At 37.1% G+C, this 288,358-nt stretch overlaps 12 protein-coding genes across 26 annotated transcripts; 6 read left to right on the top strand and 6 right to left on the bottom strand.

Moving 5' to 3' along the window:
• Positions 1-16,678: 16,678 nt before the first annotated feature.
• LOC117577877 (uncharacterized) lies at positions 16,679-18,592 on the bottom strand. The gene is given in 4 exon segments (XM_034262835.2): positions 16,679-17,161; positions 17,216-17,364; positions 17,366-17,416; positions 17,476-18,592. Coding segments are annotated over 4 exon segments (1,449 nt in total). The 5' UTR covers positions 18,442-18,592; the 3' UTR covers positions 16,679-16,878.
• A 66-nt stretch (positions 18,593-18,658) lies between these two features.
• Positions 18,659-21,081, bottom strand: LOC117577719 (putative gustatory receptor 2a). 2 transcript variants are annotated; one of them, XM_052008484.1, is made up of 5 exons: positions 20,101-21,081; positions 19,937-20,043; positions 19,749-19,752; positions 18,815-18,916; positions 18,659-18,761 (listed from the first exon to the last, which is right to left on the bottom strand). In XM_052008484.1, exons 1-5 carry the CDS (start codon positions 21,079-21,081, stop codon positions 18,672-18,674), a joined length of 1,284 nt encoding a protein of 427 aa, XP_051864444.1. In that variant the 3' UTR covers positions 18,659-18,671. The 2 variants fall into 2 exon arrangements, with proteins under 2 accessions (XP_051864444.1, XP_034118514.1); XM_034262623.2 differs by lacking the exon at positions 19,749-19,752 and having other exon boundaries at positions 18,815-18,904; positions 19,975-20,043.
• A 3,533-nt stretch (positions 21,082-24,614) lies between these two features.
• On the bottom strand, positions 24,615-95,961 carry LOC117576645 (microtubule-associated protein futsch). 6 transcript variants are annotated; one of them, XM_052008470.1, is made up of 9 exons: positions 91,163-92,215; positions 86,500-88,156; positions 55,244-55,342; positions 44,963-45,135; positions 44,671-44,893; positions 44,444-44,602; positions 28,927-44,370; positions 27,256-28,869; positions 24,615-27,174 (listed from the first exon to the last, which is right to left on the bottom strand). In XM_052008470.1, exons 2-9 carry the CDS (start codon positions 87,002-87,004, stop codon positions 27,005-27,007), a joined length of 18,387 nt encoding a protein of 6,128 aa, XP_051864430.1. In that variant the 5' UTR covers positions 87,005-88,156; positions 91,163-92,215; the 3' UTR covers positions 24,615-27,004. The 6 variants fall into 6 exon arrangements, with proteins under 6 accessions (XP_051864430.1, XP_051864426.1, XP_051864429.1 ...); XM_052008466.1 differs by lacking the exon at positions 91,163-92,215 and adding an exon at positions 94,998-95,961 and having other exon boundaries at positions 27,256-44,370; XM_052008469.1 differs by lacking the exon at positions 91,163-92,215 and adding an exon at positions 94,017-94,105 and having other exon boundaries at positions 27,256-44,370.
• Positions 95,962-122,434: 26,473 nt separating this feature from the next.
• On the top strand, positions 122,435-129,529 carry LOC117563710 (dentin sialophosphoprotein-like). The gene is made up of 2 exons (XM_052003437.1): positions 122,435-122,606; positions 127,835-129,529. The coding sequence occupies exon 2, from the start codon at positions 127,865-127,867 to the stop codon at positions 129,527-129,529; it is 1,665 nt and encodes a 554-aa protein (XP_051859397.1). The 5' UTR covers positions 122,435-122,606; positions 127,835-127,864.
• LOC117569293 (pyruvate dehydrogenase E1 component subunit alpha, mitochondrial) lies at positions 129,136-198,995 on the top strand. 3 transcript variants are annotated; one of them, XM_052008480.1, is made up of 8 exons: positions 129,136-129,511; positions 129,576-129,711; positions 130,108-130,302; positions 131,495-132,204; positions 195,656-195,724; positions 196,379-196,943; positions 198,033-198,355; positions 198,414-198,995. In XM_052008480.1, exons 2-8 carry the CDS (start codon positions 129,603-129,605, stop codon positions 198,594-198,596), a joined length of 2,154 nt encoding a protein of 717 aa, XP_051864440.1. In that variant the 5' UTR covers positions 129,136-129,511; positions 129,576-129,602; the 3' UTR covers positions 198,597-198,995. The 3 variants fall into 3 exon arrangements, with proteins under 3 accessions (XP_051864440.1, XP_051864441.1, XP_034106295.1); XM_052008481.1 differs by lacking the exons at positions 129,136-129,511; positions 129,576-129,711; positions 130,108-130,302; positions 131,495-132,204 and adding an exon at positions 132,706-133,128; XM_034250404.2 differs by lacking the exons at positions 129,136-129,511; positions 129,576-129,711; positions 130,108-130,302; positions 131,495-132,204 and adding an exon at positions 195,264-195,403.
• On the bottom strand, positions 138,470-144,503 carry LOC117563728 (RILP-like protein homolog). 2 transcript variants are annotated; one of them, XM_034242203.2, is made up of 6 exons: positions 144,363-144,503; positions 142,971-143,671; positions 142,436-142,908; positions 141,258-141,353; positions 141,049-141,180; positions 138,470-140,876 (listed from the first exon to the last, which is right to left on the bottom strand). In XM_034242203.2, exons 2-6 carry the CDS (start codon positions 143,583-143,585, stop codon positions 140,741-140,743), a joined length of 1,452 nt encoding a protein of 483 aa, XP_034098094.1. In that variant the 5' UTR covers positions 143,586-143,671; positions 144,363-144,503; the 3' UTR covers positions 138,470-140,740. The 2 variants fall into 2 exon arrangements, with proteins under 2 accessions (XP_034098094.1, XP_034098104.1); XM_034242213.2 differs by lacking the exon at positions 144,363-144,503 and adding an exon at positions 144,096-144,281.
• On the bottom strand, positions 146,918-167,122 carry LOC117575591 (signal transducer and activator of transcription B). Of its 3 annotated transcripts, none has more exons than XM_052008482.1 (4): positions 166,945-167,122; positions 159,736-160,384; positions 150,016-150,442; positions 146,918-148,391 (listed from the first exon to the last, which is right to left on the bottom strand). In XM_052008482.1, the coding sequence occupies exons 3-4, from the start codon at positions 150,412-150,414 to the stop codon at positions 146,928-146,930; spliced, it is 1,863 nt and encodes a 620-aa protein (XP_051864442.1). In that variant the 5' UTR covers positions 150,415-150,442; positions 159,736-160,384; positions 166,945-167,122; the 3' UTR covers positions 146,918-146,927. The 3 variants fall into 3 exon arrangements, with proteins under 3 accessions (XP_051864442.1, XP_034115752.1, XP_034115760.1); XM_034259861.2 differs by lacking the exon at positions 166,945-167,122 and adding an exon at positions 161,682-161,813; XM_034259869.2 differs by lacking the exons at positions 159,736-160,384; positions 166,945-167,122 and adding an exon at positions 152,749-153,011.
• LOC117564915 (putative mediator of RNA polymerase II transcription subunit 26) lies at positions 168,349-174,964 on the bottom strand. The gene is made up of 3 exons (XM_052008476.1): positions 173,249-174,964; positions 171,872-172,319; positions 168,349-171,311 (listed from the first exon to the last, which is right to left on the bottom strand). Exons 1-3 carry the CDS (start codon positions 173,988-173,990, stop codon positions 168,593-168,595), a joined length of 3,909 nt encoding a protein of 1,302 aa, XP_051864436.1. The 5' UTR covers positions 173,991-174,964; the 3' UTR covers positions 168,349-168,592.
• LOC117564110 (dynein light chain 1, cytoplasmic) lies at positions 177,074-191,886 on the top strand. Of its 3 annotated transcripts, none has more exons than XM_052008487.1 (3): positions 177,074-177,191; positions 181,496-181,685; positions 191,420-191,886. In XM_052008487.1, exons 2-3 carry the CDS (start codon positions 181,578-181,580, stop codon positions 191,579-191,581), a joined length of 270 nt encoding a protein of 89 aa, XP_051864447.1. In that variant the 5' UTR covers positions 177,074-177,191; positions 181,496-181,577; the 3' UTR covers positions 191,582-191,886. The 3 variants fall into 3 exon arrangements, with proteins under 3 accessions (XP_051864447.1, XP_034098658.1, XP_051864448.1); XM_034242767.2 differs by having other exon boundaries at positions 177,123-177,260; XM_052008488.1 differs by lacking the exon at positions 177,074-177,191 and having other exon boundaries at positions 181,486-181,685.
• On the top strand, positions 191,791-194,756 carry LOC117564103 (probable serine/threonine-protein kinase fhkB). Its single transcript, XM_052008486.1, has one exon. It carries the CDS (start codon positions 191,792-191,794, stop codon positions 192,269-192,271), a length of 480 nt encoding a protein of 159 aa, XP_051864446.1. The 5' UTR covers position 191,791; the 3' UTR covers positions 192,272-194,756.
• A 220-nt stretch (positions 198,996-199,215) lies between the features above and the next one.
• Positions 199,216-202,549, top strand: LOC117569284 (pyruvate dehydrogenase E1 component subunit alpha, mitochondrial). The gene is made up of 2 exons (XM_034250394.2): positions 199,216-199,648; positions 201,001-202,549. Exons 1-2 carry the CDS (start codon positions 199,496-199,498, stop codon positions 202,390-202,392), a joined length of 1,545 nt encoding a protein of 514 aa, XP_034106285.1. The 5' UTR covers positions 199,216-199,495; the 3' UTR covers positions 202,393-202,549.
• Positions 202,550-204,877: 2,328 nt separating this feature from the next.
• On the top strand, positions 204,878-248,241 carry LOC117573379 (uncharacterized). 2 transcript variants are annotated; one of them, XM_034256529.2, is made up of 10 exons: positions 204,878-205,002; positions 205,975-206,171; positions 234,854-235,577; positions 237,358-237,750; positions 241,388-241,560; positions 243,033-243,149; positions 243,265-243,576; positions 244,814-245,103; positions 246,769-246,972; positions 247,064-248,241. In XM_034256529.2, exons 4-10 carry the CDS (start codon positions 237,530-237,532, stop codon positions 247,532-247,534), a joined length of 1,788 nt encoding a protein of 595 aa, XP_034112420.1. In that variant the 5' UTR covers positions 204,878-205,002; positions 205,975-206,171; positions 234,854-235,577; positions 237,358-237,529; the 3' UTR covers positions 247,535-248,241. The 2 variants fall into 2 exon arrangements, with proteins under 2 accessions (XP_034112420.1, XP_051864443.1); XM_052008483.1 differs by lacking the exon at positions 234,854-235,577.
• The last annotated feature ends 40,117 nt before the right edge of the window (positions 248,242-288,358 follow it).

The raw sequence follows: 288,358 nt of genomic DNA, 5'->3' as shown, positions 1-288,358 counted from the left end.
TGTATGGGCAAAGGCGCCGACTTACTATGGGTCTGAGTTGCTTTGGCCGACAATCTGGTACATATATTTTGAATGTGGTACTATATCGATATAACAAATATACCGTTTGGTATATTTTTAGTATTTCTTTTTTTTCAAAACCGTCAAAGCGGTGTTGGAAAAGGGACTTGAGTAAGCTAATAATAGTTCCCATCGGGATTCGGCTCATCTGGCGTCTATTCACAGCGATGCCTTAGCTCTGCGCTCCAAGCACTTACGCAATTCTAACTTGTCCGATCCGGAGAGTCCTTTGCCACGTGACTGGGTTGCTGATCCCGAGTGTGGTCATCATCATAAGTGCCATTGCGAGCGTTTCATTTATCCCACATACGACGTATTCAAGGATTATTTGGCTAGGATCATCAGCTGTGCCCCCAACTACTGGCGCACTCTTCGGCCTGCTCAAGAAGTTTATCGCAAAGAACTCAAGTGTTGTGTGCCCCCCTACCAATCTTCCCAACGGAATTAAGGATACCCAGGTCTTACCGATTACAATAGTGCTAAATTTTATGTTTCACTGATTTGGCGTGCTTAAGTGCAAATTATTTTAAAGTGTTTCATTAAAAGTTTGAAAACATAAATTATGTTTATTATATAAAGCTGTTCTCATGAGGGAGGAATGATATAATTAATTTGTAAATATTGGTTCCAAATACTTTTTTATAATGCACATTTTTCGATAGCCATTTCGAAAATGTATAATTTTAAACTAGCTTTACTCTTATCAATCAAAAGGACTCTCAAAATGAAATTATGTTTTATTTATTAAAAGAAACCCAACGAATGGCTTAGTGGCGCTATCTATGGTTTGCTATCGCAAGGACCATCAAAATTGATCGATACCCAACATATGCTTCTGCTTTTATACTTTAAGCTAATCCATTAATACCATTACTAACCATATTATACAAAGATACTTCTCGTATTGAAGCTAAATAAGTTAATTTTCAGCACCATGATTGGAACCACAGAAGAGCTGAGCGCTTCGATTGGAACTCCAAAGTTCCGGCTCACGTCGAAGTTCAGTCGCAGGTTGCATGCAGAACGATGAGCATGGACTTATTTCGTTGTGCTGCATTAGGGGGAATTCGCATAGTTTTGTGGCATTAATTAATAACTCAGAAACAACTCAAGATTTTACCTAGGGTTATACCATATTTCCAAAGGTTAATATTTTGGGAAAGTGAGCGTGGCCCATACATTTTATTTATTTATTTATTTTTTTTTAAATAATATATTATATTTTCTTTTATTTTTATAAAACTAAGCTCATAGCTCAGAGAAGGCATCCAAAATTTGAAATTGTTAAAAATTATATTTCTTTAGTTAGTATAAAAATGTTAGTGTCTGTAGTTTCTGTAATGTTGCGCATTGTCAGTTGAACTGTTAATTTCAATATTTTGGTTAACTCTGCGTTCAAATTCCGTATCTACACAGAAGCCAAGGACGAGCATAAATTGCTTTGCGTTGTGTTAATTGATATAGTGTAAGAACTAACTGTAAGTGGTCAGAGAAGAGTTCGTAGAGCATTTTAATACGAGCGCCAGTAGTTGGGAGCACAGCTGATGATCCTGACCAAATAATCCTTGAATACGTCGTCTGTGAGATAAACGAAACGCATTTTCATTGGGGATTCCACTCACTAAATAAAAGTCTAGTGGAGAGAATTAGATTGTGAGCCGTCTGAATACAAAGTTGTCTCCCAAGTAGCAAAGACTTGATGTGTTCCTCGTAGAGTGGCCTCATGTATGATGCAACCTCAACTACAGGTCATTCGGTTCCTCATCAGGGCATTTGGCATTGATGTCACCACCTGCGAAAGAACTGCTACTCAATGTTTGGAGCATGAGATTAAAATCCGCCATTGACAACGACAAAACGAAGGAAGTAACCTGTGTGCGTCGTTCTTACATTAATACAGGCATCTTGCACATTTTCTAATTATTGTGCACTATGTATTCAGTATATGTCCCAAAAATTTACTACAATAATAATAAAGTTAAATTTATTAATAATTATTTATTCTATTATAAATATGTATCTATATGTAGTATGGTGCTAACTTCTTGAACAGAGATCCTTTGGTCACATAGTGTAAAGGGATTGACATAAAACTTTTTTAGCCACCGGGTAAAACTTTTACCGTAAAAACGTTTTGAAAAAAAAGAAATACTAAAAATATACCAAACGGTATATTTGTTATATCGATATAGTACCACATTCAAAATATATGTACCAGATTGTCGGCCAAAGCAACTCAGACCCCTAGTAAGTCGACGCCTTTGCCCATACAAAAGTATTTCTTTATTAACTTCCACAATTTTTATCTGATCGCAAATCATAAATACTATAGTTCTTATTGTATACACCAAAATTCGCAGTTCTAGCTTTAAAATTACGCTTGTTATTCGATTTTTCTCTAAGACTATACAAATATTGTGTAGACAACAATTGACTTGGTCGCATTGCGACCACAAGGTTTCGCAATGCCGCTTGAAAAGCGATATATGCCGTCAATGCAGGGAGTTGGGATGCGAGACTCCTACCACATGTTCGCATTACGGTCATTCCGTCCGGGATGCGTGTGTTTTCTGATCGGCGTTCGAAGGCTGCCATCTTTTTGGACGACCCGGATGCCAACTGCATGCCTATTGAGTCGCTCATGCGTGAGTGTCACTGGAAGATTTGGCTCAATCTTCCCGACTTCCGTCTATTGCCAATACAATACTAAGTTGGAGCCGTGCCTTGCGCACTTAGATTCCGTGCTACTACTTGCTGGTAGCAATCCGGTTATCTTTAGCTTGGATGCGAACGCAGTGTCTCCCATGTCGTTCAGTAAATCACTCGAGCGTCCTCCGGCGACTTGAACCACCAACACGGTGAGCTGCTGACTGAGTGGACCCAAGGATCCCGAGCCGGTATGCTTAATGATGTCAGCAGTTTGTGCACGTTCAATAATCACCCGCGGATAGAGTAATATCGACGTCACCATTGCCAACGAAGCAGCGTCTATGTGGGCGACTTATGACCGGAGAGTGGATGAGTGGGACCTCAGTGACCACAACATGATCTGTGTTGAGGTGACGCGAGGCCCCAGAGACACAGTCCAGAGTGATGCTCCTGTTCCGTCCTGGAACCTCTCCAATGTGCTTTGGCAGTCGTTCCGCGGTGAACTGATATGCAAGTTTGAGAAATTTCCGCAGGACTACACGGATATGTCCATTGATGACTAGGTGTCTGCAACGCCCTGGTACACAATGTATACGACCATGTATGATATTTGGACGCACGAAGCCGAGAACCGTTCGGAAAGTGGAATGCCGTCCTTAGTACGAAGCGTCGAGAGGTCAGTAGACTGAGACGGCGGCTACAGAATGCTCGTCGTCATGGCAGCGACGATGTAGAGCGACTTGCTACTGACCTGCGGACCTTCTTGCATATCACTCCAGTGTTGAAATCCAAATTGCCATCTGCAACACTCTGCAAGCATGTTCTTTATCCGGCTGACCATAATACTCCTTAGCCTGGCGGCAATTGCATCCGCCCATACTCGACGAGTACGAGGTCAGTGCAATTGCCGCCAGGCTACGGAGAGTGGCAATTTGGATTTCAACCTGGAAGTTGTGTGGAGGAAGCCTGGAGACACGTGAGGAGTACTGTTGATGCCAGCCTGACAAGATATGTTTTCGGAATCTTCGTGGACTTCAAAAGAGCATTTGACCACGTGGAGTAAGATGCTGAGCTACGCAGACTTATCAACTCTGGCTGCCGAAAAGCCAGCTTGTTGCGAAGCTTCTCCGACAGTAGTGCCTGCATTGTCATCAGATACGAGGAAGCATTTGTGCCGGTGACCAGAGGTTGCCCAAAGGGTACCATCAGTCCATCTATTTGGAACCTCATAACGGATGTGCTTCTTCGGCGCTTGGAGCCTTTGTGCAAACTAAGCGTAACTCCCGAAACGATATAGAGTCGAGAGGAGCGGAATATATGTCCATCGTAGGAGCTGGGGCACCGAGGTAGGCGTGTCCTTCTCCACCAGTAAGGCGACTGTCATATTACTAAAAATCAAATTGTCTTCTGGGGAATCATTCCCCGTGCCAAGCGGACATTTACTCTGGACTCATGGTGCCTTGTGCGTTATTTGGTGCTTCAGTGTGGAATGCCACGGCGATGAGACAGGTGGTGGTCAGGTGGCGACTATTGACCTGCCAAAGGCCTATCCTTCTTTGATACCTGCCAGTGTGGCATACAGTGTCCACTGTGGCACTGCAAGTTCTTGCTGGTGCTCCCTCGTTTGATCTGGTTGCCAAGCAATTGGCAATTTTCTTGAAAGTATCGGACAGTTCTTCATCCCAAACGATCTTTAGCGCCGAGAGCTGGAAAAAATGTATAATTAAAATTTGTAAATATGCAGATAGGCAAATATTGCAATAGAAAACAAGAAGATTTAAAAAACTCAAAAGTTATAAGTTATACAAAAACAAAAAAAAAAAAAAAAACAAGTTTTGACGTGTATTTCCAAAACTATGTAAATCTTTTTTTATATTAGGTAATATCAATATTTGATTTATACTTACATTATTACCAACTCTAGGCACCATATCCGCTGTTTCGCCAGAATCGTGGTAAATTGCCAGATTGTAATCTGACTAAAGTTAGTCTTGATTTTGTATAAGATGCAGCTGCTGGTCGTTTTACTAGTATGCTTGGTACTGCTGCTGATGACGTTGTTGTGGTGGTTGATGTTCCCTTTTTTGTCGTGCCTTTTCTAGCAACAGTTTTTTGACTTTGGCTTCACAGCCTTCTAGATGGTGGGTCGCCCACGTCGCTTTGGATTTTCCTGTGAAACTGATTCATCGGACATATCTGATGTATCCGATGTGTCTGTTGTATCCGATGAAGCAGCTTTTTTGTGTGCTTTCGTCGGTTTACGTCCTCGACAATTCAAGGGCGCTACAGCACGAAACTTCCATATGGCTCTTAACGCGGCGGCGTCGAGTCTCTAGATGCCGTTTTCGATAACACTTCTTTTTATTTTTGGCATGATGTGTCTTGTGTGTAACTTACGTGTCACTCTAATTGTTTTTGCTCCTTAGCACTTCACGTATAATTCAAGTTTTTTTATTTTCTTTTTCTTCACTGCACTTTCTACTTCGCAAGTTTAAATTCGAATTTATTTTCTTATTTACTTTTTTTGCTGATGTTTTTACACTTGCTGTTTGTCGTAAATTGAGTTGAGGTTAAAGGAGCTGACTTTCATCATTAACTTTTGATGACCCTTGACACATATGCTACTGCGACATGAATTAATATGTTTGACATTTGCCATCTTGAAGTTTGGTAACAGTACTAACAGGCCAATTAATAATCGATTGTTTGTAAAATCTTTAAAACTTGAAACCATTTGAGTTATTTTGAAAGTTTCTTCCATTCCAAAATGTACAGAAGAGGAAAATGTGGAAGCTCTTTATAGAGACTGTAACGTGTAACGAAGCTTGTTCGTTTTAGAAGCTGGTGTACTTGTAACGATACGAAAGGTGTACGCGATCGCTACGGCTGTTGTCTGGTCGGCTGGGAGTGGCTAAAGGGGAAAAATCCTTTCCGTTACATGCTTCCGTAGATTAATTACATTATTAATAAATTCGCGTACTTAAGGAAAGGGAAAATCGGGGAAAGACATACAAGGACAGTAAACAAAAGAGGTAAAGAGTTAGAAGGAAACTGGATGAAAGACAAGTTAGGGATCTACCTTCGACTTGGAGCACTTCTCCTTTACGTTGCACTCATTGGTGCAGACGCCCACCCTACCATGATCCTGCAAAGCCAATGGAAAAATCAATTTAAATGACAGGATCCCTTAGAGAAGCTCCTCGTTACTCAACCCTCCCCATACAAATGCTGCATGGTTCCAAATTTGCAAACTTACTCGCACATACTAAACATTATAACAAATTTATTTAAATTAAGAAACATAAAGAAAAGGCAAATAAACAAAAGATAACATGGACGGAATATGAAATAAAGACGTTGAAATATTAAAGCTAATTTAAATCTATTTCATAAATACTTAAAAACTAAATAAATAGATATATAGAAATAAATATAATTAATAGAAATAGTTAGCCAATATTTCGTATTGCAATTTGTATATGGATCGCTAATAATAGATAGTTTTTATACACTATAAAACTATTTAATTAGGAATCCATATCTTTATATGGCAATGGACCATCGGCAAAAGCCCAGCCTTAAGAAACTTAAGGTTTCTCAGGCGCAGCGAAATGAAGCTGCCAGCAAAACAAATAAAGATAAACTTGGTTTGGTCTTTAACCTTTGCATTCAACAGATGCAATACACAAAAAAGCTCGGTAGCGAACAATACGAGAAAAAAAAGCTACGTAGATATAAACAAAAAAGCTCACTTACAGCATTCTCCAGCGACGAAAGATCTTTCACAGCCGGTGATATGTGTGTGTGTGTTGGTATGTTGTTGTGGTTGCAGCTGTGGAACAAAAAATTTAAAGCCCTAACCAAAAGCTTTATACTCAAATGTTGATCTGAGCTTTTATGCCAGATGTTCCATTGTTTACTTTGCAAACAATTATAAATGTAATTTTTAAAATTGCAAATTTATGACAGAAAACAAAAGTATTTACGAACAAGACATATGTAGAACGACTTATGGTAACTAATGAAGTTCATTTACATTTGATACATAGTATATTATACAACGAAATCATATGTAAATTTACATCACAGTTTTTCTTCCATTCAACATATATGTATGAACGCAAACAAGACTTCAAATGAACCAAATATATTACAGAGAAGCACTAACTAAGTGGCAGAAGGCCCAAAATAAACAATGTCGAAATACAAATACTGAACAACACAATCATCTATGGCACGATCATCTTCGGAGACATTTCCTCTGGTGGTCGCACGGTCACTGGCGCATATACCACATCTGGGGTAATGTTGCCGTTCTCCTTGCTTTCCCTCTTAGGGACAACTCCCAATCCAAATTGCGGGGGCGGCGGTGCGGTAGGGCTGTAAATCGCTCCTCCAAATTTGTGCCCATTGCAGTGCTGACTCCCGCTTGCAGCTATCAGCTGATCTGCTGCAGCTTTCGCAGCAGACGTGCAGAAGCTTTCAAAGCTTTAGTACAAGCTTTGTACTGCCGGCTGTCGAAGCGGAGTGGATGAGCTTTGCTTGGTGGCTTAACTTCGTAAGCACCAACAACATCCAAAAGTACAATATGGAACTACGTGCCGTCTGATTGTGTAAGGAAAATCAGATCATGAATACATGTAAGCTTTATATCTGCAATAGTGCAATAGTTACCCTGCCTTTTTGGACGGCACCAGAAAATCTCCAAATTTTGTTCCCGCCTGTTGGCTATCGGCAGCTGACCGAAAAAAAGGGTGTTTTCACACAACTTCTCTATTCGCACTATGCACTTTTTATTTAACTGAATATTTCTGTTGGCTGAATATTTATGACCGTCGCACTTAATTCTCAATTTATAAATGTATTTTTTTTCCCTGGTGCGACTTGTCACAACCAATTCAGAAAATGCCTTTTTGAGATTGCATGACCAGCACGAATGAGAAATAAACTGGCTTGTCAATAGGGCGTTAATCTTTGATGCATTCTTAACTTCCCATTCTTTGACATTCACTGCCTCAAAATGCATCTATCGCAAAAATCTTTTTGTTGTTGCCAATCCCCACACACAGATGGCGCTAATAAATTTGTGCCAACAAAATACAATTATCCTAAAAGTTTCTACTAACATTAACCAATTATTATACATTTAACATTTAACTAACAAAAATTAGATTATTAACATACATAAACATAACTTTAATAAATATATTACATTAACTACTATTTTCTACATCTAGTGCCGTGGCGCTGGCATTTTTTCCTACTTGGCAAAAAAAAAACCTTTGCCTACTTTAGGCCCACCAAATAAATGTTGGCGGTCCAAGCGACCACTACAATCCCCCCTGCCAAAATCACACTTTGGGGTCATAACTCCAAAGAGTGATACTCGCTTGGACGAATTTCCTGGCTACCCGATTCATTGTTTTATATCTTTAGCATGATATTTTCCAATGAATCGCCCTTGGGTATCTTCTAACTCGTAATAACTGTTGCCAAGCTTACGCTTAATACGAGATTTTACAAAAGTTGGGGCCAGTTTTGCATTAAAGCCTTTTGCAAAATTACTCTGCTGAAAATTACGCCTATAAACTTCTTGACCAACTCTAAAATCTACTTCTCGACTTCTAAGATTGTACTGTTTTTCGTTTTGTTCGTGCTGCCGTTGTATACTCTGTTGTGCAGTTTTCCTTATTATATCAAAGGAATCTTCTCGATCAAAACTAACTGTACGGTCTTCTAGAAGTTCTAAAATTTCGTAGAAGAGGATAGGTATTACCATTAACTATCATGTGTTGTCCAAAAGCAACACGATAGGGACTGTCATTGATTGCTGAATGTCTGCTGGACCGTAATGCGCAACTGATATGGCTAAGTTGCTCATCCCAATTTGTTTGATCGGGTCTAACGTAAGCCTTGATTGCAGCAATTACTGATCGATTTACGCGCTCTGACGCATTAGCTTGCGGAGCGTGTACAGCCGTATAAAAATGTTGCACATTGTATTTGGTGAGGCAAAGCCTTGAACTTATGTGACTTAAATTGGACACCGTTATCTGATACAATGGTTTCAGGTACACCAAAACAATGAAATAAATCCTCTTCCATGAAGCGAATAATAGCATCAGTGGTGAATTTTTTTACAGGTTTTAAAAATGGGTATTTGGACAAATGATCTAACACTACGAATATACCAACATTTCCGGACTTACTTCGAGGATAGGGTCCCAAGAAATCAATAAAAATCTTTTGAAATATTCGCTGCGTTTCTTTTACTGGAGCTAATGGTGGGCGTAACGAACGATTGGGATGTTTGGTACATTTGCACACCACACAACCGTTTTACAAATGACTTAACATCACACACTAAATTTGGCCAATAATAATATCGCCGAATTTTTTCCAACATTTTATTGATTCCACAATGAGACGCTAAAGGAGGCTCATGACTTTGTTTTAATACCTCTATCACAAGATCTTTTGGAACCCACAACTTCCAGTGCAAATCATCAGCGACTTGATCGCCGGACGCGTGCTCTGCACGACGATAAATATATTTATCGATGACTTTAACGTCAGGTAGCTGAGACGGGTTTGATTTTATTTTGTCCTTAAGCTCTTGGTACTCTTTTGACTCGAACTGCTCAGACTGTAAATCTATCAAGGTATCCACACCTAAGGATGACAAATCTTCAGTGTGCACACGTGATAAGGCGTCGGGAACAATGTTCTGGCTGCCTTTGCGATGAACGATCTTAAAAGCAAAACCTTGCAGCTTGAGTGCCCAGCGAGCCAATCTGGAGCTTAAGTCTGTTTGAGACATGAGCCACTTCAATGAAGCATGATCGGTATGAATGGCAAATTCATGCCCTTCAACATATGCTCGAAATTTTTTTACGCACATGATCGCTGCCAAACACTCCTTCTCAGTGACTGAATAATTTCTCTGACATCGATTCAATTTACGAGACATAAATGCGATTGGAACGTCATTACCATCCTTATCTTTCTGCATCAATACTCCACCAACACCTGAGTGACTGGCATCACAATGTATCTCAAATGGTGTAGCAAAATCAGGACTATGGAGTACAGGGGCCATACAAAGTTGCTCTTTCAAATTCTCAAAAGCCTTTTGCGCTTCGTCGGACCAAGTAAATGATTTTCGCTGCTTAAGGGTATCTGAAATTGGAGCAGCAATTTCTGCATAATTTTTTATGAACTTGTGGTACCACCCAGTGGTTCCTAAAAACCTTCGCACCTGCTTGCACGATCGCGGAACAGGAAACTCACGAATGGCTGCCACTTTATCGGGATCCGTTTGGATTGTACCATGACCAATAACATGTCCTAAATATTTAACCTCTTTCAGACAGAATTTGCTTTTCTCCACATTTATGGTGAGTCCGGCTTGAGTTAACCTATCGGCTAAAGCTCTCAACACTGAGACGTGTTTGTCAAATGACTCCGAAATTACCAGCAAATCGTCTAGATAAATGAATATTTCATTTCTCAGATCTGGTGGAATAACTTTGTCCATCAATTTCGACATCGTCTGTGGAGCATTGGATAGCCCAAACGGCATAACCGTAAAATGATACAGTGGTCTTCCCGGCACTGTAAATGCGGTTTTCTCGCGCGCTCTTGGAGTTAGCGGAATCTGCCAATACGCATCCTTCAAGTCGATACTTGAGATAAATTTCGCCTTTGGCAACCTACTCAAGATGCCGTCAATGAGAGGCATGGGATACGCATTTTTGACTGTTATGTCATTCACCTTGCGACTATCTAAACAAAGGCGAACCTTGCCTGGCTTGCGTACAATAACAACTGGAGAGGACCAAGGACTTTCGGATTCCTCAATCACACCAAGTGCTAACATTCTGTCAAGCTCATCATACACATTAGTTTTTCGATGGCCGGTGACACTGCATAATGGCGTTGTTTAATTGGTTTCGACTCGGTCACCTCTATGTCGTGCATAAGCCAGTTCGTCTTGCCTAAACCTTTTTCAGCAAATGACGGAAATACCTTAATAGTGGATACTAATTCCTTTTGCTGCAAATCAGTCAAAGGTATTTGTAATGGGTCATCGAAATTTAACGCTGCTAACCTGTGTGCACTTGCTTTATTCATTAAAAACAATGGCAAGAGATTAAAACTTCGCCAAAAAATCGATGCCTAAATATAACTCTTGAGTTAATGACGGTACGATATACACCCATATTCTCTTGGATTCACCACGAAAACAGATAGACGTGTTAATTCGACCTACTATATTTTGGCTTTGGCCATCTGCAGTTCGTACAGCTGCACGTATCGGTTTAAAACCAATGTGCGTTTCTGCCAATTCTTGCGCAAATCTGCCACCAATGCAGCTTATGGAGGCACCAGTGTCCATCAAACCACTCATGGTTCTGTCAAATATGATGACATCAGCATATGGCCGCAAATCCTTACAACTATTTACCACAGAGATGCCAATAGTGCTCTGCGAGTATCTTTATTTAACTTAATGAAGGTCTTTTTACGTTTTTGGTCGCGTGACCGTGCTTTTACATGTTCGTGAACTTTCGACAAAGTCTGCTGCTCACGTTTGTGTAAGGGAATCGCTGGGATGTGGAGAAAGTCCGGGATATTTTCAGGAGTCGTTACACGATCAACTACTCCGTATTGGTCGCTTTCGATATTAGTTTGCGTGCACCTGTCAATGGTGCACGAGACCACCCGTTTTTTGACGCAGAACTTATACATTTTCTGCAAGATGGCCTGTACGTATCAGCATCACCACACCCATAGCAAAACACAGTGCGCTCGGCTTTGCAGTCTTGGTAGTGGTGACCTGGCTTTCGACAATTCCAGCAGGATATAATCACCGCCTCCACAGCAAATGATTCATCCTCTTCCCTGTCAGAGCCAGTAGCCAATTCCGCTTGCACTGAGACTTCATTAATCTGCGGGCGTGGACCAAAACGTCGTGTAGCTGGTATTGATCTAGTCGTACTTAGCAAAAATCTCTCTCGCTTCCGTACGAATTGCCGCAATTGCACTACATTATTGATTGGGACATACAATAACTCGTGCTGGACTTCGATTAAAAGATTGGCTCGCAGCACCTCTAACAATGACTGTTCAGACATGGGCTGTTCGAGCCTATCAGCCAGATTAACAATCGCCTCATAAAAATTGTCAAATGTTTCATTCGGCTTTTGTTTGCGATGTGAGATAGCAGTTCTAATTTCCAGGTCCGTTCGTCCGTCTGAAAACTGCGCTCTGAGCGCTATACTCAAATCAATCCACCGCACACGCGTTACACTACGGTGATACCTCCAAAACCACTCGCTTGCACTACCTTCAAAAAGATTGCTTGCATACCGAGCTAGCATTTCAAAATCACCACCTAGTGTCTGATTTGTTAGCGCTTCGACGCGATAAAGAAAATCCTCTACAGTCATGGACGAATGACCAGAAAAGCGTACCTTCCAGTTATAAATGGTCTGACTAATTCTATCAGGCCGTAAGTTGTGCATCTCTCGAAACTCTGCCTGCGGCGCCACCATCTCGGGCACTGGATTTCGTCTATCCACCCCATCTCTGTTAGAGATTCCAAACAGCTGCTCAAATGATTGATGCTGCTGTTGCCTGGCTGGAGACGATTGCCTAGGAGCAGAGTGAACTTGATCATTTCCACCTTGAGCCACTGAATTAAATGACATCCTGTGGAAGCCATCTTCGATCGCTTTCGACAACACATGCGTCTGCTGCGTCAGAGCGGCTGCCACCGCCTCAGCAATACTTTGCTGCAAGCTAAACATTGGTTGCACAACTGGTGCTGGCCCGGCAACCAATGCTGGATTATCATTACAACTCTGCTGTACTGGTTCTGGTATACCTGTCTGTATACTATTGCTAGAACCTGCGACTAACAGATCTTGCGCTACTGTCCTGCTCTTGGACTTTGATCGTGTTTGTATGCCTGAACTCTGAGCTGCACTTAGTTCTTCTGCCAGACTCAAAGTTGATTTGCTTAAAGCAGTCTTACAAATTGGACACACTTTACTATTTCCAGTCGCAGTACTGAAGCACACATGATGGAAATAGTGATTACATCCGGTTGCTAGCAGTTGAGCTGGATACTCTACTTCTTTTGAGCATACACAACAAAAAGTTTCTCTCCCGCCATTCTTTGATATAGCGGGTTAGACTTTTCACTAACGGGTCTGGCCATCTTGAATATTTATAAATTGCTTACAAAAAAAATAACTTATGAAACACAAAACAATATTAAATAAATAAACAGTACTTGAATTCAAACTCGAACAAAAAATATACCAATATAACATGAATAAATTTGGAACCATGCAACACTTATCGAAGGAAGAGTTGCTAACTAATAGTCGAAAGTAGATACTGAAAACAAAGAAAATAGGGAATCTGAAAAATTGCTCCAGATATAGCGGCAAGTTAAATAGTTCGAAACCACTTACTTGTTCCAAGCGAATATCTAGGAACAATATCCAAATACAGAAAGATTATGTGTTGTGATCAACACAAAATCGAAAAGCGGAAGAACTCCATTGTTTACTTTGCATTGATTGCTATGTTTCTGTCTAGCGGCAAGTTGCAGTTTTATCCGCAAGAAGACTTGGCTCCAGCTAAGACTCCACATAAGCACCAATACACTTTGGTTCGCTGACAATGTTTTCTCTCTTGTTTTCGCCATACAGCTCGTTTGAAGCTAGTATTTCTCTCGAAAGACAAGTTACACTGCAGCTTTCGTCATGAACATTCTGCACACTTTGCCTAAAGTTTGATTGTAACCATCAGGCATTCAAGCTCAAGATATTCACAACAAGGAAAAGGAATAGGAATGAGTGAAAAAGGATAGATGGGAGGGTATTTCAAATATTACTTTTTTTTCGAAGACAGGCTAGCTAACATACAACAGTACAATAAAACAATTACGCTAACCTGGCCTCACGTTTGGGCGCCAAATAATATAATTAAGCTGTAACGTGTAACGAAGCTTGTTCGTTTTAGAAGCTGGTGTACTTGTAACGATACGAAAGGTGTACGCGATCGCTACGGCTGTTGTCTGGTCGGCTGGGAGTGGCTAAAGGGGAAAATCCTTTCCGTTACATGCTTCCGTAGATTAATTACATTATTAATAAATTCGCGTACTTAAGGAAAGGGAAAATCGGGGAAAGACATACAAGGACAGTAAACAAAAGAGGTAAAGAGTTAGAAGGAAACTGGATGAAAGACAAGTTAGGGATCTACCTTCGACTTGGAGCACTTCTCCTTTACGTTGCACTCATTGGTGCAGACGCCCACCCTACCATGATCCTGCAAAGCCAATGGAAAAATCAATTTAAATGACAGGATCCCTTAGAGAAGCTCCTCGTTACTCAACCCTCCCCATACAAATGCTGCATGGTTCCAAATTTGCAAACTTACTCGCACATACTAAACATTATAACAAATTTATTTAAATTAAGAAACATAAAGAAAAGGCAAATAAACAAAAGATAACATGGACGGAATATGAAATAAAGACGTTGAAATATTAAAGCTAATTTAAATCTATTTCATAAATACTTAAAAACTAAATAAATAGATATATAGAAATAAATATAATTAATAGAAATAGTTAGCCAATATTTCGTATTGGCAATTTGTATATGGATCGCTAATAATAGATAGTTTTTATACACTATAAAACTATTTAATTAGGAATCCATATCTTTATATGGCAATGGACCATCGGCAAAAGCCCAGCCTTAAGAAACTTAAGGTTTCTCAGGCGCAGCGAAATGAAGCTGCCAGCAAAACAAATAAAGATAAACTTGGTTTGGTCTTTAACCTTTGCATTCAACAGATGCAATATACAAAAAAGCTCGGTAGCGAACAATACGAGAAAAAAAAGCTACGTAGATATAAACAAAAAAGCTCACTTACAGCATTCTCCAGCGACGAAAGATCTTTCACAGCCGGTGATATGTGTGTGTGTGTTGGTATGTTGTTGTGGTTGCAGCTGTGGAACAAAAAAATTTAAAGCCCTAACCAAAAGCTTTATACTCAAATGTTGATCTGAGCTTTTATGCCAGATGTTCCATTGTTTACTTTGCAAACAATTATAAATGTAATTTTAAAATTGCAAATTTATGACAGAAAACAAAAGTATTTACGAACAAGACATATGTAGAACGACTTATGGTAACTAATGAAGTTCATTTACATTTGATACATAGTATATTATACAACGAAATCATATGTAAATTTACATCACAGTTTTTCTTCCATTCAACATATATGTATGAACGCAAACAAGACTTCAAATGAACCAAATATATTACAGAGAAGCACTAACTAAGTGGCAGAAGGCCCAAAATAAACAATGTCGAAATACAAATACTGAACAACACAATCATCTATGGCACGATCATCTTCGGAGACATTTCCTCTGGTGGTCGCACGGTCACTGGCGCATATATACCACATCTGGGGTAATGTTGCCGTTCTCCTTGCTTTCCCTCTTAGGGACAACTCCCAATCCAAATTGCGGGGGCGGCGGTGCGGTAGGGCTGTAAATCGCTCCTCCAAATTTGTGCCCAATTGCAGTGCTGACTCCCGCTTGCAGCTATCAGCTGATCTGCTGCAGCTTTCGCAGCAGACGTGCAGAAGCTTTCAAAGCTTTAGTACAAGCTTTGTACTGCCGGCTGTCGAAGCGGAGTGGATGAGCTTTGCTTGGTGGCTTAACTTCGTAAGCACCAACAACATCCAAAAGTACAATATGGAACTACGTGCCGTCTGATTGTGTAAGGAAAATCAGATCATGAATACATGTAAGCTTTATATCTGCAATAGTGCAATAGTTACCCTGCCTTTTTGGACGGCACCAGAAAATCTCCAAATTTTGTTCCCGCCTGTTGGCTATCGGCAGCTGACCGAAAAAAAAGGGTTTTCACACAACTTCTCTATTCGCACTATGCACTTTTTATTTAACTGAATATTTCTGTTGGCTGAATATTTATGACCGTCGCACTTAATTCTCAATTTATAAATGTATTTTTTTCCTGGTGCGACTTGTCACAACCAATTCAGAAAATGCCTTTTTGAGATTGCATGACCAGCACGAATGAGAAATAAACTGGCTTGTCAATAGGGCGTTAATCTTTGATGCATTCTTAACTTCCCATTCTTTGACATTCACTGCCTCAAAATGCATCTATCGCAAAAATCTTTTTGTTGTTGCCAATCCCCACACACAGATGGCGCTAATAAATTTGTGCCAACAAAATACAATTATCCTAAAAGTTTCTACTAACATTAACCAATTATTATACATTTAACATTTAACTAACAAAAATTAGATTATTAACATACATAAACATAACTTTAATAAATATATTACATTAACTACTATTTTCTACATCTAGTGCCGTGGCGCTGGCATTTTTTCCTACTTGGCAAAAAAAACCTTTGCCTACTTTTAGGCCCACCAAATAAATGTTGGCGGTCCAAGCGACCACTACAAGACTCTATAATATGCAAGTATATGGAAGCTAAAATCTAGCCCTATTTTATTTCATTTTATTTTTTATTTTATTTTTTTAGAGTTCTTTAAAAGAATAAAGAACCTAGAAGTAGCTAACAATAAAAGCCTTTTCATCATCATACCATATTACAAACAGATCATTTTATTAAACAGACGTAAAGTGTGCAATAATAATGTTACCAATTTATTTCAAGTTAAATTTATTAAACAAGCGTTCTGCTGCCTTAAAAGCGATCTCTGTTATTACATCAACTGTCAAAATAATAAAGGATATTCTGTGTGGCAGCAGAAGACAATAATGCTTATGAAGCATTTATTTGCTTAAGACTAGTATTTATCGTAATTTGTGAATAAAGTAATGAATAAAAGGTATCATCTGGTTATTTACTTATAAACTGTTAGGTCAAGTTTATTATTTTTCGTTTATTCTACGCCACGAAACTTAAGTATTTAAGTTTCAGTTTGAATGGGAACAACTGCACTTGGTTTTTTTTACCTTTAATAAGACTCTTCAATGATTTGTTGATTCGTGCCAAAAACATATAAGACATTAAATTTAGTGAATCTATTGTGATTGTTGAACAAATTTTAGTCAACAGATACCAACGGTAGGCTTAGTTCCGTCGGGAAGAGTGGTAGGGGGGCACACAACACTTGAGTTCTTTGCGATAAACTTCTTGAGCAGGCCGAAGAGTGCGCCAGTAGTTGGGGGCACAGCTGATGATCCTGGCCAAATAATCCTTGAATACGTCGTATGTGGGATAAACGAAACGCTCGCAATGGCACTTATGATGATGACCACACTCGGGATCAGCAACCCAGTCACGTGGCAAAGGACTCTCCGGATCGGACAAGTTAGAATTGCGTAAGTGCTTGGAGCGCAGAGCTAAGGCATCGCTGTGAATAGACGCCAGATGAGCCGAATCCCGATGGGAACTATTATTAGCTTACTCAAGTCCCTTTTCCAACACCGCTTTGACGCCAGCACAAGCGATAACCCTGGCGAAGTGACTACAGCGATTGGTTCTGTCAAGAGTGTGGAGATACCAGGTGGGCATCAGGCCGAAGCGAACTCCACCCAGGACACGTTCTGCACAGTTTTGCGCGCTCGTACCAATTATGTTCCAGCCAAAGGATAACAGAGAGGAATATCTGCAAGCGAAGAGAAAGTTGACAATGGAAAAGGGATATGAGGGATCAACAACCAATACCTCTATTTCGGAATTGACACTGAGGTAGCAGTTGTTGAGCATGTGGATTAGTTCGTGCTCGCTGAAATCCAGAAAGGAAGCGGAGCTGACAATGCAGAGGTAGACACGCGATATGCGAGTGAGCATCAGTTCGCGTAGGATCTTGGCTTGTGGATGACGACGCGCCTCCAAGTAGACTTTGTAGGCAGTGTCCTCGTTGAAGAACTCCATTTTCTCTAGCGAGTCCCAGAGTTGGCGCAGTAGTTCTGGAATCTGCAGCACCTCATCGGCGACCATACGAGTCAATGCCTGCGTCTGTTTGTTCTGATCATCATTGTTTTTTATCTCGTGTGCCTGTGGCTGTAATGGAAACATGAACTGAGACTGATCTGACGACTGCAACTGCGACTGTGATTGTGATTGAGGGGATAGTCCCAGCATGGGAAGCTTCTCAATGAACCTCTTTGCCGCATACAGCTTTGCATAGTTCTGCAGGACACACTTGAAGGAGCGATAGCGCTCGTTGCCGGTAATGATGCCAGCCTCGGCGAGAGTCTGGCTGCGCAGCACGAGGAGCAGGTTTTCGGAGACGCGCTCGGTCACCGAGGTGGCCCGTTCAGCTTGTTTCTTTGAGTTCAGAAGCTCTATGACTATTTGGTTGGCATCGCCGTCACCCTCTTCACCTCCCAGTCGCACTAGCAGCTTGGCAAACTCGCTGCCAGCAGCCAACGATGGAATGGTAAACGAGGAGCTAGATATCGGCACCTCGATGTCCCGTATGCAAATGCTAATCCTCTGATTACTTGGACTGCCTAATGGCTCGTTTCGATTGACGTTGGGAATTTCTCGTAGAAATTCAAATAGATCTTCATCGCTGCTTAGCTCATCGATAGATGGCATCGGTGCTGCTGGCTTGGGTGTATGGACGAGCGTCTTTTCGTCGTCTGTGGTGGGTTCTTTTCCGGGATCCTTGTTGCCACACTCCATGTTGCTATTCCGAGAGCTTAAAGTTAATGAATTATGCGGGAGATGTCCAATGTGGAAAACCTATTACTTATACTAACTTATTTGTTTCGAAATTAATTCGTATTTGGGAGACTAAGTTCTTTAGATATTTACTACACATGAGCACAATGACTACTAAGTTAATACAATACATAAATTAGTAATATTTTAAATTTGTTTTTATCTCGCTCGCTTTATTCTTACTGTCCAATTTATGCGCCATCAGAGGCATTGCTGAAGCTAATCTCGCTCATATGAAACTGTATTAGAATGATGAGATACGTTGTGGTAGCTCCTACGATCTGTAAGCAGTTTTCCATAAATTCAGAGTACTTAAGCGACCACGCCCACTTACCGTATAGAGCAGCGTGCAGTCGACATTGAAGAATCCGGCAGCGCTGAAGCAGAGACGTTGATGCAGCAGTTGCAGCGAAAACTGTGTGATCTGTAAAAGGAGCTTATTACGAACAAGTAAGAAAGCTACACTCGAGTGTGCTCGACTGTGATATCCGCTACGCATTTTGAATAAATGCAAAGTAGTGCAGTATTATTCTCAAATTATACCAAAATAATATATCGAAAAAAGATACATAAAATCTTCTTGTGACTGTATATAGTATAGCGATATACAATAGAGTACAAAATATACCAAACAGTCAACTACACAACATCAGATTCTATATCCATAGAGACTATCGTTATTATTACATGTACGAACAAGTAAAAAGGGTACACTCGAGCGTGCTCGACTGCGAGATACCCGATACAAATTTTGAATAAATACACTAACATTCCAAATTAATATACCAAAACAAGTAAGAAAGCTACAGTCGAGTATGCTCGACTCTGAGATACCCGCTACCCATTTTGAATAAAAGCAAAATATTACGGTAATAATCTCAAAATATTAAAAATAAATATGCATCTCGATCGGGATTCGAACTCGAGCACCACCGACCGGGTGGTTACAAAAAAAAAAAAAGTTTGTACTCGAGCGGACTCGAACCCAAGCATCACAACATGCTCGGCTTGCACTCTACAACCTGAGCTATCGCATTGCTTATGAACCCTCTATGCAAACAGATACTAAAATAGGCGAGCATTTATATACGTATACGCATACAACACATGCATGAAACACATGCCCATACAAAACTATTTCATTAATAACTTAAACAAGTTTTATCTGATCGCAACCAAACTATCAGGAATCACAAACACCATTGTTATATAACTCTTGTTATTATTGATTTGCAGGAACGGGAGTGGGCGTGGCAAAAATTTCAAACTAACCTGATCTGCGTGCAAACATTACTAATGCTGTCGAACAAAAATTATAGCTCTATCTCTTATAGTCTCTGAGATCTAGGTGTTCATACTTTATAGGGTCGAAGATGAATCTATCTGCCTGTTAAATTAATTTATTTTATTTCATTCTAATAAATTTCTACTCTATGAGCTGTGGCTATAAAAAGACAGAAGAAAGGGTAAAAGACAATAGAAGTTGAAGCTTACAAGTGCATTGTGACTGTCGTTCTGCAGATCGACACGAATGTGATGCAGACTCAAGGCCAAACGCGTGGTCTGCAAATTACAAAATTGTCTATTAGGCAATCACAATTTGCTACGTTTGTTACTTACAAAGTACGCCGCACGTTCACACATTAGGGCCAAGGCCAGCACATTGCCTAGATGCGGAGTTGTCCAAAGAGTGCTGCCCAGAATCTGCATGAAATCATATGGTGATGCAGCGAATTGGCGAAAATTCAAGAAAATCCAATAACAATTCGAGGTGATGGCCAAAAAATCATTGCCCAGATTGAACAACATCGAGAGGCCATAGCAGCGATTCAAGAGTCCCACCAATAGCCAAAGGCGTTGATACAGAATTCTGGCGGTGATCAGTCGTTGCATGCATGCTGCGGCTGCCACCTGCATTTGCAGCGCCTCCTTGATGCACATGCAGGCATAGGGTTTCTGTGGATCCGCCTCATTCAGTTGCAGCGACTCCAACAGCTTGTGCAGCAGCTCCAGACGCTGGTGGACAATTAGTACGGCCGTATAGATCTGAAAATAACGCAGTCCGCACACAAGCAAGGGCAGCAGATAGCAGATCCAGTAGATGGGAAACTTGTGATCGGGTGAAAACATTTTCGTTACTATGATAAAGCTCTGACTGATAATATAACCGGCGAGCATCCAAAGGCCACGACGTGTCATTTGCTGACGCAACTTGGCGTTGTCCACATCGATGTGCAGCATGCTGGCAAAATCACGATCAATTTCCCGCAGCTGGGCAAAGAAACGTTGCTGCGTCTGACGCTGCCACAGCGCCTCCAGTAGTGATGTGATGTGTGCCACACGTATCCCCACCAGCTGTATGTAGTCGACGGTGTGGCCAATGTTGCTCGTCTCATTGCCGCCCTCGTCACTCTCATCGCGACTCTCATCGAACAGGCCGTACAAAAGGTAGCCACTGGAGACGAAGAGAATTACCAGACTGTAGAGCTCGAGCCAACGGGAACGTTGCAGCAGACGAGCAGAGGGGTCTACGCGCCACTGCCACAGGTTGCACAGCTGCGAGACACGCAACAGCGGCGCAATCGCATCCAAAATATCCATGGCCACTGCGAGCGAATGATGCAACGCGTATTGTTTTATATTTATGGCGTGTAGATAATGCGTTAATCTAATCAGCTAATTACAATTAAATGTTCATCGATTGGGCCAATTTAGATACTGCAATACAAAGTTGTTCAACGAGTAGTAGTATTCAGTAAGCAGCGTTGGATAGTCACCTGAATATGCCAAGGTCTAATTGCAAACTTGACCTGCGTAGCCAACTCTGGCCAGAGTCATGTATTCCTGTCAACTGTTTACCGTTTACTGGTGGCACCTTGCAGAGCAGACACATTTCATCAATCATTATCAACACCATACGAGTATGTTGATGAATTAATCCATTTTAATGTCAACATGCTAAAATGCTGACTACGCATAAATCAAACGTTTAATGGACATTTGGCGGATAAAAAGGCGCGCCATACGACATTGTTCTGAAGGGGCACCAGGTGCAAGCGGGTAAGGAGACTATTTGTATACCCACTATTTTGCATTTAGTACTACCCTAATATACCAAACATAGCTTTTGGTATATTTTTAGTATTTTTGTGGTATATTCGTTTGGTATATTTAAAAATTAATACCGCATTGCTTTTCTTTTATGAAAAGTGATTACGGGGTATCTCACAATTGAGCACACTCGACTGTAGTTTTCTTACTTTCTATACCATGAGGTGTGTGTAAAGTGAAATATACGAAGCAAGGTGCCGACAGCTATATTAATTATAATATAATCGACTGGAGATCCTCATCAGTATTGAATCTATTCAGCACCTGTTTATTCATTTATCCATATGCTTAATTATTGCTGGATTCGCATGACTTGCTTCGACTAGAGGGAACAAACTCATAACAGATACACTGACAAAGAGAGAGAAGGACAGCAATTAAAAATGAAATAGAAAGAGAGGTTCGCATTTTTTTTAGCTGTTATCCGTGGCGTAGAGGGTTATTATAACTTCTGGGCCTATAAGAAATGAATGTAACAAAAGAAATCATCACCATAAAATATATATTCTGTCTGTCTGTTCCCGATTGGCCGTATCAACATATATCCTCCATATCTCAGAGTCTATAGGAGATAGAGGTATAATTCTGTTTTAGGTTTTTTGTTTTAGAGATACGTTTGGATTCTTTCGGTATATTATCATCGTAAGTTTTCAAAACATTACCGCACTGATTTGCTTTTATTAAAAATAGGTAGCGGGTATTTCGAGCACACTCGACTATAGCTTTGTTACTTGTTTTAAGTCCCAGATATTCATATGCATGTAGTTTACTCATTGAAATAAAACAAGAGGCGACTTTTTCACATAAATACCTTTATTATAATTCATAGACTTTTATTTTTCTTTGGAAATAGTTCTTGAGATAAGCTTGATTTGACTTGTTCATAAAATGTAATACACATATGTATTTTTGTTGTTTTTTTTAGTTTTTCTTTACTTTTTTTTTTAATATTTATTAAATTTTGCATTCATTCGGATGCTTGTGTGAGTATGTGTGTGTATATGTGTTTTTGTCATTCGCTTTTCCATTCGGTTTGTGCCTGCTTTTCACTTGCAAGTATTTTGCAGCACTTTCTTTGTAGCTTTGTGCTTGCTTTTGTATCTTTTATCTTGCAAAATGATTTGATCTACTCATACATATATATTTATACTGAATATACTCCATTGCTTTAGCTCTTTTAGTTTGTATTTGTGTGTATCTGTGTGTGTGTGTAAATGTTTGTGTTTGAATTTGATTTTTTGTATTTCTTTTTTGTATTTTGTTTAACAATTTTTTGTTCGTTTTGCATGCTTGTTGCTTTTACTAATGATTATATAGTAGTCATATATATGTTTGTGTATGCATATATAATTAAGTATATTTGATTTAAATCGAAGCTGCTAATAGGTAAAAGCAAATTCATATAGCAAATTCAACAAACAAATTTTTCTTTCACGCTTTTCAATATTATCATTTTCATCTTCTTGCGACTTTGTCATTGTCATCGTTTTCCATTTTTTGTTTGGATTTTCTGGATAGATTCTCACTTATAAGTACATATATAGGTATTATGTAGGTAATAAGTATATAAGTACTTTTGGATAAGGCAATGGATACATAATATATATTGGATTTCTAAGCTGACAAATAAATAAAAGAAACTCAACGCTTTTCTTCACATTCATTTTGTGTGTTCAACATAATTGATTTGGTTTTGAAATATATATATGTATAATATATATATATGTAATTCATTTACTTAGAGTTTATAAGCAAACATTCATACATTCAAGTATATAGTGTATATAGGTTGTTATATGCTTTTTAATATTTTTGTGTGTATAATCTGTATTTAAATTTTCTTTATTTCGTTCTTATTTTTTCCTTTATTTTAGCGCAAAAGTTTTGAAAATTAATATTTAAATTTTGCTCGTTTATTTTGTTAATTTCTGCAATAAGTTTTAGATTTCTCCACAAGTGATTTCTGATTGATTTCACATATTTTGAGAAATCTTACCTTACGATTTGAGTTTCGTTTTTGGAAATAATACGATTAATCCAATCTCTTGATTTGCTTTTACTTTAAGAGATTTTAATTAAATGAGAAACGTTTAGGTACATTATTTCTCTTAACGTTAGTTCATAAAATGGTTGAATTCAATAGATTTGTTTAAGCAATTATTTTGATTTTAACAAAAAATATTTGTTTCAAAGTTAATTGAATAATTTATAAAATAAGTTTTAAATGGTATTGATACCATTTTGACTTTGTTTATAACTCTTCTTGAATGCAATTTTATGGTTCATATTTAAAATTTTGTTTATAATTTGTAAATCCCTGTCTAAAGCTGTTTGCTAGTAGTCATCAAATAATTTTGTTTATCACTTTATATCATATACATACATACATAAATATGTAGAGTATTTATTTTGCAGCAGCTTAAATCATATTCCCTTAATTTTTCAAGCACAACTCAAAGGTAATTAAACACAATAAAAATGGTATTTTAAAAAAAATAAATTTATCCACAAAAAAAAAAAAAAAAAAAAAAACTATCACATACGCGCTTGAATTCTTTGAAAAGTATTTGCCCATTATTCATAATTTGCTTAAATGGTTTGTATATATTTTTGGTTTTTCGTTTTTTAAATTTTCATCTTAATTATTTGCTTTTTGCTTGTTGCTTATCAAACGTTTTGTAGACTGGACGGTAGCCAGTTGTTTGTCGACTGTTGCGCCTGGTTGTTCTTCTTGTTGTATAAAAAGCAACAGAAAAATATATTTTATTTGTTTATATGTATGTATTGTTTGTTTAAAATGCAAAGAATAATATTTATTGAATTTGTTAATATCTCATACTTGCGCTCTATAAAAATCGGCTTTATATATGTATGTATATCCTAAAAAGTCTGTATGTCAAATATCAATTTGTAATTCAATCAAAAATTGTTATTTAAATATTTTTAAAATTTCCAGTTTCTCAATATAATTATTGATATTTCCCCTTCTTCTTCTTCTTGGACTGTATTCGCTGTGGCATAAATTTTCTTCTGCTGAGTATATTTTTATGAATAATTATTGTTTTTGTTTTTCTTATTTTTTTTTTTTAATAATTGCGTGTGCCTGTTCCTTTATTATTTGTGTTGTGTTGTCATTTAAATTTTCTTTTTATTTTATAGTTTGGTTTCTTTTTGTTTTTGTTTTTTTTCATTTTTTTTTTTGGTTTTGAAAATTTGTTATTCTATGACTATGAAAAAGTAAAAAAAATATAGAAAAATAACCTTCATTCACTTTGTGTTCTTTATTTAGTTTTTGTTTCACAATATCTGGTTCAATGACACCCTACCCCAATCCCATGCTAACCCAATCAGACCCTCGTAAACCTTATATAGTAATATCAGCATTAACATCGTCGCTTCATTATCAACTTTATCACCAACAACAGCAATCATCATCAGAGCTATCCTCACCTGACTTACATACATCTCCACCAACCTTCTTTCTGCTCATAACTTCCAGCAACCATTAAAGAGAGTACAGGTCTCTAAAGATCTGTCCAGCTCTAGCTCAATGACGCTTCCTATTCATTCGAAATCCGCCAGACTTAGGTATTGTTTTCTTTGTTCTATATATGGAAAGTGTTCTCTATATATTTGTGTATGTCAATTTGCGTGTATGAGCTATACGAGATAGAGAGTAGTTTAATTTTGGAATTTTATCAATTATTGTATTATTATTATTTTGTGAGTACATGTATAGTATCTCTGCTGCCAGCTTTAATAACAGATAGTATGTATGTGGAACTGAAGTTGAACTTATAAACCCATAACATATGTAAACTTAACTTTCGTTTGTCAATATTTATTTAGTATTTATTTAGATTTCTGTTATTTATATTTGTGATATTTAAGACTTTTCGTATTGTTCACTTGTTTGCATTTTGGGGAGGCACATTTATTTAAGGTTGCATTATTATTTACTTGGTTGGTTCATTAGAATTGCATTAGACTTTTTTTTGATTAAAGTACATTTCATATGATTAAATTCATTCATTTTAGCTGTAGTATTTAAATAGTTTATCAATGCTTTAACAATTGCTGTGCATTTTATTTTATCAAGTTTAATTGCATTATTATTTGTAAACAGAACGCAAACAAAAAAACGTATTAAATGAGTAACAAACAAAGAAACATTTCACATTTCACGTGTCATGTTATGATTAGGCGTGTGTATCTGTGTATAAGTGTGTGTTTGTGTCTAATTTATAGCTAAATAAAGACTAGTAAGTAGTAAGTACTATATGATTTAGCCTGCAATCGGCTCTGACATACATAAATACATACATATTTAGTTATTTACTTTTGCGTGTATATATTTTATTTAAAATTCAAATATATTATATTTTGTTTGAGATTCTTCAATAGTTTTGTCATAAAAGTTTTACTAATACAATAAACATGAATAATATATTTGTAATATACTTCATCGCACTTCCAATTCGCATTTCGCTTTTGGTTTTCCACATAAATATTTTCTTAATGTTTTATTTGTTATACTTATATTTTGTTTTTATTTTTTCGTATCGTTTTCTTATTTTTTGTATATTTTTGCTATGCGGTTTTGAAAACAATTTTGATCTTTGGATTACTATGCAAGGTAGCTTGACGTTTAATGAAAGCAACAGATACATATACGCACTATACAGCAGTACATATAGAAATACATATTTTATTTATTCAGTTTTAGTTTTTTTTTTCATTGCAATTTCTTATGTTTTTTTTTTGGTATCTTTTGTGGCACGTAGCGCTTCTTTGGTAGTTTATAATTCTTGTTTTTTTTTTTTTGTTTATCTTTTCATTCTTGTTGTTTCGATTCGATTTATGCATTTTTCAGTAATTAATGAGTTTCAAATAAATATCGATTAATTACCTTGCTTACTGCATTTTCATTTAGTTGTGAAATAAGAGGGCAAAAAGCGTAAATAGACGGCATTGGCTTAACAAAATGGCGTCATCCGTATGACCCGTTACTCCGCCATATTTCGCTGTTTTGGTTCTTTATTTCCGAGATTGTTTTTAAATCGATTGGTGGCGCACGGCATTTTGCATATTGCATTTTGTTTGTCAAGCATTTGTATGTGTGTTGTTGTTGTTGTTGTCGTTGCTTTGTTTTCATTTTTTCATTTCATGTTGTGTTGTTGTCATCATTAAGCTCAAAACTTAGAAGTCGTCATTGTTGTTGTTGTCAGTTGGTTGCTGTTATTAGCCCTATAAGGTTTACGAGGGCCCATTCAAATCACTGTCAATGTGTTTCGTGTTTTTCGTGTTGTGTTTCATTGTATTCTGTATGTGTGTGTGTGTATGTTTGTGGTTCCTTTGTTTTCGTGTTTAGCTTTTAGTTGTCATCGTCGAATGCAATAAACAATCCCGTGGCCTAGAACTCTAAGCGATATGCGGAGCACGAGGTCTCATGATCCTGCAAATTAATTGTGCAACGCGAAGCGGATGGCGACAAGTCGATGCGATGCTTGGCTAGTAGCTCCTCGTTCTCGGCGACCCAATAGCCCAGCACATCAGTGTCATATGTGGGAATGATGGTCACCTCTGCAAAACGAGTATAATTCGAAATATAAAATCAGAAATACTATAATATCGAATCATATTAGGCTAGACTGCCCAACTTACCCAGCTCTTTGTCCTCCCAGGTTTGTTTGGCTTCCAACAGGGCATCGTAGACCTGGCGGCTAGGCTCGGTACCGGAGAAGACATAATAGCGGGCACGGACGCGCTTGAAGAAGTCAACGTGGGCGTAGTAGGAGTTACCATTGTGTGGCACATAGGTCAGATCCACATAGACGGGAGCTGGCTTCTTGGCCTTGTTGGGTGACTCGCTACGTTTGCGCAGGTTCTTCTCATTGTTCAGGCGCGTCTTGGTGGCCACCAAGCGACGCTCCTTCTTCGGTGTGGTGCGTATATCGGCGCCTTCGACCGGCAACGGTGCTGGCGATGGCAATCCGAGTGGTTTGCCCCACTCCTCAAGACGGTCCTTGGGCAATGCGCCAGTGCTTGGCGCTGTTGCTGATGTTGATGCTGCAGCTGCAGTTGCAGTTTCTGCTGATGATGATGATGTTGTGGTTGTAGTTGTCGTTACGGTTGTCACTGTGCCACTGGGATCTGTTGAGGCAGCAATTGTGGTTGATGTGCTGCTGCTGGTGCTGCTGCCGCCAGTTGGACCAGCAAAGCTAGCCAACAGACTGTCGCCGCTGCGCACCTTTTGCACATCGCTAAGGGGGAAACGCTGTCGCTCGGCAGTGCTGCTGACAATCTGTTCCACCTCTTCGGCCTTTGATGGCGAGTATGAGTACTTGGCGGTCACGGAAGACATCACTTCGGCGCCACGCGCCTGCACATGTTCTTCAAGGGCCTTCTGGAAATCCTTATCGGCCTCATCCAGGAACTTATGTCCCGCCCAGGTCTGGCTGGTGCTCTCCACGCTCTCCGACGACTGGCTGGCTGGAGGTGATTCCGTGTAGGTCACCAGCATGGCACCACGTATGGGTATGGGCTCGGTGCTGGGCTTGGGATCGAAGCTATCGGGCAGTGCGCCATAGAACGAAGTGGCCATGGGATCTGTCGCCCGAGTTGGCAGTACGGCACGTGCTGTGGAATGCTCCTCGCTGCCGTACTGTGGCGGTATCATATCATCTTGGCTATCATCGGCATCCAGATCCGATCGCTTGCTCACCCCAGAGCTGGAGCGTTGCAGATCGTAGCTGGAGCTGCGCGGTGAACCGGGCAGTTCGTCATCGCTCATGGCACCGGCCAGTCGCTCCTCGTCGCTGCCTGGTGTGCTTGAGCGGTAGATGCCACGCAGCATGGCCACCTCCTTGGGCAGCATTTGCTCGCGTTCGCGTTCGCTTTTCTCACTTTCGCTGGTTGTGCGTGTTGTGGTCACAACAACCTTCTCGCTGTCGGGCTCGGAGCTGTCGGTAGTGGTGACTGTCTTTTGTTCGGTGACAATCTCTTTGCCATCAGCGGAAATGACCTTGGTCACTGTGGTTATGGTTGTGGTTATGATTTTTTCGGTGCTGCCGCTCAACGCTGTGGTGCTCTCAATGCCACGCAACTCGTGCAGTTCGGGCAGCAATTCCGCAGCATCACCGCTGACTTCACTAACATCGGATGGTAATCCGGCGGTGACACCAACGCCTAGAGATTTAAGCTCGTCCTTGCTGACACGTGGGAAAGGCGATGTGGGCTTAGGCGATGACTCTGGCGTCTCGGTGTGTGATTCACGCCCTAACGGTGTTGGTATGGATTGACTTTCAGAGGTTAAAGCACCAGGACTTGACTTACCACTTATGTCTTTGGGCGACAACGGGCCAGATGTTGATGCAATGCTAGCAGCGCTCGACTCGCTCTTGGCGCAGCTTGAGGAGCCAGCTGGTGCAGTGCTTGCCGTCTTCACGCTGGGACTTACTGGTGCTGTTGGTGGTGTCTTGCGATCTGTGCTATCTGTTTCAGTTTCTGTTTCGTTTCCTGTCAGTGTTTGTGTAAGTGTAATGGACTCGACCTTTGTCTTGGTGTCTGTGGAGCTGATTTTGGTTGTGGTGCTACTGCTTTGTTCGCTCGACTCTAGAAGTGTGGTTGTCTTAGTGGTTGTGGCTGAGGATGTTTTTGTCTGCTCGTGTTGCTCTACTTCCTGGGGTTCGTCTTGGTCGTCGTCCTCCTCCTTGAGGGCGGCAATGGCTTCGACCTCCTCTGAGGGCTTGTAGATGCTGGTCATCATGATGGTGGCAATCGACTTGGAGCGACCCTCCTTAAGGCTGGCACGGCCATCATCATCACTCTCCTCTTCCTCGGGATCACTGTGCGTCTGTCGGCCCTCGCTGGTGTGACTCAGCAGCGATTCACGACGCGATTCGTCGGTGCCCACAAACAGAGCCTTTTGAGAGGAAGTTACACTTGAGCTGACCTTCTTTAGGCATTCCTCAGCTGTCTTTGTAGCCTCAGCGCTGAAAGTTTCCTTGGCCGAAATTATCTTTTCTGTTGCCAAAAACTCGGCTACCGTTTCCTTGAGGGAGCTATCCTTAATTGTCTCCTGAGTGGTGCTGCTGGAGGATGTTGTTTCCTTGCTTGTGCTTTGACCACTTGACTTCGCTTGTGAAGTTGTCGTTTGAATCTCGCTGACTATCGACTCGGAAGAGCACTCCTCAGATTGAATGAGCAGCTCTTCCAATTGTGTTGCTGACGACTTTTCCACAATCTTTGTGACACATTCACTTGTGCTGGCTGACTTGCTGGTATCCTTATCGGTCAATAAGCTGGACAAGGATTCGCGACGCGAGCTATCCTCAACTTTCATGCTGCTGCTCAATGACTCGCTAATGGATTCCTCTTTGAGGTGCGACTGACTTGTAATGGACTTTGAAATGGTTGTAGACTCGCTTGATTTGACTTCTTTTTTGCTTTCGGTTGATGAGATAAGAATCGAACCACGTTGCGAGTCGGAGGTTTCCTCATCCTTGGCACTAATCTGGCTTGCGCTCGAGGCTGGTCGTGAAATCTCTGCTTCTGTTTCTTTAGCAGCTGACTTGCTATCACTGACATGACTGGCAGCCGATTCTGGTCGGGAAGCCTCCTTGGTTTCCACTTTCAAGCTCTCGGCTGTCGATAGTACAGATTCTCGTCTAGAGTCTGCCTCAACTTTGTCGACTTCCTTCTCGCTTACATAGCTGCCAATCGATTCGTGTCTGGAGACGTCTTTCGGGGGTGTTGGCGATTTTTCAGCCTTGGATTCAGCTGTTGATAGCACGGACTCTCGCCTCGATTCGGTCTCTTTCTCGCTAACATGGCTGGCTATCGAATCGGGCCTGGAAGTGTCTTTTACTGATGTTACGGACTTCTCATCCTTAAGCTGTATATCGTCTTGCACGCTGGCCACAGACACTGGACGTGATGGCTCTTTGGAGCTCTGTCTGGATTGTTCTTGATGAGACTCATCACCCGCGGCGCTTGCAGCTGATGCTGGGCGAGAAGTATCTTTGCTAGTTTCTTCAACTGCAGCTTTGGCAGCTCCTTCGCGCAGCTGCGATTTTTCCGATTGCTCAATTTTATCCTTCTCCTCGATGGATACGGGTCCAGATTTTTGGTCTGGCGAAGACTTTTCCGATTCAATGTCCACTTTCATCATCTTTATTTCCAATAATTTTTCATCTAATGCCAGATCTTTTGTGGGTGATACTTTATCAGAAAGCGACTCAGGGGTACCTGCTGGTGTATGCACAACACCAATATTCTGTTTGATATCAGTGGTTGAAGTTTCAGTTACAACAGTTGTCTTTAGTTTTTCCTCCAGCTCTTTTTCATCAAAGTCGGGTATTATATCGGTTATATCCTTATCGGACTTCAGTACCTTGGCTACATCGGCAACAATCTTGGCAACTTCCTCCTCCCGGGGTGAGAGGGGTCGCAGTGGTTGTTCTGGTACAATGGCTCCCTTTTCGGTAGGTGGCGAGAATCTATGCTCCTCATCTTCTTCTTTAATGTCATGCAAAACACTCTCGTCACGATCACAAATTGTAACTGTAAATTCTGGTGAGTCAACGGTGGTAATGTGTGTTTCACGCAGCTCTGAAAAACCACTCAAATCGAGATTAGCCTTAGTTGTCGCGTCTTCAGATATCTCTGTGATCGAATCAGCTTGCGATAATTTCTCAGACAGTACTTCGGATGTTGACACCATCTTCTCAATAACATCCAATGGTTTCTCTTCCAATTTAGTTTCAACAGTTTCAGTAACAGATGTTATTGTTTTTGATATTTCTGTCAGCTTCTCATCCTTAACAGACTCGAGCTCTGTCAGTTGTTTTGAGCTTTCTTGACTGATGTGCTGCAAGGATTCGACTACCATATCTTTGGTGCTTTCCAATTTCTGTGTCAATGTTTCAAGTATAGTTTCTGTTTTTTTATCCAATGATTCGCTTATGGTTTGCAAATTGTCTTCACACAATGAAGCGATTGCGTCAGATTTTGATGAAATATTTTCCACAATAGTTGTACTTAAGTCACCCTGGCCAGCACTGACTTTTGAGCTTGTCTCTGGAATGATATGTTCCTCAATAATGGCACTAGATTCCAGAATGGGAGCGGCCTCATCCACAGGGCTGGAGGCTGTAGCAGTGGCACCTACTTTACTGTGCTCAGCGGGCTTTTCCAGTTCTATTGCTCCCGACTTTGTATGGGCGAATTCACCATCAGCTACGTCGACAGGACTGGATAGAGTGGGAAAGTCGCCTTTTGATGTTAGATCTAAGATCAAGCTTTCTTTCTTGTCTGGCAGTTCTTTCGGTGCTTCGTCAATGGGGGAGGATACAGTCTCAGCAACGGAAATAGGACGGGAAAGTTCTTTTGACTTAAAACTTTCAGCTACAGATCCTGGACGGGATGTTTCTTTCAATTCTTCAGACTTAACACTTTCTGCAACTGAGGCCGGGCGAGAAAGTTCTTTTGTCTTCTCATCTGCTGACTCTTTGGGCTTCTCAACAGAAGATTTCTCATGTTTTACACTTTCCGCTTCTATATCATCGACAGATTCACGACGGGATGCTTCCTTTGAAACAACTGCGCTTTCAACCTTTATACTTCCTGAAACAGATTCACAGCGAGAAGACTCAATCGATTTAACGATTTCCACATTTTCGGTTCTGTCTTTTACACTTTCAGCTACAGATGCTGGTCGGGAAATTTCCTTCGAGGCTGTTGCAGACTTATCACTCTTAATACTTTCAGCGACAGATCCAGGTCTGGAAAGCTCCTTCAATTTATCATCCTTTTCAGGCATTTCAAATCCATCTTTTGTGCTTTCTGCAACGGATCCCGGACGTGAAGTCTCCCTGGATACTGGAAGAGATTTATCTTCCTTGGTACTCTCTGCAAGCGATACGCGCCGCGATTGTTCTTGAGGTTTGCCATCCGTCTCTGATTCAGCTTTAACGCTTTCTGCTACAGATTCAGGTCTTGATACTTCCTTCGATGGATGGCCACTTTCAGCGGCAGATTCAGGTTTAGATGGCTGCTCTGCCACAGATTCAGGTCGTGAAACTTCTTTGGAAGCAGGTATGGACTTATCATCCTTAACACTCTCCAACTTAATGCTTTCGACAATAGAGTCCCGACGTGATGGCTCCTTTGATAAATCGTCCTTTTCACTTTCTGGCTTTTCAAATTCTGCTTTAATATTTTCAGCAACAGATGCAGGTCGTGATACCTCCTTCGAAACTGGCAGAGACTTTTCATCCTTAACACTTTCGGTTCTTGCGCTTTCTACAAGAGATTCTCGCCTAGAAGGTGTCTTTGACTTATCGTCCTTCAGACTGTCGGGCTTCTCGGATTCAGCTTTTACGCTTTCCGCTACAGATTCGGGACGTGATACTTCCTTGGAGGGAGGAATACTTTTCTCGTCTTGGACACTTTCTGGTTTAATACTCTCTGCAATAGATTCTCGTCGAGAAGGCTCTTTAGACGCTTCGTCCTTAACACTCTCGGGTTTTTCAGATTCCGCTTTGCCGCTCTCTGCTACAGATGCTGGTCTTGACACTTCTTTGGAAGCTGGTTGCGACTTATCATCTTTGACGCTCTCAGGCTTTATGCTTTCAGCGACAGATTCAGGACGAGAAGGTTCCTTGGACCTATCATCCATTAGACTTTCTGATTTTGCAATATCATCTTTCACGCTTTCGGCAACTGATGCAGGTCGTGAAGGTTCTTTTGAAGCTAGTGGAGACTTATCATCTTTTAAACTTTCAGGCTTAACACTTTCGGCCACAGATTCTCGCCGAGATGGCTCTTTTGACTTATCGTCCTTCAGGCTCTCTGGCTTCTCAGACTCAGCTTTAATACTTTCTGCCACAGATTCCGGCCTTGACACTTCTTTCGAAGCAAGTTGCGATTTTTCATCCTGAACACTTTCAAGCTTTATGCTTTCAGCGACAGATTCAGCACGAGAAGGTTCCTTGGACTTGTCATCTTTTAGACTTTCCGGTTTTCCAACATCAACTTTCACGCTGTCGGCAACCGATCCAGGTCGCGAAGGTTCTTGTGAAGCCGGTTGAGATTTTTCATCCTTTAGGCTTTCAGGTTTAACACTTTCAGCAATAGACTCTCGCCGAGAAGGCTCCTTTGACTTATCGTCCTTCAGGCTTTCTGGCTTCTCAGACTCAGCTCTTACGCTTTCCGCTACAGATTCGGGACGTGATACTTCTTTGGAGGCAGGAATACTCTTTTCGTCTTGGATATTTTCTGGTTTAATACTCTCTGCAACAGATTCTCGTCGAGAAGGCTCTTTAGACTCTTCGTCCTTAACACTCTCGGGTTTTTCAGATTCCGCTTTGGCGCTCTCTGCTACAGATTCTGGCCTTGACACTTCTTTCGAAGCAGGTTGCGACTTATCATCTTTGACGCTCTCAGGCTTTATGCTTCCAGCGACAGATTCAGGACGAGAAGGGTCCTTGGACTTCTCATCCTTTAAACTTTCTGGTTTTTCCGCATCCCTTTTCACACTTTCGGCAACAGACCCAGGTCGCGAAAGTTCTTGTGAAGGTGGTTGAGATTTATCGTCCTTTAGGCTTTCGAGTTTAATACTTTCAGCAACAGACTCTCGCCGAGAAGGTTCCTTTGACTTATCGTCTTTCAGACTTTCTGGCTTCTCAGACTCAGCTTTAACGCTCTCTGCTACAGATTCGGGTCGGGATACTTCCTTGGAGGCAGGAATACTTTTATCGTCCTGGACACTTTCTTTAACACTTTCAGCCACAGATTCTCGCCGAGAAGGATCCTGTGACTGATCGTCCTTCAGACTTTCTGGCTTCTCAGACTCAGCTTTTATGCTCTCTGCTACAGATTCGGGTCGGGATACTTCCTTGGAGGCAGGAATACTTTTCTCGTCCTGGACACTTTCTGGTTTAATACTCTCTGCAACAGATTCTCGTCGAGAAGGCTCTTTAGAAGCTTCGTCCTTAACACTCTCGGGTTTGTCAGATTCCGCCTTGCCGCTCTCTGTTACAGATTCAGGCCTTGATACTTCTTTTGAAGCAGCTTGCGGTATATCGTCTTTAACACTTTCAGCAACAGATTCAGGTCGAGAAGGTTCCTTGGACTGTGCATCCTTTAGGCTTTCAGGCTTTTCAACATCATCTTTCACGCTGGCCGCAACAGATCCTGGTCGTGAAGTTTCTCTCGAAGTGGTTAGGCTTTCTGGCTTGGTACATTCAGTTACAGATGTGCGACGAGGAGTTTCTATTGACTTATTATCCACCACACTCTCAATCTTTTCGTGTTCCTCTTTAACACTTTCCCCAACTGATTCTGGTGGGGACACTTCTTTAAACGCAGGTAAAGATTTATCCTCCTGAACACTCTCAGACTTTTTACTTTCGGCAGGGGACATATCCTTTGTACTTTCGGTCTTCACGGTTTCATCTTTGACGCTCTTTGCTGCTGATACTGGTCTTAGTACATCTGTATTTTCATCCTTGACACTCTCGGCAACAGATTCCGGTCTCGATATTTCCATAGTTTTTAGGGGAGACTTTGCTCTTTGCTCCGTGGCATCTTCCGTGAAATCTGCGACGGATTCAGGTTTTGAAGAGTCCTGAGTTTCAAAAGGACTACTTGGAGCTTCATCCACTGGACTGGATGCTGTCTGAGAAGCTCCAACCTCTGAGCGCTCTGCTGGCTTTGTAGGGACTTGTATTTCGGTCGTGGAGCTTGAAATTGATTTGATGAAGTCGCCGTCAGCCACTTCAATAGGACTGGATAATGTAGGGAAACTACCTTTTGTTTCGAAATTCAAAACAAACGTTTCCTTATTGATATGCTCCAATAATTCAAAATCTTTTGGTGCTTCGTCAATGGGCGAAGATGCTGTTTCTGCTACAGACTCTGGCCTCGACACTTCTTTGGATGCAGATGGAGATTTCTCATCCTTTCCACTCTCTTTAAGACTCTCAGCCACAGACACAGGGCGTGAAACTTCTTTGGAAGCTGGTGTAGACTTCTCTTCCTTGTGGCTTTCCGGCCTTACACTTTCAGCGACAGACTCTCGTCGTGATGTATCCTTTGATGTGCCATCTTTTAGACTATCTGGTATCTGAGAATCAGCTTTAATGCTTTCGGCTACAGATTCGGGTCGTGATACGTCTTTTGAAGCAGGAACAGATTTGTCATCCTTGTCGCTTTCAGCTTTAACACTTTCAGTAACAGATTCACGTCTTGAGGGATCTTTAGACACTTCGTCTTTCACACATTCATGCTTTTCCGGTTCATCCTTAACGCTTTCGGCTTTAGATGTTGGCCGGGAGACTTCCTTTGATGCCATTGGAGACTTAACATCGATTAGACTTTCGTGTGTTGGAATTGCCGACTCAATCAGTGATTCCCGTCGTGAAGGATCTCTTGACTTTTTCTGCGATTCTGCCTCTGAATGTTCTGCCGCATCAACAATGGATTCAGGTCGGCTGGCATCCTTGGATTTATCTTCAACATCAACTAATGACTTCACTGCCTCATCAACCGGACTTGATGCAGTTTGCATCGCGCTGACTTTAGTAAATTCTGCCGGCTTAATTTGGAATTCGGTCTCTGTCAAAGCAGTTGAAACGATTTCTGAAAAGTCACCGCCAGCAACATCAACAGGACTTGATACAGTAGCATAATCTCCTTTCTTCTCATCGATATGCAACTTTAAATCCAATTCTGCAAAAGAGGTTGGTGCTTTGTCTATTGGAGAAGAAGCAGTTTCGGCGACCACCTCAGCCTTCAGAATATCTTCTGTTATAAGCTCATACTTAGTGTCATCTGCAACAGATGCAGGCCGGGAAGTATCTTTAGATGAAAGCTTTTGATCTTTTAAACTTTCCACCAAAGATTCGCGACGAGAAGCCTCCTTGGAAATCTCTTGTAAACTTTCTACTTTTACGGCAACTTCTCTTTCGATTTCAGATCGTACGGTATCATCCTTTAAACTATCTGTGACAGATTCTGGTCGTGACGTCTCCTTAGATCCTATGGGCGATTTCTCATCTTTGACACTATCCGCTTTCTCAGTGTCATCCTTAGCACTGCCGGCAACAGATGGAGGTCGTGACGCTTCCTTGGAAGTTAGTGAAGATTTATCGTCCTTGAGACTTGGGTGTTCACTCTCAGTTACAGACTCACGTCGCGATGGCTGTTTCGACGTTTCAAGTTGTACAGATTCAGCTTTAATGCTTTCTGCTACATATCCAGGTCGTGATACATCTTTTGAGGCAGGAGCAGATTTGTCATCCTTGACACTCTCAGCTTTAATACTTTCAACAATAGATTCTCGTCTGGAAGGGTCCTTTGATACATCCTTAGACATATCGGCTTTTACAATATCGGACTTTTCAGATTCTGCCCTTACGCTTTCTGCCACAGATTCAGGACGAGATACTTCCCTAGAGGCTGGTACGGACTTATCGTCCTTAACACTCTCCAACTTTACACTTTCAGCAATAGACTCCCGACGTGATGGCTCTTTTGATAAATCGTCATTATCACTTGCTGGCTTTTCAAATTCTGCTTTGATACTTTCAGCAACAGATGCAGGTCGTGATACCTCCTTCGAAACTGGCAGAGATTTGTCATCCTTAACACTTTCGGGCTTTGTGCTTTCAACAAGAGATTCACGCCTAGAAGTCTCCTTTGACTTATCGTCTTTCAGACTTTCTGGCTTCTCAACCTCAGCTTTAACGCTCTCCGCTACAGATTCAGGTCGGGATGCTTCCTTGGAGGCTGGAATACTTTTCTCGTCTTGGACACTTTCTGGTTTAATGCTCTCTGCAATAGATTCTCGTCGAGAAGGCTCTTTAGACGCTTCGTCCTTGACACTCTCGGGTTTGTCAGATTCCGCTTTTCCGCTCTCTGCTACAGATTCTGGCCTTGACACTTCTTTCGAAGCAGGTTGAGACTTATCGTCTTTAACACTTTCAGCAACAGATACTGGTTGAGAAGATTCTTTAGATTGGGTGTCTTTTATAATCTCAGGCTGCTCAGCATCATCTTTTCCACTTTCGGCAACTGAGCCAGGTCGTGAGGGTTCCTTTGAAGCGGGTAGAGATTTATCATCCTTTAAACTATCTGCTTTAACGCTTTCAGCCACAGATTCTCGTCGAGATGGCTCCTTTGACTTATCGTCCTTCAGACTTTCTGGCTTAACACTTTCAGCCACAGATTCTCGACGAGAAGGCTCCCTTGATTTATCGTCCTTCAGACTTTCTGGCCTCTCAGATTCGGCTTTTACGCTTTCTGCTGCAGATTCGGGACGTGATACTTCCTTAGAGGCAGGAATACTCTTCTCGTCTTGGACACTTTCTGGTTTAATGCTCTCTGCAATAGATTCTCGTCGAGAAGGCTCTTTAGACGTTTCGTCCTTGACACTCTCTGGTTTGTCAGATTCCGCTTTTCCGCTCTCTGCTACAGATTCTGGCCTTGACACTTCTTTCGAAGCAGGTTGAGACTTATCGTCTTTAACACTTTCAGCAACAGATACTGGTTGAGAAGATTCTTTAGATTGGGTGTCTTTTATAATCTCAGGCTGCTCAGCATCATCTTTTCCACTTTCGGCAACTGAGCCAGGTCGTGAGGGTTCCTTTGAAGCGGGTAGAGATTTATCATCCTTTAGACTCTCTGGTTTAACGCTTTCAGCTACAGATTCTCGCCGAGAAGACTCCTTTGACTTATCGTCCTTTAGACTTTCTGGTTTAACACTTTCAGCCACAGATTCTCGCCGAGAAGACTCCTTTGACTTATCGTCTTTCAGACTTTCTGGCTTCTCAAATTCAGCCTTAACGCTCTCTGCTACAGATTCAGGTCGGGATGCTTCCTTGGAGGCAGGAATACTTTTCTCGTCTTGGACACTTTCTGGTTTAATACTATCTGCAACAGATTCTCTGCGAGAAGGCTCTTTAGACGCTTCGTCCTTAACACTTTCGGGTTTTTCAGATTCCGCTTTGCCGCTCTCTGCTACAGATTCTGGTCTTGACATTTCTTTCGAAGCAGGCAACTTATCATCTTTGACGCTGTCAGCGACAGATTCAGGTCGAGAAGGCTCCTTGGACTGAGCATCCGTTTCGCCTTCTGGTTTTTCAGCGTCATCTTTTACACTTTCAGCAACAGATCCAGGTCGGGAATGTTCTTTTGATACCGGGAGAGACTTATCATCTTTAACACTATCAGGTTTTGTGCTTTCCACAAGTGATTCTCGCCTGGAAGGTTCCGTAGAAAATTGTTCCTTCACACTTTCTGGCTTATCAGAATCGGCTTTTACGCTCTCTGCTACAGATGCAGGTCGTGATACCTCCTTCGAAGCAGGAATACTCTTATCGTCTTGGATACTTTCAGGTTTAACACTTTCAGCAATAGACTCTCGCCGAGAAGGCTCCTTTGACTTATCGTCCTTCAGGCTTTCTCGCTTCTCAGACTCAGCTCTTACGCTTTCCGCTACAGATTCGGGACGTGATACTTCCTTGGAGGCAGGAATACTCTTTTCGTCTTGGACACTTTCTGGTTTAATACTCTCTGCAACAGATTCTCGTCGAGAAGGCTCTTTAGACTCTTCGTCTTTAACACTCTCGGGTTTTTCAGATTCCGCTTTGCCGCTCTCTGCTACAGATTCTGGCCTTGACACTTCTTTCGAAGCAGGTTGAGACTTATCGTCTTTACTACTTTCAGGCTTAAGACTTTCAGTAACCGAGTGAGGTCTGGATGGCTCTTTGGATTCAGCATCCAGACTCTCTGGTTTTTCTACATCGTCTTTCACGCTTCCGACAACTGATCCAGGTCGCGAAGGTTCTTTTGAAGCGGATAGAGATTTATCATCTCGTAGGTTTTCAAGTTTAACACTTTCAGCTATAGATTCTCGACGAGAAGGTTCCTTTGACTTATCGTCCGTCTGACTTTCTGGCTTCTCGGACTCAGCTTTCACACTGTCTGCTACAGATTCGGGTCGTGATACTTCTTTGGAGGCAGGAATACTCTTTTCGTCTTGGACACTTTCTGGTTTAATGCTCTCTGCAACAGATTCTCGTCGAGAAGGCTCTTTAGACTCTTCGTCCTTAACACTCTCGGGTTTTTCAGATTCCGCTTTGCCACTCTCTGCGACAGATTCTGGCCTTGATACTTCCTTTGAAGCAGGTTGCGACTGATCGTCTTTGCTACTTTCAGGCTTAACACCTTCAGCAACAGAGTGAGGTCTAGATGGCTCTTTTGATGCAGCATCAACACTTTCTGATTTTTCTGCATCGTCTTTCACGCTTCCAACAACTGATCCAGGACGTGAGGCTTCTTTTGAAACAGGTAAGGACTTATCATCTTTTAAACTTTCTGGTTTAACACTTTCAGCAACTGATTCTGGCCGTGATACTTCTTTAGACACAGGTAAAGACTTTTCATCTTTAACACTTTCAGGCATTGCAATTTCAGCCAAAGATTCGCGTCTTGAAGGTTCCTCGGACAAATCGTCTTTTACGTTTTCTGTCTTTTCGTATTCTGCTTTTAAGCTATCTGCTACAGATCCAGGGCGCGACACTTCCTTAGAGGCTGGAATTGACTTGTCTTCCGTGACACTTTCTGCTTTTATAATTTCTACAAGCGATTCCCGTCTAGAGGACTCCTTTGACAAAACATCTTTTACACTTTCTGGCTTTTCAGATTCGGCTTTAAGGCTTTCTGCAACAGATTGTGGTCTGGAGGTTTCTTTCGAAGCAGGCGTAGATTTATCATCCTTGGCACTATCAGGCTTTATACTTTCGGCAACAGACTCGCGTCTTGAAGGCTCCTTTGACATTCCCTCCTTTACACTCGCTGGCTTCTCTGTTTCCACTATATCGCTTTCTGCAACGGATGCTGGTCGAGATGCTTCTTTAGAAGCTGGTATAGACTTGTCATCTTTAACACTCTCGGCCTTGATACTCTCAGCTACAGATTCTCGTCGGGACGGTTCCTTTGACTTATCTTTCTGCGCTTCTTCAGCTTTCTCATGTTCAACTTTCACTATTTCTGCTTCTGATACGCGTCTTGATACATCTTTGGATGGTTCTTGAGATTGACCATCTTTTGCACTTTCCGGTTTTACGCTTTCTGCAGCTGATTGACGCCGTGATGTCGCTGTGCTTGTTCCTTTAATTTCAGCATCTTTCTCGCTTTCAGCTACAGATCCTGGACGCGATGCCTCCTTTGAAGCTGGTGAAGATTTCAAATTTTCTTCTTTCGTACTTGCGATTGAAACTCGCCGTGATGAAACTTCTGGTTTCTCAGTTTCTCCTACGGATTCCGGACGAGAAACATCTTTCGATCCTGCTGGTGATACTTGAGTTTTGACTGGGGCAGATTCGACTTTGGTAATTTCGGACTCAAGTTTGCATTCTAATTGTTTGTCAATTTGAGTGTATAGTTTCTGCGATTCTTGTTTAGCTACCTGCATTTCTATTTCAATAGCTTCCTCAATCGTCGCAGGGCTTTCGAGAGATACGGTATCTTCATGGTCTTTCACTTTTGTGGGGGCAGCAGTGGGTTGAACCAAATGGACTGGCAACTCGTCTTCTGAAGTAATATCGCTAGCTTCTTTCTCCTCTGGTGTACTGTCCGATTTCTTCTCAGATGCAGCTGCTTGCTCTTTCTTATCAGATTCGGAAATGGCTTTCTCTGCTACAGTAACAGGCAGCGCGACTTCGACGATGGCTTCCTCGGATTTCTTTTCAGTAGTATCTCGGGTTGCAGCGGTTTCCAGCGTGGCAGTGATCTTTTCTGGCATTTCCTGATCGGGCTCAGACTTATCTTCCGCATCTTCTGGTGCCTCAGTTTCTTTAATCTCTTTTTCATCCTCGGTCTCTTTTTCCTCTTTGGCTGTCTCCTCCTTGTGAGAAATACTCTTAGCACCAGCATCATGTGAATCTTTCTCGTACACCCCCAAGTCAGCCTCTTCATGAACGGGCAAGTCAGCGACTTCATCTGGAGTTTTGATCACATCTCGCATTAGATTTTGTTGAGCTTCGAATGTCATTTTCTTAGGTAGAATACGTTCAGCTAAATCCGTACCAGCAGCCAGCGGCTCGGCACTTATTTCAATTTTCGTTTCAGTGGGAGCAATGAGGGATGCAGCTGGCACCGTTGCCACGGGAACGGAAACGGTAGCAATAATCATAGCCTCAATTTCTTTGGTTTCTTCTTTAACGTATTTCTCTTCGATAACCAAATCCTCCTTAATCTTGTCAAGCGGAATGCGCTCATCTTCCGGTAGTGTGGGCGCCGTAGTGGCTCCAGATTCGATGGTGGCTGAGAATTTTTCCTCTGGAAGACTTTCCTGCAGGTTTATGGGTAGCGCTTCAGGAGCTTCAATAGGCTCATCTTTGGTGTCTGATGTTTTCTTAGCACTACTGAGCTTCTCCTCAGGCGTTGGTGATGAGAATTCCTCTTCAACGGTCTTGGCCTGTTGCTGCTCGTCAGTGCGGGACTTGACAATGTCCTTGGCAGTGGCAATGATCTCTTGCACCTCGGCTTTAATCTCGGTTTGCTCATGCAATTCATGTCTGCCTGCATCGCCAACTTCGAGACGCGCCTTTCGCTCCTCCGCTTCAGCCTTGGCAATAGCTGCTTCAATTTCCTCTTCGGCACTCTTCTTGCGTTTCTTTTCCGATTCCTGTGAATCGCGTTGATGCTTTTGAATCTCTTCCTCTTTGGTAATGCTACTTTCCTGCTCATGTTCGATGATTGAATCTTCTGTGTACTGCTCCACCTCCTCTTTCTCAATGATCAAATACTCCTCCTCTTCTTCGGCCTCGGTAGTGCTGTCCTGCTTGGCCATCTCACGCAACTCAGCCTTAATCAAATGGTGTCGCTTCATCTCGTCCCGGCTAAACACCGCCTCGATTTCACGCACCACCTCTTGCTCCTCCTTCAGATCGTCGAGTTCACGCTGCTTCTCCGCATCGAGTTCCTGTGAGGCACTCAGCTCCAGCATCTTCTTGGCAGCTGTCGCATCATCCGCTGACGGTGTGGACACCAAGCTAGAGTCTGTGGTGCCGCCCTTGTCCAGTCGCGATTTCTTCAAATCAGGCTTTGGCTTCGCCGACTTAATGGGGCTACCAGGCGCCGGGGCTCGCTTGGATGGCGATACACCACGTGGACGCCTCGAGATCGGTTTGCGTTGGGCTGCTTGTGCAGAAGATTGCGCTGCTGTCTTGGACTCCGTTTGCTGCTGGGTTTTCTTTTCCAGTGTACTAACGGTGCGGCGAGTGCTGCTGGTGCTTTGGCGAGTTGCTGTCGCTTGTTGTTGCTTGGACTCAAGCACCTTGCGATTGTTAGCCTCCTTGGCGCTCTTGGCTGGCGTGCTGCTAGGGCTAGACTTTGTGGTGCGCGTCATCACCTTGGACTTAACGTCACGAGTCGCTGGTGTTCGACTTGCGGCGGGCGTTGCTGTTGGCGAGCTCTTCTTCTCGTCACGCTTCACCAGCTTGCGATCCATGGACTTGGGTGGTTTGGTATCAATCCTTGAGCGCACAACAGGCTTAACCTCGGCGCGTGGCTTGTCTGGCTTACCCTTAGCAGCTTTGGCGGTCTTGCTGCCCACTTCTGCAGCGGGAGCATCGACCGCATCCTTAGTTGGCACACCGGTCGCCTGGGGCTTAACAATCAAGACCTCAACCTTATCTTCGTCAGCCTCTTTATTGTCTTCCTGCTCGACGGGCTCAGCTGAGGGTGCGCTGGGTTCTGGTGCCAACTCATCACCAGTATCGACAGCTGGCTCCTGCTCAGCCTCTGGCTCATCCGTATCAATTGAGTCTGCTTTAGCATGCACAAGAGGTGTGATTGCCTCCACTTGTTCGCTAGTGAGCTCAGTTGAAGCTGCCGCTGCAGTGGCTGCTGCTGCTGCAGCCGCTGCGGCAGCTGCTGCGGCTGCTGCTTCCTTTGCCTCCTTGGCCTTGTTATCCTGCTGCACAGCCACAGCGGCTGGAGCAACTGGACCGAATTTGCTGGACTTGTAACTGGCACTGGGCGGAGTCGCTTCAATGGCCGACTTGAGAGTCTTGCGGGTGCTGGTCACGGTTTGTATGGCTGGTGCTATGGACTTGGCTGTGCAGGTCGAGTGTTTCATGAACTCGAGATGCTTGAGCTTCTCCAGACCTTCCTGGATCTTGAAGTCGGGTGTGCTGCCCGGAAATAGGATGCGCGTAATGGTATCGTCTGGGTTGGCCGGCTGCCACACAAGCAGCGCACAGATGGATACCAAATTCTGCAGGGGGAAATTGAATTCCTTGGTATCGCGAGCGGCGAACAGTCGCTGATCACCTGAATTCCATTTCTGCATAAATTCCTTCACCTCTTTGGAGTCACGTGACGGACTTATCACATACATGTCCAGTGTACCATGTCCCACCTTGTGATACAGATTAATTGGCTCCTGATTGCGATAGCAGGACTGTGGCTTCAAGTCCAGCGACTTGAGATCATTGACCAGACCATGACCACGCTCAAAGAGATCAATCAGCAGTGGATTGCGATCCTTATCACCGTCGGGACTGGGAAGTCCACCCTTGCGGTCAGGCACATTGCCAAAGAAATGCCCGATCTGTGGATAGACATGCGAGTCTCGCTTGCGTGACACGACAGCGCCCAAGCCCTGGACATTGCTGTTATTGAGGCGTGTCATCAGCACCGCATCCAGACGATCCAGGTGCCTTGCAAAGTCCCAGAAACAAGCTTTACGATTGAAGCCGCCATCAACTGCAGAGAAATATGCCAAAAATTAAGTTTTAATGAAAAGTTCTCTGGACTGCTGCAGTGTATGCTGCCTCACCAAGCATATTAAAGCCATTGATGCCAAAGAGAGCCGCATCGCCTTGGCCGCCGGGAAAGACGTAGAGCGTGGGATGCGTGAATCGTATATTGCCAACCACATCGGATGTCTCCAGCAGTTCACGCAGTGACGTCGGCACCACCATGGGCGCCAAGTAATCTGCACAGAAGGCGAAACGACAAATGAAATTCCAGTTGCAGTTTACGTAAGTAAGAAAGTCTGCTTACCTATAAAAGCATTGATGCACTCGCTGCTGGTATCCAGCACATCTACCGGATTAATGCGTATCTTGCACTGACGTGCAAATACCTTATCCGGCAGGGTATGCCATAGGCCCGCATCGGCGCAGTGTATGTTCATTGTAATGGTATCCGCATAGGCGCGTATCACCCTTTGTACGTCGTGCTCTTGAAATGCCTCCGCAAAGTCAGCCACCGAAAAGGTGCCATCCTATTCAATATTGAATACAATAAATAATATATTAATCAAATTTCGATCATTATGTTAGATGAGTCACACCTGTAGTATCCAAGAACCGTTGCCGGTAAAGGTGTAGCCAGCGTGTATAATGTGGCGATGCCTCGTAAAACTGCTGAGTAAATTGCGCATACATTGTATGAGTGTATTGTATTGCGGATGTATTAACACCTCCGTCACAAGATTCTCACTGGCATATTGTATGAGTCGCTCGCCTGAAAGTTACAAAAAAAGAATGGCAAAATAAAAATTAAATTCGAATGGCAATCAAATACAAGCAACAAGAATTAAAGAGCTAACTACGTATATGATATAACAAATCAAAATAAACCGTCTAGAGGCTGGGCATAAGCAATAGTTTTCGCCCCTTGAACTAATGCCTCTCATCCCTTCTTTTCCAACTCAATGAAATTTATCAAAATACTGTCCCAAGAAATGTTGCGCATTTGATCGCTCCACCGATCGAAATCACTCAATGATTTTTCGCTCGCTTACAATGCTTTCTTATACACGAAAGCACTCTAAGTTCCAGTGCTCTCAGCTACTCTGTCCTAAGGGTCTTCACCGGAGAACCGAGCTCTTACCTTTAACTCTGTGAAAGCAGTTCTTCTATTGATGCAAATTTACGTTCAATAAATCCAATTGTTCATTAATTCTTTTTAACAATGCAGCCTACGTTTTTATTCGATTGTGATAAGAAAAACTTTTTGACATTTGTTGGCGTCACCATCACCATCACAATTACGATATGTATCAGATTAAGGTTTATTGAACTTTTCTGTACTATAAATAATAGCAATGGCACCTTAGGCCTTCAAAATATTCAATTCACAATAAAAATTTCAAATGTAACACTACTTTATAACTCATTATTAATTACTTAATTACACAACATTTTGTTGCATTCTGCGTTTCTCGCTAGCACTTTCAAAATTTCTACAACAGGTGACCTATCCTTAAATTTATACAACAGGTGGCGCCAGCAATCGTTGATGCTCTCGCTCTTCCAGCAACATGCCTTTGCAATTTAATCAAATTGTGAAACAAAAAAAGCTCGACGACGTGTATGAGCTGGGTCAAAGTTAATTGAACACAGTATTAAAGGGCGCATTAAACATTTATATTTTTAAATTGGATTTTCAATATACATAACATAGTAGAATGTACTATATAGTACGTATGTATGTGCGCATATGTATGTATAGTTGGTGTGCTTGGCAAAAGCTTGTGGATTCAAGCAGCTCGTTTGGTCTTTAGACCTCTTCACAACCCTTTTTCCGTGTACTCGTATCTTGCGATTCTCTTTCACTGCTAACCACGCAGAAATTTTATTATATGCGGTAAGCCAGATTCAAGCAAACGTTGTTGGCTTTGTGTCCCATGGTGGCTTGGTGGCAACTTGGTGGGTCAACATCACACCACACCACACCATATCAGACCACAGTGCGCCAAGCGCACTAATGAATAGCTAAAACGTCGAGTGGCAAGCGCACAAGAGGCTTGGATTACCAAACGCTTGAGTTGCCGGCTACAGAGAATCCAAGCATTAAGCACGCACACCAAATCAAGTGGCTTTAAATTGTCAGGCAGTGGGCGAGTTAACTGGGCTTTATTGTCCAAAGCATTTATTCTGCCATCCAGCTAGCCAACGAGTCAGCTTACATCTACCTCAGCCTCTGACTTCGCAGCTGACATGCAGTCGAGTGGAAATCATTTCATAAATCTTTAATTTTTATGGTTTAATTAAGTTTTTCTGTCAGTGCAAGTGAGTTTGGCCATTTGGTCAGTGAGTGTCCCATAAGCTGATGCGACGACGACGACGACGACCTTGCTGACGACCTTGCCGTGTCATTTGCCACCAACTACCAACTATCATAATCATCCATCCATTGGTTCAGTACTTACGATGAGTACTATATGTATTTCGAGTCGCTCCCTTAACTAAATGCTTTTATAGCGAGGCGCTGCTTGAATAATTTACGCATTTTCTGCACTAAATAGTAGTTGACAAAGCCGAAACGTGAAACGAGAAACAAGCGCACATGTCATGTCACTGCTGCCTCAAACACACACTCATTCGCATTACGTATGCGCCACATTAGCCCAACGGTCAAAAACAAAAAGAAAGAAGAAAAAAAAAACATCATCACAAAAAAGACGAACCAACGCCCGAAGTGCGACCAAGTGTGTGGAACTACGTATGGCTTCGCTCAAGCTTGAGGCCTATCCGAGCTGAAGCTATCCGTCCGTCTGTCCGTCCGTCTGTCCGTCCAGCTGTCCAACGTTGTGCGTTTATCCGGATCCCCGGCTCGTCTTCCCAACGCTCCGTTTATACTTACGTATGCACGTCGAGCTGTTTGCGTAGTCCTTGTGCTTTTTATAAATGATAATCTTTACAGCGACCTGCGTGCGGCTTATATTTATCAAGCATACGCACATATGCACAGATATGCACACACCCACACACACACACACACTCATGCACACCCATGCACACAATGTGTGCGCGTGTGTGTGAAACTCAGTGACATATTTATTGTGGTCTGGCGTTCGCAGTCTTTCACAGACCTACGTCAACCTGTGCGTATACGCAATTTATGAATTTAGGTTAGCAACTCGCGAGCGCCAGCAACAGGCGCGTGACAATAAATACGAAAGGTGTTTGCTGGTGTGTTAGCAACTCATTAACCTCCAGAGGAGTAAAACAATACGAACCAACCGCATAAATTGCAGCGAAACAAAAGAGCGAGCGAGCGAGACATAAATTCCAAGCTGAAGAGCAGCTCATATAGTATTAAGTAGCATGAGAACCGAACAATTGGCATACGCCTACCAAAGTGCTTGTTAATATTAAAAGCCGACTTTCCGTAAAGGAAATTGAATTGTATTTGCTATTGTGCGCTTAGCCATCTTATCCTTGAAAGTATTTTCAATTTTCTGTGTGTGTCCAACGACAAATGTCACTTAAAAACTTGGGCGACAAAAGCCACAAGCGACTAAAGAAAACAGATACAAACCAATAGGCTGATGGCAACGAATCGTGTTTTCGTTTTTCGGGAATGTGGAATGGCGAGTGGAAATCGCACTTAAAGAGCTGCAAAGTTTCAAAGCCATGAAAAGTTGCATCAAAGTGCGCCCACACAAAAAAAGTGTTCCCCTGTGTTACGATATCTCTCTCTCCCCAGCCGAAATAATGGCAGACTGGCGACATAAATGCATGCAGTAAACGGGCTTTGCCAAGGGGCGAAGAACCAGGTTTGTGTCAAGTGCAATTTTTCGCATTGCGACGGCCATTGAAAAGTTTTTTTTTTTTTGTTTTGTGAGCTCCTAACCCAAAATGGCGAACACCTAGCGTAGATTAACCGTTAATAACTACACTTTAATGGGCAGCATGCAAGTGGCAACTATGCCAAGCTGTTCAGACATTTTTTCCTCTCTTTCTTTTGCTTTTTCTATTTTTCTTTTTTTTTTTTGGTTCGAAACAAAACAAATTTGCATAACAACTGGCGGAAACTTTTTGTGTTTTATGATTCCATTTTTTTTTCTTCTTTTCTCCAGCTGCCTTTTTTTTGTGTTGCTTCTTTTTATGCCGGCCTGCAAAGTAATTACAGTTGGCGCCGGTCAGCACCCCCTCTCTCTCTCTCTCTCTCTCTCTCTCTGATTTTGCCACAGGACACCCACAAAAAAGGAAAGAAAAAACGAGAGCAAAGTTTGCTGTCAAGCCAGCGTGCAAAAGGGCGCACGTGTAAAAAAATAAAAAAAAAAACTTTCCAATGGCCACTTTTAGGTTCCTCCCCGGATCTACTAAAGCTACCTCCCCGAACCGAAAGTATTGAATTAAAGTTCTTAAAGTGCACTTGATGGATCCATCGAGCTGTAGCTACCGATAGCTGAATAGCTCATTGAATGACTTAAGCTGCACAGCTGCCCAGGAAATTCAATTATTCCGTCCGTTTCTTGACATTTCCAGGCAAAAAAAATCTACATTAATCGACATTCCTTAGATTGTGAACTATGGAATTTGCAATGAGTTTTCGCAATTGATTTCTTCTTCGAATTTAAAATAAGGTAATATTAAAAATAAGCAAAAAATAGTTATAAAATCTTTTCATTTCATTATACTATAAGTACTATAAATAATACATACAGTATTTTTAGTATTTTTAGTGGATTAGGTATATTTTGTGCATTTAGTATATATAGTATTTTCTACATTTCTTTCTTTCGATCAACATTAATTGACACTCCTAAGATGTCCATAAATATTGTGAACTATCGAATTAACAAAGAGTTTTCTCAATTGAGTTTTGCTTTTAAAAAAAGGTATTGCTAAAAATATATAATACATTTAATATGTATAAAATGTAAAATAAATATACTACATATATTATTTTCTATATTGTGATCTATTCAATTTTTAATCTTACCTAAATTATGTAATAGTAAAAGTAAATAAAAAATTGATGTAATCCTTTCATTTCGTTAGTAATTTAAGCATTTCTTTGTTGCTGGATATCTGAATGTGTTTGGCTGGTTTTTGTAAAGCCAATTGAAAGCCATATGGCTTAGCACGTGGCAAGCTTAAACCGCATAGTGCCCATGGCGTATGCTTCGTACCTTGGCCACTAATTAGACTGAGAGGGGAAGTTGGTTTAAAAGGCAGTTAACAGGTTGACAGCCTGGCTGCACAATTATGTAGCCAGCTTGGCCAGTAAAACGGGTTTTGGTTGGCTTAACCAAACTGAATATTCACGCATCAGGGACACGCGCGCATTGATTTATGCAATTTAAATGCGCTTTTGTGCAACAAAAACAACACATAGAAAAGCGAAAAAACAAAAATCTCGGGATGATATTTTAATTAGTTAGTTGTGGGAAATTGAATTAAATTTAATTCGACACGTGCCACGAAACATTTATCAATGCCACACGGCACATCATTAATCAGAAGTGGCTCGCCAAACACACACACATACAAACACGCATACATATATGAGGATATCAAACATGGGACATTGGTTGTCACTAGTAGTTGGCTTTCGTTGCATAAATCTTGATGCCGCATGCGATAATGATGATGAGCTGCCTCGCAGTCTTGCACTCTTTGCAATCTTGCTCTCTCTCTCTCTCTCTCTTTGGCTTTGTCTCTGTTAAACAAACCCAATAACATGTTGTAAGCATCAAAAAGGCTTTGGCAACTCGCCCAGTTGTCTGGCTCGTGCCTAGTGACTAGCGGCTCATGGCTCGTCTCGTCTCGGACATTTCATCTTGTGCCTCGACATTCTCCAATCTCATACCACAACTGTCCATCTTGTCCTGCTGCATAATTAAAAGCAATGCGCGACCGCAGCAAAGCCCCTCACAAAAAATGTCGCACGTCAGCTGTTCTGCTATCCCTTTCTCTCTCTCTCTTTCGAACTGACTCTTGTGTCAGGCACAGCATTGATAAGCGTCGCTGATATGAATTGACGTCTGTCAGCATGTTTGTCACACCCATCTACGAAAGGAGTGACGAACGGACGGATGGATGGATGGATGGATGTTGGCTGTCTGTGTTTGCTGCTTCGCTGGCTTTTCACTTTTTTTCACTGCACTTCTTTATAGTTTGTTTCCCCCCATTTCTTTCTTTATTGCTTGATTGTTTTCTGTTGTTGTTGTTGTTGTTTGCCTATCTCTGCTGCCAGTTATGTGTATGTCGCTGCCAAAGCGAACTCAGCTGAAGCGCATCGCACTAGTTCTTCTCTCCAGCTTCACAACTGCGACGTTTATATATGCAAATAAAGTCTGCCTGTCTGTCTACGCCAGCAGAAATGTGTGTGTTCCATGTCTGTCTCTCTCTCTCTTTCGTTTCTTTCTCTCATTCTGAATGACTGACTGACTGACTGGACGTCAGTCTGTTATTTGCTTAACTTTTGTCTGCGGGGGCGTTGGCGTTGGCGTGGCCATCTTATTGTATTTCTTCCGCCCACCTTCGTCTTGTTCTTCTTCTTCTTCCTCTAGTTCATCTTCCTCCCATTCGTCGTTGGTTGTGCCTGAATTATGCATGAGCTGCACACTCATTGTCAATATGGCCTTGTTCGTAACCATGCATATGTGAACCTCTCTTAACCGCTCTCTCGCTTTAGCGCTGTCTTCCTCTCCTTTCTAAATGCTTCCCAGGCTCTATCTATCTATCAATTTTGCATAGGTTTTAACTTAAGAATTTGTATGGCTTTAAAGGTTATGTGTGTGCATGTTAATGCCGTGTGCTTATGTGCGCTTTTGCAATCGGAATGTGTGTAAAGCTTGGATCATGTTCATTATTATTAGAATTGCAGCCAGTGGTTTTTGCTCCGGCATTCTATTATAATCATTAAAAAATTATGCTCATCTAGGCGCTATGAAAATTAGAAAGCAGCGAGTAGAGTAGACTTTTGAATTCTTGTTCGCTTATTAAAATCGAATAGTTAGAGAGTAGTTGAAATTCGAACAGTGTGAATTCATATTTTGGTAAATGATAAAGTTGGATACGTAATTCAATATGATAAAAGTAGTGAGCAACGAAATAGCGAGTGATTTTTGAATTCTTATTTCATTATGAAATGTGAAGTCCATGTTGAAAGCGAATACTTAGAGAATAGTTGAAATTCATACAGTTTATACTTGTATTTTGTTATATGATAAAGTTGAATACGGATTCCAATATAATAAAAGTAGATAGTAGCGAACAAAGTATTCCATGTAATGTACATCGATTCATTTCAAATAGATTGAGTAACGAGTGAAATTAAACCAATCAAATAAATTGTTGTTATAAGATGAAGTTTATGTGAAAAACGAATACTTAGCGAGCACTTTAAGTACATTGTTATATGATAAAGTCTATTTTGAAAACGAGTTCCAATAAAATAGAAGTAGCGAGTATTACAAGTAAAGTAACGAGTGGCTTTACACAGATTGTGCAACGAGGGAAATTCAACCACTAAAATAAATATCATAAGATTATTTCCACCAGCAACTGACGTCATTCCGACTATTAGACACCAAGGATCAAAACCACGAATCAGTTTTGAATGATGTAACCTTTGGCGTATCATCGCTGTCATTGTCTCTGGCAAGCTTTCACTTATCTTGACAAGAGTCTAAAACTAAAGATATGAACGAGTGCCTCCGAGCTTGTATATGTCTCAATTCAGGCATTATCGCAGCACAAGAGGCGAAAGGAGAGTGAAGAGAGGAGAAGGTGTTGCGCCTTTTGTATGAGGCTCCCTTGTAAAGTTTTGGACCGAACTTTGGCAAGTCCCACAAGGCAACTTAAGTAAACTGCATCAAATTCAATTTTGCAGCAACAAAACAAGAGGCAAGAAGCAACCAACGGACATAACTTGCTCGTTGTTGATGATAATGAAGGCGAGCGACGCTGTCGACGGAGTAGAAACCATAAAATATAAATTATGCGCTTGTTAACAAATGTTTGTAATTGCTCGAAAGTTGCCGCCACCCCATAAAAAAGAAACGAAACGAAGCGAGACGATGGACAACATTTTGAGGAAGGTTCAAAGCTGAAAGACTTCATACAGAAACATGAAAGGCAAAAGCGTATAACTGACATTGACAGGAGCCATAAAGCTCAAACTGAATCTGAGGCAGCTGCCAGCAGCTGATGGGATCCAACACAATGCGATTTCAGGTGGTCAGTGCCAGACCAGACCAGATTGAAGGGGGACACAATGAGGATGCTTTTGTCAGTTGAGGTGCTGACTTTTTATCGACTTGCCGCCGGATGGTTGAACCTTTAGCTCCTTTGTCAAATTAGAATCCCGTCGAGTCTTCAACAATACACACAAATATACATACACACACACACAAAGTGACAAGCGAGGCGTGTGCATCTTAAGATCTCGGCACAATTTGCAATTGCACATCAAGTGGCAGCGTCAACGCGGCCTTCGATGCCTATTCTTATGCAGCCGCACACAGCCAAGGCAAGCTTCATCATCATTATTATTATTATTATTATTGAGCCAAAAAGCTGGTTCTGTGCGTCCGACTCTTCAACATTCTTTTTTTTTTTGTTTGTTTGAGTAGTTTTGCAGCAGCGTAAACAAAATTGGAATGCGGAATTCGCTTCAGTCAAGTGCTCTCTCCCTGGACAATGGTAAAAAGGTGGCGAAAAAAACGAAAAATAACGAAAACAGAGGCATTGAGCTCAGGTGCTGTTCTCACACTTACCGCCAGGACTCTCAAGGACAGTGCCAGCAGTGCATATCATTGACAGCGTGCTGCGTTCTGCTGCGCTGCAAAGTATGCTACACTTTTTTCACATTTTTCCTTTTTTTTATTTTGTGCTAAAAGCAGCTCGCTCTCAGGTGCAAGTTTGAAGGAGCAAACATTTTGTGCATAGCTTTCGTTGTCCATGGCATTTCTAGTTTCAAACTAAACTTCACCATTAACCAGCCCCAAGAAGGCCAGCGAACATTATTCGCATTTCACATTGATTTTTAACATTTTGAAAATAAATAAAACAACTAGAAAAGCTTCAATGGAGTGCGCTCGACAACGATATAACCACCAAGACAGAGCGGTATTATTTTTAAAATACGCCGAATATTCTAAAAAATACTAAAAATATACCGAATTATATATTTAATATATCGATATATTATTATATTACTATTACAAAACAAAATATGGCAGATTGTCAGTCAATGCATATACCAAAAAATACAAAAATATATCAAATTATATATTTGGTATATTGATATACTATTACATTCAAAATATACCATAGAGTATAAAATATGATAGATTGTCAATCAAAGGCGATGCAGAAAAATACTAAAAGATTCCGAAGGCTGAACATCTCCATTGTTAACGATGATCAACAATACTATATACATGTAACAGAGGTGGAGGCCAGTCGATACACCTTATCGGTATCGGATGGCATCAGTAAATCGAAAGGCACAAAGCTATCGGTGTCTTCATTCGTCAGTAGTAGATCATCAGTTGTTGAAAGTAGAGCATCAATCGTAAGAAGTTGAACAGCAGTCGTGAAAAGTAGAACAGTAGAAGCAGTACTCGTCTGTCGACACTAGGAAGTAGTATTATTTAAGTTCATCCAACTGCACTGTTACTATTATTATCAGAGATGGAAAGCGTTTTTCGGAAACTTTAACAAAATTACCCATTTTAAGAGTCGAATTCGAAGGTTAATTCTGATTACTCAATGCACTTGAAAATCATCGTTTATGTAACAATTGAACTCGCTTTATGGCATTTGCTTGAATAAAGCTGTTTGTGATTGCTTTGAGAGTGCGACACATACGGGGGACGACTTGCAGCAGCAACCTGTGTGTCAAGTGCAATTTTGCAGGCAACGCAAATTGTTTGCCTTACTGCTATACAAATAGAAACACACACATAGCGAGTGCTACGAATAGGTATTTGCACTACATCATCAGCATGGCAATCATTATTGTCATCGTCATCGTCATCGTCATCAGCACAAAGAGCAGCGAGCGGAGGGTGGAAGGGAAGGGGAACCCAGAAAAAGAAGAAAATGCTCGCTCGATGCAGTGCAGCCACTTGAATGCATTTCAACAACGTTTCCGACTAATCCGCAAAGACAACAAGAATGGGGGCCGCCCCACACAATTCCCGACACTTGGCTGGCTTTTTATACCCTGTACTTGAAATAGTTCACCAAACGGGGAATGGCAGAAGCATTGAAATTGTCCAAAGAGTATCTTCAAGTTGAGCATTGGCACGTTGTTGTTGCCTGTGACTGGCAGCGCTTGGGCAAATGAAAATGAAAATGAAAACGAAAATGAAAATGCATCGCTCTCCGATTTGGATTTATCACACAAAAGGCAAACAACACAAAAACAAAGCTCAGGCTGTCAGGGCTTGAATGCTGCTGCTGCTGCTGTTGTTACAAAGACAATTGTTATAATTTGTTAGGATAACTTTGCAATTTTCCGTTTGTGTTTCGCTGAATGGGCTAATTTAATAGTCACAACAATTTGCAATTCGCAAGCGTCAATTTTCATTTTGTTAAATCATTATTTGCTTGACATAACCCCGCGTTCAACTTTTCAACACTTTGCGCGCTCCAAAGGCCAAGTTTGTCAGCCAAATTAATTTGTTCGTTATGTTTTCTATGTTGTCCCTTCACTTTTTTTTTGTTTTTGTTTTTTTGATATATTTTTGCTAATGAGCTGACAGTTGCGCTCCGTTAAGGTTCTGCTACTGCCAATTAGACGACGGTCTGTCTCTCACTCTCTCACTCTCTTTCTCGCTGTTTGATTGACTGTCCTTCCATTCATTTGACATTTGACTTACCATGACGCGCCTCCTCGCCCTCGGGTGCATGTTGTGTAATTGTATTGAGCTCCTCTTCCAAGTCGACATGACAATCGGATACGTCCCAGGAGAGGAAACCTGCAAATGACATAAAAGCAAAGAGATAGTAAATAGGTGAACGGCACATGATAATTCACTCTTCTACGGGCGAGCACACAAAAGGTCGCCCCCAAAATATATATAAAGGAATTCAATCGATTCGATTTGCTTATGATATGAACTGAAGCGAGAATCGTACCTTAATAAATTAAATTGAATTTGTACACACACACATATGATTTCACGTTGAAAACAAAGTTCTTTAGAGTGCATTAATCTAATTTTGATGCTCAACCACAAGAGAACATTAATCAAATGCGTGAATACCTGAATGAGAGAATTTGTCAAAGCCTAATCTGCTGTTCTTAAGAGGCTTTTCTTTATCAGCACAAGAGCCGGCTAATGACTAAAGAGAAATCTTTAGTGATTAGCTGTGGGACTTGCGACTGTAATGTAATTAATTTGCTCCGCCACGCTAATTACAGCTTGCAATTGTTTTGAGCTTCGAGTGTATACCCAGCAGACATGCATGACAAGACCGAATTGCATTCATTATACGCATATTATTAGAACAATGCATAATACATATATGTATACTATATTCGATGTGTTGACCAGCTGCCATCTTGTGGCTAATTTATCAATGCTGCCACAGCATATGCAACATTTCATTAATTTTATAATTACAAAGTGTGGTTTACACGCAGGTTTGTTGCCAATTTAATAAACGAGCAACATGAGAGAAGCGCACAACAAAAACCGAGAAGAACAAGTAAGATAGCTACAATCCAGTATGCTCGACAGTGAGATACTCACTACACATTTTCACTAGGAGGTGAACATTGCGGTATCATTATTGAAATATATTAAAAAATACTAAATATACTGTATATTTAAAAATAATAATATAATAGTAGATTCAAAATATACCAAAGGAGCAACACAATGCGGTATAATTCTTAAAAGATACCTAGTATACTTAAAATACTAAAATATACCAAAGGTTCTTTTTGGTATATCGGTATACTATTACATTCAAAATATTCTATGGAGTACAAAATATGCCAAAGCATATACCAAAATATACTAAAATATACCGAAGGCTGATCAAGAATATTATACTTTATGGAGTCGGTTACATATAGTACATTTCCTGGAGGAATTGTTATCCTTCTACTCTATGGGTAGCGGGAACGCTGAAGGGAACTCGAGACACGTTACGTATACGCCATGTATGCTATACACGAGAATGCGGCTAGAGTGTTTTGTTTTGTTGCTGGCGCTTTTGATATTTATTTATATATATAGTACTACTAGTTGGCATTCCACTATATGTGTTACCACCCCGTTACCAGTTGGCCCTTTTGTATTATGTCATTTAGTAAACAAATTAAGTCAGACCACGAGTGTGTCTCTATGTATGTGTGTGTGTGAGTGTGTGTGACCTAGAAGCAACTTCAACGTAAGTATTTGCAAATACAAATAGAATAATGGTTGCCCCTCTTCTTCACCACAGAAAAAACACAAGTGCATCATTAGCCATTTCTTTGCCCATTTTTGTTGCTGTTGCCATTTAAATCTATTTGCTTGGGCTTTCATTTTTTTTGGCATGTTATTTATTTCTGCACTGTAGCGAGTAAATATTTAAACTAGAAAATCCAATTTGCAGCTATCTCTCAAAATCTGCATACTTTTAATTACTGCATTATCCACATTAAATATTTGCAAATTAAGTTTACATTGGAGAAGGGAGCTGAAAAAAAAAAACGAAGAGATTGCAAATTATTTCTAAGCCAACTCGTGGAATTTAATGAGCAGCAGAAGCATGTGCATGTGCAGCTCAGATCGGACCCATTGCTATGAATAACTTATTATAATGATGCCTTAATGAGTGCTTAACTTTCATTTTTTATGCTCACTGCCTGCCGCCAGAGACTGTAAGCCTCGACTGTCTCATGTTAATGTGCATAAAGCTCATGCAAATGAAGCTGTCAACTCGGGCCCAACCCAAGTGTTTGGCAAGATGGATACACAGATTGCCAGAGCACTCCTTTTATTTTTATTTTGTATCTCCTTAATGCCTACCTAAAGTTTTATTACTTTGCCAAAGTGCTCATAAAATTGTGAAAGTGTCAGGTGAGATTCACTTGCAGATCACAAGTTGATCGAATTAAGTTGTCAAATGAGTAATTTTTAAATTGAATTAAATAACTTGAAGTAAAGAAAATACTTTGCAGTACTCTTTTTTATACTTTAAAATTTTGCTACAGACAATAATAACAACAGTATTTATGATTTCTGAGAAATTGGTTTCGATAGGAAAAAGTTTTAGAAATTATTTAAGAAATACTTCTGTATAGGCAAATTACGTCTACTTCAATTGGGTATACTTTGATCTCTATGCTATATTTCGAATGTACTACTTCAGCGATATATCATATATGTATGGCCTTCTGTATTTATTAGTAGATTGCGAAATGTTATTTGATATATTTTAAGAATAATATCACATTGTTTTGATTTTATTTACAAAATATGGCATTCTGAAATTGAATTGAAGATTTTGAAAATCTTGAAGGATTGTTTGCAGTTCATTTGCTTTGCACTTTAGCAAAGTTCTCTAAGGAAATCCATTCGATTAGAAGAAAGGCAGCGTCACTTATCGCATTCATTTCAATTACCAATTCCATCAAATTCATTGTAAGCAGCTTTTCCCCCTTCCCCCTGTAGTAAATAAATGGCAAAGTTGGCAAACAATCTGCGATCTCTAAGACCAGTTTTCTCTGCTCAGATAAAAGGTAATAGAATTTGGTTGGCTGAATAAGTTTGCTGTCTCTTTTTCTCTCCATCTCTCTCTTGATTCCCCTTTTTAGCATTCTCCTTTGCTGCACACTGTTGAGCAATTTGCACAAATGGCTGGCAACAGCAACAAAAGGTAATGCTCACAAAAAAAAGAGAAATATACAAAAATATATATGTATATAAAGGGAGGAGAAAGAAAAAAAGCGCAAAAACAACAACAACAATAGCGTGTGGCATAAAAATGTAAAATCTTAACACTTTTCAGGCCCACGAAGGGACACACAGGACTAACATACACACACACAAATACACAGAGAGAGAGAGAGAGAAAGAGACGAGCACATATTGTGAGCCGGATCAGAATATTGTGCGGGCAAACAAAAAAGAAGCAGAGCAACAATAAGGATAAAAGAGCGAAAGAGCAGGTCGTGGGGTAAGGCAGCGTCCAAAGCGCCTACAGCGATTGCACAAAAATAATGAGGAAACGCGCAGGATATGCGACGTCACACACACACATACACATACACGTACACAACTAAAGGATGTGTGTGTGAGTTGTGGACGCTCTCTTGAGCAATCATCGGGCGAATGAAGCCACTCAGACGCTGGAACAGAGCACAGAATTGTGGCCACCTCGCTGCTGTCTGTAGGCAACGGAAAGAGTCTGAGCGCCAGGTGGCGCCACAATGCCATGTCCCATGTATGTTTGTGTGTGTGTGTGTGTGTATGTGTGTGCGGTATTTGCGAGAATGTTCGCACATTCATTTAGTATTTATGCGTTGATATCTGCGAGTGAGACTTCAATTTTTCATGTGCGCCTGTGTGTGTGTGTGTGTGTGTGTTGTAGGTGAAGATGCCACTCATTTATTTATATAATTTCTTGCTCAGCTCGCGCTTGAGTTGCGCATCATTGTCAAGTGTTTAATTTGCGACCTTTGCTTTCTTCTCTCTCCCACTATCCCACTTACTCGCTCTCTCTCTCTATCTCTCACTCTCATTGGCGAGCTAAGAATGGGAAATGAATGAATGGAGCATCGCTGTTCCTTATTATTGTATTACGCAATGTAACGCAGTCCCTAACAAATGTTCTTAATTTCGGGTTAAATCACAGCAGTAATATATGATATGTAATCTTAACTGGGATTGTTAGGAACAAGTACAATTAAAGTGAACGAACTGAATAAGTTCACTTTTATTGTTCTTTTTTGTCAAGTTCAATTTTGATCTAGTTAGTTACTTCCCTCTGGTTCAGTTGCTTCATTTTGTTCTTTAGCTCTTTCTTTAAGATCTGGAGTTAATTTCAAGATAAATCACAGCAATAATATATGTATAATCTGTCGGTCTTACATGATGTGTTACAAATGAACACAAAAGGAACTATTCCATAAAATGAACGAACGGAATAAGTTCACATTTATCTTTTTTATTTGACTAGTTTAATTTTGTTCTTTAGCTCTTTTTTTCAGGTGTTAACTTCTAATCTTAAGCTCGTTCTTGTTCATATGTTCCATTTTCTATAATTCCTACTTTTGCTCTTCGATGAATTATCTAAGTCGTACATCTATCTAAGAACTGTGACAACTTTTTTCTTGTATATTGAGCTTTAAAGTTACATAACATAAATTACGTAAATTAGCAGTTTAAAATTTAAAATAAAAATTCAAAGCTATACAAAACGAAAGTACAATACATCCTATAAAAATATTAAAGGCTATATTTGGTATATTTATATACTGTTACGTTCAAATTATACCATCGAGTATAAATTATACTAAACCAAAATGGCTTTAAGCGATTGCAATCGAACGATAAATGAATTCGAACAATGAACAAAGATGGGAACAAAATCAAACAACATAATTGTCTGATTAAAAATGAACGAACGAACTAATTCAACAAATTGAATAATTTGTAAATAAGCGTAGTCACGAAATCACTCTCATTAGATTGTCTAATAAATGTATTAAGGTTCAATCGTTAATGGCACAACCAAGGCAAGTGTTAAAATAGTTTATCGAAAGCAACAAATCCTGAGCGCAGCTCATAAAATGTTCGCATTACTTGTGTGATTATTGCATTACATGGATTTTGGTTTGTGATGATGGAGGAATAGCATTTTGATTGAGTGCTTGGCTGGCTTGTTGACACAATTCATGTTAATCAGCGCTGGGGATATTACGAAATCTGTGTTTTGTTTTTTTTCTACTGTTTTTTTTTTTTTTTTTGTTGTAGTTATTTTGTTGTGTTGACGGTTATGCCGCAAGCGGAGGCATGTCAACTGACAAAAGCCTGTGGCAGCTTGCAGCTGACTTCCGCTGTCAGCTGACGGCTTGTCAACTGCTGATATGATGCCGTCCGCCCAGGTACATTCCCTTTACTATCAGGCTACGCTGTTGATTGAGTTGCTGTCATCGTTGTCGGGATGGAGCGTGGAGTGTGTAAAGGGAGAGAAGGTAGAGGGAGGAGGCAGGCAAAAACAGGCTCAAAACTGTACTATGATGCACTTGTTTGCACAAATAGTTGCATAATTTTGTGCACTCGTGTTAAAAGCCACTCAACGTTTTGGCGGGCGGAGAGAAGAGGCGAGCAGGAGGCAGCATCAACATCAGCATCAGCAGCTAGTTTGCCGGATGCGCGTTCGGCGTGTTGATTTTGATGTAGCTAAAAAGCCACTTGTCGTTTGTTGGCTGCTCTTCAAGTCTGTGCGCGTTGAACAAGTTTGCACAGCCAAATGAATGTGGCAAGCCTCTGACTCTGCCTCCGACTGACTCTCTCGCTCTTGCTTCCGGTCTTCCTTCCTTTTTGCCATTCGACGACGCGACGCGACGCGACGCAACGCGTCGGTTGCAACAATCTTTCGTGAAGCGAAAGCGACAGCCCCAAAAGGGCCAAATGTTTTGCAATGCATAAATAAATACATTAAAAAGAAATTAAACACTCAACTGCCCCTAATTGCGTATTAAGTGCTCTGCAAATTTGCTACCCTCTCCTCCTCCTCCTCCTCCTCCACTTCCCTTCATAGTGGTTGCATCCACAATCTAGACGTGGTTCAAGTGCCCGCCAGCTACCTATCTGACTAGTATAGTTGAGTAGTTGAGCAGCTATTCAGCTCAGACAAGTGCCCAAAAGCGAAACGAAAAGTCAGATGTACACATATATATTATATATATGTATATATGGAAGTTTATTTCAATCAAACTGAATATTTGACTTGCTGGCTCATAACATATGCAGGTCCGTTCCCAATTTTGCGCTTAGATTGAAATCCCAAACAAGTAAACAACTTTTTTGACCCCAAAATAAGTAGTCAGAGTTGGCAAAGATTTCCTATTCTTCTTAGTCAAAAAACTAGATTTAGAGCAGACTAATCGAAATAGTCGGCATAATCGACGTGGAATCATTCGTTTGGCATAAATTATATAGCGTTAAAGTTGGTGGAAGAAGAAACTGTAACTGTGGCAATCTATATAAATGGAAGAAGGGTTTATGAAAGTTGAATATACAGCAAGCAACTTTGGACAGTTCTGACAGATGAAAACAGCTGACAAGCCAAAAAGCCAGAGTGTGTGTGTGCGTGAATGAATGAATACTCAAGTGAGTTCATTGTGGTTGCTGCAACTTTTAATAATTCGCTGAATCGCTGAATCGCTGACTCGCTGGACGCAAACAATCGAGTGGGGCTCAGCCAAAGGCCGAGATAAGAGTCAAAATAACCAACGAGTAAGTAAGCTACAATCGAGTGTGCTCGACTGTGAGATACTCGCTACCCAAGCTTAAACAATGCGGTATTAATATTAAAATGTACCATCATAATAAATCGCTAAAATGCTAAAAATATACCATCGACTATATTTAGAATAAGTATGTATATACTAAACTAACTGGTATATACAATAATGCTATTCTTAAAATATATCACAAACTATAATTGGTATATTTATAGAGTACTACATCCAAAATATACCACCGAGTGAAAATATACCGAGCTGTGAGCCAAAACATATACCGAAAATACTAAAATATACCGAAGGCTACATCGTCTCGACTGTTGACGCTGATCTGGAATATATGTATATACTTTATGAGGTCCGAGATGACTTCTTCCTCCTGTTACATACATTTCATGGGGCCACAAAATTATAATACCCTTCTACCCTATGGGTAGCTGGTATAAAAACAGCAGCAACATTTTTAAAAGAGTGGGTGAAGGAAATAGTCGTGTGCAAAGAAAATGAGAGACTGGGCATGAGAATGAATATGTAAATGAGAGCGAAAACAATGCTGCGCCTGATTGGACACTACTGATAAAATAAAAGCATGATGACGATAAGCACGGATAGGCCAACTGATTGTGTGTGTACTATGTGAGAGTGTGCGAGTGTGTGTGTGGGGGGTTCACTTGTTTTTCGCGCCATAGCAGATACGACAATTAAAGGTCCAGGCATAGTCAGTGAGCCAAGGCCAGATACACTCCAGCGATATATAATTGCCGATAAGGAATGTAATTAATTGCCGCAAGCCTAATTTATGAGTCGAAAAATGACAACAGCAAGAGCAAAGCCAAAGAAGAACGCTTTTATTAAGCCAGTCAGCCGCCAGCCTGAGAAAGTAATATTTATAATAACCATAAATTTGATTACCTGTCAAGCATAAGTACTTTAAGTACTTTTACTCGAACAAAGAAAGAGACTTGAAACGAAAAAGGTCAGCTGCTTCAACTTTAAGAAACATACTATAGAGGTAACTTGAAACTCCTTGAAAACTATTTTAATCCGAGGCACTGGACACGCATGTGAAAAGCTGTTCGAGCCTCGTCTCGTGAACTTACAACTTTTTGAGGTGATGCAAACAAAATCGACAGAACTATTCCTAAAAATCGCTTTGCTATGGAATTGCGTCAGCCTTGGATCCTGCGTCATTCATTGTTGAGTCATTTTGGATAAATATATTAATGTGGGCGCTTCGTCTTGTTCATCATGACGTATGCGCAATTTGGTGTGAAGTGATGTCCCTCCCAATGGCTAATCAATGTTAATGGTTTAGTTCAAAATTACCCAAAGAGAGCGAAGACGAGCAATCAAAGCAAACACAAAGGCGAAGCGCTCTAAAGTTGAGAAGAACTCAAGGACTCTGCCTCGCAAAAATATATTTGGAGCGTAAAAGTTTTGTGCTGAGTGTAACATGAGATATGGAATACAAATGCTAAATGCGCACATTTATTAGAATTAGACACACGATGGGGATGCTGATGCTCTGCCTGAAATACGGCAACGACAAGCCGCAAAATGTGTAACGCATGAAATAAAAAAAAGGAGGCAAAAAAAAAGATGTAATAATAAACAAGCGCTCGCAAATTTGCCTCGCACGCGCAGACGATGGGACAGAGCGGGGTCGCATATAAAATATGCAGCAGCTGACAAACGCAAATGAAAATTGTGTGCTGTCCAGCAACACACACACGTACACCCACGCACACTTGTACACAAGTTACGGAGGCTCCACTACGAGTTTCTGCAAATTGAAGGTTGAACCTTTTGGGGGACCAGGTAAAGGGCATGACGGAGGAAGATGCACAGACGAAGTCTGAGGCACTAGTGCGAATAACGCGTAGCATTCATATAATTTATGCCAGTTTATCGATTTGCACAAAATATGAGTAAAATACTCCAAATAAAATACTAACACTTTATGGTCGCCGCATAAATTGTGCATAAATATTTCTCTGTAGCTTTTCTCTCCTCTCTGTTGCTTGTGGCTTTTTCTATTTGCTGGCATTATTATTACGCATACGCCACGTGGCGTGGCACTAAGCAAATGAACATTTCACTGCCTAGCCAATAAAAAGTGCATAAATGTTTGAAGTATGATATGCATGTATTTTCATTTTATTATTTGCTCAGATATTAAATTTAATTTTGAACCGATATCCCAGCATCGAAACAAGTTGCAACTAAAGTCGATAAGCATATATATTCTTGATGATGTCCTTCTGTACGTATATTGTTGCATATTGGTATACCAAATATAGACATCAGTATATTCTGGTATTTTTTATAGTTAATATTTTTCTCTATAAGCAACGAGACGATATAGTCATGTCCTTCAGTTTGTCCGCCTATCGTAGTATATCGGTATACCAAATATAGACTTCGGTATATTTCTAGTATTTTTCTCGATCAACGACGAGACAATGTAGGCGAGTCCGTTTGTCTGTATATCGCAGTATATCAATATACCAAATATGGACTTTGGTATATTTTAGTAATTTTTTAGTATTTCGTATTTTTTGCGATCAGCGACGAGACGATATTACCATGTCCTTCTGTTCGTCCGCATATCGTAGTATATCGGTATACCAAATATAGACTTCGGTATATTTCTAGTATTTTTCTCGATCAACGACGAGACAATGTAGGCGAGTCCGTTTGTCTGTATATCGCAGTATATCAATATACCAATTATGCACTTTGGTATATTTTAGTAATTTTTGGTATTTCTTATTTTTTTGTGATCAACGACGAGACGATATTACCATGTCCTTCTGTTTGTCTGCATTTCGTAGTATATCGGTATACCAAATATAGACTTTGGTATATTTCTAATATTTTATTTTAGCTTTCTTCCTTTTTTTTAGTTTTTATATTACTATTATTCAGCCTTACGAGAAATATTGAATTATAGTTTATGTTACGCTTGACTTAAACATATCATAAATCACCCACAATACTGAATAGCATCTGAAAGCTAGCATTAATCTCAGCAAAGCTGCTCTCAATAAATTCTTATCTCCTAATGGCAACTTCAACTTCATAAACTTCGTCTGTCTGTCAGTTGGTGTTAATCAAGTATTTCGCACCTGAAGTGATGCTGAATTTTCAGTATTATCAAGAATTGAGAAGAAGAGTCTCTATTATTTCTGGCTGGCAATCTATTTGTGCATTGATGCGCCACCCGTTTTGCACTTGGAATCCAATTTCGAAGTACAAAAAAGTGCTGCATTAGTCGCATTTTGCACTTGGCCCCAGGGTCGCAGTCACACATTCCACATTCCACGAGCACCGCAGAGTTTTGACTGAACATACATCGAGCGATAGTATATAGTATTTCTGTAGTGTAGGTATAAAGTAGTTCACACACACAGAGACAATTCGATTGCAGGCAGCTGTGCTGGCAGCACATAAATCACAACACTTTGTTGAACAAACGGACAGTTTGTAGTTGTATGTAGCCAGCCAAGGGGCACAAATGGAACTATATACATATATAGTATACTATATAGTACATACAAATCCCCTTTACTATCTGAGCCATGTCACGTGTTCGGGGAGCGAAGCCAACTCCACAACTCGCAACTCCTGTGTGGACACTTTGTTTATATTCGTTCGATTTTGCTGCCAACGAAACGAACCGAAACGAAACAAAAAGGGGGCAAAACATTTTTCAGACATTTCTGACACACAGACTTGCGCCTGTCTCTGTCACAGTAACTCTTCCCCTCTCCCTCTCCCTCTCCCACTCCATCATTCTCTTCGTTTCCAGCTCATCAAATAAAGCAATGCCATGGCACTGCAGCTCACTGCAGCCCACCACAAAAAGATACTAAAAATAAATTTGCACTGCGCGCAACTAACTTTTGGCCAGCGAATTGCATTGCAAAAACTAGAGAAACAAAGGGTGAACTTGGTGGGTGAAAAGAGGGAGCAAAGGGAGCAGGAGGGTTCGTGTTAACTGCACCTGCAGAGCCATAGTGCATACTGCCTGTCATTTTCTTATGAATTTCAGCTCACACACACACAACCACACACAAGAGTCCCCTCCATAGGGTAGCTGCAGCTAAATTTAAATTTGAATATAAATTTGAATACGAATACGAATGCGAATGCGAATGCGAATACGAATACAAGTTTGAATTTGAGATAGATTCAAACGCTGTGACATGTTGTGTTTTGGCAATGGAATTTGAATTGCATTTTGCTTTTGCTTGCTATTGAAATTTGTTTATGTTATGCAACAGTGACAGTTGGGTTTTCGTTGAGTTTTCTTTTAGCTTGAACTAAACTCATCTTTGCCCAAGATAAACACGACCATGGCCAAGAGAACTTTGCTTTAATACACTTGTAAACACACTCGCACACACTTGAGTACAGGTAAACAATCACGAAGTTTTCCCAATGAAATGCTCCTAAAATCCTTCGACAACAGACCGAGACTTTGGCAAAGCCCTCTGGCATAGGTTTCTGATTTTCACTTAAGCTCATTTCAAGTTGTTCTCTCATTATTAAGTACAGGACTTATGAAACTTTTGCTCCTCTTCTGCTTCACCGGCAAAAGTCTATTAAAACAAGAATTTCATTTTATTGACAGGCAACCAAAAACAAAAAAAAACATGCCTAACAAGCCCTGACATTCTTTTTGCCAAATATGCATGTAAAAAATAAATGTAAAACAAATTAAATGAGCTCCCTGAAGAATGTATAAAATAAAATGAACTGTGGAGAGATCTTTATACTCGCTACCCATCGGGTAGAAAGGCAATTTTGTGCCTGCGGGAAATGTATGTAACAGGCAGAAGGAGGCATCTGCGACCCTATATAGTATATCGGTACATTTTAGTATTTTTTAGTATATACATTAGCTGACAATCTGGTATATTTTGTACGTTATGGTACATTTTGAGATATAATTGTATATACCGTATATAACACTTGGTATATTTTCAGTATTTTTAGTATATTTTAAGAATATTAAAGCACAGTGATATTCCTATGGTATATTTCGAATTACTATTAATTATTAAATATCGATATACCAAATAAAAGCATTCGGTATATTTTTAGTATACTCAGTATATTTTAATAATAATACCGCACCGTTTTGCTTTAATTCACAATAGGTATCGGGTTCACAGTTGAACACACTCGGCTGTATGTTTCTTACTTGTTTTTCGGTGCAATTTTAAAAAATTAATTGGATTAAAAAGCAAACAAAATAGAGAGAAATCGATTGTACAGAATTTTCAATTATCTAATTGTTTTCGATATAATCGACATCTAAGCAAATTCAATTTTAATTGTATATTAACTGTGCTAATTAATGTTGTCAATTAGGTTAAAATAACGAGTATTTCAAGTTATATTTGTCACTAGACTAGATCGATAATCGATGTCAGTAGTTGTGTGTGGGATGTGGCTAAGTAGAAAGCTGTGTTGCTCCAAATTAGTCAAATAATATGTTGCCAGCTGGCGCTAACATTTGGCATTGCTCTGCTCTGGCGGCAGCCAATGCGTCGTATACTTAATTAACCTAACGCACAGCACTGCAGGCAATGTGAGCAACGTTGCAACGTATGATTGAGAGTCTGTTAATGACCATAATGATAAAGACAATAGTATATGCAATGCTTGTTTGCGTGGTGGGTGGATCACATGTTCTCTCATTAAATTTAATTTTCAAGTTTGCTCTGCAATGTTAGCTGATAATTAGTACAACACACAGACGCAGACAGAGTTTTGCATTGCTGAAAATTGTCATGGCAATTTTCTTGTGTCATTTAAATGCTGTTGTGTTACTTGTTGTCTCTCTCTCTCTCTCGCTCTCGAGTTGATTATAATTGTGTGTGCCAGCATAATTAACGCATAACAATATACTTCAAAACGTAGTTTTAATTCAATTAATTTCACTTCAATTTCGAAGCCAGCTTGGGGCAACTATTTGACACCTTCGACACTCGCTGTGTGAAATAGCTAAAATAAATATTGTATTTTATGGTTTCCCAAACTGCCAATGCAAAGTTTTTATTGCAGCATTTCAGTTTCGTTATTATTCTGGTTAGCCTCCGACAGCAAATGGTTTGCTCGAAATTGTATAAAATGAATTTACCGCAAATGCAGAGCAATAAAAAGTGCAACTAACATTCTACTAAATGTTGTCCACAAGTTTGGTGCACACAACAAATATTAATTACAGAGACTGCAATTTAAAGTGCTTATGGAAATGTACAAATATACAGAAATTTTATTTGGAATTAATTAGACCCAAAGTGTTTTTGTTTTTATACCAATATTTAACCACGTAAATATAATATATTTATTTGGCAGCAGAGGTTAATAATTTTGTATTAAGTATTTTTAAAATTCTGATTTATAATAACAAGATGTTAATCGTGCTGCTTTAGACTTATACATAAAAGGGAAAATATAATCATTTTTAGAGATCGCTTATGTTAATTTAGCTCTAAGCAAAACTACAACCATGTTAATTTTATCAAATTGCAATATATTCGTATTTCTTTGGAAATTCACAAGTCATTTCATTTTACATTTACTAGACAAAAATCGTGCAAATATATAGTATAACAATATGTAAGAAGAGTTCTAAATTGTCTTCAATTCGCATTTAGTAATTTACCCTTTTATCAAAGTTTGCAGGCAACTAAATATAAGATGAATATGCAATATGTAAAGAATATATATATATATATATATATATATATATATATATATATATATATATATATATATATATGTAAAATATGTACAGTTTTGATTTGGAATAATGTTTAATTAATTATACTGCATATTTGATATCTTAGTTCATTGTACACTTATATTGCGATTTGAACAATATTTTTATCTTTTTTCTTCTATACATCGAACTGCAGTTTTTCATTTTATAATTTTTCGTTTAATCGATAGTTGATATTATTTTGATAGTTAACGATAGCTTTTAAAAAAGCATAAATTTATCATTTTTATTTTAGATATACGAGACAACATTTAATAAAGAAAATATCAATATTTGCATACATATGATGCAAAGAAAAATTCGACTATTTTTTTTAATAGGTTGAATTTTTTTTAGGTCTTCAGCAAGTCTAACCAAGTATAACACACATTAAAGAAATTGCAAAAAAAATGGTTTATCATGAAGTCTATATCCGTGCACACAAGTTGCCACAAGTTAATAAATTAATGCGCGTGATTAAAATCGCCTTAATCGATTTACAGAAATTACGCAGCTGCAAGCAGCGTTTTTTATGCACTTTCTTCGAGTGCTCGCTCACATGAAATTTATTGCTGGTTTAACTTATCGGGGAAAAGCATCTGAAGCAGGATTTTGCGACCTTTTGCCGGTCGCATACAACAAATCAAACTATTGCCAAGTCCTAGAATTTGATACTCGGCTCCAAGAGAAAGAGATATAGAAGTGTGATAGGCGCATGTGGCATGCGGCATGTGGCAAGTGTTACTCCTTTACTATATGGTACTAAAATATACTATTTTGTATAGCTATATACTGAGTGTGTGTGCAGTATTCAGTCTCAAGTGCAGTTCATGTTAGCTAACATTATAAATTTCAATTTCATGCCTGACTAACAGAAGACGTTAGAAAGGGAAGAAAGGGGGAGGAAATGGAAAATGGGAAATGGTAAATGGTAAATGGTGAACGTGGCACGGTAAACGGCTGCTAAATGTCAAGGGTTCTCGGATGGTGGCCACAATACAAAACGCCTCGAGCTTCGAGCTGACTGCAGCGGGGGCAGGGGGCGGGCAAGCTGCTTATCTGCCACGCCCACACACCACATGGGGCGTTGATGCGGCAGCGATGGCAATAAAAAGCAGTTACAACTTGCTCGGTCGCCTTTTGTGGTGATTTCAAGTTGCTATGAAATGAATTTGTATTGAATGGCTGCCAACTGATTGAGCGGCCAATAAGAAGCACACCAGCACACACACACACACACACTTAGAGCTAGTGTCAGGTACTATATGGTATGGATAGATAGTAATGCTCATACGAATATGTGCAACTAATGCGGGCTCTTAGCCACTTGAGTTCGGGAGAGCTGGTAAAAAGCTAAAAAGTCAGCAAAAGTGCTCGCCGAAGACCGAATGCAATTTGTCAACGATTTTTGCAATTTTCATGCAGGGCGACAAAATTGAATCACACACATACACATACACCTACACACATGCTTGTGTGTGTGTGTGTATGTATGTATGTGTGTGTGTGTGTGTGTGGCAGGAGGAGGCAAACAGCTGTGGCAATCGTGCCCTGCATTTCATCAGTCATTGGCTGACAGGAAATTGCAAAATTTGTCGCCCTCTTAACGTTGCGACGTAGCTGAAACTGATTTCAATTTGCCTCGCTTTGATGCTCCCTCTCATACGTTACGTTACGTTACGTTACCCCAAAAGGTGATGGGAGGAAACCTTGCCTTTCTCTTTCTGCCCCGCCGACTTGACGTCGCTTTTTCGCCGAAACTTTAATTAGATATAAATGCTTTATAATAGGCAATTTCAGTTTGCCAAGCCTTATTAATTTGCAGTTCGCCAACAAAATTCAATCAAGCCAAAGTTTTAGCCTTCTCACGAGGATGATAATGATGGTGATGGGTTGAGACCATTAATATACATAATACCAGTTATATAAGAGCCCACAACTCATTCAGCGAGTACAAACGGAAATTCGAATTTGAACTTTTGTTTTGCAGTACTCCGCAAACAAGCTTAGAAAAAACACAAAAGTTCTCAAGTCTAATAAACTGTCGAAATGATTTGAATGATGAGTGTATTCAGTCCGATTGTTAGCTTTTTTTGTTTGCACTCACTTAAATGAAAATTGCTTTGAAATCTTGGCGAAAACCCAGAACCATTCAAATAGTGTAAATATTTCATTTACAATGGTAGTAACATCAAAGTTGATTATCTAATTGAAATCAAATTCCAACTTTACAAGCATCACAATCGATGCTATACAACTCTAATTGCATTGAAAAATCTGGTGAAGTTTCTGGTAATTACTTGACTGTCATAGAGCAAAAGAGAGCTACAATTGGAAGTGCTACAGTTACGGCATCATTATATAAAATATACCATAGTCTACATATGGTATGATGTTAAAATATTACCATTATTACTTAACAGCAATAAACAAGTTTGACAAGCTACAATCAAAGTTGCAAAAGTTGGGGTATTATACATTATATATATTTAACAATATACGGAAAAAATACGAAAATATGTATTTATAATATTACGTTACCAGGCTGATATTCGACTTAGTATTAGTATAATTAGTATAATACTGAAAATATTGGAATATACCAAAGTCACTTTAACATTAATAACATACTATTGAGTACAAAATTTACCAGGTTGCCCTTCGATTTTTTTATCTACCTACTTTTTTACTGCCTCTTTTTATATAAATCACGTTACAACAAAGAAATTCTTAAAATTTGAAGAGATATCGAATAGAATCACAATTGACTGAACTCCTCAAATGCAAAAAGTGCAAATGCAAAATATATATATCTTTTCTTTGAAATGCTAAGACTTAAAGAAACAAACTCAATATTTCAGTGAATGTTAGAAATTTGTTTTTACCGCAGCTTATAGAAAATAATTGCGCAGAAATGTTACTAGTTGGTAAATAGATAAAGAATTTCGTGAAGAAACTGTATAATAAAATACACTGCTTTAACAAGTGCAATGAAGTGACTTAACAACAATAATGAAATTAAATGAGCCAAAATAGCCAAAGAAATGTAACAATAAAACGAAAGAGCCATGAAAATGGCAACTCGACTGGACCACAAATTGTGAACGACAGTTTTTTGTTTTTTTTTTTTTTTTGCTTTTTTTTTGTTGCTTTTTGCCTGCACTTTGAAAGCAGATACTAAAATAGCGCCCGTCGACAATTTGTGCAGCAGCAGCAAGAGAGATTTTGTGGCATTGAATGTGAATGTGAATGTGAATGTGTTGTGAGTTGGGACTTCGTTGGTCAGCAGTTTAGTGTGCAGCTTTGCGACATTAAGTCGAATATGAGTGCAGTCAATGCAGCCCAGCTTTTAGGCCCAAAAACTATGTTGCGGCCATGTGTCGCATTTGGCAGACTACCAAAAAGTTTGCAAAATGAGCAACAACAATCGGAGACCGAAACGAGAGCATGAACGTGAACGTGAACATGAACGTGGGAGAGCAAAAGGAAATCACTTGGTGATTATAGAGCAGCTTTTAATTTAGCAAATGTGCGCCACACAAAAACCCCCAGACGGAGAGAGAGAGAGAGAAAGAGAGAGGGATAGAGAGAGAAGAGGAAGAAGCCATGAATCAAGGTTCCCCATTTGGGTGCTCTAATCAAATAAAATGCTGCTCTAGTCATCGTCTGTCTCTGCATACGCTCGGCACTCAGTCTCAGTCTCTCTTTCTCCGTCTCAGTCTCGCATTCAATCTCTGACTCTGTCTCTGTCTCTGGGCGGCAGGTGCCATAAAGGCGAACATAAAATTACGAAATGTGTTGCAAATATGTAATAAAAATTGCAATACTCGTATTGCGGCCAAATGGCAAAAAATATATCTGCCAGCTACAACATATTATGCAAAAGCAAATTTATGGCCATTGAATTGAATTGAAATTGATTTGCCGGCTATGTCGATGTCGATGTCGATGCCGTTGCCTTTCCCATAGCCGGTATATTTACTCGCTCTCTGTGTCTTTTTATGTATTTTTGCGGACAGGTGAACATGATGATGTTCATGCTGCAGCTGACATCAGTCAGTGTGACATGCTGAAGAGTATGCTACAGTTTTTTTCTTTTTGTTCTTTATTTTTTTGAGTTTTGAGTTGACACAATGCTGACAGGCGACAAAACCGCGTGGCAAAGTTTGCTACTCATATTTATGAACGCGACGTCAGCTGCCAATTAATTATGTTCACAACACAAGCAACCGCAGCACAACAGCCACAGCAACAACTTTGTCGCTGAAGAAAACCAATCGAATGAGCCATGTTGACTTAAATAATTGAAGTGTGACATGAATTATTGCCGTCGAGCAAAGCAACAGCATAACAGCATCTGGTGCGCGTGTCGCGTGGAAAAAAAAACCCAGCAATTCAATTCAACATAACAAAATCGTGTCGCGCCGAAGCTGCTCTACTCTAAGCTCGAAAAAAATAATTTATATTCGTGCTCCCATTTCCCGTTTCCCCAAAGGCAGCAATAAAATATAAACGTACATTGAAGAGTTTTGTAGAACTACTCTGAAACAGGAAACGACAGCAATCTAAAGCTGAATTCAAATCAATTTTAGAATGAACAAATGCTTAAACAAATTCAAGAGTCCACGCTTCTTTTTTGCAGTGTATGGCAACAATTTGTTCAGACAATTTGCGAGAAGGAAACTGCGAAAAGGCAAAGCCAGGGACATTAAGCAACACGTCTTGGCTGTGATTGCAAATTGTTGCAAAATTAATTTTAAATTGGCTGCGTGTTCTGCGCAGTTGATTAATATTTATTTACCAGCCAGTTGTTAGTAGTTGCCTGAACACTGGCGAAATTGCGTTAAGCTGCTGTCGTATACGTGATGTGGATGAAGCGTGCCTTAAATTACTCATACGCATTTCTCTAGTGTCGCTTAACAATATTTATGTTTTCCAGATGTATCAATCTCATGAAAACCACTCAATTTCTGATTACATTTCATATATTTATGTGAAGCCAATTCATTTATATCGCTAGTTATTTTCCTTCCTATTTAGTCCTTTACTTGTCTTCCTTCTTACATAGAAGCAAGCAGAAAGTTTGTAAAATATAATAGAGGAACTTTCAATTGTTGACTAACTCTTGATAATGAACTATATATATATAGATATTGCTGCAGATTCAATTCCATTTAAATCGTTAATTATTTTCTTTCTTATTTAATGTTTTTCTTTTTATCACGGTTAAAAATATTTATTATTATGTGTTGCTAAATATCATTTTTACTTTGTAAAATGAAATAACAAAGTTGCGAAATTATATTGAACCCAACTTTTTCAATTTCAGATGTACTATTTATATACTCTATTTATTGCTTCACATTCAATTGATTTATATCGATAATTCTTTTCTTACTTAATCCTTTTCTTATATTCCCTTTTACGCCAAGTTATTTGAAAGTAAGGCAAGCACAATTAATGCTATTGATAGTGTCATCTAGCTTAGGTTTCAGTGTTTGTCATGCGCCTCAAGTCGCACATAATCTCATTACCTACAGCTCATTAATATTGGGCGTGGCTCTATCTGTGTGTGTGTGTGTGTGTTGTGTGTGTGCTGAAGCACCCTCGACTTGGATTTGCTTTGTATAGAATAGCACTCGTGGCATCGTGAGTAAATCTTTTGGGCAAATTGTTCTGATTTTAGGTAAAATCAAATACGGATTCGCAACTAAAACAATTGCTGGCAGCAACTGCGCAAAATCAATCAGAAAGTCAAACAAAAATGTTCGAGGGAAACAAGTTTGAGACGGGACAAAACCATTTGAAGAAATTAGGTAGCTTAAGTTTGAAGAAGAATTTGCATATTGAAAAGGCGGGGAGCATTCCCATTATTAATGTGTGAAGCTGCTGACTAAACAGAACTGAGATTAGCAATTAATTTTCATGATTATGGTGAAGGAAAAGAAACGTAAGAAAATTCTGTGTGTGTGTGTGTATGTTTTGCTGAAGATAGTCGTAAAGCGGCTTAGCCAAATTGAAGGCGACGGACAGAAACATCGTACTAGCGGTATAATCGTAAAAACCCAGCGCAGCGCTTAATCAAAAATTGTGGCCCGAAAACGGTTTTTGTGGCACAACTTATGCATGTGAATGCGAATCCGAGTGTGGAAGGTGGCCCAGTTAAGGTTATGGCCCGAGTTGAGTTGAGTTCAGTTGAGTTCGGTCTATGGCTTTGCCTTTGCCTTTGGCTGGCACGTGTGCCAATTGCATTAGTCGAATTGTATTTCACTTTAAATGCTATGAGATAAGCAACTTTTATGGCCAGCGAATTTTCAAAGTTTTTTCCACTCTCTCTCTCTCTCTCTGTTGGGGGCGTGGCAGAACGCGAAACTTGCAGCACAAGTTGTAGCATTTTACACGTAGTATTTGCAAGCAAAATGGCTGCCAAGCGTGCAATAAGTTGCAGTTGCCTCTTCGACTTGGAATGCATGTGAAACGTGAAATATGTAAACACGAAAAAAAACACAGACTGCATGCATACGATTTGAATTTGGCTTAAACATGAAGCTCGAATCATTTTCATGGCATTTCGAAAGTTTTAGATGAAAAGATGTGTTTTTTTTTTTTTTTTGTAGCTAGCCAAAGGCAATACGATAAAATACTTATGGCCTTAAATGCAGCATGTTTTTTCCGCTCACTCGTTTACCTATGTTTTTTTTATGACCCTTTTGCTAGTTACCTGAGGGCTACATGTTGTGCTGTGTGCTGTGTGTTGTGCCATGAATTGCCCATTAAATGGATCAACAAAATAACGACCAGTGGCAAACTAACATATGCAACGCATGTCTCTGCCACAGCCATTTCACCATCACCATCACCAACACCAACACCAGCATCAACCTGGAGGTCAGCATAGAGAACTGGCCACAACTTCATGTCACACAGCTGGATGTCAGAGTGAGCGTTCAGTGTATGCTTTTGACAGCTTCAAATCGCTTCTAAAGACTGCACAAGCTCAACTCATTTCACTGTCAGGTCTTGTTATAATATTGCAAGAGTAGAGATGGAAATCTTTTAATTAATCCTGCTCAATTTTGCAGGTTTAAAGTTGAAATTTGCTAGAGAAATATTTGTTTGTTATTTGTTTAGTAGCAAATCGAATACATAACATGTAGTATGGGGAAACTGCAGTCGAGTGTGCTAGACTGTGAGATACCCGTTACCCATCTTGAATAAAAGTAATATAATATTAAAATACACCAGATTAATATGTTGAAAAAAAATACTAAAATATACCGATATGAATATACTATTACTTTCGTAATATACCATAGAGTACAAAATATACCAGATATACCTTCTACCATACGGTTGCTTCTCAATTCATTTCACTATCAAATTTTGCAATCTGCAAATGTTGAATAATATTATTCTAAGTTTGTTAGTCAATCTCGAAAAGTTTACTAATTTATATAACCACAAACATGGTTATATAGCGTGATTACTTGTATATACATTTAGCAAAAATGTATATAACAATTGAGAAAGCTACGGTCGAGTGTGCACGACTGTGAAACACCCTATATCCATTTTTGAAAAGCAAAACATTGCAGTAATATTCTTGAAATACTATATATATTCTATTACATTCAAAATATACCACAGAGTACAAAACATACCTGATATACATTCTACCCTACTATACTACTACATTCAAAATATACCAAACGTAAATCTTTTCCTGCGTGTAGATAGTGAGGGAATACAAATATACCGAATGCTGCATTTAGTATATCGATACACTATTACATTTAAAATATGCCATAAAGTACGATATAGCATTGTTTATTAAATTTAAATTAAAACTTAAATGTAAAATAAACTTCTACGTGCAAAATATACTTTGCTTATTTTGTGGCGTATTATTTATTTCAAAGACTCCAATACCTAAGCTTCTCTCTTCGACACTTTAAGCAATAAATCAAATCGAGTTAATTGTTATCTCAATTTCAAACTAAACAAAAAAAAAAGGAAATAAACAATACTCGCATTATCAATAGTTGAAGCAACAAAAAACTTTTCGATTGTTTGCTGGATTCTTGTCGGATTATTTTGAGAGCAGCGCTTACATATCAATTTGCTGCCGATTGGCTCGACTGCTTGTCGAGCTCTTCAATTTCGGCAATTAGGCAGCCATCAGCAAAGAGTTAACAACTAATTAAACACACCCAGGCACCCAAGCATCCAATCACAAACGCACACGCACAATCAAGTTTTCTCTTTGCTGGGGAAATGTGATGCCCCCGAAATCAAAGTTCAGTTTGTTCGAAGAAAAAAATGTGACAGTACTGTCAGGAGGATGTCTTCAGGTATGTGCTGACAGAAAAGTTGCAATCAAACTTTTGCCGCAAGGGGAGCAAGAGAAAGTGTGGAATGGGGGCAGCTGATTTTGGTGCCTGGCTGCCCTTTGACCGATGTCTGTTGTGGTTTGTGGTCAGTTGGGCTGGGCTTATGGGTCAAGAGTTTTCAGTAGCAAAGCGCAAAACCCCCAATGCTGCGAATGCAGCTGTAACTGTAACTGTAACAAGAAACCCAAAACTCGAAACCCAAAACCCGAAACCCGAAACCATAAACCAAAATGTTCAATTCGGATGCCAATTGCAGTTTCAGTTTCAATTTGCATTTTGCAATTATAAATGTATTTACTTTGGCGCTTTTGCTGCTAATGTAATTTGTAATGAGATGCGGGGCGTTGCCTTCCACCTCCAGCCACTCAGCATAATTTAAGTAATTGCAATAATTAAATTGCAGGCTTAATGACACGCAAAACTACAAAATAAAGAAGGACGACAATGTTAAAAATGTGTCGGATGTAACTGAACCTAAGAATAGAGAACAGAGAATGCGAATGGGAATAGGAATGGGAATAGGAATGGGAATAGGAATGGGAATGGAACTTGGAACCGAAGCGAAAACTAATTAAAGTGCTTTTTATGCGCCGCACCGCAGACACGTAACATGAGACTGGCCAATAACCAAGTGACCGACCAACCACGGGCGCGTCACATGATCTACACACACACACGTCGTAGGCGTGGCTCAACACGTCTATCTGTGTGTGTGTGTGTGTGTGTGTGTGTGTGTGTGTGTGTGTGTGTGTGTGTGTGTGTGTGTGTGTGTTTATGGGCAAACTGGCCTCAAATGCACTTCAAAGCAATTAATTTGCAATAAAAGCACTTTTAATGCGCCACATGCCCCTCCACCTACAAATATATACATACATACATATATAAATATACGTATGTGTGTGGCTTGCGTCATCAATCAGCATACACACATACAGACAGAGAGGGAACCACAAACGAACGAACCACAGTCGATGCCGTTCTGCAGTCGCAACTTTGCCTAACTGGGCCAGCCTAATAGATGTCGTTAACACGACGTTGCGCATACGCCGCGTTGTGCCGACCACAACATACCACACCACACCACACCACACATACACACACACATTTAACTAGATGGTCAGCACATAAAATGCAAATCATGTTAGTTAATCTCATACACAAGTACATAAAGTTTTGCCAGCTCAAACGCCAATCAATTTCGCATACAACAAACTTCAAATCAGCTTTCCATCATATTATCATCTCAAGGATTTATATTTATGTGCATAGGTCACTATTATTATAGCTATAGTACCATCCATATTCGTAAAATACTCTCTCTTCACTGGCCAACAGACTGAACTATTAACGGATAGCGCAATCAGTGAATTTGCCAACGAAGAAACGAATTCTGGCGAAGAATTCAAATGTTTATAGATCAACAAATGACATTTCTTATAATTCCTAAACTAATTTTGGAAGACAAAACTTGCAAAACGAAATTTCAGATTAAGCATCAAATTGGTACAGGAAAATTTGCAGTGCGAAATCGATCACAAACTGTAATAAACAACAAGTAAGAAAGCTATTGTCGAGTGTGCTCAAAAATGAGATACTGTATATTGATATAGTACTACAATACATTCAAAATACACCATAGAGTGAAAAATATACCATAGTAAAAAGTGTTAAATTGCCCATTCAAAACTATTTCTTAAATAGGTTCAACGATTTTTAATTAATCGCAACCAAATTTTCAGGAATCAAAAAATCTATAGTTATTATTGTATGTTCCAAAAGTATTCATGTTATTTTAAAGCAGCCACTCTTTCGCACACGAATACACGAATCGATTACAAATTGATTACCAATTCCAAAGTATTTCTTATATTCATTAGCATTTCTTATCTTTACTGAATCACCCAAAAATTACAATCAACAGAGGCATCTATCAGCAAATATATGCAATTCAATAAGTATACTAAAATATTCAGTACGAAATCTATAACAATCTCTATAACAATCGATTATCTGTTTATTACCAACTCCATAGTATCTTAAATTCTTTATTTTTACTCAGTCGCTCATTGTAATATAAAAACAAGTAAGAAAGTTACAGTCGAGTGTGCTCGACTGTGAGATACCCGCTACCCATTTGCAATAAAGGCAAAATATTGCGGTATCATTTTCAAAATATACCGAAAATACTAAAAAAAACTAAAAATATACCAAATTGTATGTTTGGTATATCGATATAGTACACCATTCAAAATATACCATAGACGGCACAATATACCAGATTGTCGGCCAAAGCAACTAAAACCTCTAGTAAGTAGGCGTTTTTGCCCATACAAAAGAATTTCTTTAATAACTTCCACAATTTTTATCTGATCGCAACCAAATTATAATTATTACAGTAATTATTGCATATACCAAAATTCGTAACTCTAGCTTTAAAATTACGCTTGTTATTCGATTTTTTTGATTTGCGGGGGCGGAAGTGGGCGTGGCAAAAATTTGAAACAAACTTGATCTGCGTGCAAACATAACAAATGCTGTCGAAAAAAAATTACAGCTCTATCTCTTATAGTCTCTGAGATCCAGTGTTTCATACGGACGGACGGACAGACGGACATGGCTAGATCGTCTCGGCTGTTGACGCTGATCAAGAATATATATACTTTATAGGGTCGGAGATGCCTCCTTCTACCTGTTACATACATTTCCTGCCGGCACAAAGTTATAATACCCTTCTACCCTTTGGGTAGCGGGTATAATTACAGACTGAGAAATAAATTTACTGTTTAAAGAACATTAAAAAGCTATTAATGAAATAAATTTCATTTTGTGCAAAAATTATTGAAATTTGTATAACATGTTTTAGAAAACAATAAATTCCAAGACAATGTATGTAATTCCAAATCCCCAAAAATATAATATTCTCTTTATTCGAGCTTAAGAGTTGGTTATTAAAATGTATTCTGAAATGTTGTGATTACTATCTTGCTTGCACTGACTTAAACTCTTAATAAATTATTATATTTATAACTGCTAGCCATTGGGTAGAAGGTAATTATATTGTAATCTAAGGTATATTTTGTATTAATTAATTAATTACCTTATCAATGACCGAAATACAGGATTCGGCATATTTTAGTATAACTTTATATGGTTTACTTTGAATAGAGTAAAATACCAAATATTGCTTTTGGTATACATAAATATATTTTCGGTTTATTAATTTGGTATACTTGCAAGATATTACAACTTGTTTGCTTCTATTGAAAATGGGCAACGAGTATCTCACAGTCGAGTATTCTCCACTCAAGCTTTCTTACTTATTTTAAACTCATTTCAAGTGATCAATTGTATTTCACAGTTTGAATATGTTTGGTTTTCGTATGTCAGCAGGTATCTTGAGTCGATTATATCCGTCAACAAACGCATTACGTAAGAAAACAGTCGCAATATTTTTGGGAAGCAACAAATCTTTTGTGCATTCCCTTTTGAGTATTAGGATAATCTGTTAACTGGTTTACTCGTGCTTGTTTGCAAGGCAAGCGCAAGGCAAAAGCAGAAGCAGAAGCAAAACACTTGTCTGGTCATGTCATGTTTGCTGCTATTATGCTATCTTGTCATTGGCTTAACTTCAACGTGCAACTCGGCTTCAGCTTGCCCCCTTTTGCGGCAACACTGTGGATTAGCTCTAGTTACACACGAGCACTTATTGTTGTTCCTCGCTTCTCTTCTCGCGTCCCTTCCCTCGGCGTGTCCGTGTCTCTTGACTATTTTTTAGTGCTCCTAAAAATTGTGCATGAACGTGGAACGTGGAATAAGCAAACAAGGATTTCAGCAGCCGTTGGGCATGTGATGGGTCATTTTGCTGGGTCGCAGCTTCAAGTCACGTAGCCAAGTCGCTTGCCAGGCGATGACGTGTTGCTACAACTGCTGACCCCAGTCGGGACTGAGGTGGAAGTGGTTCGGGGGCGGGGGCGTGGCAGCATCAGGCTGTGTGTCTGTGTCTGTGTGTGTGTGTGTGTGTGTGTGTGCAGCCATCTGTCATAGGAGTGTATATAACACACATTGTCACGCAATTGACGAGCCCCAAACCCTTTTTTTTCGCTTTTGTCGCGTCGCTATTTATAGCCACAAAATCGAAGCGAGCCACGCACTTGACGCTCTCTCTCTCTCTCTCTCTCTCTCAGTGTGAGTTCTTTCTCCCTGCTCTCTTGACACTTGTCGCGTTGTCATTTGATCGATTTTTCAGCTCCCCAGAGAGAGAGAGAGAGAAAGAGATAGAGAGACCAGACCCGTCTCAACGGACAACAGCAGTTTGTTAGCCACCTGACAGTTGTCATAATAATATGTTGTGAGCGCACCTGACATGTTCCTTTAATGTCACCTTCACTTCCTTACCTTATTCCTAAGCACGTCTTATCTTTTTTTTGGTGACCTTGAACGCTGCTGCTCTTCATATTGATTTCTTTTTAAGTTAATTAAAAAACAAAAAACGCGCAGGTTGCGAAATGAAAGTCAAGCTATTAAACCAAATGAGCCAAGCGAAATTGTGCGCGTCTCTCTCTTCCCTCTCTCTCTCTCTATCTCTATCTCTATCTCGCTCTTTTAACGACCCTTGACCGTTAGAGCGCGTTTCAAATTAGGCTAATAAAATGAAAGAGCAAGGGACGCTGCAATTGAGCAGCGTAATTGTCATAATTAAGTGCGCCCCGGAGAGCAGAAAGGACGGAACGAGACGGGACGGAACGGAACGAGACGGGACGGGACGGGACAACTGCTGGCTAGTTCTCCGAAATATAAGTGACAGCGGAGACTTGCCTTCTTTTCCAGCCCGTTCTCTTCTCAGCCTGCCTTCCATCTCCAATCTCGGACAATAACTGATGCAGCTCTTCTCTCTCTCTCTCTCTCTCTCTCTCTCTCGTTTGGTTGTTTACTCTTTCGTTACGTTAACCCACTTACCAATCTTCCCTTCTTGTGTTCGCTGGCTCGCTCGTTCTCCCGTTTAACCCCTTGGCATTTCCCCAATTCATTTACAGTTTCTATTTGCTCAACCGTTGTCCGACGCAACTTGTTCGACCGTGTCACAAAATCAATTAAAAACTGCCGTGCTTGCTCTGCCGCTGACGCTGTGCTGACGCTGTGCTGACCACACCCGCTGTCATACCCCTGAGGAGGTCCTTCGAAAGCCGGAGCGATCCTCTCGTGCCTCGTGCCTCGCCTATTTGCACAGCAAACATGGCATTTTTTCGCTTTTCACACACACAGCAGAGAAAAACGCAGCAGAGCTGCAGGTAAATAGCGTCCAGAGAACAGTCCCCCCACCGCCTCTTCCTCACTCCCCGCTCCCCCCGCGGAAAAACAGCCCCTAGCAACGGGCGACTAATTTTTGCGCGCACGGTCAACTTTATTCTTGTGTTTTTTTTTTGTTTTTTTGGTAATTTCCGGCGCAATTTCGGGGCGCGTCAGCGAGACGAGGTCGAAGCTTGTTGTAGAGCAATTATGGCAGCACTTGTTACTACAGCTAGTTCTACAATAACTGCCACACCCAACACAAAAAAAGAACTATAAAATTAAAGCTGACTAGACAGATGGTGTCAATGTCTGCTCATCTCTGCGCTTGCATAAATCAAATATTTGCTAATAAGCCGACACACACACACTCACACACATACATGGATGTTGGCGGCGCCACTTCCGGCTGCAACTGTTGATCTCTGTGTGTGTGTGTGTGTGTGTGTTGTTCGCAGTGTAATGCAATCAACATGAAAATAATTAATACAATTGCTTTTAAAAGCAAACATGCTCGAGTGTGTGTGAGTAAGTGTCTGTGTATTTTGCATATCCTCTCTCTCTCTCTCTCTCGCTTTTTTGCAATTTTAATTAAATGGCAACGATTGCCGCATACTTTGAGGCGCAATTTGCTTCAATTGAATTACAAGCGGCATTTCCAATCGAGCTGCAAACAACAACAACAACTTCTGTGCCTCTCGCTTCACTCCTCAGTTGGGGGCGAACAATGCGATTAACTTGCATCCAAGTGCGCAACAAACGGCAAATATGCTCCAAGCAATTTAAACAACCAACTACTAACTGACTGTATATTAACGTTTTTATAAAACACACACACACACACACACAGTCATCCTAGATTGATTAACTCAACTACACATACAGAGTATCAATTGCATTCTACTATAATTGCGTCTGATTAAGTTTGTCTTCATTCGTTTTGCGGGTTGAATGCCTTCATCACAAATAATCATAAACCTAATGCTATTCGACGAATAAGTGTATTTAAGTTGCCATTTGCATTTACTACACTGAACAATAAGAACTCTTTCTAAAATCAAGAAAGAAAAGAAAAGATAAAGATTGTGTTCTTAAAAACACTTTAACATCAAAATCTTAAAAGTAAGAACATTACACCGTCAAATTTTCCACATTAAAACCGAACATTCTTCTTTTAGGTTACAAAATTCTGGAATTCATCGAATTTTCTATACATTATTTATCCTCGCTGTTAGTGTTTTCTCATTGTAGTCCTGGGCTTTAATGCTTCACAATTTTATAATAAATATTGCATAAGCAAACGGAATACTAATTAAATCATAAAATAGTAAAATATAAAGATATATTTTTAAATTTTATAATACGATTTGTGGGTCTTAGTTGTTTTGGATGGCAATCTGGTATATTTTGCACTCTATGGTATATTTTGAATATACTTTTGTATCAATATACCAAATATAGCCTTTTGTGGTATATTAATTTGGTATATTTTTGAATTAACACCGCACTATTTTGCTTTTATACACACACTCAAGACCACTCAACTAATGATTGTTGTAGTCAAATTCTTAGAACTAAGAGTTAGTAACTTTTTTCCCAGTAAATCCACATTATATTTTCGTTGTGTAATAATTCCTTGTTTCTTTTGGAAAAGCTTTTTAAACACATTAGAACTTTTCAGTAATTAAAGATTTCGAAACTTGGCAGCACAACTTTTCGATAAACTTTCATAAAAATATATGAAGTAATAATTGAATATTCAGTATCAAAAATATAAGAAAAAGTAGATTATATTACCTCTTAGAATTGTTTAAAAACCGTAAATTTGCATTAGCTATAGAATGTGATTGAACATTTCTTAATTGTTTGAAGAAGATGCCAATTAAAAAGACGCTAAATCTTTAATAAATATACAAACTCAACAACAACAATCTCTGTTTTTTTATTAAAGGGCTTATTTTTAGAAATAAATTAATATTCAGTAGCATGAAAAGGACATTTTTCCTGCTTGGAATTCTAATTAAAATTTTCTTTGACCGCAGAAACTGATTAAACAATGTTCCAATATTAATAAATGCATTACAAATACTAATGAGTTCAACCAGAGCTTTTCGTTTTTTATTAAAACTTTAAATAATTCTTTCATAATTGGTATTAAATTGAATATTCAGTAGCTGTATTTTTAGTTATCAGTAGTTGGTATTTGTATTAAAAATCAAAAACTTTCATAGACCATCGAAAATGATTAAACAACTACAAAATTATCTGAACAAATGCCAATTTCATTAAAAGTACATCATGGCAAGGAGAACAACTGAAAGTTGCTAAACTAAATTGCTAAACTTACTTAACTTAAACATTTGCGGCAAATGTTGCCACAAATTGCACTTTTTCCAACTACAAAGTTATCATCGAAATTTGCCGTCGGCTTTGAAATTGAATCGAGTTTGTAAAATGAGAATTTTCGATTATGCAACGAATAATGAAAATCCTATTAAAGCAAAATGATTGATTTTAATAAACACAACGACAGTGTCATTACAATAATTGCGCAATAAATAAACTCACACGAATTGACAATTTATTGGTCCAACTAAATTGAATTATCAAAACGAATGCGCATTAAAACGAATGAATATTATGTAATGCAAATTGTTGGAATTTCATATTCCAAAATACTATACAGATTCTTGGGGTGGAAAGTAGGCGATGGACAAGCCCAGATCATATAGCAATCGCTGCCACTTAACATAATTATGTACAAGGCGGACAACAACAGAAAAAAAAACAGAAGAAGAAAAAAAACTGTGCCAAGTGAAAATGAGCAAGAAAACGGCTAGTTAGAAGCGCAAAACGCCAAATGAAAAATTAAAAATGCAAAAATAGTACAAAATAAAAAAAAAACACAAGAAAACGAGACTGATCGACTACGAGATACCCGGTACACATTTTCAAGTAATGTCTGTTAAATATCCCAAATTAATATACTGAAAATATATTTATGTATACCAAAAGAAATATTTGGTATATTCTCTATTCAAAATATATACTTACAAAGCACTAAGCAAGTCGAAATGGCTCGATTGTGAAGTACTCGCTACTCATTTTCAATAAATGGAAAAAAGTAGTAATGCCTTTTAAACATACCAAATCAATATATCGAAAAATAGGAATGTATAAAAACAGCAATACTTGGTATATTCCTCCATCTAAAATATACCATGGAGCGCAAAATGAATCAAAGCAATTCGAAATCGCTCGACTGTGAAATACTTGCTATGCTTTTTCAATAAATACTAAACAGTATTTTTTATATATACCAAATTAGTAAGCCGAAAACATTTTAGTATATACCAAATCCAATATGTGGTATACTAATAAACAATGTAAAGATTAAGCATATGAAATTAATGTACCAAACAAATATTAAGGTATACCAAAAGTACTATTTGGCATACTGTTGCATTCAAAATATACCATAATTTAAGTGCATATAAAATCGCCAGCTGTTCACACTAATTTATACTACCCTTCTAGCTGGTTGAGAGGCGCGGGTATAAAAATGTAAAACTGAAAACTAAAAACTAAAAAACCACAACTGGGCATTGACTATGAAAATTGACCAGCAGACACATGTCTAAGAGGGAGAAGAGGGAGACGAGGGAGAAGAGGGAGAAGGCCAGCTAATTAGACGGCGTGTCGGCAGTCAGCAAAGTGTGAAAATGAGCAGCTCATGCCGAGTGGGTGGTGACTTGGGTGGTGATTGTGAAGAGACAGCGACGAAGTGGAGCTGAAGTGGAGTGAATTCGAATTGGATTGAAATTGGAATTGGAATTGGATTAGATTGGCACGCGACGTCAATTGCTGAGGCGTAGCATTCGCCTTGCCGTCGGCCATAAACTCCATTCCAACAGTTTGTCCGTCTGTCCGTCCGTCCGTCTGTCTGTTCGTCTTTTCGTCTTTCTTGTTTGCCAGCTCCCCTCGAGCTTCAGTCGAGCTCATCATTTGCATATATGCAAACTTTCTAACAGAGCGTTGCGAATAATTTATGCTGATTAGCTAAACTCGACTTTTGTTGAGTTTCGGCTTTAACTTTGGCTTTGGCTTTGGCTCTACGTGCCGCTTTTGATGTTCAATTCAATTCATATGTATAGTAAGTATGTGTGGGTGTTTAGTACTCGTATATAACGAGTGTGAAAGTAGAAGCTGACTTACCCTTGAGCAGATGCTGCAAGATGTTGTCCTTGTGCTCCTCCGAGTGCGGCTCGCCCATCACAATGAGCAAATAGCAGCCAGTTAGCGGACTGGGCGGTCCAACCATGCCCCCAGCCAAACTAGAGGCGCCACCGCCATCCGAGCAAGCGGTATCCAGCGGTGGACGTCCGCCGATCTCCGACGGTGGCAACGAGCTGGCACCAGCATCAGTTGCCGCATCGTCGCCAGCATCGCCAGCAGCTGCCGCTTGCAGGACACCGCCGCCAGCATCTCCGGCAGCTTCAGCCTCTGCAGCAGCTGCAGCACCAGCTGCGCCTTCACCCTGGGCCACTGAGGGCGTGGCAAGTGGCAAGTCATTCCCATTGCCGTTTAGAGCGGCGGTTTGGTCCGCTGCGTTGGCTGCCATTGCGGCAACTTCGCTTGCTCCGACGGCGACTGCAGCTGCAGCTGGAGTTGTTGCAGTTGTTGTTGTTGTTGTTGTTGTTGGTTTTGGCCGATCTCCCATCACAGTTGTTGTTGTTGTTCACACAGTCACCGGGCACAACACAAAAAAATACAAAACAAATTTCTTGTCGCACACTTGAAAAAAAACAATCGTAATCAACGAAAATGTGTTTCGCTTTTGCTTGGCGGCAGAGTTTTTGAAACTCGGCCTCGGCACAAACACTAGCGTTCTCGCTCTCGCTCGCTCGTTCTCTCACTCTGTGTCGCACTCACACTGTGTCTGTCTCTGTCTTGCGCTGCGTTTCTTACACGTCAAATTTCTTGGAAATGTTGCGGTAAAAACGTCCGAAGCTCAGTCTTAACTGTTGGGCGGGCGGCTGACGAAGGAGGGAGGGGCGTGGCAGAATTTGCCACTTCACTTCACACGCTTCTTTCTTTTTGCTTGTTATTGTTATTGTTATTGTTGTTGTTGGAGTTACTTTTTGTTGTACTTTTTGTTTGCTGGCCGTGACTTTGGCGCTTTTTTATGAGTTCTTCACTTTGTGTTTTATTTTCGTTTTTCGTTTTTCTTTTTTATTAATTAATTATTTGTATTTTTCGTTTTCTGTTTTCTGTGTTGTCTCTCAATGTCTGCGTAATTGGTTTTTCTTTATATTGGAAATTACATTAATTTTTGCGATTCTTTTGGTTTTTTTTTTTTTATACGTTGTTATTTATTGTGCACACTTTGAAGCTGTGATAGATATTTTTTTCTTTTCGTTTAAAATTAAAGTAATATTTGTTTAGCGTTTTTCTTTTGGAAATACTTTTATTTTGTTTTTAGTTTGGATTAAATTTTGCAGCGATTGGCGTGTTTGGTTTTAGTTGTTTTTTATTTTGTTTTGTTTTTTTATTTTCTCAATACAATGAATTAATTGTAATTTTTAAAGGTTTCTTTTTGTTTTCTTTTCTGTAGATTTGGACTAGCTTTTTACTTGTAGCAATGTTTTTTTTTTTCGATAATAATATTTGTCTTTTTATGTTTATGTGTTTGTGTAATTTGAATTTGCAAAAATCGTACTTTTTGGTTTTATTTTCTTTTTGCTGATGATGAGTTGCGTCTATATATTTATATTAATCTCTTTTTCAATAATTTTTTTATTAATTAATCTCGTGATTTTTGTTTTTCATTTAGCTTTATTCGTTTGCTTTTGCTTGTGGAATATCATCAAATCTGGAAAGGGATAACGAAAAGTATTTTATTAGTTTACTCTTACATTATACATGAAACAAAAATTTTAGAAATTAACTTTTTTTTTGTATTTCTAAACTTGTATTTTATAAAAATTTTAGTCACATTATACAAAAAAAAACATGAACAAGTTAAGTAAAATTTTCTATGTTTTATGTTAATTGAGTTGTAAACACTTGAATTGTAGTTTTAAATAAATGTGCATTTCATATTCAGAAATTAAAAAAAAAAAAAACAAAATTATTTATGTTTTATGTTTATGTAGTTCTAAACACTTGAATTTATTTGAGTTCAGAATTTTGTTCCCAGTTTAATAGATTTGAAAACATTTGAATCTATTGAATGTAAAGTGCATAAGGACTTCTTTTTTTTTTGTGTTTGATTGATGCAATAATATTGTACTATATATATTGATAAAACTCAGTCTGTGCTCAGAGTTCTTTTAGGCTGAATATCCGCAACTTGAATGGCATCTAAAGCACTTTTATTTCACAGTTTTCGTGTTTTGTGTTGCTTTCCCCGTTTTCCCTATTCGCTCTGTTCTTCTCTCAGCTCTCTCTCTCTCTCTCTCTCTCTCTCATCTGCCGGCTGTCGCTGCACTTATGACAACTCGAGAGGCGACCATTTAGCACTGCCCAATGCAAGTTTGCAATCTCCACTCTCCCCCTTCCCTTTGCCATCCCTTTGCTGCCCCTTGGAAGTCGCATCCAGACAAGCAGACGAACGAACCAGGCGAGGATGGAGCTATAAAAAGCCATAGACAAGCAGCACCGCATATAAATGCATTGAACTTTGGCCGTGTTGCTGACGACAACAACAACAACAACAAGAACAAATGGCACATATGTAGCACACACACACACACACACACACATAGTGCACACTCACACACCCCAAAAAAGATGTCGTCATCGCTCCATGGCAACGACGACAACATCGACGTCATCAGGCGCTGGCGTTGCCTGACTGACTGAATGTGAAAACTATAAAAAGCAGCGACAACAACGACAACAACATCAACAGTAACAACAACAAGAACAACAGCAGCAACTCCTTTTGATATTTTTGTCGCAACGTTGTTAGTTGTAATCCTTCATTGTAGTTGTTGTTGTTGTTGTTGTTGCTTTCCTTTCGACTTGGACTTGGTCGCGTGCCGGGTCTACGTGCACCGCATTCCCCCTCCCTCCTCTACACCCCACTCGTTGCCACCTCGTTGCGCACCGCTGACGCTGCCTCAGCTCCAGTTGTTGTTGCTGTTGTACGTTGTCTCCGTAGCCGCCTCATGTTGGTGGCGTTTGTCGGCCGATGGATGAATCACCCAAGCAGTTGCCGGCAATGCATACACCCAACACACACACACACACACACACCCAACACACACACACACATGCATACTCATGTAAGTAATGTTGTGTTCTTAGTTCTCTGAATTCTGCGTTCTGAGTTCTGAGTTTTGTGACGGATGCCAAACGCAATGAAATTTGCATTACTTTAGGGCTATCTTTCTCTTTTGGCGAGATGTTGTTGGGGGCCTTGGTCTTGGTCTTGTTTCTGGTTCTGTTTCTACTTCTGGTTAGTCTTCTTCTTACTCATTTGCTTGCTCTTGGCCACGCCTTTGGCTCTGCGCGAGTTTTGATTGATGAGTTTTGTTGTTTTTATTTCTTTTTGCTATTTTTGGGCCCAATTTAATATTTTTTTCTTGCTCATCATATATGCAGCTGATGCGTTGAACTCGCGCTAAAGTCAAGAGCAAACGGAACCAAATACTCTTCTATGTTTCTTAGGGGGGAACATTTCAAGTACACTTCTATATGAATTGATGACTTGATGAATTCAAACAACAAACTAATGAAATCTATATCGAAAAATCGATTATTTTATTATTTTTCTGACGATGCATTAGTTCTTTGTTGGTGACTCTGAAATTTCAGTTACTAAAAGTTGAATATTAGTTCATTCAGTTACTAAAAGTTGAACTTGAGTTTATTGTAGATGACTGAAATTTTTATCACCACTATCTATCAACAAGATTGATACATTTTTCTTGTTTCTCGCTTAGCAATATTTGATTGGCATTTAAAGAAAACTTTTTGTGTGAACTATGCTCAAAAATTGAAACTTTTTGATTAGCATTAGATTAGAATAGCATTTTCTCTATAATTTATTAATACTTCAAGAAACCTAGTGAAGCTCTTCACTGGCAAAACTTCAGTATCGATTTTATAGTGCTTAAGGCAAATCGCAAGAACTGCAAACTATTCCAGTTATAAACCTGTCTTGCAATGATCTCTTTTTGCAGGCTTTCTTCGGTAATAAACTCATTACAATCTTCAGTTTTCGCTTGAGTCACGCAATGCTAAAAACAATTTGCAATTTGCAATTAAGCATTGATTGGCGCGAGAGTTGATAGCGAAGAGAACATGGAACAAATAAATAACTAAGCACCACTGTTGAAGAAGATCACAAGAAAAAAAAAATACTATATAATACTATATATGATATGTGTGTGCAACGTACAAGAACTGCTATGCAACTGGGATGTAAGTCGAAGCCGCAATGGAACGGAACTGAACTGAACTCAACTCGACTCCACTCCAGCTGCAAAAAGGAAGTTGTAGAATCAATAGGTCACACACAAACACACAGGCACACATACAGCAGACACACTTGCACACACACACACACACACACACATGCAGACAGCACGTGTTGTAGTTGTAAGCAAATGGGGAGAAGTGTAACAATTCGTTATATGATATCACCGCAGGAAGCCACAAAAACCACCAACGAACCAAGGAACCAACAAAAAAAAACAAAAACAACAACAGAGAATGAAGTTACAGCAGAGGAAGAAGAAGCACCAGTTTTTACACACACACACACATACACCACAGATTTGTCACTTTAATTGCGAACGCGAAAAAAAAGTTGTAAAAAAAATTGTACTAGGAGTTGAAGTATTTTTTTTTGTTTTGTCTTTCAATTTACTTCTTCGCTTTTTTTTTTTTTTGCTTGTGTGATTTTCTTATTTTTTTCTTTTTTTTTTTCTTGTTTGCTGGGTGTTGAGGAGCTGCTGCCGCGGCTGCTGCTGCTGATTTACTGCTGCTGCTGCTGCTGCTGATGATGATTTTGCGACTTCTGCTTCAACTGCCTCGATGTTGTGTGTGTGTGTTACTTCTTCTTCTTCTTGTTTTCGTGTTTTTTCGTTTGCTGCAAACGTTTTGAAAGCTCGACGACGACTGATTCTCTGGCCGGAACAACTCGCAATACGAAGCGGCGTCCACGTTGTCGGCATTGTCGGCAGCGACAGCGACAGCCACAGCGACGCGACAGCGACAGCAGCGAAGCAACGGCGACGAGTAGTCGCCGTTTGTTGGTCTGCACAGGCACAGGCACAGGGACAGGCACAGCAAACTTCACTTGTGTGTTGTTGTTGTTTTGTATTTTGCCGTTATTGGAATTTCCAGGCTGCGTCTGCGTGCGCGTCGCTTTGCTTTGCTTCGCTTCGTTTCGCTGTGAAGCTTTTTGCTCTTTCTGTTGCTGTTGCTGTTGCTGTTGCTTTTGCTTTGTGCAAAACTGCTGTTTTCAGTCTGCGCCGAACAGCTGGGCCCGAAAAAGGCTCGTCCCTCTTCCTAGTGCGTTTCGCTTTCGTCGTCTGGCGGCCGGCTTTGCTAGCAACAACTACAACGATAGCGACAGCAGCAGCAGCAGCAGCAGAAGCAGCACTCGCCGCTTCCAGTTCGTTTCAGTTCGTTTCCCATTCGTTTCGCTTTCGTTCAGTTTCGTTCGTGTTTCGTTTTGCTTGTCTCGTTACTGGCGCCTTCTTCGATGGCCCGGCTAACCATCCGTTCCATGCCGGCCAACATTTTGCCAGTCATTCTCGCTGGCCTCGACGTCGTTTGATTTTTCAATATGCCGCCTTGCCTTTGCCATTCTTTTTTCTTTTTGTTGTTGTTTTCCTCATTTTTTGTGTGGAGTTGGCGCAATGAAAACTCGTCTTTTACTTTGTTAGGGTGAGAGTATGAAGCTCGCTTCCCCGTTTTAGCGCCTACTAGCATTCAAAGGTCTAGCAAGCAACTGTATAGCCTACTTTTTAGCCACAATTCCTTTATATATGTGATTTGCGTACATAAAGTACAAGACTTTTGAAACCAAATATTAAATAATAATACCCGGTAGTGAATAGCAAAATTATTATTTTTCAATAACTACTAAATTAAGCTAAAACAGAATTAAAAAAAATCATTTTCTGATCACTTATAGGAACAAAAATTGAATAAAACTATTGGAATTTAATATTAAATTCCGCAATAAAAAATTCTTCATAGGATCGAACCACAGATTTATTTATTGATTCATTTATCGTAACAAAAATTAAGCAATTTATATTGGAAATTAATACTATAATCTGCACAACAAAAAATATTTGAGAAAACGCATAATTAAAACAATAAATACAGATATATAAATATTAAAGCAGAAATGTAGCAAATAAAAATATGTTTCCTGTTTAATCTATTGCCTAACACAATTTAAGAATTAAATAATTGGTTGATTCTTAATACTTTAATGAAGAAAAATTTATTTTGAACTCAAATCTAAACCTTAAAATAAATTGATAAAAAGAAAATAGCAAAAAATATCCATTAATATTACTTGTATTAAATAGAAAATGTAGTAAACACTTATTTTACATAGTAAAATCACATACTTCTCGTGATCAAGGTTCAAAATAAACAATCTTTGAATGTTGGATACTTTTAAACTATACCATGTTATAATACTATACTATATCAATACTTTAATAACTATCACTATAACAATACTATCTAGAATAATATTATACTACTACATTCAATACTATCAATAATTGAATAATTTGAATTTTTCTTGTACTCTTTTGTAATTGAGCTGCTTATAAAAATATTGGGATTGTTTTTCTAAAATAAACAAATCTCTTGTCCACGCCCAATAGTTGTCTTTTATGTCAATAATTATAGTGATTCTTTCCAATAGAAAGAATTACATATAGTTCATCTCAACCTCTATTTGGTATAGAGTAATTCTATATTCATTAAAAAAACAAGTAAGAAAGTTACAGTCGAGTGTGCTCGACTGTGAGATACCCGCTACCCATTTTTAATAAAGGCAATATATTGCGGTATCATTTTCAAAATATACCGAAAATACTAAAAAAAAATACTAAAAATATACCAAATGGTATGTTTGGTATATCGATTTAGTACACCATTCAAAATATACCATAGACGGCTCAATATACCAGATTGTCAGCCAAAGCAAATAAGCCTCTAGTAAGTAGGCGTTTTCGCCCATACAAAAGTATTTCTTTAATAACTTCGACAATTATTATCGGATCGCAACCAAATCATAACTACTATAGTTATTATTATATATACCAAAATTGGCAACTCTAGCTTTAAAATTACGCTTGTTATTCGATGTTTTTTTTTATTTGCGGGGGCGGAAGTGGGCGTGGCAAAAATTTGAAACAAACTTGATCTGCGTGCAAACATAACAAATGCTGTCGAAAAAAAAATTATAGCTCTATCTCTAGCTCTATAGTCTCTGAGATCTAGGTCTTCATACGGACAGACGGACAGACACACAGACGGACAGACGGACATGGCTATATCGTCTCGGCTGTTGACGCTGATCAAGAATATATATACACAAAAGTTATAATACCCTTCTACCCTATGGGTAGCGGGTATAAAAAGTAGCTAAGCATGAAAATGTTTTTCAAATATTCTGCAACTCTTAAGTGTGATCGACAGTTAGCCAACTACTTTATACACAAATTGTATAGAAGTCGGATATTTACGTGTTGCCGCTGTCTGCAAAATGAGACGTCCTTCGAGCCGGGTTGAGCTTGATTATTCGAAATGCCGCTCGTTAAGACATGCAGAAGACACTTGAATCGCAACTGAGTCGCTTGGCCAGACAGTACGGCGGAGACAGGCTCGAGTTGCGTCGCGTCGTCGACGACGACGACGACTGGAAGGCCGTGGATGCACATGATGTGCGAATAGGCAACACTAATGAAATTACGCAACTTCCAGTAGCTCGACGAGCGAAAGAGACAGCTGCAAAAAGTTAAACGCAAGCAAAGTGCGAGGATCGGCAACACATTAAAAATGGCGCATCAAAGAAGAAATATGAAACGAAACGAAACGAAAGAAACGAAAGAAAAAAAACGACAGCAGCTCGCTCAACCTCAACCTGACTGGAAGGCAGACGACAACCACCTGATTTTGCAATAACAGAGACAAGCAGCCAAACAGCTGCCAGCAAAGTAAATATTGATTTTGCCTGCTGCGCTGTCGTTTGTCGTTTGCCTTTTGCCTTTTGACGACTGCCGCTTTCTGCTTTGCCGGCTGTTCTCACTCACTGCGCTGCTGCTGCTGCTGAATGCACGATTTCTACGTTATGGCGCCACAAACAGCTGGCAAATCTCTCTCTCTGTGTCTCCATTGCACTCTCTTTCTCTCTTACTGACGCTGTCGCTCTCGCTCAGCTGTGCGACTAATCAACCGTTGGATTTTCAAATCAACTTGGCGTGTGCAAATGCAACATGCTCAAAGATCAAAGTCAAATTAAATGACGAAATTCATTACAATACTTTCTAATGCTTTAGTTCTTCACAAGTTAATTCGTTAAACTGTTAGTTTCATAAAAAAAAAATGTAAAATAAAAATATGGAATATGGAATTTTTCAAATTTAAATCTCTTCATTGTTTCATAGGAATCTTATTTATCTCATAATTTTAAATATTTTTACATAATAATAGCACATTTTACTCACATTTTTATTTGTTTTGTAGTCTGTGTAATAGTTAGATTGATAATATTTACTTATATAATTTGTGTTTAACATTCACTTTGCACTATGGATGGAGCAACTTATTACTTGTTATTCAGCTTGATTTTCGTTAATAATATTTTATAATTGCTAAAGCTTTTTCTCAAAATATTTGTTGGCCTTTATCTGTAAATTTGTTTACTTTATGAATATTATTTTTGGTTTTGGTTTTGTTAATTGTTATTAAGCTTAGCACAAAAAATGGACTTCGGACTGCAGTCTGTCGTTATGTTTTAACAAACTTAACAGTATTTTTTATCTTTGAATAACTTAATTACGTATTTTGTAGTTTTTAATTTTGTTTTTGTTTTTGGTTATTTTAGTTAGCAAAAGCGTTTGTTGTTTTGCAAAAAGCACTAACACAATTTTGTATCAAGTTTGTCTTTGGCCAATTTGTATTCAAATTTATAACTTATTTGTATGTGCAAATAATTTCAATAGTTATCGAATTGTTCACAATAAATCGTAGTGAACTTTTAGGCGCTGTTTCTTCGTCGTCGTCGTCTTTGTTGTTGTTGTTGTTGTTGTTCTTCCAGCTGTTGTTGTTGCAGCTGAGCAACTTTAGGTTTGATTTGCGTTAAACAGAAATAAACTTTAGACGGATATTGATTTTTTTTTTCTTTTTTTGTTGGTTTTGTTTTTTTGCTGTTGCTGTTGCTGCTGCTGTTAGTGAATTGCTGTTCTAGTTGTTGCTGTCATTGGGCGTCGTAGACTGGACAAGTTTGGGGCTGACCCCGGATAACACTGCGCACCTCCCCGCACCGCACTTGGCAGCTGCTGCTGAGTCTTGTTTAATTGATTGATTGCCGCAAAGTTGTTGTTGTGTTGGGCGAACACGCGACGACGACGCACTTGGCGAATGTTTTAAACAATTTAACTTTCAACTTTTGGCAGTTGCACAAATTGCTGACTAACTGACTGACTGACTGACTGAGTGACTGACTGACTGACGGACTGAATGGCTGACTGGCTTGTCACAAATTACGATACGGCTCTGCTGACTCTGCTTACTCTGCTCGGCCGCACGACTGCAGAGTTTACGGCGATGTCGTTACCATCGTGCGCAACATTTTTCCAATTCACAGCAGCGGCAAAGTGTGTGTGTGTGTGTCTATGTGTGTGTTGTTGCCGCTCTCACGTTGCTGTTGCTGTTGTCATCGCTGCTGACTTTTGTGGCACATTGGAAGCAATATATTGCAAAGCAAAAAAGAAAAAAAACATGTGACAGCATTTTAGCCGCTTCCAATGGCGCAAGCGCAGACGCAAGCAACAACAACAGCTGCCTAAGACTTGTGTCAGTCGGAGTGTCAGCCGACAGCTGTCCGAACAGCAGCAAACGAACAGCTGTTTTCTTGGCCAGAAGAACACCCGATTAATATGCAATAGAAATGCGACGATGTTAATTTCGCCGGTTAGAGAATGAGATACTCCAGAGAGAGAGAGAGAGAGAGAGAGAGAGAGAGAGAGAGAGAGAAAGAGATATGCGCAGCTGACTAAAGTATCGAGAAGAAACAATTTTACATTTCCGTAGTATTCTTCTCTTCAGCCTCAGTTTCTGTTTGGCTTTTCGCTGACTCTCTGAAATGTCAGAGTTCAGGCACTTTAACACAAAATAAAAGACCACGCCCAGGCTAATCCAATCAAAGCCTAAACAATTTCAAGTTTGAAGCCGCATGCATGCATAGTAACAATATGTGCTGTTGATTTCTCTAGTATTTGTTTAATTTTTTTCATTTTTGGGAATGTGCCACACCCCTTTTCGAAGTCAACAACATTGCTGAAGGGCAGTCAAAATGCTTACAAATGCAGCGACAGCACGCAGCCCACCCATTAAGCCAGAGAGCGAAAGAGAGAGAGATAGAGAGAGAGAGAGAGAACAGTTGAATTTCATTTAATTATGACTTAACACGAAATGGCGTTGCATACTTAGCGGCGCCGACTATGCAAGCCAAGAAAATGCCTTTACCCTCGCTCCAACCAACACAATTACAACAACAACAACAGTAACGAGAACAACATCGCGTCGCGTCGTCTGTTCTCTATGCACCCCCTTCCCCCTCCCGCCAGCCGCCTAATTTCAAAAGTTTGCGACACGAACCACGACGAACACAACATGCCAAATATTGAAATGTAATAAATACGCGGCGACCCCAAAAAACATTCTAAAATTACTGCAGTCCACACTCCAGAGCTGCTCAACTGCCAAATGCCTTATACTACAAACATACAAACGATTTTTAAATTGCATTTTTTTTTAAGTAATTACAAAAACAATCAATTTCTATTCAATTTCGAAAGAACTTTTGAGTTTTCTTATCTGGAAAATATATTTTTGGACCCGAAATTTTACTTTTAAAAACAATATTACCATTAAAGATATAAGGCCGAGAAATATAAGTCAGTTAAGAAGTATACACAGATAAATTTAAATTCTTATAAAGACATAAATGAAATTCTTATTCCGAAATATAAAATTGATAACAACATTTTCTCTTACCATTGAAGATATAAATATTAAAATTACAGCTACTTAATTTATACCAAAACTTTGCTTTAAAAGATTAATTCACCATTAAAAATATTAATATTAACATTAAAAACATTTATACTAAAGAAATAAATGATATTCAAAACACACATTATTATTCATAAATATACATAAATTGAAATTTTTATAAATACAAAACAATTAATTCTTATGTGAAAAATATAATTGATACCAAAACTGTCGCTTTAAAAATACCATCACTAAAATTGATAGAATTTTACACTTATTTATTTATTCGAGAAATTTCTATTAATAAAAAATTTTCACTATTACAAATATTTAGAGATTCTTATTTGAAACATGAAAACTGACGCCACAAATTTTGCATAAAAGCACAATAGTGCGGTATTCATTTTGAAATATACCAAATTAATATACAAAAAATACTAAAACTATGCCAAAGGCTAATATATATAATATATAAATAAATATATAATATATAATATAAATATCTTCGACATTTTTTTATCCGATCGCAACCAAACTTTCAGGAATCATATGTTAAAGACTATAAAACGCAAGCTTAGCAAAACTTTGAGACAAACTTGATCTACCTGCAAGCGCAAAAAATGCTGTCGAAAATTGTATCCCTATATCCCTCTTATAGTCTCTGAGGTCTAGGTGTTCATACGAACAGACGGACAGGCGGACAGCCGGACATTGGGTATTGGATATTGGGATATTATAAAATCTGGAATCTTTTTACTCTGTCGTATAAATTGAATGTAGTTATATATTACAAAATAAAGCACTCGGTATACTTTATTAACATAAATATTCAGTTCTGAAAAATATACTTGACACACAAAATTTCATGTTTTATTTGAAAGGAATAGCTAATTTATTATATAACGAAATCGAGGCATTATATTTTTAAATTTCGTATTTGCAACAGTCTCGAATTTAACTGTGAATTTTAATAATGAGTATAAACTGCCACAGCGACTGCACAAATTTGTTAAAGTGGAATACGCAGAAAGGAATATAATATGTATTTATTGAATAATAAATGTAATACGCTTCAGCAAAAACTTGCATTTTCACCTCAAATAGAATTGAAATGAATGTTAATGTAAATTGCTTCAAGTGAGATTCAAAATCAGATTTCCTTTGAACATTTGAAGTGCAGCCTGAAGACAAATGAAATGTTGATTCTCAAAAAAGGGAATACTTGAAAAGTGACTGCACTTACATTAAAATTGCTTGTGTTTTCCATAATAAGTACGAGTATTATGGATTAGCAGTTCAGTGAAAATTGTTACATCCTGTGTGTATTTAGGGTATTGGCAGGACATGAAATTAACTAAGAGTTTGCCGGCTGCCAGTTGCCAGCTGCTGTCGTGTTGTGTCGTGTGTCGTGTGTCGGCTGTCTGCCAATAGTGTAGCACCTGCATCGCGTGCGCAACACACTTACAACATGCAGCCAACTAACACACACCCACACAAACACACACATGCCACTTGGTACATGCCACACGGCCTCCCTCAGATAGCCTGTCGCCAGGCCTGAAGCAGCCGGTAACTTGCATTTTATTGTGGCCATAAAAATTGTAGAAAAGAGCCAACTAAAATGCTATGGAAAATTTATTAACGACGCCAGCCAAAAACAGAGAAAACCTGAAAAGCCTGAAAAAAGAAAGAAAGAAAGACAGCTGCCCCAAAAGACACCAAAGCACTCGCTTTCTCTATGTGTTCTACGGCGCCTTGACTTATGCTATTGATTTTTTGCTCCTATTTACCTGCGTCGCCTTTTTTCTGTCTCTCGTTTTGTTGTTGTCTTGCATAATTACGCTCATTATAATTATATTAAATCTGTGAACATTTTTCTGTAGCATTTTAATTACGAAACGCCGCAACTGCTTGGCCTTTGACTGCAGCGCCACCTCCGCCCACCTCCGCCCACCTGTCGACGTCAGTAGGCGGCAAAAACTAATTACGTGATATTAATTAGAAAGTCAGCGAAATGCTAATGATCCACAAAAGAGCGAATAGCAAACAATTAAGTGCTGATACATTAATCGAATACCCTAAAAATACATGTATATCCTCTAAGTGAGCACATTTGAATGAATGATTAACCCATGCATGAGAATAGCATTATTGGAAAAGTCATATCAAATCAAACGATTCACTATAACGCTTGCAGTGTGTACTAAGCGAATTCCCTAAAGCAAACAATGAAAATGCAGTCGAGAACATTGAGGTGTTATTCTTAAAATATATCAAATTAATATACTAAAAAAATACTAAACATACATTATTCTTACAATATGCGAAATCAATATACCGAAAAAAATACTAAATAAATAAGAAAGCTAGCTGCTCGCTATCCACTTTAAATAAACAAAAATGTTGTGGTGTTTATTTTTAAAAAGTCATACCGAAAATATACTAAACAAGTAAAAAATATTCATTTATAATACAAGTAAAAGAGTCCGGTATTTTTCCTGAAACATACCGAATTAATATACTAAAAAATACTGAACAAGTATGAAATCTGGATATGCACTACACATTTCCACTTAAAGTGGAACATTATCTTAAAATATACCGAATTCATATACCGAAAAATTACCACAAAAGTAAAAGATTTTGATACCCGCTATCCAAATTCAAAAAATATAAAACATTGCAGTATTATTCCCTAAATATGCCGAAAAAATACTAAACAAGTCACTACACATTTTCAACAAAAGTGAAATATTAAAGCATTATTCTCAAAAAATACCAAATATTATGCAAAAATACTAAACAGGTAAGAAATCTAGATATCCATTTACAATGAATGAAAGCAGTTCGGTATTATTCTTAAGATATACTAAATTAATATACCGAAAAAAACAAGTATTAAAACTCGATACCTTTGATACCTTCAATATAATTAAATCATTGAGAAATTAAACTTAGATCAAAAACTATTAAAGTATAATGAAGAAAGATGCCAATCATATTTTCAAAAAGTATATTAATTAAATTTTATATATTTAATATAATAATATAATATTTAATTAAACTAAATTCAGTTATTTCAATTCAACAGATTTACAATTATTGAAATAGGCATTCTTAATTTACTCTATTTAGTGGGATGTTTACAGGGTGTGGAGCAACAGCAATTTATAGTAATGAAAGCGAAACACAAAGTGAGAAAGAGAACTCGATTAATATCGTGTATTACTCCGATTCACAAGAAGAAAAAACCCCTTTTGAGAACTGCGTGTCCTTGTTGTTGGCAATAAATTTGCACGGCGCTGGCCGAAAAATGTCAGGAGCCACAACCAAACCGATATAGACAGAGAGAGAGAGAGAGGGAGAGAGAAAGAGAGACCTGCAGCCATTTACGGCAAATTTTTGGATCATTTTCGTATCGATTTTTTTGCTTCTTTTTTTGATTTCTTGCAATTTTCACGGCGTCGTCGGCCGGAAACGGAAGTTGCAAGTGGCATGCGTCGCTGTTGTCTGACCGCCACGATAGTCGACTCTATTTATCTTGTACACTTGGCTTGTTGGGTGTTTGTGTTGTTGTTGTTGTTGTTGTTGTAGCTCTTGCTGTTGTTTTGTCTTGTAGAACGGAAATCGCAGTCAGAGTCCGTCCGCAAAATGTATGAAAAGTTCAAACCTATTTAAAAGGTTTGCGGTTTTGTTTTTTGTTTTTTTTTTTCATTTGGCACATTAATTAAGTACTTGTCATTTAACAAGTTGGTCGCATTGCCAGCTTAGCAACTTTTGCCACCGCCACCGCCACCAACTGCAGCAACAGCAACAGCAACAACAACAACAAGCTGCGCAAGTTCCCGCGGGGCTGCAAAAGCGTTGAACTAAAAATATTGCGCATACGCAATGTGGCCTTCAAAGAGGAGCCAAACAAAAGTTGAGACTACGCAACATTTCGCACTCACTGCTAATTCTTGAGTGTGCCAAAAACTGACAGCTAACAAATTAGTGTGTGTGTGTGTGTGTGTGTGTGTGTGTGTGTGTGTGTGTGTGTGTGTGTATGTCTGAGAGAGACAGTGTGTGTATTTTCTTTTGTGTCGATTTGCTAACTGCGCCTCAGCCATTATGTCTGGCATTTTACCGTTGCTTGGCGCCGTTTAGATTTTCATATTCAATAGATCTATCATATGTTTATCCATGTGTGTGTGTGTGTATGTGTATTGGAATACTGTATCACAACTGTGACGTCACAGACACACCAAATTTCGCTAATGGAAAAGAGCTCAGCGAGCGAGACGCTAAGCATAATGAAATGCTAAAGTTTTGCTTAAACTTTTAAACATAATTTGCAGCTACAAGTTTTTGGCAGTTTTTGAAGTTGACGACTTCATATTTTGAATATCATTAATTTTAAAGTTAATAAATAAAATATTATATCTCAACTTCCGAGAAACATTGAAAAAAATATAATATTTAAAACAATTTAATTTGGTTTTTGTAAATACATACATATAATTCTATATCTCTATTTTATGAACTTATTTTCATATTACAATTAAACTGAAAAGTACTGAAGAAATTTGAGGAAATCATAATGAAATGCTAAAGTTTTTTTTTTAACCTTAAACCTGATTTGCAGATACAAATTTTTGAAGTTGGCGACTTCACATTTAGAACATCAAATAATTTGAACTTCATAAATAGAATTTCTATTTTAAATTTCTTGAACTTAAATTCATATTACAATTAAAATTGAAGAAATATAAAGAAAGCTTAATGAAATACAAAAGCTTATTTTTTAAACTTCATATATGATTTGCAGCTAAAAGTTTTTGACACTTAAAGCAGAATTTTGAATTTCATAAATAAAATGCTATATCCTTATTTCTTTTGAATTCATTTCGTATGTTAATTAAGCTGTGCAATAATAATTTATGCTGTTTAATGCTTAAAATTCATTCTGCATAATTTGTAATACCAAACTTGAATGCAAAAGTGAAAAGTTTGTACTACAACAAACCCATCTAAGAAATTGCTGAAATATGTTTTATTTGTAAAGTATAAAATACTTATTTACGCAGTTAATTTAAGTGGCCATCAAGTGCACATAATCCACAATTTAATTCAGCAGAGCGCAAAACTCTCGCTTCACTTTCTGTTGTTGCCCGCTTCAATTTCTCGTGAAATTATTTATTTGCTTTACATTCGTATTTAAATTGATTTGTTAACTTTATGCAGTCAATTATGAAGCTAGCAGAAACCTGAGCTGTTTTTTAGTATCTCAAGCATGAAATTGAACGAAAACCAGAAAAATGTGGTCAATTTGCACTTACACTCAAGTCAATACTCTTCTCAAAGAAAAAAATACAAGTGTTCTTAAATTAAATAAAAATTTAACCTGAAATGATACCAAGGTTATTTTTGAACCCACATTTTTATTTTAAATTATTATAGTTATTTACTTTTTATTATATTTGCTTTTTAAGGTAAAAACTTTCCCATTTATTTAAAAATTAAATCAAATAAAAACTAAGCTTTAAATGAAACCACGTTAATTTTGTACTTTTTTTTGCTTTTCAAAATATTTCTCATCAAAGTTAAAAGCTATCTTAATATCTTACTGCAAAAACTAATTAAATCTTAACTAAATAAAATCTCAGCTTAAAACGCAACCATGTTTATTTTTATATTAAATTATAGTGTTTATTTACTTTCCATACAACTATTTTAATACGTTTTGCGCTAAAAATGTATTCAATTTAATTAAACAAAAAATTAAATAAAAATGGAACTTGGAAATATAATTTTTTACTTCTTTTTTGTTTGAATTAAAGCTAAAGTAAAATGAATATCTATTTCAAAACTCTTTCAGAAAAAGAATAAAAATGAATGTCAAATTAAATTATATAAGAACAGAACTTGGAATAAGGACATGTTCATTTTTATTTTAAATTAGAGTATTGATTTAATTTGTATATAATTTTTTTATAATATCATAGTTAATATTAAAGTATTAAACCATTGGCAAGCAATTTATAAAAGTTAATTAAATATAGAAACAAATAAAAACAAGTTTAATTTTGCACTTTATTTTTATTATATATTAATTATTTACTTTTAAGTAAACATATTTGCTATTAAATTTAAGTTAAGTTGAGTATTTGCACGAATTTATTTTAATACTCAATCTAAAAAATATACAAATTAATTTAAAATTCAATGAAATAAAAATTGAACTCCATTTGGACACCACAAAGTTATGATACCCGTTTTGGGAAAGAGTAACAGCAAAACAAAAGGAGAATAAACCAAAACAAAAGGCACAAGTTGTGTGGGCGGCTGGGCGTGGTCCAATTGATAACCATTTGCTGCTTTGATGAGGCAGTCCCTCAACTCCCTCAACTCCCCATCTCATGCTTTTTCGTGTCTCTTGCTTTCTCCTTTCTTTTGCTTTCTTTGCTTTTGCTATGCGTTCGCTATGTGCCCCTCTATGCATAAATTCAAGTTGCCTTTCAAGCTATTTTCATCTATAGAATCGTGCCATGATTTTGTTGCTGTGTTTTTTTTTTTTTTTTGTCGGTTAGCTTTCTTGTTGCTTTTATTGTTATTAATATTTCATTTCCTTTTTCGGGAATAACGTAGAGGGGCCTCTGTGGCAGCCACAATTGCGTTGTATTTTCCTTGTTTCGTTGTTTCGTTGTTTCGTGTAAAAATCTTTTTTTCGGCAGTGTGAGATTAGAAAATGGCTGCGTTGCGGCTGCCAGAAATGGCGTCGTTCACTTTAACATTGCATACTTTTGGGCATTTTATTATATTAAGCTATAAATTTCAAGGTCAGACGTCACATGCCATCTGCCAGTTGTGTGGTTTGTTTGTTGCTGCTTTTACTAAGTATTTTTGTGGTTTGCTGTTGCTGTTGCTGTTGTTGGCGGCACGCAAAGGCAAAAAGGACATCTCTCAGCTGGCCCATTGCGGAACCTTTCGAGATTCCTGCCTGTCACGACTGTAATGCCAACTAATTGCCTTGTTAAATGACATTTTGCTGACCCCAACACACACACACACACTGCTGCGTATCTATGACTATGCAGGACTTTCAGTCCAGCTCTACATAATTGGATGTCATAAAGTGTTCACAGTACATTTTTTATCAATTAATGTTACCCAGTTAGCCCTCAAGTCGCCAGAGGCCACACAAGCTAAACAAGCTACACAAATGCTGTGTGTCTTCACTTCTCGGCTCAAATTACTTTCATATGTTTTGTTACCTTAAAGCGTAATTTCAGTTTCACACTTTTTGGTAGACTCTCAGACTTTTCCCAATTAATAATAAATAATCAATGGCATTTTCAGACACATATTTCCCTACGTTTCATTTTGATTTTGAAAAATTATATTAAGCTACAAAACAAAAAATGTATCTTCATGGACAAACTTGCGTGCAAATGTAATTTCATGTAACCTTCATTAATAATGTGAGCAGCTTGGAAAAGTGTCTTATAAACGGGGTATTCAGGTTTTGTGGACTCCTTTTAAGTAATATTATTACTTCATTGTTAAATTACTTTTATAAAAATACTGAATTAAATGCTTAACAAGTTTAGTTTATAATTTATTTGTCATTCATAGTTTTCAGCTTAAAATTAACTACTTTAAAAATACTCCATTTGACATTAAAGATTTTATACATTAATATAGCCAAGAAGATTATAATTAACAGTTTTCTTTTAAGTATTAATATTTGGTATTCAATCTTACAATTAAGTTTGATTAAGTCGATTCATAGAAATATTTAATTTTTTTAAATTTAAAATTTATATTTGTCGTTCTCAATCAGTTTTGAGTTTAAGATTCACAGCTATAGAATTCCTTTTTTTGATTTTAAAGCTCTTATTACTTTGATTTAACTAAAGTATTTAATGTGAAATCTGTGTGCACAAATAATAAAAACCTATTTACTATTTAAGTTATACCATTTTTGTTATTTACTTTTCTCTTGTATTCAGCTTGCTTTTGTAGATGGATAAAAAATATTTTAATTTGTATAGTTTTCTTAATAGCTTCTTTATATAATCTTTTCTTTAACATCAAATTTATAACCATAACGCAACTTTGCTTCACTTTTCAGATTTCATCATTTTGGTTAAAAACAAAAAAGATTTTTTGTCTCTGGTGCCTGTAGATTAAACTTAAAAATTTAATTGTAAATAAAAATATTTGATATTAAAGACAAATTAGATTAGTTGAGTATTTGAAAACAACTTTTATAATTTATTCATCATTCGCAGTTTTCAATTGAAAATTGATAACTGTAAAATTACTTCACATTACTTTAATCTGGTATTTTTTGAAGTCTATGGTATATTTTAAATATAATAGTATACCCATATGTCAAATATAGGCTTTCGTAATATGCTTTTGTAGACAATCTATTAAATTTTGTATGGTATTGCCTGAATGCAATAGTATATACATATATATACCACATATAGACTTGGAAATATTTTAGTATATTTTGGGTATATGCATTGGTTGGTAATCTGGTATTTTTGGAATCTGTCATATATTTTCAATGGAATAGTATATTGCTTTGGGAATATTTTGGTATTTTTTCACAATATTCTTTGGTTAGCAATATAATATTTTGTACTCTATGGTATATATTCAATGTATCAGCATATCAATATACCAAATATAGCCTTTGGTATAATTTATTCAACAGATATGCCAAATTAATATGCCAATTAAATATTAAAATATACCAAAGACAATGTTTAGAATGAATTCCAAGTATCTCCAAGTCGAACACACTCAGCTGCGGCTTTCTTAATTGTATTTTTGTTGTCTTTGTTGCTATTTTTAGCATTGCAAAAATATTTTTTTGCATATTTTAGGAAAGTTCAACCTTCCGTCCTTTGCATTGCTGTGCGTTTTTTGTTTTATGTCGACACATTATTGTTTTGTTCTGTGTTTTTTTTTTTTTTTTTTGTTCTGTTAATCCACATGAAAATGTAATGTTGTAGAATAAATCAAGAGCATTTTGAGTTTCGTGGGCTTTAAAGTTTCGTGGGCTTTGTGCAATGTGTTCGCAGTGCCTTAAACGCCTTTAATTAAGTTTTATATCAGTTGCACGTCGGTTGGCATTAAGGCCAAAAGGTGTTGTGCCCCTTGCTGTTACCGTTGTGGCGTTGTGGCGCCACCTGCTGGGCGTTGCTTGCGTTTTATTTGAATTGCTATATATGGTCGCTGCGCTGGGGCGCCTAAAAGCAGATTCCATTTGGTGTGTGGCAAGTTTGCCGTAAATCGATGCGGCAGCCAGCCTAAGCAGCCATAAAGTAAGAGAGGGCAACAACAGTAACACAAAATAAAAAGGGCCGCGCGTTGAGCCCCCCAAAATTGGAAGGGGCAAGTTCCATCGCCAGCGAGCGAGCGAGAGAGAGAGAGAGACTGTGGAGATATCCTTTGGCTGTGTGTATTGCTCTTCCTTGTTCTTGTGCTTGAAGTGTCACTTTGGATTGTGTGCGGCGGTGACACGTGGCAAGTTAAATTGAAATGCCGCCGGCATCGCTGTACATATCTATTAGGCTTTGCGAACAGTTGCGAGGTATCCAGCGTTTTTTGTGGACAACATCTTGCCCGTTTCCCCTTTCGCTTTCGCTTTGTGTGTGGCACTTAACGACACAGACATTGGGAAATGTCACCTGCTGAATATCCAAAATATAGCCAGTCGTGTAGTCGTGAATTCTTGTCTAACTGCAGTCAGTTTGAATGCATTTCCACGACGACTGCGACTGCGACAGCGACGTCGGCGGTACCTAATAAATTTGGATAAATGCTGATTACATTTTGCTCTCTTTTCGAGCATGAGAATGAGATTTGCGGTCGCAAGCTTGACATTTACCTTCCACTCTCTTTTTGCATAACATGCCACGCCACACAGCATGCGAACTCTATACTGTGTGTCGCTGTTTATTGATTTGCAATGCTTTCATTTTCATGTCCTGCCATGTCCTGCCATTCACATTCACATGCAAATGCAAATGCCAATAGGCGTTAGCGTAGGCGTGCCCACAAAATACTAAGCATATTTTGCCAGATAACCACTGGCAAAAATTGCAATCATCATCCAGCGAGGCTGGAGACAAGCCCACAGTCCACAGCCCAGAACCCAGAGCCCAGAGTCATAGCCAAATTCAATAAGATCCAAAGACGCAGTGCTGCAAAATAGCTTTTGCTCTGTGCCAAGTCAGTCAGTCATTTCGTGAATCATACAGTCATCCAGTCAGTCATCCAGTCAGTCAGTTAGTCATTCAGTTAGTCAGTCAGTCAGTCAGCCAGGCAGTTGGCCAATTAGACAGCACCCAAAGGGCTGACAATACCAAACGAGGACGCACATTAAAGCCAGGCCCAACGATTTATGTGGTGCGGCATACACACATACACACACACGCACACACACTCACACAAACACACTGGGTCATCGTTGGTTGGCCTGTGAGTGTTTGTGGGCATTTATATTCATTATTTATGACAAAAACCATAAATAAATAAACCATAAATGCTAACTAACTAATAATATAGAGCAGAGCAAAGCCGAGCTGAGCAGAGCAGAGCATGAAAAATGCAATTTAAATCGACTGCACTTCCAGTCCAGGAAGTACTCAAGTCGAATTTCCAAATGTGATGTTGACAAAAGTCTCAAATGAAGCTCACAAAGCCTTCAAATTGCATTAAAAACATATTTTGTTTGCAAACAAAATAAACAAACAAACCATTGAAGTAATCTTTAAGGAACTTTCAGATGCCTACTACCCATTTCTAATAAAAGTAAAATAATGTACCACAAAAATATTAAAAATATACCGAATATACCATACTTGGTATATTCATAAAGTACTGCATAAAGATCCAATTTAGTATGTGTAATTAAACAATATGGTATATTTTATATTCTATGGTATATTTTGAAAATAATAGTATGTTTATATACCAAATATAGAGTTTGGTATTGTAAAACCATAAATAAACAAGGTATAAATGAAAAATGTAATTTAAATTGAAAACTGTTCAATTGAAGTAGTCTTTGAAAAACATTTTTAACTCTTTAATGTTAAATCCGTACTTTCTATTTCCCTTTAAATACTTTTGAATATGTAATTTCTGTTATTTCTGCAGCTTATGCTTTAAAGATTCGCTTTGCTTTCAGCACATTCAATGTGATGTCATAATTGGATTGAATATCTTGGCGTTCGCCCTCACTTCAACGGGTTTTGAGCGTTGTGCAGATGCAAATGCAAAATGGCATAAAAGGTCAGCTGCCAAGTGGCACGTGCATCAGGTTTACGCCACAAGATTGATGCAGCACTGACTGTGCAGCAGATTGTGGTATTGAGCGATTGATTGATTGATTGATTGATTGATTGCTACACTGGTCGATCGATCATTTAATTAAAGTGCAGCGCCAACAAAGTTCAGTCCACTGTCCTCTGAACACCATTGCGAACAGTCAATTGCAATGCAGTAAAATGCACACAAAATTGACTGGCGACAGTGTCGCCATCTCATCGCGTTTCTTCCTGCCCAAGGACTCCCATTTGGGCTCATTAAATCAGCCATTTTTTTTCTTTTTTTTTTGGCAATCACTATATAAATGAGAATTCTATGATGTAGCTATTATTTTTATTCAAAGGATTTATAGAGTAGACTTGCTTCATTTAGTATATACTACCTTAATAGTCATACGTTTGACAACAATAAGTAATCTTTATCGATGTGTGCGATCAACGCTAGTCGAATGTTGTGGACTAGGAGCGTAAAAATTCAAATTTTAGAAGATAGTGATATACCAAAAATAAATAAATAGTTATATGCTTGAAACCCAATGAATGGAATTTACTAATTTCGTTTATTCACCCAATTTTATTTAAACTTTGTCTCCAAATGACATGATTTTAATTGCAATTTTGGAACACAATTGCGATTGGTATACTTCGTCAGTCAAAACAAACAAGTAAGAAAGTTACAGTCGAGTCGACTTTGAGATACACGCTACCCATTTTGAATAAAAGCAAAATATTGCGGTATTTTTTCAAAATATACCAAAATACTAAAAACACTAAAATTATACTAAATTGTATATTTGGTATATCGATATGGTACCACATTCAAAATATAAAACAGACTGCAAAATATACTAGATTGTCATCCAAAGCAACTCAGACCCGTAGCAAGTAGGCGTTTTTACCCATACAGAAGTATTTCTTTAATAACTTCCACAATTTTTATTTGATCGCAACCAAATTCAGGAATTACTATAGTTTTTGTTATGTATACCAAATTTGCTGGGGCGGAAGGGGGCGTGGCAAAAATTTGAAATAAACTTGATCTGCGTGCAAACATATCAAATGTTGTCGAAAAAAATTATTGCTCTATCTCTTATAGAGTCTGGGATCCAGTGTTTCATACGGACGGACGGACAGACGGCCAGAAGAAATGGCTAGATCGTCTCGGCTGTTAACGCAGATCAAGAATATATATACTTTATAGGGTAGGAGATGCCTTCTTCTACCTGTTACATACATTTCCTGCCGGCACAAAGTTATAATACCCTTCTACCATATGGGTAGCGGGTATAAAAATTGAATATGTGTAGATTGACAAGATTTTGACGAAGTAAGTAGCTGGAGATTGAGCTGGGAAGCTCTTCCTCGCTCTAAAATACGTGCTGTTAATTTAATTTCTGCAAAGGGTTCAATCCCTTCTCTCTATCTCTCTCTCTCACACCCTTTCTTTGATAACAGACAAACAAGAGTGCTGAAAACCTTGAGATGCATTCACGCATCTACTCTAGCACATGGTGTGATTAACGAATATTTACTATGTCAATCAACTATCGTGTACTCGCTTGCACTCGCATACAAACGAAGCTTTATGTAAGATCAGGTCAGCTCTTCTTCATACATACATATGTAGCGGGTACGTGATACTCGATTGTCAAAGCATGCGCTGGCTGATCGTGTCTCTCACACAGACATAATTCATATGAGTCGATGTTCTGTTGTGTGTATTTGTGGAACTTTTTGGAGTGGTTTTCTGTACTCCTCGTAAATACTGCCTGCTATCATGTTGGAGAGAAAAAGTTTATTAGACGTTGCTACTACAGAAGGAAACACAAGAAACAGTATAACAGATTATTGATGAAACGGGACAGTAGTAAAACTATAATAGAAGACTGTGCTACAACAAAAGGGGTCAGAAGTGAAAGCATAACAAAAAGGGACAGTAGTAAAAGTATAACAGAAGACGTAGCTACTATAAAAAAACTCTAGAAAAAGTCTAGCAGATGACATTGCAACAAGAACAGGGGATATTAACAAAAGTATAACAGTCAACTGGTAGAAAAGAAGGCACCCTAGAAGCAGTATAACACAAGACGTGGCCAACAAAACGTCAGTAAAAAAAGTATAACATAAGACGTTGCTACAACAGAAGGGGGACAGTAATAAAAGTATAACAGAAGGCGTTGCTATAATTGGAGACACTATAAAAAGTCTAGCAGATGACGTTGATACTACAAAAGAAAACAGTAGTAAAAGTATAACAGAACTGGAAGGGTACAGTAGTGTAAGTATAAGCGAAGACTTTGCTACACTACAAGATAGTCAAGCATTAGGTAGAATAGGTGGATAGGCTTGAAGCAGTAGCTAGTAAAATTACAACAGAAGATGTTGCTAGTTTCAATTAATTAAAGAAGATTAAGAATTAAAGCTGTTCGAAATCATCGCAAAGAATAAAGTAAATGCTCTGCGTTGATAGTTCTGCAGGGATAAAGAACTTAATATTATTTATATAAACATATTGTCTATATTTATTATTAATACGAATTTTTGTCAGTTGAATTACAGCAAATAACATACAAATACAATTTCATTTTAAGTATGAATGCTCAAGGTAATCTATTTATTACAATAAGCATTCATATTTTAGCAATAAAGCATTAAAGTATGCCATAAATAGATTTAACAACACCTTAACATAGACGTAAATAGGTCAGCTACTGGGTATCACGTTAAGTGTCTTATTATTGAGTGTCTTATAGCAAGAAGTTTTACGCAAGTTGTGCTAAAAAAGACAGGATAAGCAATACGGAAATATTAGCAGTAAATGCATAAAGTTGAAGTTTCTTTTTGCGCTGTGTTGTTCTAACAATCAAACGCATAAAACGCAGCTAATTCGCAACTTGGCAAAAGCTTCTACAAAAGACTTTGCAAAAAGATGGAGGAGATGGCAATGGCAACAACGAGCAGCAATTGCAATTGTCTAGCAAAGTTGCAAGTGTGTGTCTGTGTGTGTGTGTTTATGGTGGTTGGAACTGGAACTGGGCCTGCAACTTGGGGATTTGAGTCGCTGCCAAGACGGCCTAAAAGCCAAGCAAGCCAGCAAGCCAGAAGAGAAACAAATTTATAAGTATAATATAAAAAAAGAGAAGAAGAGAAGAAAGAAAAGCAACGTGGCGACGTCGAAAATGTGCAGCATACGCACAGGCGCCGCAACGCAAGTTTTCCCAATTGTTTGCTTAAGTTCGTGGGCCATTTATCATGGTGGCCAGTCACTCTACTGCTTCAACCCTATATCATAATGCATCTGCAACTTTTGCAGCGACTCACTCTCAATGCCATTGTTGTTGTTATTCTTGTTCTTGTTGTTGCACAATTGAGCGTCTGAAAGAAAGAAGTTTTTTTTGGTTTTCGGTAATGAGCAGCAGGTTTACCCTTCTTTGTGTGTGTGTGTGTGTGTATGTGTCTGTGCTGCAATTGCAATTGCAATCCTTTTCTCCTATTCTTTATTATTGATTTCAGTGCTGCAATAATTTTTCCACTGGCGAAATTTATTAAAGCCTTTCAAATACGCACCCACCACACTGAGAGAAATTACTTTCAGCGGTTTGGTTAGCTGGGGATTTAGCTGCAGCTGCTAAAGGGGCAAGTGCATGGCGTGGCATGGCAAGAGCAGAGCACACGCTTAACGGCTTGTTGGCCACTTTACGCCGTTGTACGTTCACGACAACTGCAAAAAGGCAGACGGCATAAAAAAAACAACAACAACATCACATTCAGTTATGCAGGTGTGTGAGCGTGTGTGTGTGTGTATGTGTGGATGTGTGCGTGTTTGCCAGGTACTTGAAAAAACATATTAAAAAATATAAAAAATGATATTATACAAACGATTGGCTGAATACTCTTTCAGCCTGTTGAGAAATAGTTAACGCAACGTATACTTAATATTTACCTATTTCTATTTGCAAGCTATAGTCATTGGACCCGACACGGTGGTAGAGCATAGAACGAACGACAGCAAACAGCAAGCGGCAAATTCAGCGCCACGGCGACGAAAAATCAAAGCACATTAATGTAAGGTAAAATGTGTTTTGTTTGCTTTTTTACCCCACATTTACACGCGCATACCCTAGCCCATTGAAAATGCATTCAAAAATGAGGTATACCGATATTTAGTATTTAGTATTTAGTATTTAGTATTTAGTATTTAGTATTTAGTATTTAGTATTTAGTATTTAGTATTTAGTATTTAGTATTTAGTATTTAGTATTTAGTATTTAGTATTTAGTATTTAGTATTTAGTATTTAGTATTTAGTGCTTTTAGAGGGTAACTGACAGTCAAAACATTGCAACAATGACTTTCTTACTTGTTTTAAATACCATGGAAGGCGAGCCATTAAAAATATATTTATATATGATTGCAATGCGCCACCAACTCGCCAAGAGCCCTACAAAACTATAAGGCAACAGCAACAACAACAACAACAACAGCAAAATAGTTGTTGTAGTAGTAAAAACGCATAATACGAAAAATCGTTGCAGAATTTGAGGCGCCGCTGGCGTATGTGCAATTTTCAGTTACCTCGCGGCCAAAAGCGATGCAATTAAAATGTTTGCCTACCGCTTCTCTCTCTCTCTCTCTCTGTGTCTTTGGAGAGGGAGAAGCATAATAGGTGAAGTGTGGATTGTGCATTTAAAATGCCAATGGGAAGCTAATTTACAAGTGTCACATTAGAGCACAGCAAAAAATTAAGCACTTTAAGCGCAATCGATTCGAGGCTCTCAATCTGTTCAATTCAATCAAAATTCGTCAGTCATCATTCATATGGCTCGCTGCACAGGCGCCATAATTTAACAAAATCAGCACTCAAGCAATTATCAAATAATAGTCTCGAAAAACTGTTTATTAAAATAACTCATGCGTAAGCTTTTGGTATTTAATTAAGGCAGAGCTAACGGCAAGTGTTGCTCGTATAAAACTACTTGAAATCATGCTTTAAATCTTTACACTTCACTGCCTCAAAAGCAGCCATTAAACAAATTATATAATTGCAATCGCGAGTATTTTATATATCCGTCAATTAAAAGGATGTTTTCGGACTAATCCACTACACATCGTTCGTAGCAAATGCCTAACAAAATATAATATGTAATCAACTTTGATTGTCAGTAATTGAATTAGATTTTTTAAAACGCCATTTGCAATTAAATGAGTTAATCAACGAGCAACTGAATTGCAAATTAATGAGTTAATCAACAAGCTTAACTGAAAATGAAATGTCAAGTATTAATGTTAATACATAATTTAAATTCATCTTTAATTCAACCAATTTATTGGTTCAATCAAAATCGATTTCACAACTTTTTATTACACTTTCATGTTGCATTAGCACTCGCGTACTATATCAGTATTAAACTGTCAATCAATTGGCTTGTGCTTAAATCCCATATGTGCTTAATTCAATCCAATCAAGCCAAGCTCAGCTAAGCCCAATCAATCAATCAATCAATCGATTAACTATTACATAAACGAATGCATCCGCCTAATTGTAGCCACTCATCATAAATAAATATAGCTTTTGATTGGTCAATCACAAATTATAAGCTATCTAGCTCCCAACTATTTAATAAGCCTTCATATTTCCTAGCACTAACTGAATTAAACACTCAATCAACTGGGCTGTGCTTAATTCGCATATGGGCTTAATTCAAGCCAGCCAAGCCAAACTCAATCAACTATCACATAAAATTTGCTTGTTTCTTTCGTCAATCAAACGCAACCCGTTCTGTCATCAATCGAATGCATCCGTCTAGTTGTCGCCACTCATAGTGTTGTCAATCAATCATTGCAGCAATCCATCAAAATTTATAAGTTAATCACTGTACGTTAAAATATATCGATTTCCCATTCATATTACACTTTCATGCTGCCTAGCACTAACTGCTTAAAACTGTCAATCAATCCGATTGTGCTTAATTCGCAGATGGGCTTAATTCAATCAACCCAAGCCAAACTCAATCAATCAATCAATCGATCAACTATCACACATGATTCGCTTATTTCATTCGTCAATCAAACGCAACCCGTTCTGTCATCAATCGAATGCATCCGTCTAGTAGTCGCCACTCATAGTGTTGTCAATCAATCATTGCAGCAATCCATCAAAATTTATAAGTTAATCACTGTACGTTAAAATATATCGATTTCCCATTCATATTACACTTTCATGCTGCCTAGCACTAACTGCTTAAAACTGTCAATCAATCCGATTGTGCTTAATTCGCAGATGGGCTTAATTCAATCAACCCAAGCCAAACTCAATCAATCAATCAATCGATCAACTATCACACATAATTCGCTTATTTCATTCGTCAATCAAACGCAACCCGTTCTATCATCAATCGAATGCATCCGTCTAGTAGTCGCCACTCATAGTGTTGCCATTCAATCATTGCAGCAATCCATCAAAATTTATAAGCTAATCACTGTACGTAAAAATATATCGATTTCCCATTTATATTACACTTTCATGATGCCTAGCACTAACTGCTTTAAACTGTCAATCAATCCGATTGTGCTTAATTCGCAGATGGGCTTAATTCAATCAACCCAAGCCAAACTCAATCAATCGATCAACTATCACACATAATTCGCTTATTTCATTCGTCAATCAAACGCAACCCGTTCTGCAATCAATCGAATGCATCCGTCTAGTTGTCGCTACTCATAGTGTTGCCAATCAATCATTGCAGCAATCCATCAAAATTTATAAGCTAATCACTGTACGTAAAAATATATCGATTTCCCATTCATATTACACTTTCATGCTGCCTAGCACTAACTGCTTAAAACTGTCAATCAATCCGATTGTGCTTAATTCGCAGATGGGCTTAATTCAATCAACCCAAGCCAAATTCAATCAATCAATCAATCGATCAACTATCACACATGATTCGCTTATTTCATTCGTCAATCAAACTCAACCCGTTCTGTCATCAATCGAATGCATCCGTCTAGTTGTCGCCACTCATAGTGTTGTCAATCAATCATTGCAGCCAGTCAAAGCAACGGATTGCATAAGAAATTTCCGAACCACATTCGAAGTCACCTTCGAGCTGCTGCTTCAGCTGCAGACGCTTACAATTGGCAACCCCATCAGAAAACCCTTGAGGCCCCATTCGCATCCCATGTACAATTACATCTTTATCATCTGCGTCCAGCGGTTAAGCAGCTGTCATGGCTCGTCGCTCGTCGCTCGTCGGCAGCCGCTGGCCACTGTCCTGATCTGCGACCTCATGGCATAATACAATGCCGTCATCATCGTCATCATCATCATCATAGTCGCTGCCACCGTTGCCCCACAGCTGTTTGCCATTTGCCATTTGCCGTTTTGCCGGGAAAAAGCTTTTGGCCATATGTTTTGTTTTTGGTTTATGGCGCAAAAGCACTTCCAACACACTTCCATGCACGGGAAATGGGCACGTGTCCAACTGTTTTTGGCCATGGAAGGGCAACCAAAAGCTCTGGAATCGGCAGGCGACAATGTTGCAGCAAAGCTCGCAGTCGACGAGACGACACCAAAAAAAAAAAAAAAAAAAAAAAAAACAAATAAAACAAGTAAAACGAAGAGGAACGGAAAAGGAAATGAGAATGGAAGCTACAAGAATCCATAGGCAGGCTGGTAAAAACAAAATGCCGGCTATGCATGTGTTCGGGAGGCAAAAGAGAGAGAGAGAGAGAGAGAGAGAGAGAGAGAGAGAGAGAGCACAAGTAAGAGCGAGATACAAATAGTAGAAAAGAGCAAGAACCAGAGAGAGAGAACGAGAGAGCGAAAGAGAGTAAAGCGAGCTTAATGCGTTGTCTGAGAAACAACTCAAGTAAAACCTTTGACTCAACTTACACCCGAGCCCCTCTCTACACCGGGCTAACTCAGTCTGCGAAGCAGCACAACAATGGCAACAAGAAGAGGAAGACGAAAAAAGAAGCTATAGAAAAACTTGCAACAATGTGACATTATGTCATAACTGACATTCTTATGTTATGTTGATTGTTGTTGCCGTCTCCGTCTGCGTCTAAGGATTTGCGAGTGTCTGCAGCAAATGCCGTCAAGTTATCTCATAAAATTATGAATACACTTCACTCTCCCTTTGACAAACAGTCAAACTGCCTCACCTTCCACTCCCCCACTTCCACTCCCCAACCAACATAATACCCAAAGAGAAAAAAAAAACCTTGACATTGACAATTATACAGCTGCTTCTTGTCTGTCGCCTTTTTCTTTTTTGCTCAGGAAAAACAATGAAATTATTATCAGAAAAGAAAAATAAAACGAGTGCAAGAACCGAGCGTAAAATGTATAAAGTGTATACAGCTCGAGTACTTGCTAAGCCAGGCTAATCCCAAAGGCACATAGATTATGCAACCTCCGTTGAATAGAATGGACTGCGAATAGACGATGAGGAACAACAGCATGTAGTGCTATAAATACATTTACAATTTATAAACGTTGCGATTTGTAAATGAAACAGCCTCAAGCTTAACCTCTACTATATCGGTCCGAGCTTTAAACTATGTATTCCCAATTTAACTACAGTTAGGTTAATTTCTTATTATTTAACATTATAAAAAAGCTACAATAGCATAAGGAAATGAATTTTAGTATTTCTTTAAATTACTCATTCGAGTTTTCATTCCAAAATATTACACTTTAAAAAGTAAACTCCTTTTATTCTTTAAACTACGTATTCTTAATTGAAATGCAATTAAGTTTTTATAAATTAATCATTTAAAAAAATTGCAATAATAATTAGTATAAGAAATGTTAATTATATTGTAAAATATTAAAAAAAAGTTCTATATCTATATTTTGTTATTACTTTAATTTCTTTAATTCATTTTTAGAAATTTAAATTTGGGAAATTACTAAAAAATTTTATAGTGCTTTTAATTAATGGCAAACAACTCAAGTGAATATGATCCTTACACGAAGCAAATCTTAACTGAATTTGTCTTTATTTTGTTGTTACTTACATTTCTTTAATGTTTAAGAAATTTGGGAAATTAATTTATTTGGTTTTATTGAACATTTTAAGTTGTTTTTTATTAATGCTCAAGTTTTTTTGTGGCCCACACCAAGCAAATTTAAACTGTTTTAAATTCAATGATTTATAAATAAAGAAGTAAGAAGTAAGCTACAGTTCAGTGTACTCAACTGTGAGATACCCGCTACCCATTTTAAATACAATCGAAACAGTGTTTTAAAAATATACCAAAACACAAAAATATACCAAATTATATGTTTCGCATCATATAGTATTTTTTAAAAATATACTAAAAATATGCCGAAAATAAAAATATATACCAACGACTATTTTTGGTATATTTATATACTACTACATTTGAAATATACCACAGAGCACAAAATAAACCAGCTTGTCAGCCAAAATTTCAGGATTCATAAATATTGTAGTTGTTATGGTATGTACCAAAAATCGCTCTAGCTTCACGCTTGTTTTTCGATTTTTGTCGATTTGCGGGGTTGGAAGTGGGCGTGGCAAAATTTGAATCTTGATCAGTCAAATGGAAATTATATCTTTATATCCTGTAGTCTCTAAGATCTAGGTATTCATACGGAAGGACGGACAGACAGACAGAAGGACATGGCTCGTCTCGGCTGTTCACGTTGATCAGGAATATATATACTTAATGGGGTCGGAGATTACTTCATCTGCCTGTTACATACATTGGAGGCACATAGTTATAATACCCTTTTACCCTATGAGTAGCGGGTATAAAAATTTATTTAAATATCATGTTGTACTTTACTAAACCTTTAACAACTTTTGAGTGTGAGTTAATTCTCTTAATCAGCTCTGCATTAACTTAGTTGAAACTTGCTCTAATGTAATGCGCTTTAAAACATGATATGCCTTTTGGCAGTGTGCAAGTACATGTTAGACTTCTGCCATTGTTTCAGTAAACAAGTTGTGTCAACTGAAGAGCTTGTGTGGTTGTTTATTGAGGAAAGAATGGACTCAATTTAGCTATATTCTGAGGTTTGTGCAACTAATCCTAAAGCTGAGGGTTTTTCGCTTAAATAATTTATATTATGAGTAGTCGCAATATGATGCGCCCCGCTGTTGATGACACTTGGCATTCAGTCAACCCAGAACCGGACAGAGAACTGAGAACAGAGAACGAAGAACGAAGAAGGCACCCTGAGGCGTTTTAGTGTCCAGAACCCCATTTTGTTGGTAGCCAAAACAGTTGACACTTTTTTGGTCGGCCAGCTGTGATCGCATCGGGCGCTAAGCAGTCGACAAAATCCGCTTAAATGCCACATCCGCTTTGGGGGATAAAAGCAAAGAGTGAAAGAGAGAAAGAGAGAAAGCCCAGCTCTATGGCAACTAAAAAGAGTGTTGCATATTTTCGAGCGCTTTAGCTGCCTAAAACGGTCAACAGAGGGCGCCTCAAGGCAATAACATTTAAATGGGGGCGAGCGGGCGCACATTTCGAAGCTAACACACAGAGACACACGCACACTTACAAAGATGATATTCTACTTGGAGAGACTTGAATAACACATACATACATATATAGCTGACATATCTTTTGTTTGGGTGCCTTGACGCCCCCGGGGCCGCCCAAGCTGCAATGCAGTTGGCCATATTTTCATTGCTGACCGTTGTCCAAAAATATTTCGCAACACTGTTGACCAGATTTCAATTGCTGCGTGTGTCTGTGTCTGTGTCTGTGTGTATGTGTGTGTGTGTTCGTCTCCAATGAAATAAAAAACACTGTTAGGGTCTTTAATATCAACGCTTGACACTCGCCCAGCTGTCTTTGTCCTAGTTGCCCCCCAGTGCCAAAGTCTGACGCCACGTTTTGTTAGCGCAGCAATTGAAATTTTGTTTCGTTGTTTCGTTGTTGGACATGTTAATTGGGTTCTCTCTTCACACTAATACGTTGTATAACTCTGTTTCTCAGCCTTCTCAACCCTTTTAAATACTACAATTATATTCACATATGTACCCCAAAAATAAAACGCGACATCGACTCGATTTAAATGCCAAAGGTCTCTATATGAAGTGTGTCTAGCGAAAGCAATACATAAATGAAATTATACTGCTGGAGCAATAAAAGAAGAAAATTAAAAAAAAAAAAAAAAACAATTTTAAAAAAGTCAAATAAAAAAACTCTTTTATTTTAATATTGTTTATTTTAATGATTATGTTATATTAAAAATTAAAATAAATGAACATCAAGCATTAATCAATCGAACCTTATGAGAAAATGTTAAATGTAAGAAATTATACGTTATTAATAAATTGAAAATGCAAAAAAAAAAAACAATTTTAACCGAAATTAACAACTATAATAAATTTTTATTGTTTATTGCAAATATTTTATTGAAACAAATCCAATATGATAATTTATCCCATATTAAAATAATTAAATGAAAATTTAAATTAAAAAATTAAAAATAAAACTAATTTTAATTTTAAAATATTTTAACAATTTCAAACAAAAAAACAAACTGTAATCTGAGTATATTGTTTATGCATAAAAAATTAATTTTAGTTTTTCAATTCCAATATTATAATTCAAATATTAATTATTAATTAATTAATAAATATTATTATATATTATATAATAAAGTAGGGGTATTTGAAGGAATACTCTATAAGAAATTTATAAATGCAAAAAACTTTGACTTTTCCTTCTTAAACAGATTAACTTAACAAAAAATAAAACAATCAAGCACAATATATTATCATAATAATATAATAGAATATATATAATAATATAATTGAGATGTCCATATATAATTGAGCCTACTTTTCCCATTACTCATGTTATTTTTATTTTCCAAACAAAATTTCCAGATTAAAGCACTCTTGAATTCTTCTATCACTTGAGCATTTGGTTTTCACAAGCGAGTAAATTTTTATTTCCCATTTTTGTGAGAAAAAAAAACTTGAGGAAATTATTCTAGCTGCCGTCGAAAAATATTAAGACAACTAATTGGATTAAAACGGAAACATGTGAGTAAACATCTTTACAATTTAATTACAAATTATTGCTCACTTTATTTGCGCCCTTCTTAACATAATTTTGTATCTTATTGAGAGTACAACGAACGAGGAGAGATATTATTTGTAAACAGCTACTTTAGTTTCTCTCATAGATCTTCTGTTAAAATCGTTTTTATAACAGCCACCAAGAGCAGTAAAGAAAGGCAGAAGAAAACATCTTAGTCCAATGCACTGCAAAAAATAGATACAAAATATAGTTTGTCTTTTTTTTCTTAGTTCTGAGAAATTTAGCCTAAAAAGTGAATCAAGAACAGGAAAAATCTTAAAGTTAAAAAACACATCTGAATTTCACATAAGAAAAATGTGTTTTTACCATTTATTTTAATATTATTTAAAAAGCGCCTTCAGTTATTCTCAATTATATATACATATGGATGTATATGTTTTTGAACACTCTTTTATTTGCAAAAGATTTATCATCTATCATTGCGAGTCGCGTAGCTTTTGAGCCATGGATCTAGATCTACTTACACCTACAATTAAGAAAGGTTTACGACAACTCGACCAACTAAACTATGAACGAAAGAATAAAAGATGAACATAAAGAACATTAGGGAATTTTATAAACAATCTATTTTAAGAGCACAATTCTTAAAACCAATGTTTAAGATATTTGAAACGGTTTTTTTCCAGTGTATCTTAGAGCATAGATAGTAAGATTTAGATAAACCAAGCTTAGTACACTGAAAAAAGGCCAAGTTCTTAAATTCATCAACAAAATTATGTTCTTGAAATAATAATTGTGTTTAAGAACAAATTCTTAAATTCTTAAAAAGTCTTAAGACTCTACAAAATTTCAAATTTTCATAAAAAGACCACAAGTTCTAGATTTATATTACAAAATTCTGTCATTCATCGAAATTTCTTTAAAGTTTATATCTAGTAGTAAAAAAAAAATAATAACATATAATCCAATATTTTTTTATAATAAGATTTTTGGTCTTAAACTTTAGGATTTTTTCTTCTTAATAATAAGAACTTGAGTCTAATATTAAATGTTTTTGAAATAAAGATGAGTTTTCTAACTTTTTCATGCCAACGTTCTTAGTACTAAGACAAAAAAATTAATTAAAAACTTATTTTTCTGTGTATGAATTCAAGAATTTTATAACCTTTATCGAGTATTTTAGATCTTATTTCGATAATTTGGCATATTTCACACTAACATAAAGTTCTTAGTTGTAGTATTTGTTCTTAAAGTGGTTTTATTTTAAGAACACATTTTGTAAGACAAATGTTCATGATGTTGGAAACTGATTTTTTTGCAGTGTAAATTGTATAAAATCTTCTTCTTAAAGCTGCAGGGAAACGAAGCTTGGGAGCTGTTTTGATTTGTTTGTTTCATTAACCAATAAAAACTCAATTCAAAACTTAAGAATTGAGTATACATAGATTTTTACGTCAGAAAATTGTATTCCAGGAGATTATTAAGAATCAACCACAATAATTCATTGAAGTAGGCATTGATTAGAGTATTAGAGCTAACAAATATATAAATAATTTTAAACTGTTTTCAAATTTTATTATTACCTTTTGTGCTGTTTAGCTGGCGGATTAGTGAAATAAAATTGGTCAACGAATTGAAATTTGCCAAAGAAGAAGAAGAAGTCTGATTCAAGATTGAACCTGAAACCTGAGTAACTATTTTATTGCTAACATTTCTTGCTAAGTATTAATATTCGCCTTCAATTTAAAAAATGCTTTACAAAATCATACTTTAGTTAACATACTTTCCATGAACCAAGAAACTGTTTTTATGATGCAATCTGTGTTTTTTTCCTTCGCCTTTGTGTGTGTGTGTGTGTGTTATCAACACAGTGATCGATTTCGCCGATGCTAATGAGCTATTCTTTGTTTATTCAAGCGCGTAACATTCGCTTTCAAGTTCCGTTTGGAGCGCAATGAAACCGTTTTACGAGTAGTTTTCACTTTGTAAAGTAATTCTTTTTTGTGTGTTTCCCCATCCAGTGAGCTCTTATTGTTCTTGGTTGCTGTGGCAACTGTGCGAACCACACACACACACACACACAAGAACAAAACGCGATGAATAATAATAAAACAAAATAGCGACAACATCAGCAACTGCAGCAACAGCAACAACAACAACTATAAACCAGAATTCGTTCTGTGCTCGCAAGTGCAAGTGCAAGTGTATTGTTCCCTCTACCAACGACGACTTTGAGTCATACAAAATCATATACACACACACACAGACAATAAAGCATGCATATGTACTTACATACATGCATGTGGGTACGAGTATGTGTAGATTGTATCCCAGTCTGTTGGCAGCAACGTCGCTTTGTGCTCCATTATGTTCGCCTGGCAAAATTGGAGCATTTATTGTACCAACAAAAAACGCATAATACGCCAGACGGACTGCAAACAAGCGTGTTGTACTTGTGCTCTTGTTTTTGCATTTGCTTTTCTTATTGTTATTGTTATTGCTATTGCTATTGTTATTGTAACTCCTTGCCAGATACACAACAATGCGAGCACTCTCAACTCAATTGACCGGCTATCAGCTACCCTCTTAAGCATGTATTACATACATATGCAGAACAATTGATTGCCTTTATTAATTTATATTTTTAGTTAAAATAACATAGTACCAAGTTTAAATATTATTTGAAATTTTGTTTTATTCGTTCTTATAATATATATCCGTTTATTTTTAATTTTTTTCAAGTCTTAGCTCACAAGCTATTAAATGAAATTTTAATTGCATAACTTCAATTCAAAATTTCAATTTATACACCGTATGCTGGGTATAACAATAGCTGAGCACGAGAGCCAACATGAGAGAGACTGTCAATCATCGGCACAGCTTTTAGTGCTTTCACTTTGTACGAAAGCTTTATGCTTAACCGAGACCGCAACCAAAAAGCTAGTGAAACGTTAAACCACAGATGATACTATTGCCATCTTACTCTATCACTTTACTTGCTATACATTGTACGAGTGTTTTTTTGTTTGTCTGATTGCTTGCAGTGGGCAATCCCAATTACCTTAGTCTTTTTTCCGCTTATGTACAACAACAGTAGAGAGCATGAACAACAATTGGTTGGGGAAACATAGAGAGATAAAGACAGAGAGAGAGAGAGAGAGAGAGAGAGAGTGACAGACAAATGCAAAACACTATTTAGGTCGTCGTTGTGCTTTCGTTTGCTGGTCGCCTATTGATGCATCTAGGGCAAGTTCCTAGAATGTTCATTCCAATAAGCCACCATGGCCGTTGCAACATCGCAAAAATGATAAAATTGATGGCAGGCGAAATTCATAGAATTCACCCGAACTCAATAGGCGCCCAGAGTTAAATGGACAGATATCGTACATATGTATACACAATGCGAGAGAGACAACGAGCTAGCGAGTGGTGCTTAACAGGCCGACGAACTTCACAAATCGCTAAGAGCGATAATGTTTGTTTTGAGGCCAACCATGTCTGTGCCGACGACAACATCGCGTCATGCGCGTCGCAAATTCATCAGGCGACCAGCGGCAATCCGGCAGAGGCAAAAATGCACAGACACACACAAGTCGCACTGCAGAATCTCGAGAGACACAGTGCCACCCCCAACCCCACACTGGGGGGGTAATATCGAAATATAAACCATGGCCGAGTGTGTACGGGCCAGGATGATGCCCAATCACATATGGCCGCTTGTCGCAACGGACTCCACATACGGCCAATGCCAATGCGTCGTCTCAAAAGAAACGGCGGGCTGGCTCCCCCACAAGCTCCACACACACACGCCAAGCGTACGGCTCTTTTAACACTTTCGTTTTCTTGTTCCAACCAAACGCTGGCCGCTAAATAGGCGCACAGCGTTCAACAGCAGCGCGTTGCCAAGCAACAGCATTCCCCCTCCATAAACCAAAACAAAAAAAAAGCAAAGCAACACGATAAGCGGGCACACTTGCTGCTGCAGTGAAAGCAAGAGCGAGAGCGAGAGCGACAGTGTGCTCTACACTTGAGTTGTTGGCATTTTGTTACTCAGTATGTTGTCTCACTTGCGCATGCTAGCATGCGCTATCTCTCTCAGTCTGGCGTGCGCACACTTATGCCAAAGCTTTAATTTGCAACTCATTTTAGTTGCTTGCACATACATACATACATATGTACATACATACATACATACCTAGATATTTATGGTAGACGTTATACATACAGACATGCACATGTGTACATATTAATGTTTTGCATATGTAAATGACAAGCGATGGCAATGTCCTTGTATAAAAAACAGTTTTTGTGCACAGGCGCACAGTGAGCGTCAACAGAAGATGCCCCCAAAACCAGAACAAATATTAAGTACACATTTCATTGCTGCTCTGCTCTTGCATGCAAGCGCGTGGTCTCTCTCTCTCGCTCTCTTTCTGTCTGCCTCTGCATGTATGTACATAGCTTTTAGCTTTAGCTTTTTTGTTAGCTACAAACCCGCTGAGCAGCATGCAACGGCACATACACAAACACACACACACGCACACATACATCTGGGGAATTGTGAGGGAGTTGAAAAACTTTCGATGCTGCTGCTTCAGCTGCTTTCTGTGCGCCGGTTCAAAAATCGACTGACTGAAGGCCCCTGAATTCGTGTGTGCACGCGATATGGACGAACGTTGGCCGAACGAGCGACTTCGTTGCCATTGCTGCGACCAGCTTGCGATTTGCTTGCGGATGCGGATGGTCTTCTCTTCTGTTGATAGCTGTCCCAATGGTGCAAGCGCAATGCTCTTGCTCTTGCTGCTGCTGCTGCTTCTGCTTCTTAGTGTTGCGTTGCACTGCCTTGCGAGACAAAACTCATTAAATGGTATTTTTAATTAATGCTAAAGCAGGCAGACATCACATCCCCTTGCTGCCCACATCCCCACCACTTTCCCCGTTTTCTACGCTTTGCTGCTTCTCCACAATACAAACTCGCACACACACATACAATGGCGCGTGGCAGCAGCCAATTAGTGAAAAATGTTATCCTCCCCCTCCCGGGCAGCACGCCAACTTCCCCCGATTGGCCCAATGGCCACCCTCTTCATTAGCTGCACACATTTCGACCTACGCTTTTTGCAGCGCATCTTCTTCTATCCTATTACGTTGGCATCGTCTTAATTAAAAAGCCGGCAACGCTCGCCCACAAAGCCTCCACCACCACACGGCGTATATTTTTAATTGCTTAATTGGAATTGCGTAGCAATTAACCAGAGTAAGCGGGACGACGCGTCGTCTGCGGCCATTGTGGCTAGCAGCTCGTCTCAGCCATTGTGGCTCCATTGCCAATGCATTGGCCTCTGGCTGTTGCTGGGCAATTAAGCTCACACACAATTCAGCTCAGACTTGCGTCACAGCACACAGCAGCATCCGTTCCGGGCGGCTTTCGTGGCTCAAGGTCATGGTGCCAGCAGCAGGGCCCTGACAAGCAGCAGACACCACGCCTAGATACGCCTCAAACTCAGCTAGCCTAACAGGCGCACAGCTTGTGAGAGAACAACGCCAAGGATAACCGCCTCACGACCTGCGGATGCTGTGTCCTGCCATTGTGCCACGCTGCTTACGTGCTCTTGTGCTCTCTCCGGTGTCCTTGGCACGCAATCCAACGCAAGCTTACGGTACGTTTCCTTCAGTTGAAAAGAGATAACGACGGGAGAGAGAGCAGCGAGACAGGCAGAAAGAGCAAACAGCAGAGCAAGTAGTAAAAGCTTTCGTCAACCATCTCATGCACTTTCATTAAGTCACCATTTAATTTGGAATATATGTAAGTCATTGGGGATTTTAGTGTATCCCTAGGAAATACCCTTTACATGTTCCTGAAGGGGTAAGATATAGAAAAATAAAAGAATATAAATATATGAGATACATATTCTTCATCAGCGGGAACAGCCGAGACAATAAAGTCATGTCCGTCTGTCTGTTGGCTCGTATGATAAACTGGATCTCAGAGACTATAGGAGATCGAGCTATACTTTTTTATACCCGCTACCCAGAGGGTAGAAGGGTATTGTATCTTTGTGCCGGAAGGAAATGTATGTAACAGGTAGAACGAGGCATTTCCGACCCTATAAAGAATATATATTCTTGATCAGCGTCAACAGCCGACACAATCTAGCCATGTTCGTCGGTCTGTCTGTCTGTCTGTGCGTATGAACACCTAGATCTCAGAGACTATAAGAGATAGAGTTATAATTTTGTCGACAGCATTTGTTAGGTTTGCACGCATATCAAGTTTGTTTCAAGTTTTTGCGACGCTAATATTCTTAAGGGTGAGAATATTTAATGTGTTTTGCACCCAGAGAGCGCGCATTAATTTAGCAGTAACTTATTTACTATTAGCTAACTACCTAAAGTTTGTTCCGATTCTAAATGAGAATGCTACTATTGCACCGAGTGAATGCGTTACTATTTACACAATTTCGTTGCATTTTTTGCATGAGCACAACACGCTTTACAATTTTTTCCGTATTCGCCAAAACCCTGTCCAATGAGATTTTAATTTATATAAATGAATTTATAAACCTAAGTTTGTGTACCGAAGAAGACAACCAATTTATTAAAAAATACATAAGTAATATTACAAATCAGGCATTACCTCGACATCAAAATGTTGAGAATGACGATGTAATCGAAAGCACCTCTAAAAATGCACATGAAATTACTTATTCTGAGCATCGTGCGTCCGTTCTGGCAACTTTAGTGAACGATGATAAAGACTCAAGGGTTCTTTAAATTGTCTAATAACTACGATCGCAAACTAGAGCATTCTCATTCAGGAGAAACTTTAATTTTTAGATGCATTGTAGGCACAAATCTTTGCAGAGCTCTAAAGAAAACAAAAATATCCCTGATGCTAACAGCACTGTTGTCTCTAAGCTATCTGCAGATCCACATCGTCCCATTGTTATGGAAACCCTGACTAAAAACATCGATAATTCAGATGAGAAAAATTCTATTACCACTATGAACCGACACGAAATAACTCCTGAGAATCGTGCGTCTGTTTTGGCAACCTTAATGGAAGATGATACGGACTCTGAGAATTCGAACAACATCTTTAAAACTTCAGAACTTACTCCCGATGATCGTGCGTCTACTTTCTCTAAGCCACCTGCAGATCGACATCGTCCCATTGTTATGGAAACCCTGACTAAAAACATCGATAATTCAGATGAGAAAAATTCTATTACCGCTATGAACCAACACGAAATAACTCCTGAGAATCGTGCGTCTGTTTTGGCAACTTTAATGGAAGATGATACGGACTCTGAGAATTCGAACAACATCTTTAAAACTTCAGAACTTACTCCCGATGATCGTGCGTCTACTTTCTCTAAGTCACCTGCAGATTCACATCGTCCTATTGTTGTGGAAACCCTGACTAAAAACATCAATGATTTAGATGTGCAAAATTCTATTACCACTATGAACCGACACGAAATAACTCCTGAGAATCGTGCGTCTGTTTTGGCAACCTTAATGGAAGATGATACGGACTCTGAGAATTCGAACAACATCTTTAAAACTTCAACTTCAAATTTGGAGCATTCTAGCAACATCTTTAAATTATCCCATTACGACGATTGCAAACTAGAACGTTCTGCTTTAGGAAGGAGTTTAATTTATAGTTGCGATTCGAGCACTCAGTCTTTGAAGAGCTCTGAAAAAAACAAAAATATCCCTGATGTTAACAGCACTGTTGTCTCTAACCCATCTGCAGATCCACATCGTCCCATTGTTATTGAAACCCTGACTAACAACATCGATAATTCAGATGAAAAATATTCTATTACCACTATGATCCGACACGAAATAAGTCCTGAGAATCGTGCGTCTGTTTTGGCAGCCTTAATGAAAGGTGATACAGATTCAGACACCTCAGACAAAATCTCAAAATCATCAGAACTAATTCCCGAGAATAAAGATGATACAGACTCGAAGTGTTCTAGTAAAACCTTTAAGTTATCCGATAACGAGGATCACAAACTAGAACGTTCCGTTTCAGTAAGGACATTAAATTACAACTGCGATTCGGACACTGAATCTTTGAAGAGCTCTGAAGGAAGCTCTTTGGCCCTTCAAACATTCTTGGATACACAACGATCAGAAAGATTCCAATGCTCCAATGTTTCAGTGGAGACTATAGCTGATAAAGAATGCTCCGCTTCGAATTCACAACCCTTGGGGGATCCTTCGAAAGAAGGCAATATTGATATCTGCAAAAAAACTACTGAGTGTTGTGTATCCACTTTGGCAGATTTATTGGAAGATGACAGATATTCTGAAAGTAGCACTAAATCATCAGGTGAAGATGAAGAGAAGCAGCTAAAATATTCCGACTCAGTGACAATTGTTATAATTGATGACACTGAAAGCAGCGATACAGATTTAGAATCGCCGAACAGATATGAAACATCTATAACTTATCCCATTGAGATTTCATATGCAGAGAGCTCTTTGACCTCTCAATCCACATCGGATTCACAGCAATGCCAACATATCTCAGAGGACTCTTGCACTTCCGAAGCATTATCGACCGAAAACGAGGATAAAGTAAGTGTAATGCTTTGATCTCTTCTATCTTTTATCTTTTTATCTTTGCATTTAATCGCTTTAGGTGGTACAAGAGATCAACGAAAGTTTTATGCTGCAAATATCAACTCTCGATTCCATTCTGGAAGAGGAGGAGGTGTCTTCCAAGTCAGTAAGCGGAACAACTGCGCGCTCAACAATTGAGGAATTCCATCGCTCTGGTAGATATTAAGTATTATTTTTTGTATAAGTCATCTACATTTTGGATCAATTTAAATGATTATTGTTAGTTTTACAATAAATAACAACAAGTAAGATAGCTAAAGAAATACCCGCCTCGCTAAAGCAACTCAATTGAAATTGTTACATAAATAATGCATATTTTTGTATCATCAATATATAATACTCTTAGTATTTTTTCGGTATATTAATTTTATATAATATATATATTAATATATTAATTTTGCAATCTATATTTGGTTGTTTTAATCACATATCACTTTCTCATTGTTTTACTTTTATTGCAATTGGTTAGCGGGTAGCCCAGCACTGTCAGCTGTAGTTTTTTAACTTATATTTCTCTTAGTTTACAATAATAATTTTTATAATAATCTCAGGAAATATACAGAAATCGGATGGATTGAGCCAAATAGAGCAACGAAAAAAAGAAAAGTCAGATGCCTTAGTTTTATGTGAATTGTCACCTCGTCTCGCGCTTTCCGCTGAAAAAGTGAAGTTGCAATCATGCGAAGAAAAACTTGAGGATTCAATATTACTCGATAATCCACTGGCTCAAAGCAGCATGATTCAGTGTAAGTTGTCAATTTCAGATATGTTCATAGAGAAAAATGTGCTAAATAAGTGCGAGTATGCTCGACTTTGAGATACAACCACTAGTGCTGAATTATTCTAAAATATACCAAGAATTGCTTTATTTGGTATAATAACATACTATTGCTATTCAAATACAACGTAGATTATAAAATATACCAGATTGTCAGTCCAAGCAACTAAGAGCCGATTGCTGCAGCTTTTTATACTCGCTACCCATAGGGTAGAAGGGTATTATAACTTTGTGCCGACCGGAAATGTATGTAACAGGTAGAAAGAGGCATCCGAGACGATCTAGCCATGTCCGTCTGTCCGTCTGTGTGTCTGTGTGTCTGTCCGTATGAACACCTAGATCTCAGAGACTATAAGAAATAGAGCTATAATTATATTTTCGACAGCATTTGTTATGCTTGCACGCAGATCAAGTTTGTTTTAAATTTTTGCTACGCCCACTTCCACACCCGCAAATCAAAAAAATCGAATAACAAGCGTAATTTTAAAGCTAGAATTTTGGTATATACAGTAATAACTATAGTAGTTATGATTCTTGAAAATTTGGTTGCGATTAGATAAAAATTGTCGAAGTTATTAAAGAAATACTTTTGTATAGGCAAAAACGCATACTTACTAGGGGTTTTAGTTGCTTTGGAAGACAAACTGGTACATTGTGCCATCTATTGTATATTTTGAATGGTGTACTATATCGATATACCAAACATAACATTTGGTATATTTGTAGTATTTTTTAGTATTTTCGGTATATTTTGAAAATAATACCGCAAAATATATTGCTTTTATTTAAAATGGGTAGCGGGTAACTCACAGTCGAGTGCACTCGACTGTAGCTTTCTTACTTGTTTGGTCTTATGAAAGTATTTCTTAAATAACTTTTACAAGTATAATCTGATCGCAACCAAAAATCGCGAATTAATTTCAAAATTACTCTTGCTATTCGAATTCGCATACGGACAGACAGACAGTCGGATATGACTATATCCTCTCGGCTGTTGACGTTACACATATGTATGTATATGAATATTATATATATTCTTTCCGGAAAACAATGTTATAATCCCCTTCTATCTTTTGGATAGCGGGTATAATCAAAATCATGAACAGCAAAATACTAAATTTTGTATCAGGAAATTGATCACATTTCTCTCACATACTTAGCTGACGAAATGAATCGATCATTAAGTGCGGCCAAAAAGCAGATCGATGAACTGAAACAGCTACGACAGCTCAATTCTGAACAATATGAAACATGTCGAGAACGCACTAGAGAACTGGACGATCAATCAATTTTGGAAATGCGGACACAATTGCGAGCAACGGGAAATCAATTGAGCATTGCAAGGGCGCAAATTGTCAAACTGAAAAAGCAGATAAGCGAAACAAATGACGCTAAAGTAGATAGAAATACTTTTGAGCAATATGAAAATATTGTAATCAAGTCGCAGCAAAAGGTGCTTACTTTACAGGCACAAAAAGATGCTTCTGAACTGAAGCTGGCATCGCAATTAGCCAAGGCCGAAAGAGATCAGGAATTGGCGCAAAAAAATCAAGAACTTGCCAAACAACAACTGGAAGAAATTAAAGCACAAGTGGAAAAACTGAAAGAGGAACACCACAAAGAAGTAGGAGAGCTGCAAGAGCAAAAGGGTGCGCTTGAAACCGAAAATGAGGCGTATCTTAAAGATATCTCTACTCATTGCGAATCCATCAAGAAATTCAAGAGGCAGGTTGCAAGTCTGCAAGCAGATTCAATCATTAGAAGTAGAATTCAATCTGAAGGAAAGTCAGCTGAAGAAATTGAGAAATTGAAAAGTGATTTAAAGAAATCTGAAGAGCAGTTTAAAGTGTTTAAAGAACAATTGCAAAAAGTGTCACTGGAAAAGAAGGAACTGCAGAGTGACAAAACTGAAGCAGATTCAATCATTACAAGTAGAATTCAATCTGAAGAAATGTCAGTTAAGGGAATTGAGAAATTGAAAGGAGATTTAAATAAATCTCAAGAGCAGTTCGATGTGGTTCAAACAGAATTGCTAAAAGTGATACTGGAAAAGAAGGAACTGCAGAGTGACAAAAATAAGACAGAATTTGAAGAAAAGTTAGCTAAGGAAATTGAGAAATTTAAGGATGATTTGAAGAAATCTCAAGAGCAGTTCGAAGTGCTTCAAAAAGAATTGCAAAAAGTGTCACTGGAAAAGACAGAATCTGAAGAAAAGTCCGTTAGGGAAATTGAGAAATTGAAAGAAGATTTAAATAAATCTCAAGAGCAGTTCGATGTGGTTAATCATAAGTCGCTAAAAGTGTCACTGGAAAAGAAAAATCTTGAGGATGATAAAGGTAAGGCTGAAACATTCAAAAGCCATGGATTTAAATCAGAAGTTGAAGACATGGAGAAAATTAAATTCGATTTAAAGGAATCTGAAAAGCAGTTTAAAATGGTTGAAAAAAAATTGCTAAAAGTCTTTCTAGAAAAGGAAAAACTCCAGGATGATAAAGTTAAGGCTGAAACAATCCTCAAAAGTAGAATTCATAATGAAGAAAAGTCAGCTGAAGAAATTGAGAAATTGAAGGATGATTTAAAGAAATCTCAAGACCAGTTCGAAGTGGTTCAAAAAGAATTGCAAGAAGTGTCACTGAAAAAGAAGGAACTGCAGAGAGACAAAGATGAAGCAGATACAATCATTAGAAGTAGAATTCAATCTGAAGAAAAGTCAGCTAAGGAAATTGAGAAATTGATGGATGATTTAAAGAAATCTCAAGACCAGTTCGAAGTGCTTAAAGAACAATTGCAAAAAGTGTCACTGGAAAAGAAGGAACTGCAGAGTGACAAAGATGAAGCAGATTCAATAATTAGGAGTAGAATTCAATCTGAAGAAAAGTCAGCTGAAGAAATTGAAAAATTGAAAAGAGATTTAATGAAATCTCAAGAGCAGTTCGAAGTGGTTCAAAAAGAATTGCTAAAAGTGTCACTGGAAAAGAAGGAACTGCAGAGTGAAAAAAATAAGACAGAATCTGAAGAAAAATCAGCTAAGGAAATTGAGAAATTGAAGGATGATTTAAAGAAATCTCAAGAGCAGTTCGAAGTTGTTCAAACAGAATTGCAAAAAGTGTCACTGGAAAAGACAGAATCTGAAGAAAAGTCAGCTAAGGAAATTGAGAAATTGAAGGATGATTTAATGAAATCTCAAGTGCAGTTCGAAGTGGTTCAAAAAGAATTGCAAAAAGTGTCACTGGAAAAGAAGGAACTGCAGAGAGACAAAGCTGAAGCAGATTCAATCATTAGGAGTAGAGTTCAATCTGAAGAAAAGTCAGCTGAAGAAATTGAAAAATTGAAAAGAGATTTAATGAAATCTCAAGAGCAGTTCGAAGTGGTTCAAAAAGAATTGCTAAAAGTGTCACTGAAAAAGAAGGAACTGCAGAGTGACAAAGCTGAAGCAGATTCAATCATTAGAAGTAGAATTCAATCTGACGAAAAGTTATTTAAGGGAATTGAGAAATTGAAAGGAGATTTAAATAAGTCTCAAGAGCAGTTCGATGTGGTTAATCATCAGTCGCTAAAAGTGTCACTGGAAAACAAAAATCTGGAGGATGACAAAGGTAAGGCTGAAACATTCAAAAGCCATGGATTTAAATCAGAAGTTGAAGACATGGAGAAAATTAAATTCGATTTAAAGGAATCTGAAAAGCAGTTGAAAATTGTTGAAAAAAAATTGCTTAAAGTCTTCCTAGAAAAGGAACAACTCAAGGATGACAAAGTTAAGGCTGAAACAATCCTCAGAAGTAGAATTCATAATGAAGAAAAGCCAGCTGAAGAAATTGAGAAATTAAAAGAAGATTTGAATAAATCTCAAGTGCAGTTCGAAGTGGTTCAAAAAGAATTGCAAAAAGTGTCACTGGAAAAGAAGGAACTGCAGAGAGACAAAGATGAAGCAGATACAATCATTAGAAGTAGAATTCAATCTGAAGAAAAGTCAACTGAAGAAATTGAAAAATTGAAAAGAGATTTAATGAAATCTCAAGAGCAGTTCGAAGTGGTTAAAGAACAATTGCAAAAAGTGTCACCCGAAAAGACAGAATCTGAAGAAAAGTCAGCTAAGGAAATTGAGAAATTGAAGGATGATTTAATGAAATCTCAAGAGCAGTTCGAAGTTGTTCAAACAGAATTGCAAAAAGTGTCACTGGAAAAGACAGAATCTGAAGAAAAGTCAGCTAAGGAAATTGAGAAATTGAAGGATGATTTAATGAAATCTCAAGTGCAGTTCGAAGTGGTTCAAAAAGAATTGCAAAAAGTGTCACTGGAAAAGAAGGAACTGCAGAGAGACAAAGATGAAGCAGATACAATCATTAGGAGTAGTATTCAATCTGAAGAAAAGTCAACTGAAGAAATTGAAAAATTGAAAAGAGATTTAATGAAATCTCAAGAGCAGTTCGAAGTTGTTCAAACAGAATTGCAAAAAGTGTCACTGGAAAAGACAGAATCTGAAGAAAAGTCAGCTAAGGAAATTGAGAAATTGAAGGATGATTTAATGAAATCTCAAGAGCAGTTCGAAGTGGTTCAAAAAGAATTGCAAAAAGTGTCACTGGAAAAGAAGGAACTGCAGTGTGACAAAGCTGAAGGAGATTCAATCATCAGAAGTAGAATTCAATCTGAAGAAAAGTCAGCTGAAGAAATTGAAAAATTGAAAAGAGATTTAATGAAATCTCAAGAGCAGTTCGAAGTGGTTCAAAAAGAATTGCTAAAAGTGTCACTGGAAAAGAAGGAACTGCAGAGTGACAAAGCTGAAGGAGATTCAATCATCAGAAGTAGAATTCAATCTGAAGAAAACTCGGCTGAAGAAATTGAGACACTGAAAGCAGATTTAAGGAAATCTCAAGAGCAGTTTAAAGGGGTTAAAGAACAATTGCAAAAAGTGTCACTGGGAAATGTAAAAATGTCAGTGCAATGTGAAAAAGGGAAAACTGAAGTATTCGGTGCTTCGTCTGGTGCGGCTCTACCGAATGAACTAAAGCAATTGAGCCTGACGAAAATTACTAAGCAGTTACCTAATCTGCAGAAAGAGTTGATAAAGACGCGAAAGCAGCTGGAATCGATGAGTGAACAATTGACAGATTTGTCGGGCGAAAACCAAAAGCTTCGATTGATTAAAATAGACGACATCAGGGAGTCGACGGAAGCCGTCAACGAACTGTTGGAAAAAATGAATGTTACACAAAAGGAATTCGAAAAAGTGCGCCAAGAATTGCCGCAATCGAACGAAGAAATCAGTCGGTTGCTTTCCATTGACGCCGATCTTCAGATTGAATTAACAAAGGCCAAGCAGCAAAGAAATGCAATGGAAAAAAGACTATTCGAACAAAGAATTGAAAATAAAAAATTGAAAAAACAGTTGCGACGATTTAAGGTAAACGAGCGAAAAACAATAGAAGAACAAAGCAAAAGCCGCAAAAATATAGATATCTGGAAGAAGAGAGCTGAATTTGCACGCGAAGAGACGCAGAGAACAAGGGATGCGCTGCTTACGCAAATACATGAGCTTCATAAGGATAAAGACGTACTAAACGGGGAAAAGATGGCGATGGAAAAGAAACAGAAAGATCTCGAAGAAAGAATCTTGCAGTTGAACGAGCAATTGAAGAAGAAATCGCAGCAACTCAATGACTCGCAGCAATCAAATGTGAATCTGAGCGAAATAATGGAACGCCTGCAATTGGATCAATCGGTGCGAGACGAGAACGAGGTGAAGGCGAAGGAGGATCGAATGGTTATTCAACATAGCCTCCAATCGATGACGGCCGCGCTCCAGGTTGCGAATACAAAGCTGAAGAAATCCCAATGCGAAATTCAATGTATGGAAGAGAAAACTACAGAGTTAAATTTAGAAATTGGCGGCCTCAATCTGAATATATCGCAGGCCAAAGTGCGTGAGACAGCGCTTAAGGAATCGCTTGAGAAGACCAATCAAAAGGTATGCGAACTCAAGGAAAAAATCAAATATGCACGAGCGCAACGTGAAGAATGCGAACATAGCAAGAGTTTGATTAAAATGCTTAACACCGATTTAAATAAACTGCAATCGAGTTACGATAAACAACATTTCAGCATAAACACAATGTCAACTCGTATGCAACAACTTCAAAACGACTGTCAAACTTTGCAAGATCAAAATCAGGAATTGCAACAATATATTGACTCTGCAAATGAACGCGAGAAAACACTTTGTAAATCGCTCGCAACGATCAACAAAGAATTCGAATTGGAGCGTGCCAATAACATTGCGCTTAAAATCGAATTAGAAACTAATCAGATCACCTTGGAGCAAATTCGCAATCATTCTACTAAGCTATACGGTGATCTTCAAGCGCGTTACAACGCACTCAAATCGGCAACGATTGCCGATGAAAAGGAGAATGTTGAAAAGATCGCTAAACTTGGCGACAAATTGCGCAAAATAGATATGTTGAACGATCGTTACCTTAAAGCATTAAATTATTGGAAAAGTCATGCAGAGAATTTGAAAAACGAAATCGAGCGTCAGAAACAGAAGCTGTCACAGGCAAATAAATTTGTGAGTGTATAAATCATTTTATTGTTTAAGAAATCAATTTATTTTTATATACTAATTTTTTTAATTTTCATTCACAAAATACAAAATAATGGTTATATATTGATTTTTATGATTTTCTTTATTAATAATTAATTGTGCATTAAGCTATCAATAACGAAAAGTTATTTATCAAAAATGTTGATTTTTGTTGTGGATCAAAATAAAAATCGCTTTTATATACTAAACATGTCAGAATGCTTTGAGATGCCCATTTTAAAAAAAAAGTAAAATAGCGATAGTTTATCCTTTTAATAAATAATAAATTCTGAAATATCGTCTTTATCCGGTATATCGATATAATTTTACGTTAAAAATATATCGATCAATTCAACGATGCATCTTTCTGGCTGTTACACAAATTTCCTGTAAGCACAACATTATAATTGCCTTCTGCATACATAAGCAAAAAGTATGAGAATCTATTAACTTTATGTGTAAAAAGCAAAATGCGACATCTCTGACCCTATAAAGTATACATATACATATAATCTAGATAGCATCAATAGCTAAGTCTACTTATATATTAAGAATTAAAATTTCATTCAAAAACTGTTTTTTTTTATAAAGAAATCAAATTAAACAAGTAAGAAATCTACAGTCGACTGCGCTTAATTATATTCAATCGTCATATTCATTTTAAAATATACCAAAAGGCTATATTAATATAGTACTACATTCAAAATATATCATAGAGTGCAAAATACTATATACTAGATTGTCAGCTAAAGGAACAGTAGGCATTTTTGCCCACACAAAAGTATTTTATAAATAACTTCAGCAATTTTTATCTGATCACAACAGAATCATAAAAACTTTAGTTATTATTGGCTGTATCAAAATTACGCTTGTGATTCGATTTGCGGTGCGAAAGCGGCCGTAGTAAAAATTAAAAAAAAAAACAGATCAAACGTTCTTATAGATTCCGAGATCTAGGTGTTTATACGGACGGACAGACAGACAGACGGACATGGCTATACCGTCTTGGCTGTTGACCGTGATCGAGGTCATCAATATATATACTTTATGGGGTCGGAGATTACTCCTTCCGCCTGTTATATACATTTCCTGGAATCACAAAATTATACCCTTTGGGTATTCGAAATAAATAATTATTGCTGAAAATCATAAAAATTCTAATTTTAAAGATCACGATCAAAATGCACAGATTTTCCTGAAAAGATCTTTCTTATAATAATTTTAAGTCCTTTGATTTCTTCATTTAAAATTGGCAACTATAATCATTATTTGCGTTCCTGACTATTTTTTTATGTCTATTTTTATTGGATACCAGACTCAGACAGTTTTCTCTGGATGTGATCCAGACAACAGCTGCTAACTGGAAAAAAGAAGGAATCTTGAAATAAATACACAAGGAATTTCTAAATTTGTTTTGCCATAAGTTTTATTTACCGCATCCATGAAATGCATAAAATGTGGGTACGAGAATGTATGTTATTGCTGGAACGATCCATTTAGTTGTTGGTTGTATCTCGAACTGGGCAATGGTATTGTATAATGTTTATCAATTTAATTATGTTTTTTTTTTTTTTTGTTTTTTGCATGTTTTGGTTGCCTTATTTTCGGTTAATATATATTTGTATTTTTAATATATGTGTATAATATATGTATATATGTATATAAATTTAGTTAACATTAATTCATTTAATATACTCATATGCCATTCGGTATTCACTTCAACTATTCTTTCATTCTTTGTTTTCTTTTTTTCTAGCGTGTCGCAAAAATGGAATAGTAAATATTCAGTCACTAGATCGAACGATACGGCGAGATATTTCAGCAATTTCTGCGACAACAAATTAATAGCTTTAATACACGTCTTTCCAGCTGGAGTTTTGTCAGTTTTGCCAATACTTTATCATTATCATTATCATTGTCTTTCTTTTTTTGTTTTTGTCTAAATTAGTTTTTAAGTAGTTTTTTGTTTTTTCTTTTTATTGTATAAAAATTCAGTTATTCATATTATAAAATAAAAAGAAGAAAAGTTGATAATTGAAGGTAGGGATGTGTGTAGTTATGGAGTGGAAATGTAATTGTATATATTGTATGGATCTTGGATCGAATGGCAATCGCTGAATTCCATTTTAGTCTTTGGCACATTTCGTATTGTTTTCATTTATCATTTTTGTGTGTGTGGCGTGTTCCAAAATATCTCACAATCGTAACTGATATGTACTTTATGCTTGATCTGATCTATATATGGTGAAATGGTTAAACAAGTTAGCCAAGTTAGTTTTCGAAATGCATAGAGAGAGAACCAGAGAAGCGCGAAAGCAATCGAAATCAACAAAAATACAAAAAAAGCAGCAAACATAATATATGGACATATGGGAATGGGTTTGTCGTATTTATAGCGAATGTCATCTCATACTTTGCATTAATCTAATGTTCGTTTTAACTGCGGCAAATGCAACATTTTTGTGCTCTCGCGAATGTAAACGGTTAAGCTAATAATTTGTATATAATTGGTACATAGTTTTTTCCATTTTTTTTTGTTTTTCCTTTTGGTAACAACAACGCTGCTAAGTCATATTTTAATATTTTCGAAATTTTGGTTAAAATTTGCGGCTAAAACATTTTTACTTTTAGGTTTTTTTGGTTTTCCTTGTTGTGTTGTGTTTTTTGATTGATTTGTTTCTAATACTCTTGTTTTCAATACATAATTAATTTATTAACAAACAATCAGCTACAATTCAACGCTGGCTAATTATAATTTACTTCTTATTTGTTCATTTTGTAATTTTTTGGCTTGTGAATTTTTTTTTTTTTGTTTTTTTTTTTGTTTGTAATATAAGGCCGCTTGGGGCAACTGCTATAAGAGGCTCAAATAGTAGATGGATAGACAGAGAGAGATGAATTGAAATAGAGTGAGATAGAGATATACTTTGTTTGCGTGAAAAAGACAGAGAGAGAAATAGTTAGACTACAACTTGACGATCGCTAATTGAAGTAAGTATTTATATTTTCCATATTTTGTGGTATTCCGGTACCCATGCTAACATTTCATTAAATTAATATTTAATTGAAAAACTTGCAAACAAAATGCATATTAAAATTGCTTTGAAACATGAGTACCGGGTATCCCATAGTCGAGCACCACCATCTCTCTCGACTACAGTTATGTTTTAATGTGTTTTATGTTATGCATTTTCTTTGATTTTCCCCAATTGTAATTCATGTAATTATTTTGATATTTTTGATGTTAACTGTAATCTTTTGTTTGAATTAGATTTTGTGGTAGTTGGGGTAGTTCAGTGGAATTACTTTTCGTTTAAAAACAACACTCTACAATTACTATATAAATGTATTTCGTTTTCATTATGATTTCACTAATCGATTAAATTCATTCAAACTCACTCTCACTTTTTTTTTTTGTTGTTTGCCGTTTTGCCTGCTCTAACTTCGCACACATTATTTCGCATATGTATAGGGTATGTAAGTATTATGTATGTATGTATATATACTCGTATATATTGTATGATTAGATAGTAGCTACTAATGTTGTATGTAGAATGTATATATAGTATATGTATATGCATATGTATATGTATGCGAATCGGTTTCGAAAATGAATCCGTTCGTGTTTTATGTTTGTTTTTTTTTTTTTTTGTTTTGTTTTTCTTTTCCTACAAATATAGTTCCTTGCATTTTGGTCATAGATTAGTTAGTATATATAATTAAACAATCAATAAATGAAGCATTAAAACCATATATAGAAACTAATTTAAAAGTAATGGTGAAGGAGGAGGCGGGGGGAGCAGCACATACACATATGAAATATGAATTATTGCGTTAAAAAGAAATAACAACTTAAGATTATAATGAGAGCACAGCAATCGAATACGTAAATTATGTACATCATATAAGAAAATGGTAAATACTTAGCGAGCATATAAAACATAGCAAAGGAGAGACAGGGACTAAAAATAAATAAAAAAACAAAAAAACGAAAGTATAAAAAATAATAAAAACCAAAAAGAGATAATACATCAAATCAAATCAAATCAAATACGTTAAGAAATCAAACCATAATTATTTTTGGAATAATCAATGGAATGAATGCACTTGGCTCTTAGGCTAAAAGGCATTTACTTCGGCTCGTTGCCGCCTCCGCCGCTGCCGCTGCCGGGCGTGGCCGAGAGCGCCATCTTTGAGAGCGTGGCCAAGGAACGTTTCGGGAATGTGTTGCTGCCATCCGACGGATCCGAGAAGAGTTTCCGGAAGCTAGCAGGAAGAACAATAAAATAATCAATTTATGAGTGAACAAAATCGCAATACACAAAATTCTGCTGCTAACTTACAACTTGCGTATACCCGACTCGGAACTCTTCTTCCAAGGCGCATCGTCTGGCTCATAGGGCAGCGGTCCTTGCACAGGCGCATCGTGTCCAGGTGGCCTGACATTTGACAGAGATAATAAAAATGTTAATTGCGCAATTACGTCGATAGCGAAAATACCCTAACCTATAGCATTCTCATTCTTGGCAACACGTCAAAGACAACACATACTAAACAAATGTTATTAAAGCTGCCTACGCAAGGACAACTCATTATTAGGGTGATTAACGGCCTCAAAGCATAAGTAATGTGAACCTATTGAATCTTAAGGTATTATCTCTCCGATTCTCATAGTAAAGTTTTTCGGTTTATGCGACAGTTAAGTAACGTAAAAGTGAGTTAAATGGTTAAATGAGTTTTGGCATATATAAAGCGGAATGAAGCTGTTAAGCAAATATTATCTTAGTGAATTCTGGCAACTAAATCATTTGTGGACGTTAAGATTGACGTTATGATTGAGTAAATTTTGGCAGGTAAATGCGTTGTGGCCGTTAAGCGAAGGTTACGCAATGTTGAGGGAAACTATATATATATATAAACTACACTAGGTTTATTTCAGTTTGGCTTCTAAATACATTTATCTTTAAGTTAAAATGAAGTGAAACGAATGGATGCCTTGTGACCGTTAAGCGAAAGTAGCATAATGCAGAGCGAATTCTAGTGAATCTAGTGAATTCTAAACTAAATGACCTTTGGTGTCTAAATATATTCGGGTAAAACCAACTGAGAATTTGATGACACGAATTTTGGCAGTTAAGCGAAAGCGCGTAATGCTGATATAAGTCGCTAAGCAAATTATATATATGGGTGTAGTGTATTTAGACAACTATTTAAAATGAAATGAAAAGTAAGGTAAGTAAGTAAGGTAACTTGTGTCCGTTAAGCGAACTATAAAAATGGGTGCATTATAAACTAGTGAATTTTGGCATCTAAATCAATTTATGTAAAACGAATTAAGAAAATTATATGACTAAACGAATTGTGGCCGTTAAGTAAAAAGAGCTAAAAGCGGAACATAGATATTATAAACTAAATGTAAGTTAAGCGAGATTGCATAACAAACTTTCTGAATAGGGTATTTCAAAGTTCGGCATGCCGAACAATCAAACCAAGATTTGCTTAGCTCATTTGGTATACGCACGTTTCGCCCGCCACATCGTCGTCCACATCGGCCTCAACGCCATCGTCGGCCTCGTTGTCATCGTCATCACGTGCGGCGACGTCATCATCATCGCTGTCATCAGAGCTGGAGACGTGACGCATACGTTTGCCGCTGGGCGCCGGTTTCAGCTCGGCCAACTGTTCGTTGAGGCTGTCAATGGTGGTGAGCAGCTCGTCGCGTTCCGAAATCAATTCCTTAAGCTCTCGCGTCGTATAGCGCGGTCGATTTGGATCGTTCTCGTTGTCATCGTACGACTGCACCAGATCCTCATTCTCCTTTTCGGCCAATCCCAAACGTTTGCGCAACTGATTGATCTCCCGACACTGATCCTGTAATTGGGCAAGAAAATCGGCGCGCTCCTCGCACAACGTCTTCACCTGGGCCTGCATTAGTTTGTGCCGTCGTCGCGTATCTCGCTCCGATGCCTTCAAGCGTTCCGCCTGAATGTTCACCTTCAAATAGGACAGAAGTATATTAACTCTTGATATATATCAGCAAAAAGATTACCGCTTACATGCTCCAGTTCGCTGTACTTGTCCTGCAGTTCACGTTCCCGCTGCTTCAGCTCGTCGCGTTGCTTGTAGATCTGCTCCTTGAGCCGCTGCAACACTTGTGTATCGGACAATGCGCTATGCAACTCATTGTTGGTCATGCTAATGATGCTCTCGGTTAAGCTGGCTCCCAATCCCGAGCTCTGGGCGGACGACGATTGCAGATCCTGCGTCTGCTTCACCAGCCGCTTGTTCTCATCCTGCAGCGACGAGACCAAGTCAACCAGCTCATTGGTCTCGCTGCGCCATTGCTCCTCGATCAGTTCCAATTCCTTTTCGAAGCGCCGCCGGAACTCGGCCTTCTCCAGCTTTTCGCTTTCGAGTTGGGCGATCTTTTCGCGCAACTCCTCGATGGTGGTATTTTCGCGTTCATTTTTCGTGGCCAGGGCCTCGAGCAGCTCCAGTGTATTGATGATTTTGGGCATCAAGCCGCTGACGGCATCGGTGCCATAGCGATCCATAATGCGTTCGTATTCCTTGCCAATGTCCGAGGCCAGATCGTAGACATCGACGACGCCGATGTCATCGATGGCATCCAAAACCATTTCGCCCATTTCATTGAGATGGAAGCCGGGCATCGAGTTGGGTTCCTCCTCTAGTTGTTGTTCTTTTCTTCTTGCTGCTGTTGCCTCTCAATCCAGCAGCTGGCCGTCTTGTTTCTATTCTGCAGCAGCGAAAGACGAGAGAGGGAGGGAAGTAGGTAGTGAGACAACCTTTTGCCACACACTAACGTGCGTGTGGGTGTGTGCGTGTTGTATACACGCAGTTACTTAAAGCTTGTTGTTGTTGTTGTTGCTATTTGTGCAGAACTCTATTTGCATTCACTTTATTAGTTGCCCACGCACACACACACACACACACACACATACGCACACGCAATGTCAACACTTGACCGACGCACACACATACACCTGCACATATGTCCAGTAGCTATTTAAAATAAAATTGAATTCGTTGCGAATACTATTTTTGCGTGCAGTCAACTCGAACTTGGACCTGCAACTGGACTTGGTAATTGTTGTATTTTGTATGTTGCCGATTTTATTTTTGTTGTATTTCTACTAATCTTTCGATGACTGCATACTCACGCTGAATGAGTAATAAATACAATACAACAAATTTGCAAATTCTCCCCCCACCAACAAGCGCGTTCACACACAGCTGTGTCGATGTCGATGTCGTCGTCGCCTCCGCAACAGCAGCAGCGACAGCGATGGCAAAAACAAGAGAGCTCTCTGGGCTAGACCCTGTGTATGCAAACGAGTCGAGCTCTCTCTCTCTCTCTCCTCTCTCTTTGCACTTCCTCCTACACATGCGCGCAGCGTTGCTAGCGATGTGTGTTGTTTACTACTTACTTCTCACAAATATTTCAATTGAATGAATGGCAAACACATATTGTGCAAGCTGGCATTTAATTACATTCAATTACGCGGCACAGCCAACAACAACAACAACAACACACTATTGCCAACATTGGACATTTGATGTGATTTGCAGCGTGACCACAGCTTTCATTGCGAAATATACCGTTTACATTCCTAATCAAAAAAATATACTAAAATAGAGATAGCGATGGTCAGCTTAATTTTTTTTATGTGCAGCGGTAAATTTGATTTCATATGCTATTTAATTCAATTTAATTAATATAAAACTACCTATGCCAAATTCCGTAAAATAAATGCATATTTTCAAATACTTCCATGTAAAAATATCGGCCATCCCAATGTTTAACCTGAAAATGGTCACACTCAAAATATATCCTTTCTTTTGATATTTTAAAAATAAATGTAATAATAAAAGGAAGCTTTTATTATTATTATTATTTAATTACTTCATTAAATAGCAAATTTGTAATTATTTTACATTGATTTAATGTATTTAGATCACAATTTATTGCATACCGCATACAAAAAGTGCGGCATCGTTAAATTTCCATTGTTGTGAAAAGTAACCACTAATTTGTATCCAGTGTTGCAAAATGTGCGCGCCAAATTCAAAATGTTTGAAGTTACCTGCTTTAAGCTAAAAGCAACAAATTCATTAGATCGCAAAAATTAAATTCATTGTTTTTTTTTTTATTAATTTGTTTTGCTTACAAAAATTGTATAAATTGTTTTTGTATTTTTTGTTGTTGTTTTGTTTTGTAAATTGTGGTTACATATAGGCATTACAATTACACATATTTGTTTTTGTATAATAATTTTTGTTTTATTACTAGCAGTATGCAAATGCATAACAAAATAGCATAATTTGTGAAATCCTTTCGCTTTCATTTATGCTAGACTAATGAATACAGTTATGCAACGGCGACTAGCAAGTTTCTCTTTCTTTCATTCTCTCGATCTCTTCCTATATCTCTGTACAAACTAATAAACGGGGGATAGTGGGTGCCTTTGTTTTTTTTTTTTTTTGTTTGGTTTTTTCTTTTTTTGTTATTCTGTATTTTTAAGTACATTAAAATTAGCTACAGTTCTTTGGAGGGTTTTGGGACTGGGGGCATTCCATTAAATATATATATATATTTCTTTTATAATTTGTGTATGTATATATATGTATATAAAAAAAAAATACACAAGTTTCGCTATATGCATAACAATTTGCTTTTGCATTTCACATTTTGCATTCTTTTTTAAACAGTTTTTCTTTCGATTTTTTGTTTTTGTTTGTTTTTTTTTGTGTTTTTGTTTTTAAGGACTAGATTAGGAACCACATTTGTACAGTTTTCATATTTTGTTGTTGTTTTGTGTGTGTTTTCTCATGTTTTTGTGTGTTATTGTAACTAGATGACAACTAATTAAGTAATGTTAATTAAGGTAAATATACAGTGATCAGTGAAAATGGTATTTTCGTTTTTCTTCTGCATTTCATAATAGTTTTTCTTTTTTTAGGCCCTTCGTTGCATTTTCTTTTGGTTTCACAGCTAAACAAAAATAAGTAACTTAACGTTTAAAAAAAAAGCAAAAAAAAAACAATAAATAATTGCTGGCTTGGGGGTGGGGGGACAATAAATTAATGCTTAAAATTAAATTTTGGCAAGCATTTCTTTAGATGGCAATTAAGGTTTGGTTAGGCGCTGTTACAAAGTACAATGTAAAATATAAAATATAAAAATAAAAACAAAAAAAAGCGCGTCACATGCACACACACATACACACACAGACACACAGACAGACACGCAGACGCAGTTTCGTTTTTGGCACACATAAATAAATAGCAGTAATAATAGTAATAGTAATAATAATAATAATAATAATAGTTGTATATATGTTAATTATGGTAGTTTTGGTTTGATGGCAAATCGAAAAACGACGACGTTTAAGGCATTGACATTGCCATACTAGACTTTGGGGTAAAGGGATTAAAATACTAGACTAGCTAATAACTCTTAAGACTATAGCTTATCCTCACTTGGCGGCGATGGCGACGTCTGTTGTGTCAGCTGCAACAGCAACGCGGAGGCAGCTTCCGCCGGCAGCACTGCAACGTGTCGCTGCTTCACTCGCTTCGCTGGCGGCAACGACAACGACAGCGACTTGGGTGTCGATGTTGATGTTGGCGGTGGCGGTGGCGGTGAGAGACCGCCGACCACGCCCACATCCTTGACCAAGGCATCCTGTGAATCGAAATCATCGTGCAGCGTTAAATCAGTTATGTTGAGCTTCTGCTGCTGCTTCTCCTCCTCCTGCTCAGCGTCATCATCGTCATCGTCAATGTCCACAATCGAGATGATGTCACTGTCCAAATCATCCAGCTCATCAGCATCCAGCACATTCCTCCTCCTCCTCCTCCTCCTCCTCTTCTTCTTCATCAACATCCTCAACATCATCGTCATCGTCATCATCATCAGTTTGCAGTTGGCCGGCATTGTCGTCGTCGTCGTCATCGTCGTCGTCGTCGGCGCCGCCAGCGTAAGCTGCGGACTAGCTGCTGCTCGACTGCGTTTGCAACGCATTGGCAGCGACAGCGACGGCAGCGCTGCCCGCTGCTGGCACGCCTCCGATGACACCGGTGCCCGGGAAGTGGCAAGGACACGCCGGATTTGGATAGTGACCGGACTGGGAGTCGAGCTTCTTGGTCAACGTCTCCCAATACTTGATCTGCGCATTCAGCAGCTCAATCTTCAGCTTACGCTCCTCGACGGCCAGCGTCATCATGTACTCATTGTGTTGGCCACGTGTGCCGCTGTTGCTGCCGCCGCTTGTGTTGTGGCTGCCGCTGATGTTGTTGTTGTGGTTGTTGTTGTGATTGTTTTGGCTGCTCGTTTGCAGATTGCCGCTGCTGTTGTTATGGTTGTTGTGGTTGTTGTTGTTGCTGCCGCTGCTGCTGGCGCTGTTGTTGTGGCTGTTGTTGCTGCCGCTGCTGATGGGGCCACAGTTGATGACACTGAGACCATTGTAGCCATTAAAGCTGCCCGCAGCCAACGTGATGCTGCCGCTGGGATGCAACTGTTGCTGCTGCTGTTGCTGTTGCAACTGTTGCTGATGCAGCTGTTGTTGCTGTTGCGATTTGTCGCGACTCGTCTGATGGCCATTCAACAGCAACTGCACACCGGTTGCATTGTTGTTGCTGCCACCGTTTGTGGCTGCCGCAGCACTTGCTGCCGCATTGTGTCCCCGCTGCAACCGCGGCAATTGCAACGTCTGCGTCTGCCGCCCGCTGCCCACGCCGCTTGTGGCCGCATTGATGGCCGCCTGCAGCGATTGCCCCGCCGGCGGATGCTGCACCGCCGACAATCCCAGGCCATTGAGCAGCAGATGCTGTTGCATCTGCTCCGCAGTCAGTTGCAAGCTGTTGCCACCTCCGGCGGCAGCAACCACATTGTTGCCATTGTTGCTATTGTTGTTGTTCTTGTTACTGCTGCTGTTGATATTGTTATTGTTGTTGTTGTTGTTGTTGTTGTTGTTGTTGTGGCTGCTACTGTTGCTGTTGCTGTTGCCATTGTGCAGCGTATTATTGATGCTGGCAAACGCCCCCACACGAATGTTGCCCATGCTGGTCAGCGTTATCTCAGCCTTGGGCGTCTGCCCAGCGGACATATAACTGCCCGTCGATGAGATCGACGTCTTGGTGCTGCACACCGGTGAGCTGGGTGCACGTGGCAAGGCGTCAATGTTGCTGCCACCGATGCCGTTGTTGCCGTTGCCATTCACTTGATTGCTGGCTATCGAACCGCCGCCGCTGTGCTGCTGCAAGTGGCTGCGATCTGTGGGAAAAAGCACCCCGTCCTCCTCCTCGAGGCACACTTCCGGCGCCTTGGGGCTGGGGCAGTCGTCGTCATCGTCATCGTCCATGCAGTCCATGCCGTTCTCAGTCTGCTCATTGTCGCTAATCGTCTCCGATTTGATCAGTATGACATCCGTGTCCATGCCCTCGTACAGTGGAAGCTGTTAATCAAGAAGAAAAGTTGATTAAAGAGATTGAATTAAAGTTGATTGATAAAGTCTTCATTTTAAGTTGAAGCACATTAATATTGTACTTGTCTTAAAGCTTTTCACTTAACTTTAAACTCGCACTAAAGCTTTTTCCCAAGTTTATTTGACTAAAGCTTTCGCCTAAAGCTAAAGCACATTAATCCAATTCATTACACTATTTTGATCAATATAAACTCGTTGTGAATCAAGAAGAAAAGAAAATAAAGTCTTCATTTTAAGTTGAAGCACATTAATATTGTACTTGTCTTAAAGCTTTTCACTTGACTTTAAACTTGCAGTTTATTTGACTAAAGCTTTCACATCAAGTTAAAGCACATTAATCTAATTCATTACACTATTTTGATCAATATAAGCTCGTTGTGAATCAGAAAGAAAAGTTGATTAAAATAAAGTCTTCATTTTAAGTGGAAGCACATTAATATTGTACTTGTCTTAAAGCTTTCACTTAGCATTTCTTAGTCGAAGTTTAATGATAAAGCACATAAATCCAATTCATTACTCTATCTTAATAACTTTAAACTTGCAGTAAAGTTTTTTCTTAATTTTATTTGACTAAAGCTTTCGCTTAAAGTTAAAGCATATTAAAACACATTCATTACATTGTCTTAATCACTCTAAGCTTGTTGTCAGTCAAGGGGAAAAGTTGATCAGAATATAGCTTTATCTTAAAATGGAAGCATATTAATCTAATTCATTAATTATGATGTGAATCAAGGAGAAAAGTTTGTTAGAATAAAGCTTTTGCTTAAAGTTGGAGCACATTAATCTTGTATTTGTATTAAAGTCGTTCGTTAGCTGACGTTTAATGTTAAAAAAGCAAAGGGAAAAGTTGGCGTAAAGCTTTTACACGATGTTTTTGAACTCTAATGTGTTTTTTTTACTTTTCTGAAGTTTTCAATAATGTAAAGCTTTATATTTTGTAAAATTGCATTTTATATTTTATTAATCTTCCTTCGAATCTACTTTATTCCCTTTTAAGCTTAAAATAATATAAAGTTTTATAATTTTTATGGCTACATTTTTATTTTTAATGGGCTTTTAAATTCATTTAAATGCAAATATGCTTGAAAAGCAGTATAAAAAAACTTTCGCTAATATACAACTTTATATTTTGTAAAGAAACATGCTTTTATTTTAAATATGCTTTAGAATTAAATTAAATATTAATTTTTACTACAATACTTAAGCTTTTTCTAATCTAAAGTTTTCTATTGTGTGAAACTATTTTTCTCTAACAATGTGCTTTTAAAATGTTATTTTTTTTACTTTACGTTTAATTCGTAAAGACATTTTTTTTTTCAATTTAAATTTATGCTTTCATTAATTTTAAGGTTTGAAATAACTTTACATAAATATATTTTAATTTAAATGTGCTTTCAATCGATAGCAGGAATAATTTTAATTGGTTCACAACTAAATGTAGAGCGTTACGACTTTAATGTGCTTTTGCAGATTACGCGCAGGTTTTCTTTTATGCTTTAGTGTGCTTTTGGCTCTGACTCTAGCCTTAAAGTGCTTTTGCCTGCTTCACTTTTAGTTAAGTTATTGTACAAGTTTATTTTCATTTTAGACATACCTTTGAGTCCTCGTAGTCATCGGCCAAATGGCGACCATTGCCAGTCGCTTGACTGCCGGCGCCATCCGGTGACATTTGCTCGGCAATGTATTGGGCCACCGACTCCTGTTGTGAGAGTGTGTTGAGCAGATCCAAGAAGGAGCGATTGCCCTTATCCTCGCCGCACAGATCCTTCTTGAGGAGGAGCTTCATGTTCTTGTAGAGCTGTCGCAACTGTTTGGCGCTGCGCTGATGATAGACCTTGCCATTGAAGTCCTTGGCTATCTGCAGCCACACTTCGTCCTTTTTGCGATTGGATTCGGCGTCCGTGCGCTTATTCTCAATCACATCCTTGTGCTGTGCTGCATATGTGAGCACCATGTTGCGCTCCCGCTGCGTATACCGGGGAGTCTTTTCCATTTTCAACCGTTTGCAAGACGTCTTGAAGCTGCCAGAATGTGAAGAAGAAGAAGAAGAATGTGTTGAAGGAATTTTCACAAAAATTGCATATATAAGAAAGTTTCTTTTAAAAACTTTTGTTTATAATTTCATGTTTTTTTTATAGCACGTTGCTTTTAAAATGTAATTATCTAGTAATAACTAGTTTAGAAATTTGTTAATTTATTTAACGTTAAACATATTTAAGACATTTCTCAGAATTATATTAAATGAATGTCAAGAACACGTTATTGCAGAGCTTTACTTATAAACAAATATATAATACTATATAATTGATCGAATAGACGCTTCCCTAGTGCATTGAAAAGTATGAAACTGTGAAGAAATACAATCGAATATTAAAGATAATATTTTCTTTCATATGCTCATAACGGACTTTCAGAATTTAGAAAAGATTTGAATATTTTTGTTCTGCACAATTTTTAATGCTTCTTATTCTTTTGTGAAAGTTTTATGATAGTTATACCCGCTACCCATAGGGTAGAAGGGTATTATAACTTTGTGCCGGCAGGAAATGTATGTAACAGGTAGAAGGAGGCATCTCCGACCCTATAAAGTATATATTTTCTTGATTAGCGTCAACAGCCGAGACGATATAGCCATGTCCGTCTGTCCGTCTGTGTGTCTGTCCGTCTGTCCGTATGAACTTCTAGATCTCAGAGACTATAAGAGATGGAGCTATAATTTTTTTTCGACAGCATTTGTTATGTTTGCACGCAGATCAAGTTTGTTTCAAATTTTTGCCACGCCCACTTCCACCCCCGCAAATCAAAAAAATCGAATAACAAGCGTAATTTTAAAGCTAGAGTTACGAATTTTGGTATATACAGTAATAACTATAGTAGTTATGATCCCTGGTTACGATCAGATAAAAATTGTCGAAGTAATTAAAGAAATACTTTTGTATGGGCAAAAACGCCTACTTACTAGGGGTCTTAGTTGCTTTGGCTGACAATGTGGTATATTGTGCCGTCTATGGTATATTTTGAATGCGGTACTATATCGATATACCAAATATACCATTTGGTATATTTTTAGTATTTTTACAGTATATTTGGTATATTTTGAGAATAATACCGCAAAATATATTGCTTTTCTTCAAAATGGGTAGCGGGTATCTCACAGTCGAGTACACGCGACTGCAGCTTTCTTACTTGTTTTAGTTTACTTTTCTCTTTAGTATTTAAAATATGTTTTTAATTGTATAATTCTACTGGTATTCCCCTCATATATGTATATTGCCCGTAAGTTTGTTGGCAATATTTGAAGAATCTGCCAAACCCTTCTTCTACCTTCTTCTTCTTCGTCGTCTTATTGCCTCGCCCCAAACCCAAACGCAATCGCAATCAATTCACCTAGTCATTAGAAGCGCCATTCTTTAATTAATAAAACAAAAACCAAAAAGCGAACAAGCAAGAGAAAAGAGGCGAAAAGGAAACAAATAAAAAAAACAATTGACAAGAAACAAATAAACGTTTAACTCTTTCACACACACACACACACACACATGCCGATTATATTGATAACGCGATATACGCCTCTGCAGGGTCTAGAGACAATTTTACATAAAGGCACACTCACACACACACACACACACACATACACGCAACGAGAGCGTGCGTCTGTGTGTGATAAGCTGGCGACGCAGCTAACGGGCAGCAGCTCGCTCCGAGCTACGTTTGTGAAACGCTTTTTTGCCTGCTTTGCGCCCCTTCCCCCTCTCGATAAACCCTCGATAAATGTTTGTATATTGCGCACTTTACTGGGCCGGTTAAAATTGTTTCGCGCTTCTCTTTTCTTATTTTTGTTTTTCTTTTTGGGTTTAGTTTTTATTGATAAGCATTGAAGCTTTTTATCGATTTGAACAGTTTGATTCCTCTTTTCATTTTGTGTGTTCAAATGGCATCGAGACTTTGAGCTTAGGTCGAAGCTTTGCTTGAGCGCAGCTTTTGAAAGCTCTGGAGCTTAAACTTACGGCAATGCGCAGCGTGTGTGAGCGTGAGAAAGGGAGAGAGAGAGTATGCCTCTATATATGTGTGTCTGTGTGTGCAGAGAGAGAGAGAGAGAGAGAGAGAGCACAGAATGCAGGCTGAGTCTAGAAATAATAATGTAAAGCAACTTTATATCTAATCTCAAATTGGAGATTAGCGTGCTGATACAAAAAAGAATGAAACGAAACGAAACGAAACGAAATAAAACAGACACACACGCATGGCAATGGAGTTCGATGAAAGGAGGCGGGCCAGGGAGGGATGGGGAGAATGGACATACATGTGCATGTATTTGTGTACTCACATTTTTAGGCCGCGCCAAAGCCGGCCAAAAAAAGCGGGCAAGGAATCAACGAAACGCGCACGAAAATCAAATCGCGCGTCACCCGAGTGTGCGTGTGTGTGTGTGTGTGCGTGTGTGTTGTGTGTTGTGGCGGTTCTTGGGTTGGCTGCTTTTAGTGGGTGCAATAACGGGACTAAAATGACGACAACAACACGAGAACAACGAAGACGACGACGTCAACGAAAGTAACGACGACGGCAACAGCGACGACAACGCGACAACTTCGCGAGCGGCGGCAACGAAGCACAAAGCTTGACTGAATTCAAGCAAATAATGGCTGGCGCTCAGAAGTACCGTTCGACAACAACAACAACAAGAGCAGCAGCAGAGGCAAGAACTACAGCAACAACAGCAGCAACGACGGGCAAACAAAAATAGGAATACCGCGCACAGGCCGACAACAACAAAAACAACAACAACAAGAGCGCAACTCAACACAGCTACAACAACAACAAGAGCAAGAAGAACTGTATGTGCCGCCCCTCAACGGCCTCATGGCCCCGCATAGAACGTAACACACACACACACACACACACACACACATACACATACAAATGCACAGCTGGGGCTGAGACTGAATGAGTCCGTCTGTTTGCACGCTTTGCGCTCGCACACAACAGCAACTCGTGTATGTGTGTGAGTATGAGACGTAATTAAAGCTTGAAACCGAGTTTACAACAACACAACCCTGACTGCTGCGACGCGACGATGACGACGACGACGACGACGACGATGTTAAGCTTGCGCGCATGTGTGAGCGGGAGAGACGCATTTGCTAGCCAATGTGCGAGAGCGAGTTAGTCAGTGCAAGCCACAGAGAGAGCGAGAGTGTGAGAGTAAGGCACAGGAGGCACACACACACACACACACACACAGAGACGAACGCGCGTTTAATGAGAGCAAGTCAAAGCCGCGTGTGGGGCAAACAATGAGCGCAGTTTATAAATAAATGCATGCACACACACACACACACACACACACACACACAGAGAACGACGAGTGCAACTCCAGTGTTAAGTTGCTTACTCTGCCTCCGCTTCCGACCGCTATCAGAGAAGTATTACGCCTACAATTTGACGTTTCAAGCGCAGCAGCAGCAACACAAAGTAAGGGTTGGCGTCGACGTCGCCGTCGGCGTCGAAACCAAACGAAGCTCAAAACGAAGAGCAACTGAAGACTGACGTGGGTTGCTCTCGCTGCAGCCCAAGCAACGGCAACAAAAACAATACTACAAAAAAAACAAACAAAACAGAGATGCAAAATACACACCAGCAATATGCATGTATTTGTGTGTGTGTGCAATTGAAATGCAGAAGAATATCTGATCCGAGAAAATAAGCAAGAAGCAAAGAATCCATGTAAATAAATAGCTCTTGTATTCTTTGGGTTCAAAAATATATTTGGTTTCCAAACTGCACAAATAGGAATCTTTTTTATGTTTAAACAAATTTAGTCTAAAAACTAAATATTATTCGTAGAAGAAGCCACAAAAATGTAATGCTAAAAAGGATAATTTAAAGAATATCCATTAAGAACCCAGGGTATTAGCTAGTCTGGACATATCTAATTCACTGTTGTTATCGAACAAAGTCGTGCTATTTTTGATATTTAGAAAGATTTTTCTAGGAACCTTAATGAACGAATTTCTAATAATACTCATTATTTGTGCGCATTTTTTCCGCAAGATCAAATCTTCAAAGAAATTATAGTGACTTTCTACTTCGAAAGATCAAGCCTCGAATTGTAGTTTTAGAGGCAAAAACGAATTTAGTGATCCTCTAGGAACTAGTCACAAAAAAAGAGAAAACAAGAAAAAGAGCTTTTAAAATAAAACAAAGCTCGAATTTAAGAAACAAGAATTTAAAATTTCTATTTGAGTTGAGAAAACATTTATAAATCGTGAACAATTTGGAATGAAATTAATTCAATTTATGAAAAGCTGAAATTCATACATATTATTGAAATATTTTTCGTAGAATTGAATTCAAATTCAAAAGTAAAATTGCTTTTTGAGTTGAGATAATATTTATAAATTCTGAACAATTCAGAATGTAATGAACTCAATTTATGGCGAGTTGATAAGATTATGCATAATTTAAATGCGATATTTGACGATCAATTAATTGTTGATCTCGCTTGAATTAAAATAGACAACTGAGGATCAAATTTCAGTTGATTTCCTGTCATTATTTTTGTTGTGACACATATATCGACCACTGTACTCCACTTAGTGCATGTGTGTGTGTGCGTGTTAGGGCAAAAATGTGTGTGTGTGTGTGTGTGATCGTGTGAGTGTTGCAAAGCGTCAGCGTTGGTGTCTGGCAAACGATGTCGACTCAAGTTTTAAGATAAGATTAAAAAAAATGAAACTCAACTGAATCGCGCAGTCACACTTAAGTTGTGTGTGTGTGTGTGTGTGTGTGTGTTATCTATGAAATCCAGCCACTGATGGTCACAACAGGCAGCGGCTTTCTGCTGAGCAATGCAAACACACACACACACATACAGTGTCAACTGCACTGCGAATGCGAGATACTTAAGTCTATGTACATATGTAACACAACTGCAAGCGGTGGCTCACAAAAGATACAAATGTATCTTGAACTACATATATGTATATATTTGTGTGTTTGTATATGAAGTGCATATCTCACTAAATCCCCAACTTTTTCTCGCTCTCTTTCTGTCTCTCTGTCTGTAAAGTAAGCGCTGCTTCTGAAAGCAGAAGCTTCAAAGCGACACCTGACTGGAGTTATCTCTACACACACACACACACTCTCTCTCTCTCTCTCTCTCTCTCTCTCATACTTAAGCGCTACTCCAAACAGAGCAACCCGTCCACCCAACCCAACCCAACTCAACCCAACCTAAGGCCTCTTGAACACCCTCCGCTTCACCCCTTTGGCATGAGCATGTCGACGAAGCAACTGCACAACAGGTGGAATTATTTACTGATAAGCCGCTGATAAAAATGCGAGCCCGAGTACTGTGCGCGGGTTTTGGGGCAAAAAAAAAATAACAAAAAACAAAAAATTTGCTGCTCTGACTGTTGCCCCGCTGAACAGTCGCTTGATTCAATGCGTAAAGCGCTCACATTAGAGATGCGCGCGTGACACGACGTGACACGCATTTGAATATACAAATATATTCATATAGATATTTTAAGTTAGATACAGATATATAGAATTCGATTTAGAAAATAACAGAATTCAAAAATATACGATTCGCAATCGGATATTTTAAATCACGCAAATCTTGAAAAACTTAAAATCTCAGTAAATCAAATCATCAAAAATATGTGACTCCAAAAAAATAAATTGAAAATTAAAAAATTATTTAATTTAAACTAAAATTATATTCATATAGATATTTTAAGTTTGATACAGATATATAGAATTCGATTTAGAAAATAACAGAATTCAAAAATATACGATTCGCAATCGGATATTTTAAATTACGCAAATCTTGAAAATCTCAGTAAATCAAATCATCAAAAATATGTGACTCCAAAAAACTAAATTGAAAATTAAAAAATTATTTAATTTAAACTAAAATTATATTCATATAGATATTTTAAGTTAGATAAAGATGTATAGAATTCGATTCGATCGAGAAAGTAACAGAATTCAAAAATATACGATTCGCAATCGGATATTTTAAATCACGCAAATCTTGAAAAACTTAAAATCTCTGTAAATCAAATCATCAAAAATATGTGACTCCAAAAAACTAAATTGAAAATTAAAAAATTATTTAATTTAAACTAAAATTATATTCATATAGATATTTTAAGTTAGATATAGATATATAGAATTCGATTTAGAAAATAACAGAATTCAAAAATATACGATTCGCTATCGAATATTTAAAATTACCCAAATTTTGATCGAAAATATGAAAGAAAGGCTTAAAATCTCAGTAAATCTAATAAAAATTAGAACTTTAATATAAGTGAAATACACACACAAATTTGTCGAATTTTTAATTTGTAATAGGCTTTTATATTTAAAAAAAAAAAAAGCAAGGCAATGATATATGATTCGAATAAAATATTTAAATTGCACAAATCTTGAGGAAATATCAACGAAAAGCCTAAAACCTCAGTAAATCTAATAATAATGAAGAAACATGGAACTTTAATATAATCAAAATTCACATTCAAATTAATAAAAGCAAAATTTTAAATGGTAATAGGCTCTTACTTAAAAACGAAAAAGATAAGCGAAAACATGCGATTCGATTAAAATATTCAAGTTGCCCAAATCTTAAGCGAAAATATAAAATATATATAAAAACCTACATGACCTACATTTAGATCGAAGTAAATGTTTGATTTTGGATTTATTTCAAGAATGCACTATAATTATACCACCTATAGATTTGCCTATTAATATATCAGTTACATTTTACAATTACATTTTAAAATATTTAAATTATACAAAAATTGTAAAAAAAAAAAACAAATATAGAAGAATCCTTTTTATTATCATTGAATTTCATTTTAACTTTTCTTAAAATTGAAAACGTTGAGCGAAGACAGCAACGAATAAATGGAATTTCTTTTCAAAAGTCGAAAATTTAACACAGTCTTACTAAGAAATTCATTTGTTGCAAATTCACGTTGTTTAGACATAAATTTTAGTGCAAAGCAAGGTTTTTTATTTTGATTCTCTTCAATCAATTTGTTTCGTAATTTAATCAAATTAAACCAAATCGTGTAATCTCAGTTCGTGTCACGGCTTATGCGCATCTCTAGCCACACACACACACTTGTCTTATAAGTTGTGTCTGTGTGTGTGTGTGTATAGATTTGAAATTTTCAATTGTTCTGGGCCTGTGGGTTGAGCAAGTTTTAAGTTCTAACTGTTTGTTGGCTCTTTGATAAGACTGGCCGAAACTAGCAACTGACAGGCCTTGGTCACGGGTCTTCACCGCGGTTGTATTGGTTCGTATACGTGTGCTTAAGTGTGCGTCTGTCTGTGTCTGTGTCTGTTTCTGTGTCTTTGTGTAAGTGTATGATGAGCTGTTGAAGTGGCGAGCTGTTGAGCAGCCGATGATGATGATGAGGCCTGAACGCCACTTGGGACCACATTGCCTGGCATTTTTTGTGTACGTGAGTTTGCCTTCACTTCACAGTCTCGAGTCCCTTCTTGCCCTTAGACGACTCTCGAGTTCAACCTCCAGTCTGTCCTGAGAAAGGCCGTGACTATTCAGGTCATATCCTGAGATTAGGAGCAAAGTTTATTGTGCGCTTATGCTCTCTTTTTTTTACTCTCCAATAAGCTCAATATTTGCTTTTGAGCGCTTTTCATTTTACAAATTTGATTTAATGACATTTCATGTTATACTTTTGATCGAATGTTTGCCACAAAATGTTTTCAGCATTTGGAACTCTCCCAAGACAACCTATAAAAGACATTTTTAAAATTCTCCAAAAAAAAACCTATAATATATATTACACTTGCAAAAAATTCTCAAAGAAACTTTTGCAAACTTATCAAGTTCAAGTTCTAAGTCTGTTCAAAAGTCTACATACATTATCACCCCAACGTAGTTTATCCATATGATTAAACAGAATGTATATGATTCAAATTCAATTCTAATCAAAAGCGTAGAAGTCTCCACGCGTGGATCATTACAATGAATAGAAGAGCTTAAAAACAGTTATAATTTGACAACTCTCCAAAGCATAAAGCTTTCTTTAAGTGTCAATAGATAAAAATAATGCAGGCCATCTGAGAAGTCTACAATTTTAAAAAACACAAAATCTTTGTCACAGTTTTAAGCTTTCACAGAAATCTACATCTAGTTTGCTAAGTTTCTTATAGAGGGAATACAAGATATCATTGGGAAATCTCTCCAAAGTATAAAATAGTATGCAGCTCTCTTCTACAAATTAAAATGTATATCTACACAAAAGCTTTGTCACAGTGTTAAGCTTTCGCAGAAATCTCTACACGTAACTTGTCAAATAATATTTCAACTATATCATTTTAGAGAGTATACAAGATATCATTGGAAAATCTCTCCAAAGTATAAAATGGAGTAAAGCTATTTTCAATCGAAAAATGATTGGCAAAAGAGTCTACAATTTAATATTTATATTACCTAATGCTTACTTATAGAGAGCAGATTAAATGTCTACAATCCAATATTAATTTCTACACAAAAGCTTTGTCCCAGAAATCTCTACATGAAACTTGTCAAGTATTGTTTTAATGTATAATAGAGAAGAAATAATTGGTAAATCTCTCCAAAATATAGAATAATATACAGTTCACTTTGAATAGCAATTAAAGGTCTACAATTCAATATTAATTTCTACACAAAAGCTTTGTCCCAGAAATCTCTACATGAAACTTGTCAAGTATTGTTTTAATAATAGAGAAGAAATCATTGGTATATCTCTCCAAAACATAGAATAATATACAGTTCACTTTAAATAGCAATATACAGATTAAAGGTCTGCAATTCAATATATATTCAAATCTACACAAAAGCTTTGTCCCAGAAATCTCTACATGAAACTTGTCAAGTATTGTTTTAATGTATAATAGAGAAGAAATCATTGGTAAATCTCTCCAAAATATAGAATAATATACAGTTCACTTTAAATAGCAATATACAGATTAAATGTCTACAATCCAATATTAATTTCTACACAAAAGCATTGTCCCAGAAATCTCTATATGAAACTTGTCAAGTATTGTTTCAATGTAGAAGAAATCATTGGAAGATCTCTCCAAAATATAGAATACTATTTCAGATTAAAGGTCTATATTCATTTCTACACAAAAAGAAAATCTACATCGAACTTGTCACGTATTGATTCAATCTGTATAGATAATTTCAATATTATCACTTTGAAAACTCTCCAAAGTTCCATAGATAAATGATTGTATTATTTTCGCAGAAATCACTGCACACAATGTTTAGTTTGCTGCTCACCTGAGTTTCTAGCCGGATGCAGTTTGAAATTGTTACCACCAATGCCGATTGCACGGTGGCGATGAGGCTGTGCTTCGCCTAGTCGATGATTATCAGCGGGTGTTTTTTTGTGTGTGGAGAGAATCTCGGCAATTGGCGGCGCCGAAACTATCTGCGATTGTCAGCGATGATTAATTTCGGGAGGGGAGGCCAACAACATTGAAGAAAGAGAGTCCGTTGCTGATCCGTTCACTTTGGGGGGCGAGGCTTTGAGGGGGGGAAGGTCTTCAAGGGGCTGAGTCAGTCAGCGGCGATCGGTTAATTGTATTATTAATCTTAACAAAAATATTGTTGCTTCTTCTTTGTTGTTGTTGTGGCTTTGTTTTGTGTTTATTTCTTTTTGGCTGCGATTGCGCTTCACACGGCGTATGCGTAATTTTTTGTATTGACCAAGCTGCCTCGCTCTCGATCGGACTCTCTCTCTCTCTCTGTTTCTCTCTCTCTGCCTGCGTTCCTCTCTGGTTCTTTTGCAATGTTGTCTCTCGTGATTGGAGACTTTGTTGTGCGCTTCTTTGTTGCTTTGATTACGTTTATAGTTGTTGTTCTCCGCGTCGTCGTCTTCTTCTGCTTTACACTAGTTGTTGTTCTTGTTGTTGTTTCAAACCTTGGACTAAAATTAAAAATACACAGCAGTGAATTTGTTAGTATGAGAAATAACAAAAATCAACGCCAAATCGTAAACACACCAACACAAACACACCGACATATATGTATATATTATATATATAGTGAGAGAGTGAGAGAGAGGGAGAGAGTTGCGCGTTCTATTAGATACATACACATACAATATGGAAAATTCATGAAAATTATAAGGAAAATTGAAAGCGGTGACGTCGCTGCTGCTGCTGCTGCTGCGTATTGAATTGAAACTGTGTGACAACAAAACTGCGAGTATTCCGAATTTTAGTGTTTTTTTGTGGAAACGTGTTTAAGCCTCAGAGCTGATTGCTTAACTAGTCCAGAGTAATTGAAGATAATGCCCATAACGCGCCGTGGGCCGAGGCTTTCAAACAACTCATGCTTTGGGGGGCGTCGCGACTCGCGAGTAAAAGTTCTAATATCTAATCTGTGTGCGTATGTGTGTGTGTGTGTGTGTGTCCCGTCCGCCGCAGCTTTATCTTATCGCTTTAAAGGTGAGCTTGCGGCTCCATGGTTATAACTGTATTAACTGCGCGCTGCAATTTCGATTTGATACCAGCAACCTCTTCCCCCACCACCCCTCTCCCCCTTGCCCAACGCTCACTCACTCGCTGAGTCACCACGCAAAAGTATGTGATGAAAAATTGGACGCTAACGCAGCAGGTGTTGAACCTGTCAATAAAGCTTTGCTCTCTCTCCCGAAACTACGACAAGAACTCACAGGAAAGAAAAAGCTTCGCTCTCTGCAGTCGAGCTGTCTCACTCTAACGCACACAACTCCTGCTGTGAAGCTGCTGTCAAGCCGAGCTTAAAGCTGCACAGTGCACAAATCAAATGGCGAAAGCTCTGCTGCTCTTATTGTTGTGTTTACGCATATTGCAGCTATGTATGTATGTATGTATGCATGTGATGCGTAGGCATACATATGTATGCCTATGTATGCATGTATTTTGTAGCTGACTGGCTGGCGGGGCCAATTACAAAAGACAAACAAAAACAAAAACAAAAACAAAAGCATCGTGAGTCTGCAAAGCCATCAGAGCTCTTTTTTAACCTCGTCGTCGTCTGTCTCTCCTTCTCTCTCTCTCTCTCTCTCTCTCTGTCTGTCTCGCACTCTTCGTATTCACGGCACAAACGATATTGCGGTATGCGCTATGTGATTTTCGAAATAGACACAAACACACACACACACACACACACACATACCAGGTCTCACTCACACTCACACTTAGTAGGAAAAGCGCAAAGCGCGAACACAAGCGTTTTACCTTCTCGCTCTCGCTCTCTGTACGTGTGTGTGTGTGTTTTATTCTGGATCCGTTTGTCGGGATTTCGTTGGCCGCGTCACAAAACGAAATACAGAGACACAGCACACAGTTTGTTTCACAGTTCGCAGTTCGCAGTCGCAGTCGCAATTGAATACTGAAAACTGAATTCAGAGAAAGCAACTCGAATTGGCCACGAGCGGCCGAGCAGCCATCGCAGCCTGTTGTTGGCCGCCGCCGAGCTGCGCGATGCGAGCTGAGCAACAGCAGCGCATTCTCTGTTGCAGCACCCCCCTCTCTCTCTCTCTCTCGCTCTCACTCTCCTTGATCACATCCCCCCCCCCCCCCCTCACACACCTCTCCCACAACAATGTTAAAGAAAACTTTAGTCGAGCTATTGAGGTCGGACTGATCGCCGTGAGGGGTTGGCAATTTTCCAACCAAAAGTTCAAAAGAAAATATCTCTCGCAGAGAGTGTGTGAGAGAGAGAGAACAAGAGAGAGCGCAGCTTCATGTCCGAAAATATTGGAAAAATCGTTCATTCGCTCATTCGTTTTCCTCGTTATTCTCGTACACAATATCGTTTCGAGCCAAAAGCACAAATTAACCTAAACAACATTTCGGCCACATTCCATTGGCATTATTCAATGCCCATTACATTGAAACACAAGTTGGGGATAACTTTCGATCTATTACAATCCTTGAATTCACAAATTTTTGTCAAACTTTCAAGTCATGAACAATCTGCTTAAAAAGTAAAAGCTTCTTTGGAAAGACGTTCGTTTCCAAAAGATCCTAATTCAATTAAATCACAGCGAAATATGTTAGGCTTCCTTACATATCTTTAGTCCTTACTTAAAAACATAAAAAAGATGAACAGTTTCAATTCCAAGTCTGGTTTATTGTAGATCACTTAATAAAGACGATCTTAATAATACATATACAATATATTCTTCAAAGATTACTCGTAAAATTCTACAGTTGTTAAAGAAGATTGAATAGAATAGAATATATGTATGTATGGAACTCCATCAAAACGGAGTCTCTTTATAAAAAAGGATTTTAAAAAAAAATGTATGTTAAAAAACGCTCAATTTTGATTTTTTTTAGTATATTCTAAAGTTTATGATATATAGAACTTTTTAATTTTTGTATGCAAATGAAAAGAGATAGTATGGCATATATCTATGGATACTTCTCAAAACTAAAACTCTCTTAACAACAAATTTTCAAGTCTCAAAATATTACTCATAAAGATTTTATGTATTTTATTAATAGATAAACAAGATCTAAAAAAATGCATGTTAAAAAAAATCCTCAAAACTTGTTTATTTTTAGAAAATTCTGCATTCTATGAAATATAGAACTTTTTAAGAACTAAACGACTTGGAGTATAAAAGTTAACTAGATTGGAATATGTCTAAGAAACCTTGAAAAAACTGATACAATTTTAGAAAAATGAAAAAAGACAAAAAAAAAAAAACGATAATTATGAAAGAGATCGCTAAAAAAAACATTTTCTTAGAACTCTGCTTAGTTATCTAACAATCTAAAGCGCATAAATATAAATAAAATAATTTTCAAAAAGGATTAAAAATTCAAGTTCGGTAAATTTTGTCCATAATTTAAGCGTTTTTTAAGATAAATTCAATTGAAAAGTTGCTTTATACGAACCATTAAAGAAAGGAGCAAAACTTCACAGTTAAAGCTAAAGTTGATAACTTAGGATTACATTTGAACTAGACTAGAAATCAAATAGAACTGATCGATGGTATATATGGTTAGCTCAATCGAGACGTGAGCACGCAACTGTACTTTCGCTTGGGCCAACTTGGCAACTCTTGGCAACGAGTCGCTACCGATTTTGTCGACTTTATAAATAGACTCGGATGAGACAAGACGGAGACGGAGACGGAAACGTAAACGAAGGCAAGATGAGAAGAGAGCAAAGAGGATCGCTAGCTGGGGCGTCTCTGTCTGAGATTTCAGCTATATATGTATAGTGTTTGTGTGCGTGTGTGTGTGTGTGTGTGTGAGCACATCTATAACATTAGGTTAAGCTTTCTGCTTGGGAAAAGTGTTTTTCATTTCGGTTTTCTTTGTGTGCATGTTTTTTTTCTTTTTGTTTTTGGTCTTACAAAATTTGTGAAATAATTTCCCTGCTCTGATTTTGTGTTTCTTAGTTCTGTTTGTTTTTTTTCGGGGAAACTCGAAACTAATGAGGTCGTCACGTACGCTTATGGGCACGTAGGCGTTGCGTCATTTTTAAGGGGGTGGGGGGTCGACTCTCTGGATTTTGGGAATGGCTTTTCCCTCCCCCCAAAAGCACCGCTGCTGTGATATCTTTCGCTCTCACTTTTTGAGTTTTTCTGCGAACATACTTTGGCATAAACAAAGCGTTTCCAATCAAAAATCCCGCGAACGTCCGAATTGCATTTTTTCTTCTTCTTGCTCTCTCTCTCTCTCTCTTGCACACTTGAGCGCGCCTCGTGAGTGAGGGGGTGGGGGAGGCAAAAGGCGGAGAGGTTTGCATTGTATATACATATAAGAAAACTGAGTTGGTTTTTTCTGCCCCTGTTGTTGTTGTTGTTGTTGTTAGTCTTTGCACTGCGCTCTCGCCGGGCTCTTGAAGACGAAAAACAAAAAACAACAACAACAACAACAACAAAAAACCGAATTCATTGCGTTGGTTTTTCTTGGCACTCGAATTGGTTCCTCGCCTAGTGCTGCGATTTGAGTTCAAATTTATTTTTGGCAGCATCTTGTGATGCTCTTCTTGTTGTTGTTGGCGCTGGCAACGCTTGCTACCCTCACCTCGGTCTTAGGACAAACGGGGCCACGGGGCAAGCATTACAAACTGGGAAGACGAAGAAACGGAGAAACGAAGAACTGGGATCAGGCCTCTCTGCGCGCCTGCGTCTGTGTGTGTGTGTGTGTGTGAGTTAGTGCATGCGCCGTGTTTGATATCAGAGCTGCTCGCGTCTGTTTGTATAATCCATTTAAAGGTAATTGAACTTAACTCTACGCACTCCATTCACCTATGCAGCTCTTCCCCCTCAAACTCCCTTCACTCACTCACTCACTCTCTCTCTCTCTTTCCCTCCTAATACTGCTAATAGAGCCGAGCCCAGCGCAGAGATTGATAAACACAACGACAACGAGAAACCGAGCAAGGCAGAGAGAGATAGAGAGAGAGTGAAAAAGAGTGCGCTGAAATGAGCGCTATAAATGGCCTAGCCAAAAATAGACCGAAAGAAGCTTTGGCTACACGGCATGGGGTGAGAGTGAGACAGTGAGAGAGCGAGCGAGATCGCAACACAAGCAAAGTGTTCTAAACTTAAAGATGACGAGCGATTTGGTTTTTAATTATAGATTGAAAATGGAATTAGACAAAAGAAATAATTCAAAAGAAGTAAAATCCAAATTCAAAACACAAAGCTAAGCTCGCGAGCTTTTAGGCTCAGCTTAAAGCGGTTTTTGTAGCGAGCTTTACGGCTGCAAGTACAAAAAAGAGAGAGAGAGAGAGAAACAGATATACATATGCACTTTGTTACAAATGTGTGCTGCAACAAATAACAAAAAAAAAACAGCTGCGAGTCCAACTCAAAATGTTTCAACTGTGTGGATATTTTTAGGCAAAAGCATCATAAAAGACGAGAAAAAAAAAAGCAACAACCAAAAAGTTTTCCCACTCGACGCATGGAAAACGATCAAATCTCGAGTTGCGCCATAAGGCAGCAAGGTGTGTGTGTGTGTGAGGGGGAGCGCAAGAGTAGGAGAGAAGAACGGAAAGGGAGAGGGAGGGATCGCTGTTTGGTTTGCGCCCCAAAAGCCAAAGTTGAAAGCTACAAAATGGGCCGCGTGCAGCGATATAAATTTAGAACAACAAACACACACACACACACACACACACACATACAAATAAATATACATGTGTGTGTGTGTGCACGCATTTAGATATTTGTATAAGCCACTCACATAAAGAAGCAAGTAGCAAAACTGAAATGATACAAAAATTCCATTGCAGTAAATCGATAACAATTAATTTCAGCGTCAACTGCAAGATGATTGCAAAGCAAGGGCACACACACACACACAACATTCGCACACATACACGAAACCGCGCTCTAAATACAAATACAACTACAACCACAATAACAAGAAGAAGAAGAACGTGGCGACATTCGTAAGCACGAATCAAGCGCAGAGCCGAAGGCAAGCGCAAGCTTTAGGCAAAGGACAAAGCTCACCAACATGCGCACGTTTTTGTGTGTGTGTGTGTGTGTGTGTGTGGCAAAGCGTGTGTTGATGTCATAACTAACGGCGACGAAAACGTCGCACAAAGCGCAGCCAAGGATAATGCGCCACAGCAACAGAAGCAGAGACAGCGACAAGGCGACAAAGCGACAGCAGCAGCCATAAAGCCCAAACCACACACACACACACACATACATTCAAACACTCAAACACTGAGACAGACAGACAGGCAGACACACAGCTGTGAGCCACCCATTTTGAAACACGTTTTAAGACGTATTCAGGGGGGTTGAAACTAAGTAACAACAACAACAAGAACAATTCGAATCCGGCTCAAGGGAAGCTGCGCATTAAACTGCGAGCCGGGAGCCGAGCTGTGCTGGGGTGGAAACTACAAAACCAACTCACACACACACACACACATACACAGTTAGCGAGAAAACAATACAAAGCAACTCCAATTGGATTTTCTACAGCCAAGCAATGCTTCAAGTTTAATTCGAGTTTACAAAAACAAAAAGAGAGCAGGCGACACACACACACACACATACACATACAGACTTTCTCACATTTGTGGTCTCTTAAGCCTGTATGCGAAATTATTTGACAGCATATTGCAGTGATTTTGAGCTAGACTTTGTCGACTTACCACACGCATGCAAGTAATCACACACACACACACACACACACACACACACAAAACTCGCGCACTCACACTCAAACACACGCACTGTGTTGAATGCCTGTGAAGCACGCTGCTCGCTGTTCACTGTTATTGTTTACACTCACAATGTTTTTATTACTTCACATAACATATATTAGTTATTAACAAAATAGTCGCAAGGCTTTCTCTCTCTCTCTCTCTCTGTATGAATTTATGTGTGTCGTCACATACACTGTTAGCTAGACAAACAAATATGCCGAAAAAACAAAACCACAAAAAAATACAAAATAAAATAAAACACATACACACACAAGCACGCAAAAAAAATATAGATGAAATACGTACGTTGAAAAGGGCGGCGAGCGCGATGCACAGCGAAACAACAGAATGAAACGAACGAACGAATGAACGCACCGCGTTTAATCGCTGTCGGCAAATGGCCAGAATTTTTGTTGTTGCGCCTCAGTCGCAGTCGCAGCCGCTGCTGCTGCGCTGCTCTGCTTGCCTGGCTTGCGCTCCATTTCGATTCCTTTCTCACACACACACACACAGCCATGCGCTTGTTTGGCGCGTGAATTACATTCGAATTTTGATTTCTATTCTTTTTGCACACGCGTTAGAGCGAGATGGTTGCCATGCTATACAATAAGCACTTCATGCAATTTTTGTAGTAATTTATTTATTCCCCAACAGCAACACTACGTTGCATTGCGTCAATGCAGCAGCACTGTACTGTTATCGTTATCGATAATTTGAGCAGCGCTCAAGTGTCAAGTGTTGCCACTGCTCCTCCATGCTGTGCAACACTTCCGCTAAGCTCCCTCCGCACTAGGGGTGGCAACGCTGTTTGAAACGCCTTTTTCGAAATTCGCCAGATCAAAGCCGTGAAAGTAAACGAATATTTGTTTTTTGGTTTTTGTAATCTTGTAAAAATATCATGTATTTATTCAATACAGTATTTGTTATACTTAATCAATTTGGTTGTATTTGCATTACTTGGTAACAATTACAATGATAATAGATAATAAAAAAAAAAATATATATATATATATATGTATATCTCCATTGATATTAAACTATATTTTTAGTTGCCTGTTTTCCACACTCTTTACGCATTTTTCAATTTGCAGTAATAACATTTAGCCAGTGGACAGAGGCTAGCTTAAAGTGATACAAAAAAAAAGAGGAATTTAAATAGTAGATGACGATCCAACCAGACATCTGGGTCAATAAACTTAAAACTATGATATAGACGACAAAGAAAAAAAAAACGGGAATTAAAAATTAAAATTACATAGTATGTTTGTTTCATTTCTATAGTTATTAGCTTCTCTCATCTCTGGTTTGACTTAACTAAAAAAATAAATACTTTTCGACATAACGATTTCAAATGATAATGAGATGAATAATGATTAATTGCTACAGAGAAATTTAGTTGTTCATTTGTGTGTTTGTGTGTGTGTAAAGCTTTGAATGCTAAATTTTTAACCTGCTGTTGCTTAATGCAAAATTCCAAAAAATATATGTTTGTAGTATATATTCCATGTAAATGTTATGCGCTCTTATCATTATTATTATTATTAATTTACTCTGCACTTTTCATTAATTTCTATGCTTATCTCGATATAAATATATACACATATACACATGTTTATACAGGACTATATATATTGTGTATATGTATATGTATGCATGTATCTTAAGTAATTTGTATGTACAGTGAGTTAATGTGTGTGTGTGTGTGTGCTCTTACAAATTTTGGCTTTTTTGTTTTTTTTTTTTTTTGTTGTTTGTTACAAAAACAATAACAATAGTTTGAACCAATCATTGTTTTGTTCTCACTTCGCACTTTCATTTAAACTATTTGATTTCTTCTTTTTGTTTTTGTTTAGCAATTTGTACTTGAAATTTTGAATCGCCCCCAAAAAAAAAAAAACGACAACTCTCCAGCCCTCGTATCTTGGTTGGCGCTCTCTTTTCGCTCTCGCTGCTCTCAGCGTCGGCGCGGCTGCGCAGCTGCTGCCGCTGCTGCTGTTCGACTGCGAGCACTATAACAGCTGATGGCTGTGACAAGCGATGCCATTTCACTGCTGCTGTTGTTGTTGGTGGTGCTGGTGTTGCTGCTGCTGCTGCGCAGCGACCAACGCTTGGTCAAATCGGATGCTGCTGCCATCGCTGCCGTGTAGGCGCGCGTTCCAATCGCCAGGGTCGGTATAACGGCATTCAATTTCTTTGGCGACGGCGGCGGTCGAGCTGCAATGCCGCCGCTGCACGATTGCAGACGCGTCGGTTTGCTGAACTGACTGATGCCGCTGCCGCTGCTGCTGCCGACGCTGCTGCCGCTATCGCTGTTGCCGGCACTCAATGTGCTGCGTCGCAAGCTGCGTCGCTGCTCGCGCTCTTCGTTGCTGCGTCGCAGTCGACGCGCGCTTGCTGCCTGCGCCGACGTCGTCGATGTTGTTGTTGGCGTTGCCGGCTTGTTAAAAGTGTGACTAGCTTTGCCATTGACTTTACCATTGTTGTTGTTGTTGTTGCTGGGGCTATCGTTCTTCTTGTTGTTGTTGCTGTTGCTGCTACTGCTGCTGGGGCTGGCGGCGACGTTGTTGTTGGCAACTGAGGTCGCATTGCGCGTGCGCAGCGTTCGTTTGGTCAAATCCAAGTTGCCCAGCTGCGCCAACTGACAGATGCTGCTGCGCAGCTGACGCTTGTTAACGCTGCCGACGCCGCCGTTGGCCAAACCGACGCTGTGACTGCGACGCGTCATCATAACGCCGCTGCCGCCGCCGCCGCTGCTGCTGCCGCTGCTCACAACGCTGCGTCGGCGACTGTTGCTGCTGCTGCTGCTGCCATTGGCTGTGTTGGTGTTGTTGCCAGCGTTGTTGTTGCTGTTGATGTTGCTGCTGCTGCTGCTGTTGTTATTATTGTTGTTGTGACTGCTGCTGCTGCAATGCGGCGATGTTTCAGTGTTGTTGCTGCTGCTGTTGTTGTTGTTGTTGTTGTTGTAGGCAATAATTGCAGCTGCCGCGGCGCTAATAAACGATTTGCTTTTGCTGCTGCTGTGCTTAAACAATTGCCGACGTCGCGTTTGCATGTGCTGATGATTCTCATTGGGCACATTGCGATAGCGACGCATTTGCCGCCTCAGCTTTGGTTCGCTGTGCAACTGTTGTTGCTGCTGCTGTTGCAACGGCAATGGCAACTGTTGCTGCTGCTGCTGCTGTGGCGCTTGCAACAGTTGCTGTGGTTGCTGCTGCTCCACAGCGTTGCTTGGCTGCGTTTTGTTTTCATCCGACTCCGGCTCTTGCTCCATTTCGTTGCTGCTGCTCGCCAGGGGCGTGGGCGTGGGCGTGGCAGGCAGTGTAGAGCTCACTTCGTTATCCTGCAACGTTGCCACATTGTCGCTCCAAGGTGGCGCATACACAAACTCTGGCTGCGATGAGCTCGAACTCGAGCTGGCTTCAACCAGCAACAGTTGCTGCTCGCGTTGCTGTTGTTGTTCGCGCTCCAACGCCAACTGTTGCTCCTCATCGCGCTCCTGCTGCAACAAGGCATTCAACGCCAACAACTCGGCCGGTTGCTCCACATACGTTGTTGTCTGCTGCTGCCATCTGCTGCTGCTGCTATTGGCAACCTGTTGCTGCTGTTGTTGTTGTTGCTGCTGCTGTTGTTGCTGTTGTTCGTGTCGCGTCTCGAGCTGTGTGAGCGAGTAGCCTTCTTGTTGCTGATAGCGTTGCTGCTCCTGCAGTATTTCCTGCATGCTGCTGCTGCTGTTGTGCAGCTGCTGTTGCTGCTGCTGCGATGGTTGCTGCTGCTGGTCTGTCTGATGCTGCTGCTGTTGCTGCAGCTGTTGCGATTGCTGCTGCTGCTGCTGTTGCTGCTGATGTGAACGCGCCGCCTGCTGTTCATTGAGCAGCGAATTGTACGATTCGGCAAAGCTATATTCCGTTGTGGCCACAACTCCAGCACTGCTCACATAACTCTCATAGCTGTGCTCCAATTCGTTGGCATAGATCGATGACTCGGTCACTTCGTGCTCCGTTTCCATCATCTGCTGACGATGCCGCAATGTCGCTGGCATTGGCATTGGCATTGGCGTTGATGTTGTTGCTTGCTGCTGCCAGGTGGTCATCGATTTGCGCCAGAATTTACTGTGCTCCATCACGTGTTCCATCTCATCGTCCACATCCTGGTCGTGCTCGTGTTCTTGTTCCTGTTCCTGCTCCTGTTCGGTCTCGTACTCGTCCTCGATGTAATAGTCAAAGTTGCGATACGGCTCCGGCGGCAAATGTCGCTTGGCCAAGGCACTGTACGGCGTCTCGTGCAGATATTCCTTCTCCTCAATGTTGGCGCACAAATCCAACTCGTGTTCCAATTCAGCAGCACTGCTCGGATACTTGTTCTCCGTATCCATTGGCTCTATACCCAACACATCTACGTCAGCCTCTTCTCCGTCTTCTTCTTCCTCTGTTGTTGGCGTCGTTGCCGTGGACTCGGCTGCTGGTGTTAGTATCACAGTTACCACGGACGTGTTGTCGGCACGCATCTTTTTGCTTGCCCACGTTTTGAGGGCTTTGTCCACAAGGGCCTTGCTGGGATTCATCACGTCCTGCTCCTGCATGCTCTCACCGATAATGTGCTTCTCGCGCACCGAATCCACCGCCTCCTGTGCTGTTATCACATTCCATAGTCCATCTGTGCCGAATATGAGGCATCTGCAATGTGAAAAGAAAGCGTTTTAGCCACGAATTCATACAAAGGCATTAATGGGAAGCCCATTAAGCTGCTACGAAGCTTTAAAGCAAGTTTTAATATGCTTTTTAAAGCTTGCACAACAAATACCAAGTGAGCTTGAGTGGTGTTAACAGGATTCTTAAGCTGAGAAGCTTTAAAGCTACCTTTAATGTGCTTTTTAAAGCAAAAAAGCTTGCAAAACAAATATCAAGTTACTTATTAAGTGGCTAATTCATTGCCAAATCTTGGTCGACTGGCACAATATTTGAATGCATGAAAGAAAGCTGATCAAAAACCTTTACTAAGTAAACTTTCAATCCTTTTAAAGTTGTAACATGCAAACGCAAAGCTGCTTAATCAATTAAAAAGCCGTTTTGAACAATCTTAAAGCTTTCAGTGATTCAATAAAACATCTTTATCGACTAAGCTATTAATGAACAACAACTTTTAATACTCAACTCCAAAACTGTCTAACTAATCATAAACCTTTGCAAGCGTTCAATTGAGCTTTTTAGGAGCTCAAAAGCACCTGTGTACTCACCTGAATGTATTGGGATTAATTTTGACCACCTTAACATCGGGATCAGGACTAACGACAAACTCGTTGCACCGAGAATTATAACTCCAGAGATCCCCCAGTGAACGGGCAACAGCCAAAAAGGGAATATCATCGACGACAGTTCGCTGGCGAATGGGACCACGATGCATTGGATCGCGGGGACGATTCCACACGACGCGTGGCACACCCGATTTGATGGCCACCTGACCGCCGGAACGTTGGATTCGTGACTTTTCCGCCATCGATTCGGGCTTGTGATCTGTCGTCAATTGCTTTGCGCGCCAGCGACGCTCGTTGGGATTCTGATAGCCGAGCACAATGCCTGAGTCGCCCACATGACCAATGTAAATCTTTTCGCGTCTCATAAACGCAACCGTTGCTGTGGTCCCAGCGGTGCTTAAATGTCCGTTTGCAGTGCGCGGCCATTTTTCTGCAAAAAAAAATAATGCAAAATTAATCCATAGTCGTTAAAAACTACTTACTATAGTATTATATTTAGTGAAGTATTCAATTATGAATTCAAGTTATCGAATTTTCAAAAACCGATAGAAATTGCAAAACAAAAATTAATCGCATTAATTATCGATAGCAAAACAGCTGTCAGTTGACCAATGCAAAATGAGAATACAACAATAAACTGCTGCTAAAAACTGGCAGCAATTTGTTGGCAATGACAAAATGAAAACATAAATAACGAATAACAAATTCATACTGTCCTCAGTAAAAAATAATCTTTAGCGTAGTGTTCTATGTTCATTAAACAGCTGTTATTAGTTGGCAACGAATATTTCGAATAATATTCAAAATAGGATAAATAAATTGGCAATCTATTTTACGAAACAGCAAAATTAAATGATAGTGCTTCATACAAATTAATAGTTATTTCATCCGAGTGGATAAACTTCCAAAAATACTTTAAAATGGGTTTGAAATGAACGCTTACGCGCGCCCAATCTATTTTAAGAGTAAATTGTTGAGGTTGCGATTTCAATCATATCTTAAGTGGCTTGTGACGTCATGTGACTGCGAAAAGAAAGCAACCTTATAACTGACCAAATGCTTTCGTGATGTTATCTGCACCGTCAGAAGATAGAGTGGTCTCGCTCTAACACATAGCCATACCATTTATCACTGCTTAGCGGGGTTGCCATTGTGGTGGTGGTGGTGCAAAACATATGGCAAGTCTGTGGAATATTCCACACTCACACACACGCACACAACATACGCAAAGAGCGCTGCGCACAGTCAGCAATCGATAAACGATTATATGTGTTGTATATTTTTGTTATGTACAATACAACTGTGTGTTTATAGTACAACCACACACAATATGTACATATATGCATCTCGTTCACTCACCTTGCTCCCGCCACATGGCAAAATGAGTGCCAATGTAGCCTTCGCGTATGGCGCGCAACACATCCTCATCGTTATCGGACCAGAATTGTTTTTGTTTCACAATCTCCAACATGAGATGCTCCTTGGCAAAAAGTGCCGCCTCGGTGCCGCCATGTCCGTCATAGATGCCAAAAAATGCGTATTCCAATTCATGGGTTAGCGGCGACTCTTGATACGCCACCGAAAATTGATCCTCCATATATTTGCGACCACCCTGACTACATTGTCCCGTTACTCGCATATTGACTCCCAATGTGGGAGTCGTTGGCACTGCAGCAGCTGTCTCCTTGCTGCGTTTACTGCCGCTGTTGCCGCCTCCCTTGCAGCGCGTTGTGGAAGAATTGCTGCTGCTGTTGCTGTTGCTGCCACTGCTGTTGCTGGAGGTAGGCGAAGGCGATGGTGATGGCGAGGATGGAGCATCCTCCTCCATTGGATCGCTGCGCGTTGCTCGCGAGTGAACAACAACATCAAGCAGTGTGTTGTTGTTGTTGGTGGTGTTGTTGTTCACCCGGGAGCAACGCTGTTGTGGCGCTGTGGACTCGACGCCGACGCCACCAGCATCCGGATTGGAACTGGCATCGTCTGTGTAATAATTGATCACATCGTATTCCACATGCGCTACATCGCGTTCAGTTTCCACAAGACATCTGTTGTTGTTGTTGCTGCTGCTGCTGTTTGTTGTGGTCTGCATACTGGGTAACATTTTTGCATTTAGAGATGAATAGCGTGGCTGTGGGGGGTAAGGTTGTAACCGGCGCCCGCTTTGTACTTGTTTTGGTTTTGTTTATATTGCTGCTTCGTCTTCTTCTTCTGGTCGACCGTTGTTTTTGTTATTGTTGTTGCATTTGTCTTTCACAGCAGTGTTGTAATTTCTTGTGACATTTGGCACTCGCACTCCAATATTGGCTGCAACCTGCGCGTTGTCTCGCTCTCACATAGGTCGCTAGCACAATGTGTGTGAGCGGTTGCACTGCTGTCTCGCCCTTTGTTTGTCTACGCAGGGCGTGCGTTTGTGTGTGTGTGTTTCTGTAGTATTTTTGTTGGTCGGTGTATGTGTGTGTGTGTGTGTTTGTAAGCAGCTTCTGCCTCTGACTGCTTCTTACTTTTTTGTTTTTTTTTTCTCTCTCTCCTTCCTATCGCTGGTATTTTGAATTTTTGTATTGTGGCAATCACCGCCAATATAGTTTTTTCTTCTTTATACCGTCTGTTACAGTTTGATCTCCGTCGACTTGTATATTTTCTGATACTTAATTACAGCAAAATGATGGAAAATAAGCACTCAATGCTAGTTGCAGTTTCACCTTGATTGGAAACTTGGATTATGCGCGCGCTTTGCAAACGAAACGCAAACAAAACTCGTTTGCAGCCTCTTATATTTTGTTGTTTTTTTTTTCAAATTTGATAGATTTTGTTGTTGTCGAGTTTGTTGTTGATGCCGTTGGTGCAGCAACGATGTTCTTTCCCTTTGGATATGCAGTTCTTGTAGTCGTCGTCGAGCATTTTCATTACTTAGAATATTTTTCGAAATGAGCACGTACACACACACCACAGCAAATTGTTAATAACACAAAAAACGAAATCAAATAGAAAGCAAGCGAACGAACGAACAAACGAATGAACTGAGAGGCAGCAGAGTTGTAGCAGTAGCGTAAGTTTGACGGGAAAAAAACAACTGAACTGAGCGCGCTGCGACTTGTTTTGTGCTGCCAACTCACAAAATAAGCGGGCGCTAAACAAGCAGCAAGAAGCAGGGCAGGCAGGCCACTCTGGCACACACACACACACACACATACGCATGCTCACTTGGTATATACACACATGCACACAGGGTGTATATACATACACATGCACACATCCGTTCGTATGTTTGGTTGTATGGGAACCTGGCCTGGGTTGCCAGATTACTTGAGAGTAGAAAAATTGTGAAATTGCTGCTTTAATAGACGCACAGGGTTGCGGTGACGAGGCGAGATCTAGTATGCTTATGTCAGGTTTGCGTAACCCCCACTAAGGTTGGCGCGTTGCTTTTTTAGTTCGAAGTGTCAGACATGTCACAAAATATGCGCAAAATAATTAACTTTCAAAAATATTAACTGTATTTTTAAGAATCCCTTAAATACATAATATTAAAGTGAAATTTCTTTGAAACGCAATACGAGTAAAATATACTATAATATATTAGATGGTGGTGTATGTCGCATATAATCAATATTATTTCATAATGCATACATATGTAAAAATATTATTTTCTATAATTGATAAAAACATTTTTTTTTTTTTTTGAGAAAAAATATTTTTTTTTCTATTAGTTTATTGTTATCATGAATGCGTATATTCCCGAATAGATCCAGGAACATTTAAAAAAAAAGACAACTGCTGGCTAATGGCCACACCCTGCATAGTCACAATCTGTACGCCTATCTGGCAGCCCTGAAATATTAGTCATCGGCAGCGCGCGCTTCAATGCTCTTGTATATTGTTGCTGCTTTGCGGGTTTTATCCCACACTCGCTTACACAAACACACACACGCTCGCATTACCGCTGTATGTACTAATATATCTGACACTAATAGCTAGCAGCACACAGTATGGTGTACTCGCTCGCACTCATGAGCATAGCGCTTGTTAATGATTACGACTGGCAACTACAACTACAACTAGTAGTCATCGTCGTGCTGCTTTCGCTTGAGCCATTGTAAAATGAACAAACGAAAATTTCCAATTTTAATGTCAGACCATGCACACATGGTGGATATAACAATATACACGTATTTATATACAAACGTGTATGAAAATGCACATAAGAAGGATTATACTTGCTTTAAAAATAAATAATGTTTTACGCTCTTGGCATGGAGCAATACCTGCAGTCGTATAATCGGAAAATGCAATTTTGAATATTCGTTTTAATTTTTTGAGATCGAAGCTGGAGGGCAACACTAAAAGCGATAGCAACCCTAAATTGATGTGCCGATTACTTTTTTTTTATTATTAGCTTATTGATACTACTCTTGTGTATGTGTGAATGCCAATGCGTTAATTCTTCTCATCAAAAGAAATGATACTGTATTAAATCAGAATATGTTACATAATTTTCTGTAAAATGGGTTGCATGCATAGTTTTATTTATTTTTCTTCGTATATACAATTAGCTTGTTTGCGTTTTCATGTAACTTAATAATTAGATACGCTATTTAAGTTATTCAACATTTCAAAAAATTTCGCTTTACAACACTAATACATGGTCGGTGTTGTAAGTTGCTTTTGTTTTCACAAAAAATTCAAATTTATCATGAAATTATAAAATATGTGATATGAATAATAGTGTTATATTTATTTAATAACAAAATAATGGATAATAGATAATCGAATTACACGAATGGTTAGGATGTTTTCACAACAATTTGAATTGTCTAATTGGCACCATTCAGCTGTTGTCACTAAATACAACCCTGTAGCTATGGTAATCCCCAGTGATGCCAGTACTCAGTCACTCACACGTTTCAAAGTAACGAGTACACGTCACATGACTTCATTATTTTATTTTCACTCGTCATTTTTTAATATTTGTGATATTTCAATAATGCCCAAATATATAACACAATTATTTAATACTTTTTCATTGAATTGAGGTGTTGTCTTTTGCGAAATGTTTGAACAAAGTTCTAGAACGTATTCGAAAAGTACTCGTTTTGCCTGCATAACTCGTTACGGGTACTTAGGCACTGACGCCAGACGCGGCCTGCCAGAAGCGGCCTGCCACACGCCGCCTCAGTTCAGCCAATCAGAAGCGAGGAATTCGAATGTTGCCTGCAACACTAAAGGCATTTATACACCTCTCGGCTGTCGGCAGCAATTTCGATCGAAACAGTTCAACACAGGCAAGCAAACAGCTCAGAACGAAGTGCGTCAACGCAAATCGAAGTGTTTTATTTTTTTTGGTCAATTTAGTCGACGACGAGTGCGCTTAGCGGTAAACACAACTATTTTAGATAAACGGATAGTTTAGTTAATTAACAGATTCCCAAAAAAAAAAACTGTGTGCCAACAAGAATATTTTTGTTCATATTTTTTTTGTTAAAGTTCTTCCCTCTATGGCTAAAGTGCAAACGCGGCGGTGTCGAGTTTATTTTTTGTACTGAGTGCAAAATTGCCAAAAAGGAGCTACACACACATGCACGAATACTAACATACACATGCACACTTATACATTCCGTTCAATAGGTTAGGGCTGAGAGTATTTTGCGCATTTTTTTTTGTTTTTTGTGCTGAGATTATTTAAATTTTGGCTTAATTAGTCGACAGCTGTTGAGTTAGCGGCAAGGCCGCCAAAAACAACAACAACAAAATGCATTGTAGGAAAGGCAAAAAAAAACTTTGCCTTGGCACGCGGCAAATGATCTCGCAAAAACTCCACGAGAAAGAAAGCATAGTGAATGCTCGACTAGCAGATACCCTCGTCGCGAATTGTTGTCATATGTATAATCTACTTACTTGTTAAACACCTGCTACGACTTTTGACTTCGCGGCATCGTCGACTAATATACCCTTATATAGAGGGTATGACAACAACTAAGGTAAGTGAGAATTGTGTTGTGAGAAAAAGTTCTAAATGAAGTTGTGCAATAAATTACCAATGTATGTATGTCCGCATGTGTGTGTGTGGCCAAAACAATTGCCGAAAGCATTCCCATAGAGATTGCCGACTAAAAACTGCAACGTTGACGTCGACGTCGCAGTCGAAGTCGCCGCCTACGTTTGTTGCCCACGCATTGTGCGATTGAGATTTGTTATTCACTGGCCAACAACTCTATGTTATGTGCGTATGTGTGTGTGTAAGATTGTGTCTGGTTTATAATCAAATGAAAGGTCCAAGTTTTCAAGCTGACGTCATTTGTTATTTCGAATTTGTATATTTTTGGTTTGTTTTTGTTGTTGCCTAATCTGGTTCTTAATTTGCGAGCATGCCTTGATAGGTAATTATGGGGAGCTTGCAGCTTGAGAGCTTTCTAGCAACTGATTTGATAAGTTGATTGTCGTGGGAGTAATGCACAAACTCACACTCGCACACACACATGCATTTGCATATTGTGATTGCAGAGTGTCAAATCTGTTGTTTAAGTTACTCAAGAACACACGCTCCATCTCGCTCTTGCTTCCTCAAGGGCAATTTGATCATGAAATCGTTGCCTATTTATTAGCTATGCCTTATTTGCACACACACACATATACAGTTCAGTGCCGAGAGCAGCCAAAAGTGATGCCGTCTCGTTCTAGCTTTGCCAAGCTTAATTTGATCATAGGGTAGTTGCATATTTATTAGGTGAACAAAACGTACACACGCAAATGCACTTGGTTCAAGTCTGTTGCCTTCTCGCTTGTGTTTTGGCAAGCGCACTTTGATCATTGAATCGTTGCCTATTTATTAGCTGTGCAAGAGATGCTGTTCAAATAATTTATTTAAATTTTTACAACTTAAAACAATTAATTAAATTATTATGGCTAAATATGGCATACATTTCAGCATATATTTTGATGTGCACGTTTAAACTTTGAAAGTGGCATCAGTCAAATTGAAATCACTCTTACACACACACATACCCACGCAGCTGTCATTCACTCACACACAGCCACATACATACATACACTCACATTGCTCAAGCTTTGCTTTCACTCACACTCATTCAGTCGCTCGGTGAGGTAGCAACAAGCTGTCTCCGTTTGTTCAACTGTCAATGCATATCTAATTGACTTAATCAGCACATCCTCCTCGTACCCTTCCCCTTTCCCCTTACCAACACTCCTGGCACGCTGCACGCCATGCTGCTGCTTACGGCTAGTTCAACTGCATTGTTACAAGCTCATAATACTGCCTCCTGTCGGCCGATTGCTGCATCCTTTTTACGCTTAAATGAATTTCCATAATTTTATCGCAAAACGAGAAATAGTTTGGAACGCCGGCTGTAAGAGTGAGAGGGAGCGAGTAGTGCATATGGAGTAAAGTATGCGGGAGACAGGAAAACAGGATATGTAAAGTTGAGCCTCTCTCTGTGTGTGTGTGAGTGTGTGTGTGTGGTCACTTTTCATATTCTATAGCTGACCTACTCTACCCCCCACCCCCCGCATGGCACTGTCAATGAGTCAGTCAGCAGTCAGTCAGAGTCAGAGTTAGTCAGCAAAACTATTAGTAAAGTTTCCGGTTCTATCATTTGGCTTTTCCCATTTGGCATTCAGCTCTGCAAATTGTGCCGCAAATAACTTAATCGTTGACCAAGTTTGGTAGACGGCCAAAACGGTATCGCTCACAGTCTCGATAATGCCGAATACTTAATTCTGCTATTAGACGTAAATTATTTGCGGGCTTTCAAATGAAGTTTGTTGCGTTCTGTGAAACATCAAATATCAATTTGCATTAATCGGTAAGAGAAATTTGTTTGTTTTTAAAACAGTTTTTTTGTTTCATTTGTTTAGCTTGAAATTTAACTCTGATATTGAGTTCATATTAAAAGCTAGGTTTCTGCTAAAGAATGATTTGACTACGCAGAGATTAAACTAAAGATAAGATCGTAGGGAAATATTATACTAAAGATAATTTCTACTCAAGATACCTTTTGATTAAAGAAAACTTTTCCAATTTCAAGATATACATTGCAAGTATTATATTTTGAATTCAAAGAAAGTTGCGCATTTATATTCAAGACTAGAATCTCTTGATGTGAAATCCTTTTGCTTCGTTTTCAAGTGTCCTTATTCGATAAATTGATTTCATTAAGAGGCCAATTAAGCGGCAACTGCTGCAATAATAAAAATACTACAACAAGAAGAAAAGTCGGCTCAAATATGAGATAGTTGCAGAAGAATGCGTAGAGAAAAATAACAAGTTAATAAGCTTCAATGGGTAATAAAGAATGCAAATGCAAGGCAACAAAAGAATGCTAAATAAATCAAAGGGAAAGAAGGAGAGAGAGGAGAGAGCAGCGAGTGCGTGAGAGAGCGAGAGATATGCTCATTGAAGGAGATGAAAAATATAAAAATTCATTTTGTATGGACAGCTCAGGTTCCCATGGAACACACATACACACACATACAGACATACGCGTACACAAATACACCCACTTGATCCATCTATTTTGAGTGAATGAGCTGAGCTGACTGTGAGATGAAGAGAGGGGAGAAAAAGGGGGGAACTAGGATTGAATTGGATTGAGTGAAAGGGGCAAATGATTTGTTCGGTTGCCATGCTTACAACTAACTGGCCTTATTCCTGGTTATCCGGGCTTTCAGCCATAGCTCTGTCTCTCTTCCTCTCTCGTTCTCTCTCTTTTGCTCCATCCAGGCCCTTTTGCTCCAACTGCAACTGTGTGTGTGTGTGTGTGAATGCATTTTAAAAATTGCATTTGAATGCGTGTTTTTGTTTACTTTGGTTGCACTCGCTATTAAGCCAGCAAAACAGCAGCATGAATAATAGCAATAATAATAAATAACAATAACAACAGATAACAATAACAGCAGAAAAAAGAAGCAAAGAGAGAATAAAATGGCAGCTTCTTCTGCTGCATTGCATTTGAATTAGCTGCAGCGCATTTTGCTCTCACTCACCACACACACACACATATGTGCACACATACACATGCACAGCAGTTTTGTTGTTGCCAAGGCCATATCATGTTCTCTCTCTTCTTCGTCCCTCTTTCGCTCTCTTGCCATCTGCTGCTGTTGCTGTTGCTGCTCTTCACTCATTCATTGCTAATTGATGTTTGTGTTGGCTTTTCTCAGATTGTCTGTGTGTGCGTGCGTTTGTGTGTGTGTGTGTGTGTGGCAGTTGGCAATGTTGCTGCTGATGCTGCTCTGATATTTGATTTGCAACGTTGCGACGCGCTATTGTGGTTTATAATTAAATTGCGAGCGTGTCGCATTGTCACTCGCCCACAAAAGTATGCTACAAGTTTTATGCGCTTGCGTTATACGTGTGTTGTGTCTTCCTCTTCCCTTCTACTATATCTTTCTCTGTGTGTGAGTGTGTAACTTTATTAAGCTTTTGATTGCACTGACAGCAGCCAGCCACTGTGTTGCAGTTTGCCTGTCTATGTCTTTGGCCCGTGATTTGCATCTCTTAATTAATACTGCCATTCCTTTCGCTCGCTTTGAACTAATTCATTTCACAATTGCACAATTGCAGAGTGCAATTTTCAATTACTTTCGTTTCAGTCATCTGCCCAACAACAAAAGGACACACACAAGCAAACCAAACCAAACCAAACCACAAACAACAAACTAAATAACCACAAAAATGTCTGATCGCAAAGCCGTCATCAAGAATGCTGATATGAGCGAGGAGATGCAGCAGGATGCTGTTGATTGTGCGACACAAGCCTTGGAGAAGTACAATATTGAAAAGGTAAGTGACATCGCATCAAAAGGGATAAAAAGGCTTCAGAGACTTGTGTCAGCAAATATATGTTTGCTCAACTGAAGTAATGAATGCATTCAAATTCAGAGTAATTCGTTGAAAACCGAAATTCCGAAATTGAAAACATCCATATTTATTAAAGTGAATATTTGGTATTTAAAATGTATTTTGTGTGGACAACAGGTGTTGCATATTGAAAAAGTAGAGGCCAATTGAATTGAATAACATTTGCATAAAACTACCAAAAAAAAAATACTTAAATTGTGTCAAGTATTCTGATCGTATGCAAATTATATCCACAACTTTACATTAGCATTACACACATTTTGTAGTGTTCTCTTTTTTTTTTGTTGTTTGCTGTTTAATGCAATTGCAATTATGTGCTAACTAAATAAACGCAGGCAAGCGTACACAAATTGTTGCATCCACATATGTGTGGCATGAAACTCTTCTGCTTGTTTTACAGTTTCTCTCTCGCTCTTTCTGTGTGTTGTCCTTTTGCAAGTTATTCCACACATAGTTTCCACCAAGTTGAAGCGATTCCTGGAATTTTGTTATTGCATCTCTTCGTCTCGGTAGCAGCTTTGACCTTTTGGCATTTTGGCCAAAACACCAACTGTGCTGCTGCTGCTGCTGTTGCTGTTGCTGTTGCTGCATTGTCAATAGATAGGAGAACTTCAAGGCGAATAATGAAAAATATATATTTGCACTTGAAAGCAAAAACTATGGCCAACGGCACCTCAATATATTATATTTGACTAAACAAAAAGAAGAGGACATTTCATTTTCAAATTCAATTAAATAAGTCTTTGTATAGTGATGCATTGAGTATACGCAGCGTAGTTCCAATAACACGGAAAGTCGTTTAGAAAAACAATCTATTTAACAGTAATAAGGATACATTAGGTATGCGCAAAGTTAAAGGAAAAAAGAACCCCAAATAGCATTCAATTTAATGAGAACAGAAATTTGTTATGGAAAAAAATAAAATGAAAGGATAGTACAGAAAATCAACGAATTTAACAGAATTTAAACTCATACACAAATTTGTTTTAAAAATTTCATTAAAACAAAACAAAATTGAAAAGTATAAAATCTACACTAAGTATACGCAAAGAAAAAATATTAAAGGCAAAACACATAAAAATAACATTGAATTTAATAAAGAAACAAATTTGTTATATCAAACTAAAAGGTGAAAAAAATGTTATTAAAATGGAGAAAATAATTTTACTCAAATAATAATAAAAAAAGCTATAAACGTGTATTAGTTGAAGGAAAAAAAAAAAACAAATAAATAAATAACACAAATTTGTCATAAACAAATGTTTAAGTTAGCAAAACAATCAACTTAACAGTCATGTGCGCTTATTAAGTATACGCACTGTTGAGAGAAAATAATAAAATAAACGAAAAAACACATAAATAACAATAAAAGTCAAACGAAATAATAATACATTTAATAATAACTCAAATTTGTCATAAAAAGAATTATATTTATTTTGTGAAATTTAGTGAAATTCGTTTTGAAATTTATATAGCATACTTTTTGGGGCATGACTAAAGCGCTTCCCCCTTGAATGAAATGAAACGAGCTGAGAGATTTTAGCTGCGATTTTTGGTTAAATAATTACATACACATCATTAAATTCAGTGTCGAGGTTTAACCGCGACCTCCCCTTCACTTTTCTTCCTCTCCGTCGTCTCCCTCTCGGGGTGGGATTTTTTTTATATTCCGTGCTTTTTTTTTTATGTAGTTGGTGGCCGTCAACTGTGTTGGCCCTGGCCAAGGGCAGGATTTAATATAAGCTGGCTGTGTGAGGCAATGAATGCTTAGTAGCACCAACAGCAGCAACAGTGGCAGCAAATAGAAGCAACAGAAGCAGAGAGCAGAGCAGCTATGTCAACAACAGCAGCAGTGAAATGAAGAAATAGAAATAATCAATAGACGGACGTGCGCTGTATGTGTGTGTCGGTGTGTGTGTGAGTGGCGCATCATCCCATCCATTTATCCATCTATCGATGGTCGTCGATGGGTTTTTTGTGTCTTGGTCGCCGTCTGCTTTGGTCAATGTGCCGGATGCGGATTCTCTGCAGAGGTTCACATAGAAGAGAGATGTAGCCAAGCCTCTGTCAATGCCAATGGCAGGTGCTATAGCAGCAGCAGGTCCTTGAATACGTGTTCACTGTGAGTGCAAAAGAGATGGCGTCAACATAATGTCAGACTGAAAGATTGATAAGGAAAGACAAAGAGAGAAGTGCGTAAATATGAAATCACAGCAACAGGAGGAAAAAAAAAGTGACAGGAGGAATGGGGAAGGGGAGTACGTAAATATACGCTTTTACTGCGTAGCTACATTTGTATGTGTGTGCGTGTGTGTGTGTGTGTGTGGATGCGTTTGCTAATTGAGTAGTTAAAAGGCAGCGCAAGAAAGTATGCTACGCTTTTTTTTTTTGTTTGCTCTCGTTGTCTACGCGTCCACCTGCCTGTGCCTCTGTGTGCGTGCGTATGCGTGTGTTTGTGTTTGTATTAGTGAGAAGAAGCACGCACGCATTGCTGCTGTTGCTGTTGCTGCTGCTGCTGCCAGTGTCACTGGGAGGGAGGCAGCCACCCACTTGGTATTGCCGTTGCCGCGCCTGCCCCTCGTTGCTATAAATAAAGTATACGACACGCACACACACACAGACAGCAGATACAAGTACGCAAATACACGAGTAGGCTCGACACTCGTTGTGTGGGCACAAATGCGCGATTGATTGCTCTTTGTTGTTGGCCCCCGTTTTCCTCCTCCTTGTTGTTGTTGTTGTTGTGCTTATTGCATAATAATCATCATAGTGTCATTATTAATGTGTGTGCGAGCTAATTAAATAGGTATGTATGTGTTTGTCTCTCTTATTTTCTTCTGTTTTTTTTTTAATTGCATTCAACACATGCCAAATTACATTTTCACATGGCAAACAAATCAACAATAAATTGATTTGACAAATGTTGCAATATCTTATTCAATAAATGCATTGTTTTCCCTTTCAACTTTAATGGGAAAAAGTTGTCAACTTGCCTAACTTACTAAAAACTGATTTGCTAAATTGTATTTCCATATGTTTTTTAAACCCGTTACCCATACGGAAATGTTTATGGCAAAAAACGGCTTCTGACATAGGTTCTTAGTAACTTTTGCTGATAATGGTATATTTTTTAGTATATTTATACTCTACGGTATATTTTAAATGTAGTCTTAGGTATTTACTTTTTTTCCCGGTATATTTGATATATTTTTGGTTTATGGTTTTGTTTAAATGCAATCAGATCTTAGTTATTTTGAATGACAATTTGGTATATTTTATAGTCTATAGTATATTTTATACTCTGGTATATATATATGGTATATTTTAAATATATGACTATATCGGTGTACCAAATATAGCTACCGCTATATTTTAGTATTTTTGTGGTATATCTTAAAATTAATACCGCACTGTTTTGCTTCTATTCACAATGTAATTTTGTATATTTGTAATAGTATGTTAAAAGACCAAATATATCCTTCGGTATATTTTAGTATACATTTTCGGTATATTAATTTGATATATTTTTAGAATATGGTATCGGATATCTCACAGTCGAGTCCACTTTCTTCTTTTGCTTAGTTTGTTTGCTCTTTCGCTCGTTATAGATTCAGAAAAGTGGGTTTTCATTGCAATTTGAATGTTGCGTAAATACAAATCAAAAGCATGCACACAAATTGATCAGTTAATGCCCAGATCCAGATTGTGTTGTGGCATAATCGTTATGATGGAGTTTATTGCATTTTTATTTTCTGCCATAAAGAAATGTCGACAAAGTGTCAAAAGGGAAAGAAAACAATTTGGTATCCATTAGATACGCAACTAGAACAACCAATACACAAGGGTTAAACGGAAAATGCAAAAAAAATGAAAAAAATATGAGAGAAGGAGGAGAATAAATGGCAGCGAGCACAGCAAATTATGTGTTGTATATTTATAGGGGCGCTCAACCTTTCGAGAGGCTTAAATTGTATCTACCATAAGGCATTATTTGCTGTTGTTGTTGTTGCTGTTGCTGTCGTTGTCGTTGTGCTGTGCCCCTGTGACTGCTTTGTGTTTGCCTTGGTTGCGGCAGCGACAGCGATTTAAAGGCAAATCCTCAAATAAGCCTACAAGAGGCCAATAAACCAAAAACATAGCAGAAAAAGAAAAAACAACAACAACAACAAAACCAAAGACAAACTAAGCAAAATGAAATCAATTTTTCAGCGCAACGTTCGCGTTTTCCAAAATAAATTTAATTAGTTTTTTTTTTTTTTTTTGTGTGTCTTCTTGTTTTTCTTGTCCTTCTGGTTGCAGTTCATTTATTATTATTATGGTGCTCCTTGATTTGTTTTGTGTGTCGCTGAATATTGGATTGTCGTTGTCGTTGTTGTTGTTGTTGTTGTTGTGGTTGAAGCATTTTGCGTGGCCAAATGTTTAATCAATATGCGGCCAAATATATCCGTCAAGCTCAGGCAACACCAACAACTTCGACTGCGACTCGACATCGAACATTCCGCACATTTGACATATAGAGAACATGATTTGGGCCGAGACTTTTTTTACCTCACACTTTTCTCCCCCTCTCTGTCTCTGTCTCTGTCGCTTCGTATTGTTTCATATACCGCAAATTTAAAAGGTTCACATTTTCAATATATTATTGTCTACATATATTTAGACATGTAGTCGAAGTAGTTGAGCCCCCAAAGTCTAGTCGAAAGCGAGAGAGTAGAGTAGAGTGATAGATGGCTTAAATATTTATAGAAATGGCACGAAAATTGATGGACACTAAATGAAAATGGAATTGAAAATGAAAATGAAAATAGCGATGGAAACGGGAATCGAAAATGGCAAGCTTTGGTTCTCTGTTCTCTGGGTTGTCTGCATAAATCAGAGAGCATTTAACATTTACGATAACGAAATAAATCGCGATAAATTTGCGAAAAACAAAAAGAGTTGGCTGGCAAAGCGAAAAGATAAATAGATTAAAGCTGAAAAGCGATAAAATAGTTGCAGATAAAATGTAAAAAAACAAGAAGACTACCAATATAGTTTCAGGGAAATGTTTTTTAAAATCTTACTTTAATGTGTAATACGAAATCAAAATAAGAAAAATAAATGCAAATTAATCGCATACAATATTATTTATTATTTTTTTTCTTCTGATTTAATTGGTTCCTTAGAGATTTAAATTTCCTGAGGTTCAATAGCTTGACATATATTAGTTAAAAAGAAAAATAAATCAATAATAAACAAAAAAGTAAAAAATATTCCATTAAAAAAAAATCTTTAGTACTTTTTGTGATTACATTTGTTTTTTAAGATTTAAAATTCGTTGAATAAAATCAAAAAAAGAAAAAAAAAATTAAAATTCTATTAATGTTACTCTCGGTTTGTTTTTTGCTCGACATATTTCGAGTTATTTTAATTTAAAAGTATTTTTCCAGATTTAGTTAGTATCTAAAAGATATTTAAAATTATTGAATTTGAATAAATTGTTGAATAAGAAAGAGAAAAAAGAAAAATAAATGCAAAAGCTTACTTTTTTGTATTAATATATTAATTTTTTTTTTTAGTATTTTAATAATATTTGAGTATTAAATTAGTATCTTGATATTTAAAATACCCGAATTGAATACGAAACTGAAATAAGAAAAATAAATGCAGATCCTACTAAATAATATTTAGATCTATTTTTTTAGTTAGTATTTCATCTGCTTAAATTGGTTGTTTAAAGAGATTTGAAATTATTGATTTTCAATATCTTGACATATATGTATGTAATAGGAAAAATAAATGCAAATTAATTTTAAAAATATTCCGTTTTATAATAGGTGTAAAGTACTTTTGCGATTAAATTTCTATTCAAATATTCTAGAGAAAAGCTTAAGCTTATAAATTTCCAAGCAACTTCTTGATTTCCAAAAACAAAAAATGGAATATTCTTGCTATATGTATTTGAGCACTACTCTTCATATTGTATGGAAATTGTGGGGCCATTAGAGAGCCAAAATGTCAGAGGTATTTAGTATATATTTCATTTCGTGTTTGGCTAAAACGCAAAGGATGTGTTTTGTTGTTGTTTTCTTTCGCTATTCTCGCTCCCCATTCTCTCTCTCTCTCTCTGAGTTCTGTGTCAGAATGTTCAATTTTTCCTTTTGTTGCTGCGGCGTTGCCAAAACAAAATGTCGGAACGTTGCTGGGCGGGTCAGAAATTATGGGGAAGTTAAGAGGTGGGGGGCAAGAGCAAGAGGAAGAGCACCTGCAAAACGTATAAAATTGAATATAGTATGAAACAATCAACGGAATATTGTCGTCTGACACGAAACACACGGCACACAACAGCGACTTTGCGAATTATTTAACAACGATCATGTCTATCGCTCTCCCTTTCTTCCTCCCGCACACTCGCACAATACTGTTGCTGTTGCTGTCTCGCTTGCTCCCAACCAAATGGCAACTGTAACAGACGCCATTGTCGCGTAGCACTCAGCGGAATAAGCTTTAGATTGTTTTTATGTGTTTGTGTTTCTTTTCGTTGTCTTCAATTCTTTAGTTTTGCTTTTTGAGGTTACTGGGTTAAGTTTATGGCTTAGCACGCATTTGCCTTGTTGTCAAGTTTGTCTAGGCAGCGAGCGACCCCACAACATGGCTTAGACCAACTGTAAAATCTGCGCGTTCTCTTCTTTGTCCCCCAACCAACCAACCAACCAACCAAGCAAGCAGTGTTGCGAGTTTAGCTTATTATAAGCTAGTTCTAGCATATTTGAAAATGGAAAAGCTTGTAAAATATGCATCTAGCTTATAGCTTGGAATATAGCTTATTTTAAAATTCATCTAACATATTCTAGTTTTAAATGGTTTGTTCTGTAAGAAAAATATGCATGCTTGTTCTTTTTTTGCCGATGGTTATGTGCATTTGCTATGATCGTGAATTTATCTGAAGTGCTACCACTAATCGTTTGGAGTTGTGAAATTAAATAAAGCGTTTGTTAAAATGCCAAAAGAGATATATGTACATAGGTATGTATGTATAAACAAATTTTTCGCAGCATCGAATAAGCATATGTTAGCAATAGGCAGTAATAAGACATTTAATAAGATTTTTGTTCAATCATACAGAAAACTATTATAAATCCATCACCTTTGAATTGGTGTTTTTTTCTTTTGAAAACTGTCGCAATGAAAATTTAAAGACCTTATCATAAATATAGCCCACAAAGATATTTGCAACCCACATAAAAACATAATAAAGTTTAATGTTTTCTCTCATTTGGGTGTAGCTTATTTTTCTGCATTATTTTTTTTAATTTGGCTTATTCTAGCTTGTTTTTTCGAAAATCTAGCTTATACGGGTGCTCAGAACCTGGCAACACTGCAAGCAAGCAAGCAACCTTTTCCCACAAACAACACCTTAAGTATTGTAAAAGTACAGGAACTTTTTGTTGCTCACAACACTAAGTTTTGTGCACTTTGTATTTGTCGATTTTCTTGTCGCATCTTATTTAACTTTGTAGCAAAAATAACTGGCGTCCAATGACAACAATTTTTCATGTAGTTGGCCACATTTGCGAAGCTGCTATTGCCACATAAAGTCGAGAGATTTTAGAGTTGACAATTAAAAATCAATAATATGACTTAAAGTTCTTACTTGAAATTAAAATTTCATAATACATCTGGCAATTAAATAATTCTTTATTTAAATACAAAAAACAAATTTTCTTTCCAATTTAAAATTAAAAATTAGTAAATATTTAAGAACAATAATTTGTTTTACTTTTAATTTTATAATTTATATGAAGCGAAATATTTTTTGTAATAATTTATTCTTTGTATTTAATTTAAGAAATAATAACTAACTTCTTATTCTTGTATTTTGAATGTCGTAATATATCTCCATATCAAAATTATATGTACGTTTCGGTATTGTCCAGTATTTTTGGTATATTAATTCGGTATATTTTAAACAATGCCATTTTTTGAGTGATTTGCATTTAGTAAAAAAAGGCAGCCTGTTTCATTCTAGTTGATACATTTTGATTGTTGTGGTATACAGTATATACCAAAAATATACCTTTTGGTACATTGTAGAATTTTTAGTATATTTTAAATATTTATATAATATATTATTTATATTTTTTATTATATATTTTTGATTGTCGAAATAAATATTCGTTTTGGTATATTAATTCAGTATGTTTTAAACAATAATACAACTTTAGCACCTTTCGTTGGTATATCCCAAATATATTCCTTTTGGTATATTAATTCAGTATATTTTTAACAATAATACAACTTTTGAATTGATTTGCTTTTATTAAAAATTACAGGCTGTTTCATTCCTATTGGTATACATTGTATTTATATTGTTGTAGAATATCTATATACCAAAAATATTATTTACTATACGAATTCGGTATATTTCAAATAATACAGTGTTTTTCCTTTGGTAAAGAATTAACACGCTTAATTTAAATAGTGAAATGTTTTCATAAAGTTCTCTCGCCCATTAAATTGTTGTTAACTTTATTACGAGTGTGCCATCCCTGAAATATGTATTTATTGGTGACTGTATACACTATATATGATATATGTACATTCATATATGATATTCAATTTGAAGAGTCGCTGCCAAACGCTTTAATATTAAAGTCAACTCAATTAACGTGCAGCAAAAACAGCGAATGGAAATGCAGAATTTGTGATAATTCAACTAGCTTGATTTGCTCTTTTTGTTTTGTTACGCTCGTTTTGCTTGGCTTTGCTTTGTGCTGTTGTCCGCATTCGCATTCACATTCGCATTTGTCCTCTCTCTTTCCCCCCTCTTCTCCTTTTCCATCCCACACACTACTCGATGACACTGTGAAAGCGCCACTTGTCAAATGTTGCGGTGCTTTGTCTGCGTGTGTCTGTCTGTCTGTGTGTGTCTGTCTGTGTGTGTGTGTGTGCATTTGTGTGGTCTGTCGCTTTTTCCGTTTTCTTTTGTCTATCGGTCTGTATGTGTGTGTGTGTGTGACTGTGTCTGTGTTTGCGTAACCCTGGCTTTAACCATCAAAACGAACTGGCATTGACCTTTGTCATTTAGCAATTGCCGCTGCATTCGAAATTAGACAAGTTCATTTAATATATGCGGGTGTGTGTGTATGTGTGTGTGTGTGTGTGTGTGTGACCCAGTGCGCTACTAAGTATGCTAAAGCATCGACAAAATTGCTTAATAGGCCAAGCAACAGCCAAGAATACAAGCAACAACAACAATCATAACTAACTCATTAGCACAGAAAAACTTTTGGCAACTCGCTGCTCTGCTCTTCCCCCCTCCTCCTCCTCCTCGTCCTCGTCCTCCTCCTCGTCCCTCAAATCAGTTTTTTGAGGTCACACATTTTGGGTTACCCTAGTTACAGACCCCAAAAATGTGCTTGTAAACGGTGAAGAGAAGTGTTGGAGGGGAGGGAGAAGGGGAAGGGGAAAGGAGTGTTGTTGTTGTTGTTGTTGTTTTGTGGGGAGTCTCTTTAGTATTTTATTGAATTTCCGCCTGCCGACGCTAATTTCGAAAGCAGTTAACAGGCACTTGGACATTTTGTATCCTGTATTTATAGTATAGTGTTTTTTTTTTCTGTTTTTTACTTGTGTGCGTTGACTAATCGTGGCTTTTTGTATTATTGTTTTGTTTGCAGGATATTGCGGCTTATATCAAGAAGGAGTTCGACAAAAAATACAATCCCACATGGCATTGCATTGTGGGTCGCAACTTTGGATCGTATGTGACACACGAGACGCGCCATTTCATATACTTCTATTTGGGCCAAGTGGCCATTTTATTGTTTAAGAGCGGTTAAAGTATTGTCGAGTCGGATGAAGTGGTGGTCAGGAGGTTGGAGGAGCAACAGCAACAGCAACATCAGCATCAGCAAAAGCAGCAGCAGCAACAGTTACAATTAGAGTTGGCTGATGCGGCTGCTGTTGCTGCTGCTGAGGCTGAGGCTGCTGTTGCCGCCGCACAGAGGAGAGAGCAGGAGGAACAGCTGGCGGATGCGGAAGATGTTGAAATGGAGATGGATGTGGAGCATGAGGAGGAGGAGCAACAACAACAACAGCAACAACAGCAACAGCAGCAGGCAACAACAGCAGCGGTTGTTCATCACAACGATACACAATTAACACAACAGCAACAACAGCACGAAGACATGGAACTAGATATGATGGAGGTGGAGGTGGAGGAGGAACAACAAGAGTTGCCGGTGTCTGGTGCTGTTGGTGCAAGTAGTCAGCAGCAGCAGCAAGTTGTTAATGATGACGACGAGAACAACGACAACGGTGATGATGATGACGATGACGAGGATGAAGATGAAGATTATGACTTCGATGGCCCCATTGTGGAGGACAGCGATGCCACCAGTTGCAGTAGCTGTCGTCGCGCCGATCTCGAGGAAGCTGAGTATCAACAACAGCAGCACATACTGGCAATGGCAGCCGAGTCGTCATCAGCAGCAGCAACGCCACCGTCACCGCCACCAGATGTCGCTTAAAGCAACCGGAGAATGGGGTGGTCAAGTGACGTTGCACGTTGCACGTTGCAAGTTAATTGTCGTATCGTGTAAATAACAACAGCTTTTCTTTTAAGGCCGCCCAAAGTCGTAGGAGCTAAATAACCTAATGCAATAGAGAGACACATAGAAATACACACATATAAACACACACGTACACATACACGTTTATACAACTGCTAGGCATTACCATTGTATGAATCGACTTAAGCAACAGTTGGACCAACGCTGTTTAGTTACTATTATATTTCATCAGTTTTCCTTAAGCCAATTCCAAATTCCTTTCCCCACCCCATCCCCTCCACGTCCCATTTATACGCTTTAGGTTATATTTTTCTATTGCATTTTTTATTATTATTTTTTTTTTTTTTTGTTTGTTTCTTCCCTCCCTAAGTTTTTGACATACCAATTGCAGAAATGTAAATTGTAGTTGTTTTAGCACGTGAAGAACATTAAAAAACAAAAAAAAGAAAAAACAAAACCAACAAAATGTAACATACATAAAAATGGAAACAAAAAAAAAAAAAAAGAAAAAGAAAAACACATACAATTATGCATTTTGATTTGATTGTTTTATTTGTTCGATTATTTTCACATTCTCATGTTCATTTCATATTAAATTGCGTCGTTTTTCTAATTCGCCCAATGGTTTTGCACACGTTGGTTTGAGTCTTGGCTTAGCAAGCGCAACAACCATATTAACGAGCAGCTACACAATATACATACATATGAACACTAGCAAACATAGCACAGGCAACAACCACCACTGCAACCGAACGAATAAAAGCAAAACCAAAAACATAAACAATTTAAATGAGACAAGACAAAGAACATAAATATTTGACAGCAACAGCAACAACAACAACAACAAATGGAATACAAAACGAACTGTTTTCTTTTCTCTTGGTTTGGATTCAAACTAATTTGTCGAACGAGGAAATAAAAGCAAGCAAATGCTAAGCAAGTTGTTTTTGTGCTAATAAATTGGCAACCAATATTTTTGTTTGTACAATATACGATAAAAAAGTGTATATTTGAATTACTCTGGAGAAACGATCCTCATGAACCAAATATTGTTGTTGGATTCGAGGAACTTTCCAAGAACTCATTTTTTTTTTGCAGCTACCAAAACTGTACGACGTCGACGGTTTAGGCAGCACTGATGATCGGACAGATCGAAGTTGTTTTTGCGTGTGTTTTTGTATTGGTTAATTTTGTGAATCTCAATGGGCTAAATTGAGCAAATATTATATAAGAAATAAATAAAAGATTTCCATCCACAATAGACATTTGCAAATCAGAAAGTAAACAAATAAATGCAAAATGAAAATAAATATCAATTAAAGAAAAAACGAAACAAAAAAAAAAAAACAACATTATAATTGTCATCTTGTCGTTATATAAATGTGTGCTCTATGTATGTTCTTAAATACTTGATTTATTCATCAGCAAAATATGCAAACTAAGTGGTGAACCCAAAAAGTAAAAACAAACGAAAAAAGAAAAACAAAATGGAAGCAAAACAAACAAATACAATGAGAATATATTAAAAGCAAATTAAATTGGTGTAAATTATGCAAAAGAAAGAACATGAAATAAGTAAAAGTAAAAACAAAAACTACTAAACAGCTTAAGCATAACAAAAACAGATACAACTACAATACATACGTAATTTCCTAATCATACAACCACAGCAACAGCAAGAGCAAGAACAACAGCAACAATAATAAGAATGTGCCGGCATTTTACAACACAGACAAATGGAAATCACACACACACGCAACACAAACAAACAAACAAACATGATATTGTATTTGCCGTGACTTTTTCGTACACCGCACCTCTGCTATAATATATTTACGTTTTAGATTTTTGCTGCACGTTTTCACACAACTATTTATGCTAACGGCTACACACATCCACACACACACACACACACTCGGGAAATATTACCAAACTAGAAACAACAAAAACAAAACAAAAATAACAAGAACGAAATGTATGTTTTCTTTAAATGACTATACATATACATACATATTAAATCCCCCTCCCCCCTCCAACAGACATACGAGGACTTCTAATAAGTGTTTATATATACATACAATACATATTAAAAGATAAAAGAGCATAATTTTTTTGTCATAAAGCAAAATATTTGTGTGCTAAAAAAAATACAAAAACAAAAGAAGAAGAAGCATAAGAAACCAATTTTTGATGTAAAACTTCAACGGAAAACAGGACAAAGCCCGAAAGGGAGTGAAGTGAAATGAATTGTATTGTAATGCTAAGGAGTGAGAGGGAGACAGACAGTTGGTCAGCGGGTGAGATTCATTTTAGTTAGGTTCTGTATTCGTTGATTTTTTGTGCGTTAGGCAACACTGTATTCTTTGTTTCCTTCCTCAAAACTCAAAGCTTGTAGCTGCCATTTCTTTTTGAGTAAACACAACAAAAAAAAAACAAAGAAAAATCTAGTTTAAAACTTAGTTTATAACTATAATTTCGTAAAACTGTTTAACATACATAATTTATGTACTTGTGTTTCTTTTTTGTATTCAACTGGCTCTGTAAATTTAATTGATTTTTTTGTGCATGGAACGAAAATTACATAAGTTTTTGTAAGAATTAGTAAATTATATGAAGACAAGTGGAGAAATGGAAAATTTAAAAGTAAATACGAGTAAGAAGACAAGAGAATGATAAACAAAAACAAAAATGAGATCTTTAATGTGAAATAAAAGTACTTCTTGAAACCAAAGTGCATTTTTATTCAGAAAGCTAATTAACAATTTTTTTCAGATTTTGAATAAAACTTTTATGTTTATTAAAAACAATTTTAAATTATTAAAATAGGTCCTGCAAATGACGCCCAATGTGTGACCACATTATCTAAAATATACTGCTATGTTATCGATAACTCCGCATTTGATTTGGTATTTTTCTTCAAATTTGATATTTTTTAGTGCTGTTTGACATGGAAAACGCGTATTTTTATGGCGATTGGCCAGCAGCTGTTACGCGAACGAGAGAGAATAGTCGAAACCGAAAGTCGTCGAAATGTTGCGTACATTATCACGCGTTAGCGAATTGCCAATTGTTGTAAGGCAATTGCAAAAAGTACGTAACTGTAATGCAGCCGTTGCTGTCACTAACAAAACAATTGTCACTGTAACTAATACAAAGCGATCACAACATACAACTTCAACAAGCAATCGCAGCAATATTAGGACTAACAACAACAGCAACAACACCCACAGCAGCAGCACCAACAACTATTATCAGTGGACAACGCGACAGCAACAACTACAACAGCAAATAAGATTTGGAAGCAGACGCAGTTATTCATCGTCATTTTTCGGTTTATTCCAGAATGCAGCACAGGCTGGTGTCGCAAAGACCAACAACTATGCCACGGAAGCGACCGTGCAGGTGAATCGAGTAAGTAGACACACACACACACACCACCCCCCACCACCACCTAAGAGCTCCTTCTCCCACCAACGCAGTAGTGAAAAGAAAAATACCGATTACATAATGTGTGTGAATATGTGTGCTTGCTTGCCTGTTAACCAATCAGGTCAGAGTTGCATTTTGCGTGAGTGTCGTTCGTCTGGCGGTCATTTCAAAAATTGCCGGCCGTCAAGGTCACACCGTGACGCGCGTGACCGACGTCGGCAGCGTCAACGCCGACGACACGCACTTTCTTATCAGCAGCAACAACACTTTCCACGGCGATCGACAGGTTATGCAAAAAAAAAGAGTGCACTTCAGTGTTGATCTCTCGTTGTGTGCGTGCTGTGCTCTCACTCTCGTGTGACGTCATCGAAGCAGAACGAAAATATACAAAACAAAAAAACAGTTACAGATTAATGTTTATTTTGCGATACAACTAATCGATTATAGTTAAACAAAAATACAAATGAAATAGGTATTAAATTATCATTGCAACTTTTATTGCTGCAGAATCAACCATTGCGTATCTATCTCTCTCTCTGTCTATCGAAATGCTTACTCGCTCACTTACACGTTTCTTCTTTTTTCATGCATTCTATCTCTGTCGCTGCCGTGTGCTCTGTGCTGTGTGCTTCTCAGCCATTCAAGCTGCATCGCTTGGACGAGGGACCCGAGACCACAGTGCAACTGACCAAGGATGAGGCGCTCAAATACTACACACAAATGCAGACGATACGTCGCATTGAGACCGCTGCCGGCAATCTGTACAAGGAGAAGATCATTCGTGGCTTCTGTCATCTGTATTCGGGCCAAGAAGCCTGCGCCGTTGGCATGAAGGCAGCCATGCGTGATGTCGACAACATCATCTCAGCCTATCGCGTCCATGGCTGGACCTATCTGATGGGTGTCTCGCCACTGGGCGTCCTCGCCGAATTGACGGGCATGCAGAGCGGCTGTGCTCGCGGCAAGGGCGGCTCTATGCACATGTATTCCCCCAATTTCTATGGCGGCAACGGCATCGTTGGTGCCCAGGTGCCATTGGGCGCTGGCGTTGGTCTCGCCTGCAAGTACAAGGGCAACGGTGGCATGTGCTTGGCCCTCTATGGCGATGGTGCTGCTAACCAGGGCCAGGTATTTGAGGCCTACAACATGGCCTATCTGTGGAAGTTGCCCGTCATCTTTGTCTGCGAGAACAATAACTATGGTGAGTAGATAATTTATACGATTAATCAGCTACAGTATCTGGAAAGCATTCTACTTGTTTTTCAACGCTCTGAAAACTTTACATTTCTGTACAACTTTTTTATTAGTGATAAATAATGCCATTACAAATTTTAAAGTCATTTTAAAACTCATACTATTAATATTTAATTAATTATTATACATATTAAATAAGAATTCAAAATTATTGGGAACTCTATTATTTAATATGTACGACAAACAAAATTAATAATAAGTTTATACTTGTATAATTCATTTTATATTTCACAAAACTGAAAGATTTTCTTCAATTACTACCATTCAAATGTTTTTACAATTTTTAATTTTAAAGAATTCGAACTCATGAGCTTTTGCTGCTTTTGCAAATTACGAAATTACCAATGGGAAATCATACTCCAAAATAAAATCTTTTACATTTAAGGAAAATTTCGACAATTTTGGAGTAAGAAACAAATGCAAAATTTAACTTTCTTTTACTTAGTTAAAGAAAAGTGAACGAAATTAAACAATCTAAAAAATATTCACTTAAATTATTTTAAAAATTGCAATTTAAATTATTGAAAAATTTGAATTTCGAAAAAATTTAATATTGAAGTATATTTTGTAGCCGGAAATCATACTATCGATAAAACACACTATTAGTTAACTCGATGAATCATACAATCGATAAAAGATACATTGAGTAAATCGTACTATTAATCATACGATCGATAAAACATACTTACAATAATTCGTACTATCGATACAAAATACTTTGAGTAAATCATACTATCAATAAATTATACTATCAATATTTCCGATAAAAATACTTCGGAGTAAATCATGCTTTCAATAAATTATACTATCAGTAAATCACACTATCGATAAAATATGCTGTCAATAAATCGTACTATCGATAAAAATACTTTGAGTAAATCATACTATCAAAAAATCATACTATCGATAAAAATACTTTGGAGTAAATCATACAATCAATAAATTACACTATCAGTAATTCATGCTATCACGCTAACCAATACTATAAATTACCATACTACAACTAAACTTATCTTGTTCTGTTGTCTACTGATAGGCATGGGCACCAGCGCGGAGCGTGCTTCGTGCAACACGGACTACTACACGCGTGGCGATGCTCTGCCTGGCATTTGGGTCGATGGCATGGATGTGCTGGCTGTGCGCAGTGCCACAGAGTTTGCCATCAAGTATGTGAACACGCATGGACCGCTGGTGATGGAAACGAATACTTATAGATATTCGGGTCATTCCATGTCCGATCCGGGAACCTCGTATCGTACACGCGAGGAAATCCAGGAGGTGCGTCAGAAGCGTGATCCCATCACATCCTTCAAGGAGCTGTGCATTGAGCTGGGTCTCATTACCACCGATGAGATTAAGGTAAGTATTCTGACAGTCGAACTCACGGAACACTCCATTAACATTACGTTTATATCAGGCCATCGACATGAAGGTGCGCAAGGAGGTGGATGAGGCCACCGCAATTGCCAAGACCGATACCGAGCTGCCATTGCCCCATTTGTGGACCGATGTCTACTCGAACAACTTGGAGCGCAAGATTCGCGGCACTATTGCCTATGATATTGATCACATCCAGGAGCGCAAGGGTGTCAATCATTAAACAATGATTTTACAACGATTTGATCAACCCAAACACACATACACACACACACACAAAGATAACAAGCGAAATCTCTAGATGTTAAGCCCAAAAAGTGAAAGTTAGAAAATTTTTGTTTATGCGATATGCTTAATTATGTAGAGCTTCGTGTAAACACACGTAAACACACACACACACACATAGACACACGCGAAAAAGACACAAAAGAACGTAGCTAACCACGAATATGGATACTCTTTCTACCCATACCCATAATCGACATACACAATCAACACTCAACATGGGCCAGGGCCAGTGGCAAATAGCAACAGGAAAAGCAACGGATATTATTGCATATGAACGTGTTCAATATGGTTTAAAGCGAGGTGTAAATTTGTTGAAATATAAACTACAAACATACGCAATCTAGTTTTTATTTCACAAACGGGATTATTAAGCTAAATAACATTTATAAGAATTGCGTTTAAAAAAGGTTGGAATGTAAGAAACTGAAACCGATTTATAAAGGAAATGTCAATTGATTTGAATTTTAAGCTCTACCAAAATGTTTAAAACTTAGTAAACATTGCATTACATTTGTAAATGTTTAGTTTAGTTTGTTTTTACACTCAGATCACATTGGCATCTAGCTCGATAAGTCATATTTTTTTCGAGTATTTTTCGGCAAACGTTTATTCACTCATTTCATTTTTATATAATTAGAATTTCTGTTTTATTTGTCCTCATGCGGTTTTAATACTTACAAAAAGAGCAAATTTAAGGTTAAATTTATTATTCCTTTAATACCATACCGAGACAATTTTAGTGGTCCCTTTCACACTGGACACTTTAGGGGACCGTAAAACAATTGTGTATCGTCAGCATAGTTGAATATTTTGTGAACTAGCCACTGACACAAGATGATGCAACGGACGGCGCCCGGATGTCATTCGATGATGCGATTACGATTACGATTACTGCGAAACCTGATGCATGAACAGTGCATGGAACGCAATGTGTGGCGAATCCAAAGACGCTTCAATTCCGATTGCTCAACGTTAACGCTAGAGAATGTAAGTAGGAGAACTCTTTGGAGATTTATATGTATATATATTGTATATCAATCCATACTATTTTATTTATTTATTTTAGTTTATTCTATACTGCATAGTTGTTATAAATACATATAACATTATATATTAATTTTATTTTGTTTATAGTTAAGTAATAATATAAAATTACTGGCATTAGTTTAGGATAGACCATCGCTGACTATATAAGTCTCTGACTACAATATTGTGGTTATTAATAATGCAAATTAAGTAACTGCACATATAGAAAAATATTTATGTGATGGTCATGAAGATGCAACTATGGACTATATACAAATTCGTGTTATATAATATATGCTTATAATATATGTATATACTGAACAAAAGTATATTCATTACTTCGCTTTTAATTGGATAATTTTAATTTACAAGGAAAAATAATTTTGGCACGATTAACACATATAACATATTTAGTAGAATTATTCATATAATTTTCATTTTTAAAATCAGTGTATTGTTTTCATGGCTTTATGTTTTATGTTTAATGTTTATTATTTAAAACGTTTTATTTGAGAGCTATAAATTTAAGAATTTTTACTAAAACAGAAATTAAAGAAAAGCAATGTAAAGAACATATTATAATAGGTTTTATGGGGGAAAGGTATCCACAAGAAACGCTTAGAAATCGTTATTAATAAATAAGCTCAGAATCTAGTAAATTAAATAAAAGGGGCTTAAAGTTCAGTAATTTAAATGCAATTATATGTCAAATTAATTTATTTTCATTGTACTTCTTTCTTAAATTGATTTGTAACTTTTTCTATTATTTCTACTATTATTTCACTTCTAATTATTTTGTAATGGGATTTTTATATTATTTTATTTGAATAATATTTCGAAATTTTGTTATATATTCATTGTACATTATGTTTCTTACATTGTTATTTTAAATTGAATCGAATCTCAAAATTTTGCTGCTGATGTTTATTCTATATTTACATATATACATTTATTCTCTTAACTATTCCTCTTTTATGTCTATTATAATATAAAATACCTTTATTTGCAACTGTTTTTATTATTCCTACTATTATTATTTTATTTGAATACTATTTTGAAATTTTGGTATATACTCATTGTATATTATGTTTTTTACATTGTTATTTAAATTGAATGGAATCTCGAAATTTTATTTATTCTATGTGTATATACATTTATTTTTACTATACCTCTGTAAATTATGCATTGTTTTTTTTTACGTAGCCTATAGTCCTTATTCTATAGTAATATAAAATCGCCTCATTTACAAATCCTCTTGTTATTACTACTATTATTCCAATTCTAATTACTTTTCTCGATATTCTCGACCACAGACATTCAAGTGCTACGAACTGGAGAAGGGCCCGCCCACAGATGTTGAATTGTCGCGCGAGGACGCGGTCAAATTGTACCGTCAAATGGTGGAGGTGCGTCGCCTCGAGGTCGTCTCGGGGAACATGTACAAGGCGAAGCAGATCCGAGGCTTCTGTCATCTGTACATCGGCCAGGAGGCCGTCGCCGTGGGCATGTGCGCCAGCCTGAGGAAGCAGGACAGTGTGATCACCGCATATCGTGCCCATGCCTGGACCTATTTGATGGGCGTGACGGCGCATGGCATGATTGGGGAATTGGTTGGAGTGCGCAGCGGATGCAGTCGAGGCAAAGGCGGATCGATGCACACGTATGCCGATAACTTTTATGGCGGCAATGGGATCGTTGGTGCCCAGGTGCCGTTGGGCGCTGGCGTTGCGTTGGCCCATCGCTATAAGGGCGATGGGGGCGTCTGTGTGGCGTGTTATGGCGATGGGGCTGCCAATCAGGGTCAGGTCTTTGAGGCGTACAACATTGCCAAGCTGAAGTGCTTGCCGTGCATATTTGTGTGCGAGAACAATCACTATGGCATGGGCACCCACATCAGTCGCCATGCGGCGCTCACCGATTTCTATATGCGTGGACAGTATGTTCCGGGACTGTGGGTCGATGGCAATCAGGTGCTGGCGGTGCGCAGTGCCACTCAATTTGCCATCGAGCATGCACTGAATAATGGCCCCATTGTTCTGGAGATGAATACGTATCGCTATGAGGGACATTCCATGTCCGATCCGGGCTTGGCGTATCGCACACGCAAGGAGGTGCAGGAGGTGCGCAAGCAGCGCGATCCCATCGAGAGCTTCCGCAAGCAGATACTCTCGCTGGGTCTCACCGACGAGGCCGAACTGAAGGCCATCGATGTGGCGGTGCGCAAGGAAATGTCTGCCGTCTCCAAGAAGGTGGTGGCCGATCGTGAGGTTGGCATCGACGAACTCGCCGCCGACATATATGCCAAGAACGTGGAGCCGAAGATTCGCGGCGTTTCTGGTTACAATCTGACGCACAAGAAGATTGCCGAGGTGTGCTTTGGCAAACCGAAGCCAACGCCGGCCAATGAGATGAAGAATGTGCCCATTGGTGATGCGGCCTTGATTGCCGCTCAGCTGGAGGCCAAGAAGAAGAACGACGAAAAGAAGGCTGCCGAGGCGAAGGCTAAAGCCAAAGATGTCAAGCCCAAGAAAGACGATGATGACGACGATGACGATGATCCACCAGCACCGCCAGCAGCAGCAGCAGCGCCACCGGCGGCAGCTCCACCTGCAGCTGCCCCACCAGCAGCAGCCCCACCAGCAGCAGCTCCACCTGCAGCTGCTCCACCTGCAGCTGCTCCGCCAGCGGCAGCTAAGCCCAAGTAAGCTGAGAGCCAACAATGCACCCACTTGACAAGATTAACCAATACATTGCATATATCAATTTGCCCTACACTCAACTCTTCACATAAGAAATATATATCCTATCCGAAGGTAATAAAGTCTTTCGTGTTTAAGTGAAAAAAATTAAAGTAAATTACAACACCCCTTCTTTTATTTTCAAAAAATTGCCTTTCAGTTATTATGCAATCAAAATTTAGTAATAGTTGAAGAAAAAGTCAATTTTTATACCCGCTACCCATAGGGTAGAAGGGTATTATAACTTTGTGCCGACAGAAAATGTATGTAACAGTTAGAAGGAGGCATCTCCGACCCTATGAAGTACATATATTCTTGATCAGCGTCATCAGCCGAGACGATATAGCCATGTCCGTCTGTCCGTCTGTGTGTCTGTCCGTCCGTCCGTCTGTCCGTATGAACACCTAGATCTCAGAGACTATGAGAGATAGAGCTATAATTTTTTTCGACAGCATTTGTTATGTTTGCACGCAGATCAAGTTTGTTTCAAATTTTTGCCACGCCCACTTCCGCCCCCGCAAATAAAAAAAAATCGAATAACAAGCGTAATTTTAAAGCTAGAGTTGCCAATTTTGGTGTATATAATAATAACTATAGTAGTTATGATTTGGTTGCGATCCGATAATAATTGTCGAAGTTATTAAAGAAATACTTTTGTATGGGCGAAAACGCCTACTTACTAGGGGCTTATTTGCTTTGGCTGACAATCTGGTATATTGAGCCGTCTATGGTATATTTTGAATGCGGTACTATATTGATATACCAAACATACCATTTGGTATATTTTTAGTATTTTTCAGTATATTTGGTATATTTTAAGAATAATACCACAAAATATATTGAATTTCTTCAAAATGCGTAGCGGGTATCTCACAGTCGAGTACACTCGACTGTAGCTTTCTTACTTGTTTTATATTGGGGATTGCCAAGATACGTATCATATAAATATTCACTACGCCTGTCTCAAAAGCAATACGAAGCACAATTTTGAAACTACGATCTTCAGTACATAATTACGATTTTAAGATTTTTGATTTAGTTATCAGATAAAAACGGCTGTTGCAATCGGGTAATGTTGATACTCATAATATTAATAATATTCTCAAATAGACTATTTGTGTACAATTTATTACATTTTCTTTATTTAAGGTATCAGCACTATACTTGTTATATGTACTACAACTAACATTATTTTTTAAATGTCCTCGCCAGTAAGTAAATGTACTGCACGTGATCTGTTTCAAAAATACAAAAAATAAAAGTCATCTAATCATTATTTAACGAAATTTTTTTTTCTACCATATTTAGGCGACCATTAAGATATTTGATTTTCCATAATATGATTATTTTACCTCGGTTTTTTGCAAGGCTATTCTTGAAAATTATTTAATGAAATATTTTCTTTTTAAGGGGTAATACCACTGTAACCCTTGTTTTTGGAGCGTTATTTTGCGTTTTTTTTTCGATTAGAAGGAATGAGATTTTGTTATTTATTTAAAAGTATATAATAATTTTTTTTCATATAAAACCATCCCCTGATAGAATAGTTGAACTATCTTTTAAGGCAAGAAAATTTGCTTGATTTTTTGAATATTGTACAGTGGTGTTACCCCTTTATTTAGGTAATTGGTAAGATTATATTTTAAAATAATCCAATACCCAAATGGCTTTTTTATAAATGTCAAACGTACGAACGGACAAATAAGATATAAAATTCATAAAATATATTTTTTGTTGTTTAACATATTTGGATTTCTTTTCATCTGGGTATTAATAAGTTTGGTATTGCATGCTTATTACCAATAAAAAGGCTTCTGTAAGCTACATTTGTCTCTATGTATTTAACAGCGGACTCGTAAAATTGCTATCGAAAGTTGCATCTTGATAAGAATAACAGTGAAAGAAAACTGCAAGAAAGAAAGAAAGAAAGTTTTTCGAATGCAGAAGCTCGTCAACTGCCGCAACATAGCCAATGTTTGCATTATGCAAAGTTATTGCTGAGCTTTCCGCATCGAAAGTTCTTGCGCACACTGAATGAAAGCTTGACGCTTTAAGCAGCCTTGCAGGGAAGCTTTATTGCATTGACACCTGTGCACAAATCGAAAGCTTTCGCTGTCATGCTCTGAGCGCTTTCTGCTTCCTTCTCGTTCTCTCGCACTCTCTCTTGCTCTACATCGTTTTGTTTCTGTTTCTGTTGCGCTCTGTTAAAATTGTCGCAAATCGTGTGCGACGCGTTCCATTCATTTATCAAGCCGTTAAATGTCCGTTGCCCACGCGCACACTGTTTCCCCCTTCCCACCGCACGCCTCGGCTGCTCCTCCCCCTCTACAGCGACACGAACACCCGCACCTGTAAGCGAAGACCTCACCGCACTGTTTGGCGCGACACCCTTAAAGTCGATCGGCCGGCCTGTTGCCTGTTTTGCGAGGCGGCATTCGATCATCTGGTCGCGCTATTCAGTCTCTTCGCGATGCTCTGGCGTTGATCTTCACGTGCGCTGCGATCGGTTCTCGTGGCTCGTCAGTCAGCTCATCAGCTCATCATCTCATCATCGTTTCGGTTTCGTTTTGCCTCGTGGTGTGTTTTTGTTATTATTGCTGTTGTTGTTGTAGTTGTTGTTGTGTGGTGCGTGGCGTGGTTGCTTCTGCTTCGTGTTGTTGCGATTTTCTTTCATATGCCGCAAAATTTTCTACATTTTTGCTAAACATTGAATAATATTCTTTTCTATACTGAGCTATTATCATTATCATTTCGATTTGTATTCTAATTATTTTCTGCAATTGCTTTGAATTTTCAATATTTATTATTTTAACCATTTAAAGTTTATTGAATTCAATTAGCGATTGTTTATTTGAGGATATATCGCATTGAAATCAATTTAAGTAAATTTCAATGTTTTTAGAATTTCAAAAGGTTTTAAGCTTTGTGAAAATATTTTCTAATTTTTAATTAATCTATTTTTTGCATAAAGAAACTTTTGAAAATATATTTACCAATTTTTTAAATTTATATTTTCAATGACATTGCTTTAGTTTTAGTCCTAACTCATAATGTCAAAAATTTGTGTTTTAAATCATATGTTAACATCCTCCACAATTTGATTCCAAATTTTCGTTTTCTTTCATTTACTTGATTTATATTTTGATATCATTTCTTTAAAGATTGTGTTATAAGTTAGTTCGTGTTTTTTGATTTTTTTTATATTGTTTTTTTTTTTGTTGTATATCTTTTTTTTTTTTGCAGATTTGTGTTTTGAATCTCATTTTCGCCTGTCGGAAGTGAAAAGCGCCAGCAGCGGCGGGTGCCAAATATTTTCAACGTTTTCATTTGAATTTTATTTTATTTTTACCCATTCTGCATTTCTATTTTTTACATTTCATTTCTCCGCTATTCTATTCTCTGCTTTGCTTTCCTTATTTATTTTATTTGATTTCATGCTGGCGCATACTTAGCACACATATTAACGACTCGTGTTCCATTATTATCATTATTATTACTTATTTTTTTTTGCTGTTTTTTTTTTGTGGTTTCGCGGTTCCACTAAAATAGTGAAAAATACTAAAATTACTTCTTATAACTGTGCTGTGTAATGTAATAAATAAAACCAAATAAAGTGTGCACGCGTCGAATTAAAGTGCGGTTCAAATATATTCATATGTACATATATATATGAAAGGAATACATATATAGTTTGTTGTGAATAATCATCATACATTTGTGAGAACAACGCAAATAAATATTTCAAGGTAATAACATTTGCTATGCATAATTTAGTTTTGTTTATTTATAATTCTCAATGCCCAAATTATTAAGCAATTGAAGTTTGGAGTCAAGTGTTTTGACAAATACGAAAATATAGCATATACATATGTATACTATATATGTTTTTCTCTATCGATATATGTGCATATAGTATATAAAATATATGTATTCTTCATTATATACAAGTGTGTGTATGCTTCGAGTGACACACTTGAGTGGCATCTAAGAGCAGGCAAAAGCGGTCATCAGCATTGCGGAAACTTGTATACGCTACAAAATAGCATATCAACTGCAATCAAACATATCTACACACATATGTATATGATTTTAATAACATTTAAAGATGAGATTAAAAATTTCCTTGCATATTGAGTATTTCTGCAATTTTTGTAAATATGCGAGAATATTAAAACTTAATAGACATTTTTCTTAACTATTTTGACACCTTGAATTTCTATATAATACTCGAAATATCTACTTGTACCTTTTATTTTCTTTTTTTTTGTCACATGTTCTCAACTCGATCGAGTGTGTGTGTGTGTGTGTTTTTTTTTTCTTTTGGTTTCCGCTACATTTGCATAGCCGAATTTGAAAACTGTCCCATGATGGTGAGAGCATGAGAGATCAACTGAGCGATTTAAGAGACATCGCCGTCGTCTGAAGGGGGTCGTGATACTTGTACCCATTAAAATAATGCTAAGAAGCACAGCAACAACAACGTTCAAAGCGTTTCGTTTCAATTGAAATTGTAATTTACACTACTCGCTGAACAATTTCGTAACATTGACGAGCCTACATTTTCATTTTAGCTGAGTTCATTTTCGGGTGAGGTTAGCTAATTCGAAACACTGAAACCGATTTTACTTTTAATTTAGCAAGTGTGCAAGGCGACCATTGAAATTTAAGTATTTCAAAATTATTATATATACAAAACAACTAAGAAATTAAGGTATATTTTTAGTATTTTTGTGGTATATTAATTTCGAGTATCTCACAGTCGAGCACACTCGACTGTAGTGCTTGACTGTGAGATACCCGTAACTCATTCGTAATAAAAGTAAAACCAAATAGTAGCAAATTAATATACCACAATAATACTAAAAATACCAAATACCAAATGGTATATATGACATATTGATAAAGTACTGCATTGCAAATATACCAGATTGTTAATCAACGCCCATGTATATAACAAATATACCACAAAAAATACTAAAAATATACGACTATATTTGGTATATTGGTATAATACTATATTCAAATATACATTATAGTTGAAAATATACCAGATTGTCAATCAAAGCACCTATGTATATCCTCTCGGTTGTTGTCGCTGATCAAGAATATGCATACATAACATATATATGTACGTATATACATTATACTTTCTTGCCGGTACAAATAAAATACCTTTCTACCCTAAGGGTAGCGGGTATAAAAATATACCACAAAAATACTGAAATATACCGAACACTATATATTTATATAGTTCTACATTCAAATATATTATAGATCACAAAATATACCAGATTGACGCTGATCAAGAATATGTATTCTTTATTACATTCATTTCCTGTTGGCACAGAGTTATAATACCCTTCTATCCTATGGGTAGTGGGTATAATTACAAATATATGTAGATAAAGCAAAATTTCTGAAAATTTATTTAAAAATACAATTTGATATAAAAATGAATTTTAGCTTGAGTTAAAGGTAAACTGTAAATCAGATTTTATTTTTAATTAATAGTTCACTTTTTGGAGTTGTGCAAATTTTAAATTGAAACTAAAATATTAACAACTTATAATATCATGAGATTTTAATTTTAAAAAATTATAAATGTGGGGTTTTTATTTATAATGTACTTATAAATTTAAGGGTAAAAACGCACTTTGAATATGAACATATATTATACTAATGTTTATAGTACATATACTTATGTAATGCGGTCGAGTAACCAACTCGCTCTTCCTCTCAACAGCTCGCTGCTCCTTACTTCAGTTAAAATGAACCAGATCCCATCAATGCCTGTAATTAATAAATGTATTAAATAAATATATAATATAAAAAACTTTCTAGAGTTCATTTCATAACACAATTTTTTTTGGTGAGCGTAGCTAAAGCGAAACTGCGGACTTGATTTTATTTTCTATTCAGCGTTTACGTTTCACAAGCAGGTGTTTAGAATGCAATGTGCAAGGCCTAAATCGTAGAATAATCTAGATTATAAACAAAATGTTTAAAATGGAATACAAAGAATATAATAGAGACTATTTATACTTTGTGCTGGCAGCAAATGTATGTAACAGGCAGAAGGAGTCATCGCCGATCCCATAAAGTAAATATATTCTTGATCAGCCGAGACAATATAGCTGTGTCCATCTGTCTGTAAAATTATTGCACGCAGATCAAGTGAGCTTAATTTTCGGAACATACAATCAAAACTACAGTCTTTGTAATTGTAAACATTTTGTTGCGATCAGATAAAAATTCCCAAAGTTATTTAAGAAATAATTGTATTTTTCGAAATCCAGGTTTTAGTTGACAATATAAAATATTTCTTAAACTTTAGTGTGATTTAAATATATTAGTATATAAATATACCAAATGTATACTTTTTATTTTTCAGTATATTAATTTAGTATATTTTAAGAATAATACCGAAATGTTTTGCATTTATTAAAAGTGGGTAAAGAAGATTTGACTTCACCTTTCTTTTTTGTTGATTATAATTTTATTAAGGTGGAAATTTTGCTGTAAAACTTGAAACGCAGAGAGGTCATAAAGACTATTTTACTTTACTTTTCAAAGCGAAAAATAAATTTAACAAACCACAATTTTACTAAGAATTATTGTTAGAGCACAATTTTGTACAAAATTTTGATTTTTTTTAAGTTACTAATTTATTTTAGCATAATCTTATTAATCAGGATATTTTGGCTTACAACTTATAAGTATTAATAGGGAGTGAAATAATAAATACTTATTTAATGTATTTTTTAAAGATTTTCAAAAACTAAAAATAAATTATGCATTTTTTTTATTTATTATTTTATTAAACTACACACACAAATATATGTATATTTACTGCTAAAGTTTTTTATTTTATTGAATTATTATCTGAGTAAACCTAAAATTTTTGCTGATGCATAAATATTTACCAAAATGTTAATTGGAAGCGCAATTCTAAAGATTGATTTATGGAACATACAAATACAACTACAGTCTTTTTAACTCTAAACATTTAATAACCATCATATACAAATGCGAAGATATTTAAGAAATAATTGTATTTTACAAAGAAAACTGGTTTTAGTTGCTCTGGTTGACAATCTGGTATATTTTGTACACTTCAGTATATTTTAAATGTGGTAGTATATCAATATATATATTTATTGAATATATATTTATTGATAATTTTCTTAGTGTATTTGACAAAAAACAGGTGTTAGTATATTTTAAATGTAGTAGTATATCAATATACCAACCACACTTAGTTTGAATATATATTTATTGGTAATTTTTTTATTGATCTTCGATTATTATCTGGATAAGACTAAAATTTTTCTATTGTTTGCTGTTCTTTGCTCTGTAGAAACAAAACTACAGTATTTTTAACTCTAAACATTTAATAGCGATAAAATAAAATGCTATTTTGAGAAAGAAGAAATTAATTGTATTTGAAAAAAAAACTGGTTTTAGTTGCTTTGATAATACGGTATATTTAGTATATTTTAAATGCAGTAGTATATCAATATACTAACCACACTTAGTTCGAATATATATTTATTGGTAATTTTTTTTTTTTTGTTTATTAATTTTTGATTATTATCTGTATGACCCTAAATCTTACTATTCCATAAATATTTAGCAGCATATTTATTACCGAACTTCACAATTGTCATAGAATATTGCACTACACAATGGAACAACAATGGATTCAATAGGCTCAGTGAGTTACAGTTACAGTCTTAATGATTTTGGATGCCGAAAAGTCTTCGTATTGAAGTTCTCTTTTTGTTGGCGGTCCAAGTTACGACAGCTGACGTGGGTAATTGTCGCATGTAATCAAGCGCACATTGCGTATACGCAACTTTTAATAGATAGATATTGAGAGTGTGTGTGTGTTGGTGTGCGACAGAGTGTGTATTACCACAATGCTTGGCTGGTGTTATACTCGCACTTATAAGCGACACTCACTTTAATGCTGCACACTCAAATTACACAAATGCTTTCAATTTCTCCCGTCGCCCAGCGAAAAGTGCTGCTTGCCTAAGGGAGATGGTCGGCTAGAGAGAGAGAGAGAGAGAGAGAGAGAGGGAGAAGAAGAGGGGGGAGTGTCAAGGAAACGGCAACCGACAGCTAATCCGGCATCTAATAAATATACATAGTCACATCATTGTGCAATTGAATAATTGAACAATAATGTGACTTGTTTCGTCTTTTGTGCAATATTTCTCCAATTGAATTGATGTTAGCAATGTGAGGGAGAGGAGAGGGGCGAGCTGTCATTCATTTTAATGTATATTTATCATGTCTTGGACAATTGATAACGACAACTCTGCAACGATCTGTGTGTGTGTGTCTGCAACGCAACAAACACATCAAGTATATCAAGTTCAAATAATTTATAAATTCTTCTTCTTATTGTTGTTGTTGTTGCTGTGGAATTTGCCTCAATTTCTACAATTTGTACAACTATAACAAAAACTGATGACGCGACCTTGAATTAAAATAGATTTTTATGCGCGACGCTCGCCGATCTCCGCACGTCACCAAATGCCATCCCCAACGACCAAAAAAAAACCCCAAACCAAATGAATATTTCGGACCGGCTCTCATTGCTTTTATTTTGATTTTTAATATTTTAAATTTTTGTATTTGTGTGTGTGTGTGTTTTTTTTTTAAATTTTCCAAGTATTTCTGTTAGCCAAAAATGCAGTTGCCATAAAATTGGAATGCCTTTTGCTCCAGATAAGACAGTTTCGAACTCAAGTGGCGCACACAAAAGAAATAGATTTATATTCGCCGTAAATGGAAATCAAATGAACCACGAAATTGAATTGTATGCTATGTAAATTTTAATGGAACAAATAAGAAAGTTGCCCCAGGCGAATGCACATGGCACGACTATCTGATGCTCAGTAATTTCATGTAAATAAATAATAAAATTAATTATTTTTAATGATTCATTTTAAAATGAAATGTGATGAAATTAATATAGACTTCTTTTACTTACATTTTGGAGTTTTTCAAAAATGACTGATCAATTCTTATATTTAATTAAAAGGTTTTTAAATTAAATTTTGTCTTCAATTGAAGCCTTGAATTTGTTATTTCATAAATTTTATTATGATTATTATTTATAAATCTATTTAAATTTGAAGAATAGGTTTCAATAATTTAGATTTTCAATTTATTTGACTTTATAGTACATTTAAAGCATAATAATTTTTATAAGAAGATATAGATTATATGTTTTTGTTTCAAGAACATTAGATTAGAAAAATTCAAGTTTTTTTTAATTTTTAAAACAGAACATTTGTAAATGTTTGTACATGATTTTCTGGTCTGAAATATTACTTTGGATTTTTTTTTTGAATTTACCAATTTTATTTATTATTTCAAAATTTATATTTAATTATATACATAAAAAAAAATTACTTCAACAATTGTGGAACATATTATATTGAATTTTCTAAGTTATTCATTAAAACCGATCTTTATTGGACTTGAGGTTATAATTCTTTAATTTATTAAAGATTTTAAAATTTTCTAAAATAAAAATAAAAATCAGCTGCATTTGAAGCTTCTTAATAAAAAATTATATGATATGTGAGAGTAAGAGATAAATAAAAAACCTGTTGCTCACTTTGGATTTCAATTAACATATTCAAAACAAGTTCGGCTGGAATAATTATTTTTGTTATTAAATTAGTACGATTTTTTTTATGAAATTTCTTGGAAATGAATTTGTTCACAATTTTGAATAGCAGCTAAAGCAATTTAGAATTAAAAGATAATTTATATTTACCCCATATAACGTGATAATGTAAAGCAATCAGCTGGCATTTCTAGTAATTAACAAAGTTCAAAGTTATGTACGAAATATGTATATATAAATATGTATGTATATATAACACATCTGTGCATAAACAGATGTATGTATATTTATGTAAATGCATATTGTATATTGTTAGTATTTGGTTGAAATTTATGCATTGCCATTACCAAAAATGTTTAACACTAAATCAACTTTTATATAGGAACATGCGGTTTTATTTGCACTACAAACGCTTTTGTTGTTATATGCAATTAAATATTGTTGTTGTTGTTGTTGTTGCTTTAGTTGTTGTGATTGCTGTTGCCTGCCATGTCTTGTAAATATTGCACACAAAAATGCATACAGTCATCGCGTGTATGCAATCAATTTTATATTGAATTTTAATTGAACGCTGTCCCGGTTAACTTTGCAGTTTATACATGGTCCATTAATTGCTTGGGGATGGTCACCAAAAACTAAAACAACTCCCTTCCACCTCACCACAAAAAAAAAACAAGTTGAGAGCTTCAGTCGAGTGTGCTCGACTGTGAGATACCCACCAAACAGTGCGGTATTATTCTTCAAATATACCGAAAAAATACTAAAATATAATAATTTTATAAAACCAATATCTATATTTGGTATTATAATATACCAAGACGTTGAAAATGTACAAAATTGTCAACACATTTTAACTAAAGTAAGACATTGCATTTGTCTCAAAATATACTGAAAAAATAATAAAATATACCGATTAGACTTAGGCATTTTATTCGGTTCAATATTTAATAAGTAAGACATTGCGATATTATTTTCAAAATATACCAAAAAATACTAAAATATACCGAAGTCTATATATGGTATTTCAATATACAATACCGTTCAAAGTTTACCAGATCGTCAACGCTTTTTATTTGGTAAAATATTGAGGTATTATTCCTGAAATATGCCGAAAAGCTAAAGCTATAGTCAAGTGTGCTCGACTATGAGATACCCGCTCCCCATTTTAAATAATAGTAATACTATTTTAAATATGTAAGAAATTAATATTTAAAAAAATTCTAAAATATATCAAAGGTTTGGTATATCGAATTAGTATAGCAATGTATTATTACATTCAAAATAAAGCAAAAAATATACTAGATATGTTATAAGATGCTTGTTCCATACATTTGCTGCACGCACAAACTTATAATACCTTTCTTCCGTATCGGTATCGGGTATAAACAAAAAACCAACAACAATAATGAAACCTAAGACTGGGCAAACAAAATCTATGAAAAATCCATAGACCTCTAAAATAAACTTTAACGAAATGTGACAGCCAGAATGAGTGAGAAAGAGCTTTTTAAACTTAAAACTGGGAATTCGTTTCGAATTTTTACGTAAATTAAAAAGTATGTATGTACATACATAACCATATGTGCATTTTGTTTACTGCTTTCAAACGCTGAACATCATAAAATGTGCAAAACTAAAATATTTTTGTGAATAGCGTTAAACCATGTGCTGGCATATATTCGTACGTTAACGAGTTCAAGTAATAATTTTTATGAGTACGAGTAATAAAAAAGCAATAGTAATTTATGACGATTTAAATTAATGCTAAGCACAGTAAACAATAAAATAAAACCAAAAAAATAAAAAAAAAAATAATAATGGTATTTGTGTTCAACTTTAAATTGAGCGTGCAACAGATGCTATTGGTAATTAAAATAGGAATAAAATATTAATTTCAAACGTATTTATGAGATGGAGAAGCCTTTTTTTGTGTGCTCGACCAGTTGCAATTAGAATTAAAATCGAATTGGCTCGTGTCACAAAACGACAAAACTCAAAGCGATTCCTCAAAACCATAATAATAACAACAATAATAACAATAATATTACTACGACAACGACGACGACGACGACGACGAAAGCGAATTCGAGAGAACAGAGAACAGATGTCAAAAGCGACAAAAACTGGTAAAATGTGGTCAATGCACAATATGCGGACAACGTAATAGCCCACGTATTATTTATTTTATGTTATAAATAGAAGTCAAACGGGAAACAAAACCAAAAATCAAAATAAAAACAAAAACAAAAACAATAACAAGCAACAGAAACAGAAGCAGAGACCAAAAATGAAAATGAAAATGTGAAGCGCATGCAAACGGCACAAAACAGAGGAGGGAGGACTAATAGCAAAGAGAGAAAGAAAGACACAGAGAGAGAGAGAGAGGAAGAGAGTGGGAATAAGCTAAGCAAATAGCAGCTTGCAGATAAGACTAATTCAAATGAAGTGTTTTCTTCTTCTTCTGCTTCGCTAACACCCTGTAGTTAGGGCATGAAATGTCCTTATTAACACAGTTCACTGAATTTGTTAATATTTCAATTTAGTGCAATTATGGTCTTTAGATGTTAATATATTTTAACTGCATCCATAGCAATTGCATTAAATAAAGTTATAAAACTTATTTAAGTTTATATTTAGAATACGCAAGGTACTACAAGGTATTCGAATGTCGACTACGCTCAGCTGAAATACATTCACTTGTTTTTGTTTTTAGTGGTTTTTTGTGTTGAATTCTTTTTGTTTTTGCTTGCTTTTTTGAGAACCGTAACAAAAACATTTGAAATGCGAACGAAACGGAACGAAACGAGATAAAACGCAACGAGACAAAACAAAAATATCAAATCAAATGCAGAAGATTTCAAGGCAGGTGAAAAACAATGACAGCAGACAATGTGTGTGTGTGTGTGTGTGTGTGTTGGGCACATCCATTAGGCAGTCGACGATGATGGCCTGAATCAGCCTACAGCAACTACAACAACACTTAAAACAATACTAGCTAAAACCTAATGACGAATCTTGGGCAAGTGTGAAAACTCAAATGGAAAACGAGTCCAGTTTTGGCATTGACACTTCAATGCCGTTTTTGGAATTTTGATGGATGGCTGAATATGCGAAAGGATTGCTAAGCTTTTAGCCATCAAACTACTACGAACTGATGTGCAAAAAAAAATATACGAAATACAAAATTAAATGAAATGAAAAATTACTATTGTGTGTAGTCTAAGTAGTTGCAAATTAAGTGTACACATTGGAGTAGATGTGATTATTGGCGAGAAAAGATTTGCCACATAAGATGGAAAAGAAAAATGCTCTTAAAACTTCCTTTGTTGTTGATTTAATATCCGCCAACCATATGGTAAAAGGGTTTTATAACTTATCCGGATAACCTAAAGGAAACCTACATAACAGACAGAAGGAGAAAACATCTTCGGCCCTATAAAGTATAAATATTTTTTATCTGGGTCCGTTTGTCCGTTAACCCGGATGAACACGTACATACATAGATGTCGGTGACTATAAGAGATAGAGCTGTAATGTATTTCTCACAGGTACAGCGAACATATATGTCTTTGGTATATTTTAATATATTTTCAGTATATTTAAAGAAGAATACTGCAATTAAGAATGCGTTAAGAATCTGGTAAATTTTTAACGTTATGGTATATTAAAATACCAAATATACACATCGGTATAGATCAGTATTTTTTGGTATATTTTAAGAGTAATACGACAAACATGTATATTTTGAACGTTATGATATATTTAAATACCAAATATAGACATCAGTATATTTTAGTATTTTCTGTGTTTTTTATGAATTATACCGCAATTGAAAATGTGTTGACAATTCGGTATTTTTTCTGTATATTTTAAGAATAATACCGCAATTAAGAATGTGTTAAGAATCTGGTAAATTTTTAACGTTGTGGTATATTGAAATACCAAATGTAGACCACAGTGTATTTTAGTATTTTTTGTGTGTTTTAAAGAATTATACCGCAATTGAAAATGTGTTGACAATCTAGTATTTTTATACCCGCTACCCATAGGGTAGAAGGGTATTATAACTTTGTGCCGGCAGGAAATGTATGTAACAGGTAGAAGGAGGCATCTCCGACCCTATAAAGTATATATGTATATTCTTGATCAGCGTCAACAGCCGAGACGATATAGCCATGTCCGTCTGTCCGTCTGTCCGTATGAACACCTAGATCTCAGAGACTATAAGAGATAGAGCTATAATTTTTTTCGACAGCATTTGTTATGTTTGCACGCAGATTAAGTTTGTTTCAAATTTTTGCCACGCCCACTTCCGGCCCCGCAAATCAAAAAATCGAATAACAAGCGTAATTTTAAAGCTAGAGTTACGAACATACAATAATTACTATAGTAGTTATGATTGCTGAAAATTTGGTTGCGATCAGATAAAAATTGTCGAAGTTATTAAAGAAATACTTTTGTATGGGCGAAAACGCCTACTTACTAGGGGTCTTAGTTGCTTTGGCTGACAATCTGGTATATTGTGCCGTCTATGGTATATTTTGAATGTGGTACTATATCGATATACCACATATACTATTTGTATATTTTTAGTATTTTTGTAGTATATTTGGTATATTTTGAGAAATATACCGCAAAATATATTGCTTTTATTCAAAATGGGTAGCGGGTATCTCACAGTCGAGTACACTCGACTGTAGCTTTCTTACTTGTTTCTTTATATTTTAAGAATACTACCGCAGTTAAAATTGTGTCGACAATCTGGTAGATTTTGAATTAATATCAAATATAGATAGCGGTATATTTTTGTAATTTTTCAGTATTTTTAAAAAATAATTCTGTATTGTTTTGCTTTTATTGAAAATGAGTATCGGGTATCTCTCAGCACACTCGACTGTCGCTTATTCAATAGCGTACAAACAGTATTGTGATAATTTAAACCGCAAACGTATTTAGAACTCAATAGGAGGAATATCTAGTGTTTGTTAATGCTCGTCACGTCTACGCAAAAATTTAAAGAAGAGATTACATAACAAAATCAGTAAAAAAAATATTAAAATTGGAGTGCAATAAAGCAATAAGCGCTAAATAATTGACATGTCACTCGTTTGGCAAACAAAACGCATTTTAAATTTTAAATTTAATATGCCAATATTGTCATATCAAGTGTGTGCACATAACAAACTTACATGCGATATTTACGTACATGGGACGTAATCTCATTTCAGTTGCAGTAATTAAGCCAACTGCGAGGGCGGCTTCAAACACATTTGACGATTGAAGAACTATATTTGGGGTATCAATTACAAAGCGAAGAACATTTTGAAGATGACAAATGACAAATGACAAATGGTTGGGTCAACTCTCGCCCGTATTTGTTGGTCATGAATATGTTGATTTAAAACTCATATCGTGCATAGGCACGTCGGAGCACGTGCGCGGCTTAAAAATTGACAAAATGAAAACGGAGAATTGCAAAACGTAAATCACAAGCGCAAAATTTATGCACGTGACGAATTTGATCGCCCTCGGCTAAAGGAGTTGAAACGCACACGAAACAACTCGAATGCACTAAAAACGTAGCATTAATTGATTAATTATGCAAATTTCAATGACATGCCTGACCAAAGCAAACAAACCGAAAAAAGCAAGGAGGATAGGTACAGTCGAGTGTGCTCGACTGTGAGATACCCGCTTCCTATTTTGAATAAAAGCATTAAAATAAACCAAATTTGTATACCACAAAAATACTTAAAGTACATTAGAGGATATATATTGATATATACCAGATTGTCATCCATAGCAACTAAAACCACGAGTGAGTAGGCTTTTTCCCCATTATCACATAGTATATACAAAAATACTAGAGTATACCAAATACTATGATATAGTACTACATTCAAATATCCTAGATTGTCAGCCAAAATAACTAAAGCAAACTGATTTATATAAAGAATAAAATTATTATTGCGTGACAAAAAATTAGCTTCAAAATTTCGCTGCTTTCAATTTTTATCGTTTTGTGGGGGCGGAAGTGGGCGTGGCAAAAATTTAGAACACAATTTCTGTGATCTTGGTGTTTATAGGGCGGACAGACAGAGAGACATGCCTGTATCGTCTCGGCTGTTGACACTTAACATATTTCTAGGGTCCGAGATGCCTCTTCTGTCTATTACATACATTTCATGAAGACACTAATTTGTAATACCCTTTTACCTTATGGGCAGCGGGTATAAACACACACACACACACACAAAATTGAACATATGAGTAGGTGATGTCGAAAATATGAAAGCCTGACTGACTGACGCAAACTACACAACTTAAGAGCAATGAAAATGAAAAGCTGTTTGCTAAATTTGTGGCGAAATAATTCTTTATTGTAGCGGACTATAACCTAGGCAAATGGTCGCATAACTTTTGCAACTTTTAATTTGTGCTATGCTTAGTACGATAATGCACGCAGCTGATGCTTTTTCTACTACTAACTCGAGACTTTGTTATGTCTGTGCGTAAATGTAACTTCCTTTTTAATGGCATTTGTCATGTTTTATGGCCCGCTAAATTCAGATATAAATCTGTAAAGTGCCTTTAATGCGTTGCCAGTTGTCGTGACAAAGGCTTTATGCCTCACAAGCAAACAAAACATTGCGTAGGGTATAAAAATGCAAAAAGGGAGCCAGACAATTAAACATAAACAAACAGTGGCTCACAGGCACACGCCCATGCACTCATAAATTTGAGCACATTTTCACATATACACTTTTTTTGTTCTTTACACACACCCACACACTAATTAAGTGGCCAAATGTCCATTGTCCACCTGTGCGTATACGTAATTAATTCCATTATAATCTCTTACGCATAATAAAACAAGAGAGCAAACAACAACGACGACGACAGCAGCAGCAGCAGCAGGCATAAAACTCCAACTTGCACGATGATGATGAAGATATCTCTCAGGGTCGATCAGTCGTCGTCCCCAAGTATACAACCTGGGGTTTCAGCCGTGAAACTGTGAATATACCCAATGGGCATCTGCAATTAATTGACACTGAATTCATTTTCATTTTCGTTTTTGTTTTCGTTTGCATTGAATTAAATTATATTTGTTGGATGAGCGTGTTACAAACATCGAGTGTATGCATTGCGTATACGTAATTTGTTTGATGGCGCATCAAACTTAACTGCTGTCCGCTAAAAATAATTGCGATTTTCCTTTCGAGCCCCTTTGCACCTCAACCCCGCGATATTTACTAAAGCTTGGCAATCAATATTTGTTGTTTGGCTTTTTGTGCCATTTTTATGAGGTTCTGCGAATTTTGTTTATAAACAAAAACAAAACACAACACAACAAAACTTTGATGGACATACTGGCGCAGCCAAGATGATGACTAAATAATAACAACAACAAATGCTTCAACATAGTCCCAGTCCGAAAATTAACTGTATAAATAAACACAAAGCAGCAGATACTTTCGGTGCGGGAATTATTGTGAAGCAAAAAGAAAGGCCACGACAAGCATAAAAACTTGTTGAAATAAACCATTTGTCACGGGTTCTTAATCAGTTTATTATCTTTTTTCGCTATTTTTGCCACCATCTGCAATAAATTTCTATTGGTTCCGTGTGTGTTTGTTTTGGCGCATTTCAAGTATTTTATATATCGAATCATTGATTGAATTTACAATGCTATAGCTAGTTTTTTTTTTAATAGTTGCAACTGATTGGCTGTTAAAATTGTAACTGCAACGCAGTGGCAGACAGTGTTGCCACATTTTGGGGCAAGGAAACGAGCAACAATGTCGCTTGTTGTGTTTAGTGCGATATGAGAAAAGGAATAAGAACACCTGATAGAGTTATAATTTGTATTTGTATTTGCTGTAGTTGACAATCTGGTATATTTTGAACGTTTTATTATAGTATATTGATATACCATTGATTTACCAAATATAGACTTCGGTATATTTTAGTATTTGTTGGTATACTTAAAGATAATACCACAATGATTTTTTTTTTATTTTTTGAAAATGGATAACGGGAATAATAGTAAAGCAAAAGAAAGCAATGGTTCTTAATGAGTTTATAATCTTTTTTGTGCTATTTGCCGCCATCATTTGTATTAGTTTCGTGTGTTTATATTAACACATTTTAATAATTTTATATCATATTCAATGAGAGCAATAACTTGTATTCGTAATTGTTTAAGTTGACAATCTGGTATATTTTGAACGTTTTAGTATATTGATATACCAAATATATACTTCAATATATTTTAGTATTTTTGCTTGTATAGTATATTATATGGTATTTTTTGCTTGTTTTGTTCAATCGTGTAGTATATTCATGTAGCAAATATAGAATTTGGCATATTTTTGGATTTTTTGGTATATTCAAAAATAATACCGTAATGGTTTTTTGCTTTGTTGAAAATATTTATAGGGAATTAGAATATGTATTTTTTTTACAATATCTGCAATAAATTTAGATTAGTTTCGTGTATGTTTATCTTGGCATATTTCAAGTATTTTATATGTCGAATCATTGAGTGAAATTATTACTGTGCTTCATCTCGATTTGCAAATAGTTGCAACTGGTTAGCAGTTAAAATTGCAGCAGCGCGACTATGTTGCTACATTTGGAGGCAAGGTCACAGGAAACGAAACACAATAAAACTAGCAAGAATGTCGCTTGTTGTGTTCATATGAGATTATGAGTAAGAAGACCTAATAAAGCTATAATATTTTCTCTTAGTTGCTTTGGTTGATAATTTGGCATATCTTGAAGGTTTTAGTATATTGTTATACTAAATATAGACTTTGGCATATTTTATTTTTTTTTCGTATATTTAAAGATAAGGTTTTTAAATTTCTATTAGTTTTATGTATGTTCAATCATTGATTAAAATTATTATTCGGATACATTTAGATGTGTAAACAGTTGCAAATGGTTAACAGTTAAAATTGTAAAACGATTTGCTGCTTTTCAGATAAGTTTTCGTGGTAGGTCAAAATTAACTACAGAGCGACAGTGTTGCCACATTTTGAGGCAATGAAACGAGCAACAATGTCGCTTGTTGTGTTTAGTGCGATATGAGAATAAGAATGAGAGAAGCTTGCTTGGCTAAACATGTGCAACAATGTTTTTATTTGCCAGTGCTTATTTTTAGTTACTTTTTTATATTTTGTTCGCCCACTTTTTCGTTCTTCATTTTTGGGTTTTTCCCTCGCTCTCTCTTTCTCTCCTTTTTTGTTCATTTATATTTATTTTGCTTGCTTCGTGAGTTGCCTGTGCGGCGTCTGGTGTGGAAATAACTTTCTAAATAAACGCATCGCGCTGTTATGTAGCAACAATAGACGCTAACCCTGCAGCTATACACACATACAAAGAAATGCACATACACACACTCACACACACACATACAGGCACACACACACACAAGCGAGCGCAATCATAGTTCGCTGTCTGCGCATTTTCGTGACGCTTTTTGTGATGGCGCGCGGAGTTTTCGCTCCTTGTATCGTTTTCATTTTATTGCTGCGCAGATTAGAGTTGCGAAATTGTTAAATTTTCATTCCTTTGTTTTTAGAGCGTTTTGCTTTTAATTTGTTTTTGCTGTTGCTTTTCATCCTGCTGCTTCTGCTGCTGCTGCTTCAAGTTCTTTGTACAATTTGCGTCTCATTTTACATTCCGGCAATGTCCTTCACCCGTTACTTTTTCTTTGTCCTTTTGCTGCTCGTCTCCCTCATCTAATTGGCAACTGCTTAAAATAATGATAAATATTCGGTTGGTTAACACGATCATTTAAAGATTTTTGCCCAAAAGCAAATGTAACAATTAATGCAATTTGCCAGAAGAAGCCAAAAAACGAAAATCATAATTGAAAAGTTAAAACTCAGTATGAAAATCACAGGGCCAAGCTTCATTAAAACTTCTTTTGACAAATGCGCAAGGCAAGAATAATGGCAAAAAAAACATTCGAAAAAAATGAGAAAAACAAAATCAAATTAATAAAGTAATTTAAATATAATGACTGACAAATTGCTTATCATTTAATTTGAAAGACAAACATTATTCCATTCATGAGCAAACATTATTTGAATTGTGGCCAATTAAGTCTTCTATTTATTCTTCTTGCGTCAAGCTTTATTGACAATTTATGCATAAGTAGTGCAAAATATTATTTATGATGTATTTCCGATTGCTATTGATTAAAATATACGAGTGATGAATGGCCGTTAATTGACCTGAGCTGCTGACTTGAAAATATTTTATGATCTACAATATTATTGAAATATTTACGACTTTTAATTTATTAGCGATTGACGTATTTCATAAAGCAAAGTTATTTTTAATTGAAATGGGGATGATATTATTTTGCAATTTAATGAATAAATTAAATTTCAGTCCTCAAAAGTAGAAAGAATATTGGAATAAATTAGTATATTGAAGTGAATTAAATTATTGATCATATGAGCAGTATAGTATTATACTTTTATAAGTGAGATTATTTAAGTAAATAGATAATTCTTGATAATAATTTCAATTACCAAATTAAGTTTAGTAGTAGTATAACAGTTTTTATGAAAACTATTTTATTAGTAATATACCTATATATGTGCATAAATGTTTGTGATTGGAATAATATTTTATAAACTGATTTTTTGTTTTCCTTTAATCTGTATTAAAATACATTTCTTAATTATGTTTTTATTAATCTTTGTATAGTGTTCAGATCTTGTTAAATTAATGAGGTTAACTAAAATTCTCTCTGAAAACTAAATTTGTAAATAAAAAATATTTGTCAAATATTAATAATAAACTAACCTGGCTAATTAAATGAAATTAATTGCAAATTTGTTTAAAAAAAATATGTTTTGAATACATATTTGAATTAAATGAAGTTCCAAAATATTATATGCATTATTTATTGTCAATTTTAATGAGTTTTAATGAAATGATAAAAAATACAATTTTTAAAATTAATATTTGAAGGATATTAATTGGAAAAATATTTTCAAATATTTGGATTAGTTATGCGTAATTTCTTTTAATCCTTTTTAAATATATTTAAACGTAGTTGATTACATAAAGTCATAAAAAAACATTTTGTAAATTAATGAATCGATGAAATGGATACACAAAATGTTTACAAATATTTATTTGATTTATTCAATCTATTATACACGGAAATAATCTTTTTGGAGTGTATTTAAAGCATAGTTAATGTATTAAAATATTTATTCTCGATTTAGACAACACTCAAGTAATTTTATTTTGAGTGTATTTAATGCGTAGTTAATTAAATTATTCGATAATAATCAGTAAAGTGTTGGGTTCTTTGATTAGTAATCTGTCGATTAAAGTTCCATGGCTGACAATTCTCGTTGTTGCAACGTTGAGGTGGCAAAGGTGCCAAAACACCGGGTTCTAAGCTGTTAAGGATGCGATGATGCAGCAGCTGAGCTGAGTGTGTTGACAGCGGGATGCAGACGCAGACAGCAGCAGGTAGACGGCGAAATTTTACCGTAAAATTCTAAACGTTGTGTGCCGCCGACGGCAATGGCGTCGCCGTCGCTGTTGACGTCGGCAAATTATGCGATGCGCTTGCAATTTGCCGCTTGCTGTGTCACGTGTTAATATTTCACACACACACACAGGCACACACACACACGTCTGCATGTCGACGGTGGCGTTATAAAATTTAATTAATGTGCATGTAGACGTTGCCGTTGTAGTTGGAGGCGCTGTAACTGGGGCTAAAACCGGTAAACTGCAAACCGGCAAGCTGGAAAACTAGGAAACTGGGAAACAGGCAACCGGCAACAGGCTGAAGGCTGAAGGTTTGGTTAAGCCGCGATGCGACGCGACGCGTTGCTCGCCTAAGGGCTTTGCTTATTGCATCTAGAGGTAGATGAAACTTGTGTTCGCGCTCTCTCTCTCTCTCTTGCGCTGTAAAGTGCTTTGTTAATTAGCCAACTGGCGTTGTTGCTATCCAGCAATAATTTGCGCCCGCAAGTATGCAACACATTTGGTGCCAACATGCGTTGGCCTCTGAACGTGTAAACGAGCTGCGTGTGAGTGTGAGTGTGAAAGCCTGCATTGTATTTCGCACACTATTTGTCAATGTCAGGACACAAAAACACACACACACACACACATGCACGCACACACTTGGATGCCAACTGCTTGGCAGTCAACAACTACTTTAGCTATGGCCGCAGCTGCGTCGCTTTTGCGCTAAATGTTAATGCAGCCAAAGCTGGGCAAACGCCGTGGGGACCCGGGGGGCGACGGGAGGGGGTCAATTGCCAGTCGTTGTAGCGACCCGCGCTTTACTCACTTCATTACTCAATGGGCACGCTACTTCTCCCCGCCTCACTCTCTGCTCTGCAAAAACAGTTGCCACAACGTGTTAATCAAAAGCAACGCTCAAAGTCTCGCTCATTTGGTTTTTCCATGAGCAGCAGCGACAGCAGCAGCAGCAGCATTTTGGTCATTGGCATTTGCCATGTGTTGGCCAGATTTAGTAGTCAGCGAGCAGCGCATAAAGGGCGTAACTGCAATGCCTTTGGCAGCCATCAATGATGCATCAATCAGGTCCAAAACAACAAATGCCCCAAAACCATTTACGCCATTGCAACCAGCAGCAGCAGCAGCAGCAGCAGCAACCATCAACCAGCAACCAAAAACAGCAGCAGCAGCAGCGACACTGACAGAGTCATGGCCATGTTAGCCATGATTAGCTAGTTTGAATCATGTTAAACGTCTCGTCTGACTGAAACTGAATAGCGAAAATGGTTGTCAAATTATTTACGGCACAATAACTTTGCCATTGCATTCAATGCAGGCAACTGCACTGAACAAAATATTCTATATCGAAATATTATAGTAAATTAAATAATAATAAATACTTTGCTAAGTTTCACATAGTGCACGATATAAATATATTTTGCTATAGAAATATATCAAAACTAGTCATTACCCTAAATATCTTTGAAAAATCCTTCGCAAAGATTATTTTAGTTCGTTATAGGATTACAAATTGTAATGAGCTCAAATATCTTTGAAGAGTGTCAAATTTAGTAAATTTCAAGATTATTATTTAAAAATAGGAAAGCAAATTTTAATCAGCAGAAATAAATTTAAACCAAAAAATTTATTATTATTAATATTTTAAGTTTCGCGTAATTAAGGATATAAATATATTTTGTTTGTACGGATTCTACACTTCAATAAAAAGAAAATATTAAATATAAATAAAATATAAATATATCTAAAAAAAAAAAAAATGAACTCAAATATCTTTAGAAAATCCTTTGTAAAGATTATTTTAAATAAAAATAGAAGTACAAATTAAAGCCTATATAGTTTTCAAAGAATCCTTTGTTAAGCTTCATAAATTTTTTTAATTAAAAATCAATTAATAGTAAAATAGTAATGAAATATATTGTATTTTGTGTTAAAAGTAGTATATTAGAGATAGGTAGTAAATTAGAGCACAAATAAATCTCCTTTGAATATCTTGTTTGCGCTTTTAAATACTTTAAATTGCTGTCTTTGATACAAATTTAAAAAAGGCTTCCAGAATAAAATAATTTTATAGCAACTATTTAAGTACAATCTTCAATTTCTGTGTAGGTAATTTTTTAGTAAAAGTAATTTTTAGAATGAAACCAATGAAAAATGTTCATTATGTGAATATTTCTCTAAAAAATTAAAAAAAGGTAAGCTGAGTTTACATAAATTCTAAAAGTTTATGCATGACTAGGAAGTTTAATCTACAGCATTGCTCGTTGTTTCATAAAAATTTACTGTTCGGATAACACGATTAATTAGTTGAATTTTGGGAATACTAGTATACTGCAAAATAGCACATTGAAATTGTGCATTGACAGATCAGTTAAGACAAAGCATGTGGTAAACTTTGTAAAGAGAATTGAAGAATGGAAAAAAATTGACAAAGTAAATTGCTGTTAATCAGATAAAATTGCAGAAGTAATGTAAGAAATAATTTTATAAGGCTAAAAATGGGAACAGCAGTCGGCACCTAGTTTTTTTGTGTGGAAAATTCGGTATATTTTAAACTCTATGGTGTATTTGGAATTTGTATACAAGTACCTTTGTATATTTTCTATTATATTGTATATTTTGAATGTAATTGTACAACAATTCGGTATATTTTGAACTCTATAGAATACTTTAAATGTACTTGTATTAAAAATGTGGTATATTTTCTACCCTATAGTATATTTTGAATGTATTTGTATCAAAATTCGGTATATTTCGTAGTTGTAACATATATTGATGTAGCAATTATACCATTCGGTGTTTTAAAATTAGTTTTTCATTATATTAATTTGGCATATTTCAAGAATACTCTTCGTTTTTTTAAATGTTTTTTTTTAAGGTATATTGATTTGGTATATTTTGTACTCAATGGTATATTTTGAATGTAGTTGTATAACAAGTTGTTTATCGATGTACCAATTATACCCTTAGGGTTTTTCTAAAAATATTTTCTTTATATTATTATTGCTATATTTTAAGAATACTCTTAGTGTAAAAAAGTAATTTTTCAGTATATTCAGTTGGTACTTTGTGAATGTATATCGATATATCAATAATATCGTTTTCTTTTTAAAAGTATTTTCCGTATATTTATTTGGTATATATTAAGAATTAAACCGCAATGTTTTGCTTTAATTGAACTATTGAAAATTCTTACCAAATTATTATTGAACACACTACATTGGGTATTGAATTTATAAGAAATTCAAATTTAAATATCTATATTGTACTCAAATATATTTGTGACGGAATGAGCGAGTGTTCATCAAAAATGAGCAGCACTTTTGCAGTGCATAAATTTCGAGTTTGAGTCGATAAATGAGTCACTTTATGTGTTTTTTAGACCAACAACGTTTAGTGACACTTTGCACTACTTTGGCTTAAGATAAATCTACGAATCATTCTTATGTGTAGTATACGTATTACGTATTACGTATACGTAACATTCACATAACTCAACTTAAGTTTAGTTTGATTTTAACGGTGGGAGTATTAATTTTATATTCTGTCCGCCATTAAACAATTTTATTGAGTAATAAAAAAAAGTGCTTTAAGTGCTGGACAGGCTCAAATCGTTGCGTAGTTTAACGACGCTTAAAGACAGTACAGGAAAAAATGGAATAAAATCTGTGCGTTGTCCAAGCCGAAAACGAAGTTGAAAATGCATTTGAAAAAGTGTGTTGTAAGCATTTTTTAATATATATTTGCTAGCTAAGTACTTACATATATATCAAGTTAATATGGCACTCACACACGCACTTGCAAAAGAGGGAAATGTGTTTTGATTGGGTGGAGCAAAGCGCCGTAAACTATGCAACACATTTCGTTTGCATGTTTGTGCGGCGCGTTTTTCTTTTTTTCTTTTCGCTCTCTCACTCTCTCTCTCTCTCTCTCTCCATCTGCACCTTGGCAACGAGATGGGAGAAAGGCAAAGCGCAGCGCAGTGCCCAGAAATGTATGCGAATTTGCATAGAAAATAGACAGTTTGGAAAATTGCATTCCATGTTGATAACTTAAGGCCAAAGCAGGCGTTGTCGAGCACTCTGACGTTCTATGCAGTTCTCTCTCTCTCTCTCTCTCTCTGCACTCGTGTGTGTTCTGAATCTGATTCAACCGTCGTCGCCGTCGCCTTCGCCGACAGCAGCTGTAAGTGAAAGAGCTTGAAGCACGCAATGCATGTGCATAAATAACTTGTTTAAGTTTTATGGCAATGGCCCGCACGGACGTGGTCCACCTTTAGTTAAGTTCCACTTTAGCCTCGTGTCACCAAAAATTTATAAACGCCTCACACTTATAACTGGCCAACACCTTGCGCCAAATGCAATTTTGTACACATGCAACTCCACTTGATATGCTGTCAGTGAGTCAACTCTCTCTCTCTCTCTCTCTTTATTCCTTGCAGTCACCTACTGGACAAAGCTGCACACTTTGAAATCAAATTCACAAATACCTTAACTACAACTATTTTCGTTTGTTTTTTGTCTTTTTTGCATAATGCGCATATTAAACAGACTTGGTTAGGGCATGACGAAGAGTTTGTTCACTTTGTTCGTTGAAAAGATTCGCATTTATAGACTGCCTTTGGATCAACAGCAATCTACTCTACTTTAGTCTCTTTTCTCGGAAATCGTTCTCAAGTTAACAAAACAATATTCCTAGAACATTCTTAGATTTGGATACATAATTTTATTCCTTCTGAGAAAATTGTCATGCATAAAATATATCAAAACACAATTGTCAATATAGTTACTCTAATAAGTTGCTTAATGTCTTAACTGACTTTGACTTTTCTATAAAAATGATATATTATATTATATTATGTTGTTTTGCTATTTGTATCTATTTAAGTAGCAAACATCAATTTGGTCAGTACTATAGAATATTAAGTGGAATTGAAACATGTGGGATAGCTGCAGTTGAGTACGCTCGATTGTGAGATACCCGCACAAAATTAATAAACAGCAAAAATACTACAATAAGTTGCTTACCAAGGGCCATATATGGACCAAGTGAAATATACAATTGAGTGTAAAATATACCAGATTGTCAGTCAAGGCAGCTAAGACTTTTGCCAATACAAAAGTATTTCTTAAATAACTTCTACAATTTTTATCTGATGGAAATCAAATTAAGGAATCTTAAGTACTACAGTTATCATTGTATGTTTAATAAATCACCGCTATAGCTTCAAAATTACGCTTCTTATTCGATTTTTGGGTATTGGCGGAAGTGGGCGAGGCAAAAAAAGGGTAGCGGATATAAAAATATACACTCTTCTAAAAGATATATATTATATTCCTAATACCTATCTGTATAAGCAGAAAAAGGCAAATCGACTTGCTAAATAGAATTTTCAGTTTTTTCCTTCACATGTTGTCACAATCATTTTGTAAGAAATCAAAATTATTCTGTGTTTTCATACCAAAGTGTTGACAGATATGTTAAGTGAGTGTATTACTAAATTTTGTAATTTCTAATTTGGCATAAACTCTTCTTGAAATTTGTCCTGTATAGCATATTCTATATTCGCATTTGGCTGCGGTCTTTCGAGTTCAGTCTGCTGCGTGCCACAAAGTGCACTGTGTCCTGTGGCTTAGGAATGCAGAATGAAGCGAAACTAGCAGCAGAAATATTCCAAGAGACGACTCAGCTGTTTGTTTGGAAATGTCTGAATGAATGCCCCGACTGGCTCGCCAGTTGCCTTGGCTTGTCGTATCTGTCTGTCTGTCTGTCTGTCTGCCTGTCTGTCTGTTATACTGTCTGACCGTCAGGTTGACTTTCTGTCTGACTGGAAGACTAGTCAGGTTTTGCTCGACATGATACGCCTGTAACTATTTGACTTTATCTTGTTGCCGCTGTTGCTGCTGCTGCTGGTCGTGTAAACACCGAGACAGTCAAAAGCGGAAAAGGGCGCAGCAGCAACAGCAAACGATAAACAAAACTCCACACAAACACGAAAAAAGAAAGACGAAAACAAAAAAAAAAAATTGCTAAAAAATAAGCAGCGATAAACGACAAAAGTGATGCTCTATACAAAATAAATGTAACGATGTATTTTATAGTTTAATTTTGATAAAATATCAATAGCAATGTAATTACAACATAAATTATACTCGATCCAAGAACATATGCTGTATTACGAATTTATATAGATTTCCATAGGAAATATAAATAATATACAAGTAATTAAAATGCAAAAAACACATTTTTTTTTAAGAACATAGAAAGATAAACACAACATAATTAATGTAGAATATATACAAATTTGTTACTGATTGATATCACAATAATTAACAATCCTACACCACTTGAAAGAATATAAATAAATACAAAACACAAAGAAATATGTAATATATAGTTTTTATTCAAACTTAATACAAACCCAAAATATTCATGAAACATTGTTTTTTTTTTTGTACATTTTATCAGTAATAATCTTCATTAAAATTTTGTAATGATAAAAGTATATAAAAAGTTAAAAACTATATCTATATAAATAAATAATAATATAAATAGTGCCCTTTCTATATATATCCAATAAAGCATATAGAAGAATATAATTAATTAAAGAATGTTTATAAATATAGTCTTAATTCTATTTTAATACAATTAAAAGAATCCTATATTTATTTTCCATTTTATTAGACCTTTTATATGAAACACTTGAATTAATTAATTTGAAAACACTTAAAATGAATATATATATCATATGTATAGTATAGTAGTCTTCTTCATATTTAAATTCAATTTAAGCAAGCCAAAAAATGTTATGGAATTTTTACATTTCATTGGCAATTCTTTCCATTAAATTTGGTTATCCAGCAAGTCAAACAAAAATTAATATTGGTGGACAACAATTTTATTGATAGGGTATGTAAAGTAGTGTTGAGTAGCTTCAGCAAGTGCGCTACGTGGATTTCTATATGAAGTTAAGTCAACTTCAATCGACTCGCTTGGCCTCAACTCGACAGGACTTGACTTGCGACTGGCTTTGGCTCATTTTCAATTTAAAGCTAGCATCTAAATGATGTTTAAATGTTGGCTTATCAGGCAAAGCAACGAGGGGGCCGCATTTAAAGCTGGCTGCTTGGCTGGCTGCCTGGCAACTTTAAGGTAATGCAAACTGTCAGGCCATTGGGTTGCAAAGTGGCGAGTGGCAAGTGGCAAGTGGCAAGTGGCAGGAGACAAGGCGAGGCAACGTGCGTTTTGGGTTTTTGGCTTGAGAAAATGGAACAGCACACTTGACTTGTTGTTTTCCCTGCTGTTGTTGTTGTTGTTGTTTTTGTTGTTGTAACCACTGAGCCACTCACTAATTATGCAAAAATTAGTTGCAAGCAGAAAAATGAGAGAAACTAAACTGGAACGCGGCCCGGCACAGCGACACATAAAAAGCTAAAGCTGACAATTCAGCTCCATCCTGCAGTTGTAGTCGCTGCTTCTCTCGTATCTTCATCGCATTCTCCTTTTGCCTTCTGTCACTTCTTTATTTCGTGTATATACATATATACAATTTTATACCCGTTACCCATATGTTAGCAGGGTATATAACCTTCCATGATATTTGGTGCATAAAATAGTAACTATAATATTTATGGCAGATTGTATCGTATCTTAGTTGATTGGTTAACAATCTTGTGTATTTATACTCAATGGTATATTCTATAAATAAACGTCTTGATATATTGCTGTAGTCTTACGTATATTTTTAGAATAGCACAATATAGTATATTTGTATATTAACATATAGTATATTATTATAGTAGTTATAGTTATTTTTTATCAATATACCATTATTGTCTTTGGTACACATTTATATTTTTCGGTATATTTTTTAAACTATACAATCTGGTATATTTCGTAACGTAATGTAACAGTATTTTGAATATCAATTTGGCTTATTTTGGGAAGAATGCAATCTCGTATATTTTGTATTCTAAGCTATATTTTGTAACGTAAAGTAATAAAGTATCGATATAGCAAATATATATTTTTTTGTATATTTTAGTATTTTTGGTATCTTTTAGAATAATGCAATCTGAAAATGTATAATTTAATTTAATTTAATTTTAATTTTTATTTTTATTTTAATCTGGTATAATTTGTAACCTAATGTAATAGTATATCGATTTACCAAAAATTATCTTTGTTATATTTTGGTATTTTTTGGAATATAAATATTAAATATTCTTAAAATAATACCACCTGGCAAATTGTGTACTCTATGGTATATTAAGTAACGTAACGTAATAATGTTTTAATATACCAAATAAAGTGTTTGTCATATTTAGTCATTATTCGGTATATTTTTAGAATTATACAATCTGGTATATTTTATAATCTATGGTATATTTAGTAATGTAACGTAATGAAATATAGATTTCGGTATATTTTGTTATTTTTTGTATATGAATTTGGTATATTTTCAAAGGATAGCACTTAATAGTGCATCGATATACCGAAAATAGTCTTCGCCATATTTTAGTATTTCAGGTATATTCATATATGTATATATTAACTATGTATATACATATATTAAGAATAATACTGCATTGTTGTTGTTGCTATTTGCGAAAATCGGTAGTGGGTATCTCACAGTCGAGCACACTCGACTATAGCTTTCTTAGTTGTGTTTTTTTTAGCACGTACTTGCAAACCGCGTGGGCGTATGTGTGTGCTAATTTAGGCGTCTTTTGTCGTCTCTTGCCTGCATGCCAGGCGTGGGAGCCAACACACACAAAAAAAAAAAATGGCCGCCTGTCATTTGTTGCTGCTGTCGTGCAATGGCAGCTCCCAAAAAGAGAGAAAAAAGCGATGCTTAAAAAAGATGATAATAATAAACAACAATGGGACTTTGCCAGTGAGTGGGCCATGCGGTTGCACGCGGCAGCTGCAGCTGCAACAGTTACTGCAACAGAATTGTAAATAGCACAGCAGAGACACGAGCTGCAAAATCCCACCTTCATTCGCATCTTCCCCCGCGCTGGATGCATTGCCTCAAAGGTAGCTATGAGGGGTGTGGAGGGGAGGTCCCGTTCATGCATTCATTCACATTCATTCAGTCGCTTACTCATTGATAACCAAGTTGCTGTTGCTGTTGGCGCAGCTTAAGCTCTGGCTTAAGAATTCACACCAAAAGAAAAAAGAAGAAAAACCAACCAGCTATGATATGGCTGGCTAATGAGCTATTTATAAGCGCTGGCTCACGGTGCGTATGGATAATAGATGCGGATGTTTGATTTGCATAAAGTCTGACGACTTTTCAACATTGTTTAAATACACGACTTTTAAATTAAATAAACGTTGCGTTTGAGTTGTTATTAGAAAATAAACGATTAAATTTAACTCTTAAATAGTACCAAAATATTGTAGGGAAATTCAAATTGTTAAAGTTATTCTGTTGGATTGCAACAATTGAACAGAATGCTAAGGAAGTCGTAATGTTTGATGGGAAACAAAAGAAACTGAAAAGTTGCACACTCAAGTAGCTGTTAGATGCTATAAGTATCCAAGATACAAAATTAATTGCAAAAGGTGCTACAAGAAATATGACTTGAAAGCATTTCAAGCACTCTTGGTGGCTTAAGTAACTTTGAAATGAAGCTGTAGCTAAGATACAAAAGTAGCTGTGGAAAAGAAACTTCGATATAAAACATATGCAAAAGTATCTGAAATATTGCTGAAAATCGATGGCGTTAAAGAAAAGTAATTTGAATAGAAAAGCAATTGCATTGTGAGTAATAACGAGGATTTTATGCAAGATATTAATGGTACTTTTTATACTCGCTTTCCGTAGGGTAAAAGGGTATTATAACTTTATGCCTCCATTGAAGAAGTTATTTAGGAAATAAATTATATGACATAAAGAGGTAGTCAGATCTTTGTTGCTCCAAAGTAGTCTGTGGTATATTTTCAATATAGTAGAATATTGATACACACATTACAGACTTTGGAATATTTTAGTATTTTAAGTCGTTATTTGGTATATTTTCAATGTAATGAAATATCGATGAACCAATTATTGACTCTGTAATATTTTAGTATTTTAAGTAGTTATTTGGTATATTTTCAATCTAATGAAATATCGATACACCAATTATTGACTCTGGAATATTTTAGAATTTTAAGTAGTTATTTGGTATATTTTTAATGTAATGAAATATCGATACACCAATTATTGACTCTGTAATATTTTAGTATTTTAAGTAGTTATTTGGTATATTTTTAATGTAATGAAATATCGATACACCAATTATTGACTCTGGAATATTTTAGTATTTTAGGTAGTTATTTGGTATATTTTCAATCTAATGAAATATCGATACACACATTATAGACTTTGGAATATTTTAGTATTTTTACGGTATATTCATTCGATATATTTTTAATGTGTATCGATACTCTACGTTAAATTTAAACTTTGGTATATTTCAGTATTTTTTCGGTATATTCATTTGGTATATTTATAATATCTCAGTATTTTGCGTTCATTGAAAATGGGCAGCGAGTATCGCACAGTCGAGCACACTCGATTGTAGCTTTAACTTACTTGTTTTAACAAGGTTTTTGTGTGTTGAATCCTTTGAAAGAAAATTACGAATGTATCATTAGCGTCATTTTAAAGTCATTTTTGTCATATATCTTATTCGACCATTAAGTTGCATAATCATAGTTGTTGTTGCTCTTTTCGATTTTATGTGAGGTGGCAGAGGGAGAGAGAGAGAAACAGAGAGAAAAAGAGAAAACAATGGCAACTGCTTTATTGCTCGCTAATCATCGTCTGTATCGGAAGCTTCTATCTTGGCTCCAAATGATTTATGGGCCCCGCATGGATTGGCATTGATACAATGCCGAAGATGAAGAAGAAGCAGCAGCATAGCAGTAGCCCAAGGCGCATTGATTGAGTGTGTGAGTGTGTGTACGTGTGGGTGTGTAAGCGGGTGTAAATGTGTGTCTCTGTTTGTATTTGTTATCTGGGATCTGGGTTGCTAGCTCGGAAAATGCTTGCAGATTTTGCAACTGCCACTCGGCTATTTGTCTTGAATTACTTTTGAACTTGCACTTTACACTTTACTCTTCACACACACACATACAAATAGAGAAAGAGAGAGAAGAAGACTTACACTTACATACATACATATAGTATATACGATGTTGCACTTATTTATTTGGTTTTCAATTTTGGTTTTCGGCTTTTGCCTTTGTGTATTGCAGGCAAAATGTTATTGGACAACGCCACGCTGGCTCCATTCTCAACCTCTAGCTCAAGCTCAAGCTCATCCCCGTCCTCGCCCTCAACCTTCTCCTCCAGTGCAGTCGACAGGCCCCGCAGCAGACAAATTGCGCGTAAAATAAAACTTCAATTGCAGCAATAACAACAACAACAATAAGTGAATACAGCACAACACAGACCTAAACAAAAAGAATAACAAAAAAAAAACGAAGAAGAAATTGAAAAGCGTTTTAAAAACAATAAAAGTGGCAAATTCACAGCCAGGCAATCCGCCCCCTAAGCATCCTTTGCTACGCAGCAAAAAAATTCGCAAATATTGCGAATACGTGTCGCTGTGTGTTGAGTGTTTGTGTTTGTGTATGTGTATGTGTATGTGTAATGCATTTGAACGGTAGCAACAACAAAAACAACTACAATATCTAGAAGAAGGACGCGTGTTAATGTTGTACGTGGCAGAGTCAAAGCGATACGAGTTGTATTCGTTGCATTAAGCAACAACAACAACGCCAAGAACAACATCGAGCAACAACAGGAAAAGTCAAATTTTCCCCGTCGTTTTACCTATCCGCTGTCGCTGTCGCTGTTGTTGCTGCTGCTGCTGCACTTGATGGCGCTTTAAGGGTCAATTGCACCCCAGCGACCGAAACGTGAGTGCGATCGAGCAGCAACAAAGGGAATAAAGCGTATCGTTACACTACTCGTAAGGTAAGCGTTCCCATTACAGATTACAGTTTGCCCTCTTCCAAGCACAAAGCGATGCGGAGACACGAGGATTGACAGACAGACAGACACCAGACAGACAGACAGACAGACAAACAACAATTATTCATAAAGCACACACATGCTGTAAATTGCAATCAACTAACCAAGCTTTGAAGTGAATTCAAAGTAAAAATTTTATTTCAACTTATTTACTTATTTTTTATAATAAATATATACCAGTTCACTTCAACGCGAATGCAAAATAAATGATTCAAATAATTTTAAATCGTAAAATTATTTATTACGATTGAAGATTCTTTGAATTATTTATTTTGCTTATATTATTATTAATTGCGGTTTAAATTACTTAAAATTACATTCGCTTTGACGCGAATTTTAAGTAAACATTAATTTTAAATCATTTATTTCGTTAATAATATTTTTTTAATGACGATGTAAGATTTTTTGGAATTTATTTTATTTTATTTTATATATACTTACAAACTAAGATTTAATTTTTAATTTAGTTATTGTCCAGGAATTCACTAAGCAATTTCTAACGATCTTAGTTTTTTTGTTAGAATATTTTGATTAACATGCAATAAAATAAATATACATTATTTAATGACATACATAAATGTAAAAATAGATATTAAATTATATTATATATTATTATTATTATATATTTTATTTATTTGTATTATATTATTTTTATTAATATATTTACAATTTTTAAACTTGAAAAAAGATTAATTAAGCTTAGTGATAAAAATAAGAAAATGTTCAACGAATTTGTGATTTGTCTTAGCATTTTTATGAATTTTATTTAAAATCGGCTGCTTGAAAATTAATCGTAGTAATAGCCAAAATATACATTGACAATTAAATGACATAATTTTATAACTTGATTTTAAAATTAAATATTCATATCGTAATTTTGTTTATTATATTTTTATTAGTATTTACTGGATTTTAAATGTCCGTCTGTCTGTCCGTCTGCCCGTATGAATACATACATAGATCTCAGAAACTAGAAGAGCTAGCGAAATAATTTTCTTCATGTTTTATGTTTCCACGCAGATATTATTTTCCAAATTTTTGTCAGGCAAACTTCCGACATACAAATTAACAAAAATCGAATAGAAAGCGCAATTTTGAAGCTAACGTCGCAATTTTTAGGACATAAAATAACAACTACAGCATTTATGATTCCTGAAAATTAGGTTGGAAGTTTAGTTAAGAAATACTTTGTAGCTGGTAGTTTTCTTAATTGCTTAATTTACATTTATGTGGATGTGTTTTCCAAATAAGATATTGTTAAAGAATTGTCGGTGCAATTTTACGTTCTACTTTTTGTTGTTAAAATAAATATTTAAAAACATAAAATATATAAATATATTTTGGAATGTGTATTTAACACGTACAAGTCATAAATGTAGATTTTCCATTTTGTACTTTTAGATGTTAAGTATTTTTGTAATTAGTCTCAGTTACAGCAAGTTGTGCGAAAGCTGTTTAAAGCTCAGGCAACGGCACTTTAGTTTAACTTAATTGAAAAATGCAAAATAGTCGGGTTAAAAGATTATTTCAACGGTAAAAATGGGAAAACATTTGTGTGTTGTGCGCAGTTCATAAACTGACCAAATCAGTTGCATTTGGCAATGTAATCTGTTCTTCAGAAAGTCTCATTTACGACGAACAGCATCGCACTCATCGGCATGGGAATTAAGCAGGAATTTGATTTTTAATTATCATTGTCTGTCTTCTCTGTGTGTTGTTGCAGTTGCAGTTGCACTTGGATGTGGTGTGGATGTGGATGTGGGAGGCTGGCACAAGTCGACAAGTGAAATTGGAAACGGTATTTGGAATCAAGAAGCTTAAGTGTTCCTCCTGAAAAAGAGAGACAGAGAGAGAGAGAGAGAGCTCCTCAGCTGTGGAAACGGTTGAGGAGAAAAATGACGACGTCATTGCCACTGCCACTGCCTCTGCTGGCGATAGCAGCGACGTCAGCAGCGGCGTCAGCAGCGGCAGCATCAACGTCGTTGCCAGAGGAGGCAAAAACGTTTTCGGATGCGGATGTGGCGGAAGTGCGGCGCGTTGTGCAACGCATTTTGGTGCCGTGCGTTTTTGTTATTGGACTATTGGGAAATGCAGTGAGCATTTGTGTTTTGACGCGGTAAGTGCACTTGTATGCGTTGCTCTCGTTATTCCTGCTGCTATCGTTGTTGTTGTTGCTGTTGCTGTTTGACTGTTATTGTTGCTGGATTACGGCCGAGCGGGCAACTTGATTCAAATGGCACAAGTGCTTCTCTGTGTCTGTGTCTGTGTCCGTGTCCGTGTCCAATGTGGAGCATTACTATTTTATGCATTTTATGTTTATGTTGCGTGTTGCATGGCCAAAAACAGAAACTGAAACTCAAACTGAAAACAGGTACGCAGCAGCAGCAGCACATTACACGAGGCATTTAATTGTTGCCATCTAGCCAGCACTCTAAAATCATTTCATCGCCACAGCAACAACAATAATAGCAGCGACAGTAACAACAATAGTAACAACATCCACAATTTTATGTGCCAAATGCAAATGGCTCACAGATAAGATACAATTGGCAGAAACTGCTGCGGTGTTTTTAATAATAAATTGTTCAAACTATGCGACAAACGGAGACGCTGCAAGCGATATTTAATTAGAGATATATTAATACTAATGTATTATCAATTATTATCAATTATTAATCAAGAAAAAACAAAGCTTACTCTTTGATTACAAATATTTTCCTTAAGATTTATTTGAACTAACACAGACATACACAATCATACATTTGATACATTTTTGTGATTTTTTATAGGCGAGAAGGAATGAGGTTAAATGAACGAAATTTGGATATGTTGTTAAACATATATTTAAAAGTACAACAACAATTTATTTTTATAAAATACGAAAACTGAGACGAGTTTTGTCTGAGCGGCACCCAACACAAGCATTGTAAATTTGAACCTACTAGACAGAAAAAAACTCTTAATCTAAATCGTTATATCAAGAGAATGTCGTAAGGATTTTTGAAAATATTGAATTTTGTCATTTTTGGTGCACTTTTGAAGAAAACAGTCAAAACTTTAACAAATTTGGTCAGTTTTTCGACAGCTAAAAATCGACCAATCAATTATTTAAAAACCAGTCCGATTCTCTGCGTATTCGCGGATTAAGGATATGGTTTTGTTATGTTTGAATTTAAAAACTGTAATTCGAGTAAAACTAGTTCAAAGTTTTGAAACGCGATTAAAATACATGTGGCGGTCCCCTCACTAAATTCGAATTGAGGGTCACAAAAAGTTTTTGATTAATATATTCTATGAAATTTAAACTACCTTGTAGCAAAAAAAAATAGTTTTTTCTTTAAATTCTGCAGTGGTTTTACTTCTTAAATTACTTTATACAATTATAGAAACTATAATATACATTTTCGGTAATGCGTTAAAGATAAATTATTGATCACGAAAAAAACAAAGTTAAGTTTTTTGACTAAATATTTATTTTCCTTGATTTTATACTGGTTAACAACTAAACACAAAATAATATATTCCACATCAATTATAGATTATTATTTCGTTAAAAGTTAGGAATACGGAAATAATTCAACTTTGCTTTAACTCGTTTTTTGGTAGATATTTAAGGAAGGAAATATAATATTTTGGTTTTGATTACAAGTATTTTTCTTTTTATTTTAAATAAGTTAAGTAAGGAATATTTAATAATATTTATACAAATTATTAAATCCCTTTCGTCTAGTTTAGTTATACAATGACTTTTCATTAAAAAAAAAAATGATTATAAAGTTATTATTATATTATATAAAATTATTTTTTTAGTTTATATTTACTTAACACTAACAAGAAATGAAACAAGTAAGAAAGCTACAGTCGAGTGTACTCGACTGTGAGATACCCGCTACCCATTTTGAATAAAAGCAATATATTTTGCGGTATTATTCTCAAAATATACCAAATAAACTACAAAAATACTAAAAATATACCAAATGGTATATGTGATATAGTACCGCATTCAGAATATACCACAGACGGCTCAATATACCAGATTGTTAGCCAAAGCAACTAAGACCCCTAGTAAGTAGGCGTTTTTCCCATACAAAAGTATTTCTTTAATAGCTTCGACAATTTTTATCTGATTGCAACCAAATTTTCAAGAATCATACCTACTATAGTTATTATTACATATACCAAAATTCGCAACTCTAGCTTTAAAATTACGCTTGTTATTCGATTTTTTTGATTTGCGGGGGCGGAAGTGGGCGTGGCAAAAATTTGAAACAAACTTGATCTGCGTGCAAACATAACAAATGCTGTCGAAAAAAAATTATAGCTCTATCTCTCGTAGTCTCTGAGATCTAGGTGTTCATACGGACGGACGGACAGACACACAGACGGACAGACGGACAGACAGACAGACGGACATGGCTAGATCGTCTCGGCTGTTGACGCTGATCAAGAATATATATACTTTATAGGGTCGGAGATGCCTCCTTCTACCTGTTACATACATTTCCTGTCGGCACAAAGTTATAATACCCTTCTACCCTATGGGTAGCGGGTATAAAAATTTATTTTATCATTGTTAAAAGAGAAGATTTACTTAAGAAAATGGAAGAGTAAAAAAGATAACTAAAATTCAGAATCATATGATAATGATGTGATATGGTGATGCTTAGTTTTATCACTATGATTTTATCATTTTGAGTTTTTTTTTTTTATTTTTCATACTTCACTTTTATTTATTAAACCTTTTTTTTCTATACTGATTAAATTTGAATTCATTTCATTTTATTAGCGATAGATAGAAAATGAACTGGAGAAGAGTGTAAAACAAAGAAATCTAAAATTAAAAAATCTCTAATAATGATATAATATGGCGATGTTCAGTTATATCACAATGCTTGTATTATTTTGAGGTTTTGTTTTCGTTTTCTAATAATAATATCATTATCTAATAATGATATAATATGGTGATGTTCAGTTATATCACAATGCTTGTATTATTTTGAGGTTTTGTATTCTAATAATAATATCATTATCTAATAATGATATAATATGGTGATGTTCAGTTATATCACAATGCTTGTATTATTTTGAGGTTTTGTTTTCGTTTTGCTTTCTACAATGACCAAGTCATTTTATTGTCGATAGATAGAAGATTCAGCTGAAGAGGAGTGTTCTCTCTGAAGCAAACATATTTATGTAGTCAAGTGGCCAGTGTTGGTCAATTTTTGGTTGAGGTCATTTAAGCATCGTGCTGGCCCATTGCACAACGCGCAAACACACACACTCACATACACTCACACACACTCACATACACTAACACACACACACACTCACACACACACACACACACATTACGTAAAAGCCAAAAACTAAATATGAACAGTTAGGTTTTATTGTGCATTTGTCGGTTTTATGACTCTCTGTCGACATTTGCGACTTTTTCGGCATTCTCGCCGACTTCGCGCTTCCACCGCTAGGTGGCGGGTCAACGGCACCCTCCCCACATATTCCCCGCACACTCCAGGGCCATTTGGTTATTCAATTATTGTTGCATTTGGCACAGTCCCATTGTGTCCTCAACGCCAGCTGACCAGATTTCCCCAAAAACACACACACACTTACCCACTAAATACACAAATTGTTTGCTTTTATTCTTATTTTATTTTATTGCCCTTCTCGTTGTTGTTTTCTTTCTGTATATTTTGTTTTTATTTTTATTTTTATTTTTATTTTTTTTTGGCTGTGTGGCCATTTAGGAAGCGCATGAGGTGCACCACAAACATTTATCTAACGGCTCTGGCAATTACGGACATTGCGTACCTGACCTTTGTATTAATATTATCATTTCAACACTACGATTATTTCAAATACCAATGCGAGCTCTACTGGAAGCTTTATGGGCTTATGATGTGGCTCTGTGATGCATGTGGTAAGTAAATGCCATGCAAGATTATGGCTAACATCTCGAGTAAATGGCTAACTTAAGCTTGGAAAGATGAGAGAAATGGGAACTTGAGCTAAATGGAAATTTCTTTTATATACATATTTATTATTTTCCTGTTTAAACTTGTATATTTTGAATGTAGTACTATATCGATATACAAAATATAGCCTTCAGTATATTTAGAATTTCGTCAGTACATTTAGTTGGTATATTTTGTTAATAATATTGCCATGCTTTATATCATGTGGTATATTTTGGATATAGTACTATATCGATATACCAAATATAGTCTTCAGTATATTTAAGAATATCGTCAGTACATTTACTTGGTACTTGGTATATTTTGATAATAATATGGTCATGTTTTATATCATGTGGTATATTTTGAATGTAGAATTTTTTCAGTACATTGAATTGTTTTATATTGAGAATAATATCACAATATTTTATAATATATGATATATTTTGAATGTAGTACTATATCTATATACCAAATATAGCCTTCAGTATATTTAGAATTTCGTCAGTACATTTAGTTGGTATATTTTGATAATAATATTGCCATGCTTTATATCATGTGGTATATTTTGGATATAGTACTATAACGATATACCAAATATAGTCTTCAGTATATTTTAGAATATCGTCAGTACATTTATTTGGTACTTGGTATATTTTGATAATAATATGGTCATGTTTTATATCATGTGGTATATTTTGAATGTATGTTAGTACTATGTTTTTAGAATTTTTCAGTACATTGAATTGTTTTATATTGAGAATAATATCACAATATTTTATAATATATGATATATTTTGAATGTAGTACTATATCGATATATCAAATATAACATTCTGCATATTTTTAGTATATTTGTAGTATATGAATTGGGTATATTTAAAAATATACCGCATTGCTTTGGTTTTATTCAATATGGGTAGCATGTATCTCACAGTCCATCACATTCGACAGTAGATTTCTTACTTGTTTGTATTCATTAGATTGCCTATGTTTTAGTAAACAGCTAACATCTTTAGTTCAATCAATATACATCCATAAATAAACAAAAATAAATTAAAGAATAAGACGCATAAGCTGAAGGACAGCTAACATTTAGTTAATTAAAGCTAAAAGGTCAAAATATGCTAAGACCTCGATATTAAGTTCTTTGCATTCCTCGGCGAATAGTTTGCAACATAATTAATGAATATTCACGTAATATACTTGAATAGCGTGCAGAGATTAAGCTGGCCAATGCATGTAGATGAATCCTCCAGAGACCTCAGCGTGGTCTTGTCTTTGTCTGCGGAAGGGGGAGGGATGGAGGTAGGGAATGAATGGGGATGGGAAGAGCATTATTAATAGTTGGCTAGCATGCGTTCATGTTCAACGAAGAGATACTGATATTTGCTTGTTTCACACACACTCACACACACACACACACACACACATATAGCGTACATCTCAATTTACATAGCCGTGTGCTTCACCATCGAGCGATTTATAGCGATACGCTATCCGCTCAAAAGACAAACATTCTGCACCGAGTCGCTGGCCAAGAAGGTAATAGCAGGTGAGTGTGGTCATCGATACGATGCGATGCGATTCGATGCTGTGTGCCATGTGCCATGTGTTTGGGGCCTGGGATAAGCAAGCAAAACTGAGGTCCCTTTGTATTGTTTTGACAGCCGTTGCTCTCTTCTGCCTGCTGACCACGCTCTTAACGGCATTCGAGCACACATACAAAATCAATTGGCAATTGATGGATGACGCCAACCGGCCCTGCAATCAGACCCTGGCAAATGTGTCGCCCACGCCCAATCCAATCCAGACGACGTCCGGCACGCCGCCTCCGACCACAGCATTGCTGCAGCCGAATGAGCAGCAGCAACCAACAGCAACTACAGCAACCAATCGCAGCGGCAGCGCCAACACACACCGCTATTTCGAGCACTTTGATTTGGGCAGCGATCCTGGCAGCGGCAGCGGCAGCAACAATGGTAAGTGATAAAGAAAATTTGTTACATCAAAGTACTTGATTTACTGCACAGAAAAAGAAGTTCTAAGATCAAGAAAAAAATCTTGAATTAAGATTATGTGCTGTCAAAACTCAACCAAGTTGATAAATTCTTAAATAAAGTTCAGATTTAAGATTATATTCTTGTTTCAAGAATGGAACACAGAAAAAAATATTAGAAACAAGAATTAAAATTATGTGATGTCAGAATTGAACGCAGAAGTTAAATTCTTGAATAACAATCCAATTTCTACAAATATTAGATTCTAGAGATATTAGATTTGAAATTCAAAATTATATTCTTGTTTTAACAATGGAACACAAAAAAAAGTGCTTAAATCAAGAATAAGCTTTGAATTAAGTTTATGCAAAGTAAAAATTGAACCAAATTGGTAAATTCATAAATATAGTTCAAAGTTCTACGTAAATTCTAGATTCCTCATTCCTAAAATTCAAGAATACATTGCAATAAAGTGCTAAAATCAAGAAAGAACGTTTGAATCAAGATTATGTGAAGTCAACAGTGAACCTAGAAGTTAGATTCTTAAATCATGATCCAAGTTTTACGAAAGTTCTTAATGCCTCATTCTTGACATTCAAGATTATATTCTTATTTCAACAATGAAACACAACAAAAGTGCTAAAATCAAGAAAAAATCTTAACTCAAGATTATCTGATGTCAAATTTGAACCAATGCGCCAAATTCGTAATTCAGGATCAGAGTGCTACAAAAATTAGATTCTAGAGAGGAACACAAAAAAGTGCTAAAACCAAGAAGGTAAAGTCTTAAATCAACATTCAAGATTACATTCTTGTTTAAATAATGAAACACAAAAAATTGCTAAAAAAATATTAAAATCTTGAATGAAGATTATGTGATTTCAAAGTTGAACCAAAAAGGTGAATTTTTAATTCAGGATCAAAGTTCTACAAATAAGTTTCTACATTCCTCATTCTCGAAATTCTTGCTAAAAAGATTAAAAAAATGTCAAATTAAAGAAACCAAAATCTCAAGATCAAATCTTCTCAAATATAGATTTTTTAAACTCACAACTAATCATTTTTCAATCTGAAATTTCTATTTCAAAAGTAGTTGACTTAAGATTTGTAATCCTCTTTTTAATATAGATATTTTTTCTCTGTGTATGGAAATTAAATGCTGGTTTTTAAATACTTTAGTATGCAACTTCATTGCTGTTTTTTTTTCGGTCTCGGGCAGAGCACATTCCAAGTAGGCAGCAACGGTTAAGCAGAACAACATCTGACGGCGAAGAGGTGAATGCGCCAGCCACTGAGCCGACTACAGCGACCACGGACAGTTTGTTGCAGTTGTCACGTGCCAGACGCAGATTCAGACGCAGCAAGGACAACGACATCGACATCGCCATCGACATCCACAGCGACAGCGACAGCGATGTCAATTTCAACTACAACTACAACAACATCAACAGCAACAGCAACAGCATCGACAGCGCATTCGAATTTAACATTACGCATATGTGTGAAAACGTAAGTGAAAAATTAATCGTGGTAATAATAATTAGTGGAGAGAAAATTTCAAGTGAAATATGAGTTAACGCACAAGAAATAATTGGTGTAAGTACACAACAGAAGATATCTGAGAGATTACAAGAAAATACAGATGCAATCCTACAAATTGCACCAACTTTTATTGTTAATTTTTTTTATGCTCATCATATATGGAACTAACGATTATTGTGATAAATATTCGCAACAATTTTTTGTATATAAATATAATTTCATCATGATGTAATAGTAACAGTGTTTATTATTCCTGGATGCGTTCTGATAATAAGTGTATTAGTTATATGAAAGAGAAAAGTCGGGTTTTTGTTGGCAAACTGGTATATACTTTATATGGTATACTTTGAACGTAATAAAACAAGTAAGAAAGGTACAGCCTGTTACCTGTTACCTATTTTTAATAAATATTGCGGTATTTTCTTCAAAATATACCAAAATACTAAAAAATACTAAAAATATACCAAAAGGTATATTTGTCATATCGATATAGTATCACATTCAAAATATACCATAGACGACACAATATACCAAATTGTCGGCCAAAGCACCTAAGTAAGTAGGCGTTTTTGACAATACAAAAGTATTTCTTTAATAACTTTCACAATTTTTATCTGATCACAATCAAATCAATCAGAAATCATAAATACTATAGTTATTATTGTATACACCAAAATTCGCAGCTGTAGCTTGAAAATTATTCCAATTTATTGATTTGCGGGGGCGGAAGTGGGCGTGGCAAAAATTTGAAACAAACTTGATCTGCGTGCAAACATAACAAATGCTATCGAAAAAAGATTATAGCTCTATCTCTTATAGTCTCTGAGATCTAGGTGTTCATACGGACAGACGGACATGGCTAGATCGTCTCGGCTGTTGATGCTGATCAAGAATATATATACTTTATAGGGTCGCCTCCTTGCCTCCTGTTACATACATTTCCTGCCGGCACAAAGTTATAATACCCTTCTACCCTATGGGTTGTGGGTATACAAAATATAAATACTTTTATATGAAAAAGAAAACGGTTGTTGCAATCGCATCTTGGTTGTTTTGCTTGACAATCTGGTATATTAAGAACATGGTATATTGTATTTTTTTAACGTAATAGCATATCGATATATGAAACCGCGTTTAGTATATTTTAAAATTTTAGTTTATTAATTTGGTATATTTATAGAATAATACCACACTGTTTTGGTTTTAGTGAAAATGGGTAGCGGGAATTTCAGGATCGAGCACACTCGGTTAAAGAGTTCTTTTTATGTCATATAACTAATGCTTCTTAGAAGAGAAACGTTCGTCTCTTTATATAAACTAGTTATCCCCTAATTCAATAAAAGTTAACTTGACAATTTACAAAAGTGGTATAGTGCTATTTCGCAGCTGCATAGATTTTGATTTTATTTTATTTATTAAAGAGTTCCATCAAATATGAAGGAAACGAAGATGAAAAGAAAATGTATATATAATATAATAATCTTTATTATATATAGATATATATAAGTTTTTAATATTTAACTATACAAATGGAATGTATGTATTATATAATGTCATATTTATTTATATTTAGTATTTGTAAACGAAAAACTGTATTTATATTATATAATTTGACTGTTTATCGTCCTTTAGAGAACTGTATACAATAACATATACTCGGATCTGGGCAACAATGAGCTGTACATTACCATCTGGAGTCTCTACTCGATGGTTGTGTTTGTGCTGCTGCCACTTTTGTTGCTTGCCACCTTCAACTGTTTCCTCATCCTGCTCGTGCATCGCTCGAAGAATGTGCGCGGAGATCTGACCAATGCCAGCAGCATACGTCGCACCAAGGTGAGAAGAGAGAGTCAAGGAGAATTCTTTTCGATGATAATTAATCGAAATTCTTGTTTTGTGTTTGTTCTTTTTTCTTTACGCATGTTAGCGGAAATCGAGTTCGGGCCTCAAGGGAAGCGTTTCGCAAGAGAATCGTGTGACAATCACACTGATTGCCGTTGTGCTGCTGTTCATCGTCTGCCAGCTGCCATGGGCAATTTATTTGATACTCACACAGTATGTGAAAATTGAGATGAACATCCAGAGGATTGCTGGGAATATTTTGAATTTTCTGGTTGCCATCAATGCGGCAGCGAATTTTTTCTTATATTGCGTGCTGTCGGACAAGTATCGGAAGACGGTCCGTGAGCTGATCACCGGCTATCGTTATCGGCATCGGCATGCACGCAACAATATCAGTCTCTACGTGCCCCACACAACAACCACACTCAATGGCGATGGACACAGTTCGGCTGCTGCTGCTGCTGGTGGTGGTGGCAACTCAACCACATACAACCACAATGCGAGCAGTCGACGGTGTCGTGGCAAAGCTGCGGCCACAGGGCGTTTAATTGCGTGAGCGGGGATTTGTAATAGATTTGGTATCGACATCGATATCGATATCGATTGTATAGTCAGTGCTGCAGTGAAGTGGCTGTGTGTGGCTTTGTTATTTCATTACTCTCTACATATACATACATAAAAATCTCTCTCTCTTCTTCTGTTAGCTTTTAAGTCAATACTGTATAATAACTACTCGTATATACAATAGATATACAATATATCCATTTATTTTTGTGCCATAATGTGATGATTATAGTCTTTATGCTAGTTATCCTAATCGTAATTGTTGTTTGTCCTAAGTGTCATAAATGTAGTTTAAATCAAATACATATAAAGCATGTGCAAATCGATTGCTTCGATTGGTCTTTACACGCTTGGGACCGCGGCCTTTACCTGTATTATTTGCATTTCAGACATTTTAATCGGCGGTCTCATGCAACGAATGCTTTGGGAAATTCGTTTGAATTTCGGCAGTGGCTGTGGCAAAAGCGTTGCGAGTATCGAAACGAATCTATACAAAAAGCCTGCAGACACAACTTAAGCCCAACGGGGTAGCATAATAGGGCCAGTCACGGCACACATACACACACACCCACACACACACACACACATACACACGAACACACATTGCTGGGAACGTAATGGAGTAACAAACATTTGCGGTTTACTGCATTTGCTGTCATGTGTGCGAGTGCACACCACAAAAAAGAAAAAGAAAACAAAGTAAGCAAGCGACAGTCGAGTGTGTTCGACAGTGAGATACCCGCTACCACTAATACTGAAATCGTTAAATACCCAAAAATCTAAAATACTGAAATCGACAATAAATAAAATTTGGAAATAATACTAAAATTATTAAATACCAAAAGTCCAAAATATTATAAATTAATATACCGAAATATAATAATATAGGAAGATAATACTAAAATAGATAAATACCAACGTTCTAAAATATACTAAATAATACAACAACTGGCTAATAATAATTCCGTAAAATAATACAAAATTCGATAAATACGAAAAGCGTAAATTATACTAAATTAATATACCGAAACATACCAATATATGATATATAAATTATAAAATCGTAAAATATAACAAATTAATATACCGAAAAAATACAATGTCACGTGCGACAGTATCTAAAGTAATTTAGAGATATACCAAAACTTTTTTTTAATTTTGAGTAAAGATGAATCTTTTGGAACTTGAATAACACTTTAATTAGAGCTAAGAAAGATTTTGAACTTATTTTTCTGTTTTAAGATAGTTGCAAAAGATAGCGAATTCGTACGCAAACTTAGAAATGAACGATTTTTTATATTTTATCGTAAAACAGAAAAAGTTCCTAAACTCAATCTTAACTTTAAATGTACAGCTAGTCCAAAGCTATAAAAAAATCTTGACTCATTTTTAAAATTGTTTCAGTTTATGTTTTTTCTTCCTGTAAATAGTATTATGGCACGACAAGTTTGGTCAGAAAATCACGCAAATATCTTTGCTTTTTCGGTATATTAGTTTGGTATATTTTAAGAATAATAACGCGCTATTTTACTACATTTCGTATGTCCACATACTTATTACCTTTTAAATTTACTATAGAATAGAAAATATATCAGATTGCTAACCAAAGTCTCCAAGTCAGATTTGGCATATCAAATTATTTCTTAAATAACTTCTACAATGTTTATCTGATTATTATCACATTTGTAGGAATCATAAATCATACTCTGACTTACAAATTACGGTTGCGGAAGTGGACTTTGAAGAAATCTTAAACTATTTTATCTTCGTGCAACAATAATAAGTACAGTCGAAACATTATAATTGCAGTTCCTTAAGGTCTAGGAGCTCATACGGATGGACAGATGGCTATATCGTCTCGGCTGTTGACGCTGATCAAGAATATATAAGCTAAATGTGGTCGGAGATGCCTTCGTTTGCTTATTACATACATTTCCCGAAGGTACAAATGTAAAATACCCTTCTAGCTTATTGGTAGCGGGTATGAAAAAGAATTGCTAACATATACAGACATACAATATAGATTTGTACATACATATACATTCATATCATATACATAGTAACATAGCCAGTAACACACACATGCACACACACACACAGATAGAGTAACAGCCATAAGTACTTTATAAATACACTTGCAGTGATGAGCCGAAAAAGAAAGCAACTACAACAATTGCGCGTGTGTGTGCGTGTGTGCATTGAGAGTGTCAGTTGCCAATCTTCACAAGCTTTCCCCGCTCGCCCGCTCTCGCATCCAACACCTCTTTGCCTGGTGTTCATGAAAAATTACAAGTCAGCGTCACAATTGAAATATTTCCGCCTCAACGCACAGAAATGCGCAATCGAAAATAGTTATCTTGCCATTGGAATTTGCCCAGAAATATGCAATGGCAACAGCCGGCAAGTTGGTAACTGGTAACGGGTATCGGGTATCGGGTAACGGGTAACGGGTAACGGGTTACTGGCAAGGGGTAACTGGTTACTGGTAACAGTTAGCTTGCTCGTATGCAGACTGGCTGGTGGTAGTTGGATGAGCACAGTCGGATATGGCAACGACAGCCGAGAGAACTCGCCGCTTCCACTGAGGACAGAGGACACAGGACATTTGCCGGCGTCAACCATGTGTGGCACACACACATATGTGAAATATCTCCCTCCCTCTCTCTCTCACTCTCTGTGTATGTGTGTGTGTGTTTGTGTGCCGCAAGCCTCTTTACTCGACCAACCAGCGATTGCAAACGACCAACTGCAAAAGTGCCAAACTGCCGACTACCGACTGCCAACGACTGCTTTTGGCCTGGTCCGAAAAATTTCCATATTTGATTGTTTTTGGAGCGGCTGTAGCGGGCAACAAAAGGAATTAAAGATCGAAACGCATCGCAGCAGCAGCGGCACCGACAGCGACGTCTGTTTATTGAAAATGGCACATAAAAATCGAGCTGCCCAACCGATTGCTGAATGCAATGTGGCATACTTTTGGGCGCACCATAAAAACCCAACAGCTGGGCATGCTCAACTTGCTTAGACCCTGTACGAGTTTGTGCCGAGAATTAATACCACTAAATATATACTAAATAATAAAAAACCTGAAATTACAGTATGGCAACCTAAAATAAGTTGACAAGTGAGATTTAGAAATTGAATAAAGTCAGTTGAATTATTAAATATATATTTGCACTTTGTGAACTTGAATTTGATTTGAATATGATAATTTATTGTTTTCTTGTAATAATTGTCATAATAAGTTTGAGTTGAATATGAAAATATAATGTATTTATGTAATAATTTATAATTAATACTACAACAAATGCCAAATAAAAATAATCTTAAGTTACAATAAAGCAACTTAAAAGAAGTTGACAATTGAGATTCCGAAATTCAATAAAGTTAGTTTGATTAGTTAATATATATTCTCATATTGTGAGATTGGGGTTTGGATTGAATATGATAATATAATCTGTTGTAATAATCTAGAATTAGTACTATAAAAAATGCTAAATAATAAAAAGCCTGAAATCACAAAAAGGCAATTTAAAAGAAGTTGAAAAGTGAGATTCAGAAATTTAATAAAGTTAGTTTGATTGAGGTTTGGCTTGAATATGATAATATAAAGTTTTGTTGCAATAATTGTTATAATAAGTTTGGCTTGAATATGAAAGTATTAGAATGGATTGTTGCAAAAGGTAACAAGTAAGAAAGCTACAGTCGAGTGTTCATACAAAAGTATTTCTTTAATAACTTCGACAATTTTTATCTGATCACAACCAAAGTTTCAGGAATCATAACTACTATAGTTATTTTTGTATATACCAAACTCTAGCTTGAAAATTACGCTTGTTATTCTATTTTTTTGAATTGCGGGGGCTGAAGTGGGCGTGGCAAGAATTTGAAACAAACTTGATCTGCGTGCAAACATAACAAATGCTGTCGAAAAAAAAGTATAGCTCTATCTCTTATAGCCTCTGAGATCCAGTGTTTCATATGGACGGACGGACAGACGGACATGGCTAGATTATCTAGGCTGTTGACGCTGATCGGAGATGCCTTACATACATTTCCTGCCGCACAAAGTTATAATACGCTTCTACCCTATGGGTAGCGGGTATAAATATACATATATGATAAAGCCATACTAAATATTTATTCTGTGAGAGCACAGATTAGTCAAGTTATTAGAGTTAATTGGAGTTAAAGGTTTTTTTAATATTAGAGTTAATAAGTAATATTAAACATATTAAGAACAATTAATTTTTTATTCAATTTATTTTCTTTGGAAGTTTTCAACAGTTTCATAATTTGATTATTGAACTAGTCTGCATTAAGAAAGTTAAAGAGTTCGCTTTCATAAAAATCATATAAACTGTTAATTTGTTTATTTCTTCATAGAAATTTGTTGTTTATTTATTTTATATTATAGCTAAAACTGAAAACTAAAAACTCATCTTTTTGTATTTAATGTATCTATTTTCTTTAGAAGTTCTTCGAAGTTTGTCACTAAAATGTTAGAAACTGTTAAATATTATTAAAATTAATTTAGTTTAGAAATTCGCGGTGGTTCGCATTGATTGCCATTCTAAAATATCTATAGATTGACCAATTTTTTGTGGCATACACTCATTCACTTTCAGACAATGCAAAAATATGCAGTGCCATAATGTACACACAACAAATGCAAAACAATAGCTGCAAGTACCGAAAAAATGAGAAAATACCAAAAAAAGGGAAAAGGGAATTTTAAGTACGCTTGAAAAAGCGAAATGCGGATAATGCTGTACTGTAATAATACCAACAACAGAGACAAAAGACGATGACAACAACAACAACAACGACTACAACAACTGGGAAAAGTATCAACAACGAAATGTTCATGTAGCTGTCAAAAAGTTGTTGCAACAATAACTTTTTCATATGCAAAGCCGTCGCTGATATGTGTCTAATGGAAAGAGAGAGCGAGAGAGAGAGACAGAGAAAGAGAGAAAGCGAATTGCGAACCAGCAATGAGAGAAGAAAGAACGAAAATGAAAGAGACAGAAACGAGAGTCATTTATCGGTTTGTTAAAGGCACAAATCCTACAGAAAGTGATATTATAATTAATGCAATAACAACGAAGAAACCATTTAATTAACATTTGTTTCATTTAATGAAAAGTATTGCTTTAATTTGTCCAGTTGTGTGTTACAAACTAATTACAGCATTTTGGCAACATTTAAATGAATGCAAAGTTTACGGCATTTATTTAAAAATGCAATGGATTATTTCATTGCTGTCTAAGCCCTAATTAAAATTGCTTTCGACCACCACATTTGAAGCCGCTGTGACAACGTTATTAGCGATAATGTTGTGCTCCATCCGAAATACATAATTAAGTCACACTCACATTCACATTCACATTCACCATTCACATCACAACTACTCGTATTTACTTTGTCGTATTTGTCGCCAGATCATCGATTTATCGCATATAAATATTTAATTATTTTATGAGGTTTTATGTGCTCTATGTTCTCTCTTTCACAATTTTATGGCAAATAAATTGTGAAATCTATTTTATTCACTGATTCGCATTGAAAAGTTGCAATAGTTTATTGGAGTTTTATGCATATAAAAATGTGACTAACATTGCCACTGCCACTGCGTGTATTCTCTGGCCCAATTTATTTATTTATTTAAAGCGATTTGGCGATTTATTTTTATGCAGCAGGTTGAAATGTTTTGACCAGCAAAGTCATAAAATGTGCATGGCAAATTTTACAATTGAGCCTCGTAAAATTTTACGTAAATTGCCAAAGCGTCAAATACGTTTTGCAAAAGTCAAAGCAAAGAGCAATAACAACATCAACCACCAACCACCAACAACAACAACAACAACAACAACAACTACAAAAAAAAGGGAGCAACGTGAAGACTTTGGGCTGTTAAGTGGCGAAGGGGAATGATTTGGGTTAGTAGTAGAGGAGGGGTGGGGAGGGGAGGGAAGGGAGGCTGGTAAAACATTTTGCGGTTGAAGGCAGTTAGCCAAATAAATGTACAACTAGATAAACAAGCCGTTGAAACGATTTCCAGTTGTAGTTGTGCACACTCCCACACTCCCACACACACGGACACACACGAACATACATACGTAGGCAGTCAGTCAGTGTTGGCAAATAATATGTGGCCCAGCCTGAAAGTAGGCAACAAAAATCGTATGTGGCCCAGCCTGAAAGTAGGCAACAAAAACGACGCTCACTGCTTAGACCCCTTTTATCATGCGTTGCTTTTGCGTGTTTGCTTTTCATTTTATAGTATTAGCCAGTTTGTGGTTACGTGTGTGTTAGTGTGTGTCTATGTGTGTGCTTCATCGGTGTGTTTTCGAACATTTTCTTTGCTTACACTTGTGCATTTCAATTGAATGAGACCATTTTGTTTCATTAGTTGTGCATTGCGGGCCCAGCCCATAAATAAGTTACAAATTTGTTTGTTTTACTTAAGCACACATACACACACACACACGCAAACTAGGTATTTGTGCATGTATTGTCCAGTTTTGACTGCCATAAAATATTTTTAATTAACAATATGTTTCTAAACATGCCCTCAAACCATTTTTAATCTCCCACACATAGACCCTCTCACACACACACACACACAAAGAGAGACACACGCATGTGCACTTATTGTGCGTATATTTTTAAGTGTGCTACTAGTTGTTTTCTTATGTTTGTGCCGAAAATTTGCTTAATTAAAAATAACAAGCAACAACAGCAACAACATCAACAGCAATCCAGCCCAAAAGCAGCATCAACATGAAGGAAGGAAGGAAGAAGAGCACAACCGCAGAGCTACAAGCAAAACTTTGTTTAATGGTTAGTTAAGCGTTTAATTTGCACAGAGCCTTCAGCTTCTTTTTGGCGGCGAATGGTCTATATGCATACCTATTGGCAGCGGAGCAGAGGCGAAGGCGGAAGTTGGGGAGTTGTAGGGGATGCGACCTTTCCCATCCCTCGACACTAGTCTCTGTGTCGACGACTTTTTAAAAGCTTCCATAAGTCTCATGTGAGGGGTGGGAGAATTACTGCTGTTGTTGTTGTTGTTGTAGTCGGTTTTCTGTTTTGTGAACTGATCCCTTTGCCTTTTTGACAGCGGCTCAAATTTTCTTTTAATGTATTCTTATTTATTTACTTTTGCTTTTTTGTACTTGTATTCGTATTCGTATTCGTTTTCATTTCCATTTTGGTTGTTGCTATTGTTGTAGCTGCTTTGAGCTGTGAGCTTTGCTATTGACTAATTGGCATGCTTCGTCGATTGATCCGTGTGCTTGCTCATGTACTTCTATGTTAACTAATGCAATTTCGAAAATATATCCTCAGTGATGAAACAAAACTTGAGCAGCATATGCTTCAATATTTTATTGCCTCTTACTGCGATCTAAATATTTGTGAAATTGACAATTACGATACAGATTACTTGACAAATTATCTAAAAGGACGATGTTTAAATTTGTTAACACATAATATGTACACATATGTATGTATGTGATATTTGCTATATATCAAAATATACAATATACTAAAAATACTAAATTATGACGATATTTGGTATACTTATATTAATACATTCAAAATATACCGGATTGCCAACTAAAGCAACTATCATATAATATATGATTAAAATATTCCAAAATTTGGTATATAAATATACTACCACACAAAATATACCAAATAGTTTGAAATAGTTGGTATATAAAAATACTATATATTCATAAATATATAAATATACTAATACATTCAAAATATACTAGATTACCATAAAATACTAAAAATATCCGTAATTAGTATATACTTGTATGTACATATATTACATTAAAAATATACAGAGTAGTAGCAGATTAACAAAGATTACTTAAAATACATTTCAAAAGGTTGTAACAATTTATAGTTTAATATTATTAATATAAGAAACCCACTTCGACTTGGAAGTATTCAAAAGACTTTGCAATGATTGACAGATCTGTTGATATCAAATGGAGTTTGTCAAAAGTCATGTTAACTGTCAAATTACGATTAGTTGTCGCTTGTTGATCAGAGTCGTAAATCGATTGTGTCTACTCAAAAAAAAAAAGAAAAAGAAAAGTTCTGAAAGCCTCAAAGTCAATGACGTTGATGACGATGACAATGACTATGCAGATGATAATGATAATGACAATGCTGATGACGATGATGATAGTAATGATGGTGGAGATTGTTTGTGTGTGTGTGCAAACAAAATTGGCATGGGGAAAAAGTTTGTGTTTTTCTGTTTGCTATGCGTTGGTTGCTGGAACTTGTGGCACTTATTGTTGTTGTTGTAGTTGTTGTTGCTGGTTGAATGCAAGCAAAAAGCCAAATTGAAATGGTGTTTGGGGCAAAAGCATAAGCGGCTTAAAGTTGCCCCGCACTAAAATAATTTCTGTGTTAATTTTGTTTAAAATGCTGAAGGCTGCTTCTGCTGGAAAAACTTTCGCCAGCAGCAATGACAGCCAACCGAATCAGAATCAGAATCAGAATCTAAATCCAAATCAGAGTCAGAGTCAGAGTTAGAGTAATGCCAATTAGAGGCGAATGTTTTACTGTCTAAGAGGGAGCGATGTACGATGATGAGTTTGGTGGCGACCGCAAAACATTTGCCGATTAGCCACGCTGATTATGCAATTCTCTTTAATCTTTTCGAGCCAGAAAATACACAGATTCCCGACTGTCACAAATACAGACAGCCAGACAGAGGCAGCAAGAGAGTGAGAGAGCGAGAAAGCAGAGAGAGAAATTATAAAATAAAAAGCAAATGATTGACAGCCTTCGGGCGATGAGTGAATATTCAACAGAAAATTATGCACTTTAAATAAGTTTTTGCGTTTAGTCATTATTCAATTAAAATTCACAAGGACAAAAAGTACGCAAACGAGGAGTGCGGCCCACAGGGCAACAGCAAAACGGGCTGGCTGGATGGCTGGCCACTGTCTGTCCCGCTGTCCCGCTGTTCTGCTGTCCTGCTGTCCCGTTGCCCTTCTGGCTGTATCCTTATACTTTACACAATTTCCAGCTTTTTGCTTCATAATATAATTTCTTGCTATAGGAGCCGCAGGTCCCAAAAATGTTATTGGCTGACAAAAGAGCTTCACAATGTGCTGATGTTCATGTCGATGAGGCAGGCTGCTAAAGATGCCACGGGCTATGGCGGCGGGGGGGTGGGGGATGGTAACACTAACTGTCTCCGGTTGACAGCTAACAACGTTAGCAACAAGCAACAGCGGCAAGTTTTTCGGCCAAAACTGAAGTTTCACCAGCCATGTCAAGTTTAGCTTGCCAAAAGCGGATCTTATGCCCCGCCTCTGTATAAATTGCAAAAGATTTACCATACCGCCCTCCCCAACAAAACAAAAATAAAAAAAAAAAAACCCAAAACGCAACCAAGTCCGAGTCGTCGACCCCATTCTGGGCATGCTTGAGCTGTTTGTGTTGTGGCTCTGCGTGTACAAAACTTTCATAGGCCAGGCAGCCAGTCAGCCAGTCAACCCGTCAGCCCGTCAGCCAGCCGGCAGTGGCACAAATTTAACTTTTTAATTAAAGCAACGCAATTGTTTTTGGACAATGTTTGCCGCCCAGACATGCACCAGACAAAAGATGCCACACAATGCACTACTACTACAATAAAAAGGCGGCCAAAAACACACACACACACACACAAACGAACAACAACAGCGACAACATCAGTAATAATTTTTTGCGCCAAGAAGAGACGCGACTCGCGACTCTGAGGGTCTTCGAGTCTGAGAGTCGTTGTTGGCTGCCAGCTGCCGCAGTTGCAAGTGCAACAGGCAAACTTGACACACAAACAAAGAAAAAAAAAACCAACGAGCGAGCGAGTGAAACAAAAAGGGCAGAAGGAGAATTACGTTCAAAAGGCGACGACGAAAGCGACACACAACAAAAAACACCGCCAACAACAGCTTAAAAGTGGCGACATTTTAGCGCTCTTCTTGTGTGCGTGTGTGTGTGTGTGTGTGTGTGTGTGCTGGCAGCCATCTTTTGGGATGGCTGAACGATAACGAAACCCAACGAGAAGTTATGTTTCTTCATGTAGACAGTAACAACGCAAAAAAAAAAGTAAAACAAAAGCTAAAATGAGATTTCAGATGCATGGAGATGAAATCTTTCAGTTGCTTGCAGCTCAACAACAATTGTAGTTACTCCTTACACCGATTTCGACTATTATAATATAAAAGAAAACACTAAAAGTTGATTAATTAATTATTAAAATATGCAGTGATAAGTGTTAAATATATGGTAATGGATTGTTGAATATCATGAACAAATATCAAATATAGATCGATAATATTTGCATGTCTACTTCTTCTTCTTGTGCGGAAATATAAAATAACATAAAACAAAACATTATTAAATCATTGTTTTCATGCAACACAAATAATATTTAAGACTCATGTACAACAGCGAGCATACTAATTTATCATTTTTGACTTTAAGATGTTATAAAATTCGTAAAAATTAATCGCTGATAATATTATCAATTTCAACACTAAAAAAAAAAATGTTAAGTAATGATTTGGGTCTTAGTCTTTTTGGTCTAAAAAGAATATAAAAATCTTAAGGGTTAGGAAACCCTCTTGATGATCATATGATGTAAGATCCAAGTGCTTATCAATAAGAAGCAAAAAACTTATAGTTTTCAGATCAAAAAATATTATATATAATTTTTTTTTAAACTATTTATTTATTAATTATGTATATAATTATATTCAGTGGTATGCCACTAACTTTAACTTATGAAATACTTATTATCGATTAGCGCAGCATTTTGAACTCTTCGATTGAAACACATCTCTGAATGTTGTGAGCAATTGGAAGAGGTTTATTTAATAATGATGTATTAGAGGCTCTTTGAAAAATACTACACTTTTTTATATCACAAAAGCGTTTGACGGTTGCAATTTGTACACAGTTCGTGTTTTTTTATGGCATGAATCGGTGTTTTTGACAGAAACCACGCTTTAACCACATCGGGAAGCAGCAGAAAATGCATTGAAAACGACAATAGAAAATGTACTGGAAAAATCACAGAGAAGGGAACGCAAAAAATGCCAGAAAATGCATCGAAAAAAGAACCCGCAAAAGGTAATAGAAAAAGTAAATTTTTCTACCGGTTACCCATGTTGTAGAAGGGTGTCATAAATATGTGCTAATTTTAAATGAAGTAGAATATCGATATACCAAGTATGGGCTTTGGTATGTTTTAGGATACATGTGGAATATTTTTGGTATATTTTTAGAATATGGGATTCTTACTCATTTTCCATTTGTTACGAATATACAGGGTATCATCTTCATATCTTCAGTATATTTCAGTATTTTTGGTATATTTTTAGAATATTATTTATTACTCATTTTTAATAAAAACATTTTTTAATATACCAAAAATATACCACAAAATACAAGTATATACCAAAGCCTTTACTTAGAATATTGAGTATCTCACAGTCGTAGACAGTCGATTTTTAACTTGTTTTTTTTTTGTTTTTTTATACTTTATTAGTGATCTACCAGTTAGTCATATAAATATTTTGGGAAGCGGGTATTTTATAGTCATTTCATTCCATTGATGCAAAAATATTAATTATTTTTTATGAATAAATGAAAAACAAAATGACAAATTTATTTCTACCACATTCGTGGTTTCCAACAATTTCTTTTTTCAACTTTTCCTAGCATTACGCTGTACTAAAGATTTAACTTCGTTCGTTGAATTTTTTAATAGCACATGTTGATTTTAAACCTCGAATGAAAAACGCAGTAAACTTTGCTAGTATTGTTGGCAGGCATATAACTTTTCAACCATTATCTCAGACAATTCGTAAAGAAATAATTAAATATTTTTCTGCAAATTTTGAATAACTTGAAAGAAATACAATAACCAAAATAAAGGTAATAAAAAATTAAAATATTTAAAGTGGAAACCGAAATGGATTCAAGCGATTTAAGTGATTTGAATGATTCGAGTGATTCCAGCAAATCGAGTAATTCATGAAATGAGAGTATAGTGTCGATTATATGGAATGCACCTAAAATTAAAGTAGCTGAATCAAGCGATTTAATTGATGAAATAACTTATGAAGAATCTGAAACCACTGACGACTGCGATATGGAACAGCTCAGTAAAGAAGCTCTAGAAATGAAAATAACTGCTTCATCAGTAACAATTGTGACAGCGAAACCGAATAAGGCAATAGATGAAAACCCAATTAAAGTATCTGCAATAATTGATGATATAAACGTAAGCACAAACCGTGAAGAAGTTCGACAAATTCCAGCAACAAAAGATATTACAGAATCGGGAAAACAGCAAAAAAATTTGTGCAGTAATCTCGATAAATGTTCCCCATATGTGGGAAGCAGGTCGTGGAATTTGTGAGGCTCTCGGTTTGGAAGTGGTAAATGATATAGTGACGGAAAAGAAAGAAACCGTTCAATACTGAAGAAACTAAAGCTGTGGAAACTAAAGTAAAAGACATTGAACTGGCCAGAACACTGGAGAAACGCGAAAGTTCGAATGCATTTTATGACGCTGATGCAAGCAAGTCATCTGAGAATAATTTCCCAAATGCATCTGATGCATTAGAAGTTCAGAAAGAAGATGAAACAAATAGTGTGCATTCAGAAACTGATACATTGACCATGACAGACGAGGCTACGGCAATCGATACATCAACAGATACGGCATCAAGTGTATATTTGTCTGAAGATGACATGAGTCTCTCACTCGAAATGACGATTACGACAATAGATGAAAAAAATATTGGGGATAAATCGGGAAGTTGGCCACGTTATTTCAATGAAATGAACTATAAACCCATGGAGTCGCAATCATATAAAATCATTGATTTGGCAGCAGCCCAGAAAATCTGGGAAACCTTCAAAGATGAAGACTACGTCAATGGATTTGAAAATAAAAATATTCGTGTCCCTCTTCGGCCATTTTTCACATATATGAAAGCACCTGAAGACAAGGGCCAAGTGCTAATTGCACCACCGAAAATTACATTGGAACACATTGCTAGCGAGATGGTGAAAAATAATTATGGCGCCTATATGCATGTGGAGATTGGAAAACATGTCTTCGATTGCATACCCAGACTGCTGAAGGTTTATTCGAAGTGGTTTGAAATAGAGGTGGGCGCGGGCCTGTATTTTGAGGCCCGGGCACGCACGAAAACAAACTCTTTTTTGAGAGGCCCGGCCCGGCCGAACACGAAACATTTTCATCAAGGCCCGGGCCCGGCACGAAACTTATTTACACATATAAGAAAACATTATTGCCATTATAATTAACGCAATCGAAAAGCTTCCACACTTCACTCCTGCCCTTTTCACTTTGTATAAATTTTACACATTCACTTTTTTTATTTACAGCGTCCTGAATTGTTTGTCGCGACATTTTTATTTTTCACAGATTTGCTAATTTCACAATAAGCCGCCAATTTTGAATTAGTGGTGTGCAAACAAATAAAATATTGTATATGCAAATTAATAGTAGCATCGATAAGCAATTAAAATGCGACAAATGGCGGTTCTAATTCGATCAAATCAAAATTTTTTTCGGGCCTATTTCGGGTTTTTACGGGCCGGGCCTTTTTGCTAAGGCCCGGGCCCGCACGAAGCCCGTACGAATCTTAATTTTAAGGCCCGGGCCCGCCCGAACCCGCTCCGGGCCTGTGTAAGCCCGCGGGCCACGAAAAAAAGCCCGGCCCGTGCCCACCTCTAGTTTGAAAGACTCAACAGGAACATCATTGAAGTTATGCTCGACGAACGCGATGTGCCGCCCAAAGGTTTTCGCGCGATCTACAAATGGATGCGCACTCAGAAGACGATCAAAAAGAAACATTCGGTTAAGGCGATGCAAGGAGCCAAATATTTGCAAATCGATACACTAGAGATGGAGTTGTGGGATCTCTTGAGTGATCCCCAAATACGCGAGAGGGCGGCATTTGATCTGTTTGCGAGTGCCGGCTATATGAGCCTTCTTTAAGATTTCCGTCCTCTGATGGCGGGTCGCGTTCGCAACTATTTATTGCCTCTTGTCGCCAGCGAGAATTTCGTGAAACTTTAGCCACAACAGTTGATTGTTTTGCAACCACACTTGGTGTCAATTCGGAAATTGAAGTGCTGTATGCGGCTGTGCGTTGGATACTCCACAGAACCCAAGATCGTCTGCCTCATATGCAAGAAGCCATGCAGTCGCTGCGATTCATCTATATGCCAATGGGATTTTTGTTTTCTCTACGCGGAGGTACGCTAGGGAAGGCAACCGATGACATCAATACGCCAGACTATTTGCTCTTGGAGTTTAGCAAGGATCGCATCTTACAAAATCGTTTATCTGAAGCCATGTCCTTTATAGGCATGGATATGCAGGGTGACGAGGAGACGAACACGGATAGCGAGGGCTTTGGGAAGCGAGCACTGGCCAGGAAACAGGAGTCACCGCTGGATTTACTTCCCAAATATCATATGCCTTACGTTGTCTATCCCTATGCACATCACTTCAAGTATGCTCAATTTATCGAGTTCATTAGCTCGATGCAGTTGGATTGGATGGCCAAAGTGAAGTTTGTTAATTCGGAGCATGACGTTGAAGCCTGAAAAAGTCCTAAATATTGCTATGTAAAATAAAATAAAGCTTAAAAGAAATTCAAATGCCAAATTTAGTTGGTCAAGCAACCAAGTAAACATGTCGTATACGCAATGTGTTAAACGTAATTGCCTTGTGCAAGTCAAATTACACAATTATTTTCCATGGCTTCAAGTTGTGTAACACACAAAAAGCTACAATTGGTGATAAGTCAACAAATTGCAGTAAAAATTGCAACTGCAACACAACTGCTGATAGCAGTCAGAACGAGAGAGAGAGAGAGAGAGAGCGAGGGAAAGAGTGCGTGCGAATGCAAGAGGCAAATACTTTTGGCAACTAGATAGCCACACACTCGACTGCAATAGTGGGCAATACAATATGTATACATATGTATGTATGTACTATATGTTGTCTGCATCGTGTGTCTGCTTTCCCCATATTGACAGTTGATTTGCACACTAATTGCACAAAAGAAAACCAGAAATCCCGTACATTAATTAAACCCTTCAATGAGATTATGCGAATGGCTTTTGTGTGCTTATGCCAAGCATTGACTTTGCTATCGATAGTATTTGCTTATTAATCAGAGTGTTCTTCTCATAGTTATCGTTAACTTCTTAGATCTCGTGAAGTAATACATGATAGTAGACCAGACAGCGAACAAAGTTCAAAAGCAAATACATTACTTTCAATTAATGATTTGTAACTTCGTATAGTATAACTTATAGTATACTAATATACCAAATATAGCTTTTGGTGTAATTTACCATTCATTTTGTATATTTCAAGAGTATTTCACAATCTGGTATATTCCAAAATAGGCCTTTGATATATTTAAGTATTATTCAGTATATTAATTTTCCATGTTTTAGTATTTTTGGTATATACATTTTGGACATTTCAAGAATAATTAAGAATTTAGTATAATTTATAAGTATTACACTAGTGATATACCAAATATATCCTTTGGTATAATTTAGTAATTTTGGTATACTAATTTTGAATATTTCAAGAAAATCTCCAATATGGTAGAGTGTGAAGTAATAGTTTATGAATATATCATATTTATTATTTGGTATATTTTAGTATATTTTGGTATATTAATTTTGAAAATATTTCATGAATAACTAACAATATGTAACAATATATCCATATTTTAAAAGTAATATTATCAATACTATATATAGCCCTCGGTATAATTTAGTATATTATTGTATCATTATATGTATTATTTTGGTAGATTTATAATCATGGAATATGGATATACCAAATATAGTCCTTGGTATTTGGAGTATTTTGTATTTTGTTAATTTGGTGTATTTCAAAGTTTTAATTTTATTCAAAATGGGTTGGGGTTATCTCACAGTCAATTACATTCAATTGTAGCTTTCTAATATGTTCAATATAATATTACAAAAAAAATAATTTCCATCCTTCACGAGAAACAAGTTCACATAAATACAAAAACAACTACCTTTCCACAAAATAGTTATAACTCAAAGAAAAACTAATATCAGAAATAATAAAATCAAACGTTAGTTACTACCACTATAATTTAAAAACATTAGTTTGTGGCACATGAAAACGCATAGATAAATCAACTTTGCTATTTTTCACTGTGTATGCACGAAGGCATTGCTATTAAGTCGATTAAATCTATTCAGCTTTGTCCAAGCTGGAAGCTTTTCAGCGTCTCAATAGATGTATTGACTTGGCAACCAGAAATGCTGCTGATGGAACTATGGTAAAAGTGCTTTGTGGCATTTCGAGAGTTACACATGTTATGTAGAGTCTTATGAGACTTAATAAGGAGGGAAATGGTTTATGACTATCGATCTGTTTTATTAGTATGATGCGTAGTTAATGCAATGTATCATACATCTCAATTAAATGATTTCCAAAGATAGAAAACAATTGAGTGACGATTAAAAAGTAAAACTCGATAAAGTTCTTGAATATTTGAACCTTTTAAATGTATTTAAAGAGTTTTATTTCATGTCTCTTTAAGGCAAAATTACACCTTAAATGAAAACATGCATTCTTGTAATTTAATTGTTTCTTGCAATAATTATTTGCTTCAAAGGTGGGGTAAACATCTAACACACATAACTCCATCAAATATGGCACGAGTGGACAAGTGCCGTTAATTATACTATATCTTCAGCGTATATTTTATTTATTTACAAATTAATGGATTTTTGTGGAGCACAATTTATGAGTGTGACGGCGGCGTGTGGGGCATGTTTATTATTATTATTTATTGCATGCATTATAATTCATTTAAGAGACATTTGGTCTCTAGCGGGCCTCTTGACTTGTTTGTCCCTTAGTTTTTTTATACGCGCTACCCAAAAGGTAGAAGGGTATTCCCATTTTATGTCTCCAGCAAATGTAACAGGCGGAAGGAGACATCTCCCCACAAAGGATATAAAAAATGTTTTTTTTTTTATTCGGAAAAAATGGCTTTTGCAGTCAGATACAATAATGATTTGGTATGTTTGCTTTTCTTAAAAATGTTAGCGGATATCTCACAGTCGTGTACACTCGAAAGTAGCTTTCTTGTTTGATTTTTTATTTCGTCCATTAATTAACGCGTTTCGCTCGTCGAATGCTAATTAAAATTAAAAGTGCTACTTAATTGGCAGCAACAGCTGTTGTGTATAACCTATTGCCATGACCCCAAACATACAAAATATTTGTAATATTCAGTTCACTCTTTCAGCTGAACGCAACTCGACTCGTCCTAATTTGCCTGATTGCCTATTAAATGCTCCACTTCCATGCAATTTAAAAGCGTTTTATATAGCACAAATTAAGCATTTAACTCGACACTGTGTGCGTATATCCATGTTGTCAGTCAGTCAGTCTGTTGGTTGGTTGCCTGTTTTTGTTGTGTCTGTGTGTGTGTGTGTGTGTGTTTGGTTGCCTCCCTTGTTTTTTTTTTTGGTTTTGTTGAGTGAGCTGGTTAGCTTCAATGCATTGTCCGAATGCAACCAATCAAAATTCCTGTAATAAAATCAAATTTTCATTGCTTTTGTGAGCATTTCCTTTACATTTCATTCATGCCGCCACCCCTTCATCCCCTTGGCACTCCTTACCATACCACATTTTAGGTGATGGTCAACAGAACAGCAGAGAGAGAGAGAGAGAACAGCGAGAAGCGAGGTTTGGTTAGTCAGCTGTTTGTCAGTGCCTTAGCTCGGCATGTGGGTTTGGTTGCGTAACTGCTGCTAACTCTAACTAGGCACAAAGGCTGCCAATTTTTAGCCCAGCTGTAGTTTCATCTTTCGTTTGTTTTACCAGACACACACACACACACATCCACTTGTCTCTACAACCCAGACTCGCACAAATCCAAACACAAACCAGCACACATTGCTGCATAACAGCGCTGCAATTTTTTACGCCTCACCTCAAAGAGATTTTGGCCTTGTGTGTAGAATTTTCCTCAATTTTTTTTGGGTGTGCGAGTGTGTGTGTCTTGTCTGCAATACTCTTGGTTTTTTCCTCGATTTTTTTTTTTTTTGTTAACGCTATACAAAAATGTTGCTTCTTTGGTATCGGCTTGCATCGATTCGATGGCATTTTTAGCTATGTGATTTGCGATAAGATTTGTTTCGTCTTCGATAGAGATCTTTATTAATTCAAAAGTTCTTCAATTTTGTTTGGTGGAAGCTTTAAAAGTGTTCCTTCAATGAGGAACATAATTTGTTTTTTATTAAGGATATATTAATAAAAATGCTAAAACAATTCTTGTCGAATAATTGTTAATAATTGGCCAAGTTTATGAACATTTTTGATGTCTGTTAACAATCAAAGAAAGTGCTGCGTAACTCTAGCTCGCTCAATATATATGAAATTGGCAAACAAATTGAAATACTATCCTTGAAAAAATACAAACGAGAATCAAATAGCAAGTTATTATTACTATCAAAACGCCGTGATGAAAAAACTAAACGCCTTTACTAGTCTGCAATTGAAATGCATATTTTTATTAACTTTTTTTTGGATGGCACGCACAGACATATTGTGTGTGTGTGTGTGTGTGTGTGTCAGAAGCAATCGTTCGACGATTGTCGACTAGCCGCCAGACTAGACCCAACTCCAATAGAAAGTGCAAAAATTTGAAACAATAACTTTTACGCATGTCAGTGTAAACTCACATAGAAAATTTGCATGCGCCACACACACAAAAAGCATATGCAAAAGAAAATGAAAAAAAGACGTGTAAACCCACACACTCACACACACACACACACACACACACTTACTTACATGCATAGAGAGAAAGGAACAACAACAATAATTTCGACACAAAGTGAAAAAAAAACAAACAAAAAGAAAAACAACATATAACGTCGAATTAAGTTTTTCAAAGTAAAAATATTGTTTGAGCTGGTTGTAACGGAGCTTTGGTGAAATTCATTCTCATAAAGAGCGCCGCGTTCTGGCTTCCACTTTATCCATTTGCACCAAGATAAAAGGTAGATTACAGTATGTACGATAAGTATGTGTATGAATAAAAAATGCAACATCTATATTTTAATTAAATTTGCGCATTTTTGTCAGTTCATGTTCAATGTACTTCTTATCACAATTTAACACGAATTGGTTTGATAAAAACACTTCACAATGAAATGCAGATCGAGCCGACAAAAAAATGGAAATACAAATATTCCATTTTTTTTTCCAACAGTTTTTATTTTCGTTTTTTGGTTGCTACCAAGTTTTTGTTGTCGAGCATTTCGGTTAAAACAAATTGGCTTTGTGTAATTTGCACTTCATTAGAGAGGCGGAAGTTGAATCATTTAAGTAATGAAATTAAAATTTGCAATATTGATGAAAGATGTTAAAGCGGTTAAATATTATACAAGATACCCTTTAAAGATAATTTGTAGATTAGCAGCATATAAAATACTACTTCAATTGAAGCTCTTATGTAAAACATCTTTTGTAATATAATTTAATTTCCAGGGACTCTGAATCACTTTTCATGCAATTGTTTTTGTTGTCCTTTTTTTGTTGCCCATTCAATTTCATACATATTACGAATGTGGGCAAGTGAAATGCATAATCTAATTATTACTTGGAACTTTTGTGTATGTTGCTTTTGTCAATTTGAAATTTATTAACATATTCATAATTCATGGTAAATTATACATAGTACAGGCATTTCGCTTATTGATAATTGATAGTTGTAAGATTTGTAGGAGACGAAGTTTGTGACTTTCAATGGAGTAAAGTGAAAGTGAAATGCAGTGGCAAAAATGTAATTAAATGAATTTGGAATTTAATTAATTGTTCCACATTGCGTATGTTTAATATTGTCGGCAGCACAGCATATTTTGCACATTAAATGCGATGTCTGGTCGCACTTTGTGGAACTTGCGTGCAAGTTTGTGTGTGTGTGTGTGTGTGTATGTGTATGTGTGTGTGGCACGCACTTAAAGTGACTTTTGTGGTCTCATTTGTGAGCTACTATTGCGGTCTATTCGCATAGATGCACACACATACACTCACACACACACACACAAAGAGTGGAAGGGACGGACTATGGGTTCATGTTTATGGGCACACAAAAACCGCATGCAGTGACCATACAAAGTCAGTTGGTTACTGCTGATAATTTATAAAGCTCAGCCAAGTGAACTGCAGTCTATTAGAAGCGCGTTAGCCAAAACATGTGGATTGAGGGCGGTGCAGCCAATGCACTGTGGGCTAAATATGCATATTTCCGTAGCAAATTTGAAAGCATTTAAATTAAGTGAAAGTGCTACTTTTTTTTGCATTTATTTAACCCGATAATATTTTTGCATCTGTTAAGCCAGCCATATTCGTATTAAGAACACAAGAAGTTCTTGTAGTATAAACTTTTGTGTGTATATTATTAAGAGTACTGGATTTTGTGCTCTGAAAATTGTATAATCTATTCCTTTTTTATTAAGTCCAACTTTTTAAGTAGAAAAGTACAAATTGGCGATTAATGTGGTTCTTATCATTTAGTAAAAATTGCCTTCACTTATGAATGTTCATAGTATATTCTTCCACTAAATTGAACAAATTAAATAGTTATCACTTTGTGTACACAAAAGTATCCCAAAGACCATATTTGGTATATCGACACTTTACCACTTTACTTTCAAAATATACCACAAAATTCAAAGTATATCAGACTGTCAATTGATTCCTTAAAGTTAACAACTTTTATTACAATAAGTAAGAAAGCTACAGAGACTACTAGATGACACAAATTTTCTGTGAATGTAAAAAAGTATGGTACATTTACCGAAAACTACAAAAAAACGAATATATTTGGTATATAGACATACTATTACTTTCAAAATATACAAAAGTATTCAAAACTTACCAGAATGTCAATAAACACCATATAAAATGAGATGAGAGCAAGCAGTAGGATATATATACAGAAAAATATACCAAGGACTATATATGGTATATTCACATACCATAAAGTTAAAAACATTCCAGATTGCCAATTTATATACGGTATGTAAATATACCGAACAAATGCAAAAATATATCAAGGACTATATTTGGTATATCGACATACTATTACTTTCAAAATATACAATAAAATTCAATTCTTACCAGAATGTCAATAAACACCATATAAAATGAGAGCAAAACAGTACGATATATATAGTATACCGAAAAATATACCAAGGACTATATATGGTATATCGACATACTATAAAGTTTAAAACATACCAGATTGTCAATTTATATACGGTATGTAAATATACCGAAAAAACTAAAAATATACTAATTTGGTATATCGATATACTATATTTTCAAAACATACCAGAATATCTATTTATACCATAGCAAATTATTTCTTACACAACTTTTAAAACGTACATAGTAGCCAATAAAAGATTTATGTATTAACAAATTCTTAACAAAATAAATGAAATGGAAAATGGTCACCCACAGTGCAGTGTTGCAGCGGGTGAGCGCACGTCAGGGCCACAGTCAATAAAAGTCTGCGAAAGTCAGTGGTCCAAACAAGTTGATGATTAATGCAACTGAAATTGCGAGTAACTCTTGCTCTCAGCAATACCCAAATGAAACTTGCTCTCTTTTCCCCCTCCCCCCCTCCGTAAACCGTGTCGTGCCGAGCCTAACCAAACAAAGTTCGTGTCTTGGAGTAAAAGTTTTTTGCAATACTCGTACTTCATGTTCCAGCAAGCAAGTCGAGACGAGGCAGCGAGCAGCAAGCAGCAAGTAGCGAAAAGGAAAAAGGCTGACAAGAGTCAGCCAGCATCATTGGGGCAAAAGGGCGACTCAACAGTTGCATTTGTCTTTGGCCTGTGGCTTTACGAATATAATCAAATCCGTTTGCCGACTCACAACTCTCTATCTCTCTCTTGTTCGTTCTCCATCTCTCTCTCTCTCTCTCTCTCTCTAGAGCAGAGAAGCGACAACCGACTGCCGGTTTTACTTGCAACGCCAACATCTTCCAACAACTCTGTGGGGAAGTGTGGCAAAGTTGTCTCCAAGTGTCTTGTCTCTCAGAGCTTTATGCCATACTTAGTTTAGAAGGCAATGGGCTGCTGTCTCCTGGCTCCTGGCTGCTTTTGCTTTTGCTGGCACACTTCCTTAGGTATCTTCTTCCCCCCTCCGTCACCACATGCACATTAAATAGAGCAAGTAAAGGCGGGGAATGGAAAGGAGAGGAGAGGAAGGGTCGACACCCTTTTGCACAGTTTGCGAAAAATGATTAATGCGATTTGAACTTTAAATTTACATTGTGTTCATGATATTCAGTTGAATTTATGAGCGCTGTTTGAGTTTGTAAATGAGTTGCTCATTTAATGCCCTAACAAGCGTCTTTCCACACTTTGGCTCCGCACCACAAACTATGAGAGCAACTGGAAACTGGCAACTGGCAACAAAAGTGGCGGGAATTGCCACTTCAACTTAACATTCCTCCCAGTTGATGCCATGGCCATGGTGGTGGCTTCCTTTTTGGGGTTTTGCCACCGGCATAACGGAATTAATGATTGTATTTCATTTCACATTGGCCCATTTTGTGTACATCATAGATTAAATGAGTTATCTGCTTCGCTTCCCCACACAGTCCACCCCTTTGACCAAAATAAATGTTATACCCTGTTAACCAAAATACTTCACTTTGCTGGTATTTTGGCTATTTACGTTCATGCGTAAATTCTATTAATTTGCAATGATAATGTTATTAAAGATTACTTTTCACACCTACGCTATTGACTTGAAGATATTGTAGACAAGGAACTTTAATAAATATGCATGCAAGATTAAAGCATAATTTAAAATAAACGTGAATACTTGAACTAGATATGAATTTCTATTAATTTAATAGTAAATTCGCTCTTTTGTAACTTTGACAAGCTCTACATATTCAAGTGATTTTACCTAAGCAATGAATTCATGGAAAAACAAATTATCTTCATCTAAATTTTTTGTATGTAAAAGAAATAAGAAACCCACAGTCGAGTACACTCGCTATGCATTCTGAATAAAAGCTAAACAGTGCGATATTATTCTAGAGATATATATGAAATATACCAAAATATATACTACATTAATACTAAAATATACCAACGAATATATTTGGTATATTAAACAGTATAAAAATAAGATATATAAAATATACCAAAATATATACTACATTAATACTAAAATATACCAACGAATATATTTGGTATATTAAACAGTATAGAAATCAAAATAAAGCATACATACTAAAATATACCGAAAATACTGAAATATACCAAAAGCTATATTTGGTATAATCAATACTGTTACATTCAAAGTACAATATATACCAGATTGTGAGCCCAAGCACAATTCACAATGTTGAAGAATCATAAATAATGTAGCTATCATTGTCTGTAACACAATTTACAGATTATAGCTTCAAAACTATCCACGCTCCAAAATTATAACACCCTACTACTCTATGGGTAGATGCGTATAAAAATAAAATAACTATACTCTCATAAACAAATTGTTTTTAAATAAATTAATGTGTGGAGATGTATAAAATAAAAAGCCGCATGACTATCGGAAACAATATCAAGTATTGATTTAAAGATAAATCAAAAAATTCAACACTGCAAAAGCTCAAAAAGACGCGCATAGCTGAGTTAAAGTTGGAGTCTCTAAGTTATGTTGTCGTTGCTCGACCTATTTTATGAAAAGTGTACCTTATAAAGTAAACCTTATAAAAAACGTTGTTTCTTTTATCTGAATGAGGTCATCTCTTGAAAAAGGCATAAATACAAGTATTTATTCGAACTGAATTCTATTTACATATATTGGAATCACAGTAAGGAAATTTACAATAAATGTAAATCTCTTAATTCTTATAAATTTGGTTGAGATGCCATAAACTTCTTATCAAATTACATCGCTGCTTAATAGCTATCATTGCAGTTCTCTTCTAAGAACTTTAACAATTGAAGCATGAATTGTGAAAGAGTTTTGCCAGCAGCTCGAATTTGCTGTTGTCGTCAAGGCTTCATTCGGAGCCGGAGCATGTCTTTGACAGTCGGACACATTGATAATTATCGCACAAAATTTGTGTGTGTGTGTGTGTGTTCGATCCTTGAGAATGGCCTGTGGCATCTGTCACCTCGACGATGCCGCCTTTGCGGTTTTCTTTCACTCTTGTGTGTGCGTGTGTGCGAAAAACAAGAAAATTTACAACAAGCTCGCCCACCTCGAAACTGCCTTTCAGAGAAGCTGTGCATAAATTCATTGTCACTACGACGCCGACGAGGACGAGGACGAGGACGAGGACATCAAATGAATGAATGACTGAATGAATGAATGAATGTGCCATTTGTGGGCAGAACCACAGTCGTGTGTGTCCTATCCTGTTCTGTCTTGTTCTGTCATGTCTGGCTGATGTGTTCTCTCTCGCGTTTCATGCCATGTGTGTGCCTTTTAGGCTAGCAGCGGCTCACATAAATCTTTCGAATTTTGTTTGATCGAACGCAAAAATAATGGCGCTTTGTAACACTCTGTGTTCTGTGTCGATGCCGATTCCCTTCTGGCTTCATAAATTTGTTGGCGTGCTTTGGCCAGGCGAAGTCAACAGGAAAATTGACATTTTGTGCGAGCTTCTCTCTCTCCCATCTCTTTCATCGCTCACAGTTCTGCTAATGATACAAAGCGAGCTCAACTCTTTTTTTTTTTTTTTTGAGGTGTTTTTGGTTTGAGGTGCATGTTGTATTTGCCGATCACTGTGCAAATTCATCAGCTGCACAAATAAGTGCTAGCATATATGAAATGACCAACTCAACTCGAAGCTCGGACTTTACGCCACTGTGACTAACTGACTGAACTGCAGCCTGATTGCTCAATGGAGCACTTACTAAGTGGTGACTTTACTGTTGCTGTTCCTGTTGCTGTTCCTGTTTTCGTTGCTGCTGCTTTTTTGGCAGCCTTCATTTTAATTGCCAAACTTTGGGGCAGGTGGGCGGCAGCTGGCTGAGCTGAGCTCAACATTTGCCATTTAAGTTTTTGATGTGCGACGCAGACGCGACAGCGTTGATTATTTTTATGTTTATGGTCGCGCATTACGCATACGACATGTGCCACCACATTGAAATTATATAATACGTAGCATACATGGGTAAGTCTGCCAGAGTTTTATGATTATGCAAAACAATTAGGCTGCAGACAACACACAAAATAAATAAAGAAACGAAAGGCAAACGAAAGAGAAAAGTAAAATGTATAAAACATATTTAAGCATATTTTCAAGCAACTGCCGTCTGGCTGGTTGGCTGGCTGGCTATCCATCTAGCCATTTGCTGATGATGGCCTGCAGCTGCCACTTTTCATGCTAAACTCAACTAACGTGCAAAAATCAAAGAATTTTATGCATGACTGGACCATACGTGTGTGTGTGTGTGTGTATGTGTCTATGTGTGAGTGACTGATGGAGTGTGCTTGCTTGCTGTCCAGGGGTATCCTGTCCTGTCCTGTTTCGTTGTCCGTTTTATGTGTGCGTGTGCACTTTGAACAAATTAAAATTGCAAAATCCTCGTGCTGCATTTATGAAATACAATTTGGTTGGGCAGCATGTAGCAAACTGGCAAACTGGCAAGCGGCAAGAGGCAAGCGGCAAGTGGCAAACGGCAAACGGCAAGCAAGCAAAGATCTGGCACGTAAGGCATAAGCTGTTTCTCATAACCGTAAACAATCGAAAGCTGCCATAGTTCGTTGCATGCAACACAGCATACTATATATAGTATATATAAACATATATGTATATATGTATAACATATATGAGAGGGACGCACACTCCACTCAACTGTCATGTCCAAGTGTGCGTGTGTGCATGTAGAGTGTCATATCTTAATTGCTGCAACTCTACGGTATCTGTGACACTGTGGCAACAACTGGCAGCCTGCGGCACTCGGCCTGCCCGGAATACACAGCAAAAAAAAAAAAAAAAAACAGTGAGAGAGACAGAGAGAGAGAGAGAGAGTCACACAGCAAACGTCTGTGAGAAATGATATTCATAAAATGCATATTTCGTTCATTTTATTATTCTTGTTGCAATTGTTGTTGCATTTATTCACCCCAATCAATTAAGCGGCAGATAAAGTGCCGAATCAATTGGCAAAGTTGCAACACACACAAAACTCTTGCAAATTGAATGCAAAAACAAGCATTTAAAGTCAATATCTGTTACCTTTAACTTGTCATTTAGCCCCAAGTCGAACTTCTTTTTTTTTTTTTTGGTCATAAATTCAAAATGAATTTTCTCTCATATTTAAATGGCTGTGAATCTATTCGGAGAAAACCTTGAGCTGGCGACAATCGTGGCAGACTCCATCTATGACAAACATAAACAAATCATGTGCATAAGTAACCAACAAAAAAAAGGATTGAGATATGAAGATTATAAATAAAAGGACCTAGAATTTATGGACATCTCTATCTCCGACCTCGTCTACATACATATTCATATCTTCTATGAGCTTGTAACGAATCACTAGTGTAATATTCGTCTGGTGCTGGTGGAAGGATTACTAGTATGGCGTACGCGCTGGCTTCTCCGGGCTTTGCTCAGATAGCATGGGGTTCAAGGAAAGGGCCAACTAATAGGACGCACCACTTATAATAATAATACATTTAAAATTCGCGTACATATGGGAAAACAGAGAAGGAGTGCAATGGGAAGGTTACATGAAACAATAGTGAAAGAGAAGAGAAAGGGAAGGAGAGGAAGGTAGGTTAACAAAGAAGACGGAGCCACTCTCTAACGCAACACAGCTGTTATTGTGTGCAGACGCCCACCCTACCGTGATCCTGCATTCATTGCCAAAAACTAAAAAATTGGCAGGATCCCTAAGAGACAGTGGTTCGGCTAACCTACTCCTGCTTGGTGATGCATGGTTCCAAATAAAAATAGGCACTTAAGCGAACATACTTAATTTATTAACAGATAACAAAAATACTTTGAATATTAACAACATTATGAAATGACAAAGAAAAAAAAATGACAAGAAAAATAAATAAATAAATAGATTAACGGACTAACATGGTAAATGTGTATGAGGCGGGAATTTATAAATAAAGCAAAAAGAAAAAAAAAAATAAATAAAGAAAAACTAAAAATAATTAACCTATAAATATAAAATATGATCTAGCATAATTATAATATAAATAATTATTTTTGCATTTAAATGTTGAATAAATTAAGAGAAGGAAAAAATTAGCTAAAATGAACTAGTTTTGGTTCATTTAGAAATGCAATGTTAGACCATCACACCGAATATAGGCAAACACTAGATGCAAGTAAAAATGAGGATCAGCTGATGGCTGTCACTCAGTGAAATGTTTTGCTATTGCCAGTCTCGCAAGGTCACTGACCGCTGGGACTGCAGACAGCTGTAGCAGCGCTATGGTCAGATGGACCACCAGCAAAAGGGAAGCTTTAGCTATAGCTCATGTATTATTAATTAGTTAGAGTGAAACAGACTTACATACATTAGAGACTCCCACGCAGAAAGATCTTTCCTTGTGTTGGTGCCTGTCTGTGGTGTATCTGTGGGGAATAATAATAATTGCGAGCTTTTGCGCCTGCATGAAAGCTGCTTGCTATGACCGGTAGCGTCGATCAAAACAAACATGCATACGTACGAATGTATGCAAGTATGGTTTTACATGCTTTTCAGGCAATACAAAAACATTAATATTTATAACTAAATTCAATTTTACAAAGATATTTTGCCTATAGGTGTTGCCTTACATGCCTTCTTAAATGATTGCCATTTCTATTTTATACAATAGTACAGTGGTACTTGTATTATGAAGGACCCAGAAAAGTTGTTGGTTCAACTTTCTCGCCACATCATATTACACTTACAACATTGATGGACTATCACTTATTGATGCATAGTTAAACAACATAACGTAAATTAACAATAATAAACAAACAAACAAAAAAAAATAAGCTGCTAGTCAGCCGTTCGCCTTCCTCCTGGGTGACGCAGATACTCGGCCTCGATGCCACCACAAGTGCGGAGCAAATAGCCAACGGAGATCGCAAGGCTGCCGGACGCAGGTGTTTTTGCAGTAGAAACACAACCTGCTGGGAAGCAATTCTCCTGTGCTCAATGAGCGTCTGCAGCTAGCAACAGCTCATATGATTGCGTGGCCCAGACAGCTGATGTGTCCAGCAGAGCTGCGACTTGGAGCTTTTGGTGGTTGGCCGTTAATCAAGCAGTTGTGTGTTTTGACGTTTCATTTTAAATTAATTTAAAATTCTACCACTGGGTTATTATAAATTATGGCTGGGTTATTATATAAATTAGGATTGAGTTATTATAATTTATGACGAAGTGCCGAATCTAAAAATAAATAGACAAAACTAAACTTAGAACAACAAAAAACTAAATATACGTATAACAAATATTTACCCTAATCTGGAAAACGGCACTTGGTTTATTTACGCCAGTTGGCAAATTCCTATAGTGGACAAACAGCAACAAGTGGACGGCAAGGTGCACTTTTGTAAAAGAAAAGAAGATGACAAGATTACGACTCAGTATAACAATTATACAATGAAGTATCTTTGTATACTCACAAGTACGTTTTATGCATCTGACTACACCAACCACTTCACTGATGTACTTTTTTTTTCTATTAAAGCACATGCACTTTTCCACTATTTTTTTTTTTTTTTCAGGTTCTGCACATAACCTGCTAACCATTTCTTCCACCCAAAACCAACAACAAAAACCTTTTTTTTCGGAAATTTGACAATTAATCCTACTCAAAAAGGTAATCGCTTGTCTATTTTGGTCTGGACTTAACACGATCAGCTGATCTTGCAATTAATGCTTGCATGTATCGTGGTCCACCAATAGATGGCGCTATTTCTGGAGCTTTCAGTATCATTTGTAAATAAAGCTCCGCTTCTCAGCACAAAACACGACAAGACATTGAGTACCATTTTCTCAGACTACAAATTATGTTATACAACTAAACAAATTAAATAATACAAATTAACTAGGACAATAAACATATACATAAATAATATAATAAATAATAGATAGAAATATGTAGGTGTGCAGAAAAAAAAAGAAAAAAATGTTGCATACTTTTAGGCTTAGTCAATTTCAAATACGACAAGCGGCCTATTACACACCCCCCTGGCAAAATCACACTTAGTCGTTTTAACGACAAAGTGGGATACCCGCTTGGAGGTAGCTTAATAGCAATGGTGCGAAGATAAGCGATTATTGCTTAAGGTCCTTCGCATGAAATTTGCCAGTTCTGTTTGTTGCTCCGATGTCAACTCGAGTTGCTGCGAATTATCAAAGGTAATTGATGCAATTCTATCAGTGTCAGCCGGGTGCATCAAACATATTGGCAATAGCTTGAAATCTCTCCAAAACTCAATACCCAAATATACGTCTTGTGACAAAGTTGGTACGATATAAAAATCGTTGTGCTTGTATCTTGCCCTTAAATTGGACAGGAACACTCAATTTGCCACAAATTCGCTGCCTATTTCCATCAGCAGTTTTCACCGATGACGATAGTTGCGTATATTCGGTGTTGTTTGCTAGTATTTCCTCAGCTAACTTCCCACCAATGCAGTTAATACTAGCACCAGTGTCCATTAACCCAGTTAACGTTTTGCCTAGCATCTTGACTTGGGCATAAGGACGAGAATCCCCAGTGATGTCTACTACTGACGCTAATACAGCTCGTTTTTCCTCATTATTACTTATTATATAGTTCCCTTTACGCTGCTTATCGCGAATACCTGAACTACAAACATTCTCTACATTCGAACTAACAGATCTGGCCGGGTTTATTTGAATTTCAGAAACTATGTTGGATAAACTGTTATCTTCACATACTCGGGGTTGGTACCCTTTGAGACTTGTTTGCGTGCACTTGTTAACGGTGCGCGCACCTACAGGTTTAGTTGGAATTGCACACTTCGTGCAACTGGGTCGATAAGTGTCACGCTTACCACAACCGTAGCAAAATACTTTACGTACGGCTACACAATCTTGGTATCTATGACCACTTTCCCACAATTCCAACAAGAAAGTGTTAGAGCATCTACCTCCAGATTCTCTGATTCTTCAACATCATCCTCTTCGTCCATTGTGGCTTGAACCGTGACTTCACTTACATGCCGTCTCGGTAAACCCCTGGGAACGGTTGATGGCATTGAAATAGTTTTCAAAAACCTCTCTCGCGTACGAACAGTGTGACGCAACTGCTCAACGCTGAATATTGGCACATATAATAATTCGCGCTGAATATCCGAGAGCAAATTGGCTCGCAAGACTTCCAGCATGGACTGCTCACTCATTGGGCTGATCAAACGATCTACTAATGCCACAATGGCTTCGTAGAACTGATCGAACGACTCGTTGGCTTTCTGCTTTCGTTGCGAAATAGCTGTTCGAATCTCCCAATCGGTTCTGCCATCCGTAAACTGATTTTTCAATGCCTTGCATAAGTCTGCCCAACGAACTTCTGTCACACTTTTGTGGTACCTCCAGAAAAATTCACTCCCTCTACCCTCAAACAAGTTACTCGCATATCTTGCTAGCAACTCAAAGTCTCCGTCCAGAGTTTGTCGAGTCAATGACTCTACTCGATAGAGAAAATCTTCTATAGACATAGACGAGTGTCCAGAATATCTTAGTTTCCAATTAGCAATTATCTGACTAATCCTGTCGGGTCGTAGAGTATTACTCAATTGAGAACCTAATGGCGAAGAGTTGGCACCAACTTGCGGCGCTCTCGGATTTACCAACGGATTCGTTTCTAGCCGATTTGGTAATCCAAACAACTCTTCAAAGCTTTGATGCTGTGGACTTGGTGGAGAAGGACTTGGAATAGATTGAATTGGTTCAGAATTGACAGCTAGCTGTTGCTGAACTAATCTCTGAAAACCATTTTCCATCACCTGCGATAGTATCTGCGTCTGCTGTACTAAGGCTGCTGATATCGCAGCCGCAATTGTCTGTTGTATCTCTTGACCCATAGCACTTGCCACTGGCTGAGCTATTGGAGTCTGGACTACAACCGGTTCGGCGGAGCTTGTGGACTTAGCGTCGGCTGCCTTGGCTGCGAGCTAGATCTGCTACCAATATCAGTAGAATTTTCTACATTGGGATTTGCAGATGCGACCGTCGCCGCGGCTTTCGCTTGCCCTCTAGTTCTCATATTTGCACTTGAACTGGCTGCTTCCAATTCTTCAGCAAGATTCACAGAAGATCTTGTTAACACAGTTCGGCAAACTGGACACAAATTCCTATTGTCAGTGCGAGTATTAAAGCAGGCGTGGTGAAAATAATGATTGCACCTTGTAGCTAACAATTGAGCAGGATGTTCGACCTCCTGAGTGCAAACACAACAAATGGTTTCACCTTGAATTATTGGACCTGGCATGATATGTAAGCCCTAATCTTCAGAATTTCTGCTAATGAAGGAAAAATTTTTCTACAAACAACTGTATAAATAAATAAATAATAATGGGGAAAAAAAAATAATATATAAATAAATAAAGATTTAAATAAATAAGAGAAAAATGAAATAAATAAATAAATAAACAAATACCAAATAATAATTAACACACAAAAATAACTGAACAATTAAATAGATAAATAAATAATAATACAAATGCAAATTTCAACAAAACTGATAATCAAACACGATTCATAAGATATTTGGAAACCATGCAAAACTTCACAGAGTGTAAGTTAGCCTCCAGATTTTCCTATTAACCCACCTGAATGGATAGGACTAGTTGCTAGATAAGCATACCTTCAATTAGTATGACGAGAAAGCAGCTCTGAGCCACGATCCGTTTCAAACACTAATTGAAATGTGAATGCCTTAACAGCCACTAAAAGGAAAGAAAAGAACTTGGGGAAAATATAAGCATTCATAAAGCTCCTTCATGTTAATAATACCAACTTTAAGAGCAATTATTTCAAAACCAAGTATAGCGTAGTAGCGCATGCAAACCATACTCGGTCGATAATAGATCGCCTAATTAGTAATATTACATTGTAAACTTTTATGATTGATGAAGACGGACAATAAACAATACTAAACACATTAAGCTGACTTGCGCCACCACGGGACTATGCAACCCCAGTCAATGAATTTAGTTGTCAATTGCTGAATTAAATTTGTAGTACTCATTTATCGTTTTCTTTAGGTGTTTTGCTTACCGCAAGAGGCAGATCTGGTCCACGAACTTTTTCAAAGTAAGCTCTACACCTAAAGAAATACGACAGCATATAAAAGACAGTAGCCAGTTTGACCGTTTGCGTATAAAGCCATTTTGAAGCTATTATTTTCGAAAACGTCAACCCCTACCGTCTTGATTAAGTTCTTTTGCCCTGGTCTTATGAGGTATTACTTTCTCGATAACAACACAGACACAAAGAAACTAACCTAGTACACAAATATGTATAAGGACAACAAAAAGACTTGAATCACTAGATGTTATTGATTCTAGAGCATATATAATATTTTTAAAGGCCATGTTTAGATTCTATCCAAAAAAACAGGCCCCACGTTGGGCGCCAAAATATATTATTTAATTATAATTATATCTGTAACGAATCACTAGTGTAATATTCGTCTGGTGCTGGTGGAAGGATTACTAGTATGGCGTACGCGCTGGCTTCTCCGGGCTTTGCTCAGATAGCATGGGGTTCAAGGAAAGGGCCAACTAATAGGACGCACCACTTATAATAATAATACATTTAAAATTCGCGTACATATGGGAAAACAGAGAAGGAGTGCAATGGGAAGGTTACATGAAACAATAGTGAAAGAGAAGAGAAAGGGAAGGAGAGGAAGGTAGGTTAACAAAGAAGACGGAGCCACTCTCTAACGCAACACAGCTGTTATTGTGTGCAGACGCCCACCCTACCGTGATCCTGCATTCATTGCCAAAAACTAAAAAATTGGCAGGATCCCTAAGAGACAGTGGTTCGGCTAACCTACTCCTGCTTGGTGATGCATGGTTCCAAATAAAAATAGGCACTTAAGCGAACATACTTAATTTATTAACAGATAACAAAAATACTTTGAATATTAACAACATTATGAAATGACAAGAAAAAAAAATGACAAGAAAAATAAATAAATAAATAGATTAACGGACTAACATGGTAAATGTGTATGAGGCGGGAATTTATAAATAAAGCAAAAAGAAAAAAAAATAAATAAAGAAAAACTAAAAATAATTAACCTATAAATATAAAATATGATCTAGCATAATTATAATATAAATAATTATTTTTGCATTTAAATGTTGAATAAATTAAGAGAAGGAAAAATTAGCTAAAATGAACTAGTTTTGGTTCATTTAGAAATGCAATGTTAGACCATCACACCGAATATAGGCAAACACTAGATGCAAGTAAAAATGAGGATCAGCTGATGGCTGTCACTCAGTGAAATGTTTTGCTATTGCCAGTCTCGCAAGGTCACTGACCGCTGGGACTGCAGACAGCTGTAGCAGCGCTATGGTCAGATGGACCACCAGCAAAAGGGAAGCTTTAGCTATAGCTCATGTATTATTAATTAGTTAGAGTGAAACAGACTTACATACATTAGAGACTCCCACGCAGAAAGATCTTTCCTTGTGTTGGTGCCTGTCTGTGGTGTATCTGTGGGGAATAATAATAATTGCGAGCTTTTGCGCCTGCATGAAAGCTGCTTGCTATGACCGGTAGCGTCGATCAAAACAAACATGCATACGTACGAATGTATGCAAGTATGGTTTTACATGCTTTTCAGGCAATACAAAAACATTAATATTTATAACTAAATTCAATTTTACAAAGATATTTTGCCTATAGGTGTTGCCTTACATGCCTTCTTAAATGATTGCCATTTCTATTTTATACAATAGTACAGTGGTACTTGTATTATGAAGGACCCAGAAAAGTTGTTGGTTCAACTTTCTCGCCACATCATATTACACTTACAACATTGATGGACTATCACTTATTGATGCATAGTTAAACAACATAACGTAAATTAACAATAATAAACAAACAAACAAAAAAAATAAGCTGCTAGTCAGCCGTTCGCCTTCCTCCTGGGTGACGCAGATACTCGGCCTCGATGCCACCACAAGTGCGGAGCAAATAGCCAACGGAGATCGCAAGGCTGCCGGACGCAGGTGTTTTGCAGTAGAAACACAACCTGCTGGGAAGCAATTCTCCTGTGCTCAATGAGCGTCTGCAGCTAGCAACAGCTCATATGATTGCGTGGCCCAGACAGCTGATGTGTCCAGCACAGCTGCGACTTGGAGCTTTTGGTGGTTGGCCGTTAATCAAGCAGTTGTGTGTTTTGACGTTTCATTTTAAATTAATTTAAAATTCTACCACTGGGTTATTATAAATTATGGCTGGGTTATTATATAAATTAGGATTGAGTTATTATAATTTATGACGAAGTGCCGAATCTAAAAATAAATAGACAAAACTAAACTTAGAACAACAAAAAACTAAATATACGTATAACAAATATTTACCCTAATCTGGAAAACGGCACTTGGTTTATTTACGCCAGTTGGCAAATTCCTATAGTGGACAAACAGCTACAAGTGGACGGCAAGGTGCACTTTTGTAAAAGAAAAGAAGATGACAAGATTACGACTATTTTTTTTTTTTTCAGGTTCTGCACATAACCTGCTAACCATTTCTTCCACCCAAAACCAACAACAAAAACCTTTTTTTTCGGAAATTTGACAATTAATCCTACTCAAAAAGGTAATCGCTTGTCTATTTTGGTCTGGACTTAACACGATCAGCTGATCTTGCAATTAATGCTTGCATGTATCGTGGTCCACCAATAGATGGCGCTATTTCTGGAGCTTTCAGTATCATTTGTAAATAAAGCTCCGCTTCTCAGCACAAAACACGACAAGACATTGAGTACCATTTTCTCAGACTACAAATTATGTTATACAACTAAACAAATTAAACAATACAAATTAACTAGGACAATAAACATATACATAAATAATATAATAAATAATAGATAGAAATATGTAGGTGTGCAGAAAAAAAAAGAAAAAAATGTTGCATACTTTTAGGCTTAGTCAATTTCAAATACGACAAGCGGCCTATTACAAGCTTCAGCTTATTTGATATATTCAACTGATAAATCAAATAAATAGTCTCGAATTTAAATTATTTTAAATGTGCTGGGAAAAATTGTGGGCCTAACAGATGCTTTATTGTTTTTTTCTTGGTGGAGATGTCATACAGAAGTTTGGCCGATGACTCAACATATTGTTGTGTGTATTGATTTGATTACTCAATTATAAAACGGATTCACACCGAATAAAGTTGACGTGGTACAAACTAAATTCACTGTATTTTGTTTTTTTTTTTTTATTTGTTATGCCATCACACTATGTTTAGTATATTGAGTATACAAAGTATATTTAGTATTTAAAGTATATAAAATCTACGCAGTATATTAAGTGCATTAGGTGTACACAGTATATTTGAAGTACTACTGCATAGTTAGTATAAAAAGTGCACGCAGTATATTTAATTTATAATGTGTATGCAGTATATTTGGTTCATAAAGTATATGCATTATGTTTGTTATATGAATAATATAATAATATGAATTATATGAATGAAATAAATATACACAGTATGTTTAGAACATACAGTATACGTAGTACGATTAGAATATTAAGTATACGTAAGGAAGTAAAGTATGTTTAGCAAATGAAGTATACGTAATTTTTTATCATTAGTAGTCATAGTATGACGAGGATAGGTAAGGCATAATGGTATGCTGATTGAATAATAAGTAATACATTTTTAATTTCTATTCGTTATTTGCTTACACCTATAATTTATAAAAGAAATTATATTCTTAAAGCGCATAATTAATGGATACCTACTTATTTATTTTATTTTAAATGTGTATAAATATCAGGTATCACAGTTGAAATTTCTTTACGTTTTTTACATTTTTCAAAATGTATTTAAAGTTTACATTTGAATATGGATGAATGGGAATCGAAGCCACAGATAGACAACTCTTGGTGCTTTGTCGCAGTCTATGTCGTTCACACAGAAGCAATCAAAGTTCGCAAATACACGAGATGCCTTTTGAAATTTATTTTTATTGCAAATAAATTATATTGAAAACGTTTGGCTCGGTGTTTTTATAGCTGTTTGTTTGTTCGGTGGAAAAGAGGCTTATTACTGACAGAAAGCGAGCCGACAAAATGACAAATTCAAATGGGCAACCAATTGACAAGCATTTAGTGGTTGCCCTATCCCTCCAATTTCCTACTGTCTCTCTCTCTCTCTCTTTATATCTCTCCTCCTGCTTGTATCCTTGTATATTTTATGCGATTGGTGCCTGGCGCTGTCTAGCGGTCGAGTTGCGCCTTCGTTTTGGCCATTTGTGTCTGTTTTGTTTGTCCGTTTGTCCGTTTGTTTGTTGTTTTTGCGGCTTGCTTAACACAATTAATTAGTTAATGCCATGCTTTGGCGTGAAATTTATTGCTATTTGCGCTTTTGTATTTGATGAGCATTGCCCAGACCCGATTGTTGCTGTTGCTGTTGTTGTAATTGCTACTAATTACTGGCACTGCGATTGCTGGTCCTCGCCTTGCCTTTGGCTGGGCAAAATGCTTATGCAAATGCGTGACAGGGAACGAGGACTCATCATCTGTCTGCTGCCTGTTTGTGGCACTAGGATTCTCTCTCACTCCTTTCGCTTCAGTGTCTATAATTTACATAAACATCTAATTGTTGGTTTTGCCATTGTTGTTGTTGCTATTGCTGTTGCTGTTGCTGTTACACTTGCTGTAATCATGCTTAATTGTTTTCGTTGGCATTCCATGTTCCAATGCTCATGATTGACAGTTTGTGCTTTGGTGGTTTTATGGCAACAAACAGGCCAGTAAACCACCAAACCACCACCAAATATTCCCATCACCGTCACCGTCATCGTCACCAAAGGCAATGGCAACGCCATTTCCATCACAATCACTGGCTGCTGTCGCAGAATCCACAGTTGCCTCGCTGTCACATTTTAAGTGCCTTTAAGTGTTTAATGGCACGTTCGCATTACTCAATTTCCCAGCCGTTTTCACTCGAAAATTTTCCACTTCTTCTTTAGCTCGTTTGCGAGCTGAGCCCAAGCAGGCAAGCATGCAAGCCAACAAGCCGAGCCAAGCCAAACCAAGCCAAGCCAAGCAAGCGAGCATTGTCAGTATATTTCATAAATTCAATTAAGCAAATTGTTCTCAGTTATGGCCAAAAACTGCGCTTGGCCCCGGTTCAAAAGACAAAGGGCAATATGTCATGATTGTTACTCTTTCTGCTGTCTGCTTTCAGCTTTCCCCCTCTGCTCTCCTTCTCTTCTCTTCTCTTTTCTTGATAAGGCGCGTTAAGCACCACTATTAAGATAATAAGTAAGATAATTTGCCAATTGCTTGCCAAAATCTAAAGACAGTCAGTCTTTCAAATAGAGCTTACATTTCATTATTGTTACTATCTAATAATAGAAAAGGTTGAACATCATGCGATTGTACTCCAAACTTTTTGTTGTATGTATGCAGTGTAGTATAAAATGTAAGGATTGCTTAAGGATTGTAATTTACTTGGCAAACTTGCAATGTATCTGGTTGACTATTTGGCATATTTTGTATTATATGGTATTTTTTAAATGTAACAGTATATCGATATACTAAATCTGGTATATCCAGTAAATTTATTCTCGATGGTATATTTTAAATGTAATAGTATATCGAAGAATCGACATAGTTCAGTATTTTTTCTGGTATATATTGTGGTATATTTGAAATCTAACATTATATCAATATACCAAATATAGCCATTTTGTATTTTCTTTTTTTTTCATTATAATAATGCGATATATTATACGAACAATACCGTTATTATTCAGAATGGTTAGCAGATATTTCATAGTTGAAAGTGCTTTATATCTTGTTTATTCTCGAATATACAAAAAAAAAAGATTGTTTAAAAATTGTAGTTACTATAATTACTACAAATCTTGACTGCTTAACCCAATTAAATGATTTATTTAACAAAATATTTGACAAAATTTCTTAATTTACTTCTCTAGCTTGCTGATTTATTTAAAATTAATATATAACATACACAGCACTTCATCAATACGATAATGTTTAAGAAATGGAAATATTAACCAGAGAGAAGATGTTGGAAATTCGATAAAGGAGCAACATTTGTGTGTGATGAAATAGGAAAGATAAAAGATTTAAATCATGTATATACCAAAATATTAATCAAATAATGCGGCTACATTTTCAAAATCATTTCTGCGTGATCATTGATACGGCTCCATGAGGTGTTTCCCTTTCACCTTGCCGCTTATGGAGTAATGCGGCGGAAGGTTCTACTTAACGGAAATTTATATAATGCCTATTTTGAACCGATTGTTAAAACTGCTAAGCTATCGATTAATCGATCGAAGTGTAGAAATGGTCCAAATGATACAATATTGGATGTTTGTGCTAAATCAAGTGCATCTGCTTTAATCATACGAATTCATTCATTTTTTGACTTTGGTTTATTTTCATTTTAACGGAAATTTCTATGATGAAGTCCAGTCTAAATAGAGTATGACTATGCGACTGACTTTTCTGTTTGTGACGTTATTTCCAAACTGTTCTTAAAGCTACTAAGCTATCGAAAAACTGTGATAGGAAGAGGAATGCAGAAATGGACCGAGTGATGAAATAGTTTATGCTTGTTTGTAATTAAGGTTATCTTATACATTATTTAGACCAAGTGCAAGTACTTGAACCTTTGACTTTGGTTGTTTTATTTTTTAATGAACTGCAAGACAATTTGAAATAATTTTTAGGCAGCTGTCGACAGAATTAAAAGATGCGTTGGAATCTGTAATTTGGGAGGGTTTTATTTTGTGTTTTCACAGTAACTTTTATTCTTTTATATCGCAGTGACTTCTGTAGAAGAACGTGTATTTTTTAATAATCTGCTTAAATAATATAGGATGTGACCATCATTAAAATACTACATATCATTCTTTGAACTATCGATCACAAACTACTAAAAACTACTAATTGAAATTCAAATTTATTTATCAAACTTAACGGTTCTACTTAACGGATATTTCTATGATGAAGCCCGGTCTAAACAGAGTATGACCATCCAACGGACTTTTGTTCTTATCTTCAAATTGTTCTTTAAGTTACTAAACTAGCGAAAAACTGTGATAGACAGAAGAATGCAGAAATGGACCGGATGATGTTTGTAATCTTAAACTCCTCTGATATTCAGAATCTTACATCAGTATAAGACACATTGCCACATAAAATTGTGATTAGAATTTGTATATAGTAAATGTTGTGTGGCATTAATATAATTTGCTTCACAACTTGCCTTTCAATTGGCTCCATTTGTTTATCATATATGTAGTATAGTATTCGTCACTCGTCATATGAAATTACTACTCAAAGGAAATTGTGTGCAAAGTTATGAAAAAATTGTGTAAAGTTGACATAAGAGTGAGTGTGCTCTTGTATGTATGAGTATAAATCGTATTGCAGAAACTCAAAAAAAAAAAAAAAAAAAGAAGAGAACTCGTGTAATCAAATTAAATATGCAACGAAGTAAGCATAATATTGCTTGTAAAAAAGTTTATTCAAACATTCTCAATGGGGGAATTCTTACTTTGTGATATGGGATTGCAATGAATTAATGAGAAACTGAACTGAACTCTCAGCGCTCAACTCTCAACTCTCAAAAGCATATTTGCAGATATGCCATTGTTTTTCTCGCACGCTTTTCAGACACCAACCATTGGCTGCTGGTTGGAGTAAGTAGTATCTTTGTCATGACAACGTCATGACAGTTGTTCTTGGTCGCTGTGTGTGTGTGTTTGGGCGTCTGCTGTATGGATGGCATTGCCATAGATCAATGCCAGCTGCAGTGACATTTGATATTTACCTTTTAATGTTATTAATATTATTAAAATCAGCAGCAGCAGCAGCCGGCGAAATCTCATATGCATACATAGGACATCCTTACGAAATGAGCTGCCAACTTACTCAACTTCTGTGTGTGTATGTATGTGTGTGTGTGTGTGTGTTGACTGATATTCACACTGTGTTGGCACACGCAAATGAAGTTCTTGTGGCTGGCAAAATGAAGTCCAGGCTCCATAGTATTTTGCCTTTGACAGCATCATCCTACACAGAGACAGAGAGTAGGCAGCAGTTGCTGTTGCTGTTGTTGTCAATGTGCTGTCTGCTGGCTTGCTTGCTGTTGGTGGTATTCAATGAAGCAGCTACTGCGCTGCTGTTGGCAATAAAATCAACAAATATTCCCAAAGAAAAACAGGTAAAATTAAGCAAAATGAGCTGTTGCAATCTGCTGTTTCACACTTTGCCATTCGACACGTGCAGCAGAGCAATGTATATATCATAGTTATTAAGGTGTGCAATATAATTATCAAGTATACGCCGTGTCCGCATACATACATATACATATGTATGTATGTCTGTAGCAAGCCTAGAAGAAGCAGCAACAACAACTCTGTTTGCTGCACAACAACTTGTTGTTGTCGTTGTTGTTGTCGATG

This window comes from Drosophila albomicans, chromosome X (assembly GCF_009650485.2).
Source record: "Drosophila albomicans strain 15112-1751.03 chromosome X, ASM965048v2, whole genome shotgun sequence".
Lineage (NCBI taxonomy): Eukaryota > Metazoa > Arthropoda > Insecta > Diptera > Drosophilidae > Drosophila > Drosophila albomicans.
This window is presented reverse-complemented; position numbering and strand designations above follow the sequence as displayed.

Bases quoted from the DNA above. Each gene is read 5' to 3' on its own strand.
- LOC117577719 (XM_052008484.1), bottom strand. From the start codon at position 21,081: ATGGATATTTTGGATGCGATTGCGCCGCTGTTGCGTGTCTCGCAGCTG. The intron at 20,044-20,100 runs GTAAGTAACAAA...TGTAATTTGCAG, and splicing joins GTGAACGTGCGGCGTACTTT to ACCACGCGTTTGGCCTTGAG. The intron at 18,762-18,814 runs GTAAGTGGGCGT...AACTGCTTACAG, and splicing joins ACTGCACGCTGCTCTATACG to ATCGTAGGAGCTACCACAAC.
- LOC117576645 (XM_052008466.1), bottom strand. From the start codon at position 87,004: ATGGGAGATCGGCCAAAACCAACAACAACAACAACAACAACAACTGCA. The intron at 45,136-55,243 runs GTAAGTCAAATG...TGTAACTTTCAG, and splicing joins GGGCGAGGAGGCGCGTCATG to GCGAGCGACTCATACAATAT. The intron at 44,371-44,443 runs GTGAGGCAGCAT...ATTTCTCTGCAG, and splicing joins CAATGGCTTTAATATGCTTG to TTGATGGCGGCTTCAATCGT.
- LOC117563710 (XM_052003437.1), top strand. From the start codon at position 127,865: ATGGAAACCCTGACTAAAAACATCGATAATTCAGATGAGAAAAATTCT.
- LOC117569293 (XM_052008480.1), top strand. From the start codon at position 129,603: ATGCTGCAAATATCAACTCTCGATTCCATTCTGGAAGAGGAGGAGGTG. The intron at 129,712-130,107 runs GTAGATATTAAG...TAATAATCTCAG, and splicing joins TGAGGAATTCCATCGCTCTG to GAAATATACAGAAATCGGAT. The intron at 130,303-131,494 runs GTAAGTTGTCAA...TCACATACTTAG, and splicing joins TCAAAGCAGCATGATTCAGT to CTGACGAAATGAATCGATCA.
- LOC117563728 (XM_034242203.2), bottom strand. From the start codon at position 143,585: ATGCCCGGCTTCCATCTCAATGAAATGGGCGAAATGGTTTTGGATGCC. The intron at 142,909-142,970 runs GTAAGCGGTAAT...TCCTATTTGAAG, and splicing joins AGTACAGCGAACTGGAGCAT to GTGAACATTCAGGCGGAACG. The intron at 141,354-142,435 runs GTGCGTATACCA...GTCAAATGTCAG, and splicing joins GACGATGTGGCGGGCGAAAC to GCCACCTGGACACGATGCGC.
- LOC117575591 (XM_052008482.1), bottom strand. From the start codon at position 150,414: ATGGAAAAGACTCCCCGGTATACGCAGCGGGAGCGCAACATGGTGCTC. The intron at 148,392-150,015 runs GTATGTCTAAAA...CTTGATTAACAG, and splicing joins ATGACTACGAGGACTCAAAG to CTTCCACTGTACGAGGGCAT.
- LOC117564915 (XM_052008476.1), bottom strand. From the start codon at position 173,990: ATGTTACCCAGTATGCAGACCACAACAAACAGCAGCAGCAGCAACAAC. The intron at 172,320-173,248 runs GTGAGTGAACGA...TTTTTTTTGCAG, and splicing joins TGCCATGTGGCGGGAGCAAG to AAAAATGGCCGCGCACTGCA. The intron at 171,312-171,871 runs GTGAGTACACAG...TTCACATTGCAG, and splicing joins ATTAATCCCAATACATTCAG to ATGCCTCATATTCGGCACAG.
- LOC117564110 (XM_052008487.1), top strand. From the start codon at position 181,578: ATGTCTGATCGCAAAGCCGTCATCAAGAATGCTGATATGAGCGAGGAG. The intron at 181,686-191,419 runs GTAAGTGACATC...TTTTGTTTGCAG, and splicing joins AGAAGTACAATATTGAAAAG to GATATTGCGGCTTATATCAA.
- LOC117564103 (XM_052008486.1), top strand. From the start codon at position 191,792: ATGGAGATGGATGTGGAGCATGAGGAGGAGGAGCAACAACAACAACAG.
- LOC117569284 (XM_034250394.2), top strand. From the start codon at position 199,496: ATGATGCAACGGACGGCGCCCGGATGTCATTCGATGATGCGATTACGA. The intron at 199,649-201,000 runs GTAAGTAGGAGA...TCTCGACCACAG, and splicing joins CAACGTTAACGCTAGAGAAT to ACATTCAAGTGCTACGAACT.
- LOC117573379 (XM_052008483.1), top strand. From the start codon at position 237,530: ATGACGACGTCATTGCCACTGCCACTGCCTCTGCTGGCGATAGCAGCG. The intron at 241,561-243,032 runs GTAAGTAAATGC...ACACACATATAG, and splicing joins GTGGCTCTGTGATGCATGTG to CGTACATCTCAATTTACATA. The intron at 245,104-246,768 runs GTAAGTGAAAAA...ATCGTCCTTTAG, and splicing joins TTACGCATATGTGTGAAAAC to AGAACTGTATACAATAACAT.